The sequence below is a fragment of the Ornithodoros turicata genome, chromosome 3 (assembly GCF_037126465.1).
Source record: "Ornithodoros turicata isolate Travis chromosome 3, ASM3712646v1, whole genome shotgun sequence".
Taxonomy (NCBI): Eukaryota; Metazoa; Arthropoda; class Arachnida; order Ixodida; family Argasidae; genus Ornithodoros; species Ornithodoros turicata.
In genome coordinates this window covers 56,150,864-56,439,221 of record NC_088203.1, presented here as the reverse complement: position 1 = coordinate 56,439,221, position 288,358 = coordinate 56,150,864, and the positions used below count along the sequence as shown (strand labels likewise).

The window sequence follows — 288,358 nt, the reverse complement described above, 5'->3', positions numbered from 1 at the left end:
TGGCGGATCGTTGTATCGGCCTTCCTGGACATTAAGCGCGCGTATGATACCGTCTCACACAGCTGTGTCCTCCACGGGTTGCGGTCTTTTGGAGTATCTGGTCGACTTGTCAGCTGGCTTCACGATTTCCTTACGGAACGAACTGTCGCTCTCCGCACATCCCACGGCCAAAGCCCCAAGGACCCTGTTCACCAAGGCGTACCCCAAGGAAGCATTCTCAGTTCTACACTTTTTAATGTGGTCATGGCAGGACTAAAATCGACAGTTCTACGCAAGGTCACATTCTCCGTGCATGCCGATGACGTTGCCCTTTGGACTGTAGGCAAGTCACGACCAGCCATTCAGCGCCGTTTACAACAAGCCTTAAAGTAGCACAGAAGTCATTTTTAACACACAGTTTTCTTCCTATAAAACTGTTAAGTAGGCCAGGAAGATGCACCATGCGAAGTAATTTACACCACAGAGTCATAATTATCGCAGAAATTGAATTTAAAGTACACCGCAAAAAGCGACCGTGCGCAACGGTAGTGAAGAGCAGTACCAACCTGTGATCTGCCTGGAACCTCGCGCTGACGATATAAGGAGAACGCTCGCTCATTGGCCTAGAGAAATGTTGTCTGCTACTCCGCTGTCGTCTGCTACTCGGCTGTTCGGGGTTCTGATAAAGCCTTTCTCCTTGCTCAGTAATGTTTCGTGAGGTCCTTCTATCCCCAACTCTCCGGCAGAACTGTCAAAACAGGTTTACGGCGGCAAAGGGGCAAGGCGCTGGCCCCCACTGACCGGCGAACCAGAACGAGTTCTCCTTATACCGCCAGCGGTGACGTGGCATCATACCTCCTCATCCTCGTTATAGCTGGAGTGGCGAGTTAAGGGTGAACGCGCGGAGCTATGTTTATGTGAGTTTTTTTTTTCTGGGAAACAAATTGCACGCATCAAAACCTTTCACGCTATTCGGTATAATGACACACACACTTTCATCAGATGTCTTAATCTGAATTTTTTTCGGATGGCCCTCTGTACTCCTTTAAACAACGTTCATCTCTACTGCGCAACACACTGTCGATTTCCCGGAAGAGTTTTCACAACAAACGGACGGTGAAACGCCAACCGGACTGCACGTGGTGGTGTTTCTGATGTTCGAAAGTATGTCAGGGGAATGAACGCGTAGTATATTTCTATTGTCGGGAAAAACTCACGTGACCTCAGACGTCGGGCCAATCGTTGGGCCTCGGTAGAGTAGTTTTTTGCTTTGTTTTATTTTGTCACCATGGGTGACGCGTGACGTAAAGCGACGCTGCCGAGGGGTTCTCTTTCCCTTTCCCCTCTGTTCTCTCCCCGCTTTGGCGGTTCTGGATTTTCGTTCGCATCCAGTGAAATAAATAAAACGCGGAAGCGTTGGCTCTTTCTGTTGCACAAGGTGCTTTATTTTTCGGGATTGGTATTTCCAAATCACACATATGCAGTCTTCTGTATCTGCGCCAAACACGAACTTAACATGAACATTGTTTCTGAAGTTCGAGTAATATGCCAAAGCAACTTCACATTCACTGTTAGCTGATGTCTCAAGTGGAAGACTTCACAGTAGATCAGTAAATTCACTGCACAGGCACACACATTCACAAATCCAGCATGACAGGAAACATGTCCATATCCCTTTGCTGCTTGTATAGTGTCACATGTCAAGGCTGACCCGTCACAAAGGAACCTGTGCAGCTGCTAAGCCAAAAGATGATGTTCCAACCACTCAGAGTGGTATATCCAGTCTATTGCGTCCATGCCGATGCTTTTCTGAAGCAGATATGAGTTGAGCAGTACCTAGTTGATACCTGAGCAAGAAAGACCAGAACTGGGATCAGAAAACGTGAAAACTAAAAATTCTACCGGCCGAAATGCTGAGTATATGCCACAGGTGCGGTGCTATGCTATGCTACGCTAAGCGGCAGAATGGAATAGGAACTGACTTACCTGCCATCGAGTGGAAAAACACAGTATTGATCCTCCTTGAAGAAGACCGAGAGACACGGACACAGAAGACGACACACGCAGGTTCTCAGTGTCCTGCGTGCGTGCAGGTCCTGCGTGTGTCGTCTTCTGTGTCCGTGTCTCTCGGTCTTCTTCATGGATCTATACCAGCTAGCCTGCACCCTTTCCCTTGTTTCTTTGATCCTCCTTGATCGCGCCGAGCAAGCGAAGCAGACCTGTGCCTTCCACTTATCTATCACTGAATTTACTTGCAGAAGTATCCAAGTGGATTCGAGTTTTGCAGAGTCGGTATCGACGGGCACTAAAAGCCATCCAAAGCGGTACCGGCAAAGATGCTTTGCGTGCGTCTCTGCTGCACCATATTTCGAAACTTTACGGCAAACTGCTCCGGCACCCCAGACACGGCGGAGCCCGCTTTCCCGCGCCACGGAAAGGTTATAATTTCAAACCGACCAACGAGCGCTCGCATACCAGGGGAGCGGCCGCAGGAGCCAATGGGATGCTCTCGGTAGAGAACTCGCGCTTCCACGTAAAAATTTTGACGTTTCATGACGTTTGATGACGCGAAAGGCTCGCAGCGCCTCACTTTAGTCCGCAAAGGAACTCGCGAGTTCCATCCCCTTGAGTATGTGATGACAGTGATGTTTTACTTACTATTAACTAGATGTTTCATTTTAGAAACTTAAGAGGAACTCAGAGATACAGATTGCGAACGTATCGTGCAGAGGAAGGGGGTATTCGCTCCGGGATTGAACGGTGTCGGCGCGCTGCGGAGAACGGAGAACTATCGCAGTGTGGACGCGTCGTCTGCTTTTACACGTTTATTCCGCGTTCAGTGCCGTAGGTGGAATCGAATAGTATCGTACCATGGTGCACAAGTGATCTTCTGGTGAACATACACAGGAATTACGGAAGAGAACCATCAAATCCGAACATCGGTCCACGTGTTATCCACACTAGAATGGTGACAGTGTCGCCCCCTATAGGTCGATCTCGCAGCGAATAGTCACGACCTGCATGGAAAACAGCAGTGTCATGTGTTATCTTCTCTGAGAAAATAGAAGATGTGAGGTGGCCAACAAAACGTAAAGCTCCCTGTGGTCCGTGAGTGGATCGCACAGTCAGGCATACGCTTTGTCTAGACACAGTGAGTGATCAGACTTATACTACGTAGTACGTATATATGGAGATGCACTGATTATTTCTTTCTGCTTAGCGTATGCTTTGAGCGGAATAAACAGTATATTTACTTGAGCAATATGTGCATTTCCACGTATTATTTTCGATTATGCATTCTGTGGTCCCAGCTGCCAAGTGGCCGGATCCCGGACCACTTGCAGAGGGCACCAATGGATCAATTCCACAAGTTGCACTTCAGGTGAAACTGGTTCCACTTTCAACTGATCCCAGACACTAAACGGTCCCACATTGAAACTGGTTTGGGAGCAGACGGTCAGTTGGATATCATGAACCCAGACATACGATGTACTCTCATTAACCTTACCACCGCAACGTCTTTCAGTTTTACTTTGTGGGACAGCGTTGGCGTCGGTTAAATGCTGTTCTGATATTTTCTCCATGTTTGAACTGTCCCAACTGCATTGGACTTGTACATGGTTGTCGTCGCGTGTCTTGTTACCTCTTTTACTGTGACTTTTTTTTACTTTTGGTTATATTGCTGCAGTGAGTCTTCTTGGACCCTGCAAGGGGGGGGGGGGATATATTTATTAGACGAAAAGAAAAAACAACGGGGGGAAAGGGCAGCCAAACGAGACGTCGGCTTGCTATTCCAGAAATAAATAAATAAAGAAAATAAAGAAATAATAAAAAAATAAAAAGAAAAGACGAGAATTAAAGAAAGAAAGAAATAGGAAGAAATAAAGAAAAGAATTAGGAAATAAAGGATAAACTAAGAAATGAAAGAAGGATGAGGTAGATTAAAGAGTGCTTCATTATACTTTCTTTTTGACAAGCAGGTACCACTGAGTCCAGACGAGTGCTGCTTTGTAGCGGTTTTGGTAGACTGGAAAATATGTAGTCACTTATAGTCAATCTGCTTCTCTTGTTTACCTAATAAGAAATGAGAGCGTCACGTGAGCATCTTGTTCTTTTTGGACGCAGAACACTTTCCGAACAGCCGTAGGAGGAAAGTTTTTCTTCTTCCCTGTGGTACGTTAAAAACTGGCGGCACTAAATTTGCGACCATTTTCAATCCAGCAAGTACTGCAGAAATAGTCAGCTTTTCTTTTATCGCTCGGTTGGGAAAGTGTACTTCGTTTGAAATAAAGCTCTAGCCATAAAAGCCAAAACTGAAAAATAAAAGCGGGAGAGGAGGAAGGGGAGGCTAGGCTCCTACTCAGTACCGGGGACCAGTCGGGTTCGCACCGGGCTCCGGTACCGAGACCGATTTTGGTCCGAAGTGTTCCCGGTGTTGCAAAACCGGTACCGGTCTGATGTTGGGCCCCGGTACTATCATATCTCATACCGCCGTCGGACCGAAGTTTTCCCGACGCGCTGTGCTGCTTGGGCTCTACCGTTGCATCCATCAGACTGCAGACCACTTGCATGGTCACTAACACTTGCATGGACTGTCTTGGACATAAATTCAACATCCATTCACCACAACAACGCCATGAGGATAACTTCTGAGGGCTTGACGGTTCGCACTACTGTGTCACTCTAAGGACACACCAATATCGGCTGAGTGTAGTTACTGCCTGGAAGAGCACATGACAGGATGGATAGAATGCAAATTACCCTGAAATGTAAATGACATTAATAGAGGTGTTAGGAACATAAGCGGCAAATAATAACGAGGGAACATGTTTCACTTCTTAGAAATAAGCATACAAAAAGAAGAAGGCCGTCCATGCAAAAGGCCCGGTTGTGCAAAAACGTCAAGCAAAAAAACACAGACAACGTCGAAAAACCAAGACTCGAGTCCTGAGTGTCTTCTTCCATCAAACAGTGGGCACAACGTATGCCATGTCATTTCTTCATGCTCGAAGTGGACCATATAATCACCTCTGAAGGGCGCTGATAAGGTGCCGTGCAAAAGTCCTCATGATGACCTGCGTGTATCACACAGACATTTCGTGATATTGCGTTTTGATAAGAACTCCAAAAAATGTCAAACGACTACCCGAACGCGCACTGAGCAAAACACATCTGATCTCTGCATATGTACCCACTCGGAAAGAAAAATGTTGAATATCAAGATCACTCGCCTGATTCTGTTGTACCTCCACCTTGCTTATGCTGGATATCATTGCAGCTGAACCGAAACTCGTACGCGTGGCCTTCGGTGCAGCAGTGTCCACGTGCACACCCACTGTCTGTGAGTCTCTGCTTTCGTCTCTATACTGACCCCTATTACACAATCAGCGATTTTACGCAAGCGCACACACTCCGTGTTTCGTCGCTCTGGCTAATATCTTGAACCTTGACCTCGAAGCTGAGTCAACTTCTTTGTACACAGGATTAGTAACCCTCGACTATTGTCGTCAACTTGGGTGACTCTCTTTTCACTTCCATTAGTGACCCTGCTATGAAGCACACAAAAAGAGAAAATATTCACTTGAACCCTAGTCGTGACAAAATTCTGACAGTGGTTCTACCATAAGGGGGAGAGAGTTGAGTAAAAGAGCAGAACCAGCACTAACTCGACCTGCAGTCCGTAGACGGAAAGTAGGTCATGGAGAACTGTTGCGCTTCTACTCCGTTTCAAACTTTTTCTCTCATAGTGTAGGATGGCCACCTTAGCAATTCAAGCATCGGACGTCATTCTGGCAGGTTTCCACTCATGACCTTTCTCAGTGTTCGAACATTTAGGGCATGTAGTCTTTCCACGGCAGACAAGTGATCCGTGTCCAAACCACTCGCACTTAAAGCACCGGTGGGGGTTTGGGACGAAGGGTCGAGCGTAGCAGCTCACATATCCTGCTTTTAGGGTGGAGGGGAGCTTGTGCGGTTGAAATGAAAGAACATGTTTGGTTGGGATTTCTTTACCATCACGGTGCATGACAATTCGCTTGGCTGACACCACATCCTGATCCTTTAGTCCTTCTTGAGCCTCGGAGTCGGTACAGTCAAGGCGCTGTTCTTCAGATATCATACCTTTTACTAGGTTCATTGTTCGATGCGTTATTACACTGATTACTGTGTCTGTGTAACTTTTTAACACTGTAGGTTTTCCCGATGACCTTTCCCAGATCTTTCGCTATCAGAAAGGACGATATCTTAGCAAGTGGTTTGGTTTGGTCCTCTGCATGCAGAACAAAGAACTTGGCAAACCACGGTTCGGGAATGAAAAAGTTGAGCGTGCGCTCTTGAGATACACCCGTCCGGTGCCTCTTGTTGAAGCGCCGATCATGTTTTTGGGTGTTCATAGAATCTATAAAATAAGGAGGTGATTCAGTGCAGTTAATGTGTCGACCACCACCGACCTCAACCAAGGGAACGTGACCAAGTTTGTCCCTAGCCGCCAAAGAAGGTGAAGGGAAGGAATGGAGAAAGAGAAGGAGAGAAAAGAGAAAGTAATGAAAATGGAGATAGCGGCTAGCTGAATCGTCCTGGCAGGCATTCGAGGACCACTCGTCTATACGAAGCAGGGGCCAAGTGGTGTTGCTTTCCCAGAGGGGCCCCGAAGGGTCCAAACAACCTGTGGGTGCACTCAACCACCAGGATCCCCTTCCCCAGGACGCGGGACAGCCACGCGCAGCTACACGTGGAAGTCAACACTCCCGCGGCAACCCTACCGCAATTGCGGGAGAAAGCTATTGCGACAAGACTGCCGGGCGATGGGGGCGCTACTTTCCCGACGCCGGGACCATCGGAAAAAGGTCCTCGTGTGACAGGAAGTTCTCTCCGAAGTCGGGGAAGACCCAAACGGAAAGCTAATGGGTTTTTAAGCTGATGACCTTGTCATCAGTGTTCGGACATTTAGGGCATGTAGTCTTTCCACGGCAGACTAATGATCCGTGTCCAAACCGTGCATCATCTTAAGATGATGCTAATGGGTTTTTAAGGAACACGTTGACTTCAATAGACATTATTTTCGTTCCACTCTTAGGATGGACCGTGCAAGCACGGTGGAAGAGCTTGCGCGACACGTTCCCAAAGAAGTACAAAAGCTGGAAGACCGGTGCACCCAATGGGTCGGGAGCGAGTGCTGCGAAGGAGGTGCGCGACCGTTTTTTTTTTTTTGTGTGTGTGTGTGTGTTGTTTTTTTGTCAATGATATTTTTAAGGGACCAAGCAGATGTGGGCAAGTAAGTGCAGTTAAGCATTCTTGACTTCACGTTTGTCCCATGTCTGGTTCTGGCAAGTAACGCTTAGTACTTAATTTTATGACGTAACAAGAAAGCCTAAAATAGTGAGGTGAATAAACGAACGTGTTTTCAGTGTCGTGTTGACCTGTCTTCGTTGCACTTTATCATGTGTTGTACAGCAAAGCTTGGATGTGATGCAGTTGGTACATTACTTGCGTGAAGCAAGAACTACCATGTCGTCAATAGATTTGCTTTCAGCAGAGGTCAATCCTCAATGTCTGACACCTACATTGGCACACTCCACAATGCAGTCTACCAGGTTATGATTTCTTTAGCTTGCTTTGTTGTTGTAATGCAGTCCTGGGCACTGTTCTTCTCTGTATGCGTATATAGACATGATTTTAGATGACAGCCTGCAGCCATGTGTATTATTTCTTTAGTCTGGATATGTACGTCACCATGCAAATGTATGAGATTGCTCATTCCACACCAACACAAACAGAGCACCGCTTTATTGGCTACGACCATGTTGTACAGTGGGTCTAATAGTGTTCTCTTCTGTGTGGAAAGCGCCATTGGTAATGCACTGATACATTGTACACCAAATGCACTTCTGCTGTGCACGGAAATACCTCGATTACACCACGCTGTGTTATGTCCGACCAGTACGACAAGCAACATGACCACAATCCAGGCTCCCAGCTCTGAAGGAGTATGTGTAGAGTCACTCCTCATGACTCTTTATGATGAGCAGGAAGGGAAGTAACTATTTCACTGCGACCCAAAAACATAAGAGCCGGCACCTTACCATCAATTTAGTAGTGCTCTTGGCACAAAACACTAAGGTGCACACACACACACATGCTCTACGTTCTTCACAGGTAACAGCTACTTAAAGGTGCACTGATATCTGAGCACATGAGATACTGTTATGAAAACCACTCTGCAGATAGCGTACATTAAGGAGGTGCATTAATTACAGCTATAACAATTATCACCTACACGCAATTATTGGCCAAAACCAGTTAAATATGTATTCACAACATAATGCCAATTAAATTGCGTGTTACAGTTCCTGTTTCACCACTGATTCTTCACCCCAATAGACACACAAGATAGATAGACGTGTATGGACGGGTCAGTGACACCACAGTGCACAGGAATCTGCCAAATCGCCCACAAACCTAGTCAAGGCGCCACTGCATGCGTCACTGCAACGCTACGACAACCCATGACACAATCCGTTCAAAGGAGGCGAGGTTCAAAGAGAAAGGGTACATTAGATGCCGAAATCGACAAAGTTGACGATCTTCTAAAATATATGATGAGCCTTTTCTGTTTGGGCAACTTGTCGCGCACAGAACGCTAGACTGTCCAAAAGATACGTGGCAGGACATTGAGATTGAGATGCTTCAAGTAGTCAAACAATACGAAGTGGGAGGCACAGAATAAAATGTTTCTGTTAATAGCGCATCGGTGACTGAACACCTGCATGGGCCCACTGCCGGTGTACAACTTGCTGCCACGAAATGCAGAGGCTGTTGTCCTCTCGTGCTGTATGCTTCATAACTTTCTGTGTGCTGTACAAGATACTGCCTACATCCCACCAGGCTATACAGACTATGATGACAATCACGGAAACATTTTATCCGGTACAAGGAGAACCGAAACCCAAAGCAATGACCTCCTCAACCTGGAAACGACGTCAATTACAAACTTCGGAAGAAAAGCCTCAGAAACCAGGAATATTTTTGTGGAACATTTTTGAACGAAGGTGTTCATACGGCAAAGAAGGATCTTCCATCTGGCAGCGAGCATGCCAAATGCATTCTCAACCATGCGCCTGATATATATGGATGCGCTGAATACTCTTCGGAATAATACATGAAATATATACAGAGTGTCTAGCAATTTTCCTGACTTTTTTTCACTTACTATTTCAAGCAAATTCCCTGACCTACACAAAAGGCAAGTTGGATGATGATGACGATGATTGGGAGTTTAGTGACGCAACGACAACAAAAAAGGCAAGTTGGAGTCTGCTGCTAATTTTTGTAACAAGTTCCCATAACACAGATCATTTATTGGGTACTGGATGAACTAGTTACTATGCAACAATACGTTCATGAATACACTACTTTTGTGTACAGGCAGAGTACTGTTTACTACTATTCACTACATTGTTACGAAAGCTCCCTTCAACTGTTCCTGTACTGTAAGGCATCCTTAGTAGTTTCATACCTTTCCTTGCTTAGCCTGTAGTTAAAGACTGTCTGGCCTGGCCCCAGGCTCTTGCCAGGAAAGGGGCGTGTGAAGTCTGGGAGAAACTGAAAACCTTCATTGCCCATGAACGCATGTGGTGCGACTCTGATGCCGCTGGGGAACTTAGGAAGGCCCGGAATGTCTAGTGTCCCATTTACCAGTTGCCGCCCAAACTCACAAGCCTTGGAGACGCCTACGTCACTGTGCCTTCCAGGTGCACCAAATTCAACCATAGAAAATATTGCAGTTGGCATCAAGCACTGCCATCAAAACGATGGAGAACTTCTTCAGCAAATGTATAGGGGAATATAACACTCACGTATTAACACCACATGCTTAGCTAATGTGGGTTCCAGGGCATTGCGGAATAACTGGGAACCACGAGGCCGACGCTGCCGCTGCACATCAACAACGACCTTCTATGCCCATTATACTCTCGAGAGGAGACAGAAGATCCCTCCTCAGGCATTTGTCCGATCCCTGGTCTGCCCTACATTGGCAACACGACATTCCAGCTAGGTTCTCTTTGGCGAGTGTAGACCCAACGCTGTCATAACGGCTGCCTGCAAAGCTTCCTCGTCCTCTGAAGTCGCTCATCCACAGGCTACGTCTGAATGTGGCCTTCACGCCGTTCTATCGCTACCAGGTAGGCTGTGAGGCTAGCCCTATGTGCAACGAGTGTGATGTACTTGCCAACGTAGAACACATACTCCTCCGCTGCCGGACCTATATCAACGAGAGGCGTACACTGCGGTCACAGCTTGCCACCCTTGGCTGCCGCCTCTTCAACTTGTCCACCATCCTCGGCCCTTGGGACACGCGGCCCACTCCAGGGCGACCTTACGTCATGTAGTTGGCTTTTTTGAGGCGACAGGCCTAAAGGACTCATTATGACCCCAGCAGCGCTCTCGGACATTCCCACCAGCACGATCATGTTCAGCATCGTCATCGCCGCTCCGATCATTCCCGTCATCACTCATCATTGTCACCACTCATATTAGACCCCCTAGGTATGGGGTAGAGTTTCACTCCTAGAGTGGAAAACCTCCCCACTTCATCATCAGAATATATATGTTGTTGTTGTTGTTAGCTTATGTGCATCAAATTATTAAACCCTGTGATTTTAGAAAGATAAAGTTTTGCAGATGGTGATGCTCAAGGACTCAGCACATGTTTTATCTTGTAGTTGAAGTAGTTGCTGCCGCTCTTTGGTGGGGCCTGGATTTGAACGCGCTTGTCTAGACGCTGCGGATATCCGATCTCGCGGTAAAGGAGCCGTAATGTCTGTGCTGGCTCGTGCTTTGGCTCGGCGACAAACTCTGCACTGATGCAAAACACTGTTGATCACCTGACGTCCTCGAATAACCCAATACTCCTCTCGTAAGTCTGCCAAGGTATCCTGTAGAAACCATAGGTGTAGAAACAATACATGCGCATGCATAACAAAGAGAGTCTTAACTGGATGGTCTGGCGGCATAACAACAGGGTGTTTTATCGAGTCCCGCGTACGTCGTCAAGTCCAAAATTTTAATTTGATTCGATTTGATTTGATTCGAGTTTTAGTGGCGCATCCCAAAATTTTAGTGAGCTGACAAAAGATCACGTAAAACATAAACGCTTCAACATAGACGCATTCAACTTGTAAGTACAGCAATTAGCTATATTTTTCGGAGCTCAATGACTTTAGAATGTTTATTTCAGACCTAGCTTATCTTTTAAAAGGTGGGCAATTTTGAAAGAAGAAAAACTGCACTTCCTGGCTCCTTAACAAAAGTTCTGAAGTCAAAATGGAAAATCTAGCCTCATTAGGCACTAGAACTCATCGAATTCTAACATCCAAGACCAACTCCATCAAGATCGAGTAATCCCTTGTGGTACTATGCGGTTTTGAAAATGCATGGGATATCCCATAGAGGCATTAAGGGTGTACCGTCACCTTGACGTGAAGCTCCCGGTCTATCCTACCAAATATGGCAGCACCAACACCACAGGTATCTTCGATTTGGCCTGCGCCACCGCCACTAGTTCAGTGGAGTGCCGATTTGATGCCACGTGAGTGCTACGCCGGATGAGACACTGCAAGTGTAGTGCGCGTCCAAAACGAATAAGCGAGTGCAGCTGCAGCCTAGTGGTCTGCTGCCAGCACCGCGACCACTGTCGTGTTCTTTACGCTTGTCTTTCCTTTCATGTATACTGTTTGTGTGAGTTGTGTTTCAGTCGCTTTACTAGTCATTGGTATTCGCTGCGAGATCGACCTATAGAGGGCGACACTGTCACCTTCCTAGTGTGATAACACGTGGCCCGATTTTCGGAGTTGATGGTTCTTTTCCGTAATTCTTGTGTATATTCACCGGAAGATGACTTGTGTCGCGATGGTACGATACTGTTCGGTCCCCCAATGCTCCATCTACTGCAGTGAATGCGGAATAAACTTGTAAAAGCAAACGACGCGTCCACACTAGGGTAGTTCTCCGTTCTCCGCAGCGCGCCGACACCGTTAATCTCGGAGCGAATAGGTGTTTGTTATGGCTCCGTACCTGTAAGCAGAATTGGTGCTGCTGGATTCCGACAGTAACAATGAGCTCACGACGTATGCATTCTATTTGCTTGCATGGAAGAGAAAGCAGATCGCAGTCGTGTTCTCGGCTATCACGGGAACATTAACGGGGACTTGTTTTTCCTACCCGGTCCTTCATCTCTCTATATTTTCATGAAAAAAATATATTATCGGCCGCTCCGAAGCTTGCGCCTCTTTGCAACACAGTAAAGACAAGTGTAATATGCTTCCCGTGCAGGCAAAAATTCGAACCATCCATTCGGTAGGTCTCAGATATGACCGCATTATCGCTACTCACGTGTTAATCGCGACAATGTAACTGGTACTGCATCGCACGCATATCAACGAACCGTCAGCGTTACAGACATGTCGTCTGCTCCGCGTGCAGCAAGTGTAGCCCTCCCGTGAACTCGTGCAGATCTAGTGCTGCACCGTTACAAAACGAATACGAGAGTGCATAGGGCACGACCGGCACTGGCAAAACGAATACAGAAGTGCTGCACTGCCTGAACTAGTTCAACGAGTGCAGCCAAACCGAAGATACCTCACATGTAACAACAGATAAGACTGCGATCCTGCCCGAGCCGATAAGGGGCTACAAGAGTATATTAGAGAAGGTGGTGTGTCCATGAAAGCGAAATTCGTTAATGCCCCAAGTCAGATTTTGGCTTCCGGAGGTACGGAAAATTTGATTGGCTGAAGCGTGGGAAAGGAAAATCAGTGACGAAACCAAAATAACAAGAAAATGGGCTTTTTGGGCGGACCCGTTTTCGCCGTGTGTTATCGATATCTTTGAATGACACGGCACGTCTGGCGCTGCCTGGGAGGGAAGCAATCCCGTGATGTAGTGACTACGAATGTAGTGAGCATCGATGCGCCAAATCTGTGGTGAAGTTATTTCACATACCTTGTTTTCAAATATGCTTTCATGGTGCCTTATTCACACTGCATAAGCGGACCAGCTCATTGTTTAAAGGAGCAGTCTAGGGGCCCACAACTTTGTTTCTGGTTTTGGTCAGTATGGAATGTTAGGCGGCCGAAAACAGTTTTCCCACAATTAGTACAACCGTAGCGAAATTGGGACGCCTGAAATAGCTCCCCGAACCTCCCGTGCCCGAAACACCCTCCTCCGCCTTCACGACAGGCACGTGATGAGTCCCACCACACGCGTCACATGTGACGCAAGTGGTGAGGACGCTCCTCATTGGACCTGGGATCACATGATCGAGGTGAGCAACATCGCGGAGGCCGGAGCGTCTGCTACCAGCTCCCGTAGCTCAGTGGTTAGCGTGCTGGCCATGTCACATCGAGACTGGGAGGTACTCGGGTTCGAATCCCGGTGCCGGCTGTGCTATCTGGGGTTTTTCCTGGGTTTTCCTCAGACGCTTTCAGACATATGTCGGCACAGTTCCCTTAGAAGTCGGCCCAGGACGCACATTCCCCCAGGGCGTCAGTCGTGACGTTGCCCACCTACGTGAGGCCGACAACGGCAAGCCCTTTCACCACCCACCACCACCACCACGGAGCGTCTGCTACCGCTTCGGAGACGCAATGCGTTCTCCGGCTACGTGATGTCCGAAATGGAGAGTTTGAAGGCTGTCCACGACACAACCATGATTTTTTTGGACCGCAGATACCACGGGAAGAACGAGTGGTGCATCCCGAAATTAACTGCGCTTGTACCGCGAAAATCCCGTGCTTCTCGACAGTGTGCAGCCTGTCCGACAGTTTTCACCGCGCAGTTGGTTCAGTGGCTAACAGGTGGCGCCACAATGCCGCCGCCGTCCCTTGCTTTCTGCTACTGTGAATTTTGAAATTGCACAGAAGCCACAGATATATTACTCTTGTGATTGTAATCTTACTTTCTCAGGCTGCATATATGCTTTATTTTTTTTTTTAGAAAACGTGATATAAATCATATAAAGAATAGAAGTCCACAAGAAACAGCTCGCAATGTTCGTAGCAGACGGTTTTTCCTGCGACGAATGAGGGGCTCTCAACCACCAACGTCACAGTAGAGTGGGTGTGGTCTGCAGTTGGAGCGCTCCGGCCTGTCACCGCGGCAGCGATTTTCCAAATTAATTGCACCGTGGTGAAACAACTTTGGACAGAAATATTTTGTGGGGATGCTTTTCACATACTGCTTTACAAGATGACAGCAGTTTTTGGCCATGTTAGATACCACTTTAATGCTCCTTTAATGTTTAGAGCAGAGGAGTTTAGGATAAGAGGAACAAGAGCAGCATTTGAGCCAAGCTCAAGCAGCCTATATGCTGCAAAGGTGCATTTCATTGTTCTCTTTACAAACAATGTGTCAGGGTAATAAGACTAAACAATAAACATCCCAATTTAGGTGGATATATGTCTGGGTAAAAGCCATGACTCGTTACTTCCAGGTAAACAGAGAGCACAAACGAACGACAAAAAAATTAAGCTGCGTAAGTCACCCAATTACAAATGCGTGGAATTTCTCTTTTTCATTATTCCGTGTTAGCGCCGCGAAGCAACTGTGGCTATAACAGGGGGTACGGGGGTCACTATGCGTCCTGGTTTTTAGGAAAACCCAGGGAAAGCCTCAGACAGCAGAGCCGGTGATAGGATTCAAACCCACCCCTTCCATTCTTCAGCACGACCTTGTCTACCATCAACAAGCGGGACGTCCAAACCCGCTCAGCCATGCCGCTGGTGTGCAATTTATTATAGTGCACATTCGTGTACATAATCATGCCATCATTCAACATGGCAGGAAGTTGATTCTGTGTGACAACATCCACTTTTGAGAATGCGTTCTACAGCTTGGAACAGAAATTTACGGAACACCGGGGTGTCGGATTTGTCCACTGCGGCGACACCCTAGCAGCGGGCACACACACTCAGAGAAAGATCACCTGTCACCGGTCACCTGTTTCTTATTCGATCTCTCCCTGATACGTAGCAGGGGGCCGCTCCGACGAAGAAATAAGCTAGTGTCGTGTTCCGTAAACTTTTGTCCCAAGCTGTACCAATAGTAACTGGTACGGCAAGGAAGTCATGCCAGTGTACGCAGGGTGCTTCACCTCAAGTGCTAAAAATTCTAACTGGCGACATAGTCGCCGGAGGATTATGGGACTTTCGGCAATTACCTTCTGGAATCTTTTACCGCCACTTAGGAAGGCTTATGGACAATTTTTAATCAAGGGGAATTTGTTTTTCAGTCGAACTTTGAAAATTGTCAAGCGAACCCCACTTTTCTTACAGATATATGAAGTCCTCCACGGATAACCCAGCCAACAAAAAATATCAGCAAGCGTTCTGCCGTTGCGTGGTCGGTCGGATCGGTAGCATCGACGGAAGCGGGATAGGAGCGGTCGGCGTGTCGGTCGAGAGGCGAAAGGCGCTCGTCATGTGGTCGTGATGAGTCGAGCAATGGTGCTGGCTTTCAGGGGTACCATGTCTTGGTAGTGCTCGTCGATGGCGTTGTCAGAAATTTGGGATGGTCGAGGGCCGAATCGCACCGAACTTGATGTTCATCGTTCGGGTCACCAAAATGTAGAGGAGGTGGAGTTCCTCTACATTTGGTCCCGACCGGCGATGATGGTATGCAATGGAGATAGGCCACCGCCGTCGCCTTTCCGTGGCATACCATCATCGCCTGTCGGGACCAAATATATAGAAGAACTCCACCTCCTCTACATTTTGGTGACCCGAACGATGAAGATCAAGTTCCACGCAATTCGGCCCTTCACCGCCACATATTAAGCTAATTCACATTCATTAATCTGGCTAATTGAATATGAATTATCCAAGCTAAAGTACCATTTCTGTTTATTCAGAAAAAATCACTGCTCTCGTGAAGTTTGTCCCACGAAGAGTTTTCTGCATGGGCCAACTGCTGTTCCCTTGATGCCGTTGTGATATCTCCATTTTTCCCACAAGGTAAATACTTTGTACGACGGTGTGCTGGGAAGTTCTCGGACCAAAACGAGAAATATATCCTCGAGTCATAGAGCTTTATTACAATTCAGCATATTCACGTAAAAGTTCAACGCGCTTGGCACATCATTCTTAAAGCTTCTTTGACGCTTGAAAAAAAGAGATCCGACGTCTGCTTTTCGGTGGCGAATTCCGGCAAATACGGCGGATGTTCAGTGTTTTCTAATCGCAAGTCCTTCAGGATCTGCACTGTCTTGCCTTCTTTATGAGCTGGTGCATTTTTCGCGAACACCTTCCTCTCGCTTCCGTTACATAGCTTTGCGTTTCACAAACATGCATTATATCTGCCCCATCTCGCCCGTTGGGCCTACGATAGCGAGACCGCGTCCGCATATCTGCAAGTGTGCCACGCCGAGAACTTTTCAGCACGCCCCAGTTAACGTTGCTTTTACATTAAGCCGTGTACAGCATGAAGGAATATTCCTGACTATTTCTTATCTGTTCCAGCATACACTATCCCCCGGTTGCAGCAACGACGCTCAACAGAGAACAGAGTTCACACAGCTATCTGAGCTAGGTTCCCATTTCTGCGCGTTCCACTAACCACGCTCAACACTAGCGCCGCTCTTTAACCCGGCGCAAATCTCCCCACAGCGGAGCAGTCCTTGCCTACGGTTCATTGTGTCAACGAATTCATGTGATCTGTTATTCCAGGGGAGTCGGACTCGATCGGTTGAGCGTGACAGCTAGGATGCCGTCATAGGTTGGGCATGGAAGGGGTTGCCTGTGCTTGGTGTTTCATTCCGCTAAATCTGACTTTGTTAAATCTGTTTCTTGCTGTGTATCTTTTGAACTTGACATGCTGTGCGAGTATCCTGATATATATCCATTTCAAAAATAAATAATAAATATTTTCAGCTCCAACATTTGGTTGTGTGCTCTCTTTTTGTACGCTGCTTTAGTATTACTCAAGAGGCCGGAGCAAAGAATTCCGGTTGGTTTCCGTTTGGCATCCGCTTGGTTGTTTCGCAAGAGCTGTACGTGAAGATGACTATAAGCTGCGTGAAGTGTAAAATAAAAACAGTAAATCCTGTGGCGTGTCATTTCACTCGTGAGTATCATTAGAAAGCTCTGACTTGTGAGCAGCTTTAAATTAATAAGTGTTTTCTTTGAGAATCGTTTACGAAATCTTGGTGCAGCGAAAAATACGAGAAACGAAAGTAATCCGGGAAATAATAAATTTTGTACTCAGGTTACCACATGCTTCCTGTGTTATCGCCCGACAGTTTTCCTCTCGAAAACCCCAATCTGCTTTCCAGATGGCTGGAAGCGCTTGGAATGCAGGATTTCGTCCCGACACTCTCCCACAAATTTTGATCCAAACACTTAGACGATTCGAGCTTCATGCCTGCGTACCGCACGGCAGCACTAAAGAAAGATGCTGTCCCAAAGAGCGTGAGGGAAACTCAGACAAATCTGGATAAAGTGATGTTTATTGGTTTATTTTGTGTAGCAGCATTCCATATATATTAATCGTCTTCTAGGTTAATGTAGAAGACAACTCCTCTAGTATTATCTCTGTGGTGAGTACTGTGACGAAACCTTAGAAAAGTGCCCTGCAATGGAACGTGCGCATTAATAGCAGAGCATATGAACTCCAGAAAGAAACATCCAGAGTGAAGTTGCAGTGATGTGTTTAGCGATAATGCGAGAGCAAATATTAACGGTGCAGGTACATATGCCGGAGCTCCTCTGTGATGATCATTCATACTGCACGTCACACATGAACGATCTGTTTGATTTGGATTTTTCTGACGCATTAGCTGCTAACGCCGTAATGCGCCAAATACTACTCGAAGCTTTACCTAGCAAATTTGTGTATTCACTAAAACTGCGCGATATACTGGGTTAGTAATTAAAATCACAGATCCTTTAAAAAACCCGTATCTCTAAAAAACGTGTAGACCCTTTCAAAGGGTACAAAACTTTCATCACCCAGCAAAAGCGCCAGGCGCAGTGGTACGAAGTTTCTATAGAATAAAACGTAGTGTCCTCGGGCCTCTCCTATTCCTAATATACATTAACGATTTACCTTCCTCTATATCATCACATATAAGACTCTTTGCCGACGATTGCGTAATATACCGTATTATTAACTCCTCCAGCGACGTATCTGCATTACAAAATGATCTTGACAGCTTATCTTCTTGGTGTGAAACTTGGCTCATGTCCTTGAACGTTAACAAATGCAAGCACGTGGCAATCAGTCACACTAAACACTTCGTTAATTCCTACCTCCTTGGCAACGTTAAGCTGGATAGCGTATTTAGTTACAAATATTTAGGTGTTCACATTTCGAGTGATCTTAGATGGGACATCCACATTAATTCTGTGCTCTCCAAAGCCAGCCAAACACTTGGCTTCATTATACGCAATTATTCAAAGGCACCCTGCGACTTAAAACGGCAGCTTTATGTTACATTAGTCCGCCCAAAATTGGAATACGCATCATCTATTTGGGACCAGCACCAGGATTCTCTCATTAACAAATTAGAAGGCTTACAAAATCGAGCAGTTCGCTTTATATTTTCCGACTACTCCCGACACTCTAGCGTAACGCTACTCAAGAAACAAGCCTCCCTTCCCCTTCTTTCTGTTCGTCGCAAAATAGCTCGCCTCACATTGCTTCACAAGTTTTACTACCACAACATTCTGCCCAGGTACCTCCTGCTCTCACCACCCCATCATATTTCCAACTACCTCGACCACTCGGAGAAACTACTTGTTCCATTTAGTCGCACAAATCACTTCGCCAATTCATTTGTTCCCAGAACAGCGAACGACTGGAACCATCTTCCCGCCTCCACCGTCATCGTCCGGGACCCTAACAGCTTCCGCAAGCTGCTGGACCAATTACTTTGTATGTAAATTCGTTGTATGTTCCTTTATTTTGCCACTCCCCTCTGTAATTCTCTGACCTGAGGGTAAATAAAGAAAGAAAGAAAGAAAGAAAGAAAGAAAACAAAGTGACCTTGACGAAGATGCTGATATCCTGGGCATACAATGAGGACATACACACTCCCCGCATCACCACCAGCAATGGGGTAGAGTATCGCCCCTGGAGATGAAACTCCCCATTCATAATCTCGTAATAGAGTTGTTGTGAAAGATGGAGAGTTGTTCCCCACAGTGACTGCATTCGGGAGGATCTTCTTCCCGTAAGAGATGTCCATGTGTTACGTAAGTGTGTCCCAGGCGGAACCAACAGGATAGCTCTCCATACAGTCGATTGGATATAGATGGAGGGGTGCCTATCTAAGGTTTTATAGTGTGTAACTTGTTGCTTGTCTCTTGATCCCAAAAGCTCTGTCTGTGTCTGTAGATGCTTATCTTTAAACATAGCCTGAGATCTTTTGGTGTAATGTCGAAGGGCGTTATGTCGTTTGTTAGGGTAGCAGCGGCTGCTCGATCTGCCTTTTCGTTTCCGGGTATCCAAACATGGCTGGGTACCCAGCAGAAAAGTAATCGATAAGCCTTGTCAGCTGTAGTGCTTGCGAGGCTCCTTGTACGATGCACAATGGGGTCTTTAGGTCAGACATCAACGAAAACAGGTCACCATATACTTTACGGTTGACAACACTGCCTTTTATTAAGGGCACACAGAAAGCGCTTCAGTCACGACCATATTTACAAACCAAGCCGATAACCTGACTGCTAAAACGCACCATGCGAAGTAATTACTCGACAGATGCATACATGTCGCGGAATTCGATTTTGAAAATCGTGACCTCGCGCAACGGCGGCAATGCCCGCAACCAGTCGCCAGAGTCGTTTTGACGTCACCGCTCTGCAACCCGCTAACTTGTTTGCATGTTTGCAGAAGGCGTCGTCTGCTACACAGAGAGAGAACTGGGAGTAGAAATGAAAAAGGAAAAAGTAAAAAAAAAGGTGGGAAGAGCGCCGTCCGCGATTGGAGCTGGTCTCTCTTGTAACCCTGATGACATCACAATCCTCCTCCTCCAACTCGTTTCGGCCTGCAGAGCGAGCCGAGCGGGAACGCGTGCGTCGATATTCGGGAGCGTTTTATTCCAAGAAAAATACTGCGTACAGAGATTTTTTTTTGTGTGTGTGTTAGTTGTCCCTTCGTAATTCGCAGGAACAGAAAATCTTTTGGATGATTTTCTGGGCTCCTTTAAACGGCACCCTCTCACCTCCTTGAGTAAACAGCAAGAAGCCTATCCTATCACATATCTGCTCTTTACTAATCTGATTTCACCCCCACATTTTTGATCATACTGTACCGATCTGTGTCCATACTGAAGTCAAAAGTGCAGTGTATGAGGTATAGCGTTCACTTTCCACAGTTCGCAATTCAGTTCTTCCAGGGTATCAAAATATCAGACTTAATTATACATGGATGAGTTACATACAACGTACCTAAGCTACAGGTACGTCATAAAAAATCACCAATCTAACAGACTTAGTTAGATTGAGAGTTATGAACATGTGCTACAAGAATCGTATAATCATGTGCAGTAGATAATTTTAAATAAAGTTTTAACGCTATTGAGTGCCCTTCATGTATCAGTTATAGAGATCACATATACACAAGTTGTATTATACAAAATAAACAAAAAGGACTTTGTATATTTGTCTTCTCTCGTAACAGGCACAATTTTAGGACTTGGTTTCCAGGAGCAATATTATGCGACTGCGTGCCAATTCACAGATATACAAGGTGTCCCAGAAAACGTGTCATTGAATTATAATAAAAAAAAACTACGCCACCTACAATCATGCGGTTAACAGCATTTCTTCTTATTAGAATTTTGCCACCTCCTGATGTGAATGTCATGTATCGTAAGTTGTAACTATGTAACTATGTAAATATTTGCGAACTGAACTCGGAATTTTGCCAAGTGAAGGTCACTTTATTATCCCACCAATGTGAAGAGCGTGTCGAATTCACTCAAGTTCATGATAATTGACAGTGATTTTCATGAGCTATCCCATCGAAAAAAATAGGCTAACATCATGCTTTTCGGAGCACCGGACCACAACGCGCGATGACTTTTTGAGCGCAATCGCTCAAACGAAAGGAGGTTCCAAAGCCAGCCCACACAGTGATAGTAGAAAAAGTAGCAGTTCCTAAAATTGGGAGAGGGAAAGCATTATCCCAGCGATAGTCGGACGCGATAAGCCATGTCTGTGTTATCTCTTTCTGCGATGCGGGGTGGGCTGGGTTTCCAACCTCCATTCGTCGGACCGACAAAGATTGAGCGGGAAAATTCATCGTGCGCTATCCTGTGGGAGCTCCGTAGAGCATGATGTTCGGCTATTTTTTCCGATGGGATAGCTCCTGGACATCCCTGTTAATTATCATTAATTTGGGTAAATTAGACACGCTCTTCAAAATGGTGGGGTAAAAAAGTGACCCTTACTTGGCAAATTTCCAACTTAAGCTTGCAAAAATTGACACAACTAAACTTCAGTTTACACGACATTCACATCAGGAGGTGGCAAAAACTCATTAAGAACAAATGCCGTTGACCGCATGATTCTAGGTGGTGTAGTTTTTTTTATTATAATTCAATGACACGTTTTCTGGGCCTGTATAAAAAGCTCTGCTTGAAGCGCCAGTCTTGTTCCCACAGCCTTCTTTTGGTATGTGAGAGGATGGATGTGGTATGCATTCATGTCTTCGGAGACCGAGCACAGAGTCTCGTCAGAGATACTGCAAGCACACGGTGAGGCACCAAATTGCCCTCCCCCAGATGTGGGAAACATCATTTCATAAGCACCAAGTAGTGCATCCTATGAGCACACACTCAAAAAACAGAAGGTGAATCTTAGCCCGAAAAATGCGACGTATTGTTATATGTAACAAAACAACTCTATAACAGGTGTCTCATGGAGCTGTGGACGTAGAAAGTAGCCCTATCACTCCCAGAGATTAAGGCTTGCACAAAGAGCATGCTTACAAGAGTAAGACTACTCCGAGGACGGGGATACGGCGGTTGCAACAAAGAAATCGTGTGAGCACTCATTGGAGCCCGTCGCATGCTACAGATGACACTGAAAAGAAAACAAGCAAAAATTAAAATCTGGAAGGTCTTGTCAATGAACTGAAGAACGAAAACTTGTTGGCAGAAGAAGGTCAAATTAGGATCGAGTCATTTGGGGAACTGCCAGTGATATAAGGTGTATTCACCCGGCGTCATCCGCTAGGGGCGCTACCTTCGGCTATCCGCGCGCGCCATGTTTTTGATTGTTTCGTTTCTTGGCAACTCGGTTTTGGGATCGCTGTTTGTCCGTGCTACATATTCCGTACACGCGTAAGTGCGGCTGTTGCGGCTAGTCACGATTCAGTAAAACAAGTGTCAATCTTTGCGGCTGTGAAGGACTTTGTTGTGCGATATTCGCCTCGTACTTTGCACGCTTGTTGGACGCAAGTAAAAGCATGCGCCTTGGTGCGTATGCACGGGGATTGACTGGGCCGGAGAAAGCGCAGTACTGCGCAAGTGAAGCTGTGCGCTCTTCAGCTCTTAAACAAAGATGTGGCCCCTTCGGACTTGAGAGATACTGAAACGTTATGTGACAGAAATGTGTCGCCGCGGTGGAATTCACAGATATCAGAGACTATCTGGTACATAGCACGACTTTTCTAACCCGTGACCACCTGAAAGCGTACAAATCGTTGGAGCCTCACACTCTCCTTACTAGTGACTGGGTACAAGACCCAAAGTAAAGGTCCTTGAGAACAAGAACACCGTCTTCGTTGGAAAGGTAACCAACTACAGTTCGCATTGCTAGTTGATGTTCACGTTAGCTGATGTTGTACACACGCTCAGCTCTCAGGAGCTTTCAAAATGTGTTGCTAACGTGCTGTACTGATTATCTGATCTAGGTTCGACACTCCCAGTCTTTTAATGAGGCGCACCTGCGACCCTGGATTCTTATTAAGCCAGACGGTGAAGTGGTAGCTGCCCACTGCACTTGCATGGCTGGACTTGGGGAGGCTTGCTCCCACATAGGAGCTGTGCTCTTCTACATTGAGACCGTGGTTAGGAGGAGAAATGAACAATACTGTACCGACTGGGAGAATGCATGATTGCCTCCAACGTGAAAACGCTGAAACCGGTTCCCATGTCAGAAATTGACTTTTCTTCCCCAAAGGTGAAGAAGGGCTGCTAGATGGAGAGATGCCACAGAGTAAGAAAGCATCTGCTGCTATCGTACCGAAGACCACAAGTGCAGAATGGTCTGCATTGCCTGCTGCGTGCCAGAAGAGCGGAAGTAGACCTGCCGTGCTTTCTTCAAAAGGTGTCTTCTAAAGGTCCTCTTAAGGTGACTACGCTGACAGCTTTGTTCTGGCTGCTGCTAACTTCTCAGAGGTCATCCTGTCAAATCTCAAGAAAGACACCGTGCCTGTACCGTGGGAAGTTATTCGTTAAGAATGCAAACAAATTGCAGACAGCCTCACTGTGGAACCACTGGTAAGAAACTACTAATGTGATTTTGTTTGGTTGTGAAATCCTGCTACAAATTAAAATCCACAAACTACAAGTGTACAAACTGATGTAACAGTTTTGCTCACTTACAGGTTGCCACGCGGAGAGAGGAAGCAACCAGGAAGCAAGCAGCATCAGAGCTATGGTTTGCCTTCCGTGCTGGCAGGGTGACTGCATCAAATGCAAAATCTGTGTGTGTTACCCTCACAAAGTGCAATTTTGGGCACTCCGTGGGGCAAACACAATAAGCGTAATGCCAAAGATGCCTTTATCACCAAGACAGCCACTCTGCATCACAATTTTGTGTGCCAAGAATCAGGCCTCCACATATCGCCAATCTACCCATATCTTGCAGGAACACCTGAGGGACTAGATTTCTGCAGTGCACATGTTGTGGGAAAGGTGTGTTCGAGGTAAAGTGCCCTTATAATTCAAGGAACAGCACAATTTCAGAAACAGCACCGCAAAGAAATGGAAGCCTCCATGTCGAAGCCGGCAGCGTAAAATTGAAGCAAAACCACGTACACTTTTATCAAGTGCAGATACAGATGCCAGCTTGTCACAGAAACTACTGTGATTTTGTTGTGTGGACCATGCATGACATGTTCCATGAACGTATCTACAGGGTATACCATTCTGTGAAAAGTTGATACACTGCTGCAACCACTTCTTCAGACAAGCATCGCTACCTGAAATGTGTTTCGATTACTGGTCAACGCTCCGTGCAGTTCACCATAGTGAATGTGTAGATGGGGCCCCTAACAAAGAAAATACGAGTACCAATGTGCCACAGGAAACGTATTGCTTCTGTAGAGGACCTGAAGAAGGCAAAATGCTTATGTGATGATGATGATTGAATTTTAATGGCGCGAAACAACAAAGGCCATAGAGCGCCAAGACTGTGCTAATGAATGTAACAGGGTTAAAACAATTCGATTAGGTTAAACATAAAGCATGTAAAGGGTGGCATAAAACATGACCATAGAAGCAGACAATCATCGTGCATTTAAAAGCCATTGTCCCTAAAAAGCTAAAAGTTCTTCAGGGTGGTATAAGAGGTACATCACCTAGCAAAAGGGCCGGATGTAGTGCTGTGCGATCTCGATAAAATTGATGACAATGACGACGACGACGATGTTCGTGTGATGGACAGGTGATCAGGATTTGTAGCACAGAGAGTTGCACTCCACAGCGCAAATACTGGGGTGCATCCTCCCTGCGCAGCAGAAAACCATATGTGTCAAGTGTGTGTGTCCCATCCTCAGTCGGCTCAAAATGACTTCAAACGAACGATTTTCGAAACGGAACGTGGAACTGCTTGTGCTACCCTTAATGAGATATAAGCAAAATGGTTATGTGCGATAGCACAGAGTGTGACCTCAAATGGTTTCACTTTGGCTGTATAAAAGTTAGAGTGGCACCGAAGGGAAGATGGTCGTGCAGAGTATGCAATAAGAAAGAAAGAAAAGTGTCCACATGACAGAATAGAGGTATGTTGTGCAGAACCAAAGGCATTTTATTCATTAACCAAAAGGCTTAACGGATTTACTAGTCCATAAGTCCTGCACATACAGTGACAACCCTGTCTAGGGTTGTAACTCCTCTGCCACGGTCCATAAATGCGTGCGCGTGCGCGCTCTCCAAGCGCTCGTATAGCGTTCTCCAAGATTCGATACTTATTTCGCACAAGCCCGATTATTCCTTCAACATGAATGCGCAAATTAGCTATTTTGCGAGTTGTCACAGCAGCACAAGCTCAGAGTTGGGCTGTTTCCCTTGTAAATTCGGGGATTTCTAATGTCGCACAGTACAAGCCAACACTATCAGCTATCCGGAAGCCTCTGTCTGCAAGCACGGAGTCCCCGGGCAACAGCATGTCCAAAACGCCACAACTTTCTGTTAGCACTTTGTCACTGGTACGACACCCCAGCCAGTCGAAATGGAAGTTATTGTACCTTGTGGCGCAATACTAATCAAGTTCTTGATTGTATTGTGGTGTTTATAGTTCGACCACTTGAGTGCTCGTGACACTACTGGCGATGATCGTTCTATAAACACCTCAAAACAGTCAAGTATAACAGACACCCTTGTCCCAAATGAATGCCCGGAATGCCATGGGCATCGTGCGTCAAAGGACACTCCGTGGTGGCCACTTGATTGCTGCTCCCTGTATATGCTACCTCCAGCCACTTGTCTACGACCAGGGATGCGGTTGACACTGACATCTGAAACCTAAAAAACAGCAGCACTATAAAGTCAAACATTCTGCATTATTTCTTCATATTTATTTCTTTACATATATTCCTTCGTTATCTACCGGCACATTTTACGTCAACATACCTGTAAGCTAAATCCTGCAACACAACACTCAGACGAAGACGAATCAAGAACAGAATCATCTCTTGGAACTTGCTGAGGCAGTACTGGGAAGTCTGTGATATGTAGCCCTCCAGGTAAATAACTACCGCAAGAAGCACAGCGAAGTTTGGCAGGCGGGTGTAGACAGTCAATATTTCTTCATTGCTCGAAGCAGAAGCCTTCTATTCTCCTCCTCAGAAGCAGCTAAGCTCTCCATCGTGATGTCTGTCACTTGTTCGCTGTCTTGTGTCGGAGCTGCAAAATGCAGGTTTAACAATTAGCGCCAACCCTGATATGCACACGTACTAGTATGAAGAGATATCACACTTCACATAATGTTTAGAGAGCTGCTTACACTCATATGGTGGTTCCTCGGCCATGTCTTGGTCGTTGTGAAGCTATTCGTCCACCGTTTCTTCTTGCTGTTCTACAACTTCCTCACATGTAGTGGAAGCTGTTGCTTCCTGTACCACTGAAGCATTTCTTGCTTTGTGCCTCCTGTATCGCTTATAAAATAACCTTACTCCAGTGCAACCTATCCACAAACGAAGATGACACAAAGTACGTGTTACCACGCGCATCCTACCTTAAGAGAGACGCAGCAGGATCGGCAGCAACCCCCCCGTAACCAAGGTGCAGGCTCAGAGCCCAGTCGGGATTTGTGTCGCTCATTAGATACGGTGATCGTCCTGAAAATCGTTCACTTTGAATGATTACAATGTTCAATGTGAAGCGAAAATTCAGCCACTGCAATCAGAAAGTTAGCTGAGATGAAGTGCTTCCCGCACACTTTGTAATGCGACGAAGATTGGTCCAAGTCTGCACGTCGTATGCGACGGAACCGCTCCGCACGTCTTTTGATGGGCATCTCAACTGTCTTGGCACACTGGTTTTCCGCCACTTTCGGTATTGAAAAGAAAGCGACATTCGTGTAGTTCGTGTCCCCAGGCTTGTTCTTTGCACGATTGTTACATCTATATATCACACAGTTCACCATCGTATCGCTAGCGGGTGCCGCACGCAGGACAGTAGCGAGCCAGAAAGGCAGAAAAGCCGGCGATCACAGGCGCACACGACGACGAAGGGAAAACAACCAACAAAACAGCGGCCGATGGGAGCGCGCCCTGGCAGCTTGACGTCTGTGCATACACGCTATAGTTAAGGAGTGGAGGAAAAAATACTAGGGAAGATACTAGGAAAAATAGTAATACGAAAAATAAATACAAATACGTCGGTAATCCCAAGCAACCGGAAAATTCTCAGTGACCTTGCTTTTTTTTACTCCCCACAAGCCTACAAGTATGTCGCCAAGCTTTTCCCAATGCCTGCAGTAAGCACACTCCGCCAGTGGGTCGAAGTTGTTGAGGCTTGGCCACGCTTCACGCAAGAGGTCCTCGACCACGTCAAGCTTAAGCGTGAGAACAGTGAAGACAGCGCAAAAACGTACTCCATCATGTTGGACGGAATGAGTATTAGAAAGAAGTGCGAAGTGGACAATGCTTCTGAGCGGTTGCGTAGATTTTGGAGAATCTTACACCCCTCAAGAAACGGATGGTGCATCCCTGGCAAGTGATGCACTGGTGTTCCTGCCTCTGGGAGTTGCATCTCCATGGAAGAGAGCTTTCGGATAATTCCTAAATAAGGGCCTGTCAAGGAAGGTGTTCAAAAATCTGCTGACTGAAGCTGTCACAGACCTGACTGACTGTGGTCTGGAGGTTGTGCATGTTGTCTGCGACGGACTGGCATCAAATGTCATCATGGAACGACTCCTGGGATGCAACATACATGCCACAGACACATAGAGTTCCCAAACGTATTCCCCATATCCATGCAGCAGTAAAATGAAAATTCACTTCATCTTTGATCCAGCCCATGGACTAAAGTTGCTCAGAAACCATTTTCGGGACCGTAAAGTGCTACCGAGTAATCACTATGGGGTAAGGAAATAATTGTTTTTCCACAGCGTTTAAGATGATACACGAATATGCTATAAAGACCATACACTGGCATATCGCACAAGTCTGTCACCCATAATAAGGGCTGCTGACCCACTGGAAGCACTGCAGTGCATTATATTACATTTCTTGTACACTAAAGTACATGCTTGGTAACCTGATGTTTATGAAATTTCCCCAGACTATCTCCGTCTCGCTGACCTTTGCTTTCTTTTTTCTTAAAAAACATATCCCTCCCCAACCCCCAACCCCAAACTATCAAGTGGGAGTGCATAGAGAAGCTACAGATGCCCCAAGAGAGCGAGGGCCCACGAGCTGCCAACAAGCTCACCACGGCACAGAATAATGTTTGCCGCCAAATAATGAAGGCACGCCTAGCAGCTCCAACACAGCGCTCTTCGGTGAGCAAGGCATTGGAATTTTCGAGGATCCTCAGACTGAATGCTGTTGAAGGATATCAAAGCATAGCTAAGTTCATCGCAGGTGTGATTCGTAAGAAACTACTTTCTTCTCTGATGAAATCTGTATATGAAAACTCATAGTATAAGATATTTCCAGTGTATTCGACATGCTGAACTCCCACAGTCCTATTGCACAAAACTTCAAAGCACCATTGCGCAAGAGCAGCATCACCCAGCGCAACATGGCCGGCGCATGTCGGTCATAAGCCTGGCATTTGCTCTTAAAAGCGTAACATAGCTGGCTGAGGGGTTGTTTCTAAGGGATGCATGCAGGTAAGGGAAAGGGATTAAAAGCTGGGAAACGGAAAGCACTTACAAAGGCCTACCTACAGCTATATCATAACCTACCGGCTCAGTCAAGTCACTTGGGGGCTGTTTTTGAGCCACACTAGATAGAGGGGTGTTTGGAGCAATAACCCCTCTGCAACACAGTTTCGGTACGCGTACAGGAACTACTCATTAATGCAGACGTTCATGCTCACGGAACTGCCAACGTAGCCCCGACAGTCGAGGATATTGAGCCTCTGTGTCATCAAGGTATACCACGAAGAGAGAAAGATGCAGCTGAAGGAGATAACACCAGTGGCACCAATGAAGATGCTCGGGAAGAAGGCAACATCTCCGCTTTTCTGAACAATGTTGACCATGACTATGGACACCCATCTGGACTGGGCAGGCTTAGCGAAGATGTGGTTGCGTAGATTGGTGGCTTTGTGATTCGAATAGTGTCAACAAAACTTACCTGCAATGGATGTATTGACACCCTCCTGGACGACGTAGCATCAAGCATTTTAATAATCATCAGGGACAATGGGGGACTTGTGAAGCCATCGTTCTGTTGTGTTACGACTGCTTTGTTCCGCAAAAGAAATTCTTCGCCTTGAGTGTTCGAAGTGCAGGAAACTTGCTCTTGGAGATGCTGTACTGAGATAATTTAGGTACCTCATTTCAAAACATGAGCTGCCACATTGTGAACATTATACTGAGGAGCTTAGCCACATCATCGCGCTTGCACATCATAACGAAGCTTGCTCGTAGGGTCTCTGAAAGAAATCGTGGTATGCAAATCAGGCAGATGCTTACTAAACAAATATTATTTCACAATCAGTAGAGCTACCCGCTCCCCAAACATGACTACAGCATCCAAACGCATTTGTATATTTTGTAAATGTCCTCCATACATGTTTGAGTGTTCAGAATTTTTCCCGCCCTCCTAGTTTCCCAGTCTTTGCTAAGTCTGTCAAGTATTCCAGCTCACAAATCGTATTATTTAACCAAGCATAGACGTGGTCTGATAGACGTGCTGCTCACATATGGTTGTCGTTTTTATGCCCTTATTTTTGTTCTTAGTAGATTGGTGTCCCTGTGTTGATTATGTCAAGTATTTCAGTTCATGGGTCATGCTATTTAACAAAGCATATTCTGATAGACGTGCTGCTCATATATGGTTCTCGCCTTTATGCCCTTATTTTTGTTCTTAGTAGATTGGTGTCCCTGTGTTGATTATGTCAAGTATTCCAGCTCACGAGTCGTGCTGTTTAACGAAGCACATTCTGATAGACGTACTGCTCACATATGGTTGTCGCCTTTATGCCCTTATTTTTGTGGTACTAGATTTCCTGTGTTGACTATGTCAAGTATTCCAGCTCGCAAGCCATGTTATTTAACAAAGCATATTGTGAGAGACGTACTGCTCACATTCAATTGGTGCCTTTATGCCCTTACTTTTGTGCTGACTACGTTTGAAGTGCCTCTGTTGACTGCGTTAAAAATCAGCTACGCCGATTTCCCGATGTGTTAAAGGTACTGTAAAGCAGCACCGATCAAATGTCATTTAGTGTGGCTATTCGATAGTCCAAGCCACCAGGACAAAAACTGTGCAAGTTTCATTCCAATCGACGGTGCAGTTAATTAGAAAATTACAATTAAAAATTACGGGCAACACTGTACAAGGTATTCGAGATGAATCCGTACTTCTGACACATGCGGCGGCGGCAACCACATTGCATGCATATAACACTGGGTCCGACATAACAATCCACCACAATCCACCATAAAATCCGCCCCTGCAATCCACACAACGATCCACATCTGAGGATAAACGGATAAGCGAACTGAAATGAAATGCTGAGCCGTTGAAAAAAATGTGTCAGACGTTCAAGAAGCCAGACAGCGTCGGGACTTGTTTGTTCACAGAGGTTCACAGAGAGAGTTCGTTCGTTCGAAAGAGGCCGCGAACAAAAGGAGCGCGCAGGCGCAGCAGAGAAGTAGGGAGAGCCCCCATCGAACAGCGGCCAGCACTGGGTTACTTCGCAAAAACAGAGGTTAACAGGTTAAACTGTAAACGGGGGGTTTCAGAATGCATAGGTAAACAGGAAAACTAATAATATGGTTACTAAAATAACGAAGTTCCGATGTCATAGTGTGTAATACCAATTTTCAGTGTTGCCCGCTGTATAGGGGGTTGTTTGACACCAGGCGTCGCACCGCTCCACTACGCCGCATTTTTCATGGCAAATTAAAAATATTTATAGCGCGTTGTCGGTCGTATGGTTCCGCATATGGTATTTAGAAGCAACAAAGTCTCTAGTCACATCACCGGCATATCATGCTTGTCTACTGCTTTACAGTACCTTTAAAACAGTCGTGATATTCAGAACGAGCACGTCCAACTGCCCCCGAAACGCACCTTCGTTTCTCAATTTTGTCTTCCTATTACGAAAATTCATTAAAGAAACCAAACCAAGCCATGGGCGCAGCCATTTTTGTGACGTAGATGGGAAGAACCTGCCTCATCTCCGTAGATAGAGAATCGTGCTCCTGGTTGGATGAAAACTGAGGCTTTCTCCGACTTTCCTGGCGGCTCCTCCCGTTTGCGAGGAAATCCAGTTATGGCGGCCGGCTACGATGAGCGTTTCGTCCGAGGTAATCCCGTGAACTATTGAACGATAGAAACAACAACTGCGAAATCACCCTCAACAACATTTTCGACGTGAAATTGTGATTATGTGCTCGAGAACTTCGCAGTTCAACCGTTCAGCTGCCATTCACGTTGACTCGTTTGCAGGTTTTACTGCAACTGCAGTAATGGGAGCGATTGAGCAACAAGGTAGGACTTGGTGGTCGTTTGAGCATATACATGCAGAGGACCGGTATTCAAAGAAAGAAGACCGTATTTCTGCCCGTGTGCACATCGTGCGATTGCCAGGCTTGTTACACATATTGTGCAGCATCATAGCGTGACCGCAATGAACGACGTAGGAATGTATCGTGACCATTCGAACTGCATTCGTTCAACCATTCGTCGGTTATATGAAAGTGGTCATTAGAGTTGCCCCCACAAAAAGTGTTGGATGTAGTTTTGTAGTGTGTTGTTTATCTCGTAGAGCACATCGCGGCATGTAGATCGAGAGCCCTCATACGTATTTTTTGCATGTTTACTTTATATTATATATACAGGCCATATTTCATTCATAACAGTTTCGCAAATAAACACGTACGGGTCTATCTCATACTGCTTTTGAGTCATGCATGCTGTCTTCAAATCAGGGTATATGTATCCTGTTTGCTGGGCCCAACAGATGTTATTAAGGGTAGTGCAACATTTCCCACTTCTTGAACCATGCTAACATTGCCAGAATAAGGAACATTACATTGTGCTGTGTATTCCACACTCAGTTGTCTCGCGACGTAAACTCCCAATTATTATATGTGCAGTCCACATGGTCAACCAGGCAGCACTTCCCATAACCTTTTTTTTTTAACATATGCTTAAAATTGCACAACTGCCACTCAAGCAACTGCCACCAAATTAGTCAGTGACAAAAGGTATATGTACTTTATCACAAATTTAATAACCTTGGTGGAAATGGTTGGTGCTGCCCTCTGCCTTGTACGGTGCACTTCGTAGCAAAATACACAGAGTTCAAATGTTTTCATTGTCCACAAATGCCCTGTCAAAGCTGAAAGACCCTTATCAAAATGGGGAAGCCCGGGCTTGCATGTCCAGAGAAAGAAATATGAAACTGCAGCGCTTAACGTAAATAAGTGCATGCTCAGCAACTAATGCTGGTGATGCCGAATACTTAATATTTCTAGGTTAAAAGGTGTAAAAAAAAGAGAGAGAGCACTGTGGCGTATTAATGTTGCTTCAAAGGTATAACACCACAAAATTTGGTTGGTGGTTGGCTGGTGGTTGGTAAAATAACAACAAACAACAAATAACAATTTGTTAGAGTCAGTTGGCGTATTTAGTTATGTTGGTCACCTCCTGCACACATTTTTAAAAAGGATCAATTGCATTGCTACCAACCAGGACCTGAGCCTGACCTATGATCTAATAATAATAATAGCATCTATCTATGACCTATATGGAGCTTGAACACTAGTTTGGTCTAGGTTTCACTATTGGCTTTTAGTGAAGTTCGAAGCATCTCTGTAGGGCTGACAGCAGACTTGCACAGTAGAGAATTTGTTTATTTATATTTTCCAAAGAACAGGTAATAAAACAATGTGTTGTACCTTGTGACTGTCCCACACTGTCTGTACCTTGTAACGTTGTCATCGCTGGAGCGGATGGCGACAGATTGTGGTTTACTGGACGAGACTGCAAATTACTTGTCAAGTCTTTCTGACGCTGACAGAGCACGGTTTGAGCAAAAGATCGTGCAATGCGGCGTTGATCCGTTCTCAATCGATGCAAAAAAGTGTACTTACAGCGTGGACCTTTGGCCGCAGATTGATATGTGCGACATTATTGACTTTCTTGTATTGAGGACCAGGTTCATAACCCGAAAACAGCTGAAGTCATACAAGTCGTTGGAAGGTCACAATTTCGTGACCAGCGGTTGGGTTAAAGAGCCGTGGCTAAAGCAGCCCACTCCGCACACTATCATCGCCGTAACACATGCAAGAGAAATGTTTAATCTCTGTCGCTTAATCCTCCACTAATCTGCCTTGTTGTTTGTGCACGTTCATCATTCTCAAGCCTTATCAAAACTTCCTCTAAGGACGTGGATATTTACAAAAAATGACGGCGAAGTGCTTGCAGCCCACTGCTTATGCATGGCAGGCAATGGCGAAGCGTGCTCTAACCTGGCTGCGCTGTTATTTTACTTAGACTACGGTCGCCATGCGCGTGTGGAACGTTCTTGTACTGACGGTGACAACAGTTGGCTACCGGCCCACATCCAAAGGGTTGAAACGCGCCCCGTTGTTGAGATGGACTTTGCGTCGGCGTCCATGAAAAAACGTCGGCTTGATGGTGACGCCGCTTCGCCCTGTGAGCAGAAGGCAGTGACGAGAACACGAGCTCCACCTCCAAAGAAAAAACAAAAATGGGAGGAACCAGAACTCCGACCAGCTGTGTCAAGCACAGATCCTCAATACAGCGACCTGTTCGTCCCTGCCGTTAGGACCTGTAATGTACAATCCAAGTACATCCAATTTAACTACTTACAGCGCGGTGCTGGAACACTGTGACAACATTTTCAAGACATTGACAATTAACGACAAGGGTATTCGTACCATCGAGATGACAAGGAACCAGGCACAGAGTGCACACTGGTGTACATTCAGGATGGGGCGAGTTGCCGCTTCCTCCCTTTACGATGTGTGTGCCACACGCCACTCGTATACCCATCAATGAGCCTCATCAAGAAAATCTGTCCTTCGCAAAGTGACAAAGTCTCCACCCCAGCTATCAAGCATGGCAGTGAAAATGAAGCAGTAGCTCTTGCCAAGTACAAGAAATTAGCTCAAGAGCTCCACAGCGAAGTTCAGTTTGAAGTGGCAGGGCTTTTCATCTCCGAGGACTATTTGTTCCTAAGAGCTACTCCTGGCCTGCTAGTCCTATGCGCATGCCGCGGTTCAGGTGTTGTTGAAGTTAAATACCCTTGGAAAGTAAGGGATGGCCTCAGTGACCTGCTTAACGATTCAAGAGGCTGTGTAACAGACTGCAATGGTGTGCTGGAACTGAAAATGGACCACCGCTATCATTACCAAGTTCAAGCTCAAATCTTTGTGTGTAATGCTAGATATGCAGACTTTGTTCTGTGGAACGAGAACGAAATCAATGTGCAGAGAATTTATCGGGATGACAGCTTCATGAAACCGTTAGTCGTAACTGCGACAGACTTTTTGAAAAAGGTTCTCTTGCCAGAGGTAGTAACACATTGGCTCTCGAGCCGCAAAGAGAACACGCCTGTACTGCCTGTGCCATCTGTGTCATGCACATCAAATCCTCTGATGCCAAGCCAAACTGATAACACAAAAGCAGCCCAATGTGATACTGCCGTCTCCAAGGTTGTGTGCGCATGCAATGGACGAAAACGGAGCAAAATAATTGCATGTTATAATGCTACGTGCTCAATCAAGTGGTTTCATTTAAGTTGTGTAGAGTTGAAAAGGTCACCGAAAGGTGTACAGTGGTACTGCGAGTCCTGTTCCGAACAACTTAAGCGACTATGAAAGTGCGCAGACCAAGAGTAATAGGTATCACATAAAGTAGAAGTGTCAATTCTTCCTTTACTGCTCCCGTCAAGTTAAAAACATGAACATACGTTATGGCAGTAACAAATACTAGTCAAAAGACACTACAGAATTGCACAGGTTGGTCAGCGAGCAACACACGTTAACAAGTTTGTTCTTAGGAGCTCCATAAGTATTGTGCTCTTCAATATCCTATACTTATTTCGTACCATCCAAATATCCCATCTTTCGACATGAATTCGTACGTTTGCGATTTCTCGGGTATGTTCAACTTCATAGCTGGAAAGTTGCCTCTTCCCTTTCGTAAATGGTGGCACTGCTAACGTTGCACAACAGATGCCAACACTTTCTGCAATCAAAAACCCCCTGTCCGCAAGAACGACATCTCCATATTCTAATAACTGCAGTACACCACTCCGTTCCGCAATTGCCTGGCACGCCCACCAAAGGCTCTTGACAGGAATGTCACCATGCCCTGTGGACTGACCCCAGCAAAAATTTTACTGTGTTGTGGTGCTTATACTGGGACCATGTCTCTGCTCGTATAATTCAGGAAGTTGGTCTCCGTATAAACACCTCAAAGTAGTGTAAAACTCTGGCTTTAAGTCCAAAATTTTCAACAAATGCAGCAGGCATTGTCTTCATTATGTTTTCCTTGTCCGGCCAATGTACAAGGTGGCCAAGACGATCATATGACACATCGAACCATTTCTCACAAATTCTTGAGGCAGTTGACTGTGAAACATTGAAACGGTATGCAAGGTCCTGTATGTGGATGCCCAATCTGATCCTTCATGAGGACCATCATCATTTCCTCAAATTGGTTGAGCACATTTCGTGAGCTGTGCGCTACATGATCTTTCAAAAGTTGAAAAATCGACGAGCGTACGACTATTCAGTGACATCATGCGGAGACAGAAACATGATAGCGCTAAAATGGCTTGATAACAGTTGCGTCACGCTGCTCTCGAACTGTTGTGGGGTGGAACCACTTGTCACTGTGAAAAGGTGGGACAAGAAGGCGAAGGACCATGTTCAAGTGGAATGACCAGCAGTAATTCCTGCGTAGAACAGGTTAGTGGGAGGTGTTGACCTTTTGGACAAACTCTGCTATAGTTACATGTTTGCCATACGATCAAAACGCTGGTACTTGTATATATTGTGGCATACGCTAAAGATAGCTGCTGAGGAAGCGATATGATCGACACCACGGGCTCAGATCCATGGCACTGAGGGAGCACCTCGCCGAGCTTGCAACTAGCTTGATTTTGTCCAAGAAGCGTCCAGCTAGAGGGCCGTCGCAGGAGCACCTTCCACTTTTCAAGAGTGTTGCTTTGCGACAAACATAAATGTCACGGGACGTGCGGGAATATGGGGCAGAGCACCGGCCCACGTGGAATGAGCGCCGTAACCGGTGCAAGATGTGTACGGGGGGGTTACACTTTTATCTCCTGTTCGAAATGTCAGGTGAACTTGTGGTTCAACAAGGATCGTGATTGTCTTGTAGAATTTCATATGTAGAAAATCAGATTGCACCTTTCTTTGTGTGTCTCAATTTCAAAATATACATTTCATTGCTTCAACTTGTCCCCTCAGTGTAAGCATGTACTGCCCACTGTTGCAGAGGTGGAACATCGCATAACCTTTGTTTATTGGAAGATAATGACGCAGAATTTGGTGAGGAGTATTCCTGACAGCAACATGAGCTTCTGGACCGAAGGTTCAATTATGTTCGCGCGTTGTTATACTGGGTAACACTGGGGTGGTTTTGGAAGGGAGAAATATCCACCGTCCTACGTGTGAAAAGGAAAGCGCAATGTACAAAACAACATTTAGTCTTTAGCATAATGCCGGACCTTTGCCACTGGGGTGTGAAGGACCAGAACAGAAAAATGTTTCTTTTAGCGAAAAGTGCACCTTGAGGACTAGCTGCGGTGACAACTGCTGCATGTTGGTAGATGGCACGGTGGTCGTAGTACACAATATTGTATTTTTCTTTTTTCTTTTTTTCACAACAAAGAAGCCATGCATTATCGAATCGAAAAGAAGTTCCTGCAGATGCGAAACATGTACTCGTTTCCCTGTCCTTATCATTACAAATTTTCTTAGCATCAGAGCCTTCACACATTTGTATCTGGCCACTGGAGGTCGCATCGTCAAAATGCGTGTTGCTCCCATTTGAAGCTGAGTGGGCAGATTTCCCACTTCTACATGCACTATGCCATTGATAGCACTTTGCAGCCGTCGTCCCTCATATGCCAGTAAACTGTAGCTCATCGTCATCATTGCCACCATTGATGGAGAAAGATTCGAGCGCCTAAGCTGTAGAAACATGGGGCACTTATTAAAGTTTGTTTTGTGTGCAACAACTATTCCTCGTGTTTATATGCAACATTTTATGCAGATGAAGAACCCTTCCTTATTGTTAAATTTCCGGATGAGGAAAATGACGTGGCAATGGTGCACTCAAGCGGGGTAGACAGTGGCTACTGTTGGTGGCCACCCGAGAAAAATTGCAACAAGCTACGCACTATGATGTGTGAAGGGTCCAAGCGCTTTGTAAAGTACCACGCATTGTAATAGAATGTTTCTGTAAGCACCTCCTTGCCTGATAGATTATCTCAGAAAAGTGCGTGGCGTGATGCTCTACGTTATGTCCATACACACTATACCTTTTTGCATGGAAGCCGGAGCACTGATTAAGTATCCCTCCGCCAGCAACAATAATACTCAAGGGTGCAATATGTTACAGGCTAAAATATTTGTTTTGTGCTGCAATGTGGCGTTTTCTTAGAAATAAGCTATTTTTACTGCAACCACATGTTCACCAGCTTATACGAATTTCATTTCATGAAACGTGACACAACACCTCCGGCAGCAGACACACGCACTTGTAATCTAAAATAAGAAAGTCTGCAATCATTACATTCCTTGTTGCCATTTAGCTATGGGGTATAGCATTTTTTCATTTTCCAAAGAACTTTCTATATGATAGCCACTATCCGTTTGTGTTAGGTTCATACGATGCAGCACGAAAAAACTGCGTACTGCGGAACAAACATCAGACCTGCAATCGCAGGCTCACGACGTACCAGGAAAAACCTAGGCTAATCAGCAGCTGTGGCTCTGACAGGGACGAGGAAGCAGTGCTGCCACCACCTCGAGGTATAGTGATGATTGGTACAGCCATGGAGCAGTTTTACGTGAACTCGTAGTGTTAAAAAAGCTGTACATTACTGTTTTTCCATCTCTCGACTTGTCAGTGTCGCGCTGTACGTGTACGGTATTTCATGGTGATTTCTGGATTGTATGTGGTGTTACCACATTATCTAGTTGCATTGTCCATATCAATTATGAGATTGCCATAATAAGTGGTCTAAGCAGCTGGAGTATTTTCGTGTGTTGAAGTGATTGGCAAGTTCACAAGACATTCGCAGGAGAAGGGTCGCAGCCCACTGTGCCTGCCTGTTGTTACTGCGGCTGCTTATGGTAAGAGAGGAAGATAAATGTTTGTTAAAGGAGCATGGAAATCACTTGGAACATATATTTTTTCACCGCTTGATATGAACATACTGCCTTCATAAACTGTCACGCAAAATATTTCCTTCAAAAAGCGCGAATTTCCTGAGAAAATTAGTTTGCAAGAATGCGCTCCGCGGCGACAGTCTTCCCCAAGCCGAGACTGGCGTGTGGTGACGTCAGGCGGCCGACCACTTCATTGGCTGCCGGAAGCGTCCGCTCCCCGCCAGAATCGTCTGCTAGCTCTTGAATCGTGGCGACTTACCGACTGAGATGCTGTTGCTATCTATTTGCGTTTGACAATCACTTGCGTTCTTACTTGATTTGTCTCGTACGTTTTGCATAAAACAAGACTGCGGGCAGTGTAAAAGGTGTGGCTAGGCCTCTGTGTCGCCGTGACGGCCCGGGTTGAGGTGGATCGTACGAGGTTGTGGTTTCTGTTCAGATTGTGCTGAGGTGTCGTTAATTAGTGAACAGTATTGTGCCTGTGTGTGCAGCATATATATGATACGACTAAATACATTCCTGTCAATTGGAGATTTATTCCATGTGCCATTGTTGTATGCTGCGTATGACCATTCAAAAAAGAAAATGCTTATTTGGCAATGTGTTTTGGGGTTTCCCATAGATCGCTAGCAGATGAACTCTACTGACTTTATTTTGGTATCCATGTTGTTGTGCTTGTGGAGACGTTGCGCTCCTGGTATCAGTTAGATATGGTAAGCGCAATGTTACACAGCTATGCATTCATCGGTCCACTTTTTCGCCCTAGAGATGCCAGTTTCCATGCAGGTCAGAGCCCATAGTGTTGACCACAACACGGAGAAGTCATGATGGTCGACTACCTCTTCAAGTGAAAACACTGGTCACTCCGCCGCGTCTTCATGACTATGCATTTGTAACCAAGAAGAAGCACTATATTTCAATCCGAATGTTCGTTCACACTTAGCAGCATCACTTACCAGCCTCCGGTACATACGTGTGGCGAAATCGAAGCTGGCGGCGCTTAGGCTCCAACTCCATAAAACGTTTCGTCAAGAAGAGCAGACGTGTCGCCTAAAGAGTGTTCAGTTCATCACCTGTCCTTTCCACGACGTCCGATGAGCAACAACGCTTCCTGCTCGGTCGGCTTGCCGGCGCCAGGACGCCGGCGAATCGCAAAAAAGAAAGAAAAAGACGGCGCGGCCATATGACGTTAGCGGCTGGCAGCCGAGTGAGGGGGCATTTCTGCCGCAAGATTCAAAGCTCCCTCGAGCTTCAGGATTGCGCGCTACGCTCAAACTTTCTGTGCGATGCGAATATGTATCACAGGGCTCAGAATCGTAATTTCTACTTCTCCCGTCATATTTTATTCCGATCATTTCCATGCTCCTTTAAATGTTATGTGCTTGTTCAAAGCATGCTGGAAAAACTCGCACTTGCCACAGTGTTGAACAGAGCATTTTTTGATGCCTCAGCCTCATCACGCCTTCAGTTGCCATAACAGAAAGCTTCCTTCATGAGAGGATACACATAATGCTTACGAAGACTTAAAAAAAACAAAAGCCAGCCGCAACCTTACTCAAACTAGATTCGTTCCCTCAATGATTGACCATGCCGCACACTATGAGTATTCTACTTGCACAGCTCGCTGCAGATATGCTTATGTTTAAAGGAGCATGGAAAGGAAATTTGAATGGCTGAAAACCGTTTTTAATTTGTCAAGCAGTGTGTAAAAATCATTCTCGTAAAATATTTCGGCTGAACAATGTTTTGTTACAGCGCAGTTCCATTTACAAAATCGCTTCCGTGGCGGGAGGCTCGCACGCTCCAGCCACAAGCCACTCCCTATTGACTGTGACGTCAAACGTTAAAAGTGCTCTCATTCGCAGTAGTAATGTATCAGCTCAAGTATCCGGAAACTGACATCTTTGCCTGGACGCCATTAATTAGCAATTAGAGCTAATTGGGACCCCCCACATTAATCAGGACCCACTAGGGAGTCATTACACTAATTGGGGATCATGTAAGACACGTCCAGACGAAGATGTGAGTTTCCGGATACTTGAGCTGATAAAAAATAAAAAAATAGGTAGAAAATAAAATGAAAAGATAGAAATAGAGTGGAGAGAAACAATTTATTGGAAAATCAACGATGCCGCGGCGAAGAAACGGCTCCGGGGTGACCAGTGCTTGTTGACGTCGGGTAGTTGCAGAGATCGACGACAGGTGGCCACTTAGTTGCAAGGCATCACACCAGATGGCGCCACCATCATAGCTCTAGAGGAGAGAGACAGAGAACAAGATACTAGCGGCAGGTAAAAATGACAGCACTGCTAAACAAGTCTAGGCATGCGAGAGAAAAGGTCTAACCGCTACTGCTAAACAGAAAACAGTACACATCGGGGGAAAGGCTTACGGGGGGACGATCGCTTAGGCCTAACCACAACACTACGCAGCTAACACAAGGCGGGAACCACACATCGCTAAACATGCGAGAAAAGGCTTAACACGAGCGCGGTCACCGCTAAACACGGCAAACATACGAGAAAAGGAGCGCGCTTGGGCATAACCTCAACACTACGCAGCTAACACAAGGCGGGAACCACACATCGCTAAACATGCGTCAACAGGCTTGGACACCGCAAAACAAGTCTAAACATGCGAGAAAAGGCTTAGCACGAGCGCGGTCACCGCTAAACACGGCAAACATACGAGAAAAGGAGCGCGTCAAATCACTCACCTTTTCCCCCGCGGCAACTTCCAGGCAGAAACTGAGCGAGCGCGGAGAACAACACGTCTGCTCTCTACGAGATCCAGCCAGCAACTGAGCGAGCGCGCGGAGCGCACGTCCGTCTTCCGCGACGGTCCGAGAGAAACTGAGAGAGGCGACGCGCAGCGGCTGCTATGGATGCGCGCGCGCCCTCTGCTCCACCCGTCCGCGCATGCGCGCGCGCTGCTAGCGGCGACGGGTGGCTTTTCGGTTTCGTTTTCATTCTCCGTTCTTTGCGCGCGCGCGCGCGCGTTTATCTCTATAAAGGCAGCGCGCACCGCACTCGCGTCATCATTCTGACCGATACGTGGAAAACGCCATGTGTGGTTTATTCTCCTGCGTTTCTCGTGGTCGCAAGGAAAAGACAAAAAACGAAGAACTTCGCGAATTTATACGCGGTATCGTGGAGGAAGCCTTTCAAGTCCACCGTCTGGAATGGTTGCAAGCGCGTCAAGAAATGTGTCAGGACAAGATGAAGACGCTCGACCGCATCTTAGCGGCGGACAGACTGGCGAAAAAGAAGTCCAACTTTAGCCTGGACAATCTGTATTGGGAACGCAGTTCCGATGTAGAGGACGACGACGAGGATGTGTAAATAAAAGCGATGCATTTCTCTTCGAGTCTCAGTCACTTCTTTCTCTTCGTGCAACGTGTACGCACGCAACATGTCTTCCCCCGAACCTTTTCGTTTCCGTCATCCCTTTCGCTGTATCTTAAGCGGCCCCTCCATGTGCGGCAAATCTACGTTCGTTGCTAACGTGTTGAGGAACCTGAGCGACGTGGTAGACAAGCCTCCGTCACAAATATTCTACGTGCAGAAATATGCTTCGCCGAGCATGCAGGACGAATTCGGGGACTCCGTAAAATTTACCAAGGAGCTACCGCGAGAGTGGGACACGTCGCGCGCTACGCTGATCGTCGTCGACGATCACATGACCGACGCCGGTTCCTTGAAGGAGGTGACCGATCTTTTCATTCGGGGTTCTCACCACGCCAACGCCTCGATCTTCTTACTCGTTCAAAACATCTTTTTCGACAGTAGCCATTTTAGAACAATATCCTACAACGCCAGTTACGTCGTCCTGTGGCGCACCGTGCGCAGCGTGCACCAGATGGAACATTTCGGCCAACAGCTATTTGGCAGAAAAAGATTGGAGTATTTTCTGGACGCATATAAACAAGCGATGTCGTCGCCCCACGCATATTTACTCGTGGATCTTCACAACTATACGCACGAGGATCACAGGTTGCGTAGCAATATCTTCCCGGGAGAACGTCAATATATCTACGCTCCGAAATGAATCTCCGCCCTCACCTCACTTTACTCAAAGTACTCTCCACTCTACCCCCTCCACGCCGCCGCGACGTCTTGAGACGTTCGTCCTCGTCCGACATGAAACACCTCTCCGAAATTTGCCTCAATGTATTGAACGGAAAGGTGGCTCTAGCTCCAGATACGTTCGCGCGTTTGAAGAAGCACAAACGCTTTTTACGACGGCTCGCCTACAAAAAGATTCACAAGAACCCGCAACGTTTGAAGCGCTATCTGTCTCAGCAGCGAGGACAGGGCGTTCTTTCGTCGGTGGTTCCTCTCCTGCTTTCCGCCGTGTTGAACCTTTTCGCCAATGGCCAAGAGAATTGAAGTGACCACCTCCATCGGAAACATTCTTTCCTCGAAGGAGAGTGACGACGTCAAAGTGAAACTCATACTGCAAGCACTGTATCGCATACTCAAGCAGTACGGATTTGACCCCTACGACAATAAAAACAAGGCATCCGACGCTACAAATGACTTTGACTATTCGCTCCTCTCTCCAGAGGTGGACGAAGAGGAAGCGGAAAGGGTCGTCTCGGAATTAAAGAAGGTTCTTTCCTGGGATCGCGAGGGTTGTGTCTCCGTGTCGGGCAAGCCCATCAGACACTCCTCCGTTTACGAACTCGTCAATTATTTGTTGCAACGTAAGACGGGAAAGAAACCTTCCTGGTTCCCCAAAGTCTCGAAACTATTGCGTCTGATTTCTCTACCCAAATCTCGCGAGCCTCAACAGCAGCAGCAGCAGCAGGCCTCCATTGCGTGGACGACTTATGGAGGGATATGAGAAACCAGAGGGTGGTTTGGGGGGTGTGGAACGCTATAGAAAAGCGCATCACTTGAGCAAAAAGAAGGCTCTCGCCATTCTCAGAAAGCTGGATGCCTACACGCTCCACCATCCGGTCAGAAGAAAGTTTAATAGGAGACGCATCATCGCGCTCAAGATCAACGACGTGTGGCAAATGGACCTCGCCGATTTTTCAAAATACAAGAGATTCAACGGTGGCTACCGCTACATTCTCGTGGCAATCGATTCCCTCTCCCGCTTTCTGCGCACCCTCCCGCTAAAGACGAAGCGCCCCGCCGAAATGAAAAGGGCCATGATAAGACTTTTTCGGGGAGGTAACGTACCTACACGCATCTTTTGCGACAGAGGCGGGGAATTCTACAACAAGACCGTCAAGGAGTATCTCTCACGAAAGAAGGTACAGATGTATTCTACCTTCTCTCCAGTAATCAAAGCGTCGCAGGCAGAGCGCGTCATACGCACTTTACGCGACAGAATATTCCGTTATTTTAGAGTAACGGGAAAATACCACTTCGTTTCCGCGCTTCCCAAGATCGTGCGCGACTACAACACCACCAAACACAGGACTTTGGGCATCAGCCCGTCCGAAGTCACGCCCGAAAACGAATTGGAGCTGTTCAATAAGATAAATGGGAAGCCCGTCGTACCCTCCGTGAAAAAGAAGCTCAAACTGGGGGATAAAGTGAGGGTCCTACTTCACAGAAAAGGTTTTCATAAGAGCTCGGAAGGGAGTTGGTCGCCTCAGATTTTCACCGTCTCCCGCCTGAGAGACACCTCTCCTCCCGTCGTACACCTGGAAGATTACCGGGGTAAGGAAGTGGACGGATCTTTCTACCCGGAGGAGGTACTCGTCGTAACCCGAGACGCCAATCAGCCTTGGCCAGTAACGAAAGTGCTGAGGAAGAAGCAGGTGAACGGTCAGAGCTTCTCCTTGGTTCGCTGGTTCGGTTACGACAAAGAACACGACAGTTGGGTTCCGAGCAGCGACGTGGTCAAGATTGGGAAATGATGTCAGACATCTACGTCCACCTGCTCTCGAACGCCAGCATGGATAAGTTTCCCTCGAATAAACTCAACGCCTTCACGGTAGCTTTCGATAGTCCGCTTCAGCTCTCGAATCGGTATAAAGTCGGTCTGATGGATCTCAGCATAAGTAACGATTTTTTAAATATCGGGTACGAAAGGCAAGATGCGAAAATCGAGGTTTCTTTCGAGGACACGGTGGAAGCCGGCAGAACTTTTCGTGTCACCTCGGATCTCGAGAGGGATTTGGGAAAAGCCCTTTCGGAATTCGACGTTTCTTTCGCGTACAATAAATCGCGATACGACTTCGTCTTACCCGTGGACGTGAAAGCCGTGGAATTGGACCCTCGGCTCGCGCAAGCGCTCGACGCCTCGCTAGCGTCCCGCGAAGCAGGTCGTGCGGTGAAACCCCCCAAATTGAGCGAACGCGAAGCCACCTCCATCTTATTGGAGCACGCCGCAGCCGCCGTCGCTTTCGGCGACGTCACTCTGAATTCGGAAACCACGTCCCTACGGAACACACTCAACAAGTATTTCCAGACGCACAAGCTGGACGCCTCGCTAGAATTCGCGGATAACGTGTACTCTCTGAAAACACCGAAAGGGTTGCACGTACCGGAACCCTTTGTCAAGCTGCTACATCTCACACCCGTCGAGGGACACGAAGAAACGCTACGCGTCTCTCTCCCCGTAGCGCGTCAATTTTCTTTCACGATCAAGACGAAAATTCCTCGATCTTTGCAAGTACATGTGCCTCCCGGCTATTATGCGACGCCGCAAGCACTTCTAAATGCGATTAATCAGCGCGTAGGCGAACGCGCGCGCTTCAGCTTCGACGGAACCGAACAGAAATGTAAAATTCGGCTTTCCGAGGGCACCTCCACCCTAAGACTTTCCGAGTACCTGGCCGTGCTTTTGGGCTTCGAATCGCGTACCGTGTTCACGGGGATGAGGATGCCACGAGCTCCGTCGAGGTACTCCTGGAACCCCCGTTTCACAACATAATCGTGTACACGGATATCGTGGAACCCACGTACGTGGGGAGCGGGAAAAAACCGATATTAAAAATACTACCCTTTTATTACGAGAAAGACAAGCACGTCGTCACCTACACGTTAGATAACATCCAGTATTTTAACCTGTCTCAATTCGAAATTCCTTCAGTGACGATCGTTCTCGCGGACGAAACGGGAAGACGTTTGCCGTTGCGGTCCAAAGGCAGAACCAATCTAACGTTGCATTTCAAATATGTACCGTAATTCCCCCAAAATAATTCCCGTGTACACGGGACCCCTTTTCCAACGAGGGGGCGGTGTGTTGAGCAACATATCCAAGTTTATCGTTCCCATCTGGCAGCAAATAAAACCGATCGCCAAGAGAACGTTGAAGCGCTTGGCGCGGAATTTGGCCGATGGCGAAGGAATATCGCGCGCAGTAAAAAAGACGGCCATAGCAACGGGGAGAGACGTGCTGGATTCCATGGAGGGCTCTGGAAACAACAACAATGGAAAGAAACGCCGCAAAAGACAACAAAAGGCGCCGACACACGACGCACCTGCAGATATCTTTGGTACGCCGTGAAGGTCACACATCCGCTGCGCGCGCTCCGCCATGACGTCAACGAAAGCAAAAATACAGACGCACGGTCACCGCATTGTCTTACGAGTGACGTGATGATATTCGAACCCCCTTCCATTCAATACGGCGTGGAAGATACTTCGTACCAACTTTTTTATCCGGTCAACGGGGTAAATAATTCCGTGATCGAGTTTTGTATTCAAAATTTGCAAAGGGCACACTTGGATCTCTACGGCAGTTTCGTGTCTTTGACCGTGCGCATTGTTCGCGACGACGGGGAAGAAATGGACGAGAAAGATGTCGTTTTCCCAATAAACCACCTGTTGAGCGGCATGTTTAAGACGGTCACCGTTTACGCGAACAACAAGCTCGTCAGTTCCAACGAGTTGTACGCCTACAGGAGTATTTTGGACGTCGTGCTTCATTCCACGCCCGCGGCTCAAGAAACAGTGCACGCGGCTGGACTTTATGTCGAGGACGACGAACATTTAAAGGACGATTACGACGTCTCGTCTCGCGGTCCGAAACAACGTTACGAAGCGACGAAGGGTGGAAAATACTTTAACCTGGTCGGACAGATCAATACCGACCTGTTTCAACAGCCGCGCCTGATGGTACCTGCCGTCGAAATTCGCGTCGTTTTCCTGTTAAACAACGACGAATTTAAACTCGTATCGGTCCCCAAAGACAAGAAAACGTACAATTACGAGGTGGACATTAAAGAAATGACGTTACACTTGAAAAAGGTGACGCTGGCACCTTCCCTGTTTTTGGAATACGAGCGGCGGCTTCAGACCACGCCGGCCATCTACGTGTTACGCGGATTGGAAACCAAGGTGCGGAGCTTGAGTGCCGGGAGCTTGGACGCTCACTTTGAAAACGTTTACCCCGAAAGGGTACCTTCCAAATTATGCGTCGCCCTGCTCGCCACGTCCGACTTTCTCGGCGACATCCAATCGAACCCCTACAAATTCCGTCATTACGACCTGTCTCATTCGATGCTCTCCGTGGACGGCCAGCAAGTGCGAGCCGAGTACGACTTTCAGAACGACCTCGTCAAAATTCCCTACTTTAACTTCTTGCAAGAACTGGGAGAGAAACATTTCAAGTATAGCTACGAGCGATTTAAAACGAACGGGTTCCTTCTCTACTTCAACTTGGACGTGGACAAGTGTTCTTCTCCTTCGCATTTGAACGAGTGGCGAAAAGGAAACGTTCGCCTGCAATTACGCTTCGCTAAAGCCCTTCCACACGCGGTCACCGTCCTCTTGATTTCCGAGTGTCCCAAGCTCATGTACGTCGACAAGGACCGTACGGTCACCTTCCCATAAGAAAAGATGTACGAGAGCGACATCTTGGAACTCGTGTCCCTGAACCCCCTCGCTTCCTCCATGCTGAGAGGCATTTGCGCTTCCAACGAAGCCTTCGTTTTACGCAAGCCCGGTTATTTAATCATCAATACGGAAGAGCGAAAAAGACGCGGGCAGCACTGGGTGCTCTACCTGAAAAACTACGACGGGTCTGCCGTGTTTTTCGACAGCTACGGACTTCCCCCCATCGAAGCAAACCTTCGAAAGACTTTACCTGTAGTGGACGAGTATAACGACAAGTGTATTCAATCACCCTTTTCGCCTTACTGCGGGCTTTTTTGTATCTACGTAGCCACGCGCATGTCGAAACGCTACAGCTTGAAAAGTTGTGTATCCATGTTTTCCTGTAACCTGGAAGAGAATGACGAAACAATAAAACGTCTCCTCGTGAGCGAACTCGCTTCGTAAAAAATAGACTATTTATTTATTTATTCACGACATACACAAGACCCTTGCGAGACGATCTTCCAACGTGCTGACCCGACGCTCACCGCCGTCGTCGCCGGTCTGCACCGTGACGTCGAGGGATGTGTGGAGAAGCCAGTAGCGACGGACGATAGGCCGGTTGAAACCCGCGTTGATGAGACACGGGTCGACTGCCTCTCCTCGTCTATACTTTTCCAACAGCTCGAGCTTGTAATCTACGAAACGCTTCATTTTCTTTGCAATCTTCCCACTGACGGTGAACAGACGTAAGGGTATCGTCTTGAGAATCGAGCGAAAGTCTCCCTCGCAGCTATCGCCGTGAATATAATCGCGTAATCGCAGCAAGTCCCGATACATTCGCGTTTGCACAAAGGTGGCAAACCTCTGCTCGGGCGTCATCATGACTGAGACGGAATGAGAGTAGACAACCTTTTTTTATTTCTCGTTACACATGAATTAGGCTCCAGCTTTGGTTTCGTAGCCGGGAAGGCAGCCCAAATACGGACGAAGGCTCGAGTCTAACCAATGGCTGGGGTTTCTCGACCAGAGTCCACCGCAGCGACAGGTAGTCAGTTGATCGCCGATTCGCAAAAAGAAGGTCTTTGGAGGAGGCTTGAAGGTTAGGACCAGGGGTAGATCTCCCGTCAGTAGCCATTCGTAATCTGCAACGAAAGGAGTGTGAGAAACGCATGTTTTTTTAACTCAAACACACACGTACAATCTTCTTCAGTCACAGAGTGACACTGATGGTCCATCTTCTCCATCTTCCTTCAATAGTCGAAGTCCTTCGCAACGTACGTCGAACGGTACCGTCCGACAGCCGAGAAACGGGCGAATCAATCGGTCCGTCCAATGCTTTTGCTCTGAAAAAATGAGAACGATTATAGAACGTATTAAAAAATAATGAGGAAGCGTACCTTTGGACCACAATCCACCACAATTGGTGCAGAAGAAGCGGGCGCTGCCAATCTCCCGAAATATGTGAGGCGGGAAAAAACCGACTTCACGCGCAGCAAAAGTGTTGTACACTGGAAACGAAACTCTTCAAACATTTCGACGATGATGACGTCATGGGTATTACTTACGAGGATCTACCAAGCTGATCATGATGGAATGACGATCGACCATTCGCTTCGACATTTATAGTAAAGCTTTGCCTCTCACTCTCTATGACGTCATTGAACGTGTTTGAACATGTTAAGACGTGTTTGAACATGTTCGGACACGGGCGGCGAAGTCGCCCCTGGACACACTCGTTCCTCTCTCTTCCTCTTTATGACGTCATTGAACGTGTCTGAACATGTTTGGACGTGTTTAGACACAGGCGTCGAAGTCGTCCCTGGACACACTACTTCCCTCTCTCTCTCTCTATGACGTCATTGAACGTGTTTGAACATGTTTGAACGTGTTTGAACATGTTGTGACGTGTGTAGACACGAACCCCGCAATACGAAAAACGTCACGCAGTACGAATTAGATTGGTGGTTAGTGTGTCGCGCCCAGTGTAGAAGGATCCTGGGTTCGAATCCCACTCTGGGTCTTCTTGTCGTCATGTACAAGTCGTCTCAGAGTGTTAGCTTGAAATTAGTGTAATGTTTTATTCAACGCCGATGACATCATTGTCATATGCGACATCGCAAAAAGGCGCGAAAGACGGAAGGCGGGGTGGTCAAAGTACAGACGACACCGTCGCAATGCGAGGAGGAGGAGAGCGGTGTAGCGACTATAAAAGGTGCGCTGGTTCTACGACGATTGATCGACAGCCCGTGAGGGGCATTCATCCACGACGTGAGTCGTTTCGTGGACCAAAATGTAAGTTGACCGTCTCTGCTGTGAGAGTGTATTCTATGCATGACATTGTTTTTTCAGGAACCAATAGCCGCTGTCACCGCATGACACTGAACACAGGAACTCATCCCATCCTCTCTCATCATCATCAATCTCAAGCATTCCTCAACTGAAGGGAAAAGTAAGCATTGTTTCGTGAGGGGGAATCTCGTACTGATTTTGTTTGACCGCAGTGCCGCGCTGTCTCGTATGTCAGTACGACCCCATCGACGCCATGCTCGTGGCCGTAGAAAGAGAGCACGAAGCTAGAATAGAGAATCTCGGTAATAGCCCAGTCGTCCTTTCAGATGACGACGACAACAGAGTCAGTAGTCCGCCTTTCGTAATACCTGAAACGGACGACGACGAATCCCTAGATGGACATGACAATGCAGACGAATTGCTCATGTGGGAAGGGGATCAGTCGTATGCAGATTTCATTCCTCTGTCTGGTAGGGTTCGAGATGAATCACCAGATGCAAGCCCAGAATTTCGAAACGAAGCTGAGCCTGTCCAGGGTCGTAGAATCGTTGAATTGAGAGAACACGTCGTAGAGAATCATCCCTCCGTCACGGAGAGACGATTCCTTCCTTTCTTTGTCACAGATGAGGCGTTTGACGGAACGGCTACTAGGTACACGCTTCTCTGTTCCCCGCACGACGACAACGTCGACGATTTGCGACTCTATCTACCGAGCATAGCTCCAGTAATCACGCGCGTCCTCGAAGCATATCCCATGCCTTTCAAATTTTGTCTGTGCTCGAAAGCGCTCATGGTTAAGGACGGAGCCGACGGGTTGACTTCTCATCTCCTTCACGTGAACCTTCACATGAGAGTGGTTCATAACCGTCAAGAAATCGAAGGCGCGATAAATGCTGCTATCGCAGAATCCTCGCAACGCGTAGAAAACTATGCGAGAGAAGGGTCTGGTTTCACCTCGAACGACGTCCAATGTGTCGACTTAAAACTAACGCGTTTGAAACCGAAGCGGATTGGGTGCACGATCGAGCTTCCCGAAATGTTGAAGAAAAAAACAAAGACTCTCACAAACGTCAAACTTCCACCGAATCACGAAAACGAGTGTTTCAAGTACAGCGTGCTGGCACTCTTGCATCCGTTGAGGAGCAAACCAAACCTTCATGTTAGATACCACAAATACATGAATCCTTCGAATCCGGAGACGCGCGTAACGTACTGGCCACCCTGCTTCCCAGTCACTTACGAAGACATTGCCCTGTGGGAGAGAAAAAACAAAATCTCCGTGTACATCTACGTGTTCGACGAGCAGACGAGTTCGATATCTACCGGACGGGTTCCCTGCACGCTCTATCAGGACAAAGTCCACCTGCTCGAGGTTAGGGAGCATTTCTATGGGATCCGAAAATTTAGCACTTTCATGGGGCGAGGTGACTATTTTTATTGCGAGAAATGCACGAGCGGTTATAGGACGAGAGGGGCGTTGGAGCAGCACGAACGTTTGTGTCGAGACGTAAACGAAGTAATTCTCGAAATGCCAAAAGCGGGGGAGAGCGTTTCCTTCACCAAGATACAGTACATGCATCCCTATCCCTATTTCGCGGTGTTGGACACGGAAAGCATGCTGGAAAAGGACGCGCTCGTTAAGGACGCCTCGAGTGTGCACAGGATGAGCTCGTATAGCATTGTGCTAGTGAGAAGTTGTGATGGGAAAATAATGGACGTAGATGGCTATTTGGGACCCAACGCGGCAGAAAAATGCTTGCTCTCGCTCAAGCGATTTAGCGAACAAATCGATAGGCTGAACCGTCTTCCCTCACCGTTGGTCATGAGTATGGAAGACCACTTTCGGCACGCGAGCGCTACGCACTGCGAATTTTGTGGAATCGAATTTAACCGACATACGCGGAAGGTGTCGCATCACGACCACACCCGTTTCGTAGACCCCGGTTCCTCGAATTTTGTCGCGACGCTGTGTGATACGTGTAACCTTACGTGTCGTAACACCAAAGAACTCGTCGTGTGCGTGCACAACCTGCAGTACGATTTGAGCTCCCTTCTCCGCCACATGCACGTTCTAAATCTGGGCGAACCGTGGATCTTAGCTTCGAGCTCGGAAAAGATAAGAGGGTTCAATATTGGAGATCTCCATTTCCGCGATACCACGCAGTTTTTCAACCTGTCCTTGTCGAACCTGGTGGAAACCCTTCTCGCCAGCGGTGGCGAGAGTGCGTTTCATTGTACCCGTCAAATGTTTGGTGACCGTTTCCGACGGCTTCTCAAGAAGGGAATTTACCCGTACACCTTCGTCGGCAGTTTCGAAGCGTACAATTTGCCCGCACTACCGCCAAAGGAAGCTTTCAAAAGTGACCTGAACGATGAAGAGATCACGGACGAGGACTATCAGTACGCCCTCGAGATTTTCGAATTGTTCAAATGCAAGAACCTAGGAGATTACACGCGTCTCTACGTCACGCTCGACGCCTGTCAGCTCTGCGACGTCGTACTGTATTTCAGGAAGATTGCGCTAGAGACGGATGGGATGGATATCTTACGTGCCATGTCCCTCGCCAGTTACGCGTGGAGCAGCGCTCTGAAGCTCACCAATGTCAAACTCGAGCTCATAAGCGACCAAGAGATGTACGAAACGATCGAGAAGGGAATCAGGGGAGGCATTTGTAACAGCTTCCACAGATACTGTCGGGCTAATCACGAGGGGTGCGACGATTACGATCCCCAGCAAGAAAAGACTTTTATCCAGTACCTCGACGTGAACAGTTTGTACCCGTACGCGATGACTTTCCATCTCCCAACAGGAGGTTTTGAGTGGGTCGATCCTTCGAGGTGGAGCGAGATCGATTTTCTCAACATTCCTCACGATTCGGAAGTGGGTTACGTCTACGTAGTAGACTTGTCGTATCCCGAAGAACTGCACGCGCTCACCAGGGATTTTCCCCTGGCACCCGAACACAGGTACGTGGACGAGAACGAACTGTCCCCCTACCAACACCACCTGAAAGATGCGTTGTCGCTGAACGCCCCTCCCACCAAGAAACTCTTGCTGACGTGCCACGACAAAGAACGCTATGTCGTTCATTATGCATTGCTCGCTCTGTACGTGAGGTTGGGCATGAAAATAAAACGTGTTCACAACATCCTCTCGTTCCACCAAGACAACTTTTTGCGAACCTTCGTGCAGAGAAACGTCGCGTTGAGGAATGCCGCGACCACGAAATTTGAGCGACTTCTGTACAAAACCATGTCGAACAGCACGTTCGGTAAGTCGATACAAAATGTGAGACGCATGAAAAGGTACGCTATAGCCTACGACAAAGAAAGCGCGCTCCGAAAAGCTAGCTCCGTCGACAGTCAGCATTTTCACATTCTGAGTGATAAGTGCATCTTATACGAGATGAAGCAACGCCGCATCAAATGCACGCACCCCCTTTACGTGGGCTTTGCCATTCTTGAAATATCCAAAGTCCGAATGTACAGCTTCATCTACGAGTCGCTCTTTTCTCGCTTGACATGTCCAGTGCAATTGATCTATAGCGACACGGACAGCATAATTTTTTCTCTCACGTGTGAAAGCCTGGAAGAGCAGCTGATGAAGATTGAGAGTGAGTTAGATCTATCTTCCTATCCGCCGGACCACCCACTTTTCAACGACGAGCACGCGAACCAGATGGGGTTCTTCAAAGACGAGACGGGGGGTGGAGTTATTCAGGAAGTCGTAGCCATCCGAGCGAAAATGTACAGCATTCTCTTGGCTGGGTCACACAAACAGATCGCGAGAGCGAAAGGAGTTAAGAAGGGCGTGGTGAGGAAACATTTATTGCACGAAGTGTACCGAGATTCTCTGTTCAATGAAAAGGCGGTCTCTCAGAAGCAGTGCACCATCCAGAGTATAAAGCAAACGATGTACACCATTTCGAGACTCAAGAAGAGCTTGGTCCCCTACGACGACAAGCGCTATCTCGTGGATGCCGTACACTCCTTCCCTTATGGGAGCTGCGAATACGGTAAGCTTTGTTATGTTTTGACGCGTATAGGATTACGATAGTGCTCTCTCTTTGTGCAGCAACGGAAAACCCGGAAGAGAGCCCGAGAGCGTCGTCGTCAGGCATCGAGTAACCGCGGAACAAAGAGCTGCACGCGCATGTAATCGAGAATAAAAGTTCTAGTCGAGACATGCTTCTCTCTCTCTCTCTCTCTCGCAGACAGGAGAAGTACGGGTCATCGTGGCAGTGTGGTAGCGGAATGGGTGTACGAAAAGAATTACCATTCCGTCATCGTGCTGGTGCAGTGACCCGCGCAATGACGACGCTGCGATGAAGATACCCCATATCCTTTCTCTTGAGGCAAGTCAGGGAGGGTGCAGGCATCTATCGACCAAGTCCTTTGTATGTATTCAATAAAGATGTTTCAGTGAAAGAGCACACAGAGTCTCGTCAAAGTTATTCGGACTGTTTAATGCGTTGCATGTCAATAACCAAGCGGTATTTCAATAAATCAGTGACAAAGTTGGCGATGTAGACTGCTTGCAAATGTCGCTGCTTCCGTAGAGCGTGCTTAATATGAGCGATGGCACGAGCGAGAAGGTCCACGATGTCTGCAGCGATGTAGTTGAATTCTGCGTTGGACAAGCTCACAAATTCGCTCATTAGTCCCAGGGGTCCGTCCGGAACCGTTATGCAGACGTTCTTGTAACGGGCGTAAATTCGACGCACCATCTCCTGCAGCGGCCCCGGCGAGATCTCTCCTATATTGCCAAAGCCTACCATGTCTATCACGTAGCGAAAAGCAGTGATGACGAGCTCGTTGCGGGGACTTTCGCCGTTGAAACATTCCTTCTCCACTTCTTCCCAAGAAGCGTGGGTGCGGGAACAATTTTGTAAAGAGTGGTAGCTGAACATCTTCACGTAGTGATGACGCGAGCGCGGTGCGCGCTGCCTTTATACAGATAAACGCGCGCGCAAAGAAACGAGAGTAAAACCGGAACTCAGAAGCCACCCGTCGCCGCTAGGAGCGCGCGCGCAGCGGAGAGCCGAAACCGAAAACACCCGCGGCCGGCGCAGAGGGAGCTAGCAGCGCGCGCGCGCGCATGCGCGGACGGGTGGAGCAGAGGGCGCGCGCGCATCCATAGCAGCCGCTGCGCGTCGCCTCTCTCAGTTTCTCTCGGACCGTCGCGGAAGACTGACGTGCGCTCCGCGCGCTCGCTCAGTTGCTGGCTGGATCTCGTAGAGAGCAGACGTGTTGTTCTCCGCGCTCGCTCAGTTTCTGCCTGGAAGTTGCCGCGGGGGAAAAGGTGAGTGATTTGACGCGCTCCTTTTCTCGTATGTTTGCCGTGTTTAGCGGTGACCGCGCTCGTGCTAAGCCTTTTCTCGCATGTTTAGACTTGTTTTGCGGTGTCCAAGCCTGTTGACGCATGTTTAGCGATGTGTGGTTCCCGCCTTGTGTTAGCTGCGTAGTGTTGAGGTTATGCCCAAGCGCGCTCCTTTTCTCGTATGTTTGCCGTGTTTAGCGGTGACCGCGCTCGTGTTAAGCCTTTTCTCGCATGTTTAGCGATGTGTGGTTCCCGCCTTGTGTTAGCTGCGTAGTGTTGTGGTTAGGCCTAAGCGATCGTCCCCCCGTAAGCCTTTTCCCCCGATGTGTACTGTTTTCTGTTTAGCAGTAGCGGTTAGACCTTTTCTCTCGCATGCCTAGACTTGTTTAGCAGTGCTGTCATTTTTACCTGCCGCTAGTATCTTGTTCTCTGTCTCTCTCCTCTAGAGCTATGATGGTGGCGCCATCTGGTGTGATGCCTTGCAACTAAGTGGCCACCTGTCGTCGATCTCTGCAACTACCCGACGTCAACAAGCACTGGTCACCCCGGAGCCGTTTCTTCGCCGCGGCATCGTTGATTTTCGAATAAATTGTTTCTCTCCACTCTATTTCTATCTTTTCATTTTATTTTCTACCTATTTTTTTATTTTTTATCAGCTCAAGTATCCGGAAACTCACATCTTCGTCTGGACGTGTCTTAGATGATCCCCAATTAGTGTAATGACTCCCTGGTGGGTCCTGATTAATGTGGGGGGTCCCAATTAGCTCTAATTGCTAATTAATGGCGTCCAGGCAAAGATGTCAGTTTCCGGATACTTGAGCTGATACATTACTACTATTCGCTACGGAAAATTCGTCTGCTTCGGACACGGCATGCTCCTTGTTGACAGCGGTTCATTATGTTTTGTTGGTTTGAGGCATAAAACAGAGGTGCAAACGAACAACAAAACATTACGCTCATAATGGTAACGCGATCGTGTGTATTATAGTCAATGTTTTTGGTTATTATATACGTCTCCAACTAACAAAAAGTGCCAGCGTCTCACATGAGGCAATACGCAGTGTGGCGGTTCCTGCTGTTCGCGAAGCGATGCAACATGACGCGGCTCACCTCGTATTCGTTCCTGGAAAACCAGACAAACAAAGTGCGTTCCTTCTGTTTGCAACTTATTGAACTATTTCAACGATCGCAACTTCCACTCGCATTGCACATGCACGTCCCTATTCCCTTTTGGAGGAGTGCTGACCTCAATCCAAACGCGAGTTCCCAATTTCGTTGAACTGCGTGTCTTCGCCGTGCAACCGAAAAGAATCGAAGAAAGTTCACTGATCAGACGACCAATGTTTCCGACGCCATGTTCTGTAAAAGAAAAGAAAAGAAAAAAGAAAGGCACCCGTTTCTGATGCGCATGCGTCTCTCGGCAGAACAACGCGTGCGAAAGGAACCCGCCGTCACCTTGACGATTGTCGGTGTCAGATCGCAGCCGAGGTCACTTGCGAGCCCTAGGAGTGGACGCAACGTACAACGTCACATCGTGACGGAGGTGCCCGTCATTTCTCACGTGTCTTCCACAAGAGTAGGAGAGAGCTCTCCGCACTCGTGAGAATCAATCGCCTGCTGCGCGCGATATTTTTCTGCTACGCTCATATTTCTTGCGTGAAAACGTTATTTAGTGATCGGACATTCCATCACGATCAAAAACTAATTTTTGTTTTCTCGGTCTTAGACTGCTCCTCTAAGAGGTTAGGTATCTGCGACTCAGACCCCATAACGAGTTTATTCATGACTGTGTTCTGATAGGTCAACCAACGGATTTCTGTTGCAAGTAGGCCTGAGTGGAATCAGTTGCCGCAAAGTCAGATTTAAGTTCAGCAGTGCTTGCTTGATAATCTCATGATGATGATGATTCAGTTTCCTTTTTTTTTTCTTGTCTTTCATTCTTTTTTCTTTTTTTCTTTTTTTGCGCATGGACAGCTAAAGTCATAGTGCGCCACAACAGTGATGTGATGGAGTTGTGCCTAATGAAAAGTATGTCTGAACACAGGTAAAAGTGGAATCAGTTAAAAGCAAACATGATGTCTAATACAACTAGTGAATGAGTCTATAAAATAGGTAACACTACAAAAGGTTTATGATTAATAGCGCTGGGTGAAGAGGTAAAAAGTGTGTGCAAAACAATTTTAAATTACGCTGACGATGAGTTTCATGGTATGGATATGAAATGAGTACGTATGTGTAGAACAGAGAGAAGACTCGAAGTTGGTGGACACAGTGTAACTGACAGTGTGTGTGGACAGCGTGTGTGGACAGTGGGTAGTTCCATTTTAAGTCGACGAGGGTGGGACATTGACAATTTTTTATTTCCATGAAAAAATATATGTTAGATAGCATCTCGATTAATGACAAATGCAACAGTTCCGAGCTCCATCCGATGAACCGTTTCCGATATGGAAATGTGGAAAGATGCGGCGGCGAATGCTGCTTCGAATTTTCCCCCAACTTTGGCCTCCTAGCACCGAGCTTCTTGCCTCACCACGTCCTTCAAATTTGGCTGATAAAAACTATGTGTACAGGGCAGTATGCAGAAAAAGTCTAGTGACTCGTACCGTAAAGGGGCGCTACGAAAAAATTCCCGAACATAGCACTTTTGGCAAAAAATGTACGATTTCGAACTTTTTTTGTTCATGAGCACGTGCTCGCAATCCCTTGAAAGTACGAGGGGCGTTCAAGTCAAACCGGGACTTTCTGTCTCCTTAGTGTCCAAATGGCTCGCGCTACTTCTTTTTCACCATTTTCACACGCGACAGGCCTCCGCGTTCACCACGTAGTGGTCCATAGTTTGTGCGAAACAGAAGACACGTGCTAGACAAGATGGCCACAACGAGGTGAGCGCGCACATCGAACAGCGAATTGTCATGAAGTTTCTCGTGAATGAAGGCGTAAAGTCATCGGAAATTCCAGACGACTTCAGGCCCAGTATGGTAACGATACACTTAGCCGCAGCAAAGCGTTTGAGTGGTGCAAACGGTTCCGAGACGCCCGTACGTCAGTGCAGGACGATTCCGGCCGGGGTGGCTTAGAGCCCGGTGTTAGAGTTCCTTAGAACATCCAACTTGTGGAGCGCCTGATCCTCAAGGCCGAGGGATAACATGTCTCGAACTGGCTCGAAAGACGGACATTTCTGTGGGAACGTTGAACTCTATCATTCATGAACACCTCCAGTTTCGGAGAGCCGGGCCTCATCACCAAAGCAGTCCTCCAATGCAACGCCGCCAACAATGCACGGCCGAATACCGCGCATCTCACGACACGCACCTTACAGGAACTTGGCTGGGAGTTGCTGCCACATCCCCCTTACAGTCCAGACCTCGCCCCCAGCGATTTCCATCTCTTCGGGCCGATCGACGAGGTCAAGAATGTGGTCCGATCATGGCTGCTACGCTTCGGTAACTATTTCTACGCTGCTGGCATCCAAACCCTCGTGAAACGCTGGGACAGGTGCATTAGTGCAGCTGGAGATTACGTTAAAAAATAAAACTAATTTCTGCCTGTAAGTTCATTTTACTTTTGCAAAAAATGAAAAGTCCCGGTTTGACTTGAACGCCCCTCGTAGTTAAGATTGTTGCATTTGCTTTTAAAACAGTGCGCACTTTGACCAGTTCTTTCATTTGATAGCCGCACACATTTTGTTGGTGCGTGTACCTCTTGGTTTCATGTCTTTATTATTTTTATAGGTGCTTGCAGACTCATGGATTGGACTTGACGAATACAGCGCCTGTCCTGTGAGTCATTTATTGGCACATTAGCTTAGCTGCAGCTACAATCACATTTCAGGTAAACGAAAACCGGAAATATGTTCTAAATGACAAATTACATATATGTTTCTCTTCCAGATCCATCTGGGCAGCAATGTTTTTGTGCCCTGTGAAAGATTCTCATGGATCCTGAAGTCAAAGACCGACGCAATGTTCTGCAAAGATATGGCCAAGGCTCTCTGGGATGTGTCAGTGTTGGTGAACAGAAGTGTTACTGGCACAATGTGCCCACGATACGCCAAAGAAGGTGCCACGGCGAAGCCTGGCCTGAGCCCACATAAGCTCGATGCTATTTCAAGTAAGTGTGAGAACTCAACGAAACTCATTGTAGTAAGCACCAACTCATTGCAGAGCAATGCCTTGGACCCCGCAGCACTGTGCATCACACTGTGCATAAGTGTGAAGCTTCTTCTTGGAAGAATAAAGCTGAGCAGTTAGGCAGTGGAAAATTTAAGCGGCTGCGCATGAATGAAGTTGTGCGGTAACCATGATTCTTTATCATAATGCTGTCACGATGACCCGGGAATCGTTGGCTTTGTGCCAAATATGCATTTGTGACAGCCATCTAAAACTGGCAAATGGTGGCGTTTTCTCTCAGAACAACTATCAGTGCCAGAAAAACTAAATTCTGCATGTGAATAGTCCCCTGGGCGTGAAACCAGATGAATGAGTTTTATTGTCCCCACGGATAATTTTCTCACATTAAAAATACAGTGACCATGCAGAAATCACATTTCATTGAAGCTTTGTCTAATAATAATTCGGTGTATACATCGCGAGACAACTACCATCATGAGTGATGCCACAGTGGTCGGTCTGCGCATAAATTTTGCCTCTTGCATCTCACAAGTAGCCTGGTCTGTTTCTGTGTATTTTTCATTTTACAGTTTGAATTTAATTTTGCAACTTTTTAATTGCGATGATTAAAGCAAAGCTGTCAATACAGCTGTTGTACACGATGGCATAAGACAGTGAATGCCACAACCTCCAACTCTAACATTTACGAGGCATTTTTTTCTGTCGGGTTTGAAGAAATACGGGTGGAGTTCTGAAAGTACCGCATGATATGGCATTCGCCACACAACAAGCGAGCCTGCCAGCAGCGCTGTCTTTCCTCCGCTTTGCACATGAATACCGTAGCTCGGCTCCTCTGTCAGCACATAAGGTACCCTTTCCTATTTGTGTTGTTTCATGAATGGGAGGCTCGCTTGTCGTGGGACGAAGCCAGGTGACAGGATACTTTTTTCAGTCCGCATTTTTGCAACCAGAAACAACGGTTTGTAAATGTCAAAAAGTTGTGACCTACGACATAAGTTGTCTCGTGCAATGATCTACAACTTCACCATTGACACCATTGCTGAAATAATTTTAATTAAAAAGTTAGAGAATTAATTTCAGTTAGTTAATGAAGTTTCCAGCTAACCATGCACATCCGAGGCGTGCTGACACCACATCAAATGGTAGCTCATAGTCACAGAACTCGCACGGTCGAGGCACGACGGCGTCGGCCTTGATTGCGATTTTTAGCACTACTTTTTCGGTTTTCTATTGAACGACCCTTGTAACTTCATTGGATTCTAAAAACATTCTTGTGACATGTAATATTCCTCATTCTGTGTTCCCAATGACAGATGCATTCAACCGCTATGTGGAGGTCAGGTCCTCGGCAGAAGTGCCGCCACAGACACGGGCCAAGCAAGTGAGGAAGTGGCGAACAGCCTTCATCGCCCAAGCCTTCGTCACGTTAGTCCAGTACTAGTCCAGCCAAGCACCGCCTTCATAGTTTTGCCTCTTTTAATAGCTAATAAACACATCCTCTCATTTTATTGGCATCCCCTGCATTTCAATTGGGGTCACTGTGCTCCAGCTGGGGGTCATTAGCTTATAGGGCCCTGTGGGCACTGAGCTCATAGCATCTATGAGCAAAGCTCACAGGTTGATTGATTGATTGATTGATTATGTGTTTAATGGCACAAAGGTAACAAAGGCCATAGAGCGCCAAAACCATGGTGAGTGTGTCGGAGATGATTATGGGAAAGATGATGTGAGAGAGAGTGTGTGCTCACAGGTGTGCTCATACCTAATCCCTATGAGCAAAGCTCATAGCTGCTACTACTACTATTTCAAGAAAATAAACCAGTCGGTTATTGACCATTCGCTCAAAGGTTTTGCCTATGCAGCTTGTCAAAGCGATGGGACGATAACTAGCAGGACAAGAGGCTTCCTTTCCGGGTTTCAGAAAGGGGATTATGGTGGCAATTTTCCATGCAGACGGTAGTGTCCCCTGTATCCAAACGAGGTTGAAGAACTGAAGTAAACATTTTTTTTTATATGTCAGACAAGTTTTCCAGCATTGAATATGTAACACGGTCTGGGCCAGGAGTAGTCGCTTTTGCTGACAACAAGGAACGTGACAATTCTACCATGGTGAAAGGCTGATTATATCCAAAACAGCCTCCACCATTTGCTGGAGTCTTTTGTTTTTCGGACCTTTGTTTATTTTAAGGAATTCACTGCTATAATGGGAGGAACTTGAAATGCTTTGGAAGTGTTCCCCAAGTGCATTAGCCTGTTCTTCTAGGCTTTCGCATACCTGACCGAACTTCTAAAACAGGGACTGAATGACTGATATGTTCTCCTCTGATTTTGCGAAGTCTGTCCCATACAATTTTGGATGGAGTATTGCAAGATAGAGAAGATATGAAGGTTCGCCAAGAGGACCGCTTAGCCTGTTTTCGTGTCCACCTGACCTTCGCTCTTGCCTTTTTGAAAAGTAAAAGATTTTCTGAGGTGGGGTATCTCCGAAATGTACCACATGCACGATTTTGAAGTTTGCGAGTTTCCTCGCATTCATTATTCCACCAGGGTTTAGGTCGCTTTGGGAGGCGACCAGATGTCCGGGGAATAGATACTGTTGCTGCATCAAGTATGATGTTGCTGAGAAGACAACCAGCTTCTTCTATCATTACACTATCAAAGAGAATTAAAGATAAGTCACTTCTTTCTGAAAACTGCTTCCAGTCGGCTAGTTGGAGTTTCCATCTAGGGGGGCGTGTTGTTAGAGGGTTCACAGGCGCAAGATATTTTAACACCACAGGGAAGTGGTCGCTCCCAAGTGGGTTTTCTTCGGTGTTAGTGACGCCACTGGAGTTTCGGAGACTGGAGGTGGATGTGCACCTCCTTGAACTTCATTTGCGGTTGTTACTGTCAGTAGTGATTGCTCGGTCTGTGTGTACTGTGTTACTTGTTTTACTTTCTGTTTTACGGCTGTGGCAAAAGATTTTTCGAAAAAGATGGGAGCTACTTTTTTACGGGCTTCTGGGTAACTGAGGTTATGTGTGACTTTAACATGTAAGACTTCTTTTTCATATTTCCATTTGGTACACGATCTTGAGTAAGACGGGTGGTTTGAAGAGCAGTTAACGCAACAGTCTGGCCCTTTGCATTCCTTTGTTTCGTGTTCAGACTTGCCACATCGTGCACAGCAGGCGGAGCCACGGCAGGAGTCTGCAGCATGCCCAAACCTATTACAGCGGAAGCAGCGCAATGGGTTTGGGATGTATGGCCGCACATCAGCTGAGAGATATCCAACTTTCAACTTGTCTGGTAGAGTGGGACGTTCAAAGGTAAGTATGATATTACGTGTTGTAATGTACTCGTTGTTCTTCCTTATCTTTATTTTACGAACATCTATCACATCCTGGTGTTTTGTGTTTTATGCAAAGATGCTGAAATTATTTTGCCTAACATGTCATGTGCATTCAAGATAGTGTCACAGACAGTTTCTGAGGTGCATTTTATTAGTAAGTCACCCGATCTCATCCGCTTGATTTCGGTTACATGCTTAGACAGTGATGCCACCGCCTTCTCGATAAACAACGGTGACATCTTACCCAAGGGTACAGCCTTTTCCTTGTCATTTCCTGCAGCTGCAAGAATAATGTATTTTGCACTGAAGTTATTTGTATGTAGATTGTAAGCCTCGGTCCGGGCACGCTTTGCGTTCCCGATCATTGAATTAGAAGAATTTTTCACTATTTACGGTTTAGTAACTAGGCATTCCAACAGGTCACCCACACTTCATGCCAATACATGTGGGAAGGTCCCGGTGTTTTCAGAAAAACCCGTCGGCCAGGGCCTGACCAAGACCCTGACCGCCACCGTTCAAGGTTTCTACCCTTCACCTCACGTCCCCTCGGCACGGTACGGATTACACCTTAGGACTGGGGACTGGGGTCCGTGGTAGCGCCACTCACCAAACACCAGCCGAAGCAGGTGCCCCCTGCGGGGTCAACAACAAGCATTTGCGCCCAACTCAATCAAGCGAGGTATTGTGACTTTTTCGTCTAAGGTTTTCACTGTTGGTTGCTAAGTATTCATTGAGCTTCGTGAGATAAGGTGCTAGTCTTTTTTGTTCGGTCGTGTTACTATGTATCTTAATGTTGAAATGCCGTTCATAATGAATCTGTATTCTAATGTACTGAGTTCTAACGTAATAACATGTGCAAATAAACCGGGAAAGCTGTGCAGATATGTCACCATTGTGCCACGATTCTTTCCGTGTCTAAGAAAAATTCCGTAAGTGGAACCTTCACCAAGCATAACCCGCCCTTGAAAGCTCCCCCCCCCCCCCCCCCAGCAGTGAATTTCTGGGGAAATCACTGCTCCTAACAGAACCAAACGCAATCTCCTGTCTGCGAGGAACCATTGTGAGAGCCTCCTGGAAGGAAGGCGAAAGACCAGCTCCTGCAGAATATACTCCACTTCGGTGAGCATTATTTCTCCGAAAAACTGCGTCTCACATTTCAGGCTGATACATGCACGTACGTACTTTTGACAGGCAAGCCCCAGTCGCTTGAAAGGAAGAGGAACAAGTTGGCAACGGCTAGGACGGACGGTCATTGTACAGATGAAGGCGTCGAGAGAGCAGTACCTGCTACTGAACATGTAAGGCATTTGTTAGACTGCACCTTTCACGTCATCGCAAACCTTTTCTTTTTACTCGCAATTCACCGCTTGCTTCTGCGTCGTTACTTTCGGTTTTCTGCCATGAAAATAAATGTCCGAGCAGCACGAGTCGAGCCGAAAAACGAAGCTCGCACTCTCATTCTTTCGCTGGAGGAACCGGAGTACGGATGTCTGATCTCTGCTCTTAAAGCCCCACGCACCGAAGTAAGAGCCCTACAAGAGGTTATGGGCCCAGGAAGGGACTAAGGCGGCGACTGGCATCATTCAATAAGGAAGTCCACGAAGTGAGGAACGAGAGAGCGCCAAGATGGCGGAAGGAACGTCGACGCTGGAAAGTCGGCGCCACGACTACTTGGAGAAGCTGGATTTCAACAATTACCCGACCTGGCGATACAAGATGATAATACTGCTGAAATCAAAGGGAGTTTGGTCCACTGTGGAAAGCGATCCTCCCGAAAATGCTGAGGAGAGAACACGATGGGAGAAGAGTGAACTGGAGGCTGTAAATTTGATGGTGCAGTCCCGTTCCAGTGCTCAAACCAGCTACATCCTCAACCACACATCCGCCAAAGGTATATGGAAGAAACTTGAAGAGGTAAATAGAGGGCGCCTACTGGAGAAGAAACTTACCTTGAAGCGGGATTTGAATGGCATTAAGTGGAGTAAAAGTGAGAACGCATCGCAGTACATGCATCGAGTGGAATCCCTCTGCGAACAGCTACGAAGCCTAGGTGATACTTTGGAAGAGTCTGAGGCTGCTGCTATCGCCATCCAAGGGCTCCCAAGATCTTACTATGGAGTAGCCCGGGGATTCGATGTGTGTGCGACGGCAGATATTACACTCGAAAAGGTGAAGTATGCGATCTGCCAGGAGGAACAGCGTCAAAAGAAAGATTCTGGAGACGAGGCGGCTTGCAAAGCCCGTGCTCAGTTCAAGAGGTACCCACCAGACAAGGACGCAAGGCAACTCAAATGTTTCAACTGTGGTAAACCCGGACATTATGCACGAGATTGCTGGAGTCGTCAGACGGACACTAATGGAAAACAATTGCAGTCGCAACGACGCCGAGTTGAACGGTTTCGAGGTGACAAGCCAAGAGAAGGAGCCAGATTTGCCAAGACATCGACTGGAAAGGACGACACTAAACAAGTCACCAAAGAATTCGCCTTCGGAGTAATTGAGAATACGTGTCGTTCGGACGATTGGTCGATCGACTCCGGGGCCACTAGTCACATGACTGGTTGCATCGACATTCTAAGGGACTTCAAGGAAGAGAATCACCGACAGGTCACAGTAGCGAACGGGAAAAGCATTAATGCCGAAGGCTCAGGAACTGATATTTTTCGCGTCAAAAACGACTACGTGGACAATGCCCTCAAAGCTAAAGACGTCCTCTACGTTCCTGGCATCACGGATAATCTAATCTCGGTATCTAAACTTACCGACAGTGGGATGGAAGTGACCTTCAGCCATGACGACTGCACAGCGCGCAAAGGAGATGAATTTGTTTTCTCGGCTGCCAAAGTGAACGGAATTTATAAGCTAAACGCTGAAGTTGTACCTGCCAGTGAACGCGCTGACCACTAGATAATGTAACGACGCTGTGGCATCGCCGAATGGGTCATCTGAATATTGATATGCTCGTTAAAATGTCCACTACAAACGACTGACTGACTGACTGACTGACTGACTGACTGACTGACTGACTGACTGACTGACTGACTGACTGACTGACTGACTGACTGACTGACTGACTGACTGACTGACTGACTGACTGACTGACTGACTGACTGACTGACTGACTGACTGACTGACTGACTGACTGACTGACTGACTGACTGACTGACTGACTGACTGACTGACTGACTGACTGACTGACTGACTGACTGACTGACTGACTGACTGACTGACTGACTGACTGACTGACTGACTGACTGACTGACTGACTGACTGACTGACTGACTGACTGACTGACTGACTGACTGACTGACTGACTGACTGACTGACTGACTGACTGACTGACTGACTGACTGACTGACTGACTGACTGACTGACTGACTGACTGACTGACTGACTGACTGACTGACTGACTGACTGACTGACTGACTGACTGACTGACTGACTGACTGACTGACTGACTGACTGACTGACTGACTGACTGACTGACTGACTGACTGACTGACTGACTGACTGACTGACTGACTGACTGACTGACTGACTGACTGACTGACTGACTGACTGACTGACTGACTGACTGACTGACTGACTGACTGACTGACTGACTGACTGACTGACTGACTGACTGACTGACTGACTGACTGACTGACTGACTGACTGACTGACTGACTGACTGACTGACTGACTGACTGACTGACTGACTGACTGACTGACTGACTGACTGACTGACTGACTGACTGACTGACTGACTGACTGACTGACTGACTGACTGACTGACTGACTGACTGACTGACTGATTGATTGATTGATTGATTGATTGATTGATTGATTGATTGATTGATTGGGGTTTTTTGGCGCAAAAGCGACAAAGGCCCCACTACAAACGCAGTTGCTGGATTACCGCCTTTGTCAAAAGTCACCCAAGTCTGCGAGGACTGCATCGCCGGCAAGCACTCTCGCCGACCCTTTCAGGGAGCAGGAGAAATCTGTTCAGAAGAAGTACTTACACTGCTACACGTAGATTTGTGTAGACCTTTTCAAGTGGATTCCCTCGGAGGCAGCAAGTACATCATGGTTATCGTGGACGACCACAGCAGACGAGTAGCCGTACAGTTTTTAAAGCATAAAAGCGAGGCAGTTGAGGCACTACAGGACTATATAACTACAGCGGAAAGACAGTGTGGGCGGAGCGTCAAACGAATCCGCAGCGACAACGGCGGTGAATTCATCAATCATCGCCTGGCTCATTTTCTGAAACGAAAGGGGATATTTCACGAGAAGACCGCCCCTTTTTCGCCTGCTCAAAACGGCATCGCTGAGCGCGTGAACAGGACCCTTGTAGAGACTGCAAGGACTCTTCTTCACGAAGCGGGTCTTCCCCTCGTGTTTTGGGCAGAAGCAGTGAACACTGCGGCTTACATCAGAAACCGCTGCTCTAAAAGACTACTGGATGGGCATACCCCAAAACAGATATACTCCGGGAATTATCAGTCTGTCCGACATCTCAGAGTTTTCGGTTGTCTTGCGTATACGTGGATACCAGACAAACACAGGAAGAAGCTGGATCCGAAAAGCCGAGAGGTCATTTTCGTGGGATACTGCCATGATAGGAAGCCCTACCGTCTCTACGATCCCACGACGAAGGAATTTTTGGCAAGCCGCGACGTTAAATTCATTGAACAAAAGAAGGGATCGACACTGCTGGACAAAGACTCTTACAGCAATGGAATCAGTGAGGACTTTCAGTACCCTATGCAGCGTCAGTTTCCTCATCACGCTCCAAGACTAGGCCAACACGAACCTACCGAGGTCGTAATCCCTCTTGGTACGAAACTGGATGGTACGGTTCAGGAAGCTAAGGGAGGCGGTGACACGCCAGAACCTGGAATCTCAGAGTCAACCGACACCAGTACCATCAGTAGTTCAGCAGACGGTCACGAGGATAACGAAAGTCTCGAAAGCCACCAAGAAGTGGAGCCACCACCCCAGGACGTACCCGTGCGCCGGTCTACGCGGGCCCGTCGGCCCGTCGAACGCCTGCAGGTAGACCCAAAGAAGGCGAGCTACTGTGAGATGGCAACCGAAGAACCGATGGACCCACACTCCTACGACGAAGCCATGACGTCACCTCAACGCGCGCAATGGACCGACGCGATGGACCAGGAACTAGCCTCTCTTCATCAGATGGAAACCTGGGTATTAGTACCGAGAACATCAGACATGAAGGTGGTGAAGTCCAAATGGGTTTCTCGAATCAAGAGAGATGCAGCAGGGAAAATAGACAAATTTAAAGAGGCTGGTTGCAGTGGGAAGCTCCCAAGTTCAAGGAGTGGATTATTTCGAAACATTCTCGCCCGTGGTAAAGCTAACCAGCTTACGTACACTACTAGCATTAGGGCTCGAAGAAGGAATGATCATGCGCCAACTAGACGTCAAGACAGCCTACCTCCATGGGAAACTCGAAGAAACAGTTTTTATGGACCCTCCTTTGGGGTGCCCAGGAACTGATGAAAAGGTTTGTCTACTCCAAAAGGCTTTATATGGTCTCAGGCAATCAGGGAGAATGTGGTACCTTACACTTGACAACGTCCTGAAAAAATAAGGTTACAGAAGGCTTGAAGCCGATCGATGCGTATACGTCCTGAGGAAAGGACCTGAGAAGGTTATCCTCAGCGTATATGTGGATGATATGCTCATGATGGCCACATCCGCGCGACTTCTTGACAACGCGATGAAGAACCTGGGGAAGGAAGTGGAGCTCAAAGATTTAGGAGAGCCCACCTACATCTTGGGTATAGAAGTAAAACACGACAAACTCCGCAAGACGTTGACCATCAACCAGAGGAAATACGTCGACGAAATTTTGAAAAGTTTTAACATGGAAGACAGCAAACAAGTAAAAACACCGATAGAGGTAGGACGAAGCGCAACGACCGAAGAAACGTCCGAGAACATCTCCGACCCCAACGTCCCATACAAAAACCTCATAGGCAACCTGATGTATTTAGTTCAGGGTACTCACCCTGACATCGCCTTCGCAGCGAATTTCCTAAGTCAGTTTAACTCAAACTACACGCAACACCACTGGCGGATGGCAAAGAGAATACTCCGGTACCTCAAGGGGACGCGGAATGCTGGAATAACTTACACCGCCTGCAAAGAACCGTTAGTCGGGTTCAGCGACGCCAGCCGGAACGAGTACAACACTGGGAGGTCCAGAAGCGCCTATGTTTACACCTTGTCCAAAGGAGCGATCAGCTGGCGATCAGCGAAGCAACAACTTGTGGCGTTGTCGACATGCGAAGCCGAATACATTGCGCTCACAGAAGCCATGAAAGAAGGCAAATGGCTGAAAACACGTCTGACGGAGCTTGGGTTCGACCAGTACGGAACCTGACACGTTGGAACTGCGGTGCGACAACCAGTCTGCCATGAAGATCGCAGAGAACCCCATGCACCACCAACGAACCAAACATTTTGACCTCAAGCTTCTTTTTGCAAGGAATGAAGTGGAGAACAAGGATTTTAGACTGTCCTTCCTGCGCACCGATGATATGATTGCGGACTCACTTACGAAGGCCGTACCAGGCCCCAAAATCATGGTGTGCAATGAAGGTTTCGGTCTCAGAGACTCTCGTTGAACAACCATCTTCAACCTGTTCAAAGTTTTGCTCGATGCAGGGGAGGGGCATGTTAGACAGCACCTTTCGCGTCATCGCAAACCTTTTCTTTTTACTCGCAATTCACCGCTTGCTTCTGCGTCGTTACTTTCGTTTTTCTGCCATGAAAATAAATGTCCGAGCAGCACGAGGCGAGCCGAAAGACGAAGCTCGCACTCTCATTCTTTCGCTGGACGAACCGGAGTACGGATGTCTGATCTCTGCTCTTAAAGCCCCACGCACCGAAGTAAGAGCCCTACAGCATTTACCGAAGCTATGGCAAGTAACTGTCCCGACATGTGTGGATATTCCACTTAGCGTATTCCCACTTTGTTGTAACGGCGTCTGCCCACGTGGGGTCAGTGCGTCCGGGTAGACTTCTCTGAGAGGGGATGTAACACTTCATTTTCTCGTGGATTTCCCCATGTGCGTGCTGTCCGCGAATTAAATTCACACCAAACAAGCATTGGTTGTGATATAAAATTAGTAGCCACCCGGGCGGTTTCGTCTGGGGCTTTTTTTTTTTTTTTTTTTGTTCTGGATTACTTTGCATTCTGGATTGGGGCATGTGGGGCAATGGAAGCTGTGGCTTCTCTGTTGTACTACATTTGAGCCGTCTTCTTCAGTTTTAGCAGTACTGCCCTGAACTGAAAGTTCACATAATGGCTGCACAACTGCCCTCGTTGAAATTGGTGGTGGTTTAACATCTGATATGTTCCTGCTGTGCACATGTCACTTGCATGTATGTGCAGCGCCAAAACAAAAATCGAAACCCGCATTCACTAGTTTGTTGTTTCTTTAAAATGTGGCTCTGATACTATTAGACGCTGTTCGCTAAAACATAATGTAGGTCAAAATTCTAGCCTCTTCTCTGAAACGGAATTCGTTAAATTGTACAGAAACCGTGAAGTGATGTATTTGCTTTTTCTGTGCGGTGAAACATGCGACTACAGTGTGCTTGGTTACTTAATTAGTCACGTGGTACAGTTACCCACAGTGGTGCGTCATATGCAGGGTGTTTATTTTTATTTATTTATTTATTTATTTACACTACCCTACTGCTCCACCTAAGTGGCATTGTGTAGGGGAGAGGAGACAACTTAACAACACAATCACAAAAAGTTCAATTACTCTAACACGTACATGCATAACTTTTCACCAAAAGTGGCACTTGGGGAAGAAACAAGATCTCGTGGAAGTCTATTCCATTCCTCAACTGTTTTAGGAAAAAAAGAATTTCTAAAAATGGACATATGAAAACGATAGGGTTCAACCTTATACTCATGGTCTACACGTTCTGAAATGTAACTCGGTGGGAAAAGATAATGCCCTCGAGGAATGCCTGTATGTCCGTGATATATGTGATAAAAAAGTTTTAATCGAGATTGCCTCCTACGGCATTCTAGTGAAGGCCATCCCAGCATGGATCTCAGATATGCTGATCTAACCTGAGGAGAGTAATTATTACAAACTAATCTAGCCGCTTGGTTTTGTAGTTTTTCTAGTTTTTTCCGAAGATTTATTTCAGTGGGATCCCACACCGCGCTACAATATTCTAAGGACGGTCGAACATATGAGTTGTAAACAGTTTCTTTAATATCTCTAGGAGCCCTTTTGAAATTCCTCTTAACAAAACCCAATGTTTTACAGGCCCTGCTTGCAATTCTGTTTATATGTTTGTCCCATTTTAAGTCCTTACTTAAAGTAACGCCCAGATATTTATAATCTTCTACGGTATCAAGAGTCGTGTTATTTAATTGGTAAGAGAGTCTGTAATTGTTGGAGGAAAAAGCAACACATTTACATTTAGACGTGTTTAAGGTCATACCCCAATTTTTGCACCATAGTTCGATTTTGGTCAGGTCATTCTGAAGTACCCTACAATCGTCCTCAGATTCTATAATTCTATAAATTACGCAGTCATCTGCAAATAACCGAATACATGAATCAACAGTATTAACTAAATCATTAATATAGATTAAAAACAATAGCGGCCCTAAAACTGAACCCTGTGGAACACCCGATGTGACGGAAGTTGTAGATGACGCGGCCCCGTTTAATAGAACGCGCTGTTCTCTATTGATCAAATAATTCCCGAGCCAGGAGAGTAGAAGAGGATCCAACTTCAAAAACGTTAATTTGTGGTATAAAAGAGTATGATCAACAGTGTCGAATGCCTTACGGAAATCCAAAAAGACACAATCCGTTCGAACATGCATATCGAAATTTGAGGCGAGGTCATGATAGAAGGATATCAGTTGTGTGGTGCACGAATAATTTTTACGAAATCCATGCTGGGCCGGAGAAAAGAAATCGTTGTCCGTTAAGTGTCTGATAATACTGGAATAGATAATGTGCTCCATGATTTTACCACATATGCATAGAAGAGAAACTGGTCTGTAGTTCTCTGAACATTTCTTGTCTCCTGACTTGAAAATTGCAACAACATTGGCCAGTTTCCATTTAGAAGGAACCTTACCTGAGCTCAACGATCGGTTAAACAGTACAAAGAGATAATCAGCTATGATATCGGAACAAGCCCTCAATACAACAGGTGAAATCTTATCAGGTCCTACACTTTTTTTTGTGTTCAGATTACGGAGTTGATTAACAATACCTTGCTTAGATAGCAATACAGGAGGCATAGGAAAATGTACGGTCGCATCAAACAGAGGGGGTTGTATAGCACCCCCATGACAACGAAACACAGACTTAAAATAGTCATTCAGAACTCGGCATTTTTCAGCGTCATCTGTTATGAGCTGGTCATTAGATTTAATCACAGGAATACCAACAGGTACCTTATTAATAGACTTTACGTATTTCCATAATTCTTTACTACTGTATCCTATCCTAGATTTCAACTTCCGAAAATAAGTCTGCTTGGCCTTTCGAATAGCATGACGAAGGCGCTTGGATAGCTTTTTTATTCTATTGTAGTTTTCTAATGTACTGTTCTTTTTGTGTGCTGCAAGAGCTCTGCTTTTCGTTCTGATTAAGCTTTTAATTTCCTTTGTAAAATAAGGCTTGTCACACTTTGTTTTAGGCTTAACGTTTGCTGTCGGTACATGTCGCCGAACCAAAGTCAATATCATGTGTTTAAATTCATTCCATAAACAATCGATTTCTAAACTTTCGCTCATTGATTCAAACCTTGAAAAATTAGCAGAAAGGGACGTATTGATTGCATCAAAATCGGCCCTAGTGTACATAAAAACCTCTCTTCCGCTTTGAACATTTGTAATATTGTAAGGAATGTCTAAATTAGCGATTATACATTCATGGTCAGAAATACCGGGTATAATTGAAACAGATGAGATTATTTCACTCTGATTACATAGGAGTAAATCTAAAATGCTACGACCACGTGTTGGCACTAAAACAAATTGCTTCAAACAGTAGTCAGAGAGCACATCATCAAAAGTACGATACAAGAGTGAATTATTTGAACGAACGTGGCCTGTCCTATCCCATCTATAGTCGGGAAGGTTGAAGTCTCCTGAAATTATTAATTTCTCGTCAGATATCGACGATATTTGTTGGTACAATTTTACTATGGGTTCGTGGCTACTGTTTGGTGGACGGTAGAAGGAACAAATTGCCACAGACGTATCCTTTAGTATTAGGCGGCACCATACAGATTCGCAAAGATCATCACGCAGATGCATTTCTACTGACTGAATACTGTTTCGCACACAAATGAATACTCCCCCTCCATGATTATTCCTGTCCTTCCGATATACAATGTAACCAGACGGAAATATTTCGGGATCACTTATAGTCCAGTCTAACCAGGATTCAGTACCAATTACAATATCAGGGCTAACTGCAGACAAGAGAGCGTGGAAATCGTCTACTTTGTTTTTCAAACTACGAGCGTTTAGGGTGAGTAGGGAAATACCGCACATCTTTGAGACGGACTTGCAGTGTCGCTATATGGTTCCCTGTTTGGAACGAGCCCTGTTCGTGGCTGCTCTAGTACTTCGGATAGCAGCCACACCGGATGTGGCTGATTCACTGGACTGTTCGCTTAGCCCCTCCACGACGTTCTGGTTGGAAGAGATAGTAGACTGGGTTGATACTTGACGCCTACAGGCGTTGATCGGATCCCATTGGTACATGACACCATTTACAAATAGCTTGTTGTACATTAAACGCACAGGTTTTCCCTGAGATCGTTCATTCCTTGCTGATTCCCAGAGTTTACCACGAACCTCTCTTGTCCGCTTACAGATATCTTCAGAAATAGAGAAACCAGTACCTTTCAATTTTCGACAATTTTTCAAGACATTGATTTTTTCTCTGTAATCACTTACTCTCAGTATTATTGCTCGATGTCTGTGTGACACATGTCTTCCAACTCTATGCAAACGTTCTATTGTTTTGACTTGGATTTCGAGTACTTCGTGGAACAGTTTCGTTATTTTTTCATGAAGGGTAGTGGGTGTTTCGTCGTCCGTCTCTTGCATTCCGAAAATTAACAAGTTATTTCGTCGAGACCTTGATATTCGTTGCAGAATTTTTATTACAAAACTAGCATAGACGTTTTTGCATTTGAGTTCTACGGCCAGGCTTGACATCCCATCGGAGAAAGTATGCAAGTACGAGAGGACTAATTACCTAAAATTCACTAATTAACTCTTTAGTTATGGTATTTCAGGCAAAAGCTGGAGATCAGAATGAGAGACCATCCTACTTGAAAGCCATTCCACGTTTACAAAATCCTGAAACACACACCTGCATTAAGATATCCATCTCCGAATTGTGATATGCAAATGAGCCAAAACTGAAAAAGCTCATGAAAGAACTGATGTTCTGAGGCTGGAACAACATAGAAGGGACAAATACATACAAAGCCTCAATTCCCTTCCCTCCTCCCTTCTATGTTGTTCCAGCCTCAGAACATCAGTTCTTTCATGTTCATCAGTTGCCGCCTGCGTCGATCCCGTCGTATGAATGTGTGTGTGAGTGAGCAAAAATGTAAGAGTGAAAGGAGGATGAGTGAGAGAGAGTGGCTAGTTTGTCCTTTCAGATGACGCACCCTGGAAGTCGCTGAGAAGGCGTGTTAGCTTAGCTCAATTGGTAGAGCCCTGGACCGGCAATCCAGAAGATATGGGTTCGAGTCCTACAGCTGCCTAACCTTTTCGGTGACTTTCACCTTTCATTGAAAAAGCTCGCCTGAGAAGCGCGTCAACCTCACCGCCTGGACGCTTATCTGGGCGGGAAAGCGGTTTATCTGACCCGCAGGTCGGCACCTACTCCAATCATCTCCATCGTTCCAAATCATGTGGCCCTCTGACATGAAATGTGGGCTGTACTCCCTGCGGTCCAGGTCGCTGCTGTTCGAGCTCATTTGCATATCAAAATTTGTGGCTGGTTATCTTCACACACGTGCATGTTTCAGGATTTTTAAAACGTGAAATGGGTTTCAACTAGGATGGTCTCTCATTCTAATCTCCCGCTTTTGCACGAATTCCTCTAATTAAAAAGTTAAATGATGAATTTTAGGTATTTAGTCATCTTGTAGTTGCATACTTTCTTCGAGGGGATGTCAGCCTGGCCATAGAACTCAACTGCAAAAACGGCATCTATTTTGCTCTGCAAGTTTTTTGACAACAAATCTGTAACGAATAAAAAATAAGCACCCTGTATGTGCAGTGTCTGTATCAATTCGCTTTCATATTCTCAGCATGACGGGACTGTCCCATCAACGAGTGTACAAATGCTGGCTGAGGAGAACGAGGTGCTAAGGCGGGAAAATGAGAGCCTGAAAAGAAAACTGGAGCCAGCTGAGAAAGCATTGAGTGAGCTGCACTCATATCCTTAGGAGTACTTGGATTACTGGGAGCAGTGCTGCCTAAATATGCATTACGCTTCATTTTGACATCGAAATACTGCCATTACGCATTAAAGCGTGCCATTACTGAAATCCAGGTTCTGTTCATCGCTTGTTATACTGGGTCAGCGTCTGCACTATGTGGTGTAGATTGTGTTGAGTTGTCTCCATGATAGTAACAACGGAGCCAATAAAATATGATTTTATTGTGACAACTCTCCCTAGGCACCATCTGCACTCCCTGTTGGGGCAGCTGATTCGTTTTGTCGTGACAGTGTTAACTGAATTATGAAGTAGATGTTGCAGTGCTTAACCAGTTTTTAAATGTCTCGTGACCGTAACTTTGAAAGTAGTGTACTCTGAAGCATCCTGACACATGTCATATTTACCTGTCCAGCCCCTGCCAAGATGATGATAATGATGATGATGATGATGATGATTAGTATTTTAATGGCGCAGCAACAACGGAGGCTCCCTGCCAAGATGATAAAACGATTGGAAAAAATGCTCAACACTGCAAACAAGCAGGGAAGCACAAACAGCGTGGAGCGACCAAAGGTGTCTATAGGTCGAACATTCAGTGCTAACTAATTCCTGGCAGCACAAGTGTTTCTTTCCTGATATGTATCACATGTCTTTGTGACTGTTGGCTCGTGATGCCTTTGCTTCAAACAGTGCAATTTCTCACTATGTGGTAGTTCCTTTCCTTCTGATGGCCGTGCAGTGTTCTCAAGCCCTATTGACCCGTTATAATTTAATAAAAGACGTCCAAAGATTAAATTTTCTTGTGCACTTATGGCACCATCTCTTACCAGTGTCGACAGATGTTTCCATGGCAGGACTGTTGCAATTTGATCCCTCTAGGAGAGTTGTAGCCACCACATGAACGTGTTGAATTCTGTCGGCATTTCTGCCTTGTCGTTCTCATTAACGCGTCCTGTTGTCAGCACCTTTTCCTGCAGCTCCTGGCCTTTTAGGTTCTGAATGTAATTGCTTGAATTAAATAGACAAAAATTAAAAATTGGAAAACTTTAAATACGGCCCTGTAAGAAATACAAATATCTGTGAATGTGTATTTAGACTCAATGTATTTGCAGGTTGACATCGGCTCAGGTGTCCTTGTAGAATCGACTGTGCTCCAACGACTGGAGAGATCTTGCCAGGGTGGGGCAGGAAAGTTTGCTCGGTCTCTTTTACGTCACCTGTTCACAGACGACGAGTTGCGTGGGAAGTCCCTCTTTGGTTTAAGAACCAACTTGCAAAAAGATAAGGAACCAAAGGAAGCTCTTGATGCGACCCGTGTCCACGCCATTACAGGTAAAGTGATGCCGTTATTCTGGTGTGGTACTCGCATGGATATCATGAGTTCATCTTAATAATTTTCATGCATGCAGCATTAGATTGATACTGAGACACCGTGCAAGTTACCCAAGCTCTAGCGCACTTCCCTCCCCCCAATTTCCCTTGAGACAATCGTCGTTGGCTTTGCTGATGTCCCTCTCCCACCTTCTCTTTACCTCTTGTCACGTGCGAGACAGGCACTTCCATAGCATATTTCAAAGTTCTTGCGACTGCTAGTACATTGCATTTTCCCTTTATTTTCTTGTGCGCCCCGTCAAAAGGATGGGGCTTCCTTACAGCTCATTTTTCTAGAATTCCTGCTTCGGCTCACCATTTCTTTGGGATACCTGCCTATGCGGTACGCTTTGATAGGTCATGAAAAGTAATCTTATTAGCATGTATGGTGCACTCTACTGCTTCCATTTATTTACAACCCATACAGTGTAAGTTCTTTTGTTTTTTAGTATAGCCTCTACAACAGGGTGAATCATTCTTACAATATTGTCCTCCTGTAGCTTGCTGTATCCTGCTGTATCGCTTGTGTTGACATCCCGCTATGCCACATGACAAATTTTATGAACTGAGTCGATGCCTTGCTTTTTCAGGGTAGACATGCAGCAAGTTCAAGGAGGCCAGCGTTGTCTACATAAAGAACAGCCTGACTGCGATGCTGGCGCGGGAAGTAAAATAAGTCGTATGTAGCGCCCATACCATCACATACCATACCATCCGCACACGCCGAAAGTCACCGGAAGGTCAAGCGACTTCTGGGACTTTGTTCCTCATTCTCATTATCCACTTCACATATGTATGTTGTGTTGTAAATAAACCAAATGTGCAATAACCCATACATTATCTGTCATCTCTGCAGGGTCACGAGAGTAACAATTATTGTTATTTAACAGTATTTCAATAAAAACACAACTCAGAATCATGCAATACAGGGTAAATGGAATTACAATAGGAACTCAACGGCCAATATTCCATTAGCTCTCAATAGTCAAGACAATTACAGCAGGCATGACAAGGCATGCAACGCCGATAGAGTCTACTGACGGGCTCGTGTGCGCCGGTGTGATATGTAAACAAGAGTAAAACCGTTCGTTGCTCTTTTCAGATTCCGTTCAGTACCCTCCCGTGTACTATCACCAACTGGACAGATGACTCAAAGACATGGCCACCGGTCGGCGAGCATCACATTTTTCAATACCTGGTCACAGCAAAAGCTTGCGACTTGGAGGATGTAAATGCTCTTAAAAGCATGGACTCATACAACTACGTACACTGCAGCTGCATGGCAGGGCAGGCAGCAGTGTGCAGCCTCATAGGTAAGTCAATGGTGCCTAAAAGAAGACGAGAAGAGAACATCACCGTTTACATCCTGATGACAACGAGAATTTGTTGACGCTGTTTTTATCTGATTTATCTGTACTTTGGAAAATGGAGTTCGCACACAGCTATAGGGCGCTGCCTGCAAAGACAAGCTGGCCGCTTGGAATAGAGGGACAAAGCGAAATGTTCTCACAGGGCAGACTCAAAACATCGATTTGAAACTAAAGAAGACTACGGAGTTGGCAACCAGCACCGTGAGACGACGATATGTCACCACCTATGCTGATCGGTCATCGTTTATTGAATCGGTGACCAAGTCAGAACTTGCGCCGCTACTAAGCGTTCCGGGCACCATTTTGTACCGGAGTGTGAATGGAGAATGGTCTGTGCCAAGCTTACTTGTTCCCGAGCATGTGGACCACACAACCTGTGAAGGCCTTCCTGAAGCCTGTGCTCCATGCATGCAATTCTACATGGTGTACCTTGTGTTGTCGGACAGAGCAAGGGTCCTGCTGGAGGAAAAGACAAAGGGAGGGACAGGTCGGTTGTGGCATACGAGCAGACGGCTGCACCTCACAGCATCAACTCTTTCCAAAATACCCAAGCTGAAGACTTGTCACAACAATGCTGCGGACAGGATGATTAGCGACTCATTTACTGTAAACGCTGCTACGAAACATGGTACAGTAAATGAGGATATCGTCATTCAGGCACTTAAAGATCTGACGGATTTCAACGTCATGAGGACAGGGACATTTGTATTGCATAGCCATCCACACATCTCTGCCACAAGACTGGGGCTGTGATCAACGCTCCCTCTTAGCCGTTCACGCGGCTTTGGTAAGGGCGACTGTGCTTTACAGCCTTCCAGTTTTGCATAGGGTTTCTACAACATCCTTAAATACGCTTCGGTCCCTGTTCGCCCGAAGCCTTCGTCGCTGCCTTGGCGTTCCAAGAATGACTGAAACACGGCAAGTCCTAGCTGAAGCTGGAGAGCTCCCGGTGGAGGTCCTCCGTGAGCGGGAAACTGCTCGACACTTCCTACGTTTGCGTGCGAACGTTCCCCGTCACCCACTCCTCAGGAAAATTCGATACCGTCCTGAAACTGATTTCCATCGCGTGGCGCAGAGGACACGCCACGCTCTCACCGGCTTCACACCTAGGACTGTCACACCGCCGAACGGCCCCTGGTCTCTGCCTGTGCCACCCACCTTCGCACGTCTTCCTGACCTCCAGGTCCGCAGAGCTCAGGTTCCCCCTCAAGTCCTTCCAGCCCATTTTTATGCTCTCGTAGACGCGAAGTTTTCCCCCTCTACCGCCGCTTACACCGATGGCGCAACTCGAAATGGCAAGTGCGCGTCAGCATTTGCCATCCCCGACGAAGGCGTACTTCAAGGACGTCGCCTATTTATAAACATGGCGACGGAACCGCGCTTTGATGCGTCTCACGCCAGTGAAATTTCTTTCTTTGGTGAGTTAACACCGTGGGAAGAGCGGGTTCTGGAGCGCATGATGAAAAAAAAAAAAAAATGCCGCACTTATGTGAAGTGGTCCCAGACCATTGTGCTGCGTGATAGTAGAGACAGGATATGAGCTTCAGCTCGTAGGCCATATAAATGGAGCAAATGATGGAAGTCAAATAAATCTGACATAAGTGGAATAAATCTGGTTAACTCGACTTCTCAAAGATAATTTTTTACGACCCTATTTTGTACCAATGCAACCAGCTCCTTGCGACAGTCAGCTCGATTTAGTTGCTGTTTTCTTACTTGGCTTGCTTTGGTTCAAGGATGGCACCAATCAGCAGTATGATCGCCTTCGCCGAAAATATGACTAACTGAAGAATGAGCACCGGGAACCAAAGGCAAAGTTCAGTGAGGTGTCCGAGCTCAACTGTGATCTTCAAAGGGCTCTTGTAGAAAAAATAGGTATGCATATATGGAGTCACATCTTTCTTTATCACCTGCTTGTGCATGCTGTCGTGTACTGCTGTGCATGTATACAAATTATCCACCAACAAGAGAAATTTCTATTAAAAATGGGCACAGTGACTTGCGACATCTTTGCAGTTCTGTTCCATTTCTAAAAAAAAAAGCTTTACAGGACACGACCAGCGACACCCATGGCATTTCGCACTCCTGAAGTGGGACACCTAATATTTTTGAGGGTATAGTGTCTTATCAATTCTATGTTTTATCTGTAGCTGCACTCGAACACTCCAAATCATTGCCGGAGACAGGTGGCTCCCAGACACGCCGTGACCCATTGGTGACCGTGACCACCGTGATGTGTATTACCGAGGCTAGAAGTCCTGGCTAGAGTTTGACGAACTGACTGCTAATAATACACCATCTTTGACCATCAATGCTACCTCTAAACAACTTGTGGCGAACAACTGGATGACAGAAGTACCCACATTTGGGAAGAATCTTAAAATATTGATTTTCTTAACTACATCAATATAAATCGAAAACTATATAAAACACTTGAGATTCCTGTTCGTCGTTTTTGCTCAAGCTCAGGCATACCTTTTTAGGGAAAGCTATTGCAGTATTAATAGAGAACTCTGCAGATCTTGAACTTCTTCACATATAGAGGCTTTATTGGGAAAATGGCAGTGATGGGCTAAAAGGTTAATAAGGTAGTAAATGAGACATAAGGGGCTCCTCCTTTGAGAAAAAAAAGTGCCATTTATGAGTAAAAAGAAGTTTCTTACATCAGGTTACCTGCTTTTTTTAAAGGTAACGTTCCATGATATTGACGTGTCTCTCGATGCCAGCCATTGGAGTGATTTACAGCTCCAGAAAGACACGCACTTCATAAAAAATTTAGCGGTGGCAGTCTGGGGAACCGACGAACTTGTGAACAGAAGAGTCACAGGCACAGCGTGTAACAGTCAGCGTGGAGGGATTGCTCCTACTCGGCCACGACTGAGTCCAAAGAAGGTGGAATTTATTAAAGGTATGTCTATAGTAAGACGCGATCATTCTGTGCACCATGCACTCACGACCATGCTTAAAGCCGCAAGTTTTTAGTGGCTGATTTTCACAGGTTTAAAATCACGTGTTGCACCTTCCCTTCCTCATGCAATGTATGGCAGTGCACAATCTTTGTGTGCATTAGGATCTTCTGTGCACCGAATATACCACGTCAAACAGGGTTAAGTAGTGTACAATTTTGAGAAGCAGGGGCTCTTGTTGCGTTTATTTTATTTATTTATGATGTGCATAGTAAACCCAGACACTTGGAAACCATGGTGAACATTTTGAATGCTGCCCCCTTTGCTCTGTGAAGGCGCCAGTAACAGACAAGATTGGAATCCTGCAACATTTTTACAGTCCTGGGATATCTTTGTTGTTATAAGTACAGTCGTGCACTGTATGTCTGTATGCATGACAGTAAAATATAGTAAAACAACGATAAGACTTGGGACAAGGAACAGAGAGTAACAAAACGTTCTCGTTTTGAGGACATTTCGTGTTGTTTTCTGTTCCTTGTCTCAGGTTTTATCGTTTTAAAATGTACCAGCCTGACTGCACCCTTGCACTTCTACCAGTAAAATACACCTTTGCTAAGCACATGTATATTATATTTACTATTGGATTTTTGGAAGAAAGGCATGGGAATCTGTGGGTATGTGGCTTCTCATCAGATTCCCAATCTTTTCTCTGTTGTAGGGGAAGTTCCATTCAAGCTATTCACTTATACCAAGATTCCACCATTTTATTTTCAGCATCGCTGAAGCGCAAGCTTGAAGCTGAAGGACAGCCGGATGCAGCCATTACAGCAAGTGTTACAAAAGTGAAGCGTGTGCTTGCAGAGAAGATAAACGATTTGAGGAAAATGGTTCGAAACCAACGACAATGTGACAATTAATTCCATTTCAAGTCCACCAAGGTGGGGAGTTCCCATTTTTTTATTTCTGAGTAAAAAGTATGTTGGATAGGTCTCGAGTGAATACAAATGCGACTACTCCGAGCCTCGTACGATGAGCCAGTTGTGAGATGGAGAGCAGAAGCATTCCATCCTTCAGCTAAAGTGATTGGTTCATCATACGATACCCGGAACAGTCCCATTTGTCTTTGCTTCAGACTCTCTCCAACAAATATTTTTTTCTCCAAGTACAATACTGTAATTTCTCAACCTTGGTCGACTTAAAATGGAATTACCTTTTTGTGTACGGGGTTTCGTAAGCAGTACTGTGCAAAATGTAATCTATTCTACTGTACTGATCAATAAATAATGTGTATAATAATAAAGTCTCATTCTGCATTCTGTAGTTGATAGTAACGAACACATGAGAACAATGAACATTCTGCACATGATTCCCTATTAGTTTTGTAGGGACCAGTAAGCCCTTGCAGGTCCCTGGGGGTCCTATGGGAACCAATGCTTCTCTGTGGGTTTTGTAGGAACCAGTAAGTTCCTATAGGTCCTGTAGGAACCAGTAAGTCTCTATAGGTCCTGTAGGAACCAGTATGTCTCTATAGGTCCTGTATCGGCCCCTATAGGCACCAGTAGGTCCTATTGGGTTTCATAATCCTACAACTTCCTATAGGATTTTTTCCCGGGGATTGGCAGAAAAATGCGACATGTAGCCAACACTGCCAACTTGGGACGGATATCATGTTGAAGTTGGCGATGTCGGCTCGGTGTTGACCAGAAGAAGCGACATGTAGCCGACAATGCCAACTTGCCGCCGATATCACTTTGAAGTTGGCAATCTCGGCTTCACGCTGGCACACACAAGCGACATGTAGCCGACAATGCCAACTTCCGACCGATATCCAAAATAAGTTGGCAGTGTCGGCTAGATGTCGCTTCTTCTGGTCAACACCGAGCCGACATCGCCAACTTCAACATGATATCCGTCGCAAGTTGGCAGTGTTGGCTAGATGTCGCATTTTTCAGCCAACATCGAGCCGACATTGCCGACACCTGCGAGGTGATGCTGAAAATGTCAATTTGCGACCGACATCCCAGTGAGGTCGACAATATCCACAATATCCACTTGATGATCACAGAAACCAGCGACATGACGCCGACACTGCCAACTTGCGACCAACGCCCCACTGAAGTTGGCAATGTCGGCTCGATGTTGACCGAAGCCAACGACATGACGCTGACAACGGCTTTCCATCGACCTAATTGGTGTCCCGCACCAAAAGCAGTAGAAAACACATTCGTTACGTTCATGTGGAGTTAATTCTCGAAGCAATTCCTCACGTGAGCCTTGTTTGTATGAGTGAGCGAATTAAACTGAGACATGTCACCAAAACTGTTTTGATTACGAGACGAGCAGGACTATCGAATTTGCGGAAGCTCCTAAGACATGAAATATATAGTATCTGTTTTCGCTTCGAAAAGAATGCCGGTATATGCCGGTCCCTTTCTAAAGCTTCTTGCACTTCTTGGTCCTACGTTTTTTTCAAAGGGCCGTGCTCATTGCCCACCGGGGGATATAAGAGAAGCAAATGAAACCATCGGAAGATGAAACGAGCGTACCAAACAATGGTACAAATGAAACGTTGATTCCTCGCAAATACCCAGTTTAACGATGTTATTGTCGTTACGATTGTCAACACATTAATAAAAATACAAAATTATGTTGGCGCAACATCGCTCGTAAATCCGTAGCATGCCCGTACCATGTCGAAATGACATCGGCAGCATATCGGCAGCATGTCGAAGTGATATCGGACCAATATCCTGACCCGACATCGATCCAACTCTGGGCAGTGTCGCAAAGTGCATGTTGGGCCGATGTCCAGGGTGTCGGCAAGAGTACATCGGGCCGATGTCGGCCCGACATCCGAGTGCTGCTTGGCGAGTAATCCCCGTCTGAATGCAGGGTAACATCTCATTACGGCCGAAGTTTCATTACAACTGAAAGTCTCATTACGGCCGAAAATCCTGTAATCCCCAAGTGTCTCGTTACGGCCAAATCTCATTACGGCCGAAGATGTTTCACCACGGCCAAAAAGAAGAAAGAAGCATCCACCATATTAGCAATTGCTGTGTTTTATGCTTCCCAAAGTGTGTCCGAGGCGGTGTGCCCCACGGCTTGTGTCACACACAATGGTTCATGCACACAATATTGCGACAGTGTTTCATGCATCCCTCGTGAAAAATGTTTTTATTGTCATACTGTTTCACACGATATTTGTATGTGTTACGCCATTTTCTCTCAGTATTCGAGCAACAGCCTGCTCGTTGGTACTGTGAGCAAACTGTGTTTGTGTGTTATGAAAAGTTACTTCACAAGGGAGCCCACTGGGAGCTCCAGGAGCCACATGAACTATTGATTGATTGATTGATTGATGTGTTTAATGGCACAAAGGCAACAAAGGCCATAGAGCGCCAAAACCATGGTGAGCGTGTCGGAGATGATTATGGGAAAGATGATGTGAGAGAGAGTGTGTGGTAGTTAAAATCTATCTACAGGTATGAGCGATGAGATTGACGAGATCTATGACCATGATCTTTTCCCCCACTAGCTGCCTTCTACAATTTACGTCCACCTGAAATTTAAAAAAAGTACATAAGACGCTGAACAAAAAGACATATCCTCTTGTTTGATGATGACCATAAGACATATGCTGTCAGGCAGACTTTTTTTCATATACAGTCAACCCTCGATTTATGAACACCCTCGGTTTCCCGAAAAATTGTTCATAAATCGAGGGATTCATAAATCGAAAATTCCGTTAAGTGAGTACTATCGAACAAATCGAACAATATTTCCGAGTTGGGATTGTGTTTATAATGCAATATATTGTGTAATTTTGTTTTCGACCATGCCTTCTGCTGTATCAACCTCACAAAGAACAGACGTTAGCGCATTCACACACTGTTTATTGTGCAATACTAAATTGTTTAATATTGCTTTGTATTTTAATGGTTTTTGTATTTTTGGACTTTAATATTTGCTTTAATTTCTTTGGACCATGCATTCCGCTGTGTCAATCTTGGAAAGAAGAGATGTCACCACATTCGCACTCGACTGGTCTCGGATTTCCTGCGGGATTTTTAATCTCCGTTCATTAATCTCCGGGTGACAGCGACCACCTTATTCATCAATTGAGGTCAGGAACAATTGGTCGCCCCTCGTGCGACTCCGGAAAACCCGTTTGTTGTTCGGATTTCGAGGGGTTAAGAACCGAGGGTGCAATAACTGGAAAGCGTTTTGTCCGTTCAGGCGTCATTCATAAGACCACGAAATAATCCCTTTAAAGGTTTCTGTTGACTTCGGAACGATCCGTTCATAACTTGAGGGAAAAAACGCTGGTCAACTCCTAGTTTGTTCCCAGAAATTCCATTCATTATTCGGATATCGAGGTTCATAAAACGAGGGAAAAATGAATGTAAAAAGTTTGGTTCCCTGTGCTCGTGTTCATAAAATGAGGGAATTCATAAATCGAAGGTTCATAAATCGAGGGTTGACTGTATTCAAAACATATTCAAGAATTATGGACAACAATGACAATTATGTCATAATGAAGCAGCTGCATAGCCAGGAAAATATTTCAGGAGGTGTTCTATGAGGCTTTACATGGGGTGGAGGAGTCCCCCTCGTCAGTGCTTTATCCAGACCGCCCTACACCCCCCAAATGTTCAGTGACACCCTGTGTGTGTTTACCTGGAAGTCACATTTTTAAGGCTTGTCATTTTTTTGTCTAGATGAAGATTTATGTTATCCTTGTATGAAATAACGGACACATATCAACATGTATGCAGCTTGTGCATATTAAAACCAGCAATGTAGAGTCAAATGCCTGTTTTTTATATATATATTCTAGCCTATTCACGGTTCCCCTTTGCTTCTTGCAGGTCTACTCATTCCAGAATCAAGAACTGTATCATTGTAAAGCGAATGGAAATAAACTGACGTCGACTGAGATAGGTGTTCCTTCTTGGCCAGTGACTGTACGATGAATCCAAAAAATGTCACAACAAAGCCGACGTTCATCTAGCTCTCCACAAGTAGCCTGCTGCTTCACAGCAACATCAACACTACCTTTGGGGTGTACACATTACACAATATGCTGCATTGTGCTGTGGTATGATAACATACTGATTGTCTCACAATATGTGTATATATATGATAAGGGCCCTAAGGGCACACTGCATGGCTTATACCCTCTGGAATGTATATCCATACCAGGCTGCAACATTGCATGTCAATGCGCGTTACAATACACATTTTGACTTTTGGCCGTTATGAGACATCTTCGACCGAAAAGAGACTACCTTCGGCCGTATTGAGACTTTGGCCATAATGAGACACTTGGGGATTAAAGGATTATCGGCCGTAATGAGACTTCGGCCGTAATGAGATACAATCGGATGCAGAGCTGCACTGCTACCCAGCGCGCCCACGGGTGGCAGATAGTGGAAAGGCCTTTGGTTGAGGTTAGCTGCGAAATAAGCAAAGCTGTGGAATTGAATAAGCAGCTCCGGCGAATAAGCAGCCGCGGACCAAACAGGTTGTGGCTGTGACATTACTTTGTCTAGCTGCATGGAATTTGGAGAAATAATATTGTTTTCGGGATAAACTTGAAAGAGGATGAAACCAATATTTAATACACATGCTTTCCTATACTTGATTGTATATTTGTTTTGTACGTGTGAAAGGGCATAATGAAACACTGCTGAAATAAATCATTATTGGCTGCACAGACTCATACTCACCCAAGTCATGATGCAAGTTACCGACGTGTATTCGTAAATATGATGTTTCCGATACGCCTAGGTGTTGAGTTTAAAAATTTAGGATATATCACACCCAGGTTACTCTGAAATGTCCATTTTTATGCTGCAAAGAGATAATTAAACATTCATATTTTTGAATCTGACGACTAAGTGTTCTCTGCTGGGAAGCCACAATGAAACACCCCATGTCATCATCACTTGACTTCTCCTCCATTATTGCGAATCCCCCCCTCTCCCGATGTTTAAACCAGATTAGGTTGCCTCTTGCCAACCGGTGGATATAGCAATGCGACCTGGATTTAGCTGTACATCTCTTGATGGCAGCAAAAGTCGCGCAGCCAAGAACGTAACGTGCTGTAGACGTACTTTTTAAACGTGGGTACTTGCTTGCGCGACTCCAGCACAGATATGTTGTCGAGGGTTTAACTTCGAGCAGTGTTACCGTGTACAGTTTATCGAGAGTTTTTGCGGTCGCGAATTCGGCGAAAATTAATACACAGTGAATCAAAACACGGTTACAGGTGCTTCCCTCCTATACTAATGAGCACACACATTTCTGTACCTGTGATATCTAGATAAAGCATAACATACGGCGAATGATAGAATAATAACAAATTGTATTTATACATTTCCACACGTTCTACGCCGAGGAGGCCTGCCATGTGTTTCAAATGCCGATAAATTCCTTTTCTTTCTACATCGTGAGAGTTGCTGAGTCTGAAAGTGGTAATTTATATGTCCCCACTCGTCATAATTCAAATAAAGAATAGTCAAATTCAAAGGGTTGTTATTTTTGAGCTACCAGTTTAATTGTGAAAGCTTGTATGTCGGCGGGCCCCGTTTAGCCGTGAAACGAACTAAGACCGCGCGCTGTTATCGGTATGTCGCTACCCCGCCAACAGATGGCGATGCCGCATGGGACTCAAGATGGCGGGCGCTGTCCCAGATGTGGCTCAGTGTCGCTACTCTGTTCCCTATTTAGTGACTCTAGTTTGTTTGTCTCTCTCACGTGAAAATGGGCTCACTTCCGCATAATCAGTTTGACGCCACTCAGTGTAGCGTTTATAATCAGAATGTACGGGGTCTTAGGGCAAAAGATGTAGTGTGCTTTAATGGAGTGATTGAATGCTGTTTTGATGTCATATGCTTCATTGAAACATGGTTGTGGCCAGGTATACCCAGTTCCTCTTTTTTTCCTTCGTCTTATACTGTGCATAGGTCCGATCGTTGTCAAACTCAAAATGAGAGGGGTGGTGGTTCACTTATTGCTGTTCGGTCTCATTTCAATGTATCTCGTCTCTCTGATCTGGAACTTGTACCGGAATGTGTTTGGGTTGAATGTTGCTTTCGTGATAACGACAGAATCTTAATAGGTGTGCATTATTTTCTTCCAGCCTCAAATATAACTGTTATTGAAAACTATTTACTCGCAATAGGGCAGAAGCTTATGAATGTTAAAGGGGCAATACACAGGTATACAAGGTGCACTTGTTTAAAACGCATTGTGATACGTTGCCGATGGTAACGTTTTCAAAAAAAATGTTGTCGCAAGAAAGTAAATAACGACTCCAAACCGACTGAATATTCACTTTCGCCCTTGTGCCCCACCCTGTGATGTCCTGGCGACAATAGCGACACGTCATTTTGACGTCGCGCATCATTAGCTATTTAGAATGTGGGACGCTTATACATTAATTCTGTTGTAATATCGAGAAGTGAGGTCATCTCTACACATATTCCCACTTGTGCAATCCAATATAGCCAGCTCAAACCGTACCAAACACTCTCAATATGCTACTTCATGTGCACACTATGTTTTCAGTGCTGTATTGCTCCGCGAGGTCACCGTGATGTTCCCGCAGCCGGTTCCCTCGCGAGCTGCAGCTTGTCTCACTGGGGTCCGTCATTGGCTAGGAGAGCGAAATCTCCCCCACCTCCAGCGCCTAGAATTCGGTGTTGCTATACGCTGGAATATAGTGATGTGACCCGGTTCAGAGGATAAGGAGAGACTCACGCGGATTATGCTCTTTGAATGGCATTGTTTCGTGTTAACGACGCTCGCTAGAAGCAAAAGAATTTCATATTTGGATATCGTGAGCTCCGTTCTTTCATTGGGCATAATAATTTGGGCATGTTGGGCAACCTGTTTTGTGCCCCTTTAATTGCAAAGTTTTAATGCTTGGTGACTTTAATGCTTCTGGTGTTGACTTCATTAATGACGGTGTCGCGTAATTGTTCTGCGTTTCATCTGGGTAATGTTCTTCTTGATTTCACCCGCTTTCATAAACTAGCTCAATAGACCTCTACATGTTTGCAAACAAATGACATCACAATGTTCGACAGCGCCACGAGTTTGGTAGAGCTGAACTACGTTCAATGCTAGTGGCGAACAAGGTCGCGCCCGAAAGCCACGGTCTTGAGGGCACTACGATGGTCTCTGAAGAGGACGCGACCTTCGGCCCTACTTTTTTTCAATAGGAGGCAGCGAACAATTGCCCATTCGTGGAACCCAGTTCTCCCCTTCCGATCTGTTTTGGTTTCGGTGTGTCTACCAACGTCATGATGACGTTTCTCGGGTAGAGGTTTATTGAACAGCATACCTAACAAGGACGGTAATTTTCTAGACTTGTGTTTTTCAAACTTGGATGTCTCTTTGGTGTGTTCAGTTTCGCCCATTGTTCCCGTTGACATTTACCATCCTCCCCTCTCTCTTCTGTTTTTGTGCGCGCGTACATTCATTGTAATCTACACCTCGATGGATCTGCGTAAGGGAGATTATGTTGGACTGTTATCACCATTTGGCGGCATGCGATTTCTCCTCTGTGTATAACTGTATTGATCCTGATGATGCAGTGTTGAATTTCACGAATATCATTAGAAATGCTATTTCTGAGGTTGTCCCATATACCATACCACGTCGGCGCAAATACCCAATTTGGTTTTCTGCTCTCACACGCAGTTATCTTAGTAAAAACAGATATTTCTGCCTTTTCTTTTACGCAAATGCACAGTGATCATCTGCCCTCGTTTGTTATTACTGAGAATGATGTCCACAATTCAATTCGTAAACTAAGGTCCACAACGACACGGCGAAGAGCGCCGGTCACGTGGCACAAGAGAGCGGTGACGTTCCGTGCCGCCTGAGCGTCAGCCGGCAGAAAACTGACTCGTGTGAATACAGGGTTACTTACGGCATCGCCTATACACTCTGTTTGTGTGTCCGGATCCTAGTCTGATACCTATGTTTCTACGTCTGGTGTACCCAAGGGGTCAAATCTCGGGCCTCTGCTGTTTATTATTATTATGCCTTATTTTTATTAATGATCTTGTATCCTGTGTTAAACATTCCACCATGCTACAGTATGCTGTTGACTTCCAAATAATGAAAAGCATAACCTCGCCTTCAGATTGCTTACTGCTTCAGGAGGGTGTTTACAGTGTTATTTCTTGGTTTACTTCTAATTTCCTCAAAATCAACACGTCAAAAACTAAAGTTATCGCATTCACACGCAAGTCTCAAATAACCCGATTTCAGTACTTTTCCTATGGCGAAATAGCCCGAGTCGACACCATTCGTGATCTCGGTGTTGTCTTTGACGCGAAGCTTCAATTTCATGACCATGTGAGAGAATGCGTATGCTTGGTTTGCTCACCTACAGCTGTAAAATGTTTTCTTGTCACACGGTATTTCTTACTCTCTATAAAGGTTGCGTCCTTCCCCGACTTGAATATGCGTCAGTGGTACGAAATGTTTTATGTGCCACCGATATCAAACGTCTTGAAGCTGTGCAAAAGAGGGCACTCCATATTATTCATTCGCGTTTCTTGCGCATGTGCCCGCAATTTCCGCAATGTCCCCGCATTTTTATATTATGACTATGACGAGCTTTCAAATTACCTGCACTTGCTTCCTTTTGTTAACCGCCGCCACATTCATGACAAGATGTTTCTTTTATAAATGTGTGCACTCCATATTTGATTCCCCTTTTCTGTTAAGCCGCCTAAATTTATACCTCCCACGTGCTATTCTGCCCAATGTTCTATGTTAACCACTGCTGTCCTAATGATTCCCTTACAGGGTGCCAAATTTTGTTTAAATCGCTTCCTTCATCTCTTGATATTTTTTCATCATCATGCACATCATTTAGGTGCCACATCTTTTCTCATTTTTCGGAACTTTCTTTTCTTTGACTTTTTCTGATAATTTCCTTTTTGTTGCCGTGTGATTTTATGTGTTTCTCACATTACAATGTGCGTGTGCTCTTTTCTTTTTTCAATTCAACTCATCTACATATTTTTCATGTACAGATTCATTCTTTTTTTTTGTATATAGATCGTGTCTTGTTATTAGTGCATATTGTATGTATTTGCATATACTGTATTATTGTATTTGTATATATTGTCAATTTGTAGTGCGTTGTATTGTACTGTATTTGTGTGCGCCAACATTAGGGTCGTCACGACCGTTCGTGGGCACCAACAAAACCTTCTCCTGGAGGAGATGTATATCGAGTGCTCGGCACACCACGCGTGTTGCACGCTAATCCGAGTTCTGTTGAGAGGGAACCTTCCATTTTGCGTACACATGTAGGCCACAGCCTGGGCTATATAACTACAAAATATGACGGAAATCAGAGGTAGGGTTTTTGAGAAACCAGTGTCCAAAAAAGTCAATTTTTGATTGCACAGTTCTACTCTACACCGTGTCGCCGGAAGGGGGCAAGGTACAGACATGCAAATTTGATATCAATTTAAAGAGTATGCTTCGACCTACACGCCTGTGGTTCATATATCTCGATGGCGTGCATAGGAGGAGTACAGACTAAAGACAAATACGACCAAAATCTGAACATTGTGGCAACTTTGGCGATTTTTCGTTGACGATCAAAACAGAATTGACCCGTGCTGTTTTCGAAGGTTGAAAGCCGTTGTACCTGACATATTGTGCAAAAATATATATATATATATATATAGTTCGGGACCGTCCGCTGGCGGGGAATAAAATGTCAAAGTCGCTCCTTCAACAAGCTCCGCCGCAGAGTCAATTTCTTTCGATCTTTTTTTTTTTTTTTTTTTCTGACGGACCACAACACATAGAGCCAAAATATATATTACTCCTGTGTGCATGCATGTTGCGGTCCAATATATATTGATTCATATATATATAACAGGACAACCCTGCCTGAGTTGAGATGGAATCACCCAACTGCTAGAAAATGATTTCACCATATATAAAAAATATTGTCTGTAGTTTGCGCGGGACCTGTATATCGTACAAGAATTTGCTACATTGTTTCTAGTCCAGTTAACCCGATTTTTTTTAAAGTGCCTGAAGTGTAAAATGCGTTGGAGTTCTTTATCTCATTACTTTCATTTAGGGCTAATTCCAGCGAATTTCGACCAAGCAAGGAACCTGACCATCTCCATTTTTTTTAAATATATTCTTCAGGGGACTGGAAATGAGGAAAAATGATCCTATATTTAAGCCCCAACCTCCAGCCATTTTCGAGGGGGAGGGGGAAACTGGTCGAAATGTGAACCAGTCGTTTCGGACTACTTTTCGGGCTTCACAATTGAGAACTACGCCGTTCTAAGAGCCACAATTTTTTTCGCCTGCTCACGACTACATGGACAACACACTTTCGTCTTCTTACCTCTTTGTAACTGAAACTTGTTTTGTAAAACAAATGGCAAAGTCCCAAGAAAACGCAAAAAACTCCGTTTTTCGGAGCCTTCCTGTGCTGCTGCCGTTTATCCGAGAATAATGAAATCTAGACGATTCGTTTCGTCACTGCATGGCCTATCTGTTTATACTATTTCCATTGTTCTAGAGTTAGTGCTAAAAGCAGATTGTAATAATCCCTCAGGCGGTATCGCGATTTAGCTGTGTTTCGGCCGGCGCTAGCAAAAAATGTCCATCAAAAAGTTGGCGCGATTTTTTTATATGTTGCGCAGAAACCCTTTCCTGACGCACAGAAAAAAAAAATTGAGATTCGTTTTTGATTGTCGGTGACGCTACGATTTTTTTAAGTGACAGTGTGCACGCGCCCGCGCTGCGCGCTGCCCCTAGGCGGTAGTCTCCCGCAGCTGGTCGGCGTTACGGTCGCCAAGGGCGGACGCGATTCAGTGAAATCAAGTTAAAAACGCGGTTATGGCTCATATCCGAGTCGCTGACACCATCGATACATATCATCAGAGTTCGTGTTTCCTAAAGACCGTGGGAAACCTTATGTCTAAAGCTTTCTCACGGGCCAACCTTTTGGTCCAACTGGTGATGATGCCTCATTGGCGGCTTCCAGGAGCCGCTGCTTTTGTGTTCAACGGCACCAAGCTAAAGCTGGCGTTGACGGATGATACTGACAGACATCGCTCATCGCCAAAATTGGTAAAGACTGGATGAAGCGGCTGACCCGTGTGAATGACGGCGCCTAAATTGTCACCACCCAAGTTTTTGCCGCGGCTGTTTCAGACTCGCCTTGTAGTACCTGAGGTTTCCGCATGAGACATGAGTTCTGCCTTGAGCAGCAAACGGGTCTACCGTGCAGACTATTTGCACAAGTACAACAAGAAAAAAAAAGCCGTACTAAGGACTTCCAGTGCGTGACTCGGATTGGTGTTGAAGCCCTGAAAGCTGTACTTCGTGCCGAAGGTACAGGCGATATCCAAGAATCAGATATGGTGTGCCAAAACTGCTTTGTGAACTTCCAGAGGTTATGTGAATCACAACAACCCTCAACGTCCACGTCATCCAACACCAGCACGAAAGATTATCCGTTGTCAACGGAAGACGAAGTGATTGATGAAATCAATCGATTAATAACGTCGCAAGGCATCGTCGTGACACCAGTGAGAAAGCGCAAGAAGACCTCCACATCGTACGTGAAAAGAAAGAACTTCGAAATTTTGGAAGCTCTAGGTGTCAGACACGTCGACAGATTGAAGCAACGATCGACGTTTCCCTTCCCGGTACATTGAGTAGCCACTACCACTGTGCCCAGTGTTGCTGGGAAATATTAGGATGGTCAACCGAGCAAGTAAGTCACTGCAACAGCGATGCCAAATTTTTACGCTTCTTCCTGATTCGATGTCAGAGCGCGACGTCCAAGCAATCGTTCCTCAGGCCGTCCAAGCAATCGTTCCTCAGGCAACCCAGTAGATGATTAAGAAGTCCCAGAAGTTGGTCGCGGTAAAAGATGCGTGGGCATTGCCTGACCCGTACGAGCGCCGTGCTCTGAAGGAAGATGATTTGGCGAGAGCAACGAGCTTTTATACGGTGGATGTTTATACGGAGGAGGCCAGAAACTCACAAAAGCTATGAGGTACATGACTTGTTCAATCCGCGAAGCCTACAGAAAATTTAGGAACAAATCTCCAGACATAAGGCTTATGATGATGATGATTCGGGTTTTTATGGCGCATGAGCAACTAAGGCTAGACATAAGGCTTAGCTTGAACAAATTTTACTCCATTCGCCCCAAGTGGGTTAGTATTAGCCCATGCAGAGAGGAATGCGTATGTACGTACTCTGCAAACTTCGAGGTTACCACGACAGCTGAATCGCGTACGCCCTTGGCAACCGCAGGGCGCAGCGCGGGCGCGTGCACACTGTCACTTTAAAAAATCGTAGCGTCATCGACAATCAAATACGAATCTCAATTTTTTTCTGTGCGAAAGTGCTTATGCGCCACATATAAAAACATCGCGGCAACTTTTTGATGACCATTTTTTGTTAGCGCCGGCCGAAATACAGCTAAATCGCGATACCGCCTGTGGGATTATTACAATGTGCTTCTAGCAGATTAACTATGGAACAATGAAAATGGTATCAACAGATAGGACATGCAATGGCGAAACCAATGGTGTAGGTTTCATTATTCTCCGATAAACGGCGTCAGTACAGGAAGGCTCCGAAATACGGCGTTCTTCGCGTTTTCTTGCGACTTTGCCATTTCTTTTTATGTTTTTTACGAAAAAAAGTTTGATACAAATTGGTAGGAAGATGAAAGTATATTGCCCATGTAGTAGCGAGCAGGTGAAAAAAATTGTGGCTCTTTGAACTACATAGTTCTCAATTGAGAAGCCCGCAAAGTAGTCCGAAACGACTGGGTCACGTTTCGACCAGTTTCTTTCTCCCCTCCCCCTCAAAAATGGCTTAAGGTTGGGGCTTACATATAGGCGCATCTTTCATCATTTCGAGGAATATATTTTTGTTCAAAAAAATGCTGATGGTCAGGGTCCTTGCTTGGTCGAAATTCGCTGGAATTAGCCTTAGATGATTTTTATAGACGTCATGTGACGATGACTACGAATTACCTGTTTTGCTATAGTCATAAAGTGACTTGTCAACTTAGTTCCTTTATATGTACATTGAGTGCAAGGTGTTCTGCAGTTTAGTAATACTCATATTTCACATACGCCTTTTTTCTACATGATCCTTCGAGGGTATTTTGCTCCACTGAAGAGAAGACTTGTCTACTCGATTTTGACTTTCAGTGCGAAGTGTATTGCATCTGGAACTTTTAATATTACTCTACTATCTAATATTATGCATTTCATTCTTTGAATGGTCTTTCCATGTGTCATATGAAGATGATACAGAATTTTACACTTCCTTTCTGGTCAACTGATCAATACCCAACTCTATTTTTCGAGTATTTTGCATAGAATACTACATGGACCCTTGATAATAAAGTAACTCTATGTTTGCAAGGAAAAGCTTCATATTTTGCGCTTAACATTTCATGTGTTTATAGGGCAAGGTGTCCTTGAGAACGTTTAACAACATTTTAGTTAATGAAATACTTTACATAGCGGCATGCAGTGAACGATATTTAGTTTCGGGAGGTTTTTGGAAATTCATGACATGCGTTTAATTTGTTTAAGAGGTTACAAACGTAGCAACGCAGTGGGGTGTGGGTGAGTATAGGTTATACTTTAACTTCTGTGTAAGAGTTACATGGGCAGCAACGTGGAAAGTGACTACAGGTTATGCTTTAACCTGTGTACAAGGGTTATTCAGAGTATAGGTAACATAGTTATCTCTAGAAATAGAGGTAAGAAGTTTGCAAGTGTTTTACTTCAATTTATGGGTTATGGACTTTAGAGTGTACCTTCTTCCTGTTTTACCTTGAACAAGAACCCTGGCAGAATAAGATACGGCCTTTCACACCGGCAGAATCTTATGCCCTTCTTATACCCAGTTCTCAATCATTGATTACAGCCCTACAGTATTTAACTGCGAACTGGATTTCGAGACCTTCTGAGAACCACCTGGTACGCAACTCAACTTTAAAACATAATGAATCTTTCTGTGCACACAAAGATCCTTGTAATTGAGTGTGATACTCCTGTGAGAGGGGTTTCCATGCTCAGCCTTTACACTAAATTCACTCAAACTCACTCCCTAGTGCACAAATAGACTGGAAACCTGAACATGGCACTAGGTATCGATTTCCTTTGTTTGTAACAGTCATAGTCCTCGACCTCGATGCATCAGCAACTGTGCTGTTCTGTGGAGGAGGGTGTGGCTAACCTCTCAGCCCTCTTCCTCGTGTACCAGACAAGAGCGAGTCTCATTGTGGAGAGGGTGGAGGAGGAAGTTCTAGCGGAAGGATCCCTCATACCTCTAGCACCGGAAGACTCCGTGTCCAGTCTGGCATTGACACCTAGAAAGGGGACACCCCACCAGCAGGCTGGCTGTTCAACGCCAAGCTACCCAACACTCAACATCCAGTGCCAATGCAGAGGACCTCGCAGAGCAGGAGGACCCAGGGGAAAAACCTGGAGTGGCCTTCCTGCTCCCACAACCACTGACGTATACAGCAACACGCATCCCAGAGGTCGCAGAGTTCGTGGTCCGGGCTTGGCAGCTGGGGAGTAGAGCAGAAAGGTGCTGGTGACGAAAGGGCACCCTCGCCCTAAAACTTCGCCCTAAATATCTTCTCTCATCTTAAAATGAGCGATACCCTTAATCTCACCCCACAGGGTTCTTGTCATGTCACACCTCATGAGTGTGGCCAAAAAAGATGGTGGATCTCGTCCTGTTCTGAACTTACGTCAACTGAACCAGCACATAAGGTACGAACACTTCAAGACGGAGGGTTGGCACCCTGTGAGGTCCCTCATTCGCCTCAACGATTTTCTTGGCGCCCGCATAGATCTGCAGGATTCTTACCTGTCGATTCCGATTCACACGCAACACAGGAGCCTCCTTTGCTTCGCATGGGGTTCCCCGTATTATAAATGAAACGTACTCTCTTTCGGGCTTGCTTCAGCTCCCCGAGTGCTCACTGAGCTCTCTCTCTCTCTCAGTAACGTTTATTTAAACGAAAGGAAAAGGAAGTGGGGTCTGCCTGTCGGAGTGAGGGTTGTTACTGTCACTGAGCTGCTCATACCAGTGGTAGCCGTTCTTCGTACCAGGGGCGCACGAATTGTCATTTATCTCGACGATATTATACTCCTGCACCAGGAAGCAAAGAGTCTTCATTCCCTCACAGCAGCAGTGATCTTAGTTCTGATATCATTGAGATTTGAAATCAATCAACAAAAAATCACAGACATCGCCCCCCCCCCCCCTTCCAAGCAACACACAATATTGGACCCATATATTGGCTGGTCTTTCGCGATACGGTCCAATTTGGGACCAGTTTTGCAAAGATTTTCCCCATATTGGCTCGAAACTTGGCAATATGGGCCCCATGTTGCCAAGATTGAGCCAATATGCGGGAAAACGCGGCAATATGGGCGCCATATTGCCCGTGTTCACCCCATATTGATTGAAAATGCAGAAAATGGTACGTGCCCGTGTCTCCAAGCAGCACAACAAGATTAGACGTTCCCCGCGCAATACCCGCATACAGACCTGCTCTGCCCGCTTTCCTGTCGACAAAGCTACTTAGACAAAACAGAAGTTGTGCGAGACGGGACAACTAGTCTTTCGCTTTTCACTCGCAAACCTCATGGGACGGCATCCAAGGACACAATTGCTCAGTGGTTCAAGCGTACCCCAAGGGCGGCTGGCATAGATACACGTTCCTCACAGCGCACTCGACAGGCGCAGCAACTACTTCAGCAGCCAACGAGAAAGGGGTGTCTATCGCTGAAATTCTTCAAGCTGCAGATTGGTCCTCAGAAACAGCTTTTGTTCGTTTCTACCAAAGGCCCATTGCCAATAGACAGTTTGCAACCCGAGATCTCGCCTAGTCTTTGAACATGCTATGTGACTCATGATAGTACATGCCGGAAGATACTGAAGTATAGTTACAAGTTTTATCGAATGCTACTTACCTTCAGTTAAAGCTGGAATTATACGAATTATATGGAGGCATTCACTATCATGGGGCACTCCTTTCCCACCCTGTGTGGCCCACCCTCTCACGAGTCCAACGGCAGCCTTCCCAACGAAGCTATCACCTGACGCCTTTACCCTGCAGAGGAAGTCCCCCATCAACCCCATCTCATTTTACAGTAACACCCTTTCGACTTCGCCGGAGTGCTAGGCAAGGTCCAAACACCAGAACCTGGTTACAAGAACCCACTCTCTGAAATAAAAGTTTGAGCTTCACCCATTTCGCAGTGTCATCTCTTCCCTTTACTCTACTCCTCATCAGGTGCTTCACCGAGAAACAGATGAGGGAAATAAGGAACAAGAGAGGAAGAAAAGAGGGAGCATCAAGGTTGCTTCGGCAAATCTTTGAACGTGGCTAGTTTTTATGGAATCGGGGAGAAAATGTTACGTGACCCATGATAGCAAGTGCCTCCATATAGTTCGTATAATTCCAGCTTCAACTTCCGGTAAACACCATTCGTTAAAACTGGTAATTATGAGTTCATGCACTCTAGCTTTCAATTTTACCTTGCGATAATGTAGACAGATCAGAAAGACGTCGTCTTCTCCTTGCTCAAAACTGTTGTTAACGCGTTAATTAGCATCCTGTAGTACGCTGCAGTGCACACTGGTGCAACAAAAACTCACCGTTGCAGAGTCCACCTTGAACAACGTGCATGAATGTTACTTCACGGCAGCACCAGCTCGCACACACAGTATAGTGTATAGTTTCGGACTTCTTGGCGCGAAACTCCGGCTTAGGTGTCCCAGCGAAGGAAGTTCGTCACTCCTGATTGTGTTCGTTTATTGCTGCTGCTGCAGATGATGATGATTCGGAGTTTAATGGCGCAAGGGCAGCTTAGGCCATAATGCGCCAAGACAGATGTTGAGCATGTACTTAAGACTAAAATTATAATGATTATATTAAAACCAGACAGAAATCAAAACGGTACGGTTTGTTTATTGCACACGAGCGACTCGAGAGCCCCTGAGAGAGACCTTTAACCCTGAATTCTCGCCTCGACTTTCGAATACGCGAACAACGCGCGTCGTCTTCTAGAGCCGATGCCACCGCCATTTAAGCAGAGGACTCTTCTCGTGGAGTTATTTTCTCCGCTCATCAAATTGTCGCCGATATGTTCTTTAGGGACGACAACGACGATATCGACGTAATAAGATCACATCGAACTGCTGCGCAAGTGAGGGTAGCTTAATAGGTTGAGCAACTACCAAATTGTATGAAAGCATACGCATGCTTAGAGCGTGGCAGCCCTAAAAAATGATTAACGCATGCATGCAGTCGTGTAAGCATTCCAAGAGTGAGCCGGTATTCAAAGGAAACTATTTCCCGAATGATATCAGAGACATTTCAGATTCGTTTTCGGCTTACAAAGACAACATTGGCACGAATGTTGCATGTCATGTGTCCATGGTTGGCCCACGACGAATAATCCACTGGCAGACTGCCTTTACTGCCGGGAAAACGGGGTGAACACGGAATCGTACAGATACATGCAACACGCAATGACAACGACAGCCACAGACGAATTAAATTTCGGAACTGTTATTGAAGTGAGCGTGCCCAGGGTGTCTTACAAACGGGAGTCAAGGTGTCTCCAACCCCAGATTCAAGCTGCCTGATGCTTAATTGTTGTCTGTCGTTCTCTCTCTCTCTCTCTCTTTTCTTCTTTTTTTGCACGTTTGACATGACATCTGAACTGAGCATGTGGGTGGAATACATGCGACCTTTCGAAGGTCCGCTACATGATGACGCTACACGAATACATGATACGAGTTATTTAGGTTCAAAAATTTGTTGGAGCCCAAGAGCACATAGATGTTGATAAAAATATCTGGTCATGGGTATTTCCATTGCATGCAGGACAGTGGCTGGCCGCTTTGACATATCCGCGGCGACAGTCTTCTCATCCATAAGGGTGGAGCAAGCGATGCTAGACATCGCTCCGCACTTGATTTTGTGACCTGGATCTGCACGAGCAGCCGCCATAATTGAAGTCTTCCAGAGACAGGCATCTGGCTTTCCTGGAGCACGTTGTTCACGGCACCCATGCGTCGTCTTTGGTCTCCATTGCTATGCCAACGGAGCGGCCACGTGGAGCCATTCGTCTCTTTCGCTAAGAGGCAACTTGCTCGCCACTAATTTGTCATCGCGTTCAGGCGCACCGCGTAAATTCTTGCGTCTTTGGTCGTCAGCTTACTCACGTCGAGGAAATATGGCGGAACTCTACGCCTTTTTTCCTGACGAAGGGGTCAGCGAGAGCGAATCATTGCGACATTTTCATGAGCACCACGATTCCTTCGACAGCAGTGTGACAGAAGAAGCGTTCGATGATGATATCATCATCGAACCCTTTGGAATAGCTTGGTTCTGGATTTTTTAGTAGAGCATTACGCTTTGTGTACACGTCATCATCATCAAACTGTTTCTTGCTGTTGTTGTACACATGATTGCGAACAGCAGATATATAAACTCGAGAGTTGGACGACTTCAGAATCGGTACATTCACAGAATAAATAGGCACACCTTCCGTGAGAAGGTGCAGGTCAGGTTTATTTTAAACATACTAAATAAATATTAAATGCTTTTCAGAACAATGTGTCTACAGATGTCAGGTAGCTTACAAGTGTACCATCCATCAAGCGATTTCAGTAACTATAGCTTCCTATCTTCTGCACAGGAGATCTGAGGTATATTCTAGAACCGTGGCTCCCTGTTCGCTCACCTGTAATACAGAAGGACCAGGCGTACAACGAAGCCCACCGCAAGACCTGGGGTTCGAACTGAAGTGTTTTAAAGATGCGCTTCCGCAGCCTTCATCGCTACAGGACTTTGCACTTTGCACCCGAATGGCATGCAGTATCATCACTGCATGTGCAGTTCTCCATAATATGTGCATTCAATGTAACTTGCAAGACTCTGAACGCGAAGATGAGGGCACCGATCCCGATTCTTCGCCTGAGGATGATTGGGATGATCCAGAGAGCACTGCATCACTGAGAGCTCGCGCAACGCGCCGCCGCCAACAAATTGTGAACAGATATTTTAAATTGCTTATGGCATAAACGTACAGGGACCACGTAATTTCTGATTCATACATTCTAATTTAAAGGACTTTGTGCGCATTGGGGCAATCCTCTATTCTGGAACGGCAGTGGCATTTTATTTAGGACTGATATACACCAAAACCAGGGTGTCTGCCATATTGCAGCCTTCAGACCACATTGCAGCCTTCGTTCCCTGACGTGGGTCCAGTCACTACGATTTGTGCCCTCGCCGGACGCACGTAGCCGCCATTATTTCGGTCACTAGGGCCTTGCGCTCACGGCTTAGAGATATTAGCGTGATTTCTGCTTCACAGTTTTCCGCTGTGACTGTTTTAGGGGGTGCCTTCTTAGGCGCTCATAATTTGGGGCTGCCCTGTTATCGTCTTTCCTTGTTCTGTACTCGCAGGTGCCTCGACAATGGGAAACGTCCCCTTCCAGCAGGGCCTGGGAAACACCTAGACGTAACCGACACCGCGCTCCCATTCCTGCTTCCATTCCCGCTCCCACTCCCGTGGAGGTCGTCCTCTGCCCTTCGGACCTCGAGACCGGGTGTAAGTGCAACTCCCGCGGTACCACTCCATTACCACATGGACGGTACTGTCCAAGGGCAAGCCCATGTCCTGGGCTTCTCGCTCACGGTGGAGGTGTCAGCGTTGCCCTCTGAGAGGAGACGACTTACCACTGATGCCAGCTTCTTTCCATGGCCTTTCACACCCCCACCCCCCGCAAGCGGCACCTCTCAGACCCTCTCCTACCTCTCACAACAGGGGGAGCGAAGCATCCTCTGCCCTCCATGCCATGTTCCGGAAATACACAGAGCAACGCATCGACGGGGCTCCCTACATTAGGCTCGCACCGAGGCTGTGCATTCCTCCTAGGACGTCCTCACAGCACTCGGCACACTGACACGTCTCCGCCCAGAGCTGCTAGCGGAGTCAATATCACCGCAACTGCCTCCGGCGACGCTCCCACCCCCTGTGCGTCCACCCGGAGCTCTCGAAGACACCCTGATGAAGGACTTATTATGTCCCTGAGCGTGGAATAGGTACGGCAACAACGAGAAGGTGTGGTTCCAATAGCGTTCAGAAGATGGCATCACAGGGATGGTATGCATGGTAGAGAAATGCCCATCCTTCAAAGAGCTGCTGGAAACTTATCCGGCGTTTCAACAGTCTCGACAGGTGTATTGCTGACTTGCACTTTTTTCAACAATGCCTAACTCCTGTTCACGCGTGTGCCGAATACTCGTGTCATTCATGTTTTCAAGGACGTTAATAGCATCGTTGCCTTTTTCAAATCAGAGAAGAGTTCAACGTCTCAACTGGAATTAACATAGAAAATTCGTTCCAAAAAATTATGTCGGACGCATCTGGACGCATACTGGAATATGCGAGGAAGAAACGGCATCTTAAGACGTTTTTGGAAGAGTATGGTAGCTTTGAACATCCTGACGGTAAGTGAGTTAACACCATGCACATTGTGTAATCGAACGCATTCAGTTCTAATGTTTGCCAATTCTTACACACGCAGTAAGGACAGCACCCCTCTTAACGGTTCCCTGTCTTGTGCGGGAAAGGTACGAGTCCTTCGTAAAGCATCTGGTGGGTAATGTTTAAGCTCCTTGCATATAGCCGTGCTCAGTGGGTCGTATCGTTAATTGTGTGACTAATTCGCCAGTACCGGTTCCGTTTGTCATTCTGCGTCATTCGAGAGCGAAGGACAACATCTTCATCCCACAGTCTGTTTCTCTGGGCATATATTTTATCCAGACCGGATACTGGTCTGCCTCGAAAAGGAGTCTGTTGGAGTGGAAACTTTAGAGGAGGGGGCCATCACACTCATCGCTCTGTACTGGCTCATGGACCTGGAATTTATGCCCAAGGCCACAGGCACCCTTCAACTCCTCTGTACATTAATGGTTCCCAATTTCCAGTGTTAAGAATGCCATCACAGCGGTAAAGTAATACCGCAAATAAAATGTTTCAGCTTGCAACAATGGCGGTCGTCTTGCTTTCACTGGTGCTCCCAGGTTCGTTGAGGAAATAATTCAAGCAGAGGGAAAAAATATATTCTCCAATAGGGGCAGAGCTGTTACCCTGAAGGAATGGACAAAATACCTACTCTTTGAAGTTTAAGTGTGTCCCTTGTATGCGCTGATTCCCTCCAACCCTTGGGATGGAACAGTTTAACCCATGAGGTGCAGAAAAGGAACCTTCCTTAGAGAAGAGCAATTCTACAGGGAGTTGAACTACATTCCAGGAAAGGCAGAACATTTGTCTCCTTCTACCCATGAAAGTTTATATATCTTCCATATTACTGAGATAATATATATCTTTAAAGGAGAACAGTTCGCCTCAAACAGATAGAATTCTCCAACAGTCAGGGTAGAACTGTCAACGGACTAAGAGGTTGAACTGTTCAGCCAGCTATGGATGAAATTGAGGGGTTGAGATACACCTACCCCTCATCTTCTACCCAAAAGGGTTGATATTTTGAGACAGCCCACTTCTACCAGTAAGGGTTTAAAATTACAGCGTTTTTTCTTGGAGTTTACACTGCCAACTTCGACTTATGTCTGAGTGCACTGAGTCTCGTCTCGGACAAGTGTTTTACGCGTGAGGACCTCACATCACTGTGCTTGTGCCCAACGTCAACAAGAGAGTGCAAACTGGATAGGTGCACATCGTGTTCCGGTGAGAATGCATTGACGGCGGAATCTTTGGAGACGTGCGCCGACGTCAAGGAGGTCGAGGTCATCATATGGGAATCAAGCACACTTAACAAGTGAGCCCTCAACATTGATCAATTTATCGACGGTCTGAGAAAGCGGCTACCCCGCTACGTAGCTCATGACTACGTGCACAACATTCAACGGAACGCGATATGTAGTGAGAAGACAATTTCAGGGTCTAAAAGAGTTGTCCTCCACTTCGACAATGCGGAAAATTGGACAGTCGTTCTTCCTTCTGCAATACACGGTTACCATTGGAAGCAGTGATTTACTCAGGATTTTGTCCTTGGGCCAGAATTTGTCCTTGGGGGGGGGGGGGGCTGCAACGGGGTGCAAACTGGATAGGTGCACATCGTGTTCCGGTGAGAGTGCATTGACGGCGGAATCTTTGGAGATGTGGGCCGACGTCAAGGATGTCGAGGTCATCATATGGGAATCAAGCACACTTAACAAGTGAGCCCTCAACATTGATCAATTTATCGACGGTCTGAGAAAGCGGCTACCCCGCTACGTAGCTCATGACTACGTGCACAACATTCAACGGAACGCGATACGTAGTGAGAAGACAATTTCAGGGTCTAAAATAGTTGTCCTCCACTTCGACAATGCGGAAAATTGGACAGTCGTTCTTCCTTCTGCAATACACGGTTACCATTTGAAGCAGTGATTTACTCAGGATTTTGTCCTTGGGCCAGAATTTGTCCTTTGGGGGGGGGGGGGGGTCTGCAAGGGGGTGCATTTAAATGTTTTTCACTCAATATTACGCAGTCTCACAGGGTTTTAGGGGGTCTCCTCCAGATTTTGGGGGTGTTAGGGGGGAGTCTGGATAAATCACTGAAGAAAGATGTAATAACAATATTCAAATAACAATATTCACTGGCGTGGTGACTTATTTGTCCGGTTCCCAATGCTACGCCGTTGTGTCGGACGACATGCGTCATGACACTGCTCTAACGCTTCTGGCCATCAGAACCATTGATGAACACACATATGAAGACGGACCTTTGTACGGTGTATGTACGTATGTGTCAGATGGGACTGCTGCACACTTTAAAAATAGATACGAGTTTCATGAACTGCACAGAAGCCCCCATGTCATCAAATGGCTGTTCAGCGCGCCTGGCCACGGGAAGAGTGCCTGCGACGGGGTCGGCGGGGTGGTCAAGCATCATGCTTCACTGCACAATCACCGTTCGCCACCAGGAGAAGCCATTTGAACGGCAGAAGATCTTGTGCGCAAGCTAACGCCGAGGTTACCGAACGCTACGCTGTTGCATGTGCCGCGTGAGGATGCCGAAGTGTTCAGAGAAGCGAAAAAGGAGAGCCACTCGTTCGCTGTGCGTTCACAGACTGTGATCTTCATACACCTTTTATGGCAAGTCTCATAAAACAAACATTCAATGCCGCATGGGAGTGATGTTTATCGTAAGCGGTTGGTGCTGGGGTTTCCACTGTAAGACGGCAACAATAAATATATATTTGCAGTAACTATCTTTGATCGATCCTTCCGTGCACGTCAACCAATCTTATCAGCCCATAAGGTCATGCCCCTCAGCAGGGAAACAAACAAATAAAAAAAGAGCATCATTGTGAATACAATTCTCCGGCACTTAGAATTAAAAGAACCAGTAGAGTTAGAATTAGAACCAGTCTGCGGGAAAAGAATTTGCCCGCCCTGAAGACAAAAAAAGAAGCAGAAAGTTTATTTTATAATATCAAAGAGCGATGTCCAATGTATGTCTCCACAAAATATAAGCAAAAATGAAGATGGCCTTTTTGAGAAAAGCGGTCCTGAAAACAGATTTTCTCGCACCCCTGCGCGATTACGGCATCACTGTGGACGGGTACCTGAAAGTATGATTACGCGCTATATACTAAACGAAGGAGTAAACAAAGCTCTTTCGTCTCATATACGTTTCGTCATCCTACTCGGAAATTGTGGGACCACATAAGAAATTGGCAAAGTTGCGCTGCGAACGTCCTCGGAGGCGTTCCCGCGATTTTTTTCCAAATTTTTTCGAGCTTTCCCACCGAATTTAATTGTCTTAAGCAAATCTTCATCCCCCCTTCTGCCAGTGAAAAAAATTGCTTTCCGAAGAGAGCAGCAGTTCGGAGGATCCAGCGCGCCAAATTTGGAAAAGCTGGCACTGCCCAAATCGCAAAGAAAATAAAAATGTCACCGGCGCTCCTTTGGTCGATTATAAATGAAAATTGTTGCAATATTGCAAAATGACAGCCAGTGTTACGTTACAGTGGTGTGACACTACCCACACTGTAGCAATCTTATGGTAATGTTATTGCAACTGTTCGTCAGCATTGTCAGTGTGTTCACAATGTTTCCTCAATGTCATGTGTAAAACACTCGCCTGTCAACACTGCTGCAATGCTCTCTCAAGGCATTCTTGCATAACGTGACAACATTTCATTCAGAAAGAACAATCAAACGATGTTCAGAGGCGGAAATAACGTCAAACTAACAAATCCATTCCTTTTTCGACCACTGTGATTTTTCATTTCATTCCGTTGGCAGCATGTTTTCAACGCTGCACTGCACAGTATTACTGCAACAATGTTGCAACATTTAGTGTTGACCCGGGATGCTGGGGCCGTAGGAGTTTATTAGTCTTTCAGTTTGTATTCTTTCATGGGACCAGTGGAACTGGCTGTTTCTCATACATATGTGTTGTGAGTATATCTACAGGGGGCTGCTTTGTTCCTGAGCAAGTTCTTATAGCACGACATACTGCACAACATCTCCTTTGCAAGTGCTGTCAGTGCCAGACGCCCAATAGCATCACTGTGAAAGCCCACCAGCTGCTGCCGAACCGCATGCCTCAACGACCAAAGCTCCAAACCGTAGACACAAGTGTGTAAGCGAAAGTATGCCACCTCAATTAATGTTAGCATTGAACAAACAGAGGCAGCTCACGCCTGTCAACAAAAAGGTGCTGCGACTAGTTGACAAGCTGTTGCACTCTGAATGGAATGTTTACCACTTGTTAAGAGGGGATATCACCCGCGGCGTTTCGTCGTTTCTGGGCACGAGATGGCGCCGGGATCTACCCAGCCACGAGGTGGCGCTAGGGGCGCCGAGTGCTGTAACTAGCGCCGTTGTTCAAGAAGCGCGCGATACAGCGCGGTGGCATGTAGTCCCCACAGCATGCGTGACCCTGTTGTTTTTGTTCGCCCCGACTTCGCTCGGGATGCGCGGTTAATCTCCTAAGAAAAAAGGGGTTCTTGAGGAGAACGCAGCTTTGAGGAACACACGCATCTATTCATGTGTCTGTCGGCTGCTTCCTTGGTTTGCACTCTGTTCGACTTGTGTATCGTTTTGCTGCTTCACCAAAATCTCCCGGCTGGAAGAGTAGAAAACGGTTCACGACGGCGAAATAATTTATTCTGTGTTGGCATCAGTGGGGCTGTACTTATGCTATGCAATGTTCGTTTGTAATACCCCCACCAATTAAACAAAAAATACTAACTTGTGAATTTCGCATGTGATGGTACCAACCGTCTACCCCATGAACGTGCACCTTCAGCAACTTCATTTTTGCGACAATTCCCGAAATCGGCACCTAGTGGCTAGCACGTGGTCCGCCAATTTGACCGAATACTGCTCAGTTGAATGCTGTTTTGTTCAAGACGTTTGACTGAACGCCACTTTTGACTGAACACCTCCTTTTGTGTACAAATTTTACACGAGAGTATGACTTGTGTATTTATTCTCGCTCAGTACTGAATAAGAAAAAAAAAGCACACACATACACATCGTATACATGTTTCCTTTCCCTTTTGTATCTTCGCGCAGAAAAAGTATCAGGTTGGAATGTCCGAATACGATCATTTGGGCTGGCGTTGAACATGTGACAGGGATGGGCAGTATTTAAATACATTGTATTTAAAATAGTATTTAAAATACGTATTTAAATACAGGCAAGAAAAATGTATTTATATGTATATTTAAATACCGTTTTAGGCGTATTTATATTTAAAATACACTTAAATACACATATCTCATCCTCCTGTATTTGTGGGCTTCTCTCGAGTTCCACATCGTTAGCCTCCAGCGATGAAGGATAGCTTGGTTAGAGGCTACAGGTCACTCATCCCGTGTGTTCAGGGATTTCCGTCCTTCTAGAAAACACCACAGTGCGCGAATGAGGGCATCGCCACCCCCGTAGCAGCGGGAGGAACTGGACAGGGCAGACAGACGGGACAAGAACTTACAACGACGACTCAAAACCGGCGAATAAACACTTTATTCAACATACAGAAAGTGGATGAAGCGATAACGGGTTCATTAGCTGGTTTTGAGTCGTCGTCGGTTCTTCTCCCGTTACCGTCCTAACACCCCCCTCGCTGCTCCTGAGACTCAAGGTGACGTTTCCGTTCAATGGAAAGTCGGTCCACGCAAGATGCTAAAATCATCACACTGCATCACGGAAAAATAAAGAAATATGTGGGCATTGTGTGCAGCAGAGATGCATCCATAGGTGGCTCCATTTATACACTAATTTAAAAGAATAATGTGCCTAGACGGCTCAAAGTATTTACGGAAGTAGTTACAGTATTTAAATACTGTCTTATTGTATTTATATTTTGTATTTAATTACTTTCAACATAAAGTATTTATAAGCAGTATTTAAATACATGAAAACATGTAGTATTTTGTATTTATATTTAAATACCCGAAAAGTGTATTTATGCCCATCCCTGACATGTGATATTACCATTATCTTATACGTTATGCACGGACGCAGGGATGCAACCGTCCCCTGTTGCGCGTGCACGTCTTGAAGTATAAATTAATGCCAGAACAAACGTTTAGCAAATAATCTGAATGCTAGCAAACAAAAATACGAAAATAATGGCAACTACTTTTAATAAATAAAGCTAAAAATAACGACCAGTAATGGCGGGAAAAGGGTGCTCGGTGTTGCTCGTGCATGCCCCATAAGCGGCGGAAAGACTGTCTCATTGAGAACTCAGCCCTTAAACCGGTAAATGATACTTAATGAATTAATTAAGTAGTTTTACCAGAATCCTTCAATGTCCATAAAAACATTTTGGGTGCTCAACAGAACCGCTCTGTACGTATACTTTAAGTGCACTATAGCAAACGATTGAGTATGTGACATATGTGCTATTATATACTAAAACTCTGCCACAAAATTTAGTTTTCCTTTGTTTTCATTGCTGAGATAAGATGACATTGTTGAAAACTAAGCAACATACTGCAAAGATACAGCAAAGACAGAGAGAGAGAGAGAGAAAAAGTCAACTGGACCGTTTTTCTTTTCTCTCTCGCTGGCCGGTATCATTTTTTTCCGGGGCCATTCCTACGGGACTATTCTTTCTGGGACCATTTCTTCCTACACCCGAGACCGACATCGCAAGAAACTGTTCACAAGTGCGCACCTCAACGTGAGAAGAAAATCATTCAACGCAGCCGGCGCTGGGCTTGAACTCGTTAGCACGGGAAGCCAAGTACAACGACATGTCCATTCACCAAGTCGGATCAACTGGAAAATATGTAGTGCTTGACAGGCTCTTCGCAGAGCTCCCGCAATCATAGCCGCTCAACCTGCTTGTTTCCGTTCCTCACTCTCCTTTCCTTTTCTGTTTGTTTTTTCGTACTGCATGACGGCATGTAGCAAGAGAGGTCCACTACCTACTACACTACCACTTCCAGTACCACTTCATAACATATGAAGCTGACCTATCACAACCCCAGTGATAGCATTGAAAGTGGTATTTGCTTTAGAAATACCTGGAGAACTTCCACCTGCATATTATGGGAAAGAGAATGGATTGGGTTTCAGACAGCCAGATAACTGACTTTAATAAATAGGGCTATAACTATACTGTACATGGAGCACACTACAACAAAATTACACTAAGAACATAGAGCTTCGCTTGTTAATTGCAGACGCAGAACACAGAATATGCAACCATCGCAACTGGGCGATTCCACGCGAAATGATCCAGCGGACCTGCTCGACCCCCACAAAACGATCCCAATTTTTTACGAAATTTTTTTAGCAGTCCCTAATAGTGCAAAACAACACACCACGAAACATTTCTTCCCAAATCTCAATGTGGCGGGTGCTACACACGAGCAAAGTTTGCAGCGCTGGCGAAAACCGTGCCTATCGTGAACGGCAACTGCGGCTCATAGAAAGCACCTAGAACTGTGCGGTTTCTTTTGCGTATAGAGGAAACTATGCTCTACACAGCGTCCAAATCCCGGTTGTCGTGCTGCAATCGGTGCAGGTATACAAAGGCCGGAAGTTTAGCAATTTTCCTCCTACTTCGCTATTTTTTTGGGGGAAATCAATCCATTAAATTTTAATGAATATTTTTTCCTGCCAAGGCCCCAAGGAATACTTCAACAGGAAAAATCGCTAGACACGTAACTTTCATAGATATTGCAGGAAAAAAAAAGAGAGGAAGTATGCGATTTTTCCAAAATTCGCTACAATCGAGCGCAAAACACGCAATGAAGAGGTCGGAAGAGACGCCTGAAACCAACGCAGTTTTATAGAACGAGCCTTCCTCTACAACATATTAAAAAATCTCGAGGGTGTTTTTTTCGTATACAGGAGAAAATATTTTGGCGGGTGCCGAATTTTCAGTTGCTCAGCTCATCCCTGCGCCAAAACACGCGCACAGGACCAAGCGAATCGACGGGACAGTCCGAACTGCAAGGACGAGCCCAATACCGAGAATAGCAGGCTGAGTCATTACATGCCCACTTGTGCCCGCTTCTCAAAGGCCAGCAGGAAAAAGAATAGCCCCGCTGTAGTGGACCTTAGCGCCCTTCCCCCTTTTTTCCTGGGAAAGGGAAGCTCAGATAGTATGCTGAAATAAGGGTCACACTTGGCGGATAAATACCTTCTGGACGTAAAGCCCGCGTCGTGGCAGCACCGGGCGGCAGAAAAAGTTGTCCCGACGAAGCGCTGTACCTACACTCAGATATTTTCATTTATCTCAAGAACGGCTGACTTTACACGCGAGATAGTGGTACCAAAACGTGCAGGACACATTTTAGAAGAAAATGGATTGAGCAAATGTCGCCTAGGATTATTTCTTTTTCTGCTATTCGCTTCAGAAGTCCAAGGTCAATTTTTGGCTATTTTCCACACGTTCTACAACGTCTCAACGAAAAATCCAAGCGAAAATTGAAAATTTGATGAATCCATTTTCTCATAATTGTTAAAAGCTATCAAAAGAGACCGATATCGTGAAGATCGGACGGGTATTTATCGAGAAAAACAGAAAAGTTTGCCCCATAGAAAATACATGGGGCCGCGACGGGTGGTATCCCCTCTTAAGATGAGAAATATATTTTGTCTTCTTCCAGTGTCTTCTTTGCAAAAAGTACCATTTTCAGGGGTTTTCCAAGCAGATGCATGAGACTGTTGATTATGACACTTAGATGAGACTTTGGTACCTGATGTGGCGGCCTGTGGGCGACGACGACGTGCCACCTCTGAAGCATTTATGTGCACATATTTCATTACAGGCTCCTATTTATTTTGCACTTTCACCCATAGCATGACCCTGTAAGCCAGTCAAAGTAAGCAATGAAGCTTTAAGTATTTAGTCAAGGCACATGTTCTATCTAAAACTGAGAATAGAGTAGCGTTTGACTGAGTTGTAATCGTGTGTGTCTAATCCATTCTGTGCAGGAGTATCAGGTCAGCATGCCAAAGGAGGCTGAACAAAAGGTACCCAACGCTGAGAGGTGTAGGGGAACTGCTGGATGTGTGGCAGCAGCTGTCCCAGACTGGGGAGGCACCTGGCGTGGAGGACCATATGGTAATCTACCAAAAAACGCACCCGCCTGCAATCGTACTTGCTTCAACTGTGGACCTCGAGATCCTCCACCAGTCATGCCACCTGGGTGAGACGTTCCAGTACTGCCCCTCTGGTTTTCCTCAGTTGTACTGCATTCACAGGATTCTTTGTGAGGAGGCGGTGCCACTTGTTCTGGCACTATTCGCGATTCCAGCGAAGCCGTGGCGACCTGGCGGCGATTGCGAAAAACTGCGAGTGGAGGTCCGAGCGCGCGTCCGGACAGGGAAGCGGGACGCCGGTACACGTTTCTCTTGCTTATGGACAGAATGCCGGAAAGAATGTATCGAACTCGAAAGGAGGAATGTTGCACTATTAATTTCTGCACAGCCTGTGGAAATACCCCACACTTTCTTTTTCTAATCAAGAAGGACAGTCTTATCTTCACCACGGTCTGGTGTACGATCTTATCTCAATATTAATCTCAGCAATACATAACGAGTCATCGGAATTTCTTTGTCGTGTTGACATGTATGCATTTTCAGACCTCAGGCAAAGTAAACAATATCACCGTACTAATGCGGCATAGCCATGGATGCTCTCTGGGAGAGACAGCTTCTGTCCGGTGCCGCACACATATCAACGAATGACTCCCAAAGGTAAATATTCCACACCAAGTTGTATGCGAATACCAAGAGCAGTGCTGAAAATGAATAATTCACTTTGCCAACGCACCTCTAGCAGCACTCAGATGTTCGCCGCAGAGCATATGACATGTTAAGTAGTTGCACATGTATGGTTTTAAGCCAAGACAAGGTGTGAGATATACGAATGTGTACCAAGGATTTATTTTCAAAATATATATTGTTCACGTATGTCTTTGGCATACAGTCACAGAGTTCTGCAAACATCAGGGTGGTAGCTACAGCGTCGCACAGCACGTTTTGTTATCACCACACCAAATAAAGGAGTGTTCTCTTGAGCTCTTGCAAATGCTCATGTGAACGTTAACTTGTGTATTACATCTTTAATGACCACTTGTGTCTCAAAGTTCCGACAAAAAAAAAATCAAATTCTTAGAAACACTACACTTCGAACGGAGCTGTTGTTCGTTTGCAACACTCACATGTAAATACTATACGAGACTATCGGAGGAGAGAAACATATGTTCCCTTGCAGACTACTAATCCACATTCCAAAACACATGCTATGTCACTCTTCTCAGCAACTAATCCCTGCTTTGCCTTCTTAAATTCTAAAATGCCTTCCTTGTTCGCTCGAGTCCCGACGGTATGTGAACAAACTCCGACGACAGAAACTGTTTGCCTCTGAGTTCAACTGCACAGTATGAGATGACCAGCAGACAAAATTGATTCCTTTTCATGAACGATCTGTGGGCGTTAAAAACTCAAACAGATGAACCTAATTCAGCCGATACCACATTTCCTACGCTGGCTTTGCTCGGAGACCTCCTTTCGTCCGCCATCTTGGAAGTTCAGGGCGCCACCTGTAGTTCATTGGAATCGCGACTTGCCATCAAGACCTGCGGCAACGTTTGCCAAGCTTTCCAACGTGACCGAGTATGCCCTGACCTCGATGTTCAGGGCAGTTGGGACTCTGGAACGTGGCCACTTTGACTTGGGCAACTGGCAGTTTTGAGATCGTCTTCTGAGTGCAGGCAAAGTGTTGTTCATTGTCTTCAGTGCGTCTCCAGTAAGGTTGGAGAACGGGGCTACAGGTATGATTTCGTTAGTTTTTTCTCACATGTATGTGTGTCAGAAAAGTACCGAATGTTGCATGCTATGTTGGAGATCAGTACAAATGCACAGATACATGTACTCTGACGTGTTGAGTGATACTTCCCAAATGCAGTCCTGTGATGGCACCTGAGCAGTGTGGCACGAAGACCGGGAGCACACATACGAAACTGGCACAAATATGCAACGATAAAGGATGCAGCTTCTGTATGGAAGCCCCCCTTCAGACCCCGATGAAACTATGAACCCAGCATTGTGGTCATTGCTTAGCCAAAAAGAGAACTGGCAGAATAATGGAGGACCTTCGTACACATTCCTGTGGAACAACCCATTTAGAATGTACACTAACAGAAAATTGTCTTACAAATCAATGAGTACCCAAGCAAACACGTAAAACAGGTACAAACAGGCAACGGCACAGGATGCAAGTCAAGATATTTTTGGTCGGACACAACAACGCATTAGAATTCCTAAGCTCAGAAGTGTACTTTTGTCGAGCCACTGTGCGCACACATAGGGCCTTGTGTTCAAGGTTTAGTCCCGGGAAAGACGGTTTTTACCCCCACGGTTTGCGTCATCGCCACTGAAGGAGTCTCATGTTCGTCTCCAATATGATAACTATTTCGTTTTTTCTAAAATTTGTTTTAAAAATTACCCGAAATTGTTCCCCTCTTCCGATTATGACACGATATAAAACCTGAACGCAAGGCCCTATGTTTACACCCTTGTGACACAGGCCAGAGGTGCACACCTGCCTCGGGAAGCTCTTGGAAGCTTGCAGTACGGTGGTGACTCACATGGGGGCTGCCTTTTTGGGCCATAATGAGACTCCTCTGGCCGTAATGAGACAGCCATGGTCATACTGAGATTTTGGCCGTAATGACTTCAGCTATAATGGTACGCTACCACTGCTTCATATTCTGGGGTTGCTGACTGTGTCCACCGCACGTTGTTGCGGCACGTGCAACCCCACCACCAAGCTCATGGTTACATTTTACCACACATGTAGATTTCCAAGCATGGAATGGAGACGAAGAAAAAGGTCCCTTGCCACATTCGTGATGCAAACTGCTGCAAGTCGTTTGTCGAATGGGGACATGAAGAGGAATTTCATTGCAACCGGTCTGGCACTTTTACGAGCTCCCGAACTGGAAAACGAAAACTAAAGTCTCAAGGAAGCTGTAGGTCCGGAACGTATTGTTTCTCTGCCATGGTGGTTACAGCGAAGGGAGGCAACGAAGAACAGGAGCTTCATGTGACCTATCAGGGCATTCACTATGGTAATGATTCAAGCATTGGGCACCAGTGGCTCTCACAAACCGAAAGAGCTCCTCTGGCTGGTAGGTGTCTGCGTATATAAAAAAATATTTTGCAATCTATTTCATTATTGATTGTGTTTAGCAAACTAGCATCTTTTTTTCCTCACACGTTTTGGGGCTCTACGTCACATATCAACTTTTACTGGTCAAAATGAATTAATGATGGAGAATGTATATTGTCTGAGATGGTTGTGTGACAGAAACTGAAGCTAAAAAATTTTGGCCGAAAAAGGAAACACTGCACAAGAAACGCCAAACTGAGCTGCATGTTCAAGAACCTTGTAAGCAACTGGTAATAGCGAGACCAGACAGTGTAGTCTGATGTCTTAAAAAGACTCAGGTGATCATGATGGAGAAGACAAAAAGATGGAACAGCTACCTCACATTATATGCGTTATGCATGGTTTCAGGCAAACTCCGCGAGGGCGTCCCATTTCAAGCTATTCTGCTTGAGGTTCGAGATACAGCTGGCATCAACATGCCTCGGATTCACCTCCATAACATAATTATAGAGTAATATTACTCTCCAGTAGGGAGAAAGGTGTTATGCTACTCCCTTGAGGGAGTGAGGAGACGCCCTTTTGAGCGTAACTGTACTCTCCAAAAGGGTGTTATATATGTGGCAAAAAAGGAGTTAAAGTACACCCTGCTTTTAAGAGTGTAGCCATGTAATAATTTTCAATGGCATCTGATATTTTACTTGTCATATGAAAAGCTATAATTTAAATCAGGTGCTCAATCTTGTAGGTGGCCGAGTCAGGACAGCAGCTAGACACTGTGGGGATAGGTTCATCTCGCATGCCAGCTGACTGTGGATGATGATGATAATCATGGTGATGATTTGGTGTCTAGTGGTGCAAGAATAGCATAGGTTATAATGCGCTATTGCTTTGATTAAGAAGGTGCACCATTTTAACTTCCCATTCTGTTCGAGATTAGCAATTAGGTTCGTTGTTATGCGACTGGAGTGATGTACAAGACGGACGAGATCAAACATTTGGCTGGGTTCAAGCAGCCAGTGCTACTGTGTATATATGTTTTTCAGTCGTCTTGATACATCGCTGATGAAAAAAAGGCGGCAAAACCTTAGCTCAAATGGCTGAGGTGGGACGTTTGGGGCAAACCCAGGACAGTAGTCAGCCCTCTTTAGGGTTAGCCCTAAGCAGGTGCATACGCCTCGTCCTTCCTCGTCTGTTGACTTTAGATGAGAAAGATTAACGTCTCGAAGGAAAACAGAAGACACTATCAAGATACGGGCGGTTCATCCCCTATCAACATGACGTGGTGAATTGGGATACATGCCATATAGGTTTGTGACGCTGGGGATTGACTTCTCTGAGAAATGCAATGGTTTTCCCGATTGAGGCAGCTGTAACTTCAAACGACATGCCCTGCGCGAAGTTGCAGTGCAGAGGGACCCACGAGGACTTGTCGGGAAAACGTTGGGCCACATGTTTTCGTGTGAGGGTCTCACCTGCATCCTTCCGGTGCCCTATTTCAAGGTAACGCCCACAAAAGAATATTTAAAAAACGAAAAGCAATGTAAAACCCGGGAAAAGAGAGCGATGGGGCAACTGGCCGGGCCACGAAAAGGGAGTATAGAAAACGCAGCGATTGATGGAGAACCGAGGTTCAGCGGCCAGTAAGTTGCGGAAGTTTCCTAGCTGTATTGGTCATCACTAAAAAAGGGAGCGAGAATGTGGCAACTCTGGTCGTTACCGCACTAGCAGACATGCACTCTGATGGCTAAAATCGAAAATTATGTAACAGCTCAAGTTACCACCACAGCAGCAGGGACGTGTAAGCAGGCGTTCCTTTGTGAATGCTGCACTGGGCTGCTGCGAGATATGCTGCTGCGAGATAAAGAACTGCTGCGAGATATGCTGAGTGGCGATGAATGGCATTTCTGTCCACACTGTAAAAAAAGAAGAAAAAGCAGGAATTTTAACGGACGTTTTCCTTAAGTCCGATATAACAACGCAAAAGGACGCGGAACCGGGCTCCACGTTGCGGCATTCCGTGCGACGGCCGAGACTGGTCGAAACGCTTTCAAACCAATATGGCTCATTTATGCGAGGTAAGTGTCTATGTTATTTCATAACATCTTATTTATAGGCTCAGCCTGTAATCAAAGAGTATGTTACAACAAAAAGCAGTCAACAACATTAGCAACAGAAAAGCTACGAGTTCTGGTGCTAGTTGTCTCTGTCAAATGAAAATTTTACATCTGCATCCATATCCACGGGTCATTTGTTATCTTGTACTGTCTAATAATGCATTTTGCGCATGACTTTCCCGAAACAGGATGCTTTCTCGCCTCAGCACCACACCAGAAGACATTACAGTTCCACTTGACAAGGGAAAAAAAGTACAGAGTCTTTGAGAGCTGTCTGCTCCTGCTCTTTCAACTATGTCAAACGTGCTACACTCCAGCTAGGACAACCTTCAGTTCAGAAGGAACATTTCTGACAGTCAACTGCATTTGTTCCAATGAACCATCGTGCATGAACCAGCCAGCCAACCATAAATGGAAAAGCAGTTGGGAACCTTCTGCTGTCAGCTGCCATCCTATTCACTGGACCAAGTCCAGTCAAAGTGCTCGGCCGCTTCGGCACATGGCAGTGTAGGTATAATCATGGAACAGATATACAAAGTATATGAAATAAATTAACCTAAGCACTGTCATTACCTGTAGGTGACGTGTGACAGGATTCTCTTTAACTACCAGAGGGGTTTCCTTCTTCCCCCTATTGAAAAGGTAAGCTACAGTTTATAAATCAGCTGAGACAAAGTATGGGTATATCGTGTGTACACACTTCATATGCCACCTTGATAGATGTTTCTGTTTGTGTTGTGAGATGACTGTTCTCTAAGGGGTGTTTGCTCATCTTGCAAATTTGCAGTACTGCATATCATAGCAATCACAATAAAAATGTATTCCATGATAAAGGTGTGGACGAAGCAGCAGCACCAGTTGCTGACAGAGCTGAGAAGGCACTCCATTGAATTAGTTGGAGATGGCCGCTGCGATGCACCAGGATTCCGCGCAAAATACATGACGTACTCCTTCGTAGCGTCACTGAACAAAACTGTTCTGGCCAATAGATGCGCTGATCAGCAATCCCTCTGGAGTGCGTATAGAAATTAAACATTTAGACGGTCGAGCTGTACGCCATTCTCAAAGTACGAACTGCAAACGAGAATCGTCATCTACTACTATGACGTCACTCAGAAGGACAGCAGCGGCTCAGCAGCTTTCGACCTGCTGCCCGCGCAGCACAGCGGGAGCAGCGCTGTCGCAGCAAGTTGTCTACTAGCTCAGCGCGCTGCTCTAGTGGACAGAAATTAGTTGTTCGCTGGCAGCTCAGGCAGCGGCGCTGCGCTAGTAGACACAACCAAGGCTGCGTCGTCTGCAACCGTCGGCTTGAGTATCCCACACACACTACGAGGACCCTGTTCACATGTAGCGTATGCGTATTTCTTGCAATGATTTGTAAATTTCAACAGGCAAACCTTTGGCAAACAACGGCGAATATACGCCTGGGATAGTATAGCGCGGTATCTTTTAGCCCACCATGCCAGCATATGTACCATACCTCTGACAAACAACGCCGTCTATGCATTTCTTCCAAAACAGCACGCTCTCGCCTCTCCGACCGGCACACCAATCTTCCAGCCACCATAGTTTTCGGGAGCGCGTTGCATGCTTACGTTTCCTACGTTCAGGGCGGTGTCCGGCCGATTCTGCCTGTGCCACTTATTCGTGACTTTCACCCAAAAAGTGACACAGATTTCGACAGCACCCATCAAATGGTCTATACTGGGTCCCAGAGGAGGAAGAGGGCACAAAGAAGTCATGTTGCACAAAGAAGGGAAACTGTTCAAAGAAAAAAAAAAAGTGATGAAGAGTATTATGAAGCTGAAATACTAGGCCTGGCTTGTAATGTATTTTATGAGTTCTGTCTGATTACTGAGTGATTTCTTAGTTTGACCAGAGTTGACTGTCAAATTGTATCTCGCCTGCTGTAACCATGAAGCAAGGGAGACCATACGTATGATCGGCTACTAGTACGGTCCGTTTTCAAGTGAGCCACGCGTCTCAAATGAAATGAATCCCACGATTTGGAATGGTGATTAACAGCCTTGACGCTATGAGAGAGCGCCAGTCCAGCCCCTACAGTCGAAAGTCCGTTTCTTCCGTTTGGTCTCGAGCATTATCCGAGGGAGGAGGCAGTTGTGCCAAAGCTCCTGAAGAAAGAACAAGGGTCGAGCACCGAAACGGGGGGAGGGAGGAGCTTCAAGATACAAGGCAGCGGTCACTACAGCAACTCCCAAGACAAGGCACCACCAACAGGGAAAAGACGACGATCAGTGATCCAGCTCCGTGATCATATTAAATGTGTGTACCACAAAATCTGGTATGTCGTGTGCTTCCTCTCAGCGTGGACTCACGCGTCGGCAGCGAGCCGTCACACAAGCTAGTACCTGCGAAACTCCAGCTAAGAGTGACACCTCATTTCCATCACTGGAATAATCAAGCATTCGAGATTTTACAAGAAAAATAGCTGAAGAAGCTCCGGACATACTGTGGAATAGCAGCAGCAGGAAACCAGCACATCCACCCAATGTCAGCGCAGTTTCGGATATGGAAGACTTGCATTCTATGAAATGCATGTCTATATTAACGGAATACTTGGACCACCTAGTGCCAGTAACAGGCGTTGAAAAGAATGAAGTTCTTGCCAAAAGACTCGGCCAAAGCCGACATTCTAGTATGCGCACTACAAAGAACTGGCCGTCTGGCAACCTCAAACTTCAAAAGAATTCTGCACTGTGTAAAGCCTGAAGGACTTGTCAATGGCGTCTTGTATACAACAAAGCAGGAAATGCTGAGGCCAGGAGACCCACAATGAAGATCTGGCTAATAAGCAGTGCCTTCAGAGCATTGAACGTAAGCACTGTCTGACGAGAGCGCTTATGTTAATTTATTTTATATACCTTGTACTTGTATATCTGTTCCGTGATTATACCTGCACTGTCTATGCATATTCTATGATAAAGACGTGGAGATCACGAAAACAGGGCATACTCATTTGTCGGTTTGTCAGACCGCATAGTACAGGATGGGAACGAAATTGGTGCCCTGAGATCAAGCGCCATGCCTCGAAAGCTGGGCTAAACGGTCCATGAGGCATGTGATGACATAACACACTGTACCAAACTTGTTGGGAAAGAAGAGTAAGCTTCCCTCTTACACGTCAGACATAAACACTGCTTACAGAAGGAGATACAGTGGGTGTTGAGTACAGCGGCATATACGAGGGGCGTTCAAGTTAAACCGGGACTTTCTATCTCCTGAGTGTACAAATGGCTCGCGCTACTTTTTTGGTCATTTTCACACGTGACAGGCCTCCGCGTTCACCACGTAGTGGCCCACAGTTTGTGCAAAACAGAAGACACGCACATCGAACAGCGAATTGTCATGAAGCTTCTCGTGAATGAAGGCGTAAAGTCATCTGAAATTCACAGAAGACTTCAAGCTCAGTATGGCCACGATACACTTAGCCGCACCAAAGCGTTTGAGTGGTGCAAACGGTTCCGAGACTGCCGTACATCAGTGCAGGACGATCCGGGCCGGGGCGGTTCAGAGCCCTGTGTCATAGTTCCTGAGAACTCATTCAACTTGTGGAGCGCCTGATCCTCAACGACCGACTGATAACATGTCTCGAACTGGATCGAAAGACGGACCTTTCTGTGGGAATGTTGAACACTATCATTCATGAACACCTCCAGTCTCGGAAAGCCGGGCCTCATCACCAAAAGAGTCCTCCTGCTACAGGACAATGCACGCCCGCATAGCGCGCATCTCACGACACGCACCTTACAGGAACTTGGCTGGGAGTTGCTGCCACATCCCCCTTACAGTCCAGACCTCGCAACCAGCGATTTCCATCTCTTCGGGCCACTGAAAGCGTTCCTTGGGGGCCGCCACTTCAGCTGCAACGACGAGGTCAAAAATGCGGTCCGATCATGGCTGCTACGCGTCGGTAAGGATTTCTACGCTGCTGGCATCTAAGCCCTCGTGAAACGCCGGGACAAATGCATTAATGCAGCTGGAGATTACGTTGAAAAATAAAACTAATTTCTCGCCTGTAAGTTCATTTTACTTTTGCGAGAAATGAAAAGTCCCGGTTTGACTTGAACACCCCTCGTACTCGTACAGCAGCGTTGGTATCCGTGCAAAGAAAGTTCAGCCGGGTTACTTTTTTCGTCTACCATTTCGTCTACCAAGTCTACCATTCCTGCTCGTTGTAGATAGGCATAGGAACTGGGAAGCAAATATTGCATGGAGGTGTGCAGAGTTGTGCCTAACTCGTTACAAGTAACTCCTTACTTGGTATGGTAAAGGTTACTTTTTTTTGGTAACGAAGTAACGATTCAGTTACTTTTTTTAAAATACTAATAGTAACGGAATCAGTTAAAAAAATGGTAACTCGTTACTGACGTTACTCGTTCCTTTTCTTCAGCGCGGGGGAGCACATTTCGGCACTGCGTGTGGGGCAATGCGTGCGGATTTGACCTGCATGACCTACGACCACGTGTGACTCAAAGTATTATTGCAGTCCCTCGCTGGCTGTGTTGTTGTCTTTTCTCTTCTTTCCGTAATCTCCGACCATCACTCCTTCCCAAGAATGGGCACCAATTGCGCTATGGCTACAAAAAACGCGTTACGAATTCTATACTTTTCTTGTCTTTGCTAAGCTTCTGAACGTCCTAAATTAAGACGCAGACCCTCGACTGTTTTTGGGAACCGTTGGTGATAGGTGGCACTAAAACCGGCGTTTTTTCTTGTGTTTTCATAATCTCCGATCACCCGCACTTCGGAAAGAAGGGAGAAGGTCCAGGCAAACTGATAGAGACTCATGGGAAGGGGCCGAGAGACACGGAGCACGAAGGACGGACGACAAATTTGGTCAAGTTTGGACAAATTTGGACAAGTCTGGAGGTGTGCCACTACTTCTCCCCCCAAGCTTACAGCTAACACCTTCTGGCAGTATTTGCTCCGTATGCCCTCTTGCAATGATAATGAATGACAAACATGGCTGAGGAAAACTTGTGTCTATTTTTGTCTTTCTGGATCATGCAGGACGTTCCATTTGACGACTTGTGCCGTTATGCAAGACGAGGAGGTGATGGTTTTCGTGGACAAACACGACCTATTTGTAGCGTCCTCACTTGTCAGCGGTGCATGTGTGCTACATATTTGCAGCATTTTGGGTGTTCCGCATAGAGTACCCACTGGGATCCCATAAGATGACATTTCTCGAGCACGCCTTCGCAGGGCTGAGCGAAACTTGGGCCGAAGTGAAATGCATGGAGTTTCTGAAATTCTGCGTCCTGCATGGCGGACATGACGATCAACCCAACGAAAAATGACTTCTGAAAAAACTTCCGTTCCTAACTCATAGAAATGTCTGTAATAAAATACCCCGCCATAGTGCCATTTGCCAAATTGTGCCATTTGGGGGTACGAAAATTACCGTACGAAGAATATATATGTACCTTTTTAATGTTCTGGCTATACTGCCCTTCAAGCCACGGAGTTCCAAATTTACTCCATCACAGACGGAGTAAAAAAATACTCCTCATTGGAGGAGTGAAAATTGTAATAAAAAGGGGTTTGCTGTGGGAGAAGCGATTTACTCCTCTTGGGGAGTTAATGTACACTTTTTTTTTCTAACAGTATGAGGCTCCGAAAAGCATAATCTTCACCTATTTTTTCCGATGCGATAGCTCCTCAATGTTCCTGTCATTTAACATGAACTTGAGTAAATTCGGCGCGCGCTTCACATTGATGATGGGGTAGAAAAGCGACGTCCACTTTGCAAATTTTCGAGTTCAGTTCGTAATAATTAGCATAACAAAGCTCAAGTTAGATGAGATTCATCAGGAGGTAGTTAAAAACCTAGTAAGACCAAATGTCGTTGACTGCGTGACTCTAGGTGACGTAGTTTTATTATTATTATTCAATGACACATTTTCTGGGAGACCATGTATACACAACGCGTGTCATTTCTCTTCTAATTTTTAAACTTAAATTTCAAGTCTACTTGTCGGAAACTTGCGCGTTAAACTCTGCAGGCCTGTTCCACTAACGTTTCGTCCGGCGACCACAGCGCAGATCGGGCCTCTGTTGTACAGCTGCAGTACCATTCGATCGTGTGTGTCGTATTTTATGCCGTTCCCCTGTACTGCGATGGCATCTCTACCAAAGAAAAGAAAGTCGGGTACACATACATGACGATGATGATGATGATGATTCAGTTTTAATGGCGCATAAGCAACTCAGGCTATATGGCTACACAATACAATTGTATTGTAAACTGCTCTAACACCTTGAAGAACAGGAGGGGTCAGATTCCTACAGTAATGTCGTACCGTTTCCCCGACAAACCATACGAGAAAGCTAAGCGAGAAGCGTGAGTGACAGCAGCATATCCCGCTTGGGTGTTCAAGTTGGTTTTTCCTATTGCTGTGGTTTGCTGGTGCACGAACTGTCGCACTAAACAGCTGCAGCGTGCTTGCATTTCAGTTGCATATTGCATTTTCAGTTGTAGCAGCTTTGCGGGCGCAACTGGCGGAAAGCACTGTACGAGGGGCTTATGAGACCTATAACGAATGTTAAGTCATTACGTGGTAAGGTATAGGGACCGAGCCGGCGTGTTTCGCTGCGATAGGCGCGCCCCCACGCGGGACGCCCGAGAACAGCGTCGGGAGGGCGTCCGTCGCTGTTTAGCACGAGGAAGCCTTGGCAATCGCGTGATCTTGGATCGGACGTGGATGGCATCGGATCAGGAGCGGGTCAGACTCGGATAAACCGCGAGATTGCGCCATCAGTTTGCTTCACACTAGGTACAGAAGATAGAGTACAAGGTGTACGAAAGCCGCTCGCGCATCTGAGAGAGATCTCTGGCTCTGGCGTCTCGAGTCGAGGTGCGCGTTCGGCGCCGATCTTGCGTTTCACTTGCAATAAACTCTACTTACCCCGTTTGGTGCAAAATGTGTTGCTGTGCTTGGTGCCGTATAATCTTTCGTGGAAGCTAAACCTGTACTTGCTGTCGTGTATCCTTTGGTAGCATCATGGACGCTCAGGACCTGTCCTCGCTACAAAAGCTATGCCGCTCCGGGGTTTTCACTGTCGGAACGAAAGAGAGGAAGTCGCCCGCGTGGATGAAGTTTGGTGACAGCTTTTTTTGTTGCCCCCCCCCCCTTTTTTTCTCTCTCTCTCTCTCTCTCTCTTTTTTTTTTTTTTTTTGCTGTTTTGTGCTGACGGGAAATAACGTTCATTTCCTAGAAAACTGGCCTGATATATCGAGCATATAGAAACTGAACTACTGCTGGGTGCCGTGGGAGACGCGGATTTTTCGGATAGGATGCGGATGTGAAAAAGCTCATCCGCGCAGGGCTTTAGCTCACACGACAAAAAGTATTACTGAGACCTGCCCATCACCGCTAATCCCCAATCTCCGTTGCCGGCACCGTGCACACCGGAAACAATGCCATAAACTTAACCACCCAGGATTGCAATACGCGTGTTATGCTACAGAAGCAAAGGCTATGGTAACCTTGCAGAAGTCTGTGCCACAGCATATTGCTTGCTCATTAAAACCCAACCCAACCAGAGAAAAATTTAAAATAAAAAGAATTAAAACAGGAGCACAAGAAACAAATATAGCACCCCACTGGACACACGCAACGTGGGTCACTGTGGTCGTAATACCCTCTGTTACAAAAAAAAAAAAAATATTTTCTCCCGTATACGAAAAAACACCCTCGAGATTTTTTAATATGTTGTAGTGGAAGGCTCGTTCTATAAAACTGCGTTGGTTTCAGGCGTCTCTTCCGACCTCTTCATTGCGTGTTTTACGCTCGATTGTAGCGAATTTCGGAAAAATGGGGGGAGGGGGTAGCATTCTGCTCAATGAGCGAAAGTCATCCCCATATCATCGTCATCATGTATTTTTCTCTCTCTCTCTTGGAAAAATCGCATACTTCCTCTTTTTTTCCTGCAATGACTATGAAAGATACGTGTCTGGCGATTTTTCCTGTTGAAGTATTTCTTGAGGCCTTGGCAGGAACAAATATTCATTAAAATTTAATGGTTTGATTTTCCACAAAAAAAAATCGCGAAGTAGGAGGAAAATTGCGAAACTTCCGGTCTTTGTATACCTGCACCGATTACAGCACGACAACCGGGAGTTGGATGCTGTGTTGAGCATAGTTCCCTCTATACGCAAAAGAAAACCGCACAGTTCTAGGTGCTTTCTATGAGCCGCAGTTGCCGTTCACGCCAGGCACGGTTTTCGCCTGCGCTGTGAACTTTGCTCGTGTGTAGCACCCGCCACATTGAGATTTGGGAAGAAATGTTTCGTGGTGTGTCGCTTTGCACTATTAGGGACTGCTAAAAAAAATCGTAAAAATGTGGGATCATTTCGCGGGGAATCGCCAAGCTGCAATTCTAGAGAGCTCCCGACACCTGCGTCGAGACCGCCGTAGATGGCGCTGGGCGCGGGGTGCGCAGCGGCGCCGCCTACACGTTACTCGGTCCCTATAGAAACGAAGTCCAACACGCTATTTGTGTTGCTGTAGAGATAACGATTCAGGAATTATGGGTATGACTCTAGAAACCGGAACGCTACGTCATTGTGTGATTCATTCACTCTCGCTACCACTTAGCTGTATGTGGTCGCAGGAATTTGCTAAATTTAGTTTGTGCTGGGACTCATGGAGCGGGGGCCATGAGTGTACCGAGAGGGGGAAAGGGGGGTCGCCCCCTCCACAACAAGAAAAAAAAACTCCAAAGTCACTGTGAAAAGTGTGGCTCTTTAGACATAACGTAGTCATGATTATTAACTGACGTCGTAACATGAACCTCTGAAGAACCGCAGAGTCCGCAGCGTCCATTTCCTGGAAAAGAGGGGGTGCACGCTTTGCCTTGCATTATCTACATGTATATGGAGAATACTGCACCTTTGCCGGAAAATTGCGCGCCTCGGAACGACGGCTTTCGCCAAGTAGCAAGGGCTATATTGTACAATGCCATGGGGTAAATTTCAGGCGAGCTTTCTGTTTTTCAAAAAAAAAAAGAAAAAAAAACGCGGGGGTGACTTCACAAATTTCAGAGAGAAATCGGAAAAAATTATTTTTTTCGAGAATTATCGGTAAAGGTGCTCAGAGAGGTACTGAAGGTTTACCTCATAATTTTCCGAAAAATACATATTTAAATATACTTGAAGAAAAATAGCATAGGCTCTTTGGCTGCACGTTGAACATATGTTTATAAGTCCCAAACGTCGCCACACCAGCATTGGACAGCTGTTTCGGCCTTATTGGGCCTTCATCAGCAATGCGTAGTTTTGTGCACGTTAGGTGAAACACCCTATACATACTAGGGCCATACTTTTTGAGGTTCTATTTCTCAGCAACATCGGGGGATAAATATTTGGTTATATTTTGCTCAACACTCTCTTAACCTTTCTGGATACCATATGACTTCGATCCTTATTGTGAAGGGGCTCATTATTTCATTTCCCGCATCACCACCAGCAATGGGGTACATATCACCCCTGGCGATGAAACTCCCCATTCATCTCACAGTGAAGTTGTTGTTGTTGAGTATAATCAGGTTGAACTGAACCAGATTCATCCCAATTAAGGCTGAATCGGATTGAATCAAACAGAAATCTTCGGTTCACTCACACCGCACACTAGTAGGTACAGTGTGCCTTGACAGAGGGATACACTTAAAAGGACCTTGTATATTTATGCGTTTACTACGTTTTCAGGACCATATCCAATGTACCAAACGAATCTTCACCAGTGGATGACGATGATGACAGCTTTGACGTGTTGACAAAATTGACAAAAAAGCTGCCCGTGGGAGGCGAATCCACCATTTGTGGAAAATACTGGGCCGTCTAGTAATCGGCAGCGTAATTCGAAGCGCGGCTGCTATCGAGGCTAATAGGCTGAAAACAGCCGCCACGGAATCTTATGGTAAATTCCACTGGTCGATCTGGAGCCAGCACGCGAATCCGCGGGAGAGCAACGAAATCCGACGCAGTGGGCGCAAACCGGCGAACCCAGAATCTGCCAGTGGAAATTGATCCGGAGCATACCGGAAGCTGAAAGAAGCCATCGCTCACATCCGGTTTCGAGAAAGTGCACGCACCGCACGGACGCCGATCCGCCCGCGTTTTTGAAAGTACCGTATCGCCCCGTGTACTTGGGAAAGCATGGAAAAGCAGGTTACTCCAGCTGTGCATCGCCTCTTGGAGCTAATTAGCAGCACGCATAGTTCCGAGCATGGTAAGTTTGCACTTCGCATCACGAGTTATGGCGTAAATTGAAAGGGAACGCCGTACATGATGAACGCTACAACTGTGCACGAAAGAAAATTAGATATTTAAAAATAAATTAAATTATATACAGTCGACCCCCGTTTATCCGGACTTCATTTATCCGGATCCCGCGGTATCCGGACAAAAGGCACGGGAACAGATTTTCCTCCATGTATTTTGTTCTCGTTTATCCGGACTTCAGCTTCCGGACTCGGACAAGAATTCCAGGGAACGAAAGTCGAAAATTCTTGTAATCCAGCTTCAGTTATCCGGACTACCGTGAGTAAGAGGAGAGCTGACCCCACTTCGTCACCCTTTTCGCTGTTTTGGGGTTATTCCCGTCACACGTCAGGGACCTACATTCCTCCGTAGGGGAGACAACCGTGCACGATGACCCCCTTTTCTATTTGTGTGCGTCACGTTGACCAGTCGAGTCATTTGGAAATATCTCGAGCAACTGTCCGGTTCTAGAGGGGAAAACTCCAACCCGAGGGCCTGCTGCTTACGGCCCGTTGAGCTGGGATTCCTGATGCAGAAACTCACTGCGACTGCCGTAGATGATGCTGCGGTTTCTGACTACGTTGACGTCGATAAGGATGATGACGCGTGTGCAGCTGTGACTGATGACGGTGTGATTGCTGCTGTTGTCTCCGATCATGTGCAGCTAGACGGTGCCGATGACGCCAGTGAGAAACAAGGCTCGGACATTGACACTTTGCGACCGCACTGACATTCTTCGAGCAGCGCAACAGCGTGGCTCACCTCTATGCAATTAGCAAAAGTTTGCAGGAATCGAGTGCCTACACTACTATGTAACAGCTGTCATTTACGAGATTTCTGTGTTTTAATTAAACCTTGCTCTGTAGGACGTCTCTATTCGGTCGTTTCATTTATCCGGATGCCCCGGTATCCGGACGATTTCGCCGGGAACGGCATCGTCCGGATAAACGGGGGTCGACTGTATTAAATTGCAGTCAAACCTCGTTACAACGAAACGCGATATAACGAAATTCGCGATAGAGCGAAATAATTTGGATTCCCCGGCAGAGGGCCATAGAGATCAATGTATTTTAACTCCCGCTACAACGAAACACTTTTCAGCCGCCGCCTCGATAATCGAAAGAACAAGATAAGGTTTATGACTCCAAAGCCGACTTTAGGGTCATGAAAACAAAGGGCGCAAGCAGCGTCCTGTTCCCGCGACGAAAGATGGCGCGCGCGATTAGGGTTGGGAGGAATCTGGTGCCTACAAAAGGAAGTCTGAGTCATTGGAAGGTTAGGGATTTTCTTCCGAGGCTTCTCCTTCTCCTTTTCGCGCTTGTTTTGAACTGTCCGGTTGCAGCAAAGTAAAAAGAGCACAAGACGCAAGGCGCCATCGCACGCGTGGGAACGCTTCGTTCGCGTGGCGGCGTAAGTGACGAAATCAGCCTAGATGATTTTTTTGACGGGGACAAACATGCCGTAGCAACGGAGAGCCTTACGGGAAAACGCACTGTCATAGACGTAGAAGGTGTGCGGGAGATCGCAACACGATATGGAGAAAGCTGCGGAGGGCGGCGTACGAACAATGCGTGACACCGCGTCTTCTAGGCACGACGCAGACGCGTATAACCGGCTATTTCACGCAAGAATAAAATACCGTAGGTGCACTTTGGCGCTGTATTTGTAGTTGTTGTCATTTTTCACGCAAAACTTTTCCGCGTCGTAGCGGGAGTTATCGACGCTTATGTACAGCGCGCGCCCTCGCAAAGGTCGCAATCCGTGACCTTCAATTCGGTACAACGAAATGTTCGATACAACGAAAGAAACTGCTGTCCCCGTGGGTTTCGTTATATCGAGGTTCGACTGATATATTTTTGTTGGGCTGCGTCGAAAATTTCATGCGTGGCTCTAATCACTTGTTCTCATAGTTATACGAAGGACGCTCATTTATGGTTTTCTTGAAATTATCTCCTCACGTTGGAGTTGTCCTCGACGCGTATCAATTCGTCAGTATTGGTGTCAAAATGCTGGCAAGTAAATTGCATCAGGGGTACTGTTGCTGCTGCGTAGAAAACGTGTGCATTCTTTTTTTTTTCCAGATGATGGATTAGCAGCGGACCTTTTGGATGGATTCCGACACGAAATCACTTCGTCGGAGACACGTAAATTTATTCGTACTTTCAGTGAAATGTATCTATCTATTATGGAAAGCTGCTCACAAGGTGTCTCGCTTTCAATTAGACGCAGGCGATGTTGCCATTTCCTCACCTGAGCCGTCCGCTGCAGTTTCAGGCGACACCTTAAGACAACCCGGAGAAACACGTGGTGAATATTTCCTTCTCACTGCATATACTATTTTTCACACAAAACCAAAGAAGACTGTAGCTGACTGTGTATTTCATTCAGTTGCAATTATGCAGAATTAAAAAAAAAGAGAGAAGGAAGCTGTACCGAAACAACCTTTTCCCATTTCTCACCTTTCAGCTCGAGGCTGTGAGTGGTCAGAACGAGAAACAAAAATTCTCCTTGACCAGTACGCATTATATTTCCCTCAAGTGGGGCCACTTAAAAGATTCAAGAACAAGAAGGCAATGTTTAACAAGGTGTCAGAAGTTATCAAGGCAAGGCTAGGAACAGTCAGAGGACCAGAGGACTGCTGCAGCGCAACACTTCTGGCCATTCTCCACAGCATGTCCCCTACCAGGATGAACTGGACAAAATAAGAAGTCTCGATGATAGCCTTGAGCCAGATGTAGTGCGTGACGCCAGTGGTGTGGTGTCCCAAAAAAGCAAAGGACCATCCTCATCAGAATTGCCATCACAGACTACAACCACTGACACATCTGCCCACGGGTCTGTAAGCCCAGCACCGACAAACATTTCGAGTGCAGAGAAGAGGAGAAGCCGACAAAGTACAGCACGGATGCATGACAGGAATATGTTTTTTGACACAATTACAGAAATTGAGGAGCAAAAGGCAAAGAGACGAGCTGAGAAAGAAGCAGAAAGGGAGAAGTGAAGGGCTGAAAAAAGAAAAAAGTAATGAAGTAGCAACAAACAATTTTTAAACATTACTTTGTAAAATGCAGTTTCACATAAGAATAAGGAACTGGACTATTTGATGTGATGTGATGTGGAAGAAAAAATGGAGACGTAAGTCACGACGAAGTTGGACTGGCTACCCTAGGCCGCTTGGCTAGTTGGTATTGATTATCAACTGTCATTAGTATTGATTCATAGTGCGCTTTATCCTGTCTAGTTCTTCAGACCTTCTTTGTGCACTCTAGTTCAATATGAAGCAATTTTACGTGCGAAAAAACAGACACAAGTCATCTTCTGGTTGCAACTGTAACAAAGGAGAATGACAGAGGACGCATGAAAGATGCTTACCAAAAAAAATAAAAAAATTAAGCACATGTTCTTCGGCTGTACTTGCTGGCGAACCGCCATGATCGTTACTGGGGCACATAGGCGACGCACCGAAGCCGTTGATGAGATCATCTGCCACGGCTCTTGAAACACGAAAATTCCTGCGGAACTATAACTATGCACATATGCATGAGAAGGAAATTACTAGCGGTTTTACCCACGTACCTCTTCATCAGAGTACCGGTGCACTACGTTGTCAAAGTATCCTGCGACCTTTGGACGCTTGCACGGAAGTGGAGCAAACGCACGTCTGTATAACATTTCGTACATCTTTTGCGTTGTCTCGTCGTCACTGTCGCTATCCTTTGAGCTACATGAGCTGCTGCTCGAAGAACTGCCGTCGCTTAAGGCGGAATCAACCCAATGTATTCTCTATGGGCATTGCTTTGGGAAGTTCATCTCGAAAACTACTGCAGTAATGGAGCAGTACGCCGAGCTGGTAATACATTGGCAAATTCTGCACGTCCTGACATATTTTTTATCTGAATACAGCAAATAGGCGAATTTAGACGATTTTTTGTTTCTGTGAATGCGAATACATGGAGTCCTATGGGAGCAGCAGAAATTACTTCCTCAGACCTTTCAGCGACGAAATAAACGCCTGAAAAATATGTCAGGACGTGCATCTGTGTCCCCTGATGACAGTACAAGCTAAGTTGCAACGTTAACATTCGTATTATTCAAGATGAACGGGACAAATGTGTGGACATTTGTCGTCTGCTAGCATAGGCTGCATTGTGCTGCCCCCAGTGGGCTTCCGCTCCGGGAGAGGGGATACATCGAGATGGGAGGTGCGAGAGCGAGAGGGAAGGCAAACGGCTACGTGGCTACGTGCACTGCGTGAGGTTGTTGTTTCAACCTGCCTTGGCGACGGGCCAGAACGGCGCGTCTTATCATGGTGAATGACTTTGCCTGCTCTATCCGGCGTCAGCGTCGTGCATCGATATTCCTCACGCATGGCCTGTTACTGCGACCTCGGCTGCAATCAGTAGGACATAAATTGGCGTAATCGTGGCGTAATGCACGATACAAATAGGTGTTGAAGAGAAGGTACGACTTGTACTTTCTGTGTGTCAGTTGCGTGATGTTTTCGGGAGTGCGCTTGATTTATTACAGTGGTTCACGACCCAGTGTATGCTTCAGCCCAAATATGGAGCGATATATTTTTCAGTATTCATACCTGAATCTGGCATGGTCAAGATGTGCTGACATGTCATGCAACCAACACAAGTCGATGTGTGGGTGATGAGGTGTCGAGGATGTAACTAAGCGGCCGCTACGGGAAGGATCGCCGTGAAATGTGGCTTGAGAACGAGAAGACCTGCCTTGATTTTGAACAAGTGTGTCGGAAAGACGCGTGAATTGTGTACCATTATTATTGTGTAGCATTCCACTAATGAGGACTTTTCGAACGCCGTGTGCGGCTGTGTTATATACAGCAGCAGGTTCTGTTCGTCATAAATCAGACCATCTGTTTATGGAATTTTATCGTTCATGTGCTTCTCTTCGTTCCTAAGTCCATTTCTATGTACTCTGGGTCATTCCTAAGTGTCGGTGCGATCTGTACTAGTTGTCAGAGGACAAAATTAAAGCCAATCAAATGGACTGTTCATCTGCATAGACAAGTGTTATTCATTTCTGCTTAGTTGCACCACGTACACACAGGTGAGCGCAAATAACATGCATGCGGGTGACCGTAAGTACAAGAGGTACAAAAAAATCCAGCTAAAGTTGTTGACACTGGGCATATAAGACGACGGTTGATCTTGCTTGCGCCTTGCTTGTTATGGATGTCCGTTGAGTTTTTCCAGGTCTAGCTACAGGATTTGTGTGAGACCAACCACACGGCTTCATCCACAGTTATTCGCGTGCTTGCACCGATGGTGCAGCACATCATATTTTCGGCCGTGAACTTATGCTGAATTGTGCGATTATGATACGTGAAATAACAGACGCAGGCAAGTCATGGGGATATTCCTGCCGTCACCCTATCTCCATGGTGTGATTTGCACAACATTTCGATTGGGGGATGGGTGAGGGCGGATATATTTATTACAAAAAGAATGAAAGGGAAGCGCCAGCCACGCACAGTCCGATTGCTCCCGCAATGCGCTCACCAACAGGAGCGTATAAAGTTGTGCATGCATTAGATTGCATTGCATGCAGACTGAGTCAGACGTGTACAATGTACTCGAAAATGTATTTAAGTAAATACAATAAATACTAACGTTAGATTGTAATTAAGATAGAGTATAAGTACACGAAAATCGAAGTAATTAAGATAGAGTAAAATACTTCAAATGGTATTTGAAATACAATTAAGATACTATTTATCCTTGAACGCAAAAAGTCACTGGTCAATGCGGCAACTCGCTGCTATGTGACATGAATCACCTAAACCCCGCGCAATACGCTAGCCGCCGCTGTGTGATAGAACTCGTTTAAAGACAAGTCCCAAAAAGATGACAAAGAGGTACCACATAACTCCACTAAGTATATGTGACCAAAACAAAGCAAACTTCTAGCAGGTCCCTGCCCGGCGAGGTCAGGGTCAAGATCTCTAAATGGAGGCTTCCATGAAGGGCCAATGTCCGGGTCAAGCCCTAGGGACTCAGGAAATTTCCACTGAACAAGCAAGATAATGAAAGACGAGACACAGAAAGTTTGAGAGGGAGATCCAAAATATGTAATTAGGTTATTGAGTACAAAATACCATGAAATCCATTTTAAATAGCGTACAAATACACAAAACAAAACGTATCAAGTAGAGTGCCAAAATACCGCTAATTGAATTTAAAAGACAGTATTTTAAGTACAGTACACCAAATACGTATAGGCTAGACTGACTGTATACACACACGATATCTACACTCGCTGCACGCGAATAACATTATTATGCAGCTTGCCAGGATCATGAAGTTGCCACAGAATTTAAAAAGTTCGTCTAGTTCGCTTATGTCCACTGCTTTATCCCGTAGTTCCATGTGTCTCGTGACTCGTGGATCAACTAGCTCAGGAATCATATATCCTACATAAAAGTTCTTAATGTTAGGCAATATTTTTTGCCAGAACGCAAGGTTCCTCTCGATGGTTACAACTTGCAGGTCCGTCGGCGACCACACTGCGAGTTTGCAGTAGCTCCTCTTCGCAATGTTTAGCTGAGCTTGTATTTGATAGAAGTACTTGTGTGATTCTGGAAGATATAAGCTGCCGTCTTTCGATATTTTTACGCCGATGGAATGGTTGCGAGCGGTTTCTGCGATGGTCATGTAATTCTGTGCTGTTGCAGGGCATTTTATTTCGAGGATTCCGTTGTTGTCGATAAGGCGGTCAGGAGTGGTGCATACGTAAGGTATATCAGGGTCGACGAAAAGGCCACATTTTTTCACTTCAACGTTCGGGTATCTGGCTTGGAATGCTGATGCTGCGTCTTCCTCGTGGTCGATGCCGTACTGACAATCTTTGCTGCGGAACGACTTGGGATACATTATGGCCTTCACTAAAGAAGAGTGCTTGAATGTTTTTCTATGTGGGCGACATATACTATGTATTGAGGTTGATGGTGTCCTCATCTTTCTTTGTGAGTGCCATAGATCAGACTTGTTCTGTTCTAGTGTAGACTTCTGCAGACTGTCAGCTTCCTGGCTGGTCATCTGTATGCCACGCACAAAGTCTATGACTTTCTCAATAAAAATTGTCCTGTCCAGATCTGACTTTTGAGATTGTCCTCCATAGCCCTTGTCCCCAACGGTGCTTGCGAATTTGGGTGTTCTCGATATTGGAGCCCTGTCGAACTGCAACGCTCTTTTGCATTTTCGTTCGTTGCGCTTTTGTCTTGATGTTATTAGTTTCTTCAGAGCGGATGATGGACTTTTCGCGACGAACTTGCGCAGATAGAAGTCGTGCCATCTCGCACCTCTCATGTTGTATGCAAGAGCTGCGACGCGACATCTGTTACCGTAACTTTTACCCTTTGCATAGTCAACGCGTTTGCCACCGACTGTACGCGCCACCATGCTCATGTAGGTCTCAGCGGCATTACTTGTTGCGTCGAGGAGCAGCATATCGGATCTGTCTGCGAATACGTCTACTGCTTTCTGGATTTCTCACGGCAACGAAATATATGTCAGAACACCTAACCTATCCGACCCTCGTGCCGGACCCTCACGAGAACGAAATATGTCTCAACACCTAACCTAACTGACGCTCGTGCAGGACCCCACACCAATCGTCCTCAAATGTGTGTGAGTGCACGCGTGAAATCAAGAACAATTCACGAAATCAGCATGATCACATGTAAGAAAGTGATAGTTCTCAGATGCGAATACCTGATATCCTATACCCAATGGGGAAAAAAAGTAATGTCAAAATTCAGGTGTCCAGTCTCGTGAAATAAGTTCGCGTACACGTCCGACCATGTCTGGCGTTGTCAAGCCCGTACCGGGCCCGGGCCCGGTGGCTGGAGCCCGAGCCCGGCCCGCCTAAAAAACACCAAGCGCGGACCGGACCGGCCCACGGACTTTCGGGTAAGCCCGGGCCCGTGCAGTGCTCTAGACCCGCACGGGAGGATCTTACACTATAATCAAGTTCCTGAAGCCTGGCTGCAATCGACTATGTCGCATTATTACAAACGAAAAAAAAACGAAGAAACAGAGAACGCTACTCAGAAAGGTAATTAACGAACTGTGCTTACGTGCTCGCCCTGTGTCATGTCTTCCGCGGTGGCGTGTGCACCCTAAGTAAAAAAAATCGCTTAGTATTAGTTAATAATATAAAAATATGTATGGAATAAAAGAGGTCACCCTGTACATTGTTCCAAAATGCATTGTCGAAAGCAGAGGCTGTCCGCGGGAACAGAACAAATCTCTCGCAGGCGCCTGTTGTTCTTCCATTCTGACCTTTGTGGTTACATATGCGAAGTGGGCTTACTTTTTCCAACCTCTTCAACCTCCTTAATGAACCATTGATGCGTTTCATTAGTGCAAAAACAGTACGGAAGAACAAGATTACTTCGTGTTCACTCATTTTCCAGTGCACTTGAAAACGCTCACACATTCCGTGAACTTCGCATTCCATCGTCATTCCATTATTACGTGTATGCGTGAGTGTATGTGTATTTTATTGTTTATTTATTTGTTTTGTGTTCCACTATTCTTAAACAGGCACGCACACTCAGAATGAGGTGAGGCGCATGACACGTGAAATCATAGCGTTAATGCGCCGCTGTGCAGCATGTACTGTGTGTCCAGCCATAGTCAGAATGTGGTGGTTGTTTGGTTCCCCAAATTCGCTATCTCCAACTCGTGGGCAGTTGAAGAGAAAGCCGGATACCAACATAGACAGGAGACATGGCCAGCGACTATGTCCCTTCCTACCTTTATCGCTGCTCACCAAGTGGGACTGCAGCAGACAGGTAGAGAATCCTGGGCTTTCTCTGTAATACGCCACGCAAAGCTACTTGATAGATTTGAACCGCCTAATCCGCATGCTGTAAATGTACACAATGTTATCACCCAAATTGCGAAGAAGGAAAAATCAGACACAAGTTGGTCGCTCGGTTTTGCTCAGTTCGCGACCTGCGAAAAAGCGGAAGTGGCGGCAGTGCTTTGTTGGGGTTCCGATCGAATCCGAGGTACTGCGGCGGAGCAAGAAAGAGTGCTCTGTCGCGGAGCTGGTTGAACCTTGAAGACCAGCGAAACACACGAATCCGATCCGAAGCGACCAGTGAAACACGTTTTCTGCCCCGTGGAGCAAGAAAAGCTGCTCCAGATCGACCAGTGGAATTCGCCATAAGTGTACATGTTGTCTTTTGCCGCTGCTGCTAACTCATTCCGTCGTCGTCGTCTTTTTTTTTTTTTTCGCTTGTGATGATTCACGAGGAGTGCGTCCCCTTCAGCTTTCACGAGCTCGGATGGGGACACGATATTTCGTGTTGTCGGAACGTAACTGTTGACGAAGTGTGGAAGTATTTACGCAACACCACATCGGATGCCTAACGGGCTTGTAAAGGGTGTGTTGTACCCCAAGCAGTCAGCGTATTTCGAAGCCATAGCCTACAGCAGAAGAAATGAAGCAGCTGCGGTGGACGCATACTGTGAACGGGTGCTTATGACAAAGACATTTCTGTTGAAGTGACAGGGCTGCATGTACATCCCACGTACCCCTTCCTTGCAGCATCCCCTGACCTCATTGTCAGAGATGTTTCCGAGGTGGGGCTGCTGGAAGTTAAGTGCCCATTCTCGAAAATCGGAGTGACACCGATTGAAGCGTTTTGTGACAAAAACTTCTGTTGCACACTCGTAAATGGTCAGGTACAACTAAGAAGGGACCACTCTTACCACTACTTGGTGCAAGGACAAATGGCTGTAACTGGAGCTCAGTGGTGCAACTTTGTTGTTTGGACAAATGATGGAAACAGTGCAAGATCCACACATGTGGAACTGATTTTTTTAACAGTAAATTTTGGCAGACGAACCTTCTTCCTGCCTTGCTTCATTTTGCAAAATATGCCCTCATTTCAGAGCTGCTGAAGGTTGGGTCAGCTGTACACGAAAGGGAGATATGTGTCCTATGAACAATGCAAAAAAAGGGTACTATACTCGTGAGCCGGGCAATGGGCTCAAAGTAAAAATCAGAAAATTTTCCTGAAGCACTGCAGCAGTTGTTATTTGAATAAACACAGTGATAACAGATTCATTCATTCATAGCAGAACAGAACACTCAGAACAGAACATTCATAGCATTGGGCGCGTTAGGTTCGTGCTCCGGGAACATTCCCTCTTTCAGGGGATCACTTAACACCTCCAAAGTGACTTCCGGTGCACGTTCCCTGATGCGCCCTGCGCACCCCTTCTTCGGAGCCGGTGAACGCTGGGGAAGAGCGCGGCCAGTTCCGGAGCGTGACGCATGTTCCGGTGTACTGCCTTTCGAAATGGCGCAACCGTTGGAACACGTAGCAACCATCCATGCTCTTTCTGTTTCCGGAATCATCGGATGTCGGCGGTAAATAGTTATACAATTATAGAGGACTGCTATGGTCTACTGCTATGTTTACTTAAAAGCAGACGACAAAAGAAAGCTCGATAGGCGGCGCGCGCTCAGCGGCACTGACGCTCGGCTTCCGGATAGGCTCACAAACACCATTAAGTAGAGGCACCAATGGTATGCTCCCTTGAAAACCCGGGTTATGGCGCTCGGGGGCCTGCTTAACGCGCCCATTGGCACACTCTACATGTATTGAAATGGAACATGCAGCAACACATCCTGCACATATACAAGGGAATTGAAACAATGTGTTTGTATAGAAGTTCATAAAACATGCAATGAAATGGATTACACAAGTGTTTCTGGAGAAAAATGTGGCATTTGTTATGGGTAACAAACTAGGAACATCACCTATTCATATAAAACTTACTGAAAACAGACATCAAATATTGCTTCAACAATGGAAACTGGTACTGAAAACAGCTTGGAAGTGAAAATAGAAAGGAAACAGTAGACAAATTATCAAATCAAAGTCAAATCAGCTGGTTCGGTGCGAGATTTTCAGTTCATATCCGTACAAGTATGAGGACACAGTAAACAGAACACATTCTTGTCAAAGTGTTTCATATGTGCGCTCGGGGGCATGAAAACTGCACACTGTAATGACGGTTCACTCCCACTTACTTCCAGTTAGTACACGAACAATAAATAAACCGAAAAGAATACTAATTAATACTTAAAAAAGGAAGCCATGCCATTGCCTTAGTGTACTGCTAACAGCTCATTCCAGCATTTTACGGTACTTTAACTACTGAAATTCTGTACTCCATAGGTTTCAAACAGCGGCGAGGCAGCTGACAAACATGAGGCCTCCGAACACGTTAGAATAATGAGGGACGAACTACAGAAACCTGATACGTCCTCAGATGTGCTGATGCACAGCCTGAAGTACACGTTCGATGACAGACGTATATGGCTCACAGGGTGTCCATCAGTAGCAGATGTCTTCGCAATGTATCCTGCCTTCCATGATCCTAAGGTAGTAAGTACATGAGGAAGAAAGCTTTCTACATGTGGACGCAATTACATCTACCGAACTACATGCAGGGTTCAAAGTACTTGTCTTTCTTTCTCCCAGATAATGTTTGAATTCGAGCTCATGACTGGCATCAACATAAAGGACACATAGCAATTGCAAGGGTCAGCGCGACAGTTCTGGGAATAGCAAAGAAAAAGAAGCAGATGAAAAAGTTCTTCGCAGCATTTGATTCTCGGGAGGATCCAAATGGTATGTTTCACATTGGTATCAATTACTGTGATAGTCTGTTAATCATGCACATTCATAAAGCATCACAGCATTGCGGGTTGCCACAGAAATGTATACTGCAAGTGTAGATGGATCCAGCTTTAGACATTAACTGCATGGTATTTACTTTCAGGGAGGAAAGGATCACGTGTACCCTACCATATGTACATCAGGGCAAATTTCTGAATCATTGGAGTCTTCCATCTGCTTTGAGGACGTCACTGTTAACGCCACAGGGATAGTTGAAGCCGCGAAAACGCTGATAGTAATGTATTGGCTTATGGACATGGGGTTCCTGCCAAGGGCTGTGGCTAGCCTGCAGGTGCTCAGCGCGCTGGCTGGCGTGACGCCAAGTGATCCAGAGGTGCTGCTGGACCCCCCCCCCCCCCCGGATTTGGATGAGGATTTTTTGGGTGATTCCTTATGGGTCACAAAGCGACGAAACGAATGTCCCCAGATGAAAAAGTGCACAGTGTTGACGGGACGGGCGCTCGCAATTTGGCTATCTGTCGGAAACCACCAATGCTTTAACGTTCTGCGAACTTACCAAAGCGCGGATCGTGTCGGGAATGGTCTCATCTGAGAACTAAGAGTCCGTTTTGTCATACATTACACATTTTGGTCGCCAAACCCGAAGCGATCGATCCGCGACTTACGACTGAAATTTGCGAATTTTTTCAAACTTCACGAATTTTTTTAGAAGGGTAAATAAACGAATACCTCCTTCGAAATTTTTTTGGGAATAGTATATGCGCCCATAAACAAACGCTAAAAAAATCAGCTCGAAATATTGAGCACCAAAAGCAAAAGCAGGTTGCAGCAAAAAATCGCAAAGTTGGGAATTTTTACAAAAACTGCTGTTTTCGACGCGAAATTTCGTCAGGAGGAGGTCGGGGTAGAAACGTGGCGATGGTGCCATTCGATACGTCGTCTTGCCTGGTACAAATAAAAAAAATCTCCAGGGTACTTTTCCGTAAACTCAAGTAATAATTTTTTTCCATCGCGGAAAAGTACGCACGCGTTGTGAGGCAAGTAAGGCGGCAACCACATGGACCACTCTTGCCAACTGAATCGCAGCAGAACTTGAAGGGAACGGTGACCTACTAAGCGAACAATAGACAACGGACCGATGAGCCGGTTTCTGCCAAGGATAGATATTTAGTCTGAGGAGAGCCTGCGCCAATAAAAACACGCTTCACAGGAAATGCAATGCGTGTTGCAATTTTGCTGGCTCCACTGCAGATGTAGTGCCCACCCAACATCTGAGGACAACAGGACTCCGCTTGCCACCAGAAATATGCAACTTGCACAACACATTAGGGTGATAAGGAGGATAACACACAATCCCTTAAGAGTATCTTGAGATGACTGGGCGTCATTTATAGCGGTGAAATTACCATAACTTTTGCCAGTTTAGCTGTCATGAATTTAGACGACGGACACCAGAAGACCTGGAGACAAGAAAAAATGGGAACAGCGGAGCGCAGAAATCACTGAGTATAAAGCTGTAAACTAAAGTTGCGGCATTTGCTTACAATACAGGTTGCGAAGCGTTTTTGCTGTTGAACGGCTTACAACATTCCAATCTCACAGGATTACGTAATCTACGTTGAATTCCTGGCTTGTTATGGCTTCATGCACCCCGCGTGTTGTTGCCACCCATACATTCCCCAACCCTTTGTTCCAAAGCCGCTTGTACGACGGTTTACAGCGCTTTATTACCGGTGATTACACGGGATCAAGGACATGCCACCACAAGCTTTAAAGTTAAGATATGACGATGTGATGTTCTTTCCGGCCATCGGTAAGTTTGGTGACGATGGTTGTAGTCCCTGTCTGTCACTCGAACCGATAGCGTTCTCCGTAGCATGGATGACGACAAGGCACAACCTGGACCGAGCAGCGGTCTATGCTCAGATAGGTGAGTTACTGCGGAATGCTTTTCGTGTTTGTTGTATGATTTGTGTTGCCTGCAGGAATGTGTGGGAATTGTCGAAAAATTTTACTGTATATCACGCTGTGTACGTCGCCGCTGTCAGGGTGCTGCTACCTTGAGCGAATAATCAACGTTCCTTATCTATAGTCCTTTAGAGTACTTAAAGCTACTTTAAAATAGTCCTCGACCTCACAATGCATTCATGTACCAATAGTCATCATGATTATAAACGTTTTTCGCGACGTAAACCCCGAATTATTTAAATTTAAACTTCCTGACCGCTGTGGAATGTCAAGAAGCAATGTAGTAAGACGCTACCTACATGCAGTACAGCGTGCAACTGACTGCCATAAGACAACGCTAACAAAGGACAGCAAGCTGACCCCATTCCTGGAACTCAGCCTGCATGATCAGAACCTGATATGTCGTCGGTCAAAACGTGAGATGGACAAGATAAAGGCCAGTATTTGTAACCATCATTTTTTTCTTGTACACACGAAAGTACACGGCCCTACTTGCTTCAAAAAATAATATGGACCCTTTCCTTCTGCACAAAAGGCACTGTCGTGGTACAAAGGTCATCTCTTCGAACTTGGCAAACGCAGTTCCTGGCCTGAACCTAGTCCCCGGTGACAGGTTGTGCCGAAAGTGTTATATGAAAACATTCCAACTCACAAATAAGAAAGAGGAATGTGCGACCCCAAGCACTTCCACACAACCACATCGAGCCGCCTGTGAAGCGGTGGACAACCCCCAGGAGCTCCATGATCTTAACGTCTGTCTTGAGCTCATAGACGAGACTCCCATCAACCGTAAATTGGCGACAATGAACCGAAGAAGCTACATTCTGGGGAAGGTGACCAAAGTGCATCAGAAACTTCAGGCAAAATTTGAATAATCCTTAAATGTCCGAGGGCGTCGTATGGCACCGCCGAAACGTCTGGCTACCGAGTACAACGGTTTGCTACGAGACCTCAGAGAAAAATTCAAGAGGGAAGAAAGCACATCAAAAAACGTCACCATACTTACCCTCGCGCCCACTTCATGGTCTCGAAAGAAAGTAGCTAATTATTTTGGAGCAAGTGACCGCATGGTTAGAGCGGCTAGGCTGCTGAGGCACCGCGACGGAGTACTTGCACAACCTGGGGCAAAGCAAGGCAGAGCAATAGGAGACGACGTAAAGCTGTCCATCACAGATTTTTTTCATGACGACAGAGTTTCCTACAGCTTCCCAGGAGCGAGGGATGTTAATCGCGGCCACCAGAAACGGATAATGTTGACAAATTTGAGGGAGGCATACGAGATGTGGAAAAACGAGAATGAAAATTTGAAAGCCGGATTTTCCACATTTGCGTCCTTACGTCCTCCATGGTGCGTCTAGGCCGGGGCACCGGGCACGCATTACGTATGCGTTTGCCTCTACCATCAAACCATCAAATCATCAAGTTTATGCTGCATGTCGTCGACATGGAAAGCGACTACAAAGAGCTACTGGCTGCCACGGTGTGCAATGTGGAAAGTGAGCAGTGCATGAGCGGATCTTGTCCGAAGTGTCCAGGAACCACAAAGCTAATGGAGCGCCTCCAGGATGCTACAGGTTTCGACGAAGAATTCGTTGGAGACGTCACCTTCAAACAGTGGGCGCAGGGCAGCCGTCCAACTTTGGAGTCCATTGTGCTTGCGTACGACGATTTTTGTCATCGACTAGTTGACCAGTTGGAGGGTATGAAAATGCATCATTTCATCTCGAAGGAACAAACCAGATTTCTTCCTCAGCTGAAACTTGACCTCCCAGGAGACGAAGCCATAATCCTTATGGACTTCTCGGGAAATTACAGCTTTCTCGTTCAAAACTCTCCGCAGTCATTTTATTGGCATGAAACGCAAGCAACCATTCATCCAATCGTTATCTACTTCCGTGACTCCAACACTGAAGACCATAGCTCGGGTGCAATCATGATCGCAATGCCTTATCAAAGCCTGATGATCGCGATCATGAGTGCGATCACGAAGCACTGGCGTTAGTTAGAAGTGATGTTCGACGTGATGTTAGAAGTGTTACCAAGGTAAATAGTGTTGCATTTAAGGTGGCATGCGTGATAAAAGGTGTAAATAAACATACAGCTCAACGCAGCAAGCCTCTGGTGTAAAACTTCTCATTTAAGCGCGTTACCTCACAACGCTGGCGTACTTTTCCGCGATGGAAAAAAATTATTACTTGATTTTACGGAAAAGTACCCTGGAGATTTTTTTTATTTGTACAAGGCGAGACGACGTATCGAATGGCACCATCGCCACGTTTCTACTCCGGCCTCCTCCTGACGAAATTTCGCGTCGAAAACAGCAGTTTTTGTAAAAATTCCCAACTTTGCGATTTTTTGCTGCAACCGGTGCTCAATAATTCGAGCTGATTTTTTCAGCGTTTGTTTATGGGCGCATATACTATTCCCAAAAAAATTTCGAAGGAGGTATTCGTTTATTTACCCTCCTAAAAAAATTCGTGAAGTTTGAAAAAATTCGCAAATTTCAGTCGTAAGTCGCGGATCGATCGCTTCGGGTTTGGCGACCAAAATGTGTAATGTATGACAAAACGGACTCTTAGTTCTCAAATGAGACCATTCCCGACACGATCCGCGCTTTTGTTGGTTCGCAGAACGTTAAAGGGACCGAAAAGTGAAAAATAACCCCCATATTTTTGCCCACTGTCGTGCACAACATCGTTGTTTGGTAAGATACAGAAAGCATTACTTCTCAATTCCGCATATTTTTTACGTATAAATATTTTGAAGATTGCCGGAACATGAACAGTGCTGCCAGCGAACGGCGAAAAAGAGCAACTTGGGTTTCAGGTCCAGGGCTCCCAGGGATTGGTCAACCCTTACCACGTGAGAGTTAATTTTGTAGAGAACAAAGCTGACGCACATTATCTTACAGCTAAACGCTATTTTAAAAATGACGCTCACTTCCATAGCTTTTACGTTAATAAAGCATTGAGCTACTTCGCCGCTACGAGCTACGATCCGCCGCGCCATCTGCAAGGCCGTCTGTGTTATCGCGTTTATTGTTTACGTCGTGGGTGGTGGTGTTGGTCGCGCGAAGAGATGTTGAAGAGATGACATGTTCGTGGTTGTTGTGTCAATTATTCGAGAGGCCTACATGTGCCTGGTGTAGTTTTGGTGTTCGGGGATGCAAAAATCATGTTCGTTCACCATCGGCGGCGGGCGTTTTCTACCACAAGATTCAAGAAGAGAGTGCGCGAAAACGAATGTGGTTCGAAACACTCGGTTATTAGATGTAGCAGTCGTGTCGTGTGTGCTGAGCTCATTTTGGTGCCGATGACTAAGAAGATGCCGTAGAAGGCGAATTGCGAAGACGTCCGAAGGAAACTGCCGTTCAGTAACCAGTGATTTTGCTTCACCGAGGTGACGAGTTCAACACAACGTCTTAGGTATGTACAGGCATCACACATGTATAAATTATAATATAGCGACGACGTATTTCATTTAACTTATGTTATCCTACTTGACCCGTACTCAACATTGTCAACATCAACAAATTTAATTTTAGTGGCCTTCCAGTGTTGAAGTGGCTCAAAACTGTTTCGTATGTGTGTGATCCAGGCACTGTCCACAGATCGAAGCACTAGATTTGTTACGTGTTGCAGACATTGTGACATTTTTTTTTTTTTTAGTCTTTGGACAGGTGCAGAACATTAGCATGACGTCAACAAGGGGAGAAGAAACTGGTGAGAACTACTAGCTTGTTTGAAGGGTACAAGAATACTTCCTGTTGAGATGTAGTTGTGACTTTATGACTAAGGAACGCTAATTAATTTTCTAGAGATGCATCCTCTACACTTGAATGCCCAGTGAAACAGCAAACGTTCATTGTCTTTGAAGTCCCACTACTGGAATTGTTCAATGTGTGTCAGAGCTGCAGTGAGCCATGCAAGGTTACCACATCATATTGGTCCTAAATTTGCAGAGTTCCCCTATCTCGGACGCAACTGTCATTTCTCTTTATTGCTGTTCCGATCCTACCTTCTCAGAGATTAATGTGGTTCACCATACACTGCATGGGTGCTGCCTTTCTCTCATGCTTTCGGTTTCTTGTTCTGTTGAATAAATCTTCACTTGAGTTTGAGAGCCATCATGCTGTCTACTGTGTTTGCCCCTCATCTATATTGATGTGCTGTAACGGTACAGCACATCGACATGCCAACAACCTTGCTTAGTCCTACTTTTGGATGGAAACTACACGATGTGGTAACATCTACATATATAAAGTTTTAATCGACGGAGATTTGCTGTTTTTGTACAACCTTCATTGTACATTTCTTTTGTCTCACTTAGCATGCCTGAAGAAATGTTCTGATCTTCATCAAGATGACAGGTCACTGTTCGATCTGCAGCATTATTGTTCCTGTAATCTTTTCACCAACAGAGAATACAAAAGTGAACAAATGGTAAAATATAACTAGCTTGTTAAATTCAAAAGGGAAAGACGAAACTGTTTATACTGCTCTTGTTTATTTTGTTGCAGGTTTTACAACTCCGTCAAGTACGTCAAAACATCAGAGGGCAGGAAGTCCTACTCTGTTTCCTAAATCCCTGGACAATAAAAAAGAAAGATATAGTTTGAGTTGTGACAAAATGTTGCTTCTGCTGTTATATTATATTTCAATTAAATGTTACGATGCATTTGTAGTGTACACTGAAGCCAGTTTCAATTTGCCGGGCCGTAAAAAGTACTTTACAAAAGTACATCTCAATTACAGTAACAGAGAACTTATGCAATAAATTATTTAGCCATTTTGGAGTACTATGCACACCAATGGTGCATGGTTAACTTTGAAACCAGATCAAGGGTTAATAATACTTGAAGTCAGCCCTGAAGTCCTTCTTTACAAATGTTGGTGACGTCTAATGGGTGACGTGATAATGAATCAGTTACAAGTACTACTCCATTTAGCAAAACAGAGTTAATTAAGTGTTAAATCCCAATCTTAGTTCAATTATTAGTTGACATTTGGAAACGTGGTCACTAAGAAGTATACTAAAAGGTTATGAACACAGTTCAGGTGAATGACACTGATGAAAATTATCTTACTTACTCCTCACATGAGACTCAATTGAGACATGAGTATAACCTACAAATACATCTATGCCCACAGGTTACTTAACCCTTCAGGAACAAACTAGTAATTATAATATGCTGTTCCTGAAGAAATAAGGGTTTTCCGTTCAAGTAGCGCGTAAAGACCACACGGCGCTGCCGGGTTGCCATGCTCTTCGGTTTCTCGGATGTATGTAAAAGACACTTGCAGTACTTCGGTGTCAAGGCACAGTATTTCGAAATATTCGTTAGTTCAGATGCAATCGTCTGTCTGCTTTTTACACGTATTCTCTACCCCTAGGCAGCAAAAACCGTAGTATCCATCCGTAGTATCCGTCGGTTTGCATTTCACACATGAACACCTGCACGACGAAAAAACAGCGCTTGTTTCGGCTTACACAAGTGCTTCTCCCTGATACATGGAAATTTCATAAAGCAGTTCATGTTCACGGCACGGTGAGCTACTGCTGAGGACGAATGTGACTCCGATTAAACTCTGGACGAGGAATCTTCTGCGGCGAAGAACACACTTTCCAGCACGCTAACGCACGAACAACAGTTCTGTGTGAGCGACAGTTCTCGAATGCGGAATTCCAGGGCACTCATGTCCAAGAGGCTCGACATTCTCGACATAGAAAGTGGTCACAAATGCCCACTGCCATTTTCGTTTTCGCCGGATTAGCGCCCGGAAGTGCGCGTATTACATGCGTCCTCGACAGATGGCGCGGGGTCATGCAATTGTTGACAGACTGCTCGGTTTCCTACTAGGTCCCTGGACATGCAATTATGGAAAATTCGATTACAGAAAAACTACAGCGATTTCAGCGGAGTTCTTTGATATTTGAACTTTTGAAGGTTCAAGCTTCTCGCTGAACATAAAGTTTTGATAGGTTTATATTCACTTTTCGGTCCCTTTAAAGCATTGGTGGTTTCCGACAGATAGCCAAATTTCGAGCGCCCGTCCCGTCAACACTGTGCACATTTTCATCTGGGGACATTCGTTTCGTCGCTTTGTGACCCATAAGGAATCACAAAAAAAAAATCATCATCCAAATCCCGGGGGGGGGGGGGGGGGTCCAGCAGCATCTCTGGATCACTTGGCGAGGAATGGCCCTATTGCCAATAGCAAAAGTTGCTCTTACAATTCTTCAGTGCTCCTAAGACCCATATATGTGTATCCCTACAATAAAGAGGGCCTATTTGTTCACACTTCATGCAAGCACTTTTGTCAGTTTTGTTGCATGTAGGGATGGGCCCCTCGTATCATTCTACACAGAAATATTCAGCCGATGGAGTAGGAAGAATTGCCCCATGGGGTAGAACGGATGCAGCACAAACGAGGGAACTATTCCCCTTTTTTGGTAGGGTATTTCTTCCCAGAAGTAGAACTATTCTTGTCGAATAGGGTACAAAGATCTCACAGGAATGGCAAACATATTCAACCGATGGAGTAGATACGATTGCCCCATAGGGTAGAATGGATGTACCATAAATGGGGGAACTATTCCACCTTTTTTGGTAGGGCGATAATTGAATCGTTTCGAGGCTCCTCCTTTTCGAAGCAGCTTTTTATCAGGTCCTCCCATGACCTATGGTAGCGAGTACAAAATCCGTCCATCTCTTCAATGTATAGCAATTGTCTGTTCTGTTTTGTAGTGTGCCCCGACACTTAATTAAATCATATCGGTGCTAATTTTATTTATTAAAAATTTATTATGTTATCATGTTTAGAATGTTCCACCTGCCGTGAGAATTATGAAAATCAATTTACAAAAAGATGTGGTGAGTAAGACCCCTTCCACAAGGGGTAGTTTAGTGTCATTCTCAACGAGTGACACTTGCACTTAGTGTCATTCGTGTAACGTCACACGACATATTTTAGTGACACTCAGCGGAAAGTGCACTAAAGGCGAAGTCAGTTCGCAAAACACACTTCGCTCGCTTGAGTGGGCAGATTACGTAGCCTCGTCGGCAGCGCGTAAAGTGCGCATTAAAAGAAATAAAAAAAGAAAGAGCTGATGTAGCTGAAAATATTAGTTCGTAGTATTACTTTTGGACTTAGATCCACACAGTTATACGCCGTATAAAATCTTGTTGAAAAGAATGTAGCTAATCTTGTTCGCAGCATGCTGTAGTGCAGACCTAGGCCTATCCGCTGCTTATCACACCGCGCCAGAATTGAAAATTTTATCGTTAGCGATCGCCGGCCGAACGAAAATATCGTATGATGTCCGATGCTGTGACAACAGAATCCCCAAAAGACAGGACCTCCTGGTCAGAACAAGAAACGTTTGCTCTGATAAGAACCTGGGAGGACCACTTACCAGATTTACGGCGAACCAAACGAAATGCAAGCGTATACGGAAAAATTGCAGAGGTGATGCAAGCGCAAGATGTGCATAAGACTGTCAAGGAGGTAAAAAAAAAATATAGAAAATCTTGGGAACAAGTACAGGTGAGTAAAGTCTTACATTTCGCTCAGGCTCACGCGTGCATTTCCAATGAGTTTAATTTCTAGTATGTGTGTTGTAGTAACTCTTGGAATTTGGAATCGACGGTTCCAAGCGTCGGAAGACGTCCGTCATCTCGTCATTCACTGCAGTGCTTCACTACTTCTATACTTCACTTCACTTCACTTCTGACTAGCGTGTGGTAAAATTTTTAGCGAGTCTGTCTAGAATATCGTTATTATACACGTTAGTACGTGGGACGCTTTTAGTAATCTGTAATCTCTTGTAGGGCCATTTGCCGGAATAAGAAGAAGGGATCTGGGTCCATCACATGGACATTTTATTGGGACCTTCACAGGTTTCTGGGCACCCTAACTATAAACGATGTGAAGTTGACAGAGGAGTCTGTCTCCGGTGAGATTTCCCCAGAGCAGGTGAGCTTGGCCTCGGCCACCGATATTGTTTGTGATCCTGGTATATTTTACACTGTCATTTGAGATTCTTTCTGCACGGATGTCCAGTCTATATCCCAGTGACCCTAACCTGTGGATATGCTTTAGACAATTGATTGCACAATTTATATGTATATATATATATTGATTTAAAGAGTCGAGGTGATTCAGGCTGGCACACTGATGCAGAAACTACAGCAGGAGTGGCACCGAAAGTGTGCTATCTTCTCTCACAGCAGTGTCATGTGGCAGGAAGAAATAGTGGCAGCTGTTTCGGTCAAATTCATTATTTAGTAAAAGGTGAGCACACGCAAGAAAGCAGGATGTCATACAGCACATCCGTTGCACATTCTGTAGCAGTATCTTCATGTTAAACATTCCATCCATCTTTTCCCCACTTTCCACTTCTCTACGCTGTGACACCTACACTGGCTAGATTATTGGTTTTCACTACAGCATCTACAGTTTTTACACAAGAATGTCGCATGACACTGATGAGGAGGATATGCACACTTTTTGCACTACTTCAGAGCTGTTCAAACTGTGGTTTCGTTGTCACTTAGAGGAAATTTACAAAAGATAGGGCTTCCTAGTCACAACAAAATCACGTCTCGTATAGGCATAGCACAGTTTGAAGTTTTTCTCTACACCCTGGTGAAACAATATGCCCCACATCCGCTGGCACATTGTGCTTTTTTCTGCAAGTGTCTCATTTTGATGGCTGCATGCAACTTCAGCTCTTCTTGGACATGGTGCGAACACCAGGAAAGAAAGATGGCCAGCACGAGGAGGAGGAAGATGACATGCCAATGCCAGCGACCCCCAGTGTGCATCTTCAGGATCCATTGCGGAGCCCCATTTCCGCAACAGAGTTGTGTGGTGGCACCAGCTCATCAAGGGATATGCCGCCACCTTCACAGCCAAAGAAAAAGGCACAAAAGAAGCGCCAAGCGGCACATGACAATCTACTGGCACAGCTTCTTGAAGAGCAACGCCAGCTGAGGCACACGCTCGACACAACGAGGAAGGAAGAGCACGAACTGAGGAAGCGACAGCTTCACCTCCAAGAGCGTGCTGCTGAAAGGGAGGATAAGCTTCTTGATGTGTTAATGGCATTATTACAAAAATAGATTATTAAAAGAAATGAAACCCTTCCGGCATGTCCGAATCATTCATCTGCTAAACACTAGTGTACGAACAGTACCTGAATGTGGCCAGGGAAACGCGAAAAGCCTGCTTGAAGTGCTTGTCTCCTAAATATGGCAGTGTTTCTTCAAACCAGCGCTCGTTTCGCTCGAATGCCCATTGCTGCCGCCGAAATCTGGGTACACCGTGGAACATTACGGAAGCCATCGTGAATATATTTGCAAGCAGCTGTCCCTCGGTCTGTCTCGCAAAGTCCGCCGCCGCTTCGATATCCATTTCTATCATTCGCTCTTCAGACCTCCGCTTGGCACGCGCGCATACCAACGCTAACAGCACATTCTTTACAGAGACAGTCACCCGGTATGCACGACGCCATCTTTTTCTCGCGAGTATGACGGAGGATCTTGGATTGGACTCTAGCTATTCTGTCAAAGTAGCACCATATACTCGCAAAAGATAAGCAATAAAATGAGTCTTAAAACAATTATGTATCTATAAAAAAGTAAAACTGGAAGAAATTACTTCTGAATACGTAATGTTTCGGAACGTAAAGTTTCAGCTAGCGCCATTGCCATCATTACAGAGTCTCACTAACTTAACCCGTGTAGCAGACGCGTAGTGCAAGTGATATCGCGGGAGCCGTAGTGCACGTAATGTAAATGACACTAAACTAGCTCGTGTGGAAGGGGTATAAGAAAAACGCGAGCTTTAAACACGCTAGAAACCTTCCTTCCCTAACTTCACTTGCAGGAGCGAGTTTATGGTTTTAAAATATGCATTGTGTACCAAGACCATTGTAGAATTCCCCTACTCCCTGCGGGCGTAACCTTAACAACAGTGTATGGGAGGCCAGATTCCCCCTCTCACTTCGAATCCACTAGTGGGTCCTGAATGAAAAAGACGTGTTTCTGTGATGTACTTGCGCGCATGGTTAGGAAAATGTTTGTCTAAATTAATTACTGCTTTGACTTTGTTTCAGATGATCACTCGATTGATATTAATAAAAAAATATTCTACTCAATGGGAATGTATTTTTGAGCTGTGTGCATTGATTTTCACTGTAGCAAACTTTTACATTAATTTGCATTCCAGATGAGTTGTTTGTTTGCGGCTTCTGCGTGTAGAAATTACTATTGCAAAGTTATCATAACATGATGTACTTAAATTTTATTCTTGTTTCGAATGAGTATTGTCTCTATCACTTAGTAAACTTGACTTTCTCTCTTTGCTTCAGATGTTCACTCGATTGATATTTTGTGAGTTTAGAATAATGTATGCATGATAGTTGTGTCTGATCTGAAATACATTAAAATTCAGCGTTTCTCGTTTCGGTTGAGTATTGTTTGCGCCGATAATATTTCTCATTTGCTTAGATAATGTTTCTCTAAAAACCAGTTTGCACTGATATTGACGTCTATTCCTAGATTTTTTGCATGCTATTGTTTTTGATAGAATTCTTATTGTGTTCTTGAGAATCGAATAATTCCAATGTCTATTTGCAATCAATAAAAAATTTCGCCTCTGTACACCGGTCCTAAGAATATTTCCTTTTGGAGGAAATAATGTGAAAAACGGGAGAAGGTTTCCCCACTCCATAGATTGACAACAGATTCTCCGCTTTGGGCTGTATACAGGGAGAGAGTGACCCCGCCGGGCTCCAGTCTGGTTGTACTGTGGAAAGCTTAGCTGTGCTGCGTGTTTGGATACCTCTGTCAAGGTAATGATTATAGTGCCCGAGTAGGACGAAAATTATATATTGTTAGGTCGCAAGGTTGATTTTATGATAGTTCAAAAGATATATTATTTCCATTTCAATTTGTAATGTTTGATAGATTGTTTCACTATTATTTTCCTGTGTGTTGTTTACACGTTGGCAGATGCATCGTTCAAAGCATTTCTCTGCTATTCATCCATGCATGTTTATCGTTTTGATAGATTGTTTTTCAATTATTTTCGTTTGTGTACCTCTTGTTTGCTTTGGTGCATTTGTTTGGTTCTCTATTAGCTGTTGATTGTATTTCTCATTATTTCATTGCATGTACCTATTGTTTACGCGTTGATAGTGTGCCGTTCAAAGTGTTTCTCTGCTATTCATCCGTGCATGTTTCTCGTTTTGATAGATTGTTTTTCAATTATTTATCCTTTGTGTACCTCTTGTTTACGTGTTGGATTTTGGCTCTCTATTAGCCGTTGATCTTGTTTCAATAATATTTTCCTGTTTGTCGTTTACACATTGACAGATGCGCCGTTTAGAGTGTTTCTCTGCTATTCATCCGTGTTCTTGAGAATCGAATAATTCCAATGTCTATTTGCGATCAATAAAAAATTTCGTCTCTGTACACCACTCCTAAGAATATTTTCGGTTGGAGGAAAGAATGTGAAAAAGAGAGAGGGTTTCCCCACCCCATAGATTGACAACAGATTCTTCGCTTTGGGCTGTATAGAGGGAGAGAGTGACCCCGCCATGCTCAAGACTGGTTGTACTGTGTAAAGCTTGTCTGTACTGCGTGTCTTGGATACCTCTATCAAGGTAACATTATTTCCGTATGTCTATGCTGTTTACTTAATAAGAAATTGATTAATTGTGTAATGTTGGAATAATCTTCCCTATTGCATTCGAAAATGTCTATAACTGTCACAAAACAGGTGTACGCCTCCCGTCTTCAACAAATCAGGGCAGATATTATTAGAGCTGGTTGTTGGCTAGGAGCGTGCTATGCAGTGAAGTTCATTTTTTAATATATTTTCTGTGTTGAATTCATAAAACAAAGTAAGGTCTGTAGTGTCTCTTAGAATGAAAATTGTATGGGGTTCGACTAGATTAAGTCACGAGGACGATTTTATGGTAGTTAAAATGATAGATTATTCTCCTCCTTTGTTGTTTTGATTAAGAATATCTTCTTTGTAGTGTTATAGATTTTATTTCCTCTCGTGTTCGTGTCCCATGGTCTTCCAGGTTCTCTGCTGTTCACATACATCTATCGGCACTTGTAATTAGAGCTCCACTATAGTGGTCACGCATAATAATGTTAGAGTTTTATAATAAAACTTTTGATTTTGATTGTACTCATAATGATTAAAAATATCTTCTTTGATTAAATGTGTCATAATAGAATATTAGCTGTTGTGCATGAAGTTACGTACATCTGTCAGAACTTTGTAGTTAAAACTCCGCTAGGGTGCTCATGTTAGACTTTTATAATAAAACTTTTAATTTTGATACACGCACCACTTGAAAAAAATTGCGAACGAATTCGTCCCATGGTGAAAAATCGCCAAAGATGTGGCCCGATGTTGTCAGTGTGCATGCCCCTACTTGCGCGCCGCATAAAAAAAAATGCGAACGAAGTCGGCCCAGTGTGTACAACCATAAGTGTACGCTCAGCTCTTCAGCCCGCTGGTAAGCACACGGACAGCCCCTGACCTGCGTGCCACCCACCGCGCGCTGAAAAAAATAAAAAATCGCTAGAGAAGTCAGCCCAGCTATTGTTCTTGAAGTTACATACATCTATCGGCACTTGTAATTAAAGCTCCACTATGGTGGTCACGTATAATAATGTTAGAGCTTTTATAATAAAACTTCTGATTTTGACTGTAATCATAGTGATTAAAAATATCTTCTTTGAATATATGTGCTACTCCTTCTGCTTAATTGAAAACTTGCGTGATTATCGCTAATAAAAAAATGTGATACCCATTCAATGCTATTGCATCAGATTTTTGGCTAAGTTTTTCTCCTTCACACAGAGTCATAACATAATTCTCGACACTAATGACTTTAATAAATATATTTTCACTTGTACTTTTGTGTATGGCTATCCTTTGCATGTAAACTGCCTACTGCACACCAGTTCTAGCAGAGGGGAAATGGCGATTGAATTCGACACAGATTGAAAAATGATGAAAGAAGTCGGCCCAGGCTGAAAAATGTGAGCAGGTAGGCGCGCACGCAGCCCTCCGGCCACGCTCCGCCCACCGGTAAGAGCCTCCACCCGAGCGCCGCCTGCCGCGCGCGAGGAAAAATACGCGCAGGGCTCAGGGGCAGGGCCCAGAGGTCCATGTCTGAGTTTAACATTGTCTGTGTTTCTCACCCTATCTATACTACTAGAAGTTCACATGGGGGGCGAACAATTCTACCAATGGGGGTAGAAATAACTACCCCCATAAAGGTACAACTGTTCTTCCTAAGAGGGTAGAAATGGAGGGGTAGAATGGTTCTACCCCATCCAATTCTACCAAAAAAGGTAGGAAATCTGTATCAACGCCGTTCTACCCAAAAAGGTAGAACTTTACACCTTTTTTTTCTGTGTGTACGATATCTGCGTAGGGTACAACTCATAGAGCTTATTTGTAGAACTATAGAACTTGTTTTGTGCTCCTTTCATGTACCTTATTACGAGATCAAAATCACCAAATCACTCCCTAAAGAGCCTATAAATATAGGCTTCTTTCGTCGTAGGAGATATTGATGTCGTTTTTGTATATCAAGACTGTTTTGAAACGTCTTGAATCGCCCATTGTGACAGCAAGGTCTGAATTAGCCATATAGACAGGTCAAGAACTAAAAAGTATATATATTGAGTAGCAAGTAACTTGAAGGTAACTTACATTTCTAAAGTAGCTTAGCAATTTCCATTATGTTTTATTGCGTGTAACTGCGTTTGAAATTTATAGATACAAGCCGGTTTCACGTCAGTTCAGGCAGGGAGGTCCCATCGACCTCCTGGGTTTTCAGTATTTTTTATATTTATAAGCTCATCGTATATTATGATCAACAGCTGTAAAATGAATAATTTTACCGAGTAGTTTCCGTGCAATAAAAATCGAGAAAATCCCGCCCTGAATTCGAATGTTTCAGTTTTGCCGTGTTTGCACGCGTATATTTCCCGGATGTTAAAAGATATAGTGAAATTTTTTGATGCTTTAGTATGCCTACAGGACAGAGCGCAAATTTTGGCGCGCAGGTGCAACGCTGTGTGCTACAAAAATGGCGAACATGCTCTCTCGCGCAGTTTTGTCCAAATTTCGACGCGTGATTTCTCTGCCTATAGATGTTCCTCATTGCCATACTTGGTATCAGCTCACTCAGCCTTTAATGCTCTTTCATCTGATATATCTATCGTGCGTATGTCTCTTACAGCCATGTGCTGAAACAGGCAAATGTTTAGGCATAGCTCGAAAAAACAGGGGTTTTGCGCGTCCGTTTCTCAAGAAGGCCCCTTTTGATTTCATTTATATTGCAACGTATCACCTTTGAAGCGACCACACGGAACCGCAACAGCAGCCAACGAGGCGTCGAGCGAAGGGCTGAGGCTCGCGACACGTCGCGCTACATGGCAAGCGATCCTTCTGGAAGCATCTGCTCCTTCGCTCACATCAATCTCAAGGACGGGCCGACGACCTTGGAGAGGCTTCTGTATTTCCTCCTCTCCACCAACGCGCGCTTTCTACAATGTTCGCCGCTGTGTATAAAAGCTTGTGAGCTCCCAGTCGGAGCATTATTCACCTTAGTTCTGTTTAAGAGCTATCGCTCTTGTGTTAACCAGCTAAACAGCTGAATAAAGTGTTCGCCGATTATCCGCCGTCTCGCTCGTCTGTTTTCATCCGTGACAATATTTTACCAGGACATGGCCCAATGTTAGAACTTTCATCTGACTTTAAAAAAATCTGATTCGAAAGGTGTACAGTGGCGATTAGAGCGTTAAAATGTGGATGTACGGGCCGGAGCCCAGCTGGCGGTACAGCGGGATGGCGTGCCTCCTGTCGTTGCGTCCCTTGTTTGGGCAAAGCTGCCTGGCCTTAGCCTCACCTGAGCTATTTGTCGGCAAACTTTTGACGTCCTGCTCAAGAAAGAATCCACACCTCGGAGTTCGTTATTTCCCACAACGCATCTGAATAAAATCACACGTTGCCTAAAAGCGGCCTTTCAACGACTAAATTCTCAGCAAAGGCCAGCGTACATGGCGGTACCCATAGTGTACAAATAAATATCGAGTTAGGAGTTTTCTTTCTTCAGGGATCCCAGAAGCTCCTGCGAAGCTTGCCTTACTTCAATTTTTGGGTTATGCAGAGGGCTTCCAGCACAAAATGTGTGGTCTGTGCTGAAGTTTCGTCTCAGAGCTAAGGACGTGGGCGGTTTCTCACACTTGTCATAACTGAAAGAAGTGCAGCCTACTGCACGAAAGTCTTGTTTTTATGTATATAGTAAACAGTTGATGCTCTTAACCGTCTTTGTTATTTTTATTACTTGTCATAATATTAGAGACGTTCAGAGCAAAGTCATACGGCAGAAAAATACTAATCCACCTTCCAAGACGCACACAATGCACTTCGATTTCGCTGAAAACTGGACAGTAGCTATGCCTAGCGAAATACAAGCGATACAAAAAATTTCACTACAATATCTTTTAAAACTCAGGAGGTATAAACGTGCGAACACGGCAAAACTGCAACACACGAATTGAGGGCCGGATTTCTCGATTGTTTTGCACGGAAACTATTCGGTAGAAGTTATTAATTTTACCCATGTTGATCATCAGGTACGATGAGCTTCTAAATATAAAAAAGAGTAATGAAAATCCAGGAGGTCCATGGGACCTCCATGTCTGAGCTGATGTGAAACCAGCCTACAATTCTTGCACAGTATAACTTGAAAGAATTATGTTCTGGCTAACCTTTTCAGTGACTTCCATCTTTCAACAGTGTAACTGAACTGGCAACGAGTTCCAACTTCTATCTCTGTTCCATACAACCTCTGTTAAGTGAATATTTGTGAAGTAAATACATGCGGAACTGGTGATTGTATACTTTCAATGTAACACTCATTTTTTTCATTGCTGGTGAAGTGATGCCATAAAGAACCCATGTAGCTGGTGACTATGATGCAATAAAGAGTTTTATACAATGACATATTGATTTTCTTGTTAAAAATCGCGCAAATTAACTCTCGTGTGGGGGAAGGAGGTACCCGTAAGTGTGCATTGGCAGCACCTCGGCAAATCGTTGGAGTACGATACAGGCTGCCGACAACGGACCATTAACATCCCCGTGTTGCAAACCGTATGCCGGACCATGGTCGGGAGCCGACCCGGTCGGGACGCTCGCCGCCGGCGCACCGATGTTGGGTCGTCGCGCTGTGCTGCCTGGGCTGTTAGGTTACATTAGTGCGGCTATTGCAGCTTGCCTCGCCCTCCCGACTTCATTATAGAAGCGGATTTGGGGGCAAAACAAGCTGCCATGGCCCAATTAATCTAACCTAACTTCAATAAACTAACCCAAGACATCATCAACTTGGTTCGTACCAAAAATGGAGAAAAAAATCAGCGAAATCACGCTAAACAGCGAGGAAACAACGATTTCAGCAACGCTCAGCGTTCCTTGAAGTGGGCTTGCCCGCAATACACGAGAGTGTTAGGTGAAGCCAACTTTCAAATGGTGACACCTAGCAAAGGAATGCCGACTTTTGTGAGCGATCGTCGAACGTGGTAAAGTGGACGTCAGAAGATGACGAATGCTCTGATACAGAAGCATTTTACAAAGCAAGGCTCCTGCTGTTGGGATGTGCTTTGTTTTCGTGATTTTTGCCATATAGACGCGATCTGCATTGTCGATCGAACATTCGAAAGTAGTATCGACTGTCAGTAGACGCTTAATCTATTGGGACGCTACGCGGTGTACTTATACGTTGCACGCTTATCAACGTATTTCCTTCTGTTCTTGCGCCCTGTTTCAACCACCGTGTGAACAAAATGCGTGTGTGTCTATAGCTTGTGCTGTCTTCCATTGCACTGGATGTGGGGCTGCTCGGTAAAAGGTGCATGACCAGAAACATAATTCGCCTTCTGAATTTCTTTTATCTGCTACAAAGAGGGGCACTATTTACATTTTAATCTGGTCTGTGGTGCAGTACCAAAAACGAAGCTTTCATCTGTATGATTTATATCTGCGGTGCAAGCCTTGTTGTTGCTCCTGAACGATTGTGTTCACTGTTTTACCACATATCTCAAACGTTTTTGGTTCATAGCTTCATGACATTTCAGGAATTTGTGCATATTTATCGACGTCCTACTAATAACTTCCGAATGTATGTTGAACTTTTACAGAAAGCTACAACTACACAACATCCAGGTCTACATAGAATGTAAGTTATTGTTGTTACTGCACTGTTGCTAAGTGTAAGCACCCTGCCTCACAAAAAGTTGAAAAAGTAATCCACTGTGCTGTTTTATCTTACTTGTAGGTTCAGTCAGTTTGGTGTGTCGTGCTTCGCTTTTTCTGGATGTTTATACAAGATGTCTTTTTTGTGTGGCCTGTACTAAATTTGAAATAAAGTTTCTTGTATTTTTTTCCTTTTTGCGATACAGGTTATCATTCCCTAAGAAGAGGACGGGACCCAGGGACAAGGGGTGTCCCTGTGGGCGTAGTAATGTCCATAAGTGTATCATCAACATAACATAATAAACATTTAAGTATACCATCAATTTCTGTGTCTTGTTTCATTCTACCTGTGAACGACATATTCAGCCTATATGGAAGACCAAATTCAGGGGCGTGTAGCTTGTGTCGAGAGCGAATCAAACCTTCCGAATTGGAAATATTTGTAATTGGTCCAATAAGAAGGCCAATTGAGAGCTGGACAATTGGAGGTCCTATTGAATATCCAATTGGGTTGCTCCAATTGGGAGCCCGAAATGCTGATTGGCATAAAGAAGTGGAACCAATTGGAAATTTTACAATTAGATTCCAATCAGAATTTTCAACTGGGTAGCTTTCCGCCACCATCATTACCCCAGCACATCGGCATACTGAGATGCATAAATGTGACTTCATTTCGTATCTGGAGTCCTCATGTCACAGATGTTCATTTCAGTGCCTGTGTCTGACGAATAAGTGTAACGCTGCATCGGATAAGGCGACATATGTGAAAGCTGCTGGTAATGTGTGAACTTCTGTAATGCAGGTGCCATCCCCACTTGACCTCAGTGCATGCAGCACATCACGGGGATGTGACATTTCCGTAAGCTGCAGCGAAACGGTAAGGCTCTCCAGGATTCCTCCCTCCTACACACACGCATAGAAGAGAGCTTCAGTTGAAACGAAAACCATTTTTAGAGCCTTCCAAGCGCTGAAAAAGAGCAGCTTTTGGAGCGTATAAAGTGGCTGGAACGTGCTCACCGAAGAGACCAAAAAAAGATCAGGGCCATGGAAGAGCAGAAAGAAATCGTCCATGAGCATCTCTCAGAAATGTTCAATTCGGATCAGCTGTCTGCCATCTCCAGGCACAGTAACCATGGAAGCAAGTGGTCGGAGAGCACCATTAAGAATGCGTTGCAGCTAAAATGGTTAAAAATTGGGCTGTTCGGTGCAGCATACTTTAAAAGCGATAAACCCCCCGTGCCGTCAGTCTGTGCCTGTGTGTTGTGTCGTCTTTTGACTTGTTCCCCGGCACGGGGGTTTTATGGCTTTTAAAGTTGCAGCTACACTTCTCCTGTGGAAGCAGTGGGTATGATGACATCATTGATCAGAAACTCCCGTACCCTTCTGCAAGAACGCTGAGACGAAGAGTTGATGGTTTGTTTTTATTTATGCATGTTTTTTTCTGTGTGTGCAGTTCCAGAGCTTACTGGAGGAGTATAGGGTCTCGGCTATGGCCACATTTAGTAACACTAGCTATTAACTACTTAAAGCTTGCCCTCCCCATGTCTGTCACCCACCTTCCAAATATGAATGGGTAACACCCATCCCAGTTATGTAAATTTTGTCCACATAGAATGAGTCTCTTAATGAAAAATAAATTGCAAGGAAGTACTTAACAGATAGGGAAACTCAATGCAAGCTGAACACCTTTTCTTTCAGGCATCAAGTTCCAGTCTGGTGTACTGCACGAGGTATTCGAGCTGCTGCAGGTTAAAGTCCCCGCCCTTGGACCCCAGGAACGGTGCTGTCTTTTAATGACAGGCGAAATGGCTATCCAGCAGAAGCTCGAGTATGACCCCAGTACCAGCTCTATCCGTGCCACTTCCGGTGCCACAACACTTCCGGTGCCACGCAAGCAACAAAAATCACTGGCGACCCATTGACTTATTTTTATGTTGTGTGGAATATCCACACGATGGAAGCAAGTTGTTGGTTATCACTACACGGGTGAGCTTAAGTGCTGCGCTTGCATATCGTGTCTATCAACATGGACAACAACTATGGACATGGACAAGAAACTTTTCTTGTCTCTGAGTTTCTTGTCCTTGACCGTGTGTTCATTGTCGCAGTTGTCAGCTATGTACCAACCAGCCCCACACATTTTGCTTTTGCATATCATGTCTCTGGTGTGACTACTTCGTCGTATTTCATTGTTGTGAAAAATTATTCCAGGAGACTCGTTCAGTGGAGTGGACGCAGAAAACATGACGGTCAACATAATACAAACCATGCCATCGAGCTTAATGTTCTGGTCATAACCACAGATATGGGACCAGGGAATAGATCTATGTGGCAGTTGTTCAAGGTAAGTGTCCTTCTTTTTTCATTCAGATTTCCACAAGAACTTTGCTTAATTGATTGTGTCTGAATTTTAGGTTAATGCTGGTAAACACAGTCGTACGTGTTGCCAATATAATACGACACCCCTTCTTGGCAGACAAAGAAATACGCGTTCTGGCGGATGTTCCACACATAGTGAAAAACATGTGTGGTCACCTTGTCAAAAACCAGAGGATATAGTGTTGCATCCTGACGACGTGCACGAGAACAACCTGCAGGGCTGCATTATCTCTCTCGACCCCCTAAAGAAACTTGTGGACTTTCAAGACGGCAGTGTCTTTGAACTCGCGCCAAATCTCAGAAAATAAGTTATTGAACCAAATCATTTTGATAAAACGAAAGTTTCGAATGCTATGAAGATATTCAGTCATGCGACAGCAGTGGCTCAGCGCTGCATGGTAGACAAGCATGGATGGCCACAACACGTCTTGACAACAGCATGGTTCATCGAACAAGTGAACCATTGGTTTGACCTCATGTGTACTCGCCATCCCGTTATGGCTCTGAGCAACCACAACATCGACAAGCACAGGGAGGGAGTAGCCTTCCTTGACAAATTCATGCAATTTTTTTCACGTGCGAAGATCGGAAATGGGCACTTCAAACCATGTCAGTGCGGGGTGCTCCTTTCTACCACGTCCATTCTCCAGCTACAAAAGCACCTCCTTGAACATTTGAAGTTTGACTACGTCCTCACTTCAAGGTTCACACAGGACGCCTGGAAAACTTTTTCTCAACCCTTCGTCTTAGAAACCCCATCCCGACTCCACTTGAATTTAAAATGGCACTGAGTATTATCGGCATATCACAATACCTCAAAATGTCCACCACCGGATCCTACGAAGTGGATGACGGAGCGTTCTTTCTTGCTGACTTTGACACCATGAAGCAGAATGCCCAAATCTTACCTGACATTGACACCGACAACCTGACCTACGGAATGCCTCACCTCACCCAATCAGAAGAGAGTGCTTTTTCTACTACAGTGGGTACATCGTATCACGTGTCCTCAAGAATAATGTTACATGTGAACAGTGCCGAAGTTTTCTAACTACAACGAATGTGACATCAGCTGCAAATGTTTTACTACAAGCGTTACACACCTGGAGCTCTAGTTTATCCTTCCAACAGGGTGTACAACATGCTACTGACATGTGAAGACTGTTTTGTGAAGACGATTGTACAGTGCATGAACAAAGAAAACATTGTTATGACCCTTCAAGGCATAATGATGCATGCCAGGCAGAATTGAACATACCTAGCTGCCATCATGTGAAAGAGAAACTGATCAAGAGGTTCTGCCATGCTCTCTTGGAGCTGCATTTGTCAGACCTCAGCAAGAAAAGCAACACAAAAGCAAAAGACATGGGAAGTAAGAGCATGTGTGCTCCAAGACGCCAAAAGTGAAGTGAGTACAGCAGCTTCCAAACTGTGTGTGTATAGTGTGTATATTTGTTTTTTAGCCTGTATAGTGACGGAACTGTGTCTTCAGTCCGTGTGGCTGCAGAACAAAAATGTGATGCGATACGTCTTGATATGTGCTATATGTGTGTTGAGAAATGGACTCACTTGTAAATATCCCTTTATAATTATTGCGTACATGTGACAGTGTTTTTGTGAGAAATGGACTCACTTGTAAGTATCCCTTTTTCATTATTTATATACTGAACACCAGTGTGAATTTTGTAGTGTTATGCTATGTTAGTGTTATTCAGTGCATTTATATGTGTCTTCCTTGCGTACCCTCACCTTGAAGTGGTAAGGGAGCTTGTGTGTTTCTGTGAATCTGTGAGCTCAGCCAACTAAGGGCCACCCATGCTGGAAAGGTCACACCTGAGGAGCCAGACCAAGAAGGGTACAAAATATATGCAAAAATAAAATTTGTAGGCAGTGCAGTGTATACCTGTGTGACCAGCGAGCGTTTGAAACATTTTGCTGGTACTGGCGTTACCGTTGCGTTGGTGGTCCTCTCTGTTGGGCAAGATTCTTACGTAACCTCGCGAAGCTCGTGCGCAGGTGGAGTAAACACAATTGAAGCGTGCAATAGGGTAAAATCGCGCGAGCCTTTGTTTTCCTGTGGGCATTGCGCTCTGCAAATGCGAGCGGCCGACGATAATTTATTATCGGTCCATCGTATTAGTGATCGAGTTTTAGTACATCGGAAGGTATTAAGAGTAGCAAGCCAAAAAATTCGGCGGCTGACCACTCTCATCCCATACAAAGAAGGTATTTACGAAAACGATATGACAAATAAGGTTATCAAATCTAATCTCGCTTACTCGCTTCAAAGGAACAATGCGACTGGCTTATGTTTTCGGAATCGTTGTCGTGAACGCCTCACCTATTAATACTCGCAGATTTATTTTACTTGTGCCTTGCATTTTGCACCGTACCCTAGCATACAGATAGTAACAATATAAGCGCTGTAGTGAGCGAAACAACGAGGCGTCATACTTGCGAAGCCAACGATGCAAAGCTTCACGCAGCTCAGAGCCTGCGCGGGCAAGCATCACTTCGGCGCGCATGCGCCCTGGCGACTGATCCAGAATGGTGTCGGCGCCAGTGCTGGGACTTTGCTCCGCCCGCCGAGTGATGTAAAACGACTCGCTTCACAATAGGCTCCTCCCAATGGCCAAACTCTCCCTACGAACGGCTCTGGTCATTTTTTGATGGCAGTGACACCTAGTTCGAAACTAATCGACTTTGGTACATGAAATTAGAGCCCTGCACGGGCCGACTTTTCCGGGCCCGACCCGGACCGGGCGCATCGAAAAATGGCCCGGCCCGGCCCGGTGACCCGGCGTGTAGATCCCGGCATAGTATTTCCAGCCACGACGTATGCGTTTCTGGCGATTATCAAACACATTTATCAGTAAATTTATAAGGAGAGAAAGCAAACATACAAGTGATTGCGGTTTAACACCATAACTGCACTAGACCAAATTAAATCCAGAACGTACGCGGGCATGGGCGTTATCGTTACACTGTCAAGATTTTGCGGAGGTAGAGGATGCTGTCGACAAACTCCTTCTCCCAGTCCATACCCCTCTCACCAAGCTTTGCCAAGTGATTGTGAAATACGCGAGGAGTGAGGAGCAGTGTAAAGTGGCTTTCAGAATGTTCTAGAGGGTCGAATCATATGCATAATGCAGTATCCTTTGCTTGTCTTTGCAAAATATGCACAGGAATGACGCAAGCGCATGATGATATGAACTAATGCATCTCCATTGTGTGGAATTAGCTGCGTGGCCCGGCCGGGCCTGACTGTCGGAAACATATTTGTCGGCCCGGGCCCGGCAAGGCCCGCGGTGCTAGCGTATTTTGTCGGCTTGGCCCGGCCGGGTCGGGCCCGGGGCCCGTGCAGGGCTCTACATGAAATAGTTTCGTGACTTCGCCGCAACAACAATGCACTGAATCGATTCCGTTGCAGGCGCTGATCGAGAAAAAGCACGCGGGTGTAAGGAATTTAACACCGTTCGGAACCGGCTCTTCCGGAAACACATCCGGGCTTCCGGCAGCCGCCGGCTCTAAGGCGAAACGCACCGCCTCCAAAATATTTTCGCCACCGGCGCGGGATCTCTGATTGGCTGCGCATTATTCGCCTCTCCAAGTTCCTATAGGTGGCGCTGCGCGACGCCAATATGGCGGCTCTACCGAGTGCAGGTGGTTGCCGAATGTATGGCTCAGCGTCATTTGACCTAGGCTGTGGAGCTCCAGCGGGTCGGACATTGTAGTTGTGTGAAGTATTTAGGTTCATGGATGTCCGTACTACATCTAGGACCTTCGTGGAAGGTGAAAAACTGCTGAACTCGCGCCATATCGTGATATGTGGCAGGCAAGCAACTGCGAACGGAACCGAATCTACACCGATTGTTGCGGTTTGTCTTTCATCGAGCGATTTGAAAGGGAACCCCCACATCGTGAGGGTTACCCTGCGTCACGAAGGCGACTGCTTCAAAGTAACAAGCGCTCTCTGCCAATGCCGCGCTGGAAACTCGGAAAACTGTAAACACCTCATGGGTGTCCTCCTGAAGTGCAACAGGTTAGTACAACTTGCGTCCCGCACATACTTGTCGTAGTGGTAACATTGACGAAAAATTGTTTTCTTGCAGAGATGGTGTGCTAAACCTTCCAGTCCTAAGCTCTACTGATGTGGAGTGCGTATGGAAGAAGAAACCAGGAAAGGTTCTGTACGGAGAAACATTGCAGCTGTCGCAGTACTGCCACATCGCCGCACTTGCACCCCCATTTGACATGTCTCCCTCTGAATGTATGTATGCATGTATGAATGTATGTATGCAAAGTGCACTGTGTTCAGTTTCAGTTCAGCTCACTCAGAAAAGAGAAGGAAAAACGTTAGCCAGCATTAGTTCCTCGTTCTACTGACCAGTATGCTTGCAAATATACACGTCACCTGGTTAGCACACTGCTAAGATATTTTCTGACACAGCTTGTCCATTCATGATGACCCATATTCTCTGCCAAGTCAATCAGTGCACCATGAGGCTAGTTTTTCTTTTGTTTACATGCTAATTGTGCCTTACACGTCGTTCTTGTGCCATTTCAGCAAAAGGCGGAAGACAAGCGCATTGAGGAAGGAATTCTTTTTCCTTTCTTTCTTTACACATGTCCTTACTTTGTAGCATTGAAAACTTTGGCCACACTTGTGGGGACAGGCACAAGTTACTGTCACATTCTGGTGACCAGATGACGAAGCTTCAGCACTGCGATGTTGGTGACATAGGGGATGAGGACAGAAACTTCTATGAGTCTACTGTGGTTGTGACTACCAGGGAAGCAGAGCAGCTGCTGTGCTCAACAGGACATGACAAGCAGCTGTGGCTACAAAAGAGAAAAATTAGGATAACAGGTATGTGGAGATGCTCTCTTGTGCACTGCTGTGTTGAAAGAATTACAAACGCAAAAGTCTTTACTCACTTAGACCAGATTGTTTTTCTTTCTGCTTCGTTTAGTTTCTCTGGTATACAGGGTGTCCCAGAAAACGTGTCATTGAATTATAATAAAAAAACTACACCACCAAGAGTCATGCGGTCAATGGCATTTGTTCTTACTGGGTTTTTGCCACCTCCTCATGTGAATGTCGTGTAACGCAAGTTTAATTATGTAAATTTTTGCGAGCTTAAGTAGAAAATTTGCCTAGTAAAGGTCACTTTTTTACCCCACCAATGTGAAGAGCGTGTCTAATTTAGTCAAATTAGTGATAATTGACAGGGATATTCAGGAGCTATCCCATCGGAAAAAATAGCCGAACATCATGCTCTACGGAGGTCGCACAGAATAGCGCACGATGGATTTTTAAGCGCAATCTTTGTCAGTCCGACGAAAGGAGGTTGGAAACCCAGCCCTCCCCAACATCTCAGAAATAGATAAAACAGGCACGGCTTATCACGTTCGACTTTCGCTGGGATAATGCTTTCCCTCTCCCAATTTTAGGAACTGTTACTTTTTCTACTATCACTCTGTGGGCTGGCTTCGGAACCTCCTTTCGTCGCGCTGAGAGCGATTGCGCTCAAAAAGTCATCGCGCGTTATGGTCCAGTGCCCCGAAAAGCATGATATTCGGCTATTTTTTCCGATGAGATGGCTCGTGAATATCACTGTTAATTATCATGAATTTGAATGAATTCGGCACGCTCTTCATATTGGTGGGGTAAAAAAGTGACCTTTACTTGGCAAATTTCCGAGTTGAGTTCGCAAATATTTACATAATTAAACTTGGAGTACATGACATTCACCTTAGGAGGTGGCAAAAACCTAATAAGAACAAATGCTGTTGACCGCATGACCGCATTCTAGGTGACGTAGTTTTTTTATTATAATTCAATGACACGTTTTCTGGGACACCCTGTATATGTGACACAAAGACAGGAAGAATTGATTTTGTAGTGGGGTCCAACATGGCAGCTGTGCATGCCCTTCTGAACTTTAATGTAGTTAAAAGAAGTCTTTGATAGACAGATAACTTTGGAAGACAGATAACTTTGGACTTCTGAAGTAGATAGTGTTGCCATGGAATGATCACGTCATGTGTGCCACGGGAAGGGCAAAGTGTTACAAAACGCTGGAGTGTTGACTGTGTTGTTACGCTCTGTTTTTGTGTTTATTACCATCAATGGCTGTAATTCTGTGCAGGAACAACCTGCTACGCGTTGTACACGTACAAGGGCAGGGAGTGGAAGAAGAAGGTCATGTCTACCCTTCTATCAACCTTCGCAGGAAACAGCAACACAAGATATGGACAGGCGATGGAAAAGAAAGCAAGGGTGTTATACGCTGAATGCACAAACAGTGTGGTGGTTGAGTGCGGCCTAGTGGTGCCAGCAAGTAATCCCTGGCTAGGGTACTCGCCGGATGGTGTTGTGGTTGCTGACAACAAACCAGTGATGCTAATTGAAATTAAGTCGCCCATAAAGGGCAAGACGCAGACGGCGGCTGACGCAGCAAAGTGCTCACCATACGTCGCCGAGGTTGATGGGGTATTGTCACTGAAGAAGCGCCATAGGTACTATGGACAGGTTCAGATTGGAATGGCAGTGTTGAACCTTTCATCGTGTGACCTTATTACTTTTTCTAGTTATGATAATACAATCCACATCATCAATGTACCGTTTGACCCAGAGTTCACATGGCATATGATGTCAAGGTTGAAATGTGTTTATTTCCTACATGTCCTTCCAATTTTGAGAGATTTCGCATTGGCATGCAAATGAGCTAGAAATAAATGTGGCAGAAAATGCAAATACCTATAAGGCTAGTATCTGCATGAACCTCCATGTTGCAACAAAGCAGGAAGCACTGTACAGCACTAACCAAGTTTGTACATAAGCCACCTTTATTAAAACTTTAATGGGCAATAAAGTGTGAAATCACAGGCAATGTAAGTTTTTATCACTTCCAAGTTTTGTTAATTTCGCATGGCTTAGCGTATAGGGCTAGGAAAACATTGCACGTCCTTTCTCTGTTTAGAAAACTATATTGTATCACAGTGGGTTCAAATGGCTGGTCTTGAGGAAAACACATCACAGTAGTTTGTCGTCGCCCAGAATGGGGGATGACACATTCGTCATTGCCGCAGCTATTGTTACAATGTCATCGGTGTATGGAACCATGTGCCATGGCAGCTTGCAGCTCAAAATCTTGAATAACTTGATTCGCTGAATGGCACGTTCAACATGCACCCGAGCTGCAGCGATTTTCCTAGTTTGCAAGGACACATCTTCCTTCGAAAACTGTTGCTTATTGCGAAGAAAGGGTGGCCGTACTAACTTTATGGAGTGCTCAGCACATATGTCTTCAGTAAGAAATCCCTTATCAACCATTACGTGGTCAACACCTGGAGTTATGGAGCGAACCAAACCACTTCGTTGAAAGATTGCCTTGTCAGATGAGCGTTCCCCATAACCCTTACTTACATAGGTTATCAGGCCAGCAGGAGAGACACCTATCATGTACTTGACTGTCTGAGTTGACTTGTAAAACGAGTACATGTTCAGTGCACACTTGAGGCACTTTGGCAAGGAGACTGGTATTTCTTGTTGCCTTCGGGGTGAATTTCATATTCCAGATGAAATATGTGTAAATTAAAGTTCCCGTCTCCCATGAAAAGCTGCCGGATTGCGCGCCGAACACTCGGTAGACTGGTTCGCGCAATATCCGCTAGGTGTACCCGGGAGCTCTGGAGAGGCGAATATGTATAAATATTTGGATGCTCATTGGTCTCCAAGAACTGGCGTCAGTTTCCTTCGCGCTGATTGGGCGAGAGTCATTTGATTGAGGAGCGAGCATCCGAACGCGCGAACCGCTCAACGGAAGGACTCCGATGCCGACTGTGTGTAATAGTTGCGAGTTGCGATTTACATTCTGGAAACTTAGCACACTAAGCACTGCTGCATTGCTTAGCACTTAGCTACCGTGAAGATAGAGTGGCAGATTCAACTAGTCATCACGACAACATAAAGAGGAAGAAGAACATCGCAGGACGTCTTTGCACGGCCAAAGGATGTACTAATCGCACGCTTGGAAGTCGATATTCATTCTTCCGATTTCCCATCGATGAACGGTAAGACAACTTTTGTTACTTTCCATTGAGGGACAAAATGCAGGTCTAACGTGTGAAGTCTACTACGAGTCATCGATTGGCGTTTGAGGCGTTTCATAATAAGCGATGCGCTCGGACGCCGCTGTCAGATTATGTGTTCTCTTTATACTCCATGTGTCACTCTCACATGCACAGCTGTTATTCATTTAGCGTGACACACGAATGCTTGTGACACGTGTGTTGTGGTGTTCAAATAGGAAATCTGCGTGGATCGCCTATACACAATGCCCTGAGCTAAACGATTTGGCAGACTCAGCTCTAAATTGTAGGATTGTGGATAATTGTAGGAAATTGTGGAATTGGACAAGATACATATGCGGGGACGGTGTGAACCACACGTCCATTCAAGTCTTCTTTTCTTTTTTTAGGGCAAGCCAGTACTTCACTGCAGAGACAACGGCCTGGGCCACTTGCACTTTACTATAGAAATTTCTTCCATTTTGTGCATCACGCTTCATGCATAATCAGTGGTTTACAAAGAATTTCGTCCTTGGGGGGTGTGGGGTTTTGACAAAATAATGCACAATCTCACAAAATTGTAGTGGGGTCTCCTCCAATTTTCTTGTTTTTTTTGGGGGGGAGGGACTGTAGGGGGTTCTCGATAGATCACTGTTAATTCCTAGTAAAGTCAATGATGTGCCCAGTCGCTCCTTTTGTTGCACTTTTCCACTGCATAACAGGTTTATATATCCTTTCATACACACTTTCACTATATTGACAGCAGTACCACATATATTGTGATTGACAGTGGGACAGGTTGCTAAATGTGCCTCTGTGGTCATTCTCCTTTAGATATGCCTCTTCAATCACAAGACCAAACACAGGAGCCTCATGGTGCATCAGATATGCCAGTGGAAGGTTAGTTGCTCTCACATCTCTCTGCTGTTACACATACGTAATTTTCTTTTTCTAAACACTTTTTTCCGGTTTCATCACCTTCACCTGTTTCATGTTTTAAACATTATATGCGTGGTACTCCATTTGATGGGTTGTGTCACTGCCTAAAACAACAGTGGTCCTTTCTTGAGCACTTGCATGTTCTAGGACAATTACACTAAAGTAATAATCACACTAATGACAGTAGTAATGCACGTTGTGTTTGAAATGAGAGATAAATATGCCACTGTGGCAATTCTTCTTTAGGTGTCTCTCTTCAGTCACGAGAACAACCACAGGAACCCTGCGTTCTTTCCGAGCCATATGGCACACCTGACACACCAGTTTCCCCACCTTCACCTGTTCCAAGACCATCTCATGTTCCTATACCATCTACCACTACCTCATCAGGTGTTTCTTCTTTCATTTATTTTTTTGTCACAGCATTTACATGGAATTCCTGCTGGCTTTTGCACTTTTTTTTAGATCCTTGCAGCAGTGTGGTTGATACACCAACCACTGCAAGCCTGGACCGGCTATCACCACCCAGTGAGTGTCCATACTCAACATTTCTCTTGGTTTATTTTCAATGCTTTTTTTTTCTTTTCTTTTTTTCCTTTACAGCACTTGGAGGTGCCGACATTTGCTCTCAGTCACCTGTGTTCACTCCTGATTCATTGGGTTCATCTGGTATGTGGTCATTTACCATTATGCCGCCTGTACGAATTATTTGCCTACTGAGAACGAAATGGTAGCAGTAAACAGAACATTCATTCTAACGAAAACCAGTAGAAAATCAGTGTCTAACAATGGCATTGCAAAGTGGGTAAAAGTATTTGCATCTTTGTGACAGCCATGCTCAAGGTAAAACCTTCCTAGTTTATGTATGCTCATTCCTTTTTTGGAACAGATGAGAGATTCGAAAAGAATCAGAGAAGACATCTGAGCAGTCATCGACCACATCAAGACACGATTGGACAGAGCAATACTCCTAACACTTCCGCCATGCTCACTTGTCTCTAAAACATCGAGGGCATGGCACACGCTTCACGCAGTGAACACACATTTACAGACACTACAGTGTGGTAAGTTGCTCAGATAATGCAATAAATACTCTCATGACATAGCCGACTATGGAAAAAAAGATGAAGTGGCATCCTTGTGCAAATTTAATGTTTACTGTAAACGACGTATGTATCTTTCATGCCTTTTAAACAAAAATACGAGCCATTATGTTCAACGCTTGCAGATGACATTCAGCTCTTAGATGTACACAAGATCTTCATAAGACCTCCATTATCCATGAAAATAAATGGAATAAATAATTTATCTACATTTTATGTATGCAGCATCAGATACTGAGTCAAGCATCAATACATTTTCTTCAATATGTGCTCACCTGTTTGATGTCATTAGTGCCAATCATTATGATGACTTTTCTGTGAATATTTTCGCAATTCTCTAGTGCGTGCAGTAAAACCCGGCATGTGGCACCAGGCTTCAAAACTGAAGATTCTGAAAAATGAATGTAACTGAGCACTGATTTTTGTTCGTTTCAAAAATGAGTCTTTCACACTTAAAAAAAAAGCCTGAGATGGAAGCGACATCAGTTATGTTTATAAAGGTACAATCAGGGTAGGGGGTACGTAGGCCACTACCTTATTACCCCCCGCCTCATACTAGTTTCTGTTCATCCACGTTGTGACCATAAAACTGGTGCTTCCTGCTCGAAAATCCTCCCCCCTCACCGTACGCCGGCATCGTGGTAACATGCATATTGGAGAAGAGAAGGGAGGAGGGAACACTCGTGGACCTCAGCAGTGTGCAATAGTTAGCTTGTAAATGTGATCAGCACTTACGTAGATCGCTCCTCTTTCGGTAAGTGATGCGCTCCGCCAGTCGCAACATCATCGAATCACCCACGAACTGGTGGTCGTATATAACAGACATCTGAAAACCACAACATCAAGTGTGCCTTCGGAACGAGATGATCGCAAAACGTCACGCAGAAAATTCGTAGGATGAACTCTCATCTCAGTACCTGTGGACGTTCGGGTCGGGACACTAGTACTTTCGATTTCTCGCATACGTTGCGCAATACGCAAATTGTCGCACATCATGTGCCGCGCGACTTGTTGCGACGCCATCTATGAGGGCTGGGTAAATGTTAGCAACGCTCTCAAATTTTGTTCTAACCTATCGTTGATAATCCATGTACAGTGATGAGGGTGATTCGAGAGATAGCGATGCGCGAGGCCAAGCGCTGATCATGGGGAAGATAATGAGAGTGATTGTGGTAGTGATAAGTATAGCAGCTAGAGAAAGAGGGAGAGAGGGAGACAGGGGAAATTTTTGTTATTTTCTTTGTCTTTCTTTTTTTTGGGGGGGGGGGTATCAAATTAATAGTTGGGGGCAGGAAAACAGATTATGCTGCCGTACTTTGCATAATTATGATGGAGAATAAATGACTATATTCTGCAACTCTGTCGCCGTAGCATACCTGTGTTTCGTTTTGTTCACACGGTGACATTATTTGCTTTATTGTTATTTATTTGCCTCTTATATTTTCTTTACTGCAGCGGCTACGCCAAGAATGCACAGGGGAGGCAGACCCAAAATTGTGAGGACTCCAAGGACCACTTCTCTCATTCAGTCCCTGAAGGCGTCACGTGACAAGCTGCGGAAAAGTCTGTATTTTCTTGTGAATGACCACAAGGTGTACCTTATGTTTAACCCTCCGCACCTGATGAAGACAACCCGGAATCTTTTGCTCAAGTATGACCTTCTGAATGGGAGTGCTGAGAAAAAGGTTCAGTGGGCTTTCATCAAACAGTTCTACGAGAGTAACTACCCCCTCAAGGCACGCCTTGCACCGAAGCTCACAGAGAACCATATCAGCCCAACAGTGTTCAATCGCATGAGGGTCAAGTTTGCAACGCAAGCCCTTAGTGACAGCGTGTCAGCGGGCATTGCGGTTCTCATTGTAGTGGGACAGATGCCACCTGCTGATGCTGCGACATCAAATTTTTGCAACAGATGGATATTCTCTTTGATAACCGTAACAGTTCTTCAACTGCTCAGAGTGAGGACAAAAAAGAGATATGCGATATCATCATCTACTAAACATAAATAAATTTTGCAATCTGCCGCCGAGCGAATTTCTAACTGGGAATTTATTGGTGCTACATAGTTAGAAGAAAAGGTATAGAAGAGGTATAACGAAGGTATAAACCAGGACTAAACTACCATGTTTATACCTCATCACCAACGTCTATACCCGGTTTAAACCATGTGGGAAGAATAAATCGCCGAGGCTATACCTTCCACGCCAGTTGAGGGTATAATAAGGTACTTCTCTCTTGCATTTATACCTTCGGTATTTTGTATACCTTGTGGGCTGCCGCTTCCGGTTCAGACACGTGTACACCTAGAGATAAGGTTTAGTAGATGGGTAGAAATCCAGCGAACCGGTAGAGATTTAGGAAGGTTTGTGCGATAGGGGGAGACGCCAAGGTATATTTAAACAGGTAGCGTAACTCCCATAGCCCCCTGTGTCTTCAGAATGACGCCATGACAGAGACGGTTAGCGCCATCCATCCGTTGCGCGGACTACTACGATTGTAAATAAATGACGTCAGAGACGACGTCACTAGTATGAATAATAAGTAGTGCATAATTATCCATGCACGTTTACATTGGCCCGGCCCACTTCGCTTGCCTTGTACTCCCTTTTCCGCGCCCAGTCAACAATACCAGACGAGAATACAGAAAAATAAAGCATATCAGATTTAATGAATCATATCAATTCCAAATACACAGTTATCACAGATTTTGACAACTTCAAACAGAAACGCATCGTGATGACCATAGAGAAATTAGGAAGGCTCACATAAGGCCCATTTCTCACCGAGAGCTATACGTATACCTAGTGATTAGACGTTTGCATTTATTCAATAAGTGGCCGTCATAGGTCCATTGCAACAAAACACGACATCGTTGGTACACAGTTGGTTCCTGCTAGCACTCACACCATCATGGCCGCTCGTCCCATGACGAAATCTTTTTTTCGCGGGCCCAGCAACATGGGATCATTGTATTCATCTGTTCACTCGTGTTAATCTTGGTTTACAGCACGGAGATGTGAACGTCGCTTCCTGTTTAACCCAAAGAGTGTACGAACTCCGTATTACAATGCACGGACACACGGAACGGATACAGAGACGCACGGATAAACAGACCCAACTGTGACACATGCGCAAAGGAGCACGATACGGAAATGTACTGGAGTGGTAGATGATCTCTATATGTGCACGAGCGGGCAACAGAAAGCTTTTTCTACATTGAAATTATGAATAACCTATTAGTACACACACAAGCCACGCCCATGTTGTAAAGTTTTTCTGTTTACAACCGTACCTCTACTGTCAACACCCAGGATCGCTCGCGCCTCTTGCTGGTGGCCTTGCCGATGGGTCTGACTTGGTATTTTCGCTGGTTTTCGCTACCAGTTTAGATATACCTTGGAGACGCCCCTGTCTCCGAGATGTTACTTAAGCGACGGTGGAAGGCAGCGGGAAGGAGTTTTTGCCTGGACTGGGTCTTGCGGCGACACGACCGACGCTGCTCTGCGCTTGAACATGTAAGAGAATAAACACTGTTTCTCTTGTTCAATTGCTGTGTTCGTGTTCTTCGGGGTTGCGGAGGGTCGATTACGGAACGACCCCGGGTTTGTGGGCCGCGGTTCCCACACCCTTTAGATATGAACCTGTGGTACCACATTAATTTGTGGTGGAGACAGTATACCATCTCAGCTAAGCAGTAATTTAATTAGGAAACACAGTCAGTAATACAGTTGCATCGTAATTAATAGGCGGAGTGGTTCATAGCACCGTGCTATTTGTTCCTGAAGTGACCAAATCTACGCGTCCTCACTCATATACTTGCTCGTCGGGCGAAGGTGCCCCACATTTTGCGAAGCCACGATGTGTTACACCAGTATTTGTTCTCCATCAAATCCTCCCACGTTGCTTTATGCGTGACGAGTAATCTGCACGAGCTCTCCTTTACGTTTTACAACCGCACTTTGTGAATATGAGTTTGTGTGCGTGCGTGTACAGGTATTTTGCTTTCTCTCTTTCCTTCTCGCGGTAGTTGCTGTTATTAAAAGACTTGTTGCTCAATATTATTTTGTTCTAATTTTGTTAAGAGCTGTATCAGGAAAGTGCCACTCTTAAATAGCGCTGAAAAAAAATCGAATATTCCAATTTTTCAAGATTACATTCCGGGTTCGAAAATATACCTTCAAGGGGATACATGTTTATACAATGAGGTGCAAAAAATATATCTTCAGGGAGGTATAAAGTTACTATACCTCGAAGGAGGTATAGCGTTTATACTTCAAAAGGTATGCGCCCTGGGACAAGCCGTTTATACCCTAAAAGGTACAAATTTTTCTAACAGTGTAGAGAGCCACCAACAGTGAATGGGTGGCAAATAACAATTAATGCTGTGCTTGCGTTGTCGGATGACCTCCATGAGAATTCTAACTTTGAGCACTTGCTCACGAGGCGACTCAACCAAGATCCCCTAGAAAACATGTTTGGACAGTTTCGGCAAATGCATGGAAGCAATGAAATACCTAATGCATTTCAGTTTGTTGCTGGTTTGAAGCATACATTGGCAAGCAAAGTTGTCAATGCGACAGGCAGGGGTAACTGCGAAGCTACTGAGCTGAGCCTAATCCTCAATGAACTAAAACGCATGTCGTTTTGTACTGTTGCATCTGTTCCACCAGAGGAACCAGAGCATGATCTGCCTTCAAGCGAGACATTAGATACGTCCCCTGACATTGATCCTGCTTATCTAAATGCGCGCTTTGTATATGCTGGACACTTGGTTGAATTGTTCCTCAAAACGTCCAACTGTAGCAACTGCAGTGAACTACTCAAAGGGACACAGGATGGCCTTCAGGACCCTTCTAGTGGGTTTCTTTATTTGCGTGCTAATAAGCAAACCTGTGTCCCTTCAAGTGCCTTCTTTGAATATTATCAGAAACTGGAGACGACATTTCAGGCAAATGTTGGTGACATATTGCACAAGAAAAATGTAAAGGCAAACTTGCTGCATATCTTAAAGCAGTCCAGTTGTGAACCCTTTTGTGATGTAGTTTGCATGACGAAATTCCATTCTATGTTTGTCGTCCTACGCATAGAGAACCACTTAAGTTTGACGAATGCTGCAAACAGGCAAATTTCAATAGAGCAGCAACAGAGCAGAAGAAAGCGCAAGAAACTTGCTTCATGAATACGAATGTAGATCTCGTCATATCATATTGACATTATCCAAATTTGAAGTAGAGTTTCAGAACTACAAACGTTTCTGAAATTTAATCCCACGCACTGTAATGAACTGCATATTTGAATGGCTATCAGCATGGGAGAGTTGGTCTGAAAGCCTAAAACGGCAATAATTTTGAATGGGCGCGTACGACCCCACAACTGTCTGGAGCAGAGGATTTCTTTTATTTGTTTGAACAAAAAGAAAGGTTCAGTTCTGCTGTAGTAGATCATGGCATTCTCCCATTCTTTCAGCACTGCCCTCCCTGCAAGCTGCTTTTCAGCTTGGCTTTTGCTGATTTTATTTCCTTCGTTGTGGTAATTTGTTCTCACATAGTTCAGGGAAGGCAACAGATCAGGTTTAGACGTGGTATTGCATGTTTCATATCGAATTGCTTCACTGTGCCTGCTCCGTGCTTACTGCATCCTGGTAAAACAGAGCAGGAGCTCTGAGCAGCACAGTGGATCCTATAGGAAGCACGAGTAAATTAAACTAAAAAGGATGTTGATGGTTCTTTGCTTTTGCCTTTCTTGAACAGTATGTCGCTATGCGTATAGTACATGTGACGTAGATATATTTGATGAAAGATTCATCAGTTTTTATGATCTAATTTTCCCACACAAACTCAAAAAAGACAATACATCAAGGTTACACATGGTACTGCATGTTTCATATTGAATTGCTTCACTGTGCCTGCCCCGTGGTTACTGAATCCTGGTAAAACAGAGCAGGAGCTCTGAGCAGCACAGTCGATGCTATAGTAAGCTCAAGTAAGTTAAACTTCGGCGCAGCATGATCCTGTTATCCTTGCGCCAGTATGGTCAAATCAAATCAAGTAAGTTAAACTAAAAGGAATGCAGATGCTTTTTGCTTTTGTCTTTTTTGAACAAAGACAAAGCGTGTGTAAGTGTATACATGTGTGGCTCGTTTACTCATAATAGATCATCATCAGCAATGATAATGTTCTATTTCTTATATTCTCATAACAACGTCACAGCAACAACAAAGCTCTATAGCTGCATAGTATTTTGTCTGAATCTGTATGTGGACTTTAATTTAGATTTTTCACTCCACTGTGTCTTCGCCTTTCCCCTTGTTATTTAATACAATGCATGCTGCTGTGGATGCACGGCTTCTAACCTCTCTTTTACTAAGTTATCAATTGACTTTCCATTCCTAAGCTAAACCTACTAACAGAAAATGCCAATGATGGAATGGGTCCAGTACATGATTACGATGAATGGTATTGTTGTGGCACATTAGTCACTTTGACTTAATGTGCCAAGGCAGAGGGCCCTAACAGAACATTCTATGTTCAAGGTATCTGCATATTTGCAGCGCCCATATCTGAGGCATTTCATTTTCAACTTATATAGTTCTATACATTAATTAACAGAACATAGTAGCGTATACTTTCGTTCACGTTACAGCTGGCCTTTTCTTCCTCTTTTTTCGTCATGCCATGAACCACCAAGGGACATTCTATTTAGTGTTCTATTTCAATAAGAGCGCTAAAAACAGATTTTTAGCGCTTCTTTTTAGTCATTTCCCTCATTCACAGGCATCCACAATCTGTACACTTTCCCTTATTTTTTCAGTGTTCTCGCATCCATCGGCGGCAACGACACACCTGGCACAGCGCAGCCGTCTTCCAAAAACATAACCTGCTGTACCCTCTTGGATGTGTGGTCCGCGATTTCATTGAACTTCAAATGAAGACTGTTAGAAGACATGTGATTATGTTGAACCTTTTCAAGACAATTCATGAACACGCATAAATATGCACTTCATAAACCGCTATCACTTTCAGTTCATTAAGTTTAATCTACACATTCGACGTGGGAAGCAGCAAAAAGCGAGCGCGCAAAAGAAAAATAACCCCGCGAAGCCAGTGGAGCTGGCGGAGTGCAGAACAACCGCGGAACGAGAGCAGACGACAAAACCCAGGAGAGAAGGGGAAGGAGGTTGAGAAAGGAGGTCGGTCTGCGCATGCGCACTGGGCCAGAGCTTTTTTCCCGCGCTGCTGCTCGGGGACGCTGAAGCTTGATTCACACATGCGTTTTTTGAACGCGTTTCGCGTTCGCGGCGCCGCGAAACGCGAGCCGCTGAGCGTTTCCAGCCGCTTTTCGAGAACCGCTCCGTGCTGCAGCTTCGGAGGGCAGAAACGCGAACGCTTTTCATCCAGCCAATCGGAGCGCTCGGAGGGGTGGAGGTGGCTTCCTTTTGGCGCCGGCGGGCAATGGCGGGCCTCCCGATACCGCGCTGGGATCTTTTGTCATTTGTGCATGTGTATGTGTTTGGTGCTTCCGCGTGAGTAAATTCCTTGTCACCAATAGTTCTTTGGTGTCTGAGCTGTCAACGATGAGCTGGGAATTTGCGCAAACCACAGAATCGACGAAAATAAATAGGACTTGTGTGTAACCGTGTGTTGGTCGTCGGTAGGTAAACATGTGTCTCGCTTCTTCTGCCGTTCTCTCTCTGCTATTGTGTCACGTTTGTCGTTCCAACGATTGATGATTCCAGCAGAAATGCTTTACGATAATTTTAAAATGGAGAACATGCTTCACAATGTAAATTTTGGGCGATGAAACTCCCCACTCTCCAAGGTCGAAAATAAAGTTGTTGTTGTTGTTGAGGAAGAGAGCTGGAAGTGTCGGTACGATCTTGACGTAGCAACAACAACGAAGCGCGTTTTCAGGATGGCAGCTCGGCTATGTGTGACAGGCCCCTCGCGGCGGCGCCGCGAACGCTGAGGTGAGAGTGACAGAACGCCGCCTCCCAGGGCGGCTCGATAATGCCGACATGTGGCGCCGACATGTGGCGCAACCAACTGCGGCCCACTAGACGGCCCACGAGTTGCCCGCTCCTTGCTGTGGTTTCTTGCAAGCACTTTCGAGGCGGCTCTCGTTTGCAAATTCTTTATTAAGTTCAGGTCTTTTTCAAAGAGTAATATACTTTCAACGTACTGCACACTGTATATATTTTCATGTGTGAATAACCGAGAAACCCGGGGAAATCGCGTTAAAGGGACGGTCTCGTACAGCCGGGGCGATTCCGAAACTTAGCCAAAACTAGTTTCACGAGTACTGTACACATACAACCGACAAAGTTTCATTCGGAATAACCAAGTCGTTTTCGAGGAATTTGTCAAAACGTGCCGTAAGAGCAGATGACAAACGCTGCGCTTCTCTCATGCATACGTCACGTATGACGTCGACCTGCGGGTGCGTCGTCGTTGTCATGGTAATTGTAACTTGCAGAAGCACCTTGAGTTGCTTGTAATCCCCTTTGCTCTCGAAATGGGGACACTCAGGCATATACCTCCGCGAGCGGAGAATGTAGTCCGGGCATTGACTGTGGGTTCTCCCATAATGTGACGCACAATCGGATACGTGGAAGCTAAGCCACGCGTTTTCTTTCCGCGAGTATTTAATGCGGTTTTTAAATAAACATGCACTGCTTCTCCATGTACGTCGTCAGCGACACTTCATTTCGAAGCATGATCAGTGTACAACGGGGAGTGTAATGGAAGCGCGTGTAACATATTTTTGGTCTGACTGTAATACGACCGCGCGCGCCGATGACCGGCGACTTCAGATTTGTGATTGTGAATGGAGTTGCCTTGCGACTTTCAACTTGTCTCTGAGGATAAACATAGTTGTTCTGAACCACCATGCTTGCTACTACTTAGAATGTGCGTTTTTCACCTGAGAACTGAAAGAAAATGTACGAGAGTGGCCGCGGTGCCCAGTAACTTCTGAAAGTCGTCTGTTCACGCCGATGCACTAGCGCGCGCAAAAGCAGACGATTTCTGTATCCTATTACGGACTTACCCGCAGGGCGACGTGGCCGTTCTTATTGTTGCCAACACAGATCGCGGCATGCTCTGCAATCTTTATCAATTTAATTCGGTTATTTAATAACTGTGGCGTGTTTTGTCGGGTAAATTAGCAGTATTCCATTTTCAACAAAGGGCAATCGAATGGTACACTTTATGAAAGGGGCACGGGGTACGAGACCGTCCCTTTAAGCAAACGTTGCCGCGTGTGACCGTGAGGCAAGGAAGGGTGACGTCGCGTGCAGACTCACTTGCGGTCGCATGTCACAAGAAAGAAGATTATTATTAATGATAGTGGCACCATATGTACTGTACTAACAGAGATCAGTTAAGAATATTCGCGCTATCTTGTAAAAAAAGAAAATGACGGTCACCACGGTTCTCTCTTTGCATGAAACGGCGAAGAAAAACATATTACAGCATTCGACTAGATATTTAGTTCAAGAGGAGCATGGCATATGTACATAGTGCTGAATACACGTCAAGTTACATCTAAATTGCGCTCGTCCCGGATGGGGATGATGATGATACAAGTTTTGACATTTTACGCAGGTCCTGACTCTTTTTGGTGGTGGTTTTGGTTTTAATCCGAACATCTTTGCATCACTACGGGAGAAGACAAAGGATATGGACGAATTCAGCCGACATGGGACGATAGCTTTTGATGAGATGAAGCTCTCAGAGCACATCGACGTGAAACCCTCAGGTAGAGCACTGCACCTTTACTCTCCTGAGTTAATGGACAATTGCAAAGCTGTACAGTGGCCTTTTATGTGTTCTCTGTAGTTTTACTTTGTGTTACGAATGACAGTTTTTCACCTGCTTTGTGATTTTCAGGCTCTCTTGATGGGTTTGTGGATCTTGGACAGTTCGGTGCACAGGATTCCAGCCAAGAGTTCGCTGACCACGGCTTGGTTCTCATATTCCATCCTGTTGCACAGCGTGATCTGTAGATTGCACACCTATACACCACAGTCACGTGACGTGGTCTTTCCTCTCTCGGACCCTCTCCGACAGCGGCAGCGTACTTCTCTGGTTACCGCGTTCCTTGAACCATGTAGACGCGCTCTCAGTTATAAAACGTTTCTCACAGTTAGCCGTACACTGAGTGGTTGTGGATTTGTACAACAAGCCATCAACATGGTGTCAGACGACTGGGTTTTCGCCAAGTGAGCAACTGTAAAGAAGAGAAGGAACATGGAGACGCTATAGCCACCGCCGAAATTTGATCCGACTGGAGACGGTGCGGCGCATTGGCGTGCATTCCGGCAAGCCTTTACCCTGTACATGCAAGCAACCGGAGCAGACACGAAGTCCAAAGAGCAAAAGGTAGCTATCCTTCTCACAGCTGGCGGACAAGCTCTATTAGATGTGTACAATACCATCGATCGATTTTGGAGCACCCACCGAAGCACTTCCCAAACCACAAGACGACTATGATACGGTGATAGGGAAACTAGAAAAGCACTTTACACCTGCCGAAAACGAAGTTTATGCCCGCTATGTATTCCGATGCAGAATGCAGAAGCAATGTGAACCATTTGAAAGCTTCATCACAGATCTGAAATTGAAGGCGCGAGATTGCAACTTCGGTGTCGAGCGAGATAAAATGATCAGAGATCAAATTGTGTTTGGCACATACGAAGAAAAGATCTGGGCTGAGATTCTCCGCATGGAAGATCTCACACTTCAGAAGGTGATCAGAACATGTCTTGCCCAAGAAGCTACTATGACACAGCTCAAAGCATTCCGGGAAGGCACTACAGAGACGCTTGAAGAAACGGTTCATGGCGTGCGCGGCAAAAAGCAGCAGCAAAAGCAATATAAAAAGAAGGATGGTGACACAAATCAAAAGCAAGAAAGAACGTGTCAGCGATGCGGAACATCACACGAAAAGAAGGCCTGCCCAGCCTGGAAACAGACATGTAACAAGTGTCATCGCAAAAATCATTTTGCATCACAGTGTTGAAGCAAGAATATTGCAGGGGTTGAGATGGAATCCAGCTCCAGTGAAGAGAATCTCGCAGTACAAACTGGGCGAAACAGAAGCTCAATATTTACGACGGTAACTGTCAACGGGCAACGCCTGAAGTTCCGCGGCGCAGCAGTAAATGTACTACCCAGAAAGTTTGTTCGCGAATGCCAACTAAAGCCCACAACAACATCACTCAAAATGTGGAACAACTCACGCCTGAAGCCAGTAGGAAAGTGTAAGGTCAAGGTGGCAACAGCATCACAGCAGACATATGATGTGAAATTCATTGTGGTAGCAGAAGACTTAACGCCACTACTCGGACGACAAACCGCTGAAGAAATGAACTTGATCACAATCAACTATGCGTTGGTGTCCAGTGTGAACAATTACCACGAGAAGACTTAACTGCGCGACATTACAACGAAGTATGCAGACGTGTTTCAGTCATCACTTGGCACTCTGCCAGGAACTCTGCACCTCGTGACAACTCCGGATGCTGTACCTAAAGCAGTATCAAGCTGTAGAGTACCAGTGAACATTAAGTCACAGGTACAGGACGCACTTAATCAAATGGAGAAGGACGGAATAATCGCGTAAGTAGATGAGCCAACCCCGTGGGTGAGCAGGATAGTGGTCACCACCAAGAAATCTGGTCCACTGCGCATATGCATAGACCCACAAAGTCCAACCAGGCCTTGACAAGGGAGCGACATCCTCTACCCGTCCTGGACGACATACTGCCAGAATTATCGAAAGCAAATGTCTTCACTAAACTAGATCTACGGAACGGATATTGGCACTGCGTTTTAGACGAAGAGTCCAGCCTATTAACCTATTCGTTCCAGACACCACAAGGACGGTACAGATGGTTACGTCTACCATTTGGATTGGCAGTAAGCAGTGAAATATTTCAGAAAAGGTTACAAACTGCACTTGAGGGACTGGCCGGGGTACGCTGTGTGGCAGATGACATTCTTGTCTACGTGGTCGGTCGAAATCGAGGCGAAGCTGAGCGTGACCATGACATGAAGCTTGACAAGCTGCTCATGAGATGTCATCAGCTAGGAATCAAGCTGAACCTCGACAAATTGGAGAAGAAAAAGAGCACAGTGTTTCTTGGACACCTACTAACTGACAAAGGCCTCCAAGGGGACAATGAAAAAATAAAAGCCATCACAGAAATGCCTTCCCCGACAAACAAAGAAGGAGTCCTCAAATTCTGCGGCATGGTGATCTACCTAGCAAGGTTCCTGCCTAGAATATCAGAAATGTTGGAACCCATCAGACGACTTTCAAACAAAGATGTGGAGTGGAACTGGCGTGATGAGCAGGCTCGAGCTTTTGATGAAGTACAACAAGCCGTATCAAGCGTGCCAATCTTGAAATACTATGACCCGAAGAAAGAACTGCTTGTCCAATGCGACGCAAGCCAGAAGGGACTAGGAGCAGTATTACTTCAGGAAGGCCAACCTATAGAATTCGCTAGCAGAGCTCTGACCCTTACAGAGACACGCTATGCGCAGATCGAAAAAGAGATGCTAGCCATCGTGTATGCACTCAACAAATAAATTCTGTGTTCTCCTGCGATTTCGTTTCTATGTGAAATCACTAAACCGGGATAGGACGTCTCAAAGGCAGAGAGTTAACCACCTCAAGCTGAGGAGGTGTAACTGAGTCACTTCACTTCATGTCTTTCTTTCTTTTCTTTTTTTTTTTTTACATTTGCTATTGTACTCCTGTTGAGGAAAAAGATGGTTCGTCTTGTAAATAATGTACATAATGTTAGTAAACAGTGAAATAGTACCCGCATTGAGTTTGAGATAGTTTATTTAAAGATCGCCGGAGTCATCTTCGAGATCTTACAACTTGCACGTGCACGCGATGCAACTGTTCTGTCAAAACAGACTGGCAATCGTGGAAGTGTTTACTGGAGAGCACGACAAGTAAATTGTGGAACCGAACTAGGAAATATTCACTGAGAATTCGCAAAACAACTGAAGCGTCGCGAAATACGCGCTGTCCCTCAATAGGCGAGCAAGCCGTGGAACCGTGTGCGCAGCACTCCTGCAACGTGCAGTGCCACCCTGCGCAGTCATCGCGCGAACGGTCGGCTCTCCGCCGGCGCACGGAACACTGCCCAATATAGACCACCCGAACCTCTACGTCACCATGACGCAAAGTGACGTCATGAACCCGCGCAAAGCACGCTGGTGAGCAGTGAAATTTGTTGAAAAGAAATTTGTTCTCCCTATGTAAACTAAGAGTTTACATACAGAGTTTTAGTGTTTTGTTTGGTTTTGGGGGGAAATCCTGGCATGCCGTCGTCCTGCTGTGCCGTCGGTATCATGGAGGAAGGAAACACAAGGAGCGGCTCTTAGCGCCAGACCAGGGGCCGGATTCACAAAGAGCTCGTGCGACGGAATCTGTCGTAACTCCGTCGTACGGGAAAGTTACGACGAAGTGTAGATTCACGAAGGGCGCGCGTCGCAAAATCTTCGCAGCTTACGGTGGAATCCTGCGAGAGCTCCCGAGCAGTCTTACGAAGAAAGATGGCGGCGTTATTTGGCAGCGGTGGATTTGGAGACGGGAAACAAAGACTCCGTAATACGCGCGAACGCATTGCACTTTGCAACAGAACCTTCGAGACCATCCTCGAAGTGACATTGAGGCACTTTTTTGCTTGGTAACCTTCAACAAATGCTTCAACTTTGTGCTCCGTAAAATCGGGTCGCAGGGATTTTTCAAGCACCCCTACACCCCCGCTAAGACGCCCCCAACACCCCTCCAAATTGTGTGCAAGAAAGGCAAAAGAAGCCATAAAAGCTGCAAAACTGGGTGCCACACACCGCTTACAAAACACCCTCACCCACACCCTTCCCGAGACGAACATACTGGGAATATATTTGCTGTGTCATCGAACGCGTTTCGCATGTGATTGCATGGCATCCATTATGGCTACCGAAAGACCGAGAGCACGTGCAGCAACAAAACATTTGGGGACGAACAACTTCGTCTTCTTCGAACGGGACGACTCTTATTGGTGCGATTACAAATTTTCGTCATCGTTACCATAGCGAAAACATAGTCTCGCACCCTTTGGCTGTTTCTCTCCCAGGTGCATGTGACAGGAAGCGAGCAACTTCCTCTTCCTTGTCAAAGGGTGTACCCTCTCCACTACGATAGCTTTGTGAATCGCGCTTACGACGCCGTCGTACGCGCGTCGGAGGCTACGACGTCTTAGCGCATTATAGCGTAACTTACGATCGCGTTTGTGAATCCGACCCCAGAGCCGTGTATGCCAAAGGGAGTCTGGCCATTAATGGGACCTGCCTATACCTGAAGCTCCACCCACTTTTTGAGCTCTCTGGCCAATCATGAGGCAGAATACAGATCGCTATTAATCCCAGGCTATCCAAGCTATATATTATCTCTATTCACTGGGTACCGACATTTTCGGGAAACTGGATTGGATTGAATAGGATATTCTCTGACGACTAAGCAATATAATGGATTTTGCGTCCACTTTTTACGGCGCCATCTGGATGGAGAGGGGCATGTCGGGAAGACGCAGAATAGCAGAAGGGCAGAAGTAGGAGAACACCGTGTAGTAGAAGATTAAGAAGTGTATGCTAGCAGAACTGATTGGCTGGTAGAACCGCTAGTTGAAACAGACTGCCGGTATTATACGTAATTTACCTATAAAACATAACATGATTGAATCAAGCTTGGGCAAAGGTGTGTACATGAATAAAAGTATGTCATAAAATTCAAATTTTCGGCTATCTGTACCGTTTTTCTTGCTATTTGCCTGTGGTTGCTGTCGTTACTAGGCCTAACAAGGACGACGAAACATGTTATTTTCAGGTAAACATCGACACTGGAGCGTAATTTAAAGGTGAGTTGCAAGATAATTGCAACAGAATATACACTTGCGGAATAAAATTGACGTAATTTGTGAAAAAAATTGGTCATGAAATCCTCGCTTCACCGTTCCAAGCTACGCCGCCATTTTCGGGAAAATTTTGGTGTCATGGCGGCCCGCATAGAAAACAGCAGCCAACGAAAAAAGCTCAATTTGACTGACAGGTCTTCTCTCTCATGTGGGTGATATTCTGTGCACCTCATTCAATTCGCTCAAGTGATGTTTGCTTGATATGTGCCAATCGGTCTGTGTTAGATTATGCTGATGACGAAGCAGAAGTTGTGAGCCAGGAAACTTCAGGTATGCTACTGATTAAAATGAAATGCGTAATGTGTGAGCAGACGCTCCTCTTAAGGGGGTCCTCTCCGCTCCTTGCTTGCGCGCTACCATCGAGGGATGGCAGCACCGCTGCGAAATTGTTTTCTTCATATTTTTTTTCCCTCGGCGCTGGGGGCGGAGCATCCCGCTTGCGCATGTGCCATGTGTCGCTGTCGCAGATCGCTGTGGCAGTGGCTTTGGAGGAAATTGTCTTCTGTCTCTCGCGCGGCGGTCTTTCCGAAACCTTCGCTCGGAGGGAACGTGGCAACGAGGCTGGTTTCACACAAGTTTTCATGGGCCGAGCACGAGCATATTTATGTGTATGGGACTGTTCACACAACTGCTGCTCTCAATTCCATATGTTTCAATGGGATCCGTGTTGCGTCTGTGAGGCGCACAGACGAGAAACTCTCCTGACGCCGCTATTGCGCCGAAACTTTTCTCGTTTCATTGGCGCCTTTTCGTTTTCTGCAATATGCAGTCCAAGTTTGCGGACTTTGTTTTCGTCGGCCATGACGCCGTGCATGCGTCCAGCGTGTTACATCAACCCTGGGCTCGTAACTCAAGTTTCTGCTCTGCGCATCACATTCTCATTATGATCATCATTACAGATCTCACAACCCCCCTGTGAGCCATGGGGTAGTGGTCCAATATTGTAGTGTGGAATTTCCTCAGTCGTCATCATCCCATATGTGTTGTTGTGGCTGTTTGCAGACTTGAAACTCTGGAGTTTGAATGATTCGGGAAATATTCTGATTTTTAGAGGGTGGAATGATATGGTGACAGTATCAAGAGAGGGGGAATATACGCATACCGCTGCTTCAACAAAATCCAATAGCCTTGGTGGCCCTTTGAGAATCGTTCTTTCGAACACACGACCAGTAAGTGGGATCCCCGAGGCTTGTGATGTAAGGCTGTAGATAAAAAAAAAAAGCAATTGGTGTATAAAAAGCTATTTCTTTATGCTTCGCTTTTTTTTTTTTTCACGCTCCTTGCTCTCCTTTATGGAAGTGAAGGTTTCCTCCTAGTAAGCGCGGAGCCGTCGAGAGAAAGCGGGTTGCGGCCTGACCTTGAGGTATGATTCACGTATCGTTTGCTCCTACACATAGGTGGGGAGTAACGCGTTACAAAGTAGTGCGTTACCCGTAACGCGTTACATTCGAGTAGTGAAATATGGTAACGCATTACCTTTGGGAGAAAAGTAATGAGTAACGTAACGTCATTACATTTTTAATAACTAACGCGGAACGGCGTTATGCGTTACTGCGTGTTCGGGAACATTGCTTTATCGTCTAAACTTGAAAGCTTGAGCGAGGAGCGTGCCTGCAGAATCCGGGAAAATCCCCGATTTTTTCTGTTCATCTTCAACAATGACAAGAATTAAGGTCACATCGACACCCACAAAGAACGCAAAAGAAGGGTTATTGACCTATACCCTGGTTGAGATGTCACCTTTGTTTACCACCTCTGTTTTTCACTCCCTCTGGTGTTTTTCGGACGAATGGGGCAAAAGCGGCAGAAAAATATCCTCTACCCTCTGAACAAGTAACAAAGTACCACGGGATTGGCTGTTTGGATTTTTACTATGTGAGATAAAAGGTCACCGTCTCTATCAACCTTGACAAGGAGCACTCACTGGTCATTAGGCGTCCTCTCAGCCCTACGGGCGAAGCTCACAGACGAAAATTTTGAACATCAACTACTTCTGCGTTGCAATAACTCGTACGTGTAAGTTGTGTTGATGCGTGACCCTTGTTTGTGCCCAACATTGCTTGTATTGATTTGCGGAATGCACTTCTGTGACTCAACCAAAAATGGTACATGTTATAAGCAAAACCTCATGAAGTAATGCAAAAGTAACGGCATTACTTATCAGAAGTAACGGCGTTAGTAACGCGTTGCCTACTACCGCAACAGTAACGAATAACGTATAACGAATAACATCAAGACAAACGCGCAACGAACAAAAATGCAAAATGCAATTGCGGTTCAACAAGGCTCCAATGTCGAGAACAACCAAATTCGCAAGCACCGTTGAAGACAAGGACTATGGAGGACAGTCTCAAAGACCCGATCTGGACAGGACAATTTTTATTGAGAAAGCTAAAGACTTTGTGCGTGGCATACAGTTGACCAGCCAGGAAGCTCACAGTCTGCAGAAGTCTACACTAGAACAGAACAAGTCCGACCTATGGCACTCACAAAGAAAGATGAGGATATCATCAACCTGAATACATAGTATATGTCGCCCACATAGAAAAACATTCAAGCACTCTTCTTTAGTGAAGGTCATAATGTATCCAAAGTCGTTCCGCAGCAAAGATTGTCAGTACGTCATCGACCACGAGGAAAACGCAGCATCATCATTCCAAGCGAGATGCCCGAACGTTGAAGTGATAAAATGTGGCCTTTTCGTCGACCCTGATATACCCTACGTATGCACCACTCCTGACAGCCTTATCAACAACGACGGAATCCTCGAAATAAGATGCCCTGTAACATCACAGAATTACATGACCATCGCAGAAACCGCTCGCAACCATTCCATCGGCGTAAAAATATCGAAAGACGGCAGCTTATATCTTCCAGAATCACACAAGTACTTCTATCAAATACTAGCTCAGCTAAACATTGCAAAGAGGAGCTACTGCACACTCGCAGTGTGGTCGTCGACGAACCTGCAAGTTGTAACCATCAATAGGAACCTTGCGTTCTGGCAAAAAATATTGCCTGACATTAGGAACTTTTATGTAGGATATATGATTCCTGAGCTAGTTGATCAACGATTCACGAGACACATGGAACTACGGGATAAAGCAGTGGACATGAGCGAACTGGACGAACTTTTTAAATTCTGTGGCAACTTCATCATCCTGGCAAGCTGCATAAGAATGCTATTCGCGTGCAGTGAGTGTAGATATCGTGTGTGTATACGGTCAGTCCAGACTTGTACGTATTTTGAGTACTGTATTTAAAATAATGTCTTTCAAATACCATTAGCGGTATTTTGGCACTCTACTTAATACGTTTTGTTTTGTGTATTTGTACGCTATTTAAAATGCATGTTATGGTATTTTCTACTCCATACCCTAATTACATATTTTAGATCTCCCTCTCAGACTTTCTGTGTCTCGTCTTTCTATTATCTTGCTTGTTCAGTGGAAATTTCCTGAGTGCCTCGGACTTGACCCGGAAATTGGCCCTTCTTGGAAGTCTCCATTTAGAGATCTTGCCCTGTGTGTACTAATCCTTGGCCAGTGAGGGTTCAATTATGTGTGCCCTGACGCGGTGACGCCGAATTCTGACCTCGTCGAGCAGGGACCTGCTAGAAGTTGGCTTTGTTTTGGGTCACATATACTTAGTGGAGTTATGTGGTACCTCTTTGTCATCTTTTTGGGACTTATGTTTAGATGACTTCTACCACACAGAGGCGGCTAGCGTAGTGCGCGGAGTTTAGGTGATTCATGTCACATAGCAGCAACTTGCCGCATTGACCAGTGACTTTTTGCGTTCAAGGATGAATAGTATCTTAATTGTATTTCAAATACCATATGAAGTATTTTACTCTATCTTAAATACTTCGATTTTCATGTGCTTATACTCTATCTTAATTACAATCTAACGTTAGTATTTATTGTATTTTCTTAAATACATTTTCGAGTATCTTGTACACGTCTGACTCAGTCTGCATGCAATGCAATCCCGGGCTATGCACAACTGTATACAGGGTGTTTCAAAAAACGTGTCATTCGGACTTTATAAAAAAACGGGGCGATGGAAAAATACGGGGTAAACGGCATTTGTGTGGCAACTGAATTTGCCATCTTGCAAAAATATTTTCATTTGATTTTAATTAAAATAAATTGAATTTATTTAATTGAACTCCAAAATTTCCCAAGTCAACCTAACGTTTTTTTTTACAAAATTAGAGAGCCTGTAGCGAACTTAGTCAGATCCACCAAGAAATCCGCTCGATATTGCAAATGGAACTGCCCAAAAAAAAGTCCCGAAATTGAGGCTTCAAAGTTTCGGGTATTCAACGGCGCACGAAATCAGACGCAAAGATTTGTGGAGAGGAGGACTTGCTCCTGCCCACATGAAAGATAGAAGGTCGAGAAAAAAGCAGGGCGGGAAAAACGAGGCGGAATCATTTTTGTTTGCCGCTTATCAACGTATGGTGGAATGTCACCCGCCTTGTTATCGGCGCGTCTTGTGCTGGACGCCGGTCCGGCGATAAACTGTTCTAGCTCCATGGGGGCAGGAACATGTCCTGCCCTTGGCGCATCTTTGCGACTGATTTGGTGCGCCGTTGAATACCCGAAACTCCGAAGCCTCAACTTCGGGACTTTTTTTGGGCAGTTCCATTTACAATATCGAGCGGATTTCTTGGTGGATCTGACTAAGTTCGCTACGGACTCCCTAATTCTGTAAAAAAAAAACGTTAGGTTGACTTGGGAAATTTTGGAGTTCAATTACAGTAATTCAATTTCTTTTAATTAAAATCAAATGAAAATATTTTTACAAGGTGGCAAATTCAGTTACCACACAAATGCCGTTTACCCCGTATTTTTCCGTCGCCCCGTTTTTTTATAAAGTCCGAATGACACGTTTTTTGAAACACCCTGTATACGCTCCTGTTGGTGAGCGCACTGCGGGAGCAATCGGACTGTGCATGGCTGGCGCTTCCCTTTCATTCTGTATATATATATATATATATATATATATATTCCTTTCAATATATCCGCCCTCCCCCCCTCGAAATGTTTGCAAATCACACCATGGGGATAGGGTGACGGCAGGAATATCCCCATGACTTGCCTGCGTCTGTTATTTCACGTATCATAATCGCATAATTCAACATAGGTACACGGCCGAAAATATGATGTGCTGAACCATCGGTGCAAGCACGCGAATAACTGGCTAGTTCCATCTCAAATCGAACAATCCGGTACACTTGATGTCTCGAATGAACGGGAAAAAAATATATGTTGAAGCCATCGGTGAGTTAGGAGAACTAAACGCTTTCCGAATTCTCTGCGGTGCGCGGTTCGGGAAATAGGAGAGGAGGAAAAAACTGCCTCTCATAAGGCGACGTCGTCGCGAGCGTGTTTGAGCGTTCGCTACAAGGCCATTTCTTCTCGCATTATAGTAATTTCTTGATCTGGCTTTAGACCACTTAGGGCACAATAGGATCCTTCGTTGGCAGTGCTGTACCGGTTTTTGTCTGCCTGCAAAAAAATATCAAAGTTGACCCAAAGTGCCGAAAAACACAAAATTCACTGCAGCTTTGCGGACGATGTACAAAACGGATAAGACTGAGCTTTATGCCGTTTAATTTGTCATTCATAGGGCTATCGAATGATGTATAATTTGTTGCTCTACTCTGTAAGGAACGTAAGCGATACCTCTTTTAGTAGCACCATACCACCGAAAAATGACGAATTTCAGAAGCCATTATCTAAAAAACCCCACCAAAAACTTGCCTCGAAAATTTTATATGTTGTAGGTAGTTCCTTAGACTATGCACAGAAGCAAAATCAAAATTCGGACTTGATCGGTAGGCGCACTGTGAATTTTTTGCCAGCCCTATACGCGGAGCGCATTCAAGCGGAGGCACCGTGTCCCGCGTGTTGCGAAATCGAATTTTCCAAAGGGACTTTCAACTTCCGTCTTCATATAAAAAGTAATTGCTGTCATTTGAAACCATTCTGAGGTTTCAAGGTTTCCTTTTCAAGGTTCTGAGCGTTTGCGTTCATAACAATGGTGTAATCGCTGATTCCGGACCAACCAGATGTGCTCGCATTTTTTTGCGGCATGTCACACATGCATTGCAAGTGCTGTGAGCCCGGGAAGAACAGAATGATTTTACATCTTTATAAGAGGCGTATCTGTTCAGGGTTATTCTAAACAAGCATGTTTACTGTACGCATTATGGCAGCAGGGACGCAGTGACTTCCAGTATTCTTTGAAACATTTCCTTTCCTACGGCCCCATGACCTCGGACGGGGGAAATTGCACTTAGGAAAATGTTGTTGTGTAGTGCCATACGCACACACTCAAGGCTAATTCATGGTGCTTTTTGTGAACCTTACCGAAACAGCCCGACTGGCACCGCTGTCCAATATGTTATTCGGTTCGACATGCTGCGACCATGGGAAGGTCCTGTTCGCATTACTCCTTGAAGCCACCTTGCGCAAAGTTTCGCCTACACACAGAAGACGCTTCACTCACTTCTCGACTACAGAAGTGCATGGAGTGCCCTTATACAGAGTGTGCGACGACATCTGCATTACTGTAGTGTGTCGTCCTGCTTTCACACCTACCTCAATGGCCTCTTCGTTGTACAGTGCTGATCGTGTGGACTTCGCTGACTACCGCCCCATACACAAGAAAAAAGTGCTATAGACAAAGGATTTTCGCTTTGCTTAGGAGATCGGCGCAGCTGTCATAAAGACTGTGGTTCCAGCAGATCAAGCCGAAAGCGTAACAGAAATGGGCCAACTATGCAGAAGCTGCTTCAAGTACTTCACTGCAAAGGTGGCTGAATCACAACACGCAGCAATGTTGCCCACATTTGAAAGAAAATCTGACAAGAACCTGCCATCAAAAGTAACATTAAGGAAAGTGGCTTCCACAACGGCCTAAAGCAGTTCATGACACGAGCACTCTCATCCACCCGGAATGCTCTGCATAACTTACGTTACCCCTTCTTACCTTCGTCACCTTGTCTTCTTCGCTGTCAAGTTCTTGTTATTATGTGTACTGTAAATATGCTTCGATATGATCACCGTGGACAAATATACCTCTTATAAAGCCGCGAAAGTATTCTAAAGCATTCTGTTCTTCACGGGCTCCCAGCACTTGCAATGCACGTGTGTCATTCCGCAAAAAATGTGAGCAAATGTGGTTGCTCCACAATCTACATTCAGCGATGAATGCAAGCGCTCAGAACGGTTTCAAATGACAGCAATTACTTTTTATATGAAGACGGAAGTTGAAAGTCCCTTTGGAAAATTCGATTTCGCAACACGCGGGACACGGTGCCTCCGCTTGAATGCGCTCCGCGAATAGGGCTGGCAAAAAATTCACAGTGCGCCTACCGATCAAGTCCGAATTTTGATTTTGCTTCTGTGCATAGTCTAAGGAACTACCTACAACATATAAAATTTTCGAGGCAAGTTTTTGGTGGGGTTTTTTAGATAATGGCTTCTGAAATTCGTCATTTTTCGGTGGTATGGTGCTACTAAAAGAGGTATCGCTTACGTTCCTTACAGAGTAGAGCAACAAATTATACATCATTCGATAGCCCTATGAATGACAAATTAAACGGCATAAAGCTCAGTCTTATCCGTTTTGTACATCGTCCGCAAAGCTGCAGTGAATTTTGTGTTTTTCGGCACTTTGGGTCAACTTTGATATTTTTTTGCAGACAGACAAAAACCGGTACAGCACTGCCAACGAAGGATCCTATTGTGCCCTAAGTGGTCTAAAGCCAGATCAAGAAATTACTATAATGCGAGAAGAAATGGCCTTGTAGCGAACGCTCAAACACGCTCGCGACGACGTCGCCTTATGAGAGGCAGTTTTTTCCTCCTCTCCTATTTCCCGAACCGCGTACCGCAGAGAATTCGGAAAGCGTTTAGTTCTCCTAACTCACCGATGGCTTCAACATATATTTTTTTCCCGTTCATTCGAGACATCAAGTGTACCGGATTGTTCGATTTGAGATGGAACTAGCCAACTGTGGATGAAGCCGTGTGGTTGGTCTCACACAAATCCTGTAGCTAGACCCGGAAAAACTCAACGGACATCCATAACGATGAAAGATGAAAGTCACTGAAAAGGTTAGCCAGCTGTAGGACTCGAACCCACATCTTCTGGGTTGTATGTATTTGTCCCTTCTATGTTGTTCCAGCCTCAGAACATCAGTTCTTTCATATCCATAACGAGCAAGGCGCAGGCAAGATCAACCGTCGTCTTATATGCCCAGTGTCAATAACTTTAGCTGGATTTTTTTTGTACCTCTTGTAGTCACGGTCACCCGCATACATGTTATTTGCGCTCACCTGTGTGTAAGTGGTGCAACTAAGCAGAAATGAATAACACTTGTCTATGCAGATGAACAGTCCATTTGATTGCCTTTAATTTTGTCCTCTTGACAACTACTACACATAGCTCCCACACTTAGGAATGACCCAGAGTACATAGAAGTGGCACTAAGGAACGAAGAGAAGCACATGCACGATAAAATTCCATAAACAGATGGTCTGATTTATGACGAACAGAACCTGCTGTTCTATATAAGGACAGCCGCACACGGCGTTCGAAAGGTCCTCATGAGTGGAATGCTACACCATAATAATGGTACGCAATTCAAGCGTCTTTCCGACACAGTTGTTCAAAATCAAGGCACGTCTTCTCGTTCTCAAGCCACATTTCACGGCGATCCTTCCCGTAGCGGCAGCTTAGTAACATCCTGGACACCTTATCACGCACACCTCATTATATCGTGCACTTGTGTTGGTCGCATGAGATGTCAGCACATCTTGACCATGCCAGATTCAGCTATGAACACTGTCCTTCGCTCCATATTTAGGCTGAAGCATATACTGGGTCGTGAACCAGTGTAATAAAACAAGCGCACCCCCGAAAACATCACGCAACTGACACACAGAAAGTACAAGACGTACCTTCTCTTCAACACCTATTTGTATCGTGCATTACGCCACGATTACGCCAATTTATGTCCTACTGATTGCAGCCGAGGTCGCAGTAACAGGCCATGCGTGAGGAATATCGATGCACGACGCTGACGCCGGATAGAGCAGGCAAAGTCATTCACCACGATAAGACACGCGCCGTTCTGTCCCGTCGCCAAGGCAGGTTGAAACAACAACCTCACGCAGTGCACGTAGCCGTTTGCCTTCCCTCTCGCTCTCGCACCTCCCATCTCGATGTATCCCCTCTCCCGGAGCGGAAGCCCACTGGGGGCAGCACAATGCAGCCCATGCTAGCAGACGACAAATGTCCACACATTTGTCCCGTTCATCTTGAATAATACGAAGGTTAACGTTGCAACTTAGCTTGTACTGTCATCAGGGGACACAGATGCACGTCCTGACATATTTTTCAGGCGTTTATTTCGTCGCTGAAAGATCTGAGGAAGTGATTTCTGCTGCTCCCATAGGACTCCATGTATTCGCATTCACAGAAACAAAAAATCGTCTAAATTCGCCTATTTGCTGTATTCAGATAAAAAATATGTCAGGACGGGCAGAATTTGCCCATGTATTACCAGCTCGGCGTACTGCTCCATTACTGCGGTAGTTTTCGAGATGAACTTCCCAAAGCAATGCCCATAGAGAATACATTGGGTTGATTCCGCCTTAACCCTTTCTCTTACAAGCGTCTGGCAACTAGGTGTGCGGCCTCGTGTGTTCCCTGTCTAACCATGGCGCGTTGCCGTGTAAGCGTCGTGCTTTCTACAACATAAAGTCATTCTCTCGTTATGTCACCCCGTCATCCAGCCAGCCAGCCTTCACACATAAACAGCTCGAGAAGAAAGGAAGCAACGGTATGACAACCACCATCGAACTTCAAAGTTCACAGTCGGGCAGACAGTTTGGATCCAGCGGCAGGAACCTGTCCTCTCAGGTGCCACGAAGTTAGCACCGACGTTTAAAGGGACAGTCCGGGAAAACCGCAAGTTGATTTTTTCCAACTGCCACGGAGGCTTACATGCTGGGTGGAAAGTTTCAGCTTATAAAATGGCGTGGTTTTCGAGATACCGAATAAAAAATACTCCTCTGAAGACATCCGGTTTCGTTTTTCTCCCTCGCATACTCCTTGCCCCAAGGATCCTCTATGTACGTCAGCCGTCACGTGAGCATGACGTCCCCAATGGACAAAGTGGAGCGGAGGACTGCGCCGTTGCTGGGAATGCAAAGAGGTGTTTTTGTCTATGAGTGTACTGAACAGAAGGCTACGTCGTGATACCTGTGTTTACTATTATTGACGCTACTCTGCATTGACGCTACTCTGCATTTTAGTCTACATAACGCGTGATTGCTACTCAAAAACATCATAATGGACAAATGCTAGCACGCAACAATCAACTATCGCGCAAACAGGCATGCGCAAGTCACGTGCGGCATTGCTCTTATGCACGTCACGCGAGAGCTCGCTGCGGCCTTTACTCAGGACCAACTGCGGCATAGAAAAAAGTCGATTATAAATCGTGCGATACGATTTCTTCTGAAATATTTTGCACAGTTGTTGTGAGGAGTATTAGAAATCATAAGGCGGCGTTTCTCAGACCTATGTTTTCGCCCGGACTGTCAAGGGCCCCTACAAAGTTTTGTCGCAGAAGACGCCGACAACGTATGTGGTTGCCAAGTTATCTCCGTCCACTGTACCTGCTCCGACGAAGCTCGTACACTGTAGTCAGATGAGACGGTTCACGCCTCCATACATCGATGCTACGTTGCAGCCGGCTTCTACTTCTGCAGAAATTCCCCCACACAGATCTCCTCAGCTTCCACCTGCAAACCCATCGGGTCCAAGCTCCGTGACACCTATCTCGCCTGACATCGTACACCCACAAGTGCCTGCGCGTCCAGTGCGGAACAGGCGGCTCCCGGCTCACTTACAGGACTTCGATCTCACTGATGACATTTAACTATCCGTTACTGCATCTGTATTGCCTTCTACCATCAGTTGTGACTTTTGGTGCTTTTATAGTTCATGCATTATGCACTTCATGTCATGTTTTCCTTTGAATTTTAGTAGTAGCAGCAGTTATCTCCTTGTACACCACGTGACGTGGTCTGTGGAAGGATGTCGGATGTGAGCAGACGCTCCTCTTAACCCTTTCTCTTACAAGCGTCTGGCAACTAGGTGTGCGGCCTCGTGTGTTCCCTGTCTAACCATGGCGCGTTGCCGTGTAAGCGTCGTGCTTTCTACAAAATAAAGTCATTCTCTCGTTATGTCACCCCGTCATCCAGCCATCCAGCCTTCACAAGTGCTACAACAGAATTCCTGTGGTGCACATCGAGACTATGGCATACCATTCACTACTCCTCCTCCTACCATGTTCCTTTTGGTGCAGTGTTTCCCACTGATCTCTATGTATAAAGGCTGGATCGCGCATGGGAGAGGGGCTCGTGGGGGAGAGGCGTGCCTTCGGGCCGCCATGTTGGTGGGCCCTAAAGTGCTGTGTGTGCCCATAGAAAATAATGGGAGGCAACAGAGATTGTGAGTATTTATTCCGCTGCTAGCATTGATCGTTGTTTGTCATCACACAATTTTGTAAGGTGCCAGTATACTGATGTATCCTAACAGTGTTTCACAGGTGTCCTGCCGTTCGATTCTTAATTACGTTATGTTTTGCATTCCGAAACTAGACCGTCACTGCAGTGCAGCGCTGGGGATTGTACTACAGCACGTTTCCCAGCCAATATTTCAATAAGAAACGATGTGAGGTTAACAACAACCATGTATATAATATCCCGTGCTGCGTTCTGGACAAAAATTGTTCCGTAACGAGCGGTCAGGGAAAAGATATACTCGCATGGCAGAAAGAGATCGTTCTGTGGAATCACAGCCGTTGTTTTAGCCGTGTATGCGTTTAGTATGATTTATATCAAGCATCGCCTTAGAAAGAGTCTTTTAGTAAACGACAGCGGTGCTTTGCCTCGCAAATATGGACACACCGAAGCAGCGCAAATAATTACTTCACGCAATTAGATCACACTCGTTAGGACAGTTAATCAGGTATAGTGATGTAAGCTTAATTAATTAAGTTACTTAGAAAGTGGTAACACCTCCTTGAGACACAGGACTTATCTCTTTTTGAAGTACAGCCCTTCTATGTTTGTTTGCTTCTTCCTTTATTTGTTCTGATTATTTGCAGGCGCGGTTGTGCCAAACAATGTCCTTCTCCAGCACTCACATGCTTTTGTTGAATACAACTGCAGCGTGAGAAAAGCTGCTTGGGGACGGGGTCCTGCTATCCAGTGCTGACTTTGTCATGTTTGTTATGTGGAGCATGTTCCAAAAAATGCAGCTCCATGTACGGTCTTCAAATTGCAACAGGACTACTTGGAGCTTGAAACAGTTGTGATTTTGTCATTTTGGCCCTCGTGTACCCAGTCTGTGAAACGCAAACAAATCAGTATAACACGATATGCTTTTGTAATGAAGATCACTGATGATGAGTAAAGAGAATGTACGAGTTCAAGTTTATTCAATATTTTATATCACTCATTATATTATTCAACATTTTATGTCAAGTTTATACAACATCAAGTTTATTCAAGTTCAAGATTTATTTCTTGCACTTATGCGTTTCAGGATACAATGAACGTGCAGGGAGGTCGCAAAAGACTACATTTATTGTTTTGTGACCTTGCTACAATGGCAATATATATTTTAGGAATAATAATGGTACGCTCAGGTACGCTCTCTAAATTTGTAGCAATCAATTTTAGGTTGGAATGAGCAATGAATAGCAACTTCCCTCATGATATTTTCTCATATATGCTAAATTTTAAATTTAATGTGATCGAATATGTGATAATATAATAATAATATATAAGAATATAATATGTGATAAATGAATGTGATCAACAGTAGATTTAAACAACATGAGTAGCCAGAGAAGTGCATTCTCAATAAATAATTTTCTTCTTGTAGCGTATATGTGCATGCCTATTAATTGAAACAATTATCACAGTTCCCTGACAAGTTTTAATTTCTGAGAGTGTACGGTAGAGGCTGCTTAGATCTACAACAGTTCATAGAAGGTATTATATACTGTGAATGCCTTTAAAAATCCCATGTGACACATATGCCTTTACTTTCTGGAGGTGCTGTGGTAGTCAAAGTTTGTGGGCATTACGCAGGTTCTGCACCCATTTCTTGAGTATGTCGAGGCAGCTGTGAAGTAAACTGCATTGATGATGATTATTCCAGTTTTTATGGTGCATCGACAACAAAGGAAATAATACATCAGAACATTGGTTTGAGAGCAACCAGTTAAAAATGAATGTTTTTTAATAAATGCATTGGTCAGATCAGTGATCATGACCCACAGTTTGGGAAACACCACTGATCTTGATTGTAAAAGGCTGGATCGCGGATAGGGAGCGCGAGCGTGAAGAAACCGCCGTCATCTTACTGTACCCACAACAGTCGCCGCAGCGATCATGGCAACTTCTTGCAATTACGGTCGCGCCGACTATTCTCTAGAGAGCTGGCCTAGGATTTTCCCTCTCCCTCGCGCGCCCCGCCCACCCGGAGCGCGCCAATGGGAGGACGCGTGGGCGGAGTCGACTTTCATTGCCATCTGGGGGCAGAGTTTCGAACGTAGACGGAGACGTGCTTTTCGCGATGCTACGTCCACTGGGTCGTTCCATTCACCATGGCGCTGAGTTGGCCCGTGTTCCAGAGATGTGTGAACCTAGGGACGCGCGTTCCTTGGGACCACGAAAATGGTCGGCGATAAGTACTGTGTCTGAGCGATGCTCGCGTTTGTCTGTTTGTTTGTTTTTGCTTTTAATGAACGTTTTATGATGGCTTGTTTTTGCTTTTAATAAACGCTTCATGATCGGCGTCCTTGGGCGATGCCCGCGTTTGTTTGCTTTATTAAACATATGGAACACGCGTTGTTAGAATGATCTTGATAAGACGTCCGCGGAATCGTTGCGCCCGTGTTTGGTTGATAATAGGGCGTTCTTTGGCGTGTGCCTTCCCTTTTATTGAGCATGTCATGCGATTCGTGTGTGATGCGCTCAGGGACGCCGATCATGAAGCGTTTATTAAAAGCGAAAACAAGCCATCATAAAACGTTCATTAAAAGCAAAAACAAACAAACAAATAAACAGACAAACGCGAGCATCGCTCAGACACAGTACTTATCGCCGACCATATTCGTTGTCCCAAGGAACGTGCGTCCCTAGGTTCACAGATCTAGCAGCGCCATTTCTGGAACACGGGCCAACTCAGGGCCATGGTGAATGGAACGACCCAGTGGACGTAGCATCGCGAAAAGCACGTCTACGTTCGAAACTCTGCCCCCAGATGGCAATGAAAGTCGACTCCGCCCACGCGTCCTCCCATTGGCGCGCTCCGTGTGGGCGGGGCGCGCGAGGGAGAGGGAAAATCCTAGGCCAGCTCTCTAGAGAATAGTTGTTCGGTGTTACGTCATAATGAGACCACGATTGTTACCTTTTCCTGTATTGGTATTGTTTTCTGCCTTGGTTTGATTTGTGACAAAGAATCCTACGTAACGGTGGTGTGGCGCGACTTGAATGACGCCTTTGTGTCTGAGCTGTATCGTCAGCTTGTTACGATAGTAATAATTTGTAGCGTGTAGTGCTATTTGTAGCAGTTTTTAAAGGCAAAAGTGGTCTCTCAATACAGGTTTCGTCATGAGGGCTACCCAGTGAATAATCTCTGCAATGTGATACGGCTGGGTGTACAGGTAAGTATCACGTTCCTCATCCACTGGTTTCTACTTTACAGGAAGGAACAACCTCAGTGCACGCACTGTGGTTAGCCTCTCCCAGTTTTGCATATTTTCTTACATGTTCACCATCAGAAACACACCTTACACTTTAGGCTCCTTCACCCAGCAATATAATAATTAGAGATTATAATTCTTTTTAGAAGAGTTCCCCATATTCTTTTTAGAATAGTTTTTAATCTTTTTAATTTTTAGAAGATACAGGGATTGTAAACCATGTTTTAAACTGGTGTTTTAACATTTGTCCAATGCATTTATTAAACAACATATTCATTTTTAACTTGCACCCAAACCAATGTTCTTAGGTATTATTTCCTTTGTTGTTGATGCACCATAAAAATTGGAATAATCATCATCAATGCAGGTTACTTCACAGCTGCCTTGGCATACTCAAGAAATGGGTGCAGAACCTGCGTAATGCCCACAAACTTTGACTACCACAGCACCTCCAGAAAGTAAAGGCATATGTGTCACATGGGATTTTTAAAGGCATTCACAGTATATAATGCCTTGTATGAACTGTTGTAGATCTAAGCAGCCTCTACAGTACACTCTCAGAAATTAAAACTTGTCAGGGTACTGTGATAATTGTTTCAGTTAATAGGCATGCACATATACACTATAAGAAGAAAATTATTTATTGAGAATGCACTTCTCTGGCTACTCATGTTGTTTACATCTACTGTTGATCACATTCATTTATCACATTATATTCTTATATATTATTATTATATTATCACATATTCGACCACATTAAATTTAAAATATAGCATTTATGAGAAAATATCAGGAGGGAAGTTGCTATTCATTGCCCATTCCAACCTAAAATTGAGTGCTACAAATTTAGAGAGCTTACCTGACCATTGTCATTCCTAAAATATATATTGACATTGTAGCAAGGTCACAAAACAATAAATGTAGTCTTTTGCGACCTCCTTGCACATTCATTGTATCCTGAAGCGCGTAAGCGCAAGAAATAAATCTTGAACTTGAATAAACTTGATGTTGTATAAACTTGACATAAAATGTTGAATAATATAATGAATGATATAAAATATTGAATAAACTTGAACTCGTATATTCTCTTACTAGTGTATACTCATCATCAGTGATCTTCATTACAAAAGCATATCGTGTTAGACTTTTTTGTTTGCGTTTCACAGACTGGGTCCACGAGGGCCAAAATGACAAAATCACAACTGTTTCAAGCACCAAATAGTCCTGTTGCAATTTGAAGACCATACGTGGAGCTGCATTTTTTGGAACATGCTCCACATAACAAGCATGACAAAGTCAGCACTGGATAGCAGGACCCCGTCCCCAAGCAGCTTTTCTCACGCTGCAGTTATATTCAACAAAAGCATGTGAGTGCTGGAGAAGGACATTCAGTTTGGCACAACCGTGCCTGCAAATACTCAGAACAAATAAAGGAAGAAGCAAACAAATATAGAAGGGCTGTACTTCAAAAAGAGATAAGTCCTGTGTCTCAAGGAGGTGTTACCACCTTCTAAGTAACTTAATTGATTAAGCTTACATCACTACCTGATTAACTGTCCTAACGAATGTGATCTAATTGCGTGAAGTAATTATTTGGGCTGCTTCGGTGTGTCCATATTTGCGAGGCAAAGCACCGCTGTCGTTTACTAAAAGACTCTTTCTAAGGCGATGCTTGACATAAACCATACTAAACGCATACACGGCTAAAACAACGGCTGTGATTCTACAGAACGATCTCTTTCTGCCACGCGAGTATATCTTTTCCCGGACCGTTCTTTATGGAACAATTTTTGTCCAGAACGCAGTACGGGATATTATACAGGGTGTCCCAGAAAACGTGTCATTGAATTATAATAAAAAAACTACGTCACCTAGAATCATGCGGTCAACAGCATTTGTTCTTATTAGGTTTTTGTCACCTCCTAATGTGAATGTCATGTACTCCAAGTTTAATTATGTAAATATTTGCGAACTGAACTCGGAAATTTGCCAAGTAAAGGTCACTTTTTTACCCCACCAACATGAAGAGCGTGCCGAATTCACTCAAATGCATGATAATTCACAGTGATGTTCACGAGCTATCCCATCGGAAAAAATAGCCGAATATCATGCTTTTCGGGGCACCGGACCATAGTGCGCGGTGACGTTTTGAGCGCAAACGCTCCCAGTGCGACGAAAGGAGGTTCCGAAGCCAGCCCACAGAGTGATAGTAGAAAAAGTAACTCTTCCTAAAATTGGGAGAGGGAAAGCATTATCCCAGCGAAAGTCGAACGTGATAAGCCGTGCCTGTTTTATCTCTTTCCGCGACGTCGGGGAGGGCTGGGTTTCCAACCTCCTTTCGTCGGACTGACAAAGATTGCGCTGAAAAATTCATTGTGCGCTATTCTGTGCGGCCTCCGTAGAGCATGATGTTCGGCTATTTTTTCCGTTGGGACAGCTCCTGAATATCCCTGTCAATTATCATCAATTCCACTAAATTAGACACGCTCTTCACATTGGTGGGATAAAAAAGTGACCTTTACTAGGCAAATTTCCGACTTAAGCTCGCAAAAATTTACATAATTAAACTTACGTTACAGGACATTCACATGAGGTGGTGGCAAAAACCCAGTAAGAACAAATGCCATTGACCGCATGACTCTAGGTGGTGTAGTTTTCTTATTATAATTCAATGACACGTTTTCTGGGACACCCTGTATACATGGTTGTTGTTAACCTCAAGTCGTTTCTTATTGAAATATTGGCTGGGAAACGTGCTGTAGTACAATCCCCAGCGCTGCACTGCAGTGACGGTCTAGTTTCGGAATGCAAAACATAACGTAATTAAGAATCGAACGGCAAGACACCTGTGAAACACTGTTAGGATACATCAGTATACTGGCACCTTACAAAATTGTGTGATGACAAACAACGATCAACGCTTGCAGCGCAATAAATGCTCACAATCTCTGTTGTCTCCCATTGTTTTCTATGGGCACACACAGCACTTTAGGGCCCACCAACATGGCGGCCCGAAGGCACGCCTCCCCCCCACGAGCCCCTCTCCCATGCGCGATCCAGCCTTTATACATAGAGATCAGTGGTCATGATCTCCAAATGGGTCACAAGCCTTTTTCTGTGGGTCATGGAGGATCCAAATAGGGCCCTCCAAGGGTTTCTCAACTCTCCTAGTAATAAAAAAAGAGGCCAGAAACAGATTGGATGCTGAAGCAGACCTGCGATGTGCCTTGAACCCCACAATGCCACATATTGATCTGCCTGTATCAAGAAAGCAAATACATCCTTCTCCATTAAAGTACATGATTAAATCAATCTTTGTGAAGGAAAAATGTTAATAAGCTTTTTTGGTAGCGGCTTATGAATATTGGAAATTTCGAATATTTATCAATTATTTTTTATCTTCAGACTCTGTTGCCCCATTCTTATTCGAGAATTTGATATTCCAGGTTTTCAAAAACTGGGGTGCGACCGCCGGGACACCCGCTAAAATTAGTAGAATTCCAGGTTTTGCGATCAATTGTGTGGAAATGCCCAGTTTTGCACGTCCCTAACACGATTTACAATTGAATTCTGAGACTGATGCAGTTGCACCGTCACAACAAGTGCATTAATAAACGGTTTAATGCACGAGTCAAGCAGCTTCTCATTGCTTTCTAGCATATCCCGTGCCTTTGGCACAACACATTTTTTCAATGTAAATAAAGCGAAAGAAAGAAATGGGACTTTTTCGACATCCCGCAATACCGCAAATCGGCTTCACCGCACGTACTGGAAAAGTTTGGGAAACACTGCCCTTGAAGACAATGACCACAATGAAAAATTTTCCCTGAAAATTATATGTACTTTTTGTTTGAGACACTTTTAAATGTTCCTTAGGTCTGATAGTTCTGTCTCTCTATCATATGTACACATTTTTTTAAGGTCTCCAGCTGCAGCACATTCAGAGCGCCTATGTTGCAAAGTGTGAGGAACGGCGGACGACCAAAGAGCACGATAAAATTCTGCATGCAGAGTACCTACTTAAAAAGCAGCAGTGTGTAAAGCTTGAGGAGGGGCTGCAGAAGTGCAGATTTGGATACAAGAAAATATCGTCTAGTGCCACCAAGCTACAGTATTACATGGGACTGGGTGCTGATGTGTTCCAGTTTGTGTGCTCGCTCTATGAGAAACACCGAGTAACATCCATTTTGTCTGCTGAAGACGAACTGCTCCTCATAATAATGAGATTACGAATTGGAAGCGATATCAAGGACCTTTCAATCAGATTTGACATTTGTGAAAGAACAGCAAGCCTTGTATTTAATCAAGGCATTGTGTCACTAGCACATGAACTGAAGTTTCTAATCAAATGGCCAGAAAGAGAGGAACTTCTAAGGAACCATCAAGATGTGTTCCGCAAGCTTTTTCCGGATATTAAAGTGATAGCTGATTGCACAGAAGTGTTCACTGATAGACCAACCAGCGTACATGCACGCGGACAGATGTTCTCGACGTAATAAGTATCACTGCACCGTGAAATTCTTCCTTTGCATTACGCCAAATGGACAAATCTGCTACATGTCAAACTGCTGGGGCGGTAGAGCAAGTGACAAACGGATAACATTGGACTCCGAGCTTCCAGTCCTCCTCAGATATGGCGACCAAGTCCTGGCTAACCGCGGTTTTACAGTCAGTAAAGAACTGGCTGTTCTTGGGGTATGAGTGCAGATGCCAGCATTTACCAAGGGAAGAGCACAGCTGTCACAAGAAGAAACTGAAAGATCGAGACGAATGTCTCGTGTCAGGACACATGTTAAAAGGATCATTGGCAGGATGAAGAAGTACCGCTTCCTCAGGACAGTGCATCCTATCACGTCGCTGAAAACCATAGATGAATCTGTGACAGTGATTGCTGCCCTATGCAACATGCAACCAAAAGTAATGTTTGCAAGATGGTGAGTTTGTCAAACTGCAACTTAATACCAAGAATGGCATAGGATGTCATAAACACAGCTGCTCTTCTGAGTAGCATGCATGGAAAAAATGCATGCCACCAATAGGTGATGCAAATTGTAAATGTAAATACAAAATGGCGACAAGTGCACCACTGTGGACATGTCTGTGTGCCAGGAGCAGTAAAGTAAGTTAGTAAAATACACGACTGCATGAAATACACAAGACATTTTGTAAATAAACATTACTTTATCACAGTAACTGCTTCATAGATGTTGTTGATATTGCACTTTTATATGGATACTTGAGCACTATAGCAATGTAATCCCTCTTGATGGTACAAGTACCACAGTGTCAAAAATGACTAAAAACACATCAGAGCTGTAAACAGAATAATGTACAGAAGTCAAACACCTGATAAGAAAAAAATTCGTGCCCAACTCAAACACACCGAGCGTACCATGTGAAATCGTCGGATAAGTTGAAATTTATGCCATGATCACTATGATGAACCAGGCATATTTCCTGTGTTGTAAAATGTACTCCATGAGTCAAATTACTGCTTAACTCAATCAAACTTCTCCTGACACTGAGTGTTTGCCTTACTGAGACTTCATTGTAGATACTTTCTGTATGCCCATACTGAGAACACTGATATGCTACTGAAGTTATTACACTTGTAAAAAATATAAGGTCTAGAGAATGTAAAAGGTACGTGGTAAAAATATAAATAATACAATCTTAAAAGACAAATAACAATTACCGTATATGCCGGATTATAGGTAGAGGATTTTTTTTCGAAAAATAGCGCGTCGAAATCCGCCCCCGTCTTATACACCGGTCATTTGGAGAGAGGCGATGGTGAAAATCCACGGGGAGGAGGAGCGCGCCCCCTTTCATTGGCCCTTTCCCGTGACTTTTGTTCTCGCCATCTCGCCATTCTCTCTTCAGAGACGCTGGTCATGCTGGTAGCCTGGCACTTTCGATTAGTGCGTCGTTACGTGTGGTTTTTGAGCTATGTGACGACAGTTTACTGCACATTTCAAGCTCGAAGTCATCACGGTTGCTGAAGAGCATGAAAACATGTGTGCTGAGCGACGCTACGGTGTGTCAGAAAAATGTGTGCGATACTGGCAGAAGCAGAAGACTGCCCTTCGCGCAACCAACTCCAAGAAGAAGGCATTTCGTGGACGCAGTGCATTCCACCCAAAGACTGAGGAAGATCTTGCAGCCTTCGTTCATGGATTACGAAAGAGATCGCTACTGGTCACATGTGAAATGATCCGGACGAAAGCTGTCGAACTTGCACGTGCTAAAGGTTTGGACAGATCCCAGTTCAAAGGCACTGTGTCTTGGGTGAGGCGGTTTATGAGAAGGAACGGCCTCTCTCTTTGCATTCAGACTTCAGTTTGCCAGAAATTGCCCGAGGAATACGAAGAGAAACTTCGGAACTTTCAGCGTCACGTGATTGAACTTCGAAGGAAGCACTCTTACATGTTGGGACAGATCAGCAACGCAGATGAAACCCTCGTTTGGTTTGACATGCCATCTCGTTCGACGATAACCTCGAAAGGAGCAAAGGACGTAAAGGTGATAACGACTGGGAATGAACACTCGCGTTTTACAATGATGCTCGCCTGCACGGCTGATGGCCGAAAGCTTCCACCTTTTATAATCTTCAAGAGAAAGACCATGCCGAAAGAAAAGTTCCCTTGTGATGTCATAGTTCGCGTGCATAGTAAGGGATTCATGGACGACACACTCATCCTAGAATGGGTAAATTTGGTCTGGAATAGACGGCCAGGTGCACTACTACAACGACGAAGTATGTTGGTGTTAGACTCGTTTCGGGGGCACCTCACGGACCGCGTCAAAGGTGCTCTACGCGACGTAAAGGCCGACATGGTGGTCCTACCCGGCGGAATGACGTCCATCTTGCAGCCGCTGGACGTGGTGTTAAACAAGCATTTCAAAGACCGCGTTCGCGAACTGTAGGAATGGATGGCCGAGGATAATCCGAAAACTCAAAGCGATCGTACTCGTCGGACACCGCTCGCAACTGTGTGTGAGTGGGTGTCAGCGGCATGGAAAGCGATTCCAGAAGAAATGGTGGTGAAAAGCTTCAAGAAATGCTGCATAAGCAATGCACTAGACGGTACCGAGGACGACATCCTTTGGGTGAGTGGCATTGAGAAGTCGTCGTCTGACAGCACTGAGGCAGGGTCGGACTCCGATGATAATTCCGATTGTGAAACGTGTGTGTTGGATTAAATTGTCACAGGTTCGTACACTTTGGTTGTTGCGTACTGCATTCATTTTACTACTTTTTCCGATTTTCACCTCTGAAAACTGGGCTCGACCTATACACAGGCTCAACCTATAATCTGGCAAATACGGTACTCAAGCAGACCTGCCCCGTTTCCTTTGCACTGTTTTGTGCTTTCTTGTTAAAAGCCGTGGCATTACATGTGTGATATAGAACTCCTTCAGTGTTGCCTCATGTGTCTCCATGAAGGATGCACATTTCTCGACCCGTGTAATTAACATACCACAGGGTGTCCAGCATATCAGGTCACAGTACTCAACATTGGTAAGGGCAATCTGTGCTTGCACTTGATAATGATAACTGTGCGATGGTCTTAGTTGATAATTTTCGCAAACAAAAAAGCCAGGGTCCTTAATGTTGTGGGGTGGAACATCTTTGTGTTTGAAGGGGCATTTGGTTTCCAGCGTTCCCTTCCCACAGCACTCGCAACATATCAAGCCATCGGGACTAGCCGCAAGATATGGGTACAGAGCCAGGATCTGCAGCCCTGCTTCTCGGCACGTGAAGTTTGAGTGAAGACTACTCTGCACAGATATATACTGAACTCTTGCAGTGGCCTCTTTCTCTATTCCCAAAAGAAGGGCAGGAACTGTAGTTGTTTGTTTGTACTTTATGAGTGGGGCAGTAACTATCTCACTTGCGATGCTAAAAGCAGCGGAGCTACTTTTGCATCTTATAACTTAGTGAAAACTTGAGCAGTTATTCGACCACACATCTGTTCATGCCACTGACGACACGACCTTTGCGATGTAGTTGCAGAAGCAATTGCTTTAGCTTCCTCCTCTGAAATGGTCATGCAGACTTCCTGTACCTCTGTGTCACTAGCATCTTTTAGGTCATCTCGGTAAAGTTTGTAAAGGGAGTCGGGCAGTCTTTCGTTGCATTCGTCTGCAGTTTCCGTCGTTTCACCTTTGCCCTGGCAGAATTTCGTAAAAGCTGTGAAGATACAGGCGTCCGGTGCTATTGCGTGAAGTCTGTTTAGTCTGTCTTCAGTTTCAGAACTTGACAATTCCTTATATTTGTGTGGCATGTAGACACTACTTTAGCTTGCACTGGTACGCCTTCCACGTTTTGGCTTGAAAAATCGGATGTCCTTCACCTTTGCAGGCTGCACCTAGACCAAAGATAACACACATGCTTTGTGAAGGAAATTTTTTTTTTCTTTCCTTGCAGAACACCTTGTTGGTTTGGGATCCAATTAAAATCAGACGTGGACAGTTCAACCCAATTGCTGCAAAACATTGACCACACATTTACTGCATGGGACTTGACACTGCCGAAGTCCACAGCACCGCTCAATGGCAGTTTCAAAGTCAGATAATTTCATCGACAGGAATCAGTCACCAGCAAACGGTGGAAATTCGGAGTGTTGAATTTGAACTGCTGGAAGCAGTAGCAGAAGACTGATGTTCAAAATCAGTGGCATCGCCAGCCCCTTCCGCTTACCTCTTGTTTGAAAGTTGCATTCCACGAACACAGTTGTGAGGTACTTGAGCACTGTAGGCCGGATGTCAACATGTACTCAACTTTGAAAAGTATAGCCCCACTCAAGAAACCCACTTTGGATGAAGCCACAAACAGTTCGGTGTGCTTCAGATAGATAGATACATGTAGGGGTAAAAACATGGAAATGTAGATCTCACTGGTGCAAACAGCTGTCCTTTTTGTTCGTGAGCTTCGATGTACTGTTTCGCAGTTCTTGAGTGCAGTACAAGGAGCTGAATGCTACTCTGTGGTAATCAAACACATCTTACAAATATGGATTCCTGGTGATTTGAGGAGATATTACACTCAGAACAAACATGAAACTTGCCTTCCGATTTCCCAGCAGTGTACTGTGCAGCAAGTTCTATGCACCCGGACCATACCACTGACGTGCCATCTGCTTCTGTGGCGGCTGTCCAGGGTTGCTTTTTGTTCACCTCTGTCCCACATAATTTGTGACATGCCACAATGTTCATATAGCTGTCCTTACCACACAAATGTTGTGCATGACACTGCTTACATACTGCTTACATGAGTCAGCGCAAGGAGCAGTGTTATGGTTGCAGTGTTATAGAGCAGCAAACTGTTATGGTTGCCGTTTAGGTTCCTTGTGTGCTGTGTACTGCATTGAAGTGCATTTTTTCCTGTAGGTCGCGCACAACCTTCTGAGCCTCAAAAGCTGCTGCATCATCCTGTGTCGTCGGTTGTGAGCACTCAACCTGAAGAACAGAGTAGGGATATGCTGAGTGATGTGGATTCAGGCACGACAGAGTATTTCACAGATGAACACAGACTCATACAGGACAATGCTCACTACTACATCCTGGCTTGCTGGCCGTCTTGTTCACTTTTTCCTGAAGGAAGCATCATGTACAGCTGTTCAGAAACACCGGTTTCTGAAGACCACAGCCTTGTTTCGCACAACCAGTTTCTGGCCTTGTTTGTTGCTGATGATGTACCTGGCGAACTATTTACAAGCGTCACGTTACCTTCAGCAAACTGTCTCCTTTTCGCCAAGAGTTCTTGCTACAGTACTTTTGGACATCCCTTACTTCTTCACAAACGCAGTTTTTGTGTAGCAACCACTCTCAACAACCGCAACACATTTGCTGTCAGAACCCACGCTGCTTTTGTCATCTGTTCGAAAATGATAAGATCAAGTTTTGCAATGAGTGTGGCTCAAAAGCAGAAGCGCAGAAGCTTGCGATTATGGATGCTGTGTCCAGTGGGGAAAAGAAGAAGCATGTTTCCTCAGAGTACTGCGTCCCACCGAGCACGCTGTCTATTTACTGTAAATTTACTAATTTCATTTTTCATGTTTTCACATAGCAACATCCAGTATTTTGTGGTTTTAATGACAGTACGCGATTTGTGCTGCTTCTAGGCGGCCAATGGGAGTGAGGTGTTGTGATGTCACAATTGTGAGCGTATTTCGGAGGACCATCATTTGCCACTGTGCGGAGCTAAGAAGGCTACTGGCGGCAAATGCTCATTTGTTTGACTGCTTGTGAGAGTAGCTGGTAGAAGAGACACCACACTAGAACCAGACTGATGAGGGTTAACTATACGTGGACGTGCCAAAAAATGTGGATGTCATCACAGACATTTTGACGAAATCTCAGCATCCCCGTGAGTGAGAGCCTGCAAGCAATGCGTTCCATAAGGTACAGCGGCGAAACTAACAATGTGACGGAAACGAGGGGTAGCCGGTACCCTCAGTCAGGGCATGATGATCCGAGTAACAGCGGTCCAGTGCTCGTGGGACATGGCACGTTTCTATCCCACAATTGTCAAATAAGTGTTTCGCATGTCAGGGACATTTATCAAGACGCTTCTCATAAAGCTACTGTAGGAGAAAACAATGTGTTACACCAGCGAGGGTCAAATATGGCTTATTTGAGCAGCACTGGATTAAGCGTTACCGATCCCAAAGTGCCGATGACTAAAGTGCATGGACGCTTGTACAGACGTTCAATTAGAGTGCAATTCTCAAGAATGCACAATTTGGAAAGTGTTGAGAGGAGTAAATAATGTGCCTGTTCATTGTTCTTTGTAGAAAATTCTTTAGAAGGCAAAATTAGAAGACTACCAGCCGCACAAACTTCACAATATAGTATGCGAATAGAGATGCTCCCAAATGTTATTGTTATGCGATGGCTGTTCTGTGCTGAATTAACTGCAAAGCAATCCATTTCAGCTGTGCATATCCCAAGCAGAAATGAACAAGATGAGTGGCCCCTCCCCTGTACTGCTGCAGTGTATATCCTGCACATGGTAGGAACATTTTCCTGTAGATTTGAAGAGCATTGCATATCATAATTCCATAATCAGTATCATCAAAAAGATGAAACGCGTACTATACCAAGCATACGATTTCCTTTTCGTTCTTCTGCATATTGTGTGTAAGTAGGTGGTGCTCTCAAAGAGCACAGACATCTCCATTTTTCTTCTTTTTCATTCCATTCATGTTGCACATATTTCCAAATCTGTAAATACATTTTTAACACTCTGTGCTCATAAACAATCGTGCGCTTTTGACGTAAACAAAATTTAATCTCCTGGTTAAATGCCAATGTCTTGTGCAGGTCAGCGTAGCAGATGCTTGGCACATCGGTCACAGGTACGTAGCTTTCAACGTTTTCCTTGATTTTGTGGTAGATTGCATCTTTTGTATGTTGTTTCTTTTTCTGGGTTTTAGGGGGTTAACAGGTGCTTCTCGAGGGCCGTGTCAGGAGATCTCCCCAAATCGTAAGTAAATATCTGCACTTTGAGTCAAGCGAAAGGGCAACAAAGCGACTTATATAATTTACTATAGCCTTTGTAGCTGAAGCGCTCAGAGCGGTGCATACCATGAAGCTTATTCAGGAGCACCATGCAGCTTGACCTCATATTAGCCAAGTTAACAACGGCACCAAAGGAATATCCTGCAGAAAATGACATCTTGAGGGAGCCATTTCAATAGCTTCAAGACCTTCTGCTAGTCTATGCAGGTCTCTCCTTACCATCACATAGGCTACAATTGGTACGTTCTGCACAATCGCACGCATACTCCATGCGCATCGTCTACATGTATTTCAGATAAGGTTGTACGTATGAAGTTCTGTTTTCGTCAGTTGAGTAGCTCACGACTTTTCTTAATGTTGTGGTTCTTGCTTAATGCACGTGCTTCTGAGATACGAGGGCACTGACGGGAGGGACACCAATAGACGGATCCTGTGTCAACTGATGTTAGATGATGTGGCACAGAACTCCAGTAACAAGGGTCGTAAAGCGGAAAAAATTTACTTCAGCTGCCTCAATCTGGGGCAAGATAGTCATTCGTATGTGCTTTACTCTGCACACTAAAGTGCCTATAACACTCAAACCACCCACATGCAGCCTTGAAACTGTCTTGTCATGTTCTCATGCACACTCAAACGACTACAGTTAAACCCGACTATATCGAACCCGGTTATATCAAATTATTGCCTATATCGAACATCCGAAACATCCCCTTGAAAATAGCATGTAAATGTATAGGCGTGCTGTACGTCTATATCGAACAGCCGGCACCGCTGTCATCGGCTATAACAGACTACCGCTGGAATCCTATGACGCGCCCTTAGTAACTTCCGCACATTTTTCGCGATTGAAAAGGACAAAGCGCGGCTTGGAGATTAGGGATGAAGCCATCCACACGAAAAGGAGTTGGAAATGAGGGCAGGCTGCCAACGGGAGAAGTTAGTGACCCCACGGAGCTTTGTTTCGCACGCTCCGAAGTGAGAAATCACGGGGTCATGCGTCATGCTACCTTCCCCGAGCACGCGACCTGCAATGGAATCGTCCATGCCGGCCGTGCGCAGTGGCGACTGGCGTCGGAGCATTCCTTTGGTAGGCGCCACCATTTGAAAGTTGGCACGAATGAGGCAGCCATGGACGCTAAGAAAAGGAAGAACCTGGACTTCGCGACCAAGCTCGACATCATCCGACGTGTTGTGAATGGGGAAAAGAAGTCTTCCGTAGCAGAAGCATTCGGCATCCCACGTCAATGACGTCAAGCGTGAAACAGTAGCGAACTGCTTTCGCAAAGCGGGTTTCGTAGCAGTTGCAGATGAGGCGTGTGCGGATGCCTTAGACGACGATGACGACTTCGAGTACGCTCTGGACGACGAGCTTAGAAAGGTCGCAGAGTTCCCAGAAGCCGTTCTCACTGATCTGACGGCACATGATTTTGTAAGCGCCGACGACAATGTGCACGTTGTGGCAGAGATGACGGACGCGGACATCATAGCGGACGTTGCTGGTGACGACGTCGATCCAAGCGGCGATGAAGGCTCACTGGGAGGTCCTAACGGCGACGATGTCATGCCCACAGCCACCGAGATCGCTTCGGCTTTCGCTAACATTCGTCGCTGCTGCGGGGCAATAGAAGGAGCTGGACTTTCTCATTTAGGAGGCTTCGAGAAGATCGAAAATAGTGTAATGGACTTCATGGCTCGCAACAAGAGACAAGCCCAACTCACGGAGTTCTTCCGTCCCAAATAAATGTTGTTAACTGTCCTGTTGCCCGCTTTGTTTGTGCAGTTTCTGCTCTCGTTCATGCAAATCGGTAAGCTCCTGTTTCATACTATCCCAATTAAATGGTACCGTATTTACTCGAATCTAGGCAGATAGTTTTTTCGGAAAAAGCGGGCACGGTTTTGGGGGGTCGGCTTAGATACGAGGATTTGGCTCCTCCGTAGTGTCATCGTCATCACGCGTCATACCAGAGGTGGGGAGTAATGCATTACAAAGTAATGCATTACCGGTAATGCATTACTTTTGAGTAATGAGTAATGGTAATGAATTACATTTCGAGTGAGTAATGCAGGGTGGCATTACTCATTACTTTTGTCGAATGTCCATTGCGCCACGTGAAGATTGGGAACATCCAGGTTTTTTTCAACCCACCTTTAACAATGAGCACAGGGCAACAAGGAAAGAGAAAGGCGCAGCCTGGAAAATTCTGCAAGAGTTCAACAGTCGGCGGTGTGTGTCACAAATGTCTACATGATGATATCACCGATTTTCTCCTGTGCGCATTTGGAGTAAAGGATAATCAATGAAAGAGAAACATAGCCTCTATGAGGGTAACACGTAACAATTGCTGTGGTGATTCGCTGTTTTGGTATGGTACCGTGTTAGTTTCTCTTGTGCTGTTAGAGGTAGTTTTCCTGCCAGGACAGAACTGTAGGCTGGGCTTCATCCGCCGGCTCCATAATGCTAGAAAAGGCATCAATCTTATCAATGCAATAAATCTTATCTATAGTTTTTGCCTATCGGACTCGCTTCTGCGGGGATTTAGTGGCACGGATTTGGGGATACTCGGGTGGCTATTGCCGATAGCAAAAAAAGCAAGGAAAAAACTTATGCATAGCATCTTTGAGGCTTATGCCCTAAAACGTAAATGTAATGCCAAAGTAATGACATTACTTCGTTAAAGTAATGGCATTACTAATGCATTACTAACATCCAAAAAGTAATGTGTAATGTAATGCATTAGTTTTTTATACAAGTAATGAGTAATGGTAATGCATTACAAAATAAAAGTAATTTCCCCACCTCTGCGTCATACGCATCGCCGCCGCCGTCGCCGCCTACCTGAGACGCGCGGGGCGCACGTGACTTTGTTTTCATTGCATCTGTGGCGTGGTTTCGAAACGTGGTGACTGTCTGCGACAACTTCTCGCCTTGGACTGTTCTGGCTATGGCCCCGAGTACGCGATGCCATTACACAGCCGCGTTTAAGCGGAAGGTTGTGCTAGCGGCGGAGAAGTCGTCGAATCTTCAAGCGCAAAGGGATTTCGGCGTAGACGAGAAGAACGTGCGTCGCTGGAGGAAGCAGCGTGATCAACTGTTCAGCTGTCGGGCAGCAAGAATGGCGTTCACGGGACCACGGACCGGTCGTCATCATGAAGTGGAAACAGAGGTGGCAGACTTCATTAGGAAACAGAGGGCAACCGGACTTCCAGTTACGACGGAAATAATCCAAGGAAAAGCAAGAGAGGTGGCGAAGGCACATGGCGTCTCGAGGACCGTGTTTAAGGCCAGCAGGGGTTGGCTGCAGCGCTTCATGAAGAGGTTTGGCTTCAGTTTGCGAAGACGAACGTCCGTTTGTCAAAAGTTGCCAGTGGACTTTGAGGAGAAATTGGTCCAGTTCCAACGCTACATAATCAAGAAACGGCAGGAGAAAGGCTACCTTTTGGGACAGATCGGCAACGCCGATCAAACCCCAGTTTATTTTGATATGCCGATGGTGTACACTGTGAACGAAAAAGGGGCGAAAGAGGTGAAGCTGCGGTCAGCGGGATACGAGAAGCAACGGTCAACAGTGATGCTCGGCTGTACCGCCGACGGACATAAGCTCCCCGCATACATCGTGTTCAAGCGGAAGACCATGCCCAAAGAGGTCTTCCCGAAGAACGTGATTGTGCGCGTCCAAGAGAACGGCTGGATGACAAGCACAATGGTGGAAGAATGGGTAAGGCTGGTCTGGCAGCGGCGACCAGGTGCTCTGCTGTGCCGGGAGTCCCTCCTGGTCCTCGACTCCTACCGTGGACACCTCACAGACAACGTAAAGGACCCACTATCGGCGGGAGGGTCCGATGTCGCCGTCATTCCGGGAGGCATGACCAGCCAGCTGCAACCGTTGGATGTGGCCATCAATAAGCCATTTAAGGACAGGCTCCGCAAGTATTATACGGACTGGCTTTGCGAGCAGGACCACCAGTTAACACCAACGGGTCGGATAAAGCGTGCGTCGCTAGGGCAGGTAGCGAGCTGGATCGCCGCTGCGTGGGACGACATCCCGGCTGAACTTATCGTGCGCTCGTTTCGAAAGTGTGCAATTTCGAATGCGCTGGACGGCAGCGAAGACTGTGCGTTGTGGGAAGAAGAAAGCGATAAGGAGCTGAGCAGCGACGACGACGATAGGGACTAAACATACAGCGGCATGTACATAGATGTAAATAAATAGTTTTGATTCACGTATCCGTCGGCTTACATTAGGGGAAAGTTTTTATTTTTTTTAGGCATGTCGATTTTCGGGGGTCGGCTTAGAATCGAGGCCGGCCTAGATTCGAGTAAATACGGTAATTAATATGGCACACGCGAATGTCAGTTAAAATACGAACGCTTTATATATCGAATTATCGATATATCGAATTATTTGCCGATCCCCTTCGAGTTCGATATATGCGGGTTCGACTGTAGTAGGTTGCCCAGTCAGAGGTCCATCCACGGTGTATAAATTTGTGGACAGATTATTTGCCTCCTGCAATCCTGTTTTCTCTCGTGGGCTTTAATATTCACAGTGGTACTTTTTTTTTTTTTTTTTTTCTTTACTACATCCGCTGTAGCACAAATTTTTTCCTTGATGGAGGTCTCTGTTGAAAAGAACATTTATGTGGGCAAGTTGCAATGCAATACTTTTCCGCGGCCAAGGAGATCTGCATGTCAAAAGTGCAAAAGGGAGTTATTCTGTGATATGTCTTGAAACGCTGTTCCTTGAAACTCGATTCTGCGAGGGAAAAATCAAAATCTTTTGTGGTGTATAGTATGTCTCGGCTACATATGACGGAACAAGAAAAGTAACAAGAAAAGGTGATAAGTGTTGCATATCAAGAACAGTTGTTGAATGTTTCGAAAAGTAGTATGCTTTGTTCACATGTATCTTTTCCTTGAGACAAAGTAATTACCTGTGAGTAACTTGTACTATTAAGAATAATTTATTTTTGGGCTGAGCTGTAAGTTCGAAGGTTGTAGGCTGTCTTGAATAAACACCCATTCCAAGTGTTCCCTAGTCTCGGGGGTTTTACATCATGCATCATCTTTACCAGCTCGCTTGCTTCCTAGCCATTTTTTCATACCCATTCGAAGTGTTTGCTGCAATGAATGCCTTCCATAGACGATGTTCGCAGCAAAAGGATCCCGAAATTACCACAATACGAAATAATACCATAAGTGACAATCTGTTTTACGCGTGCTTTGTGTATTTGTATAGAATAGCCTTCACGCGTAGTATAATAAGAGGTTCACCCTTTCTGTGGATTTCTAGATTGTCACGCAGTGCATTTTTCTTAAAAAAGAAAAAGAAAATGTATGTTTTAACTGAGACACAGGGGTAGGTGTTTGTCAACGCAGTCTAAGCCTGTTGACACATTGGCCCTACATATGATGAGCGAAAAAGTTTGCTTTGTTTTCCCTAACTTATTTATTAGCAGCATTGAGGGGAAAAAACGGGTAGGCAGATTGCGCAGTTAACAAGGTTCAACAGCTTCTGTTTGCATAGACCGCTTCGCCTGTTTTAAAACCATGGTTCACATTAGCTGGGACACCTAGTATACAAACATTTCTCAGTTTGCTGTTCAGCCCTCCCTTTTACTATTTTCTCTTCCGAGAGAGATGAGTAAAGTTTCTGAATGCGTTTGCCAAACGAGAATAGGTAGAACCAGAGCTGTACGTACTGCGTTTTTTGTTGTGTTTTTTGTCTCACTGCCATCAACCACGGCTGCTTGCGGTCGGTTTCCCCGCACGCATAACGGCATTCCACGCCGTTGATGAGTGAGTTTTGGACACCTCATGGAAGACAATGAGCTCCTCCTTGCTGCGGCGGTCATTCCGCGTTTCAAGGTTTCCTGCCTGACAGACACTACCAGCCGAGAGATTGTAACTCAGATGCTGAAAAAACAGTTGTGCGACACAGCACGCCAATAACGGGGACATCAACGACCACACTGAGCTCTACAACAGACAACTTCGCATTCACACGTCAGAGTCGTAAGACTGAAACTGCTAAGGACGCCGAGCTCACGAAGTTCTTGCGCATCGAGGAGGACTACCCCCTGTCGAGGATGAAAGAAAACTTCCCTCGCGTCCATGAACTGTTCCTCAGGGTGAATACGGCGGTCCTTTCGAGCGCATCAGTGGAGCGGCTCTTCACCTCGGCGGCTGACATATTGACAAGGAAGCGAACTAGCTTACCAGATGCCAGTTTTGGGGACCAGTTGCTATTGCAATGCAATTTATGGAAGACGTGAGGAAAATAAAGCAGGTCATGCCTTCGTATTTCTGCTGTTTTTCAATATTTCTGCTGCAAATGTGACGTATCAAAGTAACTCGTTACTTCCGAGTAACGAGAATGCATTCCTTTTATTTGTTAGTAATGAGTAACATACATAGTTACTTTTTTTTTTGAAGGAGTGAGTAACGTATTCAGTTACTTTCTTGGGGTAATGTGTACAGCTCTGGGTAGAATCTTGCACCTCCACTGTGTTTCAGATGTTTTTCCCACAGTGTGTCTATGTACCCTCGTTTGTAGTACGCGGTGTGTACAAGGCTATTTCTGCTAATGAAATAAGTATAAGAGAGAAACTGATGTCTGAGGCTGGAACAAACATAGAAGGGACAGATACAAACAAAGCCTCAAATTGCCTAAGAAATCAACGATGAAAGATGAAAGTCACTGAAAAGACTCTACAGCTCCCTACCGAAGCTCCCTAGAGATCCCTACAGCTGGCTAACCTTTTCAGTGACTTTCATCTTTCATCGTTGAAATAAGTATGTTTTACTGATATTCGAAAGCACTGCTCTTCGCCATTCTGAGCCCCGGCAGTAGGCGAGTAGCAGGAGAAGGGGCCAACGCGTTCTCTGGGCTGCATGCAAGCTTCACTGAAATTCCTCAAAAGACGCACGCAGTATCATCCCAGCTTGATCGCTTGGGTGATCCGTGGGAGGCTTGCACGGACGTTACTCAGATTGCCAAGTTGTACGTTTTTCGGAGTTTTTTCGGGGATTGGCATTCGTGGCAGGGAAGAACGCATCGCCACAATACGTGGTTCGGGGTTCATCGCGGGTATGAACTTTGCTTTGCTGGGCTGTATGTGGTGCTGCCATCCAACGAAGGGTTAAGGATTTCGCTTGCCTGCTGGGGTGTGATGAATTTAAGGCAAGCACCAGATGGCTGGATGATCATCTGAAAGACTGCAAGCGGAGAGTCATCAGCCGCAGGTACGCACTGGGCATCGGTGTGGAGTCAGGATTGCTTGCTGGATATCTTGACAACCTATGAGCCGGGTGACATCTACAACACCGACGAAACTGGAGTTTTCTTTCAAATCTTGCCAGAGGAGATGTTGGCACATACCATAGGGTAATTGGCTTTATCGAAAGCTTTTGTCAAGTCAAAATAAACAGTGTCCATCTGCTCACGATTTCCGAGTGAAGGTGTAACCCCATGCATAATGTGCATAAATTCGACTCGACGGATTCGCCTTTCATGAAGGCGTGCTGGCAATCACTAATTTTTGGGTTGAAGTACGGTGCCAAACGATTATGAATAGGGCCTCCCGTTTTCGGGTTTAACCCTATTTTTCCCCGTTTCTTCTCCCCGAATGGAATTGCTAGCCTTCGGGTTAAACCCGATAATTGCACCCCGACAAGTCTCGTAAAACCCGAACGAGCCGAGGACGACGCCATCGGTCCCATCGGTGGTTGCATCGAACCCACGTGGTCAAAAGTGAAGCCAAGCTGAGCGACAAGCCGATCCAATCCAATATATCTGCGCATGCGCATAGACCGGCGCGACCTGTCGCGTCTCTTGTCCGTGTGCTCCCGCTTGCCACCGTCGTCTGAGCAGGACGCTTTGTATGGTTGCGTTTCCTCGGCTTCGTGAAGTGCAAGTTGTACTCGAAATCAGCGCCTCCGCAAGCTGTCTTCATGGGAAGACCTAAAAAGACGGCCCACGACTGGGCCAGGGACTACACAGACCTTGAAGTGAGGAAGAAAGCGCGCGTAGACGCAGACGCACCGCACAGCTCCAGTGAAACATCGACTCTGACGTTGGTGTGCAAGTACTGTTGCGTGGAAATTTCTCCAGATCCAGCAAAGAAGCCGTACGATCGGATTAGGGAACACTTGGCATCGGCACGACATGCGAAGCTTAAAGCAGACTGTGAGAAGACTGCGAGCGAGAAAACCAAACAAGTGTCCATCTTCGACATAACTGTGAGACAGCGCGACAAGGAAAAGGTAGCGGAAGGTGCAATTCACGACTTTGTGCGAGCTGTCCTCTTCGCGGGAATAAGTCTGGAGCACGCGGACGGCGAATTGGGGCGAGTCTTCAAAAGTACTGTCCAGCGGCGAAGACTATGCCATGTGCAAAACGACTCAGGGACAAGCACCTATGAGAAGTATTTGAGAGCTCTAAATCGACGCTCGTGAAGAAACTGGCAACACAGAAAGTCAGCAGTATCGTCGATGAGTCACCAGACGTCGTCGGAACTCCTACCGTCAACACGCTTTTTTGCTTTTACGACGTCGAGAATGAAGACAAAGCGATACGCCTTGCAGACGTTGCCCACGTGAAAGCGTGCAACAGCTACAGCATTGGTGCTGTGCTGACATGTGTCCTCAAAGACTATGGAAAAACCTGGACAGACGTCATTGCGGTTGCGAGCGACTCCGCGGAGTACATGCGCAAGATGGTGCGCGAAATTCGCAAAGGTGAGGCTGTCAACATCATTCACGTAAAGGACCTGCCGCACCTGATTCACGTAGCAGTGGACAAGGCTCTCTCCTCAGAAAGTGTCGTCGACGTTCGTGCAACAGTTATAAAGTTTGGGGCCCTCTTCAAGCATGCGAACCACCTGTACCAGGTCTATCATGAGATATGCATTGCAAACGGACTGTCACAAAACGAGGTTCAGAAGCCACCTACCGTCGTCCCCGTACGTTGGTACAGTTTTTACAGATGCCTTTGTGTCGTCCCAGAAATGTGGGACTGCCTAACAGAACTGCTAGAAAGGTATCAGGGCAGCTCAAAGGTATCTGACCTTAGCGAACTTCTATCTGAGAGGAAGGTTGTTGTGTATGCAAAAGCGGTTCTGGTTCAGCAGGTTCTTGAGCTTTTGGTGCCGATTCAGCAGAGGCTAGAGAGCGGCAAAGTCCTGGTTCCAGAGTACTACCATCTTGTGTATGTAGAGCTAGCTGCAGCTATGGACACCATCAATGAAGCACTGTTCATGTCAGAAGGCAAGCAAAAGGCAGTTTTGTCTATGCTTGCTCGACATCATGCAGCTCAAGTTAAAAAAGATGTGTCGGAATTTTGCAGAGCTCTAACTGAGAAGTGGAAAGCCACATGCCTAAGAAACTTGACAGAGCTTGAAAGGGGCCAGCTGACGCAGACTGAAATATGGAGGCAATCCTTAATCCTGGACCCATATCAGAAGCATGCCTGTAGCCAGGAGTTCGAATCGTACCAAGGCCTGTTCTCACTTGTTCTAACCGACACTACGTCTGTCCAAGAAGAGTTCTGCCAGTATTTGAAGGAAGGCATCCCAACAAATGAAAGCCTGGGCATCATGGAGTACTGGGTAAAGAATGCGAAGTACCCCAATCTAAGGTCAGCAGCTTTGAGCCTACTCTGCATTCCGAATGGAAGTTGCGACGTGGAGCGCACCTTTAGTCAGCTACGGTACGTTCAGAGGCCCGACAGATCCTCCATGAGCGCAGACACACTGAAGATGTCAATGATGATGCATGTCAACAAAGTCTGGTAAACAGCACTGCACTTTTGTGTGGACCTTTCTTCGTATTTGCAATTTCGGACATTTTCAAGGAGAGAATGCCCCACCAGTGCTGAAGTTTTGCAAGTTTTTGCTCTATTGACAAGTGTTAAAATAATTTTCCTTTTCACATACTTCATTCCTTTGTATTTGCAAGGAGAGAATGCGCTACCAGTGCTGAAGTTTTCCAAGTTTTTGCTCTATTGACAAGTGTTAAAATAATTATTTCCTTGTCACATACTCAGTCATAATAATAATTAATATAACAAATTCCAGTGCTGTACATGCTTTGCTCATATTGAATAAATCATTTCTCGCTAGATGACTAGAGGTGCATCTGCCACGCGAATTAGCACGGATTTAGCTGTCCAAATATATTTCCCGGTTCTTACCCCCCGAATTCAGTACAGTATTCCCCCTTAAAGCTTTTTTCCCTCTTTAAAGCCCGATTTCTCCCCGACTTCGGCAGAGTGCAAAGAGTTGCACCCGATATTTGCATGAATTCAGAGGCGAAATTTATTTCCCGATTTTAATCCCCCCGAATTTGGAAAACAGTAAAACCCGAAAACGGGAGGCCCTAATTATGAAGTACCATTTCAAATACCTTGGCAAACGTATTTAGTATGGACACTAGGACGATACTTAGTAACGCTAGTGCAGTCTTCACATTTTGGTATTGAGACAACAAGAGAATGCTTCCACTGTTTGGGAAAAATACCAGACGACAGAGGTTAAAAATGTGACATAGTGGACGAACAAGCAAGTCTACACAACCCTTAACAATGAAGTTGGGTATGCCGTCTGATCCGGCAGCACACTTAGGTTTCACCTTACGAATCGCAGACGACACCTCGTGCTCCACAACAGGTGTACATGGCATGAAATCGTCACTATTTATAAGATTTACTCGTCTCGTATCGGAGGAGAAGCAAGAAGCAAATAATCAGCGAACACGTTAGCCACTTAGCACGGATTATAAAAGATTGGGCCATTGGAACGCAATAAAGTTGCGTGACTGTCGGACTTCCGTTGTTCATTCACATATTGCCAGAAGTCGCTGGGCCTCCGAAACAAGCTACATAGCTCGGACAATGCTTGCGTCAGCCAGCCTTCTGTCCTTCTCCCTGAGGCTCTATGTAACCTCCTCTCTCCCTCCTGACTTTTTTCTGTTCATGAAACGTTTTCATTGCTGGTTTTCAGCCTCGTCTTGTCTACTTCTTCGTGTGTTATCGTTCCCTCAAGCTCAAGTTATGCCTTCGTCGTACATATTTTCGACTGCTCTCGGATGTACAGCCCTGTCACGAGAGAGCAGACTTTTCACTAAAGCTCTGGCACGTCTGAATTTATCATACCAGAACGGTAGGTGGGTTTTCTTAAAAGGACAATGATAGTGCAGCTTCCATCTCATCTGGTACCTTGGTTCCTTAGGGAACCATGGCGGATATTTCTAGCAGCGAGAAGCGTGTCTGGGAACAAATGTCTCAATCCCACTGTCAACCGTATGTGCGAGTTTTTTCACTGCTGTCGTAGCACAGTTCTCTAACAATATACCGTCTAGGTCCCGATTCTGAATGTGATTATACAGTTGAAGACTATATCACTATATAGGCACTATATAGACTATCACTATATAGACAGGAGTGAGAAGCACGTCCCGATGGTCATCAGGAAAAGCCAAAGGCCACAGTCCTTCAAGAAAGCGGCAAGAATACCCATGACATACACCGTGAGTGTGCAGGCGGGGATGACACAAACCATCTTTATGGAATGGTTTCACGACTTCAATGCAGACATAAATAAAGTGAACGCAATGTCTGCTTGCTTGTTGATAACTGCTCTGCACACCACGTGAGAGACTTACGACTGAGTAATGTAGACCTACGTGTTTCTCTGTCCAACTGTATGTCCCTGATTCAGCCTTTGGATCAGGAAATTATAAACAGCCTGAAGTGTGCCTACAGACATCGTATGATAACCAGCTGCTTCTTAATCCGAGGCTGAATCTTCCGACGAAAGTGGAAGTTTCTCATCTGGCGGAAATGGTGACAGTGACATGGCAGTCAACGAAACTGCTTCTGGAAGGCAGGATTTACTGCTGTTGACGACACAACAGCTGCCGAAGATGACGCCAAGGCACCACCTGCATTTGTCTTCACTTGGGAATCCTCCCGGAAACGCAAAGATACTGTGCCTCTGACTTTCTCGCTGTTGACGATTGTGCTGTGGCCACTGAGGAGATGAATAATGACAAAATCATTGACTCTTTGCATGATGCTCCAGAAAGTGACAACAGTGATCCGGAGGAGGAACCTCAGCCAACAGCTGCTGAGGTACTTACCGCTATTGACGCACTGCGAAGATATGCCAGTGCACTGAACAATCAAGAGAACGACATGGAAGCTATTTCGGTTTACGAACGCTGTGTGCTGCCAACGCTGCAGAGAACCATGCAAATGAAGCTTACGGACTTTGTGTCATCTTGAATGATGTTCTAAGTATGACAACGAAATTTTTGTGCAATAAACAGTGTGATATTTTGTTAACAAATGGCGCCCAAAATATGTCGGTGTCATTTTGACATGTTAGATGTAACAAATTGCTCTCTGCAAGAACAAATGCTCGATCATCTACGATTTCGTTATATCGCAGTGCAACTGTATTAAGAATTCTGGTCTTTTATTTTAGGCTATGCCAACACCTTAGAAAAGGCATACTGGGTCAAACGCAGAGATGGGGAAGTTATTCGACAAAAGAAACTTACTACTGTGCAAAAAATGTAACCAAGTTACATTGTTGGACATTATAGTTATTCTTATTATTATTGCAGGACATTCTGTATGCTGGCACTGCTTGCCCTGACAGCTCACGTCACCATCTGAGCTCAATTTGCATGCACTTGTGATGAGTCAGTCACTTAGGTGTACTTGAACCTGAGTTCAAGGTAACTGACCTAAGGGTGACCTAACTAAGGTAAGTGACCTCTAACCGTCTAAGACGGTTAGAGGTCACTTATCCATCTGCCCAGCTATTCATTGTACAATTCAAGCCCAGCTATTCAATGTGGCACTATATCTCGTTTCCCCTTCCCTTTCTTTGTACAGCAGTGTGTTTAGTCGTGTATATGTCTATACTATATATACTTATGTGTGTCACCACTTCACTTTGTACCTGAGGAAGCGTGGACCTCCACGCGAAAGCTTGTAAAAATTAAACTTAAACAAAAATCTTCAGTGTCGGCTTCTGTATTTTGTTTATACTATATCCAGGACGTAAGAACCGCTGCCACTGAAATGAAGCTGAACCATTGTGCGCCCACAGAGAGTAAGATGCAAAGCGTTCCAATTCATGGACATAAACCAAAACAATGTAAGCGTGCTGCATTCCCGCGCAGGCAACTCAAGGTCTAACTCATCTGCTCACGCGCGCTACACCTGTGTAGTGCTATTTTGTGTCCGGAGTAACTTGGAGTTAACTCGTTCTTTTTTTAAGTAGCTCCGTAACTGTGAGTTACATTTCAGGCTGAAGAACTTCGTACTTAAGTACATTTTTCACACGGTAACTTAACTCGTAACGAGTTCTTTTTGACAGGTAACTTCTCGATCAATGACTTGAACGAGCATGGTGCGGCCATGCTCACTCCCTCCTGTAACCACTTCTGCAATATAGTAATAAACCTGGATATATAACATGGTGTCAGAAGCAAGTGGTTACTTTCACGTCCAGAAACTTCTACAGCTGCCCTCTGAAGACACTTCAAATCCCTCAAGCTGAGTACCGTATTTGTCCTCATATAATGCAAGGTTTTTTTACATCGAAATTGAATCGTTAAAAATAGATTGCATTATACGTGGGTTGGCATTATACGCGGCACCTTAGCGCCATTGACATTAACCTTTCGATACAAAGCAGATGACTCTCATCCAGGCTCGAGTACACACATAATGTGTCACAACAAGTTGCGCAGAGTTGTGCTTGGCTGTGGTTCAAGCGACTGCAACAAATTTCTGTTAAAGCGCACTTACCATGCGCTCTTGTGTGTAGTTTATCATTTCACCAACAATTACACTCATCTTAGTCCAAGCAGACACATACTGCTTATCATAAATCGAACTGCCTGCACTCATCACCAGGAATCCAGCGAAACTGTCCAGAAAGTGATGGCGACAGCAATCATGCGAATGGATTGAGGTTTTGATGAATACAAGGTGTTTTGATGAATACAGGGGGAAAACTGCGTTTTCGTATTTGTATTTTTATATTTGTTTTTCGATTGTACAGCCAGGGGTATCCCGGGCAAATCGGAAGACTTGGAATGTCTGGAGAACTATCAGAAGTATTATTTAGCCTCTCCCCCTGTACCAACAGCTGTCACACAGAAGACTGCTGTCTTGCAGCTCTTTGCAACTGGTTTAGCCAACAAGCAGGGTAAAGGATTTTCGAACTAATAATAGTTGATGATGATTGAAGTTTTAATGGCGCATTGACAACAAAGGTCATAATGCGCCACCACTATGATTAAAATAGGACTAGTAAAAAGTAGGTGCAATACTTAAAAAGGGGAGAAGTAATATCTAAAATACAAGACTAACTCTACACAAGACTTACGATTCCAATGTCTCTTAAAAAATTAAAAATTGTACTGAAAGGGGTAAGAGCCTCATCACCAAGCGAGAGCGCTGGATGAAGAGGCAAAAAATACGTATAAAACTCTGTGAAATGATGTTGACGATGGATTTCGTGGTGTGGGCAGGTGATAAGAATGTGGATGACAGAGAGGAGTTCGCCACAGTGCTCACACAGTGGCGGCTCCTCTCCACAGAGTAAAAATTTGTGCATGAGGAAGGTGTGGCCTATCCGCAACCTTGTTCTCAGAACACTCAAGAGACGTTTCTCCTGGCGGTCTCCATAACTTTGGATGCGTTGTTTAATCAAGTGTAACTTGTTTTGTGTCTGAGTGCTCCAGAAACTCTGCCATTTTGTGTACAGTGATTTTTTAAATGCTGACCTAATATCTTGCATGGGCATCTCGAAGGGACTGACGTCCTTTGAAGCTGCCGCAGCAGCAGCGCGGTCGACAACCTCATTGCCTTGTATGCCTGTGTGGCTTGGCACCCAGCATAAAATAACTGAATATCCCCTCTTTTGTGACACACTCACTAAGGACTGTGCACACTGAATCAGAAAATTCTTTGGTTTGCGTGTGCTGCAAATAGCATTTACAGAACTTAAAGAATCTGTATATATAACTGCAGACTTGATGCAGCCTTGAAGAATGTGTGTAAGTGCAAGGATGATAGCATAAATCTCTGCGGTAAGGATAGATGCTATATTGTTTAGACAATGTGACCTCATACATGTGCCAGAAATCATGGCACAGGTCACACCTGCACCAGACTTTGATCCGTCCGTGTAAATTTCTGTGTGAGTCCCAAAACTTTCCCTTAGGTGTTCAAATTCTTGCTGTAGTACTTGTGTAGAGGTGTTGTGTTTCTTATATTTAGTCAAAGTGGTATCATACCTTGGAGGTGGTTCCCAAGGTAGGACCATCTTACCATATTCTGCAACTTGGCAATTATAGGAAGAAAAATTGTGATCCTCAATATCCTGTTCAATTCTCATTGAAAGAGGGGGGACTACTGAAGGCCTGTTAATAAACAGCTGTTTGAAACGTGTTCTTTTAACACAAGTCAGTGCAGGATGTTGTGCATAACTCCTTATTCTTAGAGCATAGGACACCACAAGATAAAACCGTCTTCTAGTCAAGGAATATTCATGTGATTCCACATACAGACTTTCGACTGGCGACGTTCGGAACGCACCAAGGATAAGCCTGAGCCCTTGGTGGTGAACAGGATCTAGAGCTTTTAATACAGATTGGCGGGCTGAGCCGTAGACGATAGACCCATAATCTATCTTAGAGCGAATGCAGGCACTATATACACGGCGGAGTGTCTCCTCGTCTGCACCCCAAGATCTGTGAGAGAGGATTTTCAGTTGGTTCAGTGACTTCACACATTTTGCCTTCAGGTTTTGAATATGGGGCTTAAAAGTGAGCTTTGAATTGAACGTAATGCCAAGAAATTTGCATTCTGATTTCACGAGAATATCTTGTTCATTAAGGTGCAGCGAAGGAGACGGAAACACTCCTCTGATTCTCGAAAAATGAACGCAGATTGTTTTTTCAGGAGAGAATTTAAACCCATTATGTGAGGACCATTTTGCCATTTTATTTATACAGAGTTGCATCTGTCGTTCACATCTGGGTAAGCTCGCTGAACAACAAGATATCTGGATGTCATCCACATACAAGGAAAAAGATATAGAGGGTGGAATGACACTGGCTATAGAGTTGATTTTGATAAGGAATAATGTGACGCTCAGAACAGAGCCCTGCGGGACACCATTCTCTTGCACGAACAAACGGGATAAGGTAGTTCCCAGCTGAACTCTGAATGTTCTGTGTTGTAGGAAATCAGCATTACATTTGAAGAGACGACCCCGTATACCGAACGAATGGAGATCCTGTAGGATGCCGTATCGCCATGCAGTGTCGTATGCTTTCTCCAAGTCAAAGAAAACTGACAAGCAGTGTTGCCTCCTGACAAAAGCTTCACGGATGATTGTTTCTAGACGAACGAGGTGGTCCATGGTGGAGCACCCCATTCGAAACCCACACTGAAATTCTGATAGGCACTTATTCATTTCAAGAAAATAAACCAGTCGGTTATTCACCATTCGCTCGAAGGTTTTTCCTATGCAGCTTGTCAGCGCGATGGGACGATAACTGGCAGGACAAGAGGCTTCCTTTCCGGGTTTCAGGACGGAGATTATGGTGGCAATTTTCCATGCAGAAGGTAGTGTCCCCTGTATCCAAACGAGGTTGAAGAACTGAAGTAAACATTTTTTGATATGTCAGACAAGTTCTGTAGCATTGAGTATGCAACACGGTCTGGGCCAGGAGCAGTCACTTCTGCTGACAACAAGGAACGTGACAATTCCATCATGGTGAAAGCCTGGTTATATCCCAAACAGTCTCCGCCATTTACTGCAATCTTCTGTTTTTCGGATCTTTGTTTAATTTTTAGAAATTCACAGCTATAATGGGAGGAACTTGAAATGCTTTGGAAGTGTTCCCCAAGTGCATTAGCCTGTTCTTCTAAATTTTTGCATACATGACCGTTAACTTCTAAAAGAGGGACTGAATGACTGATATGCTCTCCTCTGATTTTACGAAGTCTGTCCCATACGATTTTGGATGGGGTATTACAAGATAGAGAAGATACAAAAGTTCGCCAAGAGGATCGTTTAGATTGTTTTCGTGTCCACCTGGCCTTTGCTCTTGCCTTTTTGAAAAGTAAAAGATTATCTGAGGTGTGGTATCTCCGAAATGTACCCCACGCACGATTTTGAAGATTGCGAGTTTCCTCGCATTCATTATTCCACCAGGGTTTAGGTCGCTTTGGGAGGCGACCAGATGTCTGGGGAATGGATACTGTTGCTGCATCAAGTATAATGTTGCTGATAAGATAATTAGCTTCTTCTATTGTTACACTATCAATAGGAATTAAAGATAGGTCACTTTTTTCTGAAAACTGCCTCCAGTCGGCCAGTTGGAGTTTCCATCTAGGAGGGCGTGTTGTCAGAGTGTTAACTGGCGTAAGATATTTTAACACCACTGGGAAGTGATCACTCCCAAGCGGATTTTGTTTTACAGTCCATTCTATCTCCTGAAACAAGGCTGGACTGCAAAAAGACAGGTCTAAGGTTGAGAGAGACTGACTTGAAGAATGTATGTATGTAGGTGCCCCTGTGTTTAAAAGGCAGGTGGATGTTGATACTAAGAAATTCTCTAACATTTTCCCTCGAGTGTCAGTTCTCGTACTTCCCCCTAAGTGGATTGTGAGCATTAAAGTCACCTAGAAGTATAAAAGGACTTGGAAGTTGGCTGCATAAATCTTCTAATTCTTTTTGTGTAGTAGTGTCTGACGGTGGCAGATAGATTGAGCAGATGGTGACAATTCTGTCTAGACACATCTGCACGGCTACAGCTTCCAAGTCTGTAACTAGGTGTACTGCTTTGGTTGGGAGAGATCCTCGTGTGACGATCGCAACACCACCAGATGCTCGGGTGGCGTCAGTTCGATCTTTTCGAAAGATATTGTGTCTTCACAGTGGATTTTGTGTTTGTGTATTCAGATATGTTTCTTGAAGACAAAAGCATGATGTGTTATACTTCTCGAAAAGATCATTGATGTCATCTAGATTAGAGAGTAATCCTCGGCAATTCCATTGGAGGATCGTGTGTTGCATAATGATTGCAGTAAGAAGAAAGACGCCTGTCAAGAACTTTTGCCGACTAGGAAGAGCTTCCATTACCTATTTTTTTGTTGGGGGTGTGACCCGCGGCCTTGTGGTTTTCTTTCGTGCAGCCGCAAGCTCCTTGTCAGATATGTCTGGGAGTGACCCGCTCCCCGACAGACTAGATCTATTCTTTTTGGGGGCTTGGGAGCTCGTGCTCGCAAAGGAGCGCTCAGAGCTCGTCTCGTCCTCGCAATCCATGGATGTCACCTCCGTGGACTGTGAGGACAGGAGTGGCGCCGGTGTTAGCGACGCCACAGGAATTTCGGGAGTTGGAGGTGGATCTGCACCTCCTTGGATCTGACTTGCGTTGGTCTGGGTGAATATTGACTGCTCGGTCTGGGTGTACTGTGTGACTAGTTTTACTTTCTGTTTTACAGCTGTGGCGAAAGATTTCTCGAAAAAAATGGGAGCTACTTTTTTCCTGGCTTCTGGGTAACTGAGGTTATGCGTGACTTTAACATGTAGGACTTCTTTTTCGTATTTCCATTTTGCACAGGATCTCGAGTAGGATGGGTGGTTAGAAGAGCAGTTGACACAACAGTCTGGCCCTCTGCATTCTTTTGTTTCATGGTCAGACTTCCCACACCGTGCGCAACAGGCAGAGCCACGGCAGGAGTTGGCAGCATGACCAAATCTGTTACAACGGAAGCAGCGCAATGGGTTTGGGATGTATGGGCGAACTTCAGCTGACAGATACCCTACTTTTAGCTTTTGAGGCAGAGTCGGGCGATCAAAGGTAAGAATAATATTACTGGTTGTAATGTATTCATTGTTCTTTCTTATTTTTATTTTTCGTACATCTATGACGTCCTGGTCTTTCAGGTTTAGAAGAATTTCCTCAACGGGCACGTCGATGAGTTCAGATACGGCAATGACGCCTCGACTGGTGTTCAGTGTTTTGTGTAAGGAAGCTGATATTCTTTTTCCCAACATTTCATGTGTGTTCAGAATGGTCTCACAGTCTGCTTCAGATGTGCACTTTATTAACAAGTCGCCTGATCGCATGCGCTTGATCTCAGGTATATGCTTAGACAGAGATGCCACCGCCTTCTCAATGAAGAACGGCGAAATTTTACCCAACGGGACTACCTTTTCTTTGTCATTTCCTGTCGCTGAAAGAACGACGTACTTTGCTGTAAAGTTCGTAGACATTGTTTCGAATACTTCGGTCCGGGGACGTTTGCCGCCCCCGATCGTAGAGGAGGAAGAATTTTTTACCATGTACGGTTTTAAGAAATGGACGCTCCTAGGAGTCGACTAATAATAGTGCTTGGAAGAGCAGAAGTGGCAGGCTGTTGCACTTACCTGATGGGTATTGTCATTCTTGTGTACGACTCCCTTGTCGATTCTACATGGCCCATAAGTAGCACAAAATGCACACAGACATCCAGGCATGGTGATACATCACAAAGTCCCTTCTAGAAAATCTTCAGTTGTGATCCACACTGCACTGCACAAGCACTAGTAGTGTCCGCGTTACATTGTTCCTCCCGATGCACTGAAAAACATGACACACCATCACATGAAGGAAGTAGAATAGTTCAGAGGTAGTAGGCATTTTTTTTTTCCTAACTGCAAGATCATCACTGTACTTTATTCGTATTTTAGATGTTTGCTGTATTTGTCCCACTGCAACTGTACTGCAATTGCAACAGTTTTTTTTTTTCCACCCCCATATAATGCCTGTAAGGGCCCTTGGGGCAAAATAAATAAAGAAATAAATTGGGGACCTGGAAAACTTTCGCCTTCTTTCTTCCATAGACAACTAATATCACCATAGTAACACCCACATAATAGCTTAGAATTCCGCATGGCTCTCTGACATAAATTGTGAATAGTTATTTTATATATTATATAAATACTATATAAAATATGAATATTTATATTTTAGGAAAGCGTTCGATACCGTACCCCGTTCACTATTAATTCTCAAATTGTCTACTCTTCAGTTGGATCGCCCTGTTTATAATTGGCTAATGGACTACCTCTCTTCAAGAGAGCAAGCTGTTGTATACAAGGGAAAAGTGTCTCGACGCATAAGCGTAACATCTGGTGTGCCCCAGGGCTCTGTCTTAGGACCACTATTATTTCTTGTTTTCATCAACGACATAGGTCAACAAGTATCGTCTGAAATAAGATTATTTGCTGACTACTGCGTACTATATCGAACGATCAAATCTGACCAAGACATAACAAGCTTGCAGATAGATCTAGATAACATATGTCTATGGTGCGAGAAGTGGGGCATGTCCTTAAATGTCGACAAATGCAAGGTGCTACATTTCCAGTGCAAACGAGAACCGCACGCGTACACATTAAATAACAACACCTTGCGAGCTGTTGAAGAGTTCAGATACTTAGGAGTTTTATTCTCTGGCGACCTGAAATGGACTAGTCACGTAAATAATGTATTTAACAAAGCCAATAAAGCTTTGAATTTTTATCGTAGGAATCTTAAGGGTACTCCAAGAGAAATTAAAGAGTGCGTATAGAAAACATGCGTACGCCCATTCTTAAAGTACGCATCACCTGTTTGGGATTCCCCGTTTTCTTCATTAAGCGAAAAACTAGAAAAAATTCAAAAGAGAGCAGCAAGATTCGTTCTTAATGAATACAGTTGAACCCGACTATATCGAACCCGGTTATATCAAATTATTGCCTATATCGAACATCCGAAACATCCCCTCCAAAAAAACATGTAAATGTATAGGCGTGCTGTACGTCTACATCGAACAGCCGGCACCGCTGTCATCGGCTATATCACACTACCGCTGGAATCCTATGACGCGCCCGTAGTAACTTCCGCACGTTTTTCGCGAATGAAAAGGACAAAGCGTGGCTTGGAGATTAGGGATGAAGTCATCCACACGAAAAGGAGTTGGAAATGAGGGCAGGCTGCCAGCGGGAGAATTTAGTGACCCCACGGAGCTTTGTTTCGCACGCTCCGAAGTGAGAAATCACGGGGTCATGCTACCTTCCCCGCGCACGCGACCTGCAATGGAATCGTCCATGCCGGCCGTGCGCAGCGCGTGGCCGAGACGTGCGCAGTGGCGACTGGCGTCGGAGCATTCCTTTATTTATTCCTTTGGTAGTCGACACGGTCGACACCATTTGAAAGTTGGCACGAATCAGGCTGCTATGGACGCTAAGAAAAGGAAGAACCTGGACTTCGCGACCAAGCTCGACATCATCCGACGTGTTGAGAATGGAGAAAAGAAGTCTTCGGTAGCACAAGCATTCAGCATCCCACGGAGCACGCTGAGTACGCTTCTTCGGAACAAGGCGGACATCAGAGTGAAAGCAGCAGGACAATCTCGCAAGGGAGCATGCCGCTTGAGGACGCCGGCGTTTCAAAGGATCGAGAAGGCGCTGTATGCATGGTTCCTTGATATCCGGGCCAGGAACCTTCCCGTAGATGGACCCTCAAGATCGACCTGCTGGGTGCCATACAAATGATGAACGGTGCCTGGAATGACGTCAAGCGTGAAACAGTAGCTAACTGCTTTCGCAAAGCGGGCTTCGTAGCAGTTGCAGACGAGGCGTGTGCGGATGCCTTGGACGACGATGACGACTTCGAGTACGCTCTCGACGACGAGCTTCGAAAGGTCGCAGAGTTCCCAGAAGCCGTTCCCACTGATCTGACGGCACATGATTTTGTAAGCGCCGACGACAATGTGCACGTTGTGGCAGAGATGACGGATGCGGACATCATAGCGGACGTTGCTGGCGATTCAAGCGGCCAGAGAGCTCGACAGACAGCCACAGAGATCGCTTCGGCCTTCGCTACCATTCGTCGCTGCTGCGGGGCAATAGAAGGAGCTGGACTTTCTCATTTAGGAGGCCTCGAGAAGATCGAAAATGGTGTAATGGACTTCATAGCTCGCAACAAGAGACAAGCCCAACTCACGGAGTTCTTTCGTCCCAAATAAATGTTGTTAACTGTCCTGTTGCCCGCTTTGTTTGTGCAGTTTCTGCTCTCGTTCATGCAGATCGGTAAGCTCCTGTTTCATACTATCCCAATTAAATGGTAATTAATATGGCACACGCGAATGTCTGTTAAAATACGAACGCTTTATATATCGAATTATCGATATATCGAATTATTTGCCGATCCCCTTCGAGTTCGATATATGCGGGTTCGACTGTATTCTCCGTTCATCCGATCAAGCATATTGGTATCGGAACTGGGGTGGCCTTCTTTGGAAATGCGAAGGCAAGCTCGATTGAAAATACTTTGGGATATCTATGATAACAAAAATGGTGTACCTCGTGACAAATACATATTTCAACCACATTATACTTTGCACAGACATGATCATTTATATAAGATAAGGCCTTACGACACCAAAACAACAGTTTTCCCAAAATCATTCTTTCCCCGAACGATTGAGGAATGGAACAAGCTTCCCACTCACGCATTTTCCACTCCGGACCAGGAACATTCTGCAAATGGCCCGAACTTTACCCTCATTGGATAACCGTACGAAAAAAAAAAAAAAAAGTGAATCATTGCAAGACTTACTCGGAGGTTGCTTTTCTTTTGTGTTTTGGCCGTTATATATTTGGAATATTTTTGTACTGGAAGTTTATCAATTATGAGGATTATTATTGCATTTGGATTATTGTTGCATTTGGTGTTTATTATTGTTATTCATTTTTCTGTGCCTACACACCCCTACACTAATGCTCCGGCGCTGTGGGGTACTTATGTAAATAAATAAGATAAATATGCCAAGGTCAATATGCATGGGTCATGTATGCACATGTCCAAGCATGTGCAAAGGAGATTGTGCTACCATAGGCTGTTGCATCTTTGAGGATATCACAAACATATGTGACTGATATCAAGGTGACTGCGCAATGACGCAATTAGAACTGTGCTTTGGGCAAGTTTCTAACCTACTGAAATCATCATTAAAAGTGCTAAAAGGCCGGGCACAGACAACGATAGGACAAACTGCTATATTGTGCCGTCGTCTTCTCTGCCTGTCCTTAGCACTTCTAATGATGACTTCGATATAGCTAGCGTTACTGGGTTTCAGTATTGACCAAAAGACTACAGATATTTGTTCAAAGCAACTTTTTAATGTGCACTACACAAAGGAGTAACGGCTGATAATTGCCAAGAGAATAGTCAGAATCCACACCTGAGGCCTCCAAGGGAGGTCGATTAGGCAAGCACGACGAGGAGAGGCCAAAAGTGGGTCCGTAAGATCTCAGCTGAACTCAGTTCCACAGAAACTTCCAGCTATTCTAGACGTCATGAAGGTAAGAGAATCAGAAGTGTCCTTGTAAGATACATCTTCTATAGGCTCGGTTTTCCATTAGAAGGGAAGTTTCAGACATAGTCGCAAAGGACACCGAAGCCAGATTTTGATGCAAAGATGATGTCTCTTTGGAGTGTACCAGTACATCAGGTCGCGCAAAGTCTGTGAGAGCATTCCTGTTTTTGTATGATGTTGTTCATGACAAACTGGACTCTGTAAGGAAAAAAAACATCCGGTCAAAATCCTTTCCTTTTTTCCCTTTAATAAATCTTCATCCCCCCCCCAGCAACAATCGGCATTTCCAGTGGTTGCTTTTGGTAGATAAGAATGTGTCATGCTGTCAGGAAGTTAGACAGCAAAGAAAGATGATGGAAGTATTCTATGTCTTGTGAGTCCCTCAGAGTAGCAAATATGGAACAAAGCAAGTTGCAATATGCAAATTCCAGATGTGCTTTCCTTACCTGTTACATTATGAACATGTAATGCAATATAATGCGATTCAAACTTCACTTTACAAGTCTACTATGTGGAAGTAAATTTGTGTTCATTTGTTTAGTTATCTAGCTAGATCCATAAAAAATATTTGCTCTCTAGGTTTCCTATTTTTGAGCAAACAATTAATGCTTGCATCATGCACTCAAAGATTTCTCTGACTGTTCTTCTGCATGAACAGTAAAATCAGCCCAAAGGTCAACCTTTGAAAATTTCACTCTTGTACTACACTCTTGCATGTTTTGCTGCGCAGGAGGTTGCAGGGGCGTGTTCAAGTGTATTCCAGTGTACTGGGTGTTCGTTTTGCTGATTTTGGCATTGACCAAGGAGTCTGCTAGGTTTGTTGCACAACCTCCCACGCTGCAAAACATGCAAGCCTGTTCAACACGTTAACTCCATCAAAAGCACTGCGAGCAATTACACCCACCCCATTAACCACGCATTTACATGCACAAGCTGCACTGTCATATACTGCTCTATGCAATACATTGGTGAAACCGGCCAACAAAATGAACAACCCCCTTACCGGACACAGGACCGACACGTCCAACAAACTCCCCACAGCAGTCACCAAACACTTTAACGTTCCTGGTTACAATTCTGACAACATTTAACTATATATTCTAGAAACCGGGTCGAGATCCACACGTGACAGACGTGATAGCGAGTCTTATCTCATATACAAGTTTAACGCTCTTTACCCGTTCGGTATCAACAAATCACAAGGTACCTTAGAAACACTTCCCAAATAAAACATGCTCAGACCTTTTCCGTTCTATCCCTTTTATCATCTGTTATGTTCTGCATGGACACTGCTTTTTGCTCTCTTTACTGCATGCCACAACTTTGTATTACGAATATATATCTTTAAAAAATGTTTTGCTCGCTCTGGAACTTTCCCTACGTAACCACTGACCTCCTTATCTTTAGGAATGCTTGCTGATTCCTGCCTGTTGTCCTTCTTCATCCCCCTGTTCATGAACCTCCCATTTCTGTAAATGGTCTGGAGCCAAGATCACTTCGTTCACATAATCCCCTCCGTACTCTAATAAAGCGGCCATTCACTCCAGCCGTAGGAGCCCGTACGGACCCTTTCTTGCCTCCGGGCTGTTGACCCACAATTCGCATGAACCTTTAGCACATCACACCTAACCCTTTAAATACCATGCCAATGATGAGGACGGTGTCCAGAAGAAGAACAGTCTCTGTTCGAAATATCGGCGGCTTCTGTCCTGAGGCAACTCCCTTCGTACTTCTCTACCGGTTCGCTGGATTTCTACCCATCTACATAGTTGCCTTGACACACAAAGCAACAATGGAAGTTTCACATTACAAAACTGTAATTTCTGTTCTTCATCGTGCTCGTTGTGGCCAAGATGGCATGACTGTGTTTGTATATATCTGGATGTATATCTCTATATATATATCTATATATTGTATATCTGAAAGGGGTTCGGGCTGAGAACTTTTCCGTACTCCCTCGTATGTGTCCACTTTACTCGAACATTGTAGTGAATGAGATAAAAGGACAAACACATCATCAGCCTCAGAACACAAAGTTGCACCAGACGTGGGATTCGAACCCATACCCTCCGATTGCCTGGCAGAGATGTTACCAATTACATCATGCTAACTACCCTCTCTTCAAATGCAATGTTACGAAACACAGCAGCTTTCTTTGAATTTGGAATTTCACAGGATGAACAGGTAAAAAAAATTCTCTCTGTGCCTGGAGATCCAGGCACAGAGAGAATAAGGCTCGCCCAAAAGGAGCCAGTTGCTGTAATTCATTTTCTTTCATCAATGAAGCGGTGTTTTACAAGTTTACTGCCCGAAGGTAAATTTGGAATAAGCTGTTTATTCATCCAGTATGTTTAGTCGAAAATATATGTTTTCTGGGCTTGTTGCTTTTGAGTAGAAAAATGTATTGAAATAAGGATACGCATGGGGCATAACGTGACAGTGTTGCATTTAGAACGGGATAAGGCAACAATTATGGAGCCTTATGAAAGATGGCAGCTGAGGAAAAGTCAGTGAGTGTTGGTGGTGGGACTTAAGCCCACACCTCTCTGATTGTGCAACCAGAGATCAGATGGACAACCATTACACTATGCTAATACCACACTCTTGTCAACATACCAAGGCCTCACTTAGAAAGTCACTCTGGCCCATTCTCTCTTATATTTTCTTCCATGCACACTCAGAAGCTCAGAATCCTTAAGAACGCCCTTCTGATTTTTTAAGAAACTTAAAAGGTCAAAATAAGAACTTGCGTTTAATTGCAGGTTTTGTCTCATTTTTCCACACCTTAGCCTACGTCTGTTTTTCGACAATTTTATCTATGTCAGAGAGAATCGAGACTGCTGCTAGAATTTCTAAAAATTTCTAGTTTTCTCCCAATGAGTTTTACAAAAAATGATCACCAGAAACCTGATATACATCGAATTGGCAAGTCTTATCTGCCAAGTATTATCTTGCTTGCCACTTGCAAGAAAAACTAGGAGCTACTGTAAGTGATGTCACGGCCATGAATGCGCTGGATGTGTAATTCAGTTGTATACAGGGTGCGTCACGTAAGACTGACCAGAATTTTGATAAAAAAGCTATGAAAGCATAGATGTTTTTGCAGTTGAGTTCTAAGGCCAGGCAGACATCCTCTGGAAGAGACTATGTAACTACCAGATGGCTAATTACGTGAAATTAATTAATTAAATTTTTAATTAGGGAATATCGGGCAAAAGCGAGATGGCAGATTGAGAGCCTATCCTCGTTGAACACCATTTCACATTTACCAAATCTTGAAACACGCACGTGTGCTAAAATATCCATCCTCGAGTTCTTGTATGCAAATGAGGCGAAACCGAAAAACCGCGCCTGAAGAGAGCATCACCTGCTCCAATTATCTCCACCACTCCAGATCACATGGTCCTGCAAAGTGAAATGAGCACTGTACTCCCCGCGTTCCTAGTCGCCGTAGTTTCGGTTTCGGCTCATTTGCATATCAAAATTCGGGGATGGATATTTTAACACACGTGCGAGTTTCAAGATTTGTTAAACATGAAATGGCTTGCAACTAGGATAGTCTCTCAATCTGCCATCATCTTTTTGCCCGGAATCCCCTAATTAAAAAGTTAATTAATGAATTTAGGTAATTAGTCACCTCTTAGTTGCACACTTTCTTCACGAGGATGTCCGCCTGGCCGTAGAACTCAACTGCAAAAACAATGTCTATGCTGCTCTCATGGGTGTTTTATAAAAATTCTGGGGAGTCGTTCGTGACGTACCTTGTATACCTACCTATATACATGCATTGTAGCTGCCTATGCATTGTACGTATATACATAAACAAAAATACATTTAACACAACATTCCCCCGAAAACTGCTAGACCAGGTAGTGCCAGCGAGAGAAATTATGGGCCCCGGGGATGACTCCGGATGAGTCCTGCCCGAGCCCTACTGCTCATATCTCCTGGTGCTAGCCCCTGAAGTGGCTCTGTCCCCAGCCCCGCTTGCCCCGCTTGGACTTCTTTTATGCCCGAACCGTTTTGTTGCGAACCAGTTATCTCTATTTTTTGCAGTTCTGCTCCGGTTCCGGAATAACAGTGTCACAAAAATTTTGGTTCAGGTTCAGGTTGAGTTCCAGCAAAAATAACGGTTCGAGTACGGTTTTCGGTTCAGGTTCGGTTCGACACCCTGGATTGTATCAGGTTCAGTTCAACCTGATTACACCTGAAGTATTGAAGCAAAATATAACCTGATATTTAACCCCCCCCCCCCCCCCCCCCAATAGTGCTGAAAAATATAAACGAAAAAAAGGGCCCTTGTTATAAATCATTGACTACAAACTTAGCATAAAGGGACCATGATAGGCTATCCCAGAAAGAAGTAAAGGGCTTTCTTCCTTTTTTTTTGCCCCGATATAAACCTGCATTGAAAGTTTCAGAGCATAGAGGGTGATAGTAATGGAGAAAATGGGCACCGTGAATATTGTAACTCATGCAACTATGACATCACTGCCCTCGCTGCCGCCAGTGAGGCACCATACAAGAAGTGACGTGCTTATAGCCAGCAATGGTATACCACATACAAGAATAATTCTTTTTTCCTCAGTATTCTAGCGTGCAGTAAAATGTGTCCATCATGTAATGAACCACATCCATGAAGGTGTCCCAACCCCTTTAAGGGGACGAACATGAAGAGATTCCGAAAATTTTTGCAATTTTTGTCATACTACATTCCACACAGGTAGAGTTCACACACAAATAAATTGGTGAGCAGCCCCTTCGAGCGGTCGGACATCACTTGCATTATGTGCTCACTGCAAGCCAGTCCGCCAGCGAGGAGAGTCACCAGCTTCTGATGTCACAGCCTGTAGTCATGTTCAACCAAAGAACATCATTGTCAGTACATCTTTTTCTCCCTATATTCGACCACCGGAGCACAATGTAGGTAGTGCTTGAAATGCTACATCAATCATATTTTCTACCCACATTTCTGTCCCAGAAGAAATAGTCTTATAGTGGAATGTTGTGAGGATATACATATTATAAAATTCAGCAATAGTCCCCCAAGATGGCATTCTTAATTTGAACATAACTATCTTTTCTCTGTCTTGCCGGCAGCAGTCGCCATTTCTGGCAGCGGTTTTGCACTAATATCTCCATTATTGCTAACTGATACTCCATTCATGTTCTGCATGGTGAATGTATTATAGAGCCTAGGAATGCATTAGAGATGCATACAGAGGTCTTGGAGATCTCTTCATCGTCCCTTCTAAGCACATGCACGGTGCCTCTGTGCGTATTACAAAAGCATATGACTGAGATATGGTTTGGCTGAGCTTGGTCTCTTGCATGCTAAACGCTACCCTCCGAACATCTTTCTGCAGCATTTGAACAATCTCTTTAATTTACTTTTACTCTGACTAAGAGTGTTCTTACATACATAACTGATACATTTATTACTTACCACACTTGCACTGATTGAGCATCTGTAAGTCTGCCGTTTTATTTCTGCTTTACGCTCATTAAGTAATATTCCTTTGAGCACAAGCATCTACAGCTACATCTGCATCTTCCATCATGTAAAGTACAATCAGCAATAAACTTTGAAAGGCTGAAGATGCAGCGAAGCGGTAAGGAAATGTTTAGGGAAGAGCCTCAAGACGAGCGCCTGCGAAGTTTCAAACGGAGACTGTACTTCTTCTGGACCAAGGAGAACAGCCACTGTTATCGACGGCTCTAGTCCTGAGGCTCTTGCCTCAATGACAATTTGATGTCACATGACCAAAGAGAGCCTCTCCTATATGACATTTTTGCAAGATTAATGTTTTCCTCTATAAAATTTGCAAATGTTGATTAAGCTATTACTTTCTTTTGCAAATTTTCTTTGTCGATGGAAAAGTCGGCATCTGTGAAAGGCCCCCTCATTGGGCTTTGGGATGGAAGGGGAAAATTAAGAGCAAAGTCCAAGAATAGGAAAACAAACAAAATCGTGGCCAGCAAAGTCTGAAGTACAACAGCTACGTTAAAGACGCCCTTATCTCTGTAAACTCTCACCGTTTCATAAAGTTTTGCAGGCTCTGTTTTTACAGACAGAAGGACACACTCACATGAGCATCACAGATGTCAGCCAAGTGGATCCACTTCATAGTGTTTACTTTGGTGAACGAATGATGATGGGTGGTGACACTCTTACTTCTCCAGCATGAGGCTCTTTTCTTTGGAGTTCTTGTACTCCGCAGCCTGTAAAAATCAGTGATGGCCAGTAGTTAACTACATGTAGTTAAACTATTAGTTAAACTACCTGATTGTAGTTAAAAAGTAGTTATCAACAACTTGCAGAAATGTAGTGGTAACTACTAGTTAAACTACTATTTCAAGTAGTTAACTACAGTGGTTAGGTTACTGCAGGCACCAACTACTTCCAATTTTGCAGCAAGCTTTACGGCACGATTGTGCTTCAGACTTCTTGAGCTACCTGTTTGATGAGAAAGAAGGTGCACAGCAGTTGTGCCGTGCACGTGTACTAAATCTTCACTTTTAATGGTTGTCTAGTGAAGCCTCATTTGTTATGAAATAATTCTGTAACTTAGTTTATCACATAGGCCCAGAAAGAATTCTACCACAAGCTTTGTATTTGACGATTGTAGCGGCCTGCGTAATACCTTGGTTAGTGTCCTGGTGTGCACATAACCACAGAGGATGGCCACATGATCGATCATCGCGGCTAAGCGAAAATATTTTACGGTCCACAGCGGCGCAATCAGCAGTCAGGAGCCACCACAATGTTTGTGTGTGGCGCACTGATCTGTGACGAAGGAGCCTGAGTGTAAATCTCGTACATGGTCCGTCGTATGTTGTACGTACCTTTATAGCGGAAGCTTCCACTCCATAGAAAGTATTTCCGCAGCAAGCTCTTTTGTCAGCACATAATATGCAAGGGACAGGCAGTGGACTTTATGACAATATGTGAATTAAGCGACGTAGGCACAAGAGTATATTTTAAATATCATTATCACTGCTTATGATTTATATTTAGGTGTCCAACAACACTACAAGGGATTGGTGTTGATAGACAATGTTAAGTAGTTATAGATGTAGTTAAAATACACTGCAGTAGTTTTAACTACTTCCCTAAAAAGTAGTTAAACTACTCCATCGCAAAGTAGTTAGTAGTTATAGTTAAACTACTGTAGAAGTAGTTAGTGGCCACCACTGGTAAAAATGTTTTTCACAACTTGACGGGTCTTGACGGCTTGTACACTCAACTCTCTATCTTGGCAACAACACAGAAAATGTTTGTAAGACATCCATACTGACAGCATTCAATATATAAAACCTACTTCATCAGCAAGCAACAAAGAAACACTTAACAAATTGAAATAAAGGCCACGCTCGCTGTAGATCATTATCTACAGGTGTTGCCACAATGTTGATGAGGCAGATATAATGTGACATAAGTCTCAAATTGGCATGCATGCCAATGAAACCCTTGCAGAGGAGGTGGTGTTCCTCTACATGAGTCCTGACCGGCGATGATGGAATGTCCCCGCGGGCAGATGGTCATGACCCCACGCTAGGACCGGTAAAACCGGCTGCCAGGCGCAATGGCACGTGGCAGCAGAGACACGTCCTCATCGCCATCCACGGGCCGCCACATCACTACCCCCCTCAGACGCGGAGCGGTATTTGCGATTGAAGTCCGCGTCGATATCATGACGGGAAGAATGACGACGGCACATGCACGAGGGACGGCTGGGCTTCGCCTCTTGGGCTTGAGGTGCTTACTATGGTGCGGACGAGGGCTGGGAGGGCGGGTTCCAGGGGCAGGCAGAAGCGGAGTGCAGGCAGGTAGGCCAAAGTGATCAAGAGAGTGGGGCAACAGAACCATGACCGGTTCGCGAGCGTTGAGCTCGTAGTGTTGTCGCCACAGAGAGTGCCGGGGAGGACCATCGTGAAGCGGGAGTAAAACTCACTGTGGCCTCCGTGCGTGTCTCTGGTAGAACGTTGGTCCCGGTGCGTCTTGACCACAATTGGATGGACTGGATGGATGGACTGGACTGCCAGTACAGAAGCCTGATGGAATGTCCCCGCGGGCAGATGGTCGTGGCCCCGCGCTAGGACGGTGCCGGTAGAACTGGCTGCCAGGCGCAGTGGCGCGCGGCAGCAGAGGCACGTCTTCGTCGTTGCCCACGGGCCGCCACACCCTTTTGGAGCTCAGTCTTCAATAGATTAGATAAGTAATTTAAGGACTGCGTGTCACAGTTCGCGCTCGTGGGTTTTTCCATACATTACCATAACGTGTGCCACGTCAAAAGATGTTGGCTCAAAATGAATGTCATGACTAGCTTTGTTTAGTCTCTTAATAGGGAGCTCAGTCTGAAATCATATAATTTAAACAAATCTACTATATGATACCAAATCAAAATTTCATCGCAGAAATCACCATAACCAATACTCTCAACTACATGAATCATAGAATATGCTGCAGATACAGGCAATCAGGTGGAGACACTCCATAGTGAAAAAGGAACGAGGCAACAAAAACGTGACACTCGGTGTGTTTGTTTTTGTTTGTGCGTTTTTGTCCACACTGTCTTTTTCACAATGGACTACATGTGTCATCTTTTTTTGCAAGATCACTAACTTGCACAGATTTTCTCACATAGTAGTTCCCCCTACAAAAATATGTGATGAAAACAGTGATTACTATGTGATGAAAACAATGCATTGAATGGCAATAAGTTAATATGGAAAAGGAAAGTATGCCTATGTCTACTTGTTAGAACAGTTATCCTAGGCAACTTCCTTTCAATATTATCTACATGCAAATCCCATTGCAATTTCCCAGAAAATGAGACCACACAAGACTTTACAGGCCCTGCTATTTCTAGTACTGTACTTCATTTTAAAAAATTAGTGGAATAACAACTTCAATGTATTTATTTTTACAAGTGCTATACAAGGTTCACCGAAACTTTCATTTCTTTGGATACAATGAAAAATTCGGGAAGCACAAGATTATATCAGTTTTTCAAGATATTCACAATGCATATCTAGACACTGCTGCCATCACTGTGGCAACTATTTGGTGCCTTTGGCATAGAAAGAAGTGGGCCACTGTCGTATCCACTGCAGGACATCCTTCTGGAGGGATTCATCTGGAAAGTCTTTCCTCCACGGTGCTCTTTAAGGCACCCAAACAAATGGTAGTCGCTTGGGGCTAAGTCCGGGATTCTGGGAAGGAAGAGGCATGAGGAAAACCACCCAGCATATTTGGGCATTAATCGTGACCTCTTGCTCCGAGAAGTCCACACGTATGACCCCTGCACGCCCTAGGAGACAGTTCCCCCTTCACTTCCTAGCAGACAGCTTGCTCTGGCAAGGAAGCCTGATGTCACCATTACATGCTGCTGCCTTTTATTTCTAGGGTGAAATAATGCATCCAGGTTTCATCACGTGATGACCGACTGCAAAAATCTGTTGCCCTCGGACTGAAACAGGCTCGGCGGCGTTTCAGAGACTACCATGCGCACTTAGGGTTGCCACCTTTCGTAGTGAAAAATACCGACTGAGGGAGAGGAGGTGAATAGAGGGAAAGGATGAAATGTTTGCGGGAAAGGGAAAGTGGGTGAGGGGTGGAGAGTATACAGAAAGAGAGAGAAAGAAAGAACGAGCGCACTCGCTCAAGACATCAATGATAATAATAATGAATAACTAAGACAACGACTGGTGACTACGAAGTTGGGTCTGTGCTCCAGATTTATTCAAGCTGTAGTGGAATGTTGAAAGGAAAACTCCGTAAAAGCCCCTATGAAAGGTGTTGAGCCACAAATACCGGCAAAAGGCTGCCGGTATCACCTTCCTACCGGCAACCGGCAGAGCGAGCAAATAACCCGTCGTGCCGGTATAATACCGGCCTGGTGGCAACCCTATGCGCACTCCCTTTTCGTCACAACTGAGATGTCGGGGAACCCATCTTGCAGACTCTGCGGAACAGTAAGTGCTCATGAATGATTGTCTCTACACTGTCGACACTAACACTATGCGTAGCTGCATTGTCCCGAACTGTTATGTGATGAACTGTTATGTGTCTCCGGTTCTCGAGGATGGCCTACTCAACACCTGTGATGTTCAATGACATGATTGCAGTCGGACGAACGTGTCCATGTGGTTCATTCGTCACAATATCCCGTCCCTCATCAAACTCTCTGCACCATCGATACACTCTTCCTCTTGATGTCTTTCGTTCCCCGCACTGTGCCTGTAATCTTTGCAAAATCTCAGCTAGTTTTCTCCTTTACGGGGAACTTGATTATGCATTGCTGTTCCACAAGGACGCACACACTCATGATTCCCACTAAATTTTGGAACAAAATCCAAGGGTCTTTCAAGAACCTTTAAGGCACAGCCGTCGTTTCGCCTGGGATGTAAAACATAGTTTTCACAAAAATGTTTATAACCTACAGGTATCACACGAGAGAATACGTGGGGCTGCAAAGTAGTGATCTGTTCACAAACGTCACTCAATTAAAATGGTTAGGAGCATCTAGGTTTAATGACAAGCTTCCATGCACAATCGGCACTTTATCAGGCAATCCGCATGAAACCTTGTCATGAAGATGACGACATTAATTGATATTGTGGGAGGACAACGACAACCAAGAAGCAACAGGTCTTCTTCGTTCCAGTTCTTTTCGTCGTTGTCTTCCCTCAATTTGAAGGGATGTCACCATCTCCAGATTATCAAAAGCTCGCTTGCATCCTACTTTTATCGTTCACCATTACCATATCAGATGACAGAAATAAGTGGGTATTGATGGAATGGAGGGAGGCAATGGAGGCAATGGAGGTAATGGTACGGCGGTCCATTACAGTCCTTTACACTATGAGTCTATTTATTGTATTATCACTTGTCTGCCATTTTTCACATCATACACGATGATACACAATCAGTAAGACACCAACTCCGCGTTACTTTCCCAGAGTCTGGAAGCTCTTAGCCATCAAGGTGCTGTGTGTCCTCAATCCTTCGCCCTTGAGCCCTAATTCCCCGGACGCATTCTAAAGCCATTTGTGCCAACTGGCTGCTGTGCCTATTCATGTGCTGTTCACTGGTTTCCTCCACGTACAACTCCGACTCGTCTGTATGACTGTCTGACCTTGTCGAGCCACCTCCTACTGATTGCGTTTTGTTTTTCATTTTCATTTTTTTTGTTGATATTTGTATCGCGTTTGTATTTCTCTTCACCCTTACCCTTTTCTCTTGTACCATGTGACTGGTTTTTGATATATGCTTCACCACTTGTAACAGGTCCTCAAACCTGAAGAAGTGCAGCCTACTGCACGAAAGTCTTGTTTTTAATGTATATAGTAAACAGCTGATGCTCTTAACCGTCTTTGTTATTTTTGATTCAACAGCATTATGTTCATAATGTCTGTGGCATGCAGGCATTCTCAGTCTACTTAGCCAAAACTGGATCAAGTGTCTGTAAGTCACGGCAAAGCTTGCTGAAGATAAGTACTGTTGACCCCATAACATTAAGACGAGTAACTTTTTTAAGGGCTAGCCCAGAAAGCCATCTAAAAGGTTTTTTGGTTCTGACACATTATGAAAGGATGTGACTTGAGTTGACAACTAACATAAAAAGTTATTCCTCTATATGCAATATGTTCCAGAAAAAAATCACACACAAACACTGATGCCCACATTTGCGCTCAACTCACTCTACAGAGTTAAACGATGAGGAGGAGGAAAAATGTCACAGGTGATGTCATTAGGGCAGGCTTGTACAAGATACTCACAAAAAGTATTTAAGTTGGGCTACTGAGTGCCAGCCAAAAAAAATGTAATGAGTAGAGTACTCAATACCCAATCTTAAAAAGCATTGAAGATGGTGTATTAAATCCACTAAAAACTAGCTTGTTACTTTCGAGATACTTTGACGTAACAGTTTATGGTCGCTATCAAAGGAATATGAAGGCCGTGAAATTGAAAATGGCATTACCAAATAGCTTCATTATCTCACAGGAGCAATTGCTTTTCAATATTGCTATTGGATAGCCTCCCCTTCTTTTTCTCTCTTCTTTGTCTAAATGCATTACCCACAACGCCGAACCGGCGCTCTACAAATCCGATCGAATGTTCTACAAAGACAACAGAATTTACTATCATTTTTTCTCCACACCGTTGCTTTAACCTCATGAAGAGCTGTTAATAGGGCAGAAATTTTCATGCAAATGCATGTTTTTGTTCTCAATATGATTTCATATCTGGACAACGAAAAACTACTTTTGGTCATGGTTTAGGAACGATTAGGATGGTACTATGGTGCATATTAATGCACGTCTTGCATGTTATGCCATATTCCTCATGAAAATGCACACATAATCCATATTTTGCCATATTTCCACATGACCAGGTGTGAGAGCTTTCCTCTTCTTTTCAATTAAGGTTTTGCTAGGCTTCGGGAAAATTTCCGTTCGTCTTTCGCGAGAATCTCGGTCAGAATACAATACTTTTGATATTTCTATGGGACACTATGTTTAGCTCATTATTTAGGGGCTCATTATTTCATTCCCCGCATCACCACCAGCAATGGGGTAGAGTATTGCCCCCAGCAATGAAACTCCCCAGCCATCCCCGTCATAAAGTTGTTTTTGTGTGTGTGTAGCCCCTACCCTGGCCGCTCCACTGTGCGGAATACTACCTGCAAATGTTTGAGATCTGTTCTTAGAGTGGCGCTCAAGGCTTGTGCCTTTGGCGGCATTCTCATTTCAAGCTGCACTGTGGATGAAGTGCCAAAAGCAAAGCCTTCAGCTGCATGATTAATGTCTGTCGCGCAAAACTCCTTTGTTGTGTGCTGCTGAACAAAGTCGGCTTTATTTTGTAGGGTGACCCTATTACAATGTTCAAATTTTGTCCAATATGCATCACATGCACTGCCTTGATACCAGCAAGGATTAAAAACATTGTATGGAACCAGGGCCATTGAGAAAGGGGGGGGGGGGGCAGTTGGGGCTCGAGCCCAGGGGCCCACCCGACTAGCACCAGAAGATGCGAGGAGAGGAGCCTGGGCAGAACTCACCCCCGGGGCCCGTAAGTTAGCTCACCAGCACTGCATATAAACCCACTTTTTTTCTGCATATCTCAAAGATTTTGGGTGCATATTTGCGTGCATATTTTGGGAGCTTTTAGTGCATATTTATCGGTACTCTAGTTATGAATATTTCATGTGCCCTCTCTCACTACGGCCTTCTGCACGGGTATCCTATCGTACCTTATAGGGGGCTCAATAATTCGCCCGCGTGTCTTTGGTGACAAGACGCTGCCTCATGCATGCTCCCAAACACCTGAGGTGCTGCATGCTACCCCTTCCCAAGGGTGATGTGGTAGTCCCAGATATCTCAGACGCTAAAGCATATGTACTGCTTGCGACAGGCTTGTCTGAAATCAGCAACCCTTGGCTTATCTCATCTCAAATCTCCAGGTGTTGCAGGAACATTTACTCTGAGTAATAAACACGTGCAGCATATAGCGTTTCTTTAAATGCCATATTGGAACAACATTTCTGAGGGCAACCCAGGAAATATCGGCTGCAGAACTGCTGACAAGCAATTCCAGACAACCGAGTCGCAAGCTGCACAATACAAAGCACATTGCAGCTAGGCAAAATAAAATATTTTCTTGACCTCCGTGTCACGCACATAGAAGTACCTTCAAAGTAACTTGGAAAATGAGCGGAAGTTATTGAAAAAAAGTATTTAAGTGAGATTACTAAATACTTTGAAAGTATTTGCAAGATACTAAGTTGCTCAGAAATGTGCTTAAGATATGTAACTTAAATGTTCTACTCAAGTTGCTGGACAAGTCTGCATTACGGTCACAAGGCTGCTTTTTAGTTGTATGCTTCTGTTTCTCTCCCAGTTCTCCCTTTGTAGCGGACAACATTTCTCAAATGCAATCAGCGGGCTGTAACGTAATGCATCAAAGTGACCTTGGAGGCTTGCTGCAGGCATTGCCATTGTTCACAATGGTCACAATTTTTTTTAAATCGAATTCTGCAATATTTATGTGTAGGGAGTGACTTTTTCGGGTTAAACCCGGTTTCACCTGTTTCCGCCCCCTGAACGGACTTCTCAGCAATTCAGGTTAAACCCGATTTCTCCCCGAATTCCACTCACTATGAAATCCCCACGTGACCTTTCCACTAAAAACCAGAACAAAGGCGGCCACGTGTGACACAATGACTGACGTTCCCAGAAATGCATCCAAGTGTGTCAGTAGCCTGCTGTCCATTCCTTAGGGGATTAGTGTCAGTAGGTTGCCCACAGAAAGACTTGGAAAGAAAACGAGTGAATATGAGATACAAGAGTTCCCCCCTTTTGATGTCAGCAAAGAATTATTTTTCAAAGATATTGGCCAGGTTTCAGTCATTAGTCATCTGTCATTAGTAACGTCTGGACGCATCTACGATGGGACAAAAAAGGAACACCCCAGAGGACTGGTGCAAGGACCATGACGACCTGGAGGTTGCAACTGGGCAAGGCGGCTCAACAAGCGCAGGCCAACATTCACTGGTATGCAAGTATTGCCACGTAGTGTTGCCACATGATCCTGCGAAAGAGCCCTACGACAGGATACGGGAACATTTGGCATCGACCCGACATAAGAAGCTGAAGACCTGCACGCTCGAAGAAAAAGCAAAGAATGAAGGGCAGCCGACGGTGTTTGATATCATGTTCAGACAGCGGCAGGAGGACCAACTTGCAAAGAGCGTAGTGCACGATTTTGTTCGCGCTCTAGCATATGCAGGTGAGCATGGAACACGCCAATGGCACCCTGGGTGACTTTGTGAAGAAATACTGCCCAGCAACCAAGACAATGCCAGCAAGTGACCAGTTCCCGGCGGCTCCATCTACAGGAGGTATTTGAGAAGGACTTTGAAGCTTTGTGCAAAGACATAGGACAATCGAATATAAGTGTAATCGTGGATGAGTCTCCTGACATAACCGGCATTCCAACTGTAAAAGTTTTGTTAATGTACTACAGCAAAGAAAAGAAGGGGAAGCGAACGGCATTAATTGACGTGGAAATGGTGAACGCATGGTACAGCTTTACTATTGGTAATGTTGTCACTAAAGCTTTAAATAGTGCGGCAAAGTCATGGAAGTATAAAATTGTGCTGGCTTCAGATTCAGCAGAGTACATGAGAAAAATGGTGAAGGACATCTGTGAAGCGGAGGCCACAAATGTTTTCCATGTTAAGGACATACCCCACCGTATTCATGTCACTATAGACTGCGCTGTGTCTGGAAGCTGCGTAGCAGACGTTCAATCCGTTGTGATTAAGTTTGGCCCACTCTTGAAGCATGCAAATAAGCTGTTCCATGAGTATCACCAGCTTTGCCGCGCAAATGGAATGGACAGAAGTGACATTCGCAAACCTCCTGCTGTTGTTCCGAACAGATGGTCTACCTTTTACAAGTCACTAGATTGCACTGTACACATGTGGGGTCCTTTGACTGACTTGGTGCAAACCAACGCTAGCAACAGCAAAGCGGCAAAGATAAAGAGCATACTTGCTGGACAAAGCCAGAAAATATTCGCAAAAGCTGTATTGATGCGAGACGCACTTTGACAGTTGATAGATATCCAAACTGAGCTCGAGAGCGGGAAGGTTTTAGTGCCCCACTATGAGCATCTTGTTTGCATAAAGTTACCCCAGGTATTTTACGACCTGCCAAGCGAAAGAAGCAACACGGCAAGTACTGTGTTGGTAATGCTTCCAACAGCAGAAAGAGAAGGCCTGAAAAATAGCCCTAATGAGTTCTGCAATAGCCTGTGCGAAAAGTGGTCGAGTACCATTGGACGAAATGTAACAGCAGGTTCAAGTTCAACCAGATGTGTTTCCTGAAACTAAGCTCTGTCCTAGACCCTTCTACAAAAGCACCACTGCTGCAGCAGGTAGATCACTACAGTGATTTGTTGTGCCTTGTTGTGAACGACCTCTCTCACGTTAAAGTTGAACTAAAGCAGTATTTCATGGAGGATGCACCTCAGAATCCCGATTTGGTGCTGACTACCTACTGGGAAGCAACACTACCCGCACTTGTCACAGGCAGCCCTGGCTATTCTGTGCATACCATATGGGAGCTGCGACACTGAAAGAGCATTCTCAAAGTTGCGATATGTGCACAGTCAAGAGCGCTCCCAAATGTCATCGGAACTCCTTAAGATGCAAATGATGCTATTTTTGAACAAGAATGCCCCATAAACGCATGTGGTCGATGTTGTAAATAGTACTTCAATTTGTAAGCATTGTGATTTCGATAGATGCGAGTGCTGTACATATCATTTACAAGTGATTATTGTAAATATTACTTGCTTGTGCAGCTGTGGGATAATAAATGGTATGGAGCATATCTTTGTGCGTTGTGAAGCAATGTCAGTACAAGACGGAAACAAAACACCTAATAACACCCGAACACTCAACTATTGCCCGATTTCTGCCCAAATTTCAGAATTAAAAATATAACCAGATTTTTCCCCCCTAATCTAGGTGGGGCATTTAATCCGAAAAAGTCACTCCCTATTTATGTGCCTGTCGAATGAATCACTCCACATAGTGCATTTTATAGGCACGTTAATAGCTTTGTTTAAAAAAGGGTTGTGAGTGCAGTGCTTTCTATGCCTCTTTAAAAGACCTTCATGACACGTGAAGTGATGCACCCTGCATGAACAGGTGTTGCATTATGGAGTAAAGGCCACTTAACGCTGGATCCCATAACATGCGACAGACAAAACACCACACCTAATGTCAGCCCATTTGTGAGGCAGCAGCAGGTAGCGGCAAAACTATACGTATTTGCGAAGGAAATGCGTGTACTCCCTAGTTAATTATGTGGCACACCAGTATCAAATATCATAAAATATCGATTTAACCACCCCAGAGAAATAAGCAGCCAGAGAAATTTAGATTACTGTCATTTTGTTACAATGTATGTATGTCTGTTGTGGAGCTGTAGTTCCATCTGTTACCACACAATGTGTGCAAGAGATCTTGATTCCAAGCAATAATGAAAGGTTCCAGCAGATTTTTCCCACCTACAAGCTCCAAATTGTATTTTATTAAAATTGACTTGCCACCCACAGTACGCTATTAATCCCACACCACTATCCCTCATCTTCCGCTCCAGTTCTACACCGCCAAGACAAAAATAAAAGCAAGGATAAGCCGAAGCCAGCATTTGGGTTGGAAGCACTAAACCACTGCAGGGCACGAGATGGTAATGCAATCAAAGTGGAAGTCTGCATAGAAGATGCTGGGTATTGCACTCATGGAAGTGGATACAGGAGCCACAGTTTCAAGTATGCCCATCAGTAGATTCAAGAGAGTCCTGCCCAACATGCCCATACAAGAAACATCAACCATCCTCAAGACATCAACTAAGGAGTTGGTGAAACCTGCTGGTGTAGTCTGGGTCTGGGTGCAGCTAAATGAACAACGAAAACAATTACCACTGCACTTGATGTCTGAGGATGACTTTCCAATGCTTTTGGGCAGAGATTGGATGACAAATATCACATTACCATGGTGCAGAAATTTTCCAATTTGACGCCGTCAACAGCACAAGGAAAATGGACATGCTATTGCAGAAATTTCCTGAGGTCTTCAAAGACGAGATCGGCAAACCAAAAGGCATCCGAGCAAGACTAAAGCTTAAGGAAGGAACGGAGCCTATTTTTTGTAAGGCAAGAAGCATTCCCTATGCCCTGAAATCACGCATTGAAGAGGAGATCGCCAGGCTGGAAAAATTGGGAATACTGAAAAAAGTCGAGCACAGCGACTGGGCACACCATTGGTGCCAGTAGTTAAGCCGAATGGAAAAATAAGATTGTGCGGAGACTTTAAAGTTACTCTTAATCGCTGCCTGGACGTAGATAAGCATCCTCTACCGAAACTGGAAGAGACCTTCAAAACACTCAGTGGAGGCAAGTACTTCTCAAAGATTGACCTGCAACAAGCATACTTGCATGTAGAAGTCGAAGAAGACCAGCAGAACCTCTTGACACTAAACACCCACCAAGGACTGTTCCGCTTTACAAGACTGCCATATGGCATTGCAAGTGCCCCAGCAATCTGGCAGAGAACCATGGAACGGGTGCGGCAGGGAATTTAAGGGGTGTCTGTGTTCCCCGATGATATTTGGGTAACTGCTTCCATTGAAGATCTCCATGCCCAGAGACTGGAACAAGTGCTGCACAGACGACACGAGTATGGACTCCATGTCAACTGACAAGCCTATGCATTTTTTTCAGACCGAAGTGCAGTACTGCGGCTATAAGACAGACTCAGAGGGCGTACGCAAAGCACCAGAAAAAGTGCAAGCTGTTATAGATGCACCTCAACCAAGAAACACAAGCCAAGTGAGTGTAGATGGGTAGAAATCCAGCGAACCGGTAAAGATGTAGGAAGGGAGTTGCCTCAGGACAGAAGACGCCGATATTTCGAACAGAGACTGTTCTTCTTCTGGGCACCGTCCTCATCATTGGCATGGTATTTAAAGGGTTAGGTGTGACGTGTTTAAAGGTTCATGCGAATTGTGGGTCAACAGCCCGGAGGGAAGAAAGGGTCCGTACGGGCTTCTACGGCCGGAGTGAATGGCTGCTTTGTTAGAGTGTGGAGGGGATTATGTGAACGTAGTGATCTAGGCTACAGGAAGGTTCACGAACACGTGGACGAAACGGGACAACAGGCAAGAATTGGCAAGCATAGCGAAAGATAAGGAAGCAGGTTAGTGGTTACATGGGGAATTCCAGAACGAGCAAAGGGTTTTTTTTTTTTTTTTTTAAATATATATTTGTAATACAAAGTTGTGGCATGCAATAAAGAGAGCAGAAAGCAATGGCCATGCAGAATATAACAGATGATAATGGAGGTAGAAGGGAAAAGCATATTTTATTTGTGAAGTGTTTCTAGGGTGCCTTGTGATTTGTTGATACCGGACGGGTGAAGAGTGTTGAACTTGTATATGAGATAAGACTCCCTATCACGTCTGTCACGTGTGGATCTAAACCCGGTTTCTAGAATATATAGTTTAATGTTGTCAAAATTGTGACCAGGAATGTTAAAGTGTTCGGCAACTGCTTTGGGGAGTTTGTTGGACGTGTCGGTTCTGTGTTCGGTAAGGCGGTTGTTCATTTGTTGGCCGGTTTCACCAATGTATTGCATAGAGCAGTCGCCGCATTCAATGCAGTATATGACATTGGAGCTTGTGCATGTGAATGCGTGGTTAACGGGGTGGGTGTAATTGCTGGCAGTGCTTTTGATGGAGTTAGCGTGTTGAACGTGTTCGCATGTTTTGCAGCGCGGGAGGTTGCAGGGTCGTGTTCCCGTGTACGGGGTGCTCGTTTTGCTGATTTTGGCATTGACCAAGGAGTCTGCCAGGTTTCTTGCGCGTCGGTATGTCACCTGTATGGGATTTGTGAATATGTTGCTAAGTCGGTCACTGCTTTGGAGGAGGGGCTCGTGCTTCTGTAGAATGGCTTTGATGTTTGGAAGTGCGTTGGAATATCTTGTGATGAAGCTTATTGGGCACGCGTCAGGATTTTTTCGGTTTTCCAGAACCTAGTTTCGATCGAGTGTGAGTGCCTTGCGACGGAATTCGGTTAGTAGGGATGTCTGGATAGTCCCTTTGGGCAAGTGTACTGCAGAGGGCATTCATGGGCCTGGATATCTATTACGGACGCTTTGTACCGAACCTAGCAACGATCGCGTACCCTTTAACGAAGCTCTTGAAGAAGCAACAGAAGTTTCACTGGGACAAAAACTGCGAAGTATTTCAAACTATCAAGGATGTCATAGCATCGGAAAAGTATTGGTGCCTTACTGTGACACCTTACCAGTACTTCTAGCAACGGACGCTTCACCATATGGTGTGTCAGCAGTGCTCTCACACCTATTTCCAAACAGAGAAGAGAGACCCATCGCCTTCGCATCTCAAACATTGTCCAGCACCAAACAGAGGTATTCTCAGATAGATAAAGAGGCCTTAAGCATAATGTTTGGAGTAAAAAAGTTCTTCGAGTTCTTGTACGGAAGACGTTTCACACTGGTCACAGACCACAAGCCGTTGGTATCAATATTTGCTCCAGACAAGAGCATGCCTGTACTCGCTGCAGCACGAATGCAACATCATGCTTTGTATTTGCAAGGGTTCCCATATGACATAAAGTACAGGAACACCAAGCTGCATGGGAATGCTGATGCGTTCCCTAGACTACCTTGCACCAGTGAAGAGTGTGCCCAACTCGACGAGGCTGAGCTGTTCCAGTTGGAACAAGTTCAAAAGCTACCCGTGACCTACAAAGAAATCTCAGTAGCAACAAAGCAGGACCCTGAACTACAGGAACTGAGCCAGCAGCTACAAACAGAAACCTCCCAGAACAGGAAATGGGGTGGAAGCCCTGGGGAATTCACACTACAAGGGGACTGTATACTTTGGGGACATCGCATAGTCATTCCAAAGGCCTGTCGCCAAAGGGTTCTGCAAGAATTACACCAGGGACACTTTGTAATTTCTCGGATGAAGGCACTGAGTAGGGGCCTGGAGTAGATGCAGATATAGAAGCCATGGTAAAGAACTGCACAGAGTGCCTCCTGCACAAGAACAAGCCAGTCGCATGCACTGTGCTTCAGTGTGAACAAGCTAAAAGGCCCTGGCAAAGAGTTCAATTAGATTATGCTGGACCCATAGATGGCGAGTATATACTCCTCTGTATTGACGCATTTTCCAAATTGCCCGAGGCGTTCTGCACTTGTTCTACGAGCACAAGCAAGACCATCGCATTGCTTTCAGTCGATTTCGTTTTCCCGAAGCCCTGGTGAGCGATAACGAGCCACAGTTCAAATCAAAAGAATTTGAAGACTTCCTCGAAAGGAATGGTGTCAAGCACAAGGTCACGGCCCCATTTCACCCAGCTACAAATAGACAGGAAGAACGATACGTGCGAACGATCAAAAAAGGTCTCCAAAAGATGGAGGGAACAGCAGGAAGCCTAAAGAGCAAGCTGCAAGAACTCCTTATGCACTACCGCAGGGCCCCAACAGCTACAACAGGGAAACCTCCGGCAGCATTGTTTCTCGGTAGAGATATCCGAACTAGAGTGGACCTATTCAAGCCCACAACGGAAACACTGCAAGGGAGCTTTGCACAGCATAAGTATAAGAAGGGCCAAAGGGTGCTCGTGCGTAACTATGGAAAGGGGAAGAAATGGAGAGCTGGTGAGATTGTGAAGTGCTTGGGACCTCGACACCACGTAATAAGGGTGAAAGGTGCACTCCGGAAACGTCACATTAATCAGATGCACCCACTAAGTGGCCAGGCTAAACTAGACGATGAGGTAACTGACACAGCAACGTCAACTCTCCCGTGGTTTGACTGGAACGTAGGGACTGGTAACCTGACAACAACCTCCAGTGACCTGGAGACAGGAACGACCGCTAGCCCCATCCAGAGCAGCTCACCATCAGAAGAATCCGCTCCTTGTAACACGGCTGCACAAGAACAAGGAACTGTAACCCATAGTGGGAGGTCTGTGAGGCCACCTAACAAACTTACATATTAGAAAGGGAGGAAGTGTTATGTGTGGAAGTCACTAGCACCCCCCCTACATCGATCACTCTCTTGGACTGTGGCACTTAAGGCAACGCCTCGGGTGGTGGATGCGCCCAACCCGCCAAAAAACATATACCCTATCTCTGTAACCGAGAACGTTATTAAAAATGCGATACAAACAATCGCAACAAAATCTACCAGATTTTGGCAAGCCAATGGAATTTGGCGAGAAGCCAAATCTCTACAACAAAAAGATTTTTCATCCGCAACAGAGCTTCCTTGTCGCTGAACAGGGGGTGCCGCCATCAAAATTCTCGCTTGTCGCTGTCTCTTGTAACGTGGAGCCCAGAACTGGATATCCAGAAGATGTGGGTTTGAGTCCCACAGCTGGCTAACCTTTAAGTGACTTCATTCTTTCATTATTCTTAGGCACTTGACGCTTGTATGTTGTGAATGAACATAGGAGGAGGAGGCAAGCTAGCTGGTGTTGACTTGATGTTAACATTGCCTTGAGTTTGAGGGAAAACGCAGGACGGACACAGGACGAGAGCTGAGTCTATGTGTTCATCTCGTCCTGTGTTTTCCCTCAAAATCAAGGCAATGTTAACATCATTGTGTGTTGTGTTGTCCTTTCTCCTGTGTTCCAGCCTCAGAACATCAATTTCCATCGCATTTAACGTGTTATGAAGTCCTGGCTTTATAGTCATCCTCTATTGAGGACAGCCCTAGATGCCGACACCATTACTGTGAGGAGGAAGGATATGTAAAGGCTAATGCGTAGATAGTGCGAATGGCTATAACTGAATATTTCTGTTCCATGTACAGCACCTTGAATGGTTTTATGTAAATATTTTATGAATTGCCTTAATAAATTTGACCACAGCACAATCTGCCTGCCACATAGCAGCAAGCTGTTCTGAGAGGGCTGTAGATCCTGGGCAGACTTCACAGGAAACCTATGCCAACGTTTATACAAACTGAGTAAAATCCGCAGAGTTTACCCAAGGATTCATGCTGGGATTTAAATCTGACTCCCACATCAGCTATGGCATAGAAAACTGTTACCTTGTTCAGTGATGCACAGGAACCGTTATCCTTCCTGAAGCCCCTTAAAGAGGACTTTGCAACGATTTAAGAAAAAGTATGTGAACGCCATACTGGACATAAACGTTCTTCTTGATATCGGATTTAGCCCTCGTGTTCATTTTGCACGAGTTCATTACATTGTATCTGATGACAATAGCAAACAGAAATTGAAAGAGAAGAAACTTGAACTCCCCACTGCAGTAGTCCATCTGGAGGAGGAGGATACTGTGACACACCCCATCACTTCATGACTGCGGCCGCATCTGCTTGCAGTCCTGCATTATTCTGTGTGTTTTGAACAAAACAGAGGGATGCTCCAGGTAGTCGCTGCTACCGTGATGATGCAAGATCTGTTGTCGGAACCACTTGAGAAATGTTGCCGAGTCAATTACATGCGTAGGGTCCTTCAATTTCGGGTTAAACACGATTTTTCATGATTGTTCACCCCTAACAAGCTTTCAAGAATTCGGGTAAAACCCGATATCTACCGGATATTCCTCGCAGCCCTTCAACTTGTTGTTCTCTGCAAACCGTCGGAAAAGTGAATCATAATATTAGCAAAGAGAGCTATTTGGGAGAACCTATTTGTCCTCCTTTTATGATGCCCTCCTGCAGGAGTCGAAGACGAGGTTTTGTGGAGCTTGTGCAAGTGTTTTAATACCGCGGTCATTCACTGCCCCAGTTCCGAGCGGAAATATAAAGATTCTTGTTTCTCGTCCCAGTGTCACAGCAGTGGCTTGTTTCATATGCCTTTTGTTTCACCCGAAAATGCCCTGGTGACATATCAAACAAAGATCACAGCACCCGATTTCTTCCCTAATTCTCGCGCGTGAATAGCACCCGACTGTATCCTCCCGAATTTGAAAAATCATAAAACCCGAAAACGAAGAACCCTATACATCCGTTACAACAGTTTCTATTACAACTGTTACGGAGTCAGTTACACCGAGATAAAAACGAATATGCTATAGAAAAAACTATTTTCTTCCAAAAGACGAGCAGCATAAAAGAAGCAGTGCGGGGAATGGGGGCCCGGTGATGTGAGCTCAGTGCTACCTTGAGAAACCTATCACTCCAGAGAGGCTGCCCGTCCACTTAGTAATAGTAAAATAATTTTAACAAAACCTGCATAGTTATAAAGGGATATATTTTGCACACATGTTCCTCACGGCCGAAAGGTTACATACATACTACAACCTTTGCAGTGATTTTGTGGCTGAGTCCCCCTTTGAGTAGTGCCTGTGCACATACCCACATTGATGATATTGTTATGCTACATTCAACCTCTGTGTACCGCCCTACTCGGTTCCCAGGGCAGTTGTCCCTTCCCTCTTCACAATAGAAAGTGAAGCCCGACTATGTCGGACACCCGCGGTTCAGCCAAAAAAAGGTTATGTTAGGTTACAAGTTATGTTAGGACCTGAACTGTTAGGCAGCTATTCAGCAAACACCGGAACCAAATGCAGCATTTCAGTGCGCTTGAATACAGATTTCACCCTCAAACTTGATGTTGTTGCGAAACAGAAACACTTCAGACAGCAATCTGAGCACTAGAACCCTTCTTTTCACAACCTGTTCGCCATTCCATATAAGTAACCTTGCGTACAGCTTAATTTGACATGTGCGCGAGATTACAAGGTTCCCTTCACCATCTCAAAGTCAGACAGTGCACTGTCACTCACTTCTTCAAGTTTGGCTTGCCGCAGTCGTTTCCATTAGGAATGCTGGCAAAAAGTACCAACTGTCTCCCGTTTCACCAAAGCACAAGAAAGTTTGGAGGTGAATCTGGCTTACCGACGACAACACGGAGCACACGCAATGTAGAAGGGCTGTAACAACTTGACATGTACCGAAATTGCATTATACTAAACTAGGAAGTGTCACTCACGGCTCATCACATTTCTGCAACACAGGTATGAGATTCGTCATCTGTTACACGGCACTTCGGAGACCTCGGCACACAAAACTTCGCGCACATGGAGTGAGACGACAGACGCCACGGGAGGCGCTAGATCCTGAGGGGTATCATTCGTTGTGTTCGTACGCCTCGGCGGCGGTGGCTATGAATGTAGCCTGGTCAGCGCATGAAGACAGTCCTCCTCAGGTAACCGAGGATGCAGCTGTAGAGTATGTACCACTGCGCCAATCTACAACGTTGCAAGCTCATTGGCCCAGACTGTGTGCGCGCTCCGATTGGTCGACAATGTTTTGAAATCGCATTTTGTACGCGCGCATGTGTGTGCAGCGTCCCGGCGGCCGTTTCAGCATAGTTTCGAAATAGCTCGCATCGGTCGGCACGGCGTCCGTCCAGGCGCCCACAGCTCCCCATAGAGCCCATAGTTTGAGATAATTCAGGCAACACTGGACATACGACCAATGAAAATGCGTCGTGATGCCTAGCAGCCAACCAATCAGCAACCTCTCAGTTTGGCTCGGCTTTCGGCCGGCCCTGGCTGCCATTGACTTCTACTGGTTTTCATACATGGCGCCCGTTATTCCAAAATAACTAAGACATTTTTGATAGGCGAAATACATATTTATTGATGCAACATACAAACTCAAATGCTTGACTCATATATTCACCGTGCGTACAGGACGTTTCGTTCCTTGAATAGACAGCAACCAAACAAAGTTCGAACTTGCAAAGCACACATACAGTCTACTTCTGGAGGCGAGCGAAGTCCACGAGTGCGTGTGTTTCACAGATGAGCATCTTCTTCTCATTCTGGCGATGCACCGTAGGTCACACAGTCACGGGAAATACTTTTGTCGTTACGAACACTCTCTTCTTAGTCACTGAATTTGAAAATGCGACGGCGCTCGAAAGTGTTCCTCAGCAGGCGTCAGCTCACCAAGCATTCCAGTTCCGACCCGGCAAGAATGTCCGTAGGTTGACACTTTATCGGAGATCAGTACATGGCCAGAGTCACTATAGCTCACGAACAAACCCGCGCGTACACTTCCTCTTCGGTCGTTGTGGTCAACCGACATCGGCGAGCCGCGGAGACGCAGCGACCTTGCTTGGAGCTGCCCGCCTGGCCGACTGCCCGCGAAAAGTGAGCTGTCAGATATTTCGAAACTTTATCAACCAATCCCGGAGCGCGCATCCTCCTTTGGCCAATGGGCATCCGTCATGATGCCTGACGATGTAATACCACGTGACTGTGACGTGATTTTATTTTTCTACTGCCGCAAATGCGGGGAGCTGTGGAGGCCTGGTCCGTCCTCTTGTGTTCTGTGTTTCGGTGATGTCAATCGGCAGAACAGTTTGTGATTCTACGCGTGTTGTGCTGTTCCTGGAAACGACTATTATGCCACGTACAGTCTATCAACTACGGAACTGGAATGCTTCGTGGGCTGGTGCGGTTGGAGCGTGAAGAACGCGTTCGGGCGCCGTCGGATTTTGAGGCCTGACAACAAAGACAGGGTTACGATTACGTGCCACACAAGCGTCTTTTCCGCTCCGCAAACAACGAAGGAATATGCTCATCATAACATGGGCCGGCAAGGCGTCCCGTTGTGTTCCGTGTTTCGGTGATGTCAATCGGCAGAACAGTTTGTAGAAGTGTTCGCTTGTTTATTCATGCGTCGATGTGATTCAACGTGTGTTGTGCTGTTCTTGAACATGACTATTATCCCACGAACAGTCTATCAACTCCAGAACTGGAATGCTCCGTGAGTTGGAGCGGTTGGAGAGTGAAGAACATGCGCGGGCCCCGTCGGATTTCGAGAGCTGTGTTCGTTTTGCTTCAAGTTCGAACTTAGTTACAGTGCGTCAGCAACGCAGTGGACTTTGTATTCACAGTGCACCCATGTATCAGATCTTTGAATCAGTGCTTTGTGTCAAATAAATATTTCTTTTAGCCAAAAGAAGCTTCAGTTATTTTGAATATCGGGTAACGGCGGTAGGCGTGAAATCCGGTAGAAGTCGATGGTAGCCAGAACCGGTCGAAAGGTCAGCCAAAGTTAAGGCTCCTGATTGGCCGACTGGCATTGCATAATTTCTACAACGTTGCACTCTCATTGGTCGTGTGCCCAGTGTTGTGTGAATTATCTCAAACTATGGGCTCTATGGGGAGCTGTTGGAGCCTGATGAAGACATCAATTGTTCTCAGTCGTCGGTTTCGCGCTGTCGTAGGTGGACGTGTGTGTGTTGTGCTTCTTGTTTCATGCTAATTACCACATGGAGGTAAGTAATTTTAGTTCCTTGATGTTTGTACTCCCGAATTTTTAGTGAAACATTCGCGCCCTGTTTCAACTGTGGTGAAATCCGTTAAATAAGTTCAATTTCGGAAGATTTACAGGCAACAGTGCCGAATGATACTCCGATCAAATTTGGACAATCAAAAAACGTATATCTGTTCTCATATAGTCTTCGATAGCTTATAAATAGCCTCAGTGAGTGATTTAACGTGTGATACAGTTAGAATTTAGCGCTCAAAACCCTGCAGTCAAGCAGCAGTCACGAATGATACCCCTCAGGTTCTAAGCTCCGATCAAGTTGCAACAACCGAACGACGTTTTCCAGTTCTCGTGCAGCTTTCTATAGCTTATACAAGCCTCAGTGAGTGATTTAACGTGTGATACAGTTAGAATTTAGCGCTCAAAACCCTGCAGTCAAGCAGTAGTTACGAATGATACCCCTCAGGTTCTAAGCTCCGATCAAGTTGCAACAACCGAACGACGTTTTCCAGTTCTCGTGCAGCTTTCTATAGCTTATACAAGCCTCAGTGAGTGATTTAACGTGTGATACAGTTAGAATTTAGCGCTCAAAACCCTGCAGTCAAGCAGTAGTTACGAATGATACCCCTCAGGTTCTAAGCTCCGATCAAGTTGCAACAACCGAACGACGTTTTCCAGTTCTCGTGCAGCTTTCTATAGCTTATACAAGCCTCAGTGAGTGATTTAACGTGTGATACAGTTAGAATTTAGCGCTCAAAACCCTGCAGTCAAGCAGTAGTTACGAATGATACCCCTCAGGTTCTAAGCTCCGATCAAGTTGCAACAACCGAACGACGTTTTCCAGTTCTCGTGCAGCTTTCTATAGCTTATACAAGCCTCAGTGAGTGATTTAACGTGTGATACAGTTAGAATTTAGCGCTCAAAACCCTGCAGTCAAGCAGTAGTTACGAATGATACCCCTCAGGTTCTAAGCTCCGATCAAGTTGCAACAACCGAACGACGTTTTCCAGTTCTCGTGCAGCTTTCTATAGCTTATACAAGCCTCAGTGAGTGATTTAACGTGTGATACAGTTAGAATTTAGCGCTCAAAACCCTGCAGTCAAGCAGTAGTTACGAATGATACCCCTCAGGTTCTAAGCTCCGATCAAGTTGCAACAACCGAACGACGTTTTCCAGTTCTCGTGCAGCTTTCTATAGCTTATACAAGCCTCAGTGAGTGATTTAACGTGTGATACAGTTAGAATTTAGCGCTCAAAACCCTGCAGTCAAGCAGTAGTTACGAATGATACCCCTCAGGTTCTAAGCTCCGATCAAGTTGCAACAACCGAACGACGTTTTCCAGTTCTCGTGCAGCTTTCTATAGCTTATACAAGCCTCAGTGAGTGATTTAACGTGTGATACAGTTAGAATTTAGCGCTCAAAACCCTGCAGTCAAGCAGTAGTTACGAATGATACCCCTCAGGTTCTAAGCTCCGATCAAGTTGCAACAACCGAACGACGTTTTCCAGTTCTCGTGCAGCTTTCTATAGCTTATACAAGCCTCAGTGAGTGATTTAACGTGTGATACAGTTAGAATTTAGCGCTCAAAACCCTGCAGTCAAGCAGTAGTTACGAATGATACCCCTCAGGTTCTAAGCTCCGATCAAGTTGCAACAACCGAACGACGTTTTCCAGTTCTCGTGCAGCTTTCTATAGCTTATACAAGCCTCAGTGAGTGATTTAACGTGTGATACAGTTAGAATTTAGCGCTCAAAACCCTGCAGTCAAGCAGTAGTTACGAATGATACCCCTCAGGTTCTAAGCTCCGATCAAGTTGCAACAACCGAACGACGTTTTCCAGTTCTCGTGCAGCTTTCTATAGCTTATACAAGCCTCAGTGAGTGATTTAACGTGTGATACAGTTAGAATTTAGCGCTCAAAACCCTGCAGTCAAGCAGTAGTTACGAATGATACCCCTCAGGTTCTAAGCTCCGATCAAGTTGCAACAACCGAACGACGTTTTCCAGTTCTCGTGCAGCTTTCTATAGCTTATACAAGCCTCAGTGAGTGATTTAACGTGTGATACAGTTAGAATTTAGCGCTCAAAACCCTGCAGTCAAGCAGTAGTTACGAATGATACCCCTCAGGTTCTAAGCTCCGATCAAGTTGCAACAACCGAACGACGTTTTCCAGTTCTCGTGCAGCTTTCTATAGCTTATACAAGCCTCAGTGAGTGATGTAACATGTGATACAGTCAGAATTTAAGGCTGAGAAATCCGCAATCAAGCAGCGGTGTCGAGTGATACCACTCAGGTTTTAAGCTGCGACCTGATTTGAACAACCAAACAACGTTTTCCTGTCCTCATATGGCCTTTGATAGCTTAGAAATGCCACAGTGAGTGATCCGATGGTTTTCTTTTCAAAAATTGTAGAGGATTTTATAAATGACACTGCCAAAATTTAAGGCTTGCAAATGATGATTACGGAGAGTGAAATGCTATCCAGCATGTTAAAAGCTGCAAACTTGAAGCTTTTTGTTGCCTAAATGCATTTCACCCTGTTGTTTCCAGGTGGAACCCCTGTAGCTGACCAGAAAGACCAGGACTGTCAGATGCCATGCATGAATTGGGTATGGGATAGAGAGAGAAGTATTGGGATTCTATTGGAGAATTTGCATACCCCTACTTATGCTAGTCCTCACTAGGCCAACCAAAGCAGGTACACAATTGTTCTCGTGCTGAGCTGACAGATTTGTAACTGACACTGTTTACTTATAATTCTCAGTAATTTCACACTACTCACAATTATGTTTTACTTTCAGTTCAAGTTCTTCAAACAGAGCTGACCCAGCAGAAGGCCTCTGGCCACTCCCACGGAATTATTGGATTGGCCTTTTGCATTCATGCCTGAATGCTGTCCAGGGCATCCCACAGGCACCAGCTGCGTGACGATGCCCCACCCCACGGATTGTCTTATGCCAACATCGTGCTCCCGTAGGGAACTATGGACACTAGAAGATGGACTGTGGACATGCTAAGGAATTCTTCAGTAGCTTCATGGTGCACTGGAGAAGAAACAGCAGACCTGGACGAAGTAAACAAACGGCCCTTATCAGGGCCACCATATGTCTGCCACAATGGCTAGCGTTCTGCTGATAGAACAAACCCTGATGATGATAGAAGATCACTGAACTAACCATAACTCAAGCACGATGGCTACAACAGTGCTGACAGAAAGCAATCATTGCAGTTGCAAATTCTATACATTTCGTTAAGCACTATATTTTTTATGCCAGTAATATTTAGAGCTGAAGGAGTCATGTTCTGCCACTTTTTGTATGGTCAAAGTATGCATCACAGAACATATTGCTAAGGTGAACAGTATGTGGAACAGAGGAGAGAACTATAACTCCTGTTATTCATTTGCACAGAAAATATGAAGCAGAAAATGTCGAGGTTGTTGCGAGAGACCTGTACTATGTCTGTTCCATGTCTTTTGCAAAAGCTATCACAGTTTCTCGACAAAAGTGACATGGAGAATGTACTGGATGCCTCCATTTTTCCCCTTTCTCTCCGTACTATAAAGGTAGTTGTTTTTGTGTAGTCCAATAATACGAGAATTTGAAAAAAAGGTCTTTGGGTGTACTTGACATAATTGTGTGCCAGTCTATATCATTAAACCCCCGTGGCACTGAGGACAAAACTTTACGAGACAGTATATTTGTGTCCGAAGAACGCCATTGGAACCACAGGGCACATTGACTTTAGACCACATCATGGAGGGCCACAAGGAAAAGAAACGACTGTAGTTACCATAAAACTTTGGTATATCGTACATAACATTGTACACAAAAACAGGACCCACATAGTTATTGTGGAGCCAGATTGTGGATAACACAAAAAATTAACAGGCTTACTAGGCTAACTCCAATAAATGGGCGGCCTTTCAAATAGAGTGCTGAAAGTATGAAAAACTATTCGACCTTCACAAAGGTTTAGGAGAATGTTCAGGAGCACTTCAAATTATCCATTTACTTAATGTATTGCTGCCTTAGCTCACAGTTGGAAAAATAAGTATGGAAATTCAAAGAGAAAGAGCTAGCTGGCATATTCACAGTGGGTTATGGCTTTGGGTTTGCTATGTTGTGTTCAATGAGAAGTGCAGAAATTTGGGCCAGTTGGTACATAACTGCAAAAGGGAATAAGAGCATACAGACGGGACAATGGAGAGACAGAGCTGCTTACAACTAAACTATAATGACCCGACGCAGTCATGTGCGCAGGTGCATTGGTATCCCACCATGTAAAAACAACGAATACAGTGCTAGACAAATGTTAGAGAACATGCTCCGGCACATTCCTTCCTTAGAGTGACAGTGAATGGGACCATACAGACTTAGCCATGTGCGTATAGGTAGCCCAGTCACCTGTATGCAAGTCCGTACAATACCATTCACTGCCAGCTTGTCACTCGGAGGGAGGAGTGCGCCAGAGTATGTTCCATAAACTTTTGTCCAGCACTTTACAAGTATAAAACTGATTAACAATGTAGAATGGGCTAGTTGGTGTGACATCTTAGACTACGGAGCTACGGCAGACAAGGACAACACACCGCTCCACTATCAACTGGTTTATTTCTGGAAAAAAAGAAAAGGGAGGTTGAACGTTGGGATTGGGGTTTTGAGAAGACCTGATTAAAAAGGAACTTTACACCTAGTGGTGATCTTTTCCTGTTGTCAAAACCACGGAAGTTATAAAGGATGACACAAGTGGAAAAAATTCTTATGCTTTGAATAAAAATTCAAGTTCCTTATCCATCAGAGAAATAGAAGCTTCAGTAATACAACTTCTTCTTCTCCCCAGGAAGATGGTCGCGATCCGCAAGGGAGATTGGCCAGGGCTAATTCTTATTTCACTTCTTTTTTCAGCCACTTCGACTACCTCTCTTTCGAACTGACAGTTTGCTTTTCTTTTAGGCTGAGTTCTTTCAAAAGCCAGGTTTCAATGTCACTATTTGATTTAGTGTAAGAATTAGGATGAACAGAAGATCGACTCAATCCTTGCATTAGCTACGGTGTGCTAGTGTACCATACCGCACGCGAATGCCAGGTTGCCGTGTCCGTAATTTGGGAGGTTCAGGAGCCACGAGAACTGCTCGCATGCCGTGCATTCTACCTAACATGGACAGCGCGGCAGCAGAACGGCGGACCATGCTAAAAACAATGCCTGAAAATCTGCCTGCAATACTTCCGAGAGTGTATAGCTTCGTTCCCTTTGGGTGGCCAAGAGGCTGCGTGTTTGAGATCCCGATAGATAGAGACGTATGTCGGCACAGTTCCCCTAGAAGTCGGCCCAGGACGCACATTTCCCCAGGGCGTCAGTCGTGACGTTGCCCACATACGTGAGGCCGACAACGGCAAGCCCTTTCACCATCACCATCACCACCACCACCGGTAGATAGGGCAATCGCCTTCGAAACTAAACAACGAGGATGAGAAAAGTATACTTATGTAGTAATTGTTATTTTTAATGCTTTTCATATCTTAGGGCTCCTCTTTGTTTGGTTTTTCGATAGTTCTGTCTTCCGACTTTCCAGCTTTCTGATAGTTCGGTCTCATGATTTTCGGCCTTATGATTGCCACTGCTCTTGAACCCCGGATCCCGACAGCTTCGAAATACCCTTATCTCGTGACCACTTCTCCTTCCAACTATAGTTACAAAAAGTGAAGTGTCCATAACCAAAGAATATTGATATGCAGATTAAGTAGAAAGGAAGAGAGGCAGATAAAAATGACAAAAACATAAGAAAAGGAGACAAATTGTCTTCGATCAAGGATACTTTATTGATACTAAGGTCACAAAATGATCACGATGATCGGGTATGTTTAGGGCAAATCGGTCAACACAGTCCCCAAAGAAAATGACAAAAATATATACACAGTACCGAGAGGATAGAGAGGTAGCAAGCGAGCTGGTGGTATAGATCCATAACACAGACAAGCTTGAATGTGTTTGTCGTTTTTTGTCCCCCAGTCTCTGGTTTTTAATTTAGAGATAACCATATATAAAGTAATTGAACCTCTGTATGCAATAAGCAATCCATGCATGTAATGCAATCCCCTTTCGTGTATGACATCCACATACCAGCATGTACCTGCCATAGAAAATTTACAGTCAAACTCCTTTACAACGAAACTCAGGGGACAGCAAAAAAAAAAAAAAATTCGCAGTAAAGGTATTTTCGTTAAAAAGGATGTCTATTATTGGATCTATAGGCTCCAGCGGGACCGCAAAAAAAATTTGCTGTAGTGGTATTTTCGTTAAAAAGGTATTCGCTATAAAGGAGTTTGACTGTATATTGACCTGTTACAGCTAGGAGGGTAAGAAACGAGAAATGCATGTGTATCAATGGGATGGGCGGTCAGATCTTGCACCTATTCTACACCCGCATACAAATGATAGCTTAGATTTTGTTATACGATGCGGAATACTGCGGCTTCCACTCGAAAAACACGTACCTTCCTAACTAACACGACTGTGTCGGCAGTGATACTGAGCGTTTTTTAATAAAAAAAAAGCAAGAAAAAAACGTGACCACTGCTAATGAGTCATATTATGCTGGTCATCTACGACATTATTTTCAAGATTGTGCTCGTTTAGCAGCACGATACGCTCGACCCAGACTGCTCTGCAACCGCACAGGTGACTTCACCCTACCTGGTTCTTCAGCAATCAAAGTCCGACTCGTGAAAGCTGCTTGTATTTGCGCGATAATCCTGTGTGCATGCAGTACGTGTTACATTGAAAAATGATATATATCACGCTCACTGACAATTGATGTGAAGTCACAGACTCAAAAAACACAAACATATATGTTACACCTTTTCCGTTGCATTAGTCGAGGAAACCCGGCTGCAATTACTTTACCAAATACTCACTTCAAGTTTTCTCGGTTTGGGATATTTCGACTTATCCCCTTCTTGCATACAGGGGTTCAATTGTCAACTGAAGGGAAACTATACATATGGGGGGGGGGGCATCAGCACAAAGCTTGCCTGTTTGTAAGAAAAAAAAATGAAAGAAATGAAACACACGAGGCACCAAATTTATATGAACCAGAGCGGGACCAAGAATCTGTTAACAGCAAGCAGAACAATGTGCTTCCCCATGAAGAAAAACGACCTTCCTATACCTAAACGTTGTTCTGCCTAGTTGGGCCGAGCTTGCGAAAAAGAGGGTTCGGCCGAGCTTTGATTGACATCCGCCAACTTTGGGCCAGTATGTGACAGACTGTCCTAACAAACACGAGGACCAGCATGCATTGCCATTGGGGTCATTGTAGAACCAAGCTTGGTTTGTAGTCGGGCATTAGTTGGCGAGATAGCGCCCCATGAAGCAACAGCAATGACGGGCCAACTATGGTCCAAATCTATTCTCAACCAACCATGATTATGAGGTATCCCACGCAGCTTCCGCAGCCCTCTACGCAATGTTCTATTCTATAACACCAGTGCTCCTTACAACTGTATCTGGCAGGTGTGTATATTGCAAAAATAAAATCCAAGAGGTTGAAAGTGCTGCTGCTGGTCGTGTGTGGCCTGCCTTACCATCGTTTTGCCGCTATATTGGAATAGATATGTATACGTGCCAACCTGCTCGACAGCTGTTATTGTCAAAGGTTATACATATTACAAACGAGTAGGAAATGGAAATTCCTACTCGTTTAAGTAATGCATCCGTGTCACTATGGCTCAATGTATGAAGCGGGTTTTCACCTTGTCTGAAAATAATTTTGCAAGCTGAAGAAAAAATGTAGAAATGGATTTGTGTACATCGAATTGAACTATAGACTATAGCATCGTTGCTTTGTTTGTTTCGAGCAGCAGCTGCTGTTTTGGAATTTCCTCTCAACGCTGAGCCAATATTGGCCCGCATTTATATGCCGAGGTTTGGAGGTTTAACCCCCCCCCCCCGAATTGTAAGTTTGGTATTGCATTTGGAAGAGGGAGATGATAATGAAATTTTCCTCACCCATGTAAAGTCCCCATAGAACTCCTCCAGAAATATTTTTGGGCTAGGCCATTGCTTTGAGCCCAACACAGTTTACGAATTGCCTTCGCCAGCGACATTATGACGGCGTCAGCCCAAGTTGCAGCGACTTGTGCCAACCAAATACCGATCTCCGGCCGATTTTCGGCATTTTTCACTTGGACTTTTTGTCTAGCTGGACACAAGGCTATTGAAAGATGTAACATTCCCTTGAGTTTGAAGAACACAGACGACGATGAGGACGATATACAAGACTCAAACACGAACTAAAAAAAAAGTTATACAGTACATCAGTTCTCTTCCACTATACTAATTTGTTCATATATGACCATTGTTTTTAATATCGTAGTGTGGTATTGCAGCGAAATTGTAAAAGCTCCTCGTGACATATTGCACCCAGACTGTTTCCACATGCATAGGTGTCAACTTGTATTCTTCGAAATCTGAAATATTCCTCATATTTTCTTGATATCTTGAAATTTTTACTACAGGACCGATTCCAAAGCGTTGCTTGTCTGTACATTAGCAAAGAAAAAAAGAAAAGAAAAAAAGAAAGAAAAAAGAGCTAGGAAAGTGGTACAGTTTGGTGGAAGATGCCAGAAAATTGTAATTGCGGGAAAAATCAGATAATGACATTACATAAGAAATAATTGCTGTACATGTGTATTTTTCCTGTTATTAAATCGGTTAGACGTTCGGCGTCGTGGTGGGTATCTCTCTTTGTGCTGTTTTTACACCGTACCAACTACCTCAAGTGGCTGCGTTAGTTTGGTTACATTTGTAAATTTGAAACGTCGTGTGCTTCATTATTCATCTCCGGCTAACCTGAAACGATATACTTTCAGTGAATAGCAGCAGGACGCTCTTAGGTTGACCATCTGACCATGTTTTCTACAAAACTCCCCAAATTTCTGGATTTTGCAGAGAATTTGACAAACCCGGATTTGAAATGGGATTTGATTTGGCATAAAAAAAGGCAAATAAGCAAGAATGATATGCTTCACATTGTTTTCCATAATATTAAACGGGCTAGTATACTCATTTCATTTCATTTATTTAACACTTAAGAGGGCATTACATAAGGGGAGGACATCCTTCATGTGGAACCTCCATCGTGCGCATCTCATCGAGATTGATCATTACAGGAAAATTCAGCCCAACGGATGTATAGAGCTGATTTTTTCGGAACCTGAGTACGTGTTGTTTTATACATGTGTGCTTTTTAATTTTTCGTTTTGTATGCTGTACTTATTGCTTACTTTTATTTGTATGTATCCCTGCCACAGTAATGTCGTAAGACGTTTTTGCGTAATAGCAGAAGTAAATAAATACAGAAAAAACTATAATTCTGGATACATAATGATTTCATTTGCTTCTCGAAAATAAAGAGCTGACTTGAATACGATTTGTTTCATCAAATCCATATCACTGGCGTGGGGTGCCTCATGATGACCCATGAGAAACATAGCGGTGATGCACAGTAGCCTTGACACATTACAAAGTGCTTCGGATGCTTCAGATACAGTTTCAACGTTTCGAATATGAGCGGGCTTCTATAGCCATGACGGCTTCAACCGGTTTCAACGACTTCAACACCTTCAACACACAAACCCAACAAACTACAAAGCAGGCAAAAAGTTCCCAGTATTTCAACAACGTGAAAAAGACCGTCCGTGCAACATTCGTGTGAAAGAAAAGGCCTATTAATAAACAGCACAACAAAAAAACGATGAAATTGAAATAATGGCTTCATTTTTCCCGCGGAGGCAACTAGAATGCAAGGCGTCCCACACAGCAGCCAATGAGAAGTAGGAGCTGCATTTTTGCGCGGAAGCACCTGGAAGAGTGAGTGACGCGGCAATGATACCCCTCAGGATCTAGCGTCTTGTAGACGCCACCCGCAGCGGGAATCACACAAATTCAAGATTGGGCAAGCCAAAATTCGACTCTGGGAACGAGGCTATATGCTAAACCGGAAGTTCCTCATTTTAATATAGTGAATCACTGTGTATTTTGTCTTCCTGCCATGCTTTTTCTATGGGTTTCTCGGCTGCTTTCGTGCTAGCGACGAACAACGAGCCTATATTTTCCCCTTGTGTTCTTCTGTGTGTGACGTCTCCAAGGTTTTTCTAATGTGTTCAACAAACCAGATTGCCCACTTCTCAGGATATCCCTCTGGATTCGTGGTTAAACCGTCTCGCTGCATGTTTTCACTGTTTTAAGATTCACGTAGCCCAAAGGCAGAAACACGTACTACGTTCTTTGGTGCCTTTTTCATCCACCTCCTAGTGCGTTGTTACTTCATAACCCACCAATTTTATCCTCTTTAGCACAGCGGCGTCATTTGTGTTATCTACGTGTTTGTTCGGTTTCGGATGCATTGCCTTTTTTTTTATCTGTTTCATCAGGTGAGTAAACCAGGTAACAAGCATCTCACATATTCTTCTACATTGCGTCGTGATATATTCACCCAAATTCGACATCAATAGCAATCTTATTTACTCGTCAGTCAAGATTGGACGAGCCCCTAGTGCTTCCGTATACCCTTCCCGTATTTTCTAAAATTCAACTTGCTTTAGAGGAAAATAACTTCTGCCATCCTATTTCCCTTTGCCTCCTGATGTTCTGAGCCAAATTTGACTTCAATAGCTCTCATATTTATCTCTCAGTCAAGATTGGGCACACCTCTATCGCTCTCGGATGCCCATTCCGCTCACTTTGTCCAGTCATGTCTAAGCTTCAACTTGTTTTAGAGGAAAATAACTTCTGCCATCCTATTTCCCTTTGCCTCCTGATGTTCTGAGCCAAATTTGACTTCAATAGCTCTCATATTTATCTCTCAGTCAAGATTGGGCACACCTCTATCGCTCTCGGATGCCCATTCCGCTCACTTTGTCCAGTCATGTCTAAGCTTCAACTTACTTTAGAGCAAAATAACTTCTGCCATCCTATTTCCCTTTGCCTCCTGATGTTCTGAGCCAAATTTGACTTCAATAGCTCTCATATTTATCTCTCAGTCAAGATTGGGCACACCTCTATCGCTCTCGGATGCCCATTCCGCTCACTTTGTCCAGTCATGTCTAAGCTTCAACTTGTTTTAGAGGAAAATAACTTCTGCCATCCTATTTCCCTTTGCCTCCTGATGTTCTGAGCCAAATTTGACTTCAATAGCTCTCATATTTATCTCTCAGTCAAGATTGGGCACACCTCTATCGCTCTCGGATGCCCATTCCGCTCACTTTGTCCAGTCATGTCTAAGCTTCAACTTACTTTAGAGCAAAATAACTTCTGCCATCCTATTTCCCTTTGCCTCCTGATGTTCTGAGCCAAATTTGACTTCAATAGCTCTCATATTTATCTCTCAGTCAAGATTGGGCACACCTCTATCGCTCTCGGATGCCCATTCCGCTCACTTTGTCCAGTCATGTCTAAGCTTCAACTTACTTTAGAGCAAAATAACTTCTGCCATCCTATTTCCCTTTGCCTCCTGATGTTCTGAGCCAAATTTGACTTCAATAGCTCTCATATTTATCTCTCAGTCAAGATTGGGCACACCTCTATCGCTCTCGGATGCCCATTCCGCTCACTTTGTCCAGTCATGTCTAAGCTTCAACTTACTTTAGAGCAAAATAACTTCTGCCATCCTATTTCCCTTTGCCTCCTGATGTTCTGAGCCAAATTTGACTTCAATAGCTCTCATATTTATCTCTCAGTCAAGATTGGGCACACCTCTATCGCTCTCGGATGCCCATTCCGCTCACTTTGTCCAGTCATGTCTAAGCTTCAACTTACTTTAGAGCAAAATAACTTCTGCCATCCTATTTCCCTTTGCCTCCTGATGTTCTGAGCCAAATTTGACTTCAATAGCTCTCATATTTATCTCTCAGTCAAGATTGGGCACACCTCTATCGCTCTCGGATGCCCATTCCGCTCACTTTGTCCAGTCATGTCTAAGCTTCAACTTACTTTAGAGCAAAATAACTTCTGCCATCCTATTTCCCTTTGCCTCCTGATGTTCTGAGCCAAATTTGACTTCAATAGCTCTCATATTTATCTCTCAGTCAAGATTGGGCACACCTCTATCGCTCTCGGATGCCCATTCCGCTCACTTTGTCCAGTCATGTCTAAGCTTCAACTTACTTTAGAGCAAAATAACTTCTGCCATCCTATTTCCCTTTGCCTCCTGATGTTCTGAGCCAAATTTGACTTCAATAGCTCTCATATTTATCTCTCAGTCAAGATTGGGCACACCTCTATCGCTCTCGGATGCCCATTCCGCTCACTTTGTCCAGTCATGTCTAAGCTTCAACTTACTTTAGAGCAAAATAACTTCTGCCATCCTATTTCCCTTTGCCTCCTGATGTTCTGAGCCAAATTTGACTTCAATAGCTCTCATATTTATCTCTCAGTCAAGATTGGGCACACCTCTATCGCTCTCGGATGCCCATTCCGCTCACTTTGTCCAGTCATGTCTAAGCTTCAACTTACTTTAGAGCAAAATAACTTCTGCCATCCTATTTCCCTTTGCCTCCTGATGTTCTGAGCCAAATTTGACTTCAATAGCTCTCATATTTATCTCTCAGTCAAGATTGGGCACACCTCTATCGCTCTCGGATGCCCATTCCGCTCACTTTGTCCAGTCATGTCTAAGCTTCAACTTACTTTAGAGCAAAATAACTTCTGCCATCCTATTTCCCTTTGCCTCCTGATGTTCTGAGCCAAATTTGACTTCAATAGCTCTCATATTTATCTCTCAGTCAAGATTGGGCACACCTCTATCGCTCTCGGATGCCCATTCCGCTCACTTTGTCCAGTCATGTCTAAGCTTCAACTTACTTTAGAGCAAAATAACTTCTGCCATCCTATTTCCCTTTGCCTCCTGATGTTCTGAGCCAAATTTGACTTCAATAGCTCTCATATTTATCTCTCAGTCAAGATTGGGCACACCTCTATCGCTCTCGGATGCCCATTCCGCTCACTTTGTCCAGTCATGTCTAAGCTTCAACTTACTTTAGAGCAAAATAACTTCTGCCATCCTATTTCCCTTTGCCTCCTGATGTTCTGAGCCAAATTTGACTTCAATAGCTCTCATATTTATCTCTCAGTCAAGATTGGGCACACCTCTATCGCTCTCGGATGCCCATTCCGCTCACTTTGTCCAGTCATGTCTAAGCTTCAACTTACTTTAGAGCAAAATAACTTCTGCCATCCTATTTCCCTTTGCCTCCTGATGTTCTGAGCCAAATTTGACTTCAATAGCTCTCATATTTATCTCTCAGTCAAGATTGGGCACACCTCTATCGCTCTCGGATGCCCATTCCGCTCACTTTGTCCAGTCATGTCTAAGCTTCAACTTACTTTAGAGCAAAATAACTTCTGCCATCCTATTTCCCTTTGCCTCCTGATGTTCTGAGCCAAATTTGACTTCAATAGCTCTCATATTTATCTCTCAGTCAAGATTGGGCACACCTCTATCGCTCTCGGATGCCCATTCCGCTCACTTTGTCCAGTCATGTCTAAGCTTCAACTTACTTTAGAGCAAAATAACTTCTGCCATCCTATTTCCCTTTGCCTCCTGATGTTCTGAGCCAAATTTGACTTCAATAGCTCTCATATTTATCTCTCAGTCAAGATTGGGCACACCTCTATCGCTCTCGGATGCCCATTCCGCTCACTTTGTCCAGTCATGTCTAAGCTTCAACTTACTTTAGAGCAAAATAACTTCTGCCATCCTATTTCCCTTTGCCTCCTGATGTTCTGAGCCAAATTTGACTTCAATAGCTCTCATATTTATCTCTCAGTCAAGATTGGGCACACCTCTATCGCTCTCGGATGCCCATTCCGCTCACTTTGTCCAGTCATGTCTAAGCTTCAACTTACTTTAGAGCAAAATAACTTCTGCCATCCTATTTCCCTTTGCCTCCTGATGTTCTGAGCCAAATTTGACTTCAATAGCTCTCATATTTATCTCTCAGTCAAGATTGGGCACACCTCTATCGCTCTCGGATGCCCATTCCGCTCACTTTGTCCAGTCATGTCTAAGCTTCAACTTACTTTAGAGCAAAATAACTTCTGCCATCCTATTTCCCTTTGCCTCCTGATGTTCTGAGCCAAATTTGACTTCAATAGCTCTCATATTTATCTCTCAGTCAAGATTGGGCACACCTCTATCGCTCTCGGATGCCCATTCCGCTCACTTTGTCCAGTCATGTCTAAGCTTCAACTTGTTTTAGAGGAAAATAACTTCTGCCATCCTATTTCCCTTTGCCTCCTGATGTTCTGAGCCAAATTTGACTTCAATAGCTCTCATATTTATCTCTCAGTCAAGATTGGGCACACCTCTATCGCTCTCGGATGCCCATTCCGCTCACTTTGTCCAGTCATGTCTAAGCTTCAACTTACTTTAGAGCAAAATAACTTCTGCCATCCTATTTCCCTTTGCCTCCTGATGTTCTGAGCCAAATTTGACTTCAATAGCTCTCATATTTATCTCTCAGTCAAGATTGGGCACACCTCTATCGCTCTCGGATGCCCATTCCGCTCACTTTGTCCAGTCATGTCTAAGCTTCAACTTACTTTAGAGCAAAATAACTTCTGCCATCCTATTTCCCTTTGCCTCCTGATGTTCTGAGCCAAATTTGACTTCAATAGCTCTCATATTTATCTCTCAGTCAAGATTGGGCACACCTCTATCGCTCTCGGATGCCCATTCCGCTCACTTTGTCCAGTCATGTCTAAGCTTCAACTTACTTTAGAGCAAAATAACTTCTGCCATCCTATTTCCCTTTGCCTCCTGATGTTCTGAGCCAAATTTGACTTCAATAGCTCTCATATTTATCTCTCAGTCAAGATTGGGCACACCTCTATCGCTCTCGGATGCCCATTCCGCTCACTTTGTCCAGTCATGTCTAAGCTTCAACTTACTTTAGAGCAAAATAACTTCTGCCATCCTATTTCCCTTTCCCTCCTGATGTTCTGAGCCAAATTTGACTTCAATAGCTCTCATATTTATCTCTCAGTCAAGATTGGGCACACCTCTATCGCTCTCGGATGCCCATTCCGCTCACTTTGTCCAGTCATGTCTAAGCTTCAACTTACTTTAGAGCAAAATAACTTCTGCCATCCTATTTCCCTTTGCCTCCTGATGTTCTGAGCCAAATTTGACTTCAATAGCTCTCATATTTATCTCTCAGTCAAGATTGGGCACACCTCTATCGCTCTCGGATGCCCATTCCGCTCACTTTGTCCAGTCATGTCTAAGCTTCAACTTGTTTTAGAGGAAAATAACTTCTGCCATCCTATTTCCCTTTGCCTCCTGATGTTCTGAGCCAAATTTGACTTCAATAGCTCTCATATTTATCTCTCAGTCAAGATTGGGCACACCTCTATCGCTCTCGGATGCCCATTCCGCTCACTTTGTCCAGTCATGTCTAAGCTTCAACTTACTTTAGAGCAAAATAACTTCTGCCATCCTATTTCCCTTTGCCTCCTGATGTTCTGAGCCAAATTTGACTTCAATAGCTCTCATATTTATCTCTCAGTCAAGATTGGGCACACCTCTATCGCTCTCGGATGCCCATTCCGCTCACTTTGTCCAGTCATGTCTAAGCTTCAACTTACTTTAGAGCAAAATAACTTCTGCCATCCTATTTCCCTTTGCCTCCTGATGTTCTGAGCCAAATTTGACTTCAATAGCTCTCATATTTATCTCTCAGTCAAGATTGGGCACACCTCTATCGCTCTCGGATGCCCATTCCGCTCACTTTGTCCAGTCATGTCTAAGCTTCAACTTGTTTTAGAGGAAAATAACTTCTGCCATCCTATTTCCCTTTGCCTCCTGATGTTCTGAGCCAAATTTGACTTCAATAGCTCTCATATTTATCTCTCAGTCAAGATTGGGCACACCTCTATCGCTCTCGGATGCCCATTCCGCTCACTTTGTCCAGTCATGTCTAAGCTTCAACTTGTTTTAGAGCAAAATAACTTCTGCCATCCTATTTCCCTTTGCCTCCTGATGTTCTGAGCCAAATTTGACTTCAATAGCTCTCATATTTATCTCTCAGTCAAGATTGGGCACACCTCTATCGCTCTCGGATGCCCATTCCGCTCACTTTGTCCAGTCATGTCTAAGCTTCAACTTACTTTAGAGCAAAATAACTTCTGCCATCCTATTTCCCTTTGCCTCCTGATGTTCTGAGCCAAATTTGACTTCAATAGCTCTCATATTTATCTCTCAGTCAAGATTGGGCACACCTCTATCGCTCTCGGATGCCCATTCCGCTCACTTTGTCCAGTCATGTCTAAGCTTCAACTTACTTTAGAGCAAAATAACTTCTGCCATCCTATTTCCCTTTGCCTCCTGATGTTCTGAGCCAAATTTGACTTCAATAGCTCTCATATTTATCTCTCAGTCAAGATTGGGCACACCTCTATCGCTCTCGGATGCCCATTCCGCTCACTTTGTCCAGTCATGTCTAAGCTTCAACTTACTTTAGAGCAAAATAACTTCTGCCATCCTATTTCCCTTTGCCTCCTGATGTTCTGAGCCAAATTTGACTTCAATAGCTCTCATATTTATCTCTCAGTCAAGATTGGGCACACCTCTATCGCTCTCGGATGCCCATTCCGCTCACTTTGTCCAGTCATGTCTAAGCTTCAACTTACTTTAGAGCAAAATAACTTCTGCCATCCTATTTCCCTTTGCCTCCTGATGTTCTGAGCCAAATTTGACTTCAATAGCTCTCATATTTATCTCTCAGTCAAGATTGGGCACACCTCTATCGCTCTCGGATGCCCATTCCGCTCACTTTGTCCAGTCATGTCTAAGCTTCAACTTGTTTTAGAGGAAAATAACTTCTGCCATCCTATTTCCCTTTGGCTCCTGATGTTCTGAGCCAAATTTGACTTCAATAGCTCTCATATTTATCTCTCAGTCAAGATTGGGCACACCTCTATCGCTCTCGGATGCCCATTCCGCTCACTTTGTCCAGTCATGTCTAAGCTTCAACTTACTTTAGAGCAAAATAACTTCTGCCATCCTATTTCCCTTTGCCTCCTGATGTTCTGAGCCAAATTTGACTTCAATAGCTCTCATATTTATCTCTCAGTCAAGATTGGGCACACCTCTATCGCTCTCGGATGCCCATTCCGCTCACTTTGTCCAGTCATGTCTAAGCTTCAACTTACTTTAGAGCAAAATAACTTCTGCCATCCTATTTCCCTTTGCCTCCTGATGTTCTGAGCCAAATTTGACTTCAATAGCTCTCATATTTATCTCTCAGTCAAGATTGGGCACACCTCTATCGCTCTCGGATGCCCATTCCGCTCACTTTGTCCAGTCATGTCTAAGCTTCAACTTGTTTTAGAGGAAAATAACTTCTGCCATCCTATTTCCCTTTGCCTCCTGATGTTCTGAGCCAAATTTGACTTCAATAGCTCTCATATTTATCTCTCAGTCAAGATTGGGCACACCTCTATCGCTCTCGGATGCCCATTCCGCTCACTTTGTCCAGTCATGTCTAAGCTTCAACTTGTTTTAGAGGAAAATAACTTCTGCCATCCTATTTCCCTTTGCCTCCTGATGTTCTGAGCCAAATTTGACTTCAATAGCTCATATTTATCTCTCAGTCAAGATTGGGCACACCTCTATCGCTCTCGGATGCCCATTCCGCTCACTTTGTCCAGTCATGTCTAAGCTTCAACTTACTTTAGAGCAAAATAACTTCTGCCATCCTATTTCCCTTTGCCTCCTGATGTTCTGAGCCAAATTTGACTTCAATAGCTCTCATATTTATCTCTCAGTCAAGATTGGGCACACCTCTATCGCTCTCGGATGCCCATTCCGCTCACTTTGTCCAGTCATGTCTAAGCTTCAACTTACTTTAGAGCAAAATAACTTCTGCCATCCTATTTCCCTTTGCCTCCTGATGTTCTGAGCCAAATTTGACTTCAATAGCTCTCATATTTATCTCTCAGTCAAGATTGGGCACACCTCTATCGCTCTCGGATGCCCATTCCGCTCACTTTGTCCAGTCATGTCTAAGCTTCAACTTACTTTAGAGCAAAATAACTTCTGCCATCCTATTTACCTTTGCCTCCTGATGTTCTGAGCCAAATTTGACTTCAATAGCTCTCATATTTATCTCTCAGTCAAGATTGGGCACACCTCTATCGCTCTCGGATGCCCATTCCGCTCACTTTGTCCAGTCATGTCTAAGCTTCAACTTACTTTAGAGCAAAATAACTTCTGCCATCCTATTTCCCTTTGCCTCCTGATGTTCTGAGCCAAATTTGACTTCAATAGCTCTCATATTTATCTCTCAGTCAAGATTGGGCACACCTCTATCGCTCTCGGATGCCCATTCCGCTCACTTTGTCCAGTCATGTCTAAGCTTCAACTTACTTTAGAGCAAAATAACTTCTGCCATCCTATTTCCCTTTGCCTCCTGATGTTCTGAGCCAAATTTGACTTCAATAGCTCTCATATTTATCTCTCAGTCAAGATTGGGCACACCTCTATCGCTCTCGGATGCCCATTCCGCTCACTTTGTCCAGTCATGTCTAAGCTTCAACTTACTTTAGAGCAAAATAACTTCTGCCATCCTATTTCCCTTTGCCTCCTGATGTTCTGAGCCAAATTTGACTTCAATAGCTCTCATATTTATCTCTCAGTCAAGATTGGGCACACCTCTATCGCTCTCGGATGCCCATTCCGCTCACTTTGTCCAGTCATGTCTAAGCTTCAACTTACTTTAGAGCAAAATAACTTCTGCCATCCTATTTCCCTTTGCCTCCTGATGTTCTGACCCAAATTTGACTTAACTTGAAGCCATGTTTTTTTAACTCTTCACTGAGTTCTAACACTGATTCAGATTGTACTTAAAAATTACACAATTACAACGTTTGACTAGTGTATTTAGTTACATCTTGTCGTAGTCAGTCATATTCATATTTTTACAATAACACCAGCCAAACAGTTTAAATTTAACATAGCATTTTGAGCATAGACTACATATCAAGTTTTACAGCATGGATAAAATTGAGGTATGCAATTGAAGTCCTGGAGAGCAGCCTCTTTTGGCAACATAATAACAAGTCACCAACATAACATAACATGTTCTATCGATGCGATCTTATAACAATTAAAACTGTATCCATGGATGTCTTCATCTCTTTTCCTTTTTCTCAGCGTTACACACGCAGCATGGCTACACACATCCATGTGCTTACAGTCCTTGCTATGTGCTAGATGAAAATATTTTGTTTTGCTGATTTAGCTTTGCTTCGATACAAGTCAATAATGAGAGTCAACAAAGTTGATTTTCATTTCAGCATTGAGATAACGTTACTAGTTTGTCTCATTGTATGCTACACATATGTTCAGCCGGTTATGCTTGCTAAAGCCAATGCAATAAAGCTTCCTCGTTAAAATTACTCGGAGATTCTCCTGCATGTTAGATTACATGTTTATAAACAACAGTTAAATCAGTGCTCAAATATTCCCACTGGTGTAGCCAGGAACAGCTCTGGGTGTTCAAATTCCTCCCCCAAAATGGTACTGTTTTGTATTGCATTTCGGAAAGGGAACAAGGGCAAGTACTCTTTTATACAAAGTCTCCATAAAATATCACTTCGCCAAATTTTTTTCTGACTACACAATAGTGTGTTTCCTATATTCTATGACTGTTAACTGAAAACCACTTCATCAGTTCATTTTTGCCTTTCATGAGAGGACATCTTCGCCTAATAATTATCCTGAAGGAGCTGTCCTGCTATTCCGTAACAGGGTCTTGCTGGAGAGGCTTAACATATTCAGCTTAATAATTTGCAAGATGGGTATAGATCAGAGTAAATATTTAGTACACTGCAGTTTATACTGGCCTCTATCAGACAACCATCAAACTCTAAACCTGTCGAGCAGAAAACTACAAGCACTGATTTTTATTTTTCAATGTAATTCTCTCTCTGATACTCCTGTATGCTCAGATATCCTGAATCTTTTTCTTGATAATATTATGCTGGTGCTATAGCAGTTCATTGTTATCTGAACATCTCAAACAGTGATGTGCAACACCTGTGTAATATTTTGTTATTCTTATTCTTATTTGTTATTATTCTTCCACTCTTATGATGACAGGTCAACAGTTTATAAGTAAAAATTTTTGCTTTTTGGGCACCCTGTTAGCAAATCGTACAAGACATAGAGTCTAAATTACTTTTACTATTTCAGATGTACTGCTCGAGACATGGTTGACAGTTGTCTGCACACCCTGAAACTGAAATCTCCAGGCAGCAGTCTGGTGATACTGCAAACTAAGTGTGGAATGGTGTTCGGAGGAATAAACAAAACTTGTACGTGACTCCTCCTGTCCAATCTTTGCTGTACCTATAACATCTCATGAAAGAAACAGAACCACTCATTTTTTCACTCACTCATTTATTTACAATGTCTCAGTCATTTCCTTGTCTTTTGAGGCTTCTGGGCTTTTGTTCTGAAGTTTTGCGAACTCTTTCAGGTGCTCGTGCCTGATGTTTCTGCGGTGTGCACGTTGACACATGACGTGCCCCACACACGTCGCACCCTCCGGGCAAGACCCAAGTCACTGTGCGTGTTCCTCCTACAGTGGTGTTCAAAAAAGTAACTTTGCCAGTGTCATCACTTGGGGTGAGACAAGCAGTGTCATGTGTACATCACACAGAAACAGATAAACCAAGTTGCCTATCGGGCACGTACAGCAGGGCAATTGCATCAGGAAGACACCCAGTTGCTTGCACTCAGTGAAATTCTTCTGTCAGAAGGAGCACGAGCCTTTTCACCTTGTACAAGGCACAAGGTAGTGACACAATTGAGTTCTGTGACACAAAGGCAGTAAAATTTGACTTGAGTGACAGAGACCTATAGGCCTGTTGCACTGGAGTTTTTCGCAGAGCCATTTAGTGACAGACATGCAAACTAGTCCCTAGTTCAGCGGCCTCCCATGTGTTCGTTTTTGCGTAATTTTCTTGCGAATGGGAAGAAGCACACGGGAGCGAAAACATCGCAATATTAAAATTTAGTTGTTATTCTTGTTAGGTTGTAGCCACAGCTACAGAAATTCTGCCTTTACAAACAAACCTGGCGAAAGGTGTCGCAGCCACCGTTGGATTAGTGCTGTTTGCTGTGTGATATAAATGTTCACAAGATTCTCAATGGAATGACTCCAGCTACCTTTATCTAGGACTCAGACAAGACGTCTCACATGTCATTTGGCGCACAGCAGGTGTGACTAAGTTCGGCAACAAATATGTGAAAGAACGTGATTATAGTTTTGGAATAACAGATGACGGAAATGAGTTTTCACATTTTACAATGACACATACGTTGTGATTTTTTGAACAGACAAAAAGCACAGCAGCTTATTAGATGATTTCACCAAGGGACCTCGTACTGATTGATAAAGGGCTTTCTGGAATGTAAGGTCGTAGTGAGAACAAAGATCCAATTCTGCTGATGCCTCCAATTTCATGTCTAGTGCGCAGTTTTGAGAGTATCAGATGCAAGATAATGACTACATTGCTCAGGTTCGCAACCATGTCGAACGTGCCATTCAGTGCGTAAAAGTGAACGTTCTCCGTAACGGAAAAATACCTGGAACTTTAACCTCTCGTGTGAATAGGACACATAATTGTTGTCGTGCTCAAGTTACTTACACTTCGCATCATCAAACAAATGTCTGTTGACTAACATATGATTTATTTTGCACAGTGCTGCACATCAGTAAAAATGGCAGAAAGGTCCTACACAGAGAAATCACATCGGGCCCAGGACGACCGACCGCCGGGAAACTTGGAAGTTATTCGTGTCTGGGCGCCCGTGGCGCATGTGTCGGGAAATCGCAGCGCCGCCTGGTTAGTGCAACGGGCCTATACCTACTGGGAATAATGTCGAGAGAACAGCAAGACACCCTGATGAGTTGTGCCAATCCTGTTATGTGCACGGATTACACTCACAGGACTAACAGGTACCAGTATCCCCTACAGAACCTTGTTGTACTCGATGAGATGGGAAAAGGGTACCCTATAGCTCACATCATTTGCAATAAAATGTCGACAGATACTACGAGTATGTTCTTTGCATGTGTGAAAGAGAAACGGCCAGACCTTGTCTTCAACGCAGTAATGAGTGACGATGAGGCCAGCTACATGAAGGCACTCACAAGCATTTTTGAAGGCCAAGAAATAAAGCACATCTTGTGCCACTTTCACGTGAAGAATGCGTGGTGCAAAAAGCTTCATGTCATAGCCAGAAAGCACAAAAGCAAAAACACAAAAGCTGAAATTGTGAGGTTACTTGATGCCATCCTTAAAGAGAAAAATGAGGCAAAGTGTGCTGACCTTTGCAAATCTTTTGCCAGCTACACCAGTGAAGTGGACAAAGAATTTGCTGATTCTTTGTGAAGCATTATATCAGTAGGGTGGAAGAGTGTCTCATAGAATGTTCCCACATGGCTGTACAGACACAAATAAACACACAGAAAGCTTTCACAGCTTTCTAAAGCGAAAGTACCTGCAGAGAAAGAGACGCATCAGAAGTGAAAGGCATGGTTGCAGCACTACTGCAGGTTTTCCTGTCATATTTAATCCTTATACTGTGGAATTTAATCCTCGTGCTGCCACTTTTAACCCTTGTTTTGCTGGATTTAATCCTTTGCCACCACTTTTACCATGGGGTTAATCCCAGCGTTAAATTTAATCCTCGTGCTACCAATTTTAATCCTCGTGCTACCAATTTTAATCCTGATGCCGTGGAATTTAGTCCTAAATTCTTGGGTTATCTTTTCATTACTCTTCACTATAATGCGACAGTGGGCTACCTGTATGAATTAGGACCTGTTTTGACTAATTCCTTGTTTACAGCTATACACTGAGTTTTTGTGACTATCACTGCTCAATGTACTACTATGTGATAGCATGGGACTACCTGCACGATTTATGACCTCATATGACTATTTCCTCGTTTACAGCCATAAATTTGCTTTTTATGACTATGCCTACTCTACGCACTACTATAGGATGGTATGGGACTACATGTGTCATTTGTGACCTGTTTTGACTATTTCCTCATTCACAACGATAAATTGATGTTTTATGACTGTGTCTACTCTAGCACCACTATGGGATCGTAGGGACTACCTGCATGATTTGTGACCTGATACGACTATTTTCTTGTTTATGGCTATAAATTTACTTTTTGTGACTATCGCTGCTCAATGCACTACATTGTGATAGTATTGGACTACCTGCACCTGATATGACTATTTCCTTGTTTACAGGTATAGATTGACTTTATGACTATGCCCACTCTATTCACTACTATGGGATAGTATGGGGCTACTCACCCAATTTATGACCTGTTTCGACTATTTGCTCGTTTACAGCCATAAATTGATGTTTTTGTGACTATGCCTAGTGTATGCAATATGGGATGGTATGGGACTACCTGCATCATATATGACATGTTATGAGAATTTCCTCGCTTACGCCTATAAATGGACTTTTTATGACTGTGATTACTGTGCACTACTATGGGATAGTATAGGACTACCTGGGGCTGCCACAAACTACCTGGAAAATAATTGCTCTAAAGCTGGAACAGACAAACAACACAAGCTTCAAGTTGCCTGGGAACAAGAACAACTGAAGTATGACATTCATCGGAAAAGGTCCCCTTCTTTTTCATGCCTCTTTCCAAATGTAAGGTGGTCAGCAATGACAGGCATATCGCAGTATCACATCCTGGTAATCAGTTCTTTATAATGCTTGTCATGGTCCCCTACAATTTATCGCTTCATTTGTCTCTTTGCGCAGCACAAGCCTCCTATGTTAAAATGACTTGGGCCCAGATCTTGAATTCTCACTTAACAAGCGTTATCGTGAACATAGTCTTATGCTATCCCATCGTGGTTTAAGGAGTAGTCGTAATTATAAGAGTCCATTTGTAGCTGTGAACAAAGGAAATATTCATAACAGGTCATAGGTCAAGCAGGTAATCACATACTATCCCATACTAGTGCATAGAGCAGTCAGTCATAAAAATTCAGTTTATAGATGTAAACAAGCAAAAAGTCATAACTGGTCTTATATTACGCAGGTAGTTCCATACTATCGCACAGCAGTGCATTTACCAGTCACCCCGTTTACATGGGACCGCTTAAGCGAACCGAGCCCTGTTAGTGGTCCCAGGAGTGCTCATGTAAATGAGCGATCTCAAATGCAGCCCAACTTGGTCCACTTCGGAGAGGTGGATCGAGTCAGTTTGGACCGCTTGGGGGGCTCATGTAAACGCCTCTGTGTGCACCGAGTTCCTGTCCCTGGGGGGCACCGCTTGGATTTCTCCACGCACGTTCCCCTCCTTGGAGCTCCTCCTCTCACTAGCTCCCACCTGCTGCTATCCAGCACAAGGTGGGATGTAGACACAAGCGAACCGACACATCACGGAGCACTCCACCTTGGTTCGCTTGAGTGGTCCCATGTAAACGGGGTCAGTGCCGGTCACAAAAAGTCAATTTACAGCTGCAAACGAGGAAATAGTCAGAACAGGTAATAAATCATGCCAATATCCCCATACCATCCCATACTACAGGTTTTCCCGCTCATTTTAATCAACTGGTCACTCAATTTAATTGAAGTGCTACCCAATTTAATCCAGTGGTGAACCAAATTAATCCAGATACCAACCAGTTTAATCCAAGCAACACGTGGAAATGTATTCAGTCATGTCATGACTGAGACTTTCATGATTTTGCCAATGTATCATGACTGGTTCAACAACCCCAGGATTTTGCAGTGTCATGCAGTGTTTTATGACCGCTTGTTGTCATTATGACACTTCATGATGATTTTCATGGTATGTGCCATGAATAAAATTTATGGGACTTTTGCACTGGCTGTGGGATAGCACTTCAAACAGTGTCATACAGTGTTTTATGACCACCAACAGTCATTACGACATTCCATTGCTATTTTCATGATATGCGCCACGAACCAATTTTATGCGACTACCGCTGCTGCAAACAGTGTCATGCAGTGTCTTATGACTACCGATGGTCATTAAGACATTCCATGACTATTTTCATGATGTGTGCATTGAACCAATTTTATGGGACTACTGCTGATTCAAACAGTGTCGTACAGTTTTTATAACTGCTGACTATCATTGTGACATTCCATGACTATTTTCATGGTATGTGCCATGAATCAATTTTACGGGACTACCGCTGCTTCAGACAGTGTCATACAGTGTTTTATGACCGCCAACGGTCATTATGACCTTTCATCACTATTTTCATGATATGTTCTATGAATCATTTTTGTTGGACTACGGGTGTTTCAAACAGTGTCATGTAGTGTTTTATGAGTAGTGACAATCATTACGATATTTCATGACTATTTTCATGGTATGTGCCCTGAATCAATTTTATGGGACTACCGCTGTTTCATGCAGTGGCATGCAGTGTTTTACGACATTTCATGACTATTTTCATGATGTTTGCCATGAATCAGTTTTATGGGACTACTGCTGTTTCAAACAGTGTCATACAGTGTTTTATGGCTACCGGTGGTCATTATGACATTCAATGACTATTTTCATGATATGTGCCATGAATTGCTTTTATGGGACTACCGACAGTCATGACATTTCATGACTGTTTTCATGATACGGGTCATGACTCGAAATCTATGCAAATATCGCTACTTCACGCAGTGGCATGCAGTTTTACGAATACCGATGGTCACTAAGGTTATTCATAGTCATAAAACACTGTATAACACGACGTGAAGGAAGCTGGGTTGCATCGAGTCGGTCATGGTAGATATCATGTAAATATCATGGAGTGTCATAATGAGCGTCAGTAGTCATAAAACACTATAGGACACTGTGTGAAGCAGCGGTAGTCCCAGAACATGTTGGTTCGGTCAAAATTGGAATATGCAGCTGGTGTGCGGAATCCTCAGGGATATTTGTGTGATAGACTAGAGCTTGTTCAGAACAATGCTATGAGGTTCATTTTTAATATACGTGATCGCACAGCAAGTATGTTCGAGATTAAAAGGCGTTATAAAATTCCGTTATTGGCAGTGAGACGTAAAATAGCTAGGCTTGTTCTTATACATAAATTATATCATTCGGGTTCTTATGTTACCCCTGCTCATTTTTCTTCTCGTCGTGTAGAACATCTTACAAGCTAGAATCAAAACTAGGTTACACAGACACACATAAATACTCCACACTGCGGCTGGGTATTGGCGAATGGAACGACTTGCCAGCAGATGTTGTCGGAGTGCCAGACCTTCGTAGCTTTCAGATAGCCTGTGAGAAAGTGTTCTTTCGATTGTAACAGTCAAACTTGTCTAAAAATTTCTATTTTGTGTTCCTTTTTCTCCCCCTTATGTAACGCCTTTACGTAAGGGGTTTTTAAGGGAATGAAATGAAACGAAATAATGTCGGTTCATGCCACCTATAATGGAAATTGTCATGTAATGGCATAATGGCCATCTGTAGTCTCTAAAACACTTGTGACACTATATGAAGCAACGGCACAAAGCCGAGCCCAACGGCATAAAGCCTTGAATAAAGCCGAGTTATGACCCATATCATGAAAATAAGGATGGAATGCAATGAATTACAGATCATTGGTAGTCAGAAAGCACTATGACGTTGTTTCAAGTGCCACTACTGACTAAATCTCGTGCCTTCAGATTCCCACCTAAGTTATGTTACTGAAATAGTCTTGTCTCACTTTCCATTTCTGCAAAATATCTTTGCTCTGTGTGATGCAAAAGCCAGAGAAAAGTATTTTTTTAT

General features: G+C 45.0%; 2 protein-coding genes and 6 long non-coding RNA genes across 11 annotated transcripts; 6 read left to right on the top strand and 2 right to left on the bottom strand.

Moving 5' to 3' along the window:
- Window positions 1-40,379: 40,379 nt before the first annotated feature.
- LOC135387120 (uncharacterized) lies at window positions 40,380-41,115 on the bottom strand. The gene is made up of 2 exons (XR_010420872.1): window positions 40,999-41,115; window positions 40,380-40,535 (listed from the first exon to the last, which is right to left on the bottom strand). It is a non-coding gene; the product is annotated as an uncharacterized LOC135387120 (long non-coding RNA).
- Window positions 41,116-49,502: 8,387 nt separating this feature from the next.
- LOC135388490 (uncharacterized) lies at window positions 49,503-53,787 on the top strand. The gene is made up of 3 exons (XM_064618067.1): window positions 49,503-49,514; window positions 49,567-53,370; window positions 53,430-53,787. Coding segments are annotated over exons 1-3 (3,858 nt in total). The 5' UTR covers window positions 49,503-49,513; the 3' UTR covers window positions 53,483-53,787.
- A 751-nt stretch (window positions 53,788-54,538) lies between these two features.
- On the top strand, window positions 54,539-55,276 carry LOC135387119 (uncharacterized). Its single transcript, XR_010420871.1, has 2 exons — window positions 54,539-54,656; window positions 55,121-55,276. It is a non-coding gene; the product is annotated as an uncharacterized LOC135387119 (long non-coding RNA).
- Window positions 55,277-67,833: 12,557 nt separating this feature from the next.
- LOC135389494 (uncharacterized) lies at window positions 67,834-68,532 on the top strand. The gene has a single exon (XM_064619535.1). The coding sequence runs from the start codon at window positions 67,834-67,836 to the stop codon at window positions 68,530-68,532; it is 699 nt and encodes a 232-aa protein (XP_064475605.1).
- A 5,958-nt stretch (window positions 68,533-74,490) lies between these two features.
- Window positions 74,491-76,784, top strand: LOC135387118 (uncharacterized). Its single transcript, XR_010420870.1, has 3 exons — window positions 74,491-74,598; window positions 75,728-75,947; window positions 76,577-76,784. It is a non-coding gene; the product is annotated as an uncharacterized LOC135387118 (long non-coding RNA).
- Window positions 76,785-116,731: 39,947 nt separating this feature from the next.
- LOC135387117 (uncharacterized) lies at window positions 116,732-259,394 on the bottom strand. Of its 4 annotated transcripts, none has more exons than XR_010420867.1 (6): window positions 258,988-259,394; window positions 240,709-240,841; window positions 234,485-234,817; window positions 230,643-230,835; window positions 227,709-227,840; window positions 116,732-116,758 (listed from the first exon to the last, which is right to left on the bottom strand). It is a non-coding gene; the product is annotated as an uncharacterized LOC135387117 (long non-coding RNA). The 4 variants fall into 4 exon arrangements; XR_010420868.1 differs by lacking the exon at window positions 116,732-116,758 and adding an exon at window positions 236,013-236,099 and having other exon boundaries at window positions 227,632-227,840; XR_010420866.1 differs by lacking the exon at window positions 116,732-116,758 and having other exon boundaries at window positions 227,632-227,840.
- Window positions 259,395-261,403: 2,009 nt separating this feature from the next.
- Window positions 261,404-264,698, top strand: LOC135387116 (uncharacterized). The gene is made up of 3 exons (XR_010420865.1): window positions 261,404-261,494; window positions 264,037-264,184; window positions 264,288-264,698. It is a non-coding gene; the product is annotated as an uncharacterized LOC135387116 (long non-coding RNA).
- Window positions 264,699-271,531: 6,833 nt separating this feature from the next.
- Window positions 271,532-283,610, top strand: LOC135387115 (uncharacterized). The gene is made up of 4 exons (XR_010420864.1): window positions 271,532-271,922; window positions 281,744-281,865; window positions 282,030-282,347; window positions 283,259-283,610. It is a non-coding gene; the product is annotated as an uncharacterized LOC135387115 (long non-coding RNA).
- Window positions 283,611-288,358: the final 4,748 nt, after the last annotated feature.

Bases quoted from the DNA above. Each gene is read 5' to 3' on its own strand.
- LOC135388490 (XM_064618067.1), top strand. The intron at 53,371-53,429 runs GTAAGCTTTGTT...CTCTTTGTGCAG, and splicing joins TTATGGGAGCTGCGAATACG to CAACGGAAAACCCGGAAGAG.
- LOC135389494 (XM_064619535.1), top strand. From the start codon at position 67,834: ATGGCCACATCCGCGCGACTTCTTGACAACGCGATGAAGAACCTGGGG.